At 43.2% G+C, this 288,358-nt stretch overlaps 3 protein-coding genes, 1 long non-coding RNA gene and 1 pseudogene across 5 annotated transcripts; 3 read left to right on the top strand and 2 right to left on the bottom strand.

The window, feature by feature from the left end:
- The first annotated feature begins 58,830 nt into the window (after positions 1 to 58,830).
- LOC135557175 (uncharacterized) lies at positions 58,831 to 63,067 on the top strand. Its single transcript, XR_010458188.1, has 3 exons — positions 58,831 to 58,904; positions 59,219 to 59,493; positions 59,993 to 63,067. It is a non-coding gene; the product is annotated as an uncharacterized LOC135557175 (long non-coding RNA).
- A 2,426-nt stretch (positions 63,068 to 65,493) lies between these two features.
- LOC135557504 (myristoylated alanine-rich C-kinase substrate-like) lies at positions 65,494 to 68,943 on the top strand. The gene is made up of 2 exons (XM_064990805.1): positions 65,494 to 65,860; positions 67,043 to 68,943. The coding sequence occupies exons 1-2, from the start codon at positions 65,765 to 65,767 to the stop codon at positions 67,739 to 67,741; spliced, it is 795 nt and encodes a 264-aa protein (XP_064846877.1). The 5' UTR covers positions 65,494 to 65,764; the 3' UTR covers positions 67,742 to 68,943.
- A 3,123-nt stretch (positions 68,944 to 72,066) lies between these two features.
- LOC135557503 (histone deacetylase 2) lies at positions 72,067 to 80,157 on the bottom strand. The gene is made up of 13 exons (XM_064990804.1): positions 79,998 to 80,157; positions 79,178 to 79,290; positions 78,957 to 79,074; positions 78,729 to 78,803; positions 76,222 to 76,360; positions 75,911 to 76,052; positions 75,497 to 75,589; positions 74,805 to 74,913; positions 74,424 to 74,564; positions 73,611 to 73,719; positions 73,216 to 73,346; positions 72,980 to 73,123; positions 72,067 to 72,810 (listed from the first exon to the last, which is right to left on the bottom strand). The coding sequence occupies exons 1-13, from the start codon at positions 80,050 to 80,052 to the stop codon at positions 72,773 to 72,775; spliced, it is 1,407 nt and encodes a 468-aa protein (XP_064846876.1). The 5' UTR covers positions 80,053 to 80,157; the 3' UTR covers positions 72,067 to 72,772.
- Positions 80,158 to 86,878: 6,721 nt separating this feature from the next.
- On the top strand, positions 86,879 to 121,017 carry LOC135557267 (transmembrane protease serine 9-like; annotated as a pseudogene).
- Positions 121,018 to 128,363: 7,346 nt separating this feature from the next.
- Positions 128,364 to 198,133, bottom strand: LOC135557502 (heparan sulfate glucosamine 3-O-sulfotransferase 5). 2 transcript variants are annotated; one of them, XM_064990802.1, is made up of 3 exons: positions 197,660 to 198,133; positions 130,703 to 130,844; positions 128,364 to 130,591 (listed from the first exon to the last, which is right to left on the bottom strand). In XM_064990802.1, the coding sequence occupies exons 2-3, from the start codon at positions 130,807 to 130,809 to the stop codon at positions 129,658 to 129,660; spliced, it is 1,041 nt and encodes a 346-aa protein (XP_064846874.1). In that variant the 5' UTR covers positions 130,810 to 130,844; positions 197,660 to 198,133; the 3' UTR covers positions 128,364 to 129,657. The 2 variants fall into 2 exon arrangements, with proteins under 2 accessions (XP_064846874.1, XP_064846875.1); XM_064990803.1 differs by lacking the exon at positions 197,660 to 198,133 and having other exon boundaries at positions 130,703 to 131,869.
- Positions 198,134 to 288,358: the final 90,225 nt, after the last annotated feature.

Below are 288,358 nucleotides of genomic sequence, written 5' to 3'. Positions count from 1 at the left end.
AAGTAATTTCATATGATTTATGCTTTTACTTTTACTTTCATTACTTAAGTATATTTTAGCAATTACATTTACTTTTGATACTTAAATAAAACCAAATACTCAAGTAGTATTTTACTGGATGACTTTCACTTTTACTTGAGTCATTTTCTTTTAAGGTATCTTTAATTTTACTCAAGTATGACAATTGGGTATTTGTTCCACCACTGTCGAGCACACAGTCATGCAATCTCCGGAGATAAACATTGCCAGTAGAATGGCCTTACTGTGAAGAGCTCAGTGACTTTCAACGTGGCACCGTCATAGAATGCCACCTTTCCAACAAATCAGCTCGATACATTTCTGCCCTCAAAGAGCTGCCCCAGTCAACTGTGAGTGCTGTTATTGTGAAGTGGAAACGTCTAGGATCAACAACAGCTCAGCTGCAAAGTGGTAGGCCACACAAGCTCACAGATCGGGTGCTGAAGCGCATAGAGATCGGTTGCAACACTCACTAAATCAAATACAATTTGACTTGTCACATGCGCCGAATACAACAGGCTTACTTACCAGCCCTTAACCAACAATGCAGTTTTAAGAAAATTCAAAAAATAAAGTAAGAGAAAATAATAACAAATCATTAAAGAGCAGCAGTAAATAACAATAGCGAGGCGATATACAGGGGACACCGGTACAGAGTCAATGTGTCAACGTGCGGGGGCACCGGTGTAGAGGTAATTGAGGTAATTATCTACATGTAGGAAGAGTTATTAAAGTGGCTATGCATAGATAATAACAAAGATTAGCATTAGCGTGGGGTGGCAATGCAAATAGTCTGGGTAGCCATTTGATTAGCTGTTCAGGAGTCTTATGGCTTGGGGGTAGAAGCTGTTTAAAAGCCTCTTGCCGTGCGGTAGCAGAGAGAACAGTCTATGACCAGGGTGGCTGGAATCTTTGACAATCTTTAGGGCTTTCCTCTGACACCACCTGGTATAGAGGCCCTGGATGGCAGGAAGCTTGGCCCCAGTGATGTACTGGGCCATATGCACTACCCTCTGTAGTGCCTTGCGGTCGGCGGCTGAGAAGTTGCCATACCAGTCAGTGACGCAACCTGTCAGGATGCTCTCGATGGTGCAGCTGTAAAAACCTATTGAGGACCTGAGGACCCGTGCCAAATCTTTTCAGTCTCCTGAGGGGGAATAGGTTTTGTAATGACCTCTTCATGACTGTCTTGGTGTGCTTGGATCATGATGGTGATATGGACGCCAAGGAACTTGAAGCTCTCCAACTGCTCCACTACAGCCCCGTCGATGAGAATGGGGGCATGCTCAGCTCCTTTGTCTCGATCACGTTGAGGGAGAGGTTGTTGTCCTTGCACCACACGGTCAGGTCTCTGATCTCCTCCATCCAGGCTGTGTCAGCGTTGTCGGTGATCAGACACTGTTGTGTAATAAACAAACTTAATGATGGTGTTGGTCGTGCCTGGCCGTGCAGTCATGTGTAAACAAGGAGTACAGGAGGGGACTGAGCACACACCACTGAGGGGCCCCCGTGTTGAGGATCGGATGTGTTGTTACCTACCCTCAACACCTGGGGACGGCCCTATAGAAAGTCCCGGATCTAGTTGCAGAGGGAGGTGTTAAGTCCCAGGGTCCTTAGATGAGTGATGAGCTTTGAGGGCACTATGGTATTGAACACTGAGTTGAAGTCAATGAATATCATTCTCATGTAGGTGTTCCAGTGTGGAGTTCAATAGAGATTTCATTATCTGTGGATCTGTTGGTGCAGTGTGCAAATTGGATTGGGTCTAGGGTTTCTAGGATAATGGTGTTGGTGTGAGCCATGACCAGCCTTTCAAAGCATTCCCTGGCTACAGATGTGAGTGCTACAGCTTGGTAGTCATTTAGGCAGGTTACCTTAGTGTTCTTGGGCACAGGGACTATGGTGGTCTGCTTGAAACATGTTGGTATTACATACTTAGACAGGGAGAGGTTTGAAATGTCAGTGAAGACACTTGCCAGTTGGTCAGCGCATGCTCGGAGTACACGTCCTGGTAATCTGCCTGGCCCAGCGGCCTTGTTTAAAGGTCTTACTCACATCGGCTCCGGAGAATGTGATCACACAGTAGTCTGGAACAGCTGATGCTCTCGTGAATGTTTCAGTGTTACTTGCCTCGAAGCGAGCATAGAAGTTATTTAGCTCGTCTGGTAGCCTCGTGTCACTGGGCAGCTCTCGGCTGTGCTTCCCTTTGTAGTTTGTAATAGTTTGCAAACCCTGCCACATCCAACGAGCGTCGGAGCTGCTTTACCTGTTTGATGGTTCGCAGGAGGACATAGCGGGATTTCTTATAAGCTTCTGGGTTAGAGTCCCGCTCCTTGAAATCGTCAGCTCGTCAGCTCTTTAGCTCAGTGCGAATGTTACCTGGCTTCTGGTTGGGGTATGTACGTACAGTCACTGTGGGGACGACGTCCTCAATGCACTTATTAATAAAACCAGTGACTGATGTGGTGTACTCCTCAATGCCATCGGAAGAATCCCGGAACATATTCCAGTCTGTGCTAGCAAAACAGTTCTGTAGTTTAGCATCTGTTTCATCTGACCACTTTTTTATAGACCGAGTCACTGGTGCTTCCTGCTTTAATTTTTGCTTGTAAGGAGGAATCAGGAGGATAGAGTTATGGTCAGATTTGCCAAATTGAGGGCGAGGGAGAGCTTTGTCTCTGTGTGTTGAGTAAAGGTGGTGTCAGGACCCGGTTACGAACCTGGGTCTCCGGAGTGAGAAACAGTCACTTAACCAACTGAGCCACGAATAGTCAGCAGAACCCAGAAGATGAGGCAGACACAGCAGTACTTAAGACGGTGTATTTAATAAAGTAAAAAAGGAGAAGTCCTTAAATCCAAAAATGGCAAATCCAAAAGGTGGTAGGAATAGCACAAAAAGCCTCAAGAGACACTCAAAAACAAAAACAGAATTCCACAAGAGCATCCACCGGAATCGACAGGAAAACACAGAACACTAGGGCTGGGTGCTAACATACAAACACAGAGCACAGAACTGAGGGAAACTAAGGGTTTAAATACAATCAGGGGAAACGAGGTACAGGTGCAAATAATAATGGGGAACAAGGGAAAAAACATAAGGTCAAAAAGCACAATGGGGGCATCTAGTGACCAAAACCCGGAACAACCCTGGCCAAATCCTGACAGAATCCCCCTAGGAACGGCTCCTGACGTTCCTACCAGCTCTCTCAGGGTGGAGGGCCCTGAACTGACGAATGAGGTCAGGATCCAGGATGTCTTTGGCAGGAACCCAGGAGCGCTCCTCGGGACCGTAGCCTTCCCAGTCCACCAGATACTGCCAGGACCGCTGCACCCGGCGGGAATCCAGTATCCGATGGACGGTGTAAGCCGGCTGGCCTCCAATGACACGAGGCGGAGGGGAGGTCTGTCTGCCGGGACAAGGGGAGAAAAAACAACAGGTTTTAACAATGAAATGTGAAATGTGGGATTAATCTTAAGGGATCTGGGTAAGTGTAGGCGATAAGAAACTGGGTTAACTCTCCTGGCAACCTTGAAGGGACCGATGTATTTTTGGGACAGCTTGCGAGACTCCACCCGTAGAGGTAAGTTTCTTGTGGAGAGCCAGACTCTCTGGCCGGGGCGCAGGGTAGGCCCGGGACGGCGACGTCTGTTGGCTTGTTGTTGGTACCTCTGTGAGGAACGCATAAGATTAAGACGGGTCTTCCTCCACATAAGCCGACAGCGTCTGACGAACTTCAAGGCTGAAGGCACTCTGACTTCTGCCTCCTGGTCCGGGAACAATGGAGGAGCATAGCCAAACTGACACTCGTGCGGGGACATACCAGTGGAGGAGGAGCGCAAGGTGTTGTGCGCGTATTCGGCCCAAACAATAAAGGATGACCATGTGGACGGGTTGTCACGAGTCATACATCGGAGGGTGGTTTCCAGCTCTTGATTCATCCTCTCTGTTTGGCCGTTGGACTCCGGATGGTACCCTGAAGATAGACTGGCAGAAGCCCCCATGAGTTGGCAGAAGGCCTTCCAAAACCTTGAGGCAAACTGGGGACCTCTGTCAGAAACCATATCTTGAGGAATGCCGAAGACTCGGAACACATGATTAATTACCAACTCAGCCGTTTCCTTGGCAGAAGGTAACTTAGTCAGAGGGACGAACCTGGCCGCCTTTGAAAACCTGTCGATTATGACTAGGATAGTAGTATTGCCATGGGATGGAGGAAGTCCAGTAATAAAGTCCAATGAGATATGGGACCAGGGTCTGTGGGGAACAGGTAAAGGGTGAAGGAGTCCTTGAGGGCGGAGGTGAGAAGATTTGCCCTGGCAGCACACGGGACAGGCATTGACGAAAGTGGCAACGTCTTCTCTTATGGTAGGCCACCAGAACTTACGCTGGATGAACTCCAAGGTGCGACCTACGCCCGGATGACAGGTGAGGCGAGAGGAGTGCCCCCACAGAAGGACCTGAGTCCTCACTGCCTTGGGGACAAACAACCGATTGGCAGGACCTCCTTTCGGGTCCGGTTCGCTAGCTTGAGCACGTCTCACGGTATCCTCAACTTGCCACGAGATCGGAGCCACAATCTTAGCAGCAGGAAGGACAGGCATGTCCGTGTCATCTCGAATGGCAGGAGCGTATTCTCGGGACAGGGCATCCGGTTTGAGATTCTTCGACCCGGGCCGATAGGTGAGGATAAACTGGAATCGATTGAAGAAAAGAGACCATCTAGCTTGTCTAGAGTTCAACCGCTTCGCCTGCTGGATATACTCCAGATTTTTGTGGTCCGTAAGCACTTGAAACGGGTGAGAAGCCCCCTCGAGCCAGTGTCTCCATTCCTTCAATGCCATCTTAACCGCTAGGAGTTCACGATCCCCCACATCGTAGTTCCTCTCAGTCGGGGTAAGCCGGTGTGAGAAGAAAGCGCACGGATGAAGCTTCTTGTCTTCACCCCTCTGAGACAGGACAGCTCCAACACCAACCTCTGATGCGTCTACCTCCACCACAAATGGTTCATCCGTAGTCGGTAGTATCAGGATGGGAGCAGAGAGAACGCGCTGCTTGAGTCCTTGGAAGGCCGTCTCAGCTTCTCTTCCCCACAAAAACCTTGCTTGCCACCCTTGGTTAAAGCTGAGAGAGGGGCTGCCACCAAGCTGAAGTTCTTGATGAACTTGCGGTAAAAGTTTGTGAAGCCCAGGAAACGCTGAACTTCCTTAACGGATTTGGGGGTGGGCCAATCCGCTACCGCCCCTACCTTCCTGTGGTCCATTTGGACTCGACCGGGTTCCACTACAAATCCCAGGAATTGTACTCGGGATGAATGGAATTCACATTTTTCCGGCTTAACGTACAGATGGCTGTCCAGGAGGCGTTTGAGTACTTGTCTGACATGCTTAGTGTGTTCTTGAAGGGAGCTCGAAAAGATGAGGATGTCATCCAAGTAAACGAACACAAATATGTTAAGCATATCCCTAAGCACATCGTTTATGAGCGCTTGGAACACCGCTGGGGCGTTGGTCAGGCCGAAGGGCATCACCAAGTATTCATAGTGACCAGTAGGCGTGTTGAAAGCGGTCTTCCACTCGTCACCAGGTCTGATCCGCACAAGATGGTATGCGTTCCGCAGGTCAAGCAGTGAAAACAACTGCTTCCTGGAGCAGCTCGAAGGCTGTGGCCATAAGGGGTAGCGGGTAACGGTTACGGACGGTTATGGCATTGAGTCCCCGGTAGTCGATGCAAGGACGTAATCCACCGTCTTTCTTGGCCACAAAGAAAAACCCTGCTCCCGCCGGGGGGTGGATGGACGCATGAGGCCTGCTTCCAGAGCGTCCTTGATGTAGGTATCCATAGCAGCTCGTTCGGGTGGAGATAGGGGAAAGATCCGACCCCTGGGGGGCAAGTGCCCGGAAACAGGTCGATGGGGCAATCGTAAGGTCTATGGGGTGGTAGCATGGTGGCCCTCTGTTTGCTAAACACCAGTTTGAGGTCATGGTAACACTCGGGAACTCGGGTCAGGTCGATGGATTCTAAAGACTCGGGAGTAGAACTCGGGAATTCTGGAAAATACAAGTAGCTTGGCACGTAGGACCCCACTGCTTGATAGTGCCCACAGACCAGTCGATGTGAGGTTATGGCTGTGAAGCCAGGGATATCCAAGGACGAGAGGGAACTCGGAACAGGAGATCAAATGAAAGTTCATCAATTCCTGGTGTTGTGAAACTGAAAGTCGCAAGGAGGTAGTGACATGAGTGACAAGTCCAGATCCCAAAGGGCTTCCATCCAATGTAGTGACCCTCATGGGTTCACTTAGAGGTTCAGAGGGAACGCCATTCTCCTTCGCCCAGACACCATCCATGAAGTTACCTGCGGCTCCAGAGTCTACCAAGGCTTGAAGGTGAAGCTTGTGGTTGTCCCACAAGCTGACTGGTGACTGGAATGAGCAGACGGGAGTTGGACGGATGGGAGGAGGTTATGTTTCCCGTTACAGTTCCCCCCGGTCTGTACGGGACAGAGCGTTTCCCTGGAGCCCGGGACACGTGGAACGGAAATGGTCCGGTTTGCCGCAATATAGACAGCGTCGCTCCCTCATCCGGCGGTCTCTCTCAGCCTGGGAGATGCATCCAATCTGCATGGGTTCCGATGGAGCCAGCGAGGATAAAGGTGGGGACTCGGAGCTGGGACTGATAGGGGCTAGAGGTCTACGGTTGAGTTCTCTCTCTCTCAGACGCTGGTCAATGCGTGAGGCCAACTTGATCAGGGACTCGAGATTGTCCGGTGGTTCCCGAGTGGCCAGTTCATCTTGGATAGTGTCGGAAAGGCCTTTCAGAAAGCACACCGTGAGCGCCTCGTTGTTCCAGCCACTTGCTGCTGCCACCGTGCGGAACTGGATGGCATAGTCCGTCACGCTGCGCCAACCTTGGTGGAGAGTCAGGAGCTGTTTGGCTGAGTCAGAACCACTGCTTGGGCCTTGAAACACTCATTTGAATTCCTCAGCAAAGGCAGAGTAGCTGGCACAGCAGGAACTATGGGCATCCCACACAGCAGTAGCCCAGGCCAGGGCTTTTCCGACAGCAGGGTGATGATATAAGCGATCTTAGACCGGTCGGTGGGAAACGACGAGGTTGTAGCTCAAAGGAGAGAGAACATTGGGTGAGAAACCCTTTACAAGCACTTGGATCACCTGAGAACCGTTGGGGAGGTGGAAGACGAGGTTCAGCCAGGGGTTAACTGCCATGGGTAAGTGAATCTGAGGTACTGGGACGGGAACTGTTGCCGGGGTAAGACGATTAGATATTTGCTTAATGGAAGTCAGCATCTCCGACAGAAGATGAGAATGTCTAGCCATTAAGGCCTCTTGCTGAACCAGGGCGGCTTCGTGGCGTTGGACAGTCTCCTGGTGGTGGGACAGCATGGCAAGAAGGTCCTGGGAACTGGCTGCCTCTGGGTTCAGTTCTGGGCTCTGTGTTTCTGTCAGGACCCGGTTACGAACCTGGGTCTCCGGAGTGAGAAACAGTCACTTAACCAACTGAGCCACGAATAGTCAGCAGAACCCAGAAGATGAGGCAGACACAGCAGTACTTAAGACGGTGTATTTAATAAAGTAAAAAAGGAGAAGTCCTTAAATCCAAAAATGGCAAATCCAAAAGGTGGTAGGAATAGCACAAAAAGCCTCAAGAGACACTCAAAAACAAAAACAGAATTCCACAAGAGCATCCACCGGAATCGACAGGAAAACACAGACCACTAGGGCTTGGTGCTAACATACAAACACAGAGCACAGAACTGAGGGAAACTAAGGGTTTAAATACAATCAGGGGAAACGAGGTACAGGTGCAAATAATAATGGGGAACAAGGGAAAAAACATAAGGTCAAAAAGCACAATGGGGGCATCTAGTGACCAAAACCCGCAACAACCCTGGCCAAATCCTGACAGGTGGTCTATAATTTTTTTCCCCTCTGGTTGCACATTTGACATGCTGATAGAAATCTACTGAAGCGACATCAGCACAGCTTCAGGAAAATGGTTTCCATTGCCAAGCAGCCGCACACAAGCCTAAGATCAACATGTGCAATGCCAAGCGTTGGCGGGAGTGTTGAAAAGTTCGCCGCCATTGGACTCTAGAGCAGTGGCAACGCGTTTCCTCGAGGGATGAATCACGCTTCACCATCTGGCAGTCCGACAGATTATTCTGGGTTTGACGGATGTCAGGAGAACACTACCTGCCCGAATTCATAGTCCCACTGTAATATTTGGTGGATGAGGAATAATGGCCTGGGAATGCTTTTCATGCTTCGAGCTAGGCCCCTTAGTTCCAGTGAAGGGAAATCTTAACGTTACAACATACAATAACATTCTAGACGATTTTATGCTTCCAACTTTGTGGCAACAGTTTGGGGAAGGCCCTTTCCTGTTTCATTATGACAATGCCCCTGTGAAAAAAGCGAGGTCCATACAGAAATGGTTTCTCGAGATTGCTGTGGAAGAACTTGACTTGCCTGCGTAGAGCCCTGACCTCAACCCCATTAAACACCTTTGGGATGAATTGGAACACAGGCCCAATCGCCCAACATCAGTGCCCTACCTCACTAATGCTCTTGTGACTGAATGGAAGCAAGTCCCTGCAGCAATGTTCCAACATCTAGTGGAAAAACCTCCCAGAAGAGTGGAGGCTATTACAGCAGCGAAGGGGGCGACCAACGCCATATTAATGCTCAGTTATTTTATTTTCATGACACAGTTATACAGTAATTGTGACTGCCCTAGTGACAGCATTAAGAATGATTCTAACGCTGCATGTGTTCATTCATTCAAGCTCTGCATAGATCATTAAGTTGATTGTGCAGTAGTAAACAAAGCGGTAACAAGCAACATAATCATATAACACACCCAAGGCAATAATCAAATTGCTTTTAAATGAAGTCTACACATTTCAATAAATGTAATTTTGTCCGAACTAATTCTGTAATCCTTGCTGCAACTGAACAGCATTGCACCAAACTCTGTATCCCTTCAGTCACTGTCAGACATCATTATTTCAAATCCCATCATCATCATTAAATTCAGGAAAGCCACTCTGGAACTCTTAGCCTAAGGCGAGGGAAGCACTCTCTCTGCAAGCACCCCCATGGAATAGCAAAACACTACAGACATCCAGACATAAAACTAATGTTGTTAACTTCCCCAGAAATTATAGTTTGAAGCTGAAACCCCTGTTGGACAAAATGGATCAGGTTTAGTTGCTGTGTTCCGGAGCGGTCTTTATTATAGCACATCTCAGCTAATTACATGATCAATGAATCCCAGCCTGTTCCCTGCCACTTGGCTGTGAATGGAATGTCAATGGCTTTTTAAATGGCCCAGAGTGCTGGAGCAATGAGCTGTAAGGATAGATAGAGAGAGAGACAGACAGACTACTGGGAGGGAGACGGTCAGTATCTACTGATGTTTGAGTTTGAACACGTATAAGTTGTAAGACGGATGCTTGGATAAGTTTTGGGACATGCTTGTAATATTTGTTGTAGATCATTGCAAAGACAATAGCATGCTTGCCTACACTGATATTGAGCCAAGGTACATACAATGACAGTGAAATGTATTGTTTTTCAATATTGGTATTTGATATTTTATTAGGATCCCCATTAAAGCAGCACCTACTCTTCCTGGGGTCCACACGGAACATGACATAATACAGAACATTTACTAACCTGATAAAAACTAACACTAATTAAACCTATACGTCAAGCCAAGACCTGACAGCAGAAGTACCCACTCCGCACCTGGCTCCTGCAGATACTGAACACTAATTCTAGCAGAGAGGGAGGCTGGGTCCATGGGAAGAGTTCCTCAGGGCCAGACTCCTGCTTTCAACATTAACAAGTCAAGGTCTGTCTGTCTGTCTGTCTGTCTGTCTGTCTGTGTCACGAACCTCGCCGAGGATGGTGCCTCTTCCTGTTCGGGCGGGGCTCGGCGGTCGTCGTGGCCGGCCTATTAGCTGCCATCGATTCCCTTTCCGTTTGTTTTTTGTTATTGGTTAATTGGGTACACCTGTTTTGTATTAGGGTTTGTTTGTAGGGTATTTAAGGGCACTAGGCCCGCTGGGTATTTGTGCGGGCTTGTTTCTTGTTACTCTGTGTTGGATGGTGTTATTTTGTTCTTGTCGTTATTCGCCGGACTATTTATGTCCTCTTGTTTGGACTGGCAACTTATATACGCCCTGTGTGTTGGCGTGACCGTTTTTGTTGCGCTGGTGAATACATTTGACAAACGACTGAACCCTGCTCTCTGCACCTGATTCCACCCACCACTCCTAGTTATCGTAACAGTCTGTCTGTATGTCCTCTTTATCTGCTCTGCTCTCTTTTCCCATACTATTAGGAAAAACAGCAACTCCAATATCACTGTTAATTGGAGTGGCTTTAAATGGATGACATCATGACCTAGGCATCCTGGCACAGACTAAAAGAGCTGGGGTCGAATAGATACAGATAGTGTCCACTGGGATACCGCCCAGTTTTCCTCACTGCATGGTAATGGTAACCTACAAATCTATGTGACTAGGAATGAGTGTGGTTTTTTTTCCCACCCTGATTTGGTCCATGACCCAGTAACCAACTGAGCGTCTTGGAGAAATGGGCTGCTAGCTGTAAATAGCTTAGGGAATTAGGTAGGCTATAGCATAGGGAGGATGGATAATTGTTAAAGTATGAATGCTGCAGCACTTTTTGAAGATGAGTCAAGTATTTGGGTTACGATTCAAGTAAAGTGTTTTAAACTGGTGTGTATGTGCGTGCATTTGCTTGTGTGTGAAATCAAGCTGTAAAGTTTTTATAACAGAGGTAACCCCACTCACTCCCAATAGAGGAGTCACTAAAACCAAATAATACTTAGCCCCTTTCACGCACAACAACAAGGATGGAGGGACAAATCTGCTAACTCCAGAAGCTCTCAACAAACAAGAGACAAATGTAACTCTGATGTCAGATGTTGCTGCAGCTGTCCTGTTCACCTTGCATCCCTCTGTGTGTCTGGGGCCTGGTGGAGATCACAAGAGGAAAATGGCAGGGTCCAAAGCAACCCTATTCACATCCATTCAGGATGAAGGACCAAATGCTTCCTCACATTCACACTGCACCATTGAAGGCATTGTTAATGCAGAACAAAACTGCACAATGAAGTCATGACGACAGCAACCTGGATGTCAAGTACTGCTATTGTTTTATGGTTTTATGTGTCTAATCCTCCAGTGTGTGTGTGTGTGTGTGTGTGTGTGTGTGTGTGTGTGTGTGTGTGTGTGTGTGTGTGTGTGTGTGTGTGTGTGTGTGTGTGTGTGTGTGTATTAAACATCAAAGAATCAAAGAGAGGGAATGAAAGAAAGAGAGAGTGGAAGCATATTTGCCTGCTTGAACTGTTTGTATTATATGAAAAATAGTGTTTGAGGGTAAAATACTGCTACAGTCACAGGACAATGGTTATGCGTTGTTAGTGGGGGGAAAAGCACAACCCAATGATGATAAACGCTTCAACACTTTCTTTGAAATTCCAACAGGTGCAGAAATAATTCATGAATCACGCTGAAAATAACTCTCTGTTCAATGTTTGAATACAGCCTTCTGTGCAGTTAGGCTGTAATCCAATGTGACATGGCCCTATTTAGTTCCAAGTCATTCAGATGGAAAGAACTCGGGCAAAAACTAAACCAAACAATGACCTCATCTATACAGATCCTCTGCCTATTTAAGCCTGTTAATTTGAGCAGTGCCACTGGTCCGCTTTACACTAATACATGGACTACCTAAAAAATAAAAAACTCTACATACACAAAGAAGGGGAGAGTAAGTTCAAAGGTTCCCAGCCACCTGGCATTGTTTGTTCTTCTGGACACCATCGACAGTGGCACCAAGGTTAGATAAACCTTTTCAGGGGGAAGTGAGAGGCTGGCATGGAAGGACAGCAATCAAAGCAGTGTTTGTGAGGTGGACCAAGACCGGCATCCATCGACTTGGAAAACAACATCAGGGCAAGGAGGAGACCACAGGCCAGCATTTTCCTGGGACTAAACAGCAGCACTAAGGAGACCAAGAACGATTGGACAAGTAGGGTTGGAGAGTTCATGACTATAGAGGCATGCCGAGCTCAGCTCCAGGATATTGGTGTGAAGTTAAGTAACTGTGGAACTAGGAAACTGCTGGCCAGGGAAGGATAAAGCAACGGCTGTCTAATATCAGCTGCCTCCCAAGGTGGAGAATACAGAGAAAGACTAAACACACATCTCAGTGGTTGCCAACACAGCCATGTGAATCAGAGGTCAATGGTTCAACCCCAGGCTGGGATCAGCTCAGCCCTAATATCAGTCTTCTATTACGATGGCAGGCCTCACAGCCAACACATGGATGGGAGCATAGTGGAGGGGCTGGGGTTATTGTTATTACAATAAGGATCACAGGGCTAGCTGGAGAGCTGCTCCCTCTAATTGAGCTCACTGAGGCAATAGAGACATTTCTCAGGACCCATGCCAGCATGACTGTCAAAACCACAGCCATGCCACAGTCAAGTCTTCCAGCTCTTACTTAAAAAGCACAGAGTTTCTTGGCCTCAGTTTCAACTCAACGCAAATGTCTTGGGTTAAAGTAGAGTTAGCGTGACTGTAAAGGAGAGACCCTATAGCTTCTTCTACTTAGCATAAATAGTGCTTGTGTGTCTCATCTGTCATCGCAAAAGGATGAGACAGATTCACAGCAACCTTCTCTCAGCAATGAGTATTTGGAGTTAGAAGCTGAAGCTTAGTGTGAGCTGACACAGAGCTGGATGAAAGACTTCACAGGAAAACACTTCTATATGATTGAGAGGATTTCTCTCTTGTAAACTATCTTTAACAGTGTTCCCACAGAGGCATATTGACGTACACCCCCTTTTGCCCTCAGATCAGCCTCAGTTCGTCGGGGGATGGACTCTACAAGGTGTCGAAAGCATCCCACAGTGATACTGGCCCATGTTGACTCCAATGCTTTCCACAGTTGTGTCAAGTTGGCTGGATGTCTTTCGGGTGGTGGACCATTCTTGATACACACAGGGAACTGTTGAATGTGAAAAACGCAGCATCGTTGCAGTTCTTGACACACTCAAACCGGTGCGCCAGGCAGCTACTTCCATACCCCGTATAAAGGCACTTAAATATTTTGTCTTGCCCATTCACCCTCTGAATGGCACACATACACAATCCAGTTTGTTTAAACTCAAGATGTTGGGTTTTTTGCATTGGATGCGTCTCAATCCACCGCTTCCACCGATGTCGCACTTCCACGTCTGCAATGAAAGGTGACAGAGCGAGAGCAAGTGTTTGTCAGACCATGAGACATCACGAAAATTGGTCTTCTCACAAAATCGTCTGTAGCGTCCGAACAGTTTGGGCAACACACTAATATGACTTGTGAGACTCTCACGAACCCGAACATGTCGGTTGTTTTGCTCCTGTTGAAAAAATTTATGAAAGTATATATGGAGACTGTTTAGTGCCAAAAATAAGGGGTTAAAATACGTATAAAGAAAAATACTAAAATGCTTCCTGAGCTTTCTTAAACCTCTCAGATATAAGATAGACACTTCAGAACAATCTTCCTTTTGATTTTTGGGGGGAACTATCTGTACATTATTCAATGTATTTGTTCGGGCTAATAGCAGAAAGGCCAAATACATTTTTTTCATCAAATAATAATTAAAAATTAAATATTAAAATGATCATTGGTATGACCTTCTTAAAACAATTCCATATAGCTTAGTAGAACCCCCCCCCCCCCAACCCCCAGCTTAGACAGGTACCGAGAGAGAACAGTCTATGGCTTGGGTGACTGGCCTTTCTTTCACACCACCTGATATAGAGGTCCTGGATGGCAGGGAGCTTGAGCCCCAGTGATGTACTGGTCCGTCCGCATCACCCTCTGTAGGGCCATGCGATCGAGGGTGGTGCTATTGCCATACCAAGTAGTAATGCAGCCAGTCAAGATGCTTTCAATGGTACAGCTGTTTTTAGCGTTTTTTAGGACACTGCCAGGTCATTGTCGCCAGTGATCAGGTCTCCCACTATTGTCAGCAAACTTGATGATGGTGTTGGAGTCGTGCATGGCCACACAGCCGTGGGTGAACAGTGGGTACAGGAGGGGGCTAGGCACACACCCCTGTGGGTCCCCAATGTTGAGGGTCAGCATGGCAGAGGTGATGTTGCCTAACCTCACCAGCTGGGGTCAGCCCGTCAGAGGTCCAGGATCCAGTTGCAGAGGGAGGTGTTCAGTCCCAGGGTCCTAAGTTTGGTGACGAGCTTGGAGGGGACAATACTATTTAACGCTGAGCTGTAGTCAATGAACAGCATTCTCACATAGGTATTCCTCTTATCTAGGTGGGTAAGGGCAGTGTGAAGTGCGATTGACATTGAGTCGTCTATGGATCTGTTGGGGCGGTAAGCAAATTGGAGTGGGTCTAGGGCAGGTATTCCCAAACTGAGGTACGCATTTTCAAACAGTCCATTTATATTTCCCAACGAGGCTAAACATTTGGGTGAGGTTATTTTCTCGCCTGAGTAGCCTCGTTTCACTGCCAAAAATAAAATCAAACCATCTAGGGTTCAGCAAAATAACAACACAATGTCAAATACAGTTAGCCTAGTCCAATAATTATCATCCAATCACATTTACCGTCACTCTCTCGCGGGAATTCCACTAATTCCACTTTTTTAATTGAGAGACGAGCTTAAAGCTTTCTTTACTGACCATCAGTTTCACTTGTCTGGCAGCTTGCATGATGATGAGTTTCTCTGGCCTATCTGAATGATGGTTTTTTTTTCGCCTGAATGATCTGAATCTAGGATTACAGGGACTCTCCGCAACTATATTCAATGTGCGGGACAAAATTGAAGCTAGGATTAAGGAGTTGGAGCTCTTCTCTGTCTGCATTAACAAGGACAACACACAGGTCTTTCCATCATTGTAAGATTTTTTGTGTGTAAATGACCTCAAGCTTACAGACAAATTCAAATGTGAAATAGCAAAGCACCTGAGTGAGTTGGGTGCGCAATTACGCAGGTACTTTCCCAAAACGAATGACACAAACAACTAGGTTCGTTATGCCTTTCATGCCCTGCCTCCAGTCCATTTGCCGGTATCTGAACAAGAGAGTCTCATCGAAATTGCAACAAGCGGTTCTGTGAAGATTTGATTGAATCAGAAGCCTGTGCAAGATTTCTGGATTGGGCTGCGCTCAGAGTATCCTGCCTTGGCAAATCGCACTGTTAAGACACTGATGCCCTTTGCAACCACGTACCTACAGTTGAAGTCGGAGGTTTACATACACTCAGGTCAGTAAAACTTGTTTTTCAACCACTCCACAAAATTCTTGTTAACAAACTATAGTTTTGCCAAGTCGGTTAGGACATCTACTTTGTGCATGACACAAGTAATTTTTCCAACAATTGTTTACAGACAGATTATTTCACTTATAATTCACTGTATCACAATTCCAGTGGATCAGAAGTTTACATACGCTAAGTTGACTGTACCTTTAAACATCTTTGAAAATTCCAGAAAATGATGTCATGGCTTTAGAAGCTTCTGATATGTTAATTGACATAATTTGAGTCAATTGGAGTTGTACCTGGGGATGTATTTCAAAGCCTACCTTCAAACTCAATTCTTCATGGGACAATCAAAAGAAATCAGCCAAGACCTCAGAAAGAAAATTGTAGACCTCCACAAGTCTGGTTCATCTTTGGGAGCAATTTCCAAATTGCTGAAGGTACCACGTTCATCTGTACAAACAATAGTGTGCAAGTATAAACACCATGGGACCACGCAGCCGTCATACCACTCAGGAAGGAGATGCGTTCTGTCTCCTGGAGATGAGGGTACTTTTGTGCGAAAGGTACAAAAGTATCTATAGAGGCGAAAGAAACGCACACATATTTAGGCGAGGTGCTAGCTAGTGGACTTGAACACTTAAAAAATAAAGGAGAGCTGCATACTCTAGGATCTCAGGTGCAAAAAAAATGTATGTCCAAATTTTTATGTCCAACATTTCGACAGATAAGCTGTCTTCATCAGGGTATTGGAAACAGGTACAAAAGTATCTAAATCCACAGTAAAACGAGTCCTATATAGACATAGCATGAAAGGCCGCTCAGCAAGGAAGAAGCCAGACTAAGGTTTGCAACTGCACATGGGGACAATGATTGTAATTTTTGGAGAAATGTCCTCTGGTCTAATTAAACAAAAATAGAACTGTTTCGCCATAATGACCATCGTTGTGTTTGGAGGAAAAAGGGGGAGGCTTGCAAGCCGAAGAACACCATCCCAACCGTGAAGCACGGGGGTGGCAGCATCATGTTGTAGGTGTGCTTTGCTGCAGGAGGGACTGGTGAACTTCATAAAATAGATGGCATCATGAGGGACGAAAAGTATGTGGATATATTGAAGCAACATCTCAAGACATCAGTCAGGAAGTTAAAGCTTGGTCGCAAATGGGTCTTCCAAATGGACAATGACCTCAAGCATACTTCCAAAGTTGTGGCAAAATGGCTTAAGGACAACAAAGTCAAGGTATTGGAGTGGCCATCACAAAGCCCTGACCTCAATCCTATAGAACATTTGTGGGCAGAACTGAAAAAGCGTGTACAAACCTGACTCAGTTACACCAGCTCTGTCAGGAGGAATGGGACAAAAATCACCCAACTTATTGTGGGAAGCTTGTGGAAGGCTACCTGAAACGTTTGACCCAAGTTAAATCATTTAAAGGCAATGCTACCAAATACTAATTGAGTGTATGTAAACTTCTGACCCACTGGGAATGTGATGAAAGAAATAAAATCTGAAGTAAATCATTCTCTCTACTATTATTTTAACATTTCACATTCATAAAAAAAAGTGGTGATCCTAACTGACCTAAGACAGGGAATTTTTACTAGGATTAAATGCCAGGAATTGTGAAGAACTGAGTTTAAATGTATTTGGCTAAGGTGTATATAAACTTCAGACTTCAATTGTATGTGAGAGTGGATTCTCGGCCCTCACTAAATACAGGCACAGACTCTGTGTGGAAAATGATTTAAGAGTGAGACTCTTTCCAATACAACCCAACATTATGGAGTTCTGTGCATCCTTTCAAGCACACCCTTCTCATTAACCTGTGGTGAGTTATTCACAATTTTCGATGAACAATTAAGGTTTTATATGTAAGATGGTTAAAATGATTGATTGTTGTTATATTATTATTTGTTCCCTGGTCCTTTAAGAGCTCTTTGTCACTTCCCACAAGCCGCGTTGTGACAAAAACTCACACTCATTCTTATGTTTAATAAATGTATCGTATAGTGTGTGTGTGTGGCAAGGCTTACAATGATGGCAAAAAACAACATTTGAGAGTGAGCTGGCCGTGGTGCTAGAGGGGGTACACGCAGCTGGAGGTTGAATGTTTTGAAGGTATGGGAATATAAAAAGTGGCATGAAGATTCACCTGCCTAAGGTTGTTTACCCCCCCCTACTCACACAGTCAAGGGTGTTCATAGACTCACAATTCACAGAGTCTCAGTTTAGAGCTGTGACTCTGCTGTCAAGACGGATCCAATCCTCCCATTCCATGACAACCAGCTTAGCGCCTAACGACTACCGCTATGACTCCAGAAAGTCACAAGTGACTCTGACTGTCTGTCAGTGCCGATGGGGAGGGGAGAAAGTCAAACATCTCATATCCACTGAGGGGTGGTATTTCAGTGTGACTTCAATAACTACACGTCTGTATGGGCCTGACAGCCTCTGGTAATGTGACTTTTGGATGATCCCCTGCTGTAATCCCCTTCTTTCCTATATGAAGGCTGTGACTGATGACTCATCTCAACATAATAAAAATTTCAATGAAACCGAACAATCATGATTTTACTCATCGTTTGTTTGATTGTGTTATTCTGAAAGGTTGGTCTTTGGAAAGAGTTAATTACAAGTTGTCTGATGCTAATCAATCATTTAAAATATCCTTTGCAGAATAACAGTTTGAGAAAATTGTGAACAATCCCATTATGAGTGTGGGCCTAACAATGAAGAAGTTGAAAAGTGTGACAATGGTTGACGCCCATGGCTTTTGTTTTGAACACATTTTAACTGAAATGTTCAGAACGTCTATGGATAAATATGATATATTCTCTCTTCCCCTGGAACAAACTTAACTAAACCAACTGTACATAGATATAAAAAAAATATAAAAAGTGTACATACAAAAAAATATATAAAAATAGAAATATGAACCTGACACATAACAGTATATGCACAGACTGGCTTGTTTAAAGCCCCAGGGTGAAGTTAAGTCTTCAATATCACTTTCAGACGTTGTACTGAAAATGGAGGGGCCTTACACTCTCAATAGGCTTCAATTCACAACTGAAAGCATTCCCTTGCATTCACTCTTGGGGGATGTGTATGTTTGAATCGATTTTTCTCGGGCCTTTTGTTATGAAAATCTTTCTTTTCCACTGGTTGCCGTGGTATAATGCTGAAAGACTGGAAAAGCTAGTTGAGTGGAGGGAATGGCAACAGAGATGGAATATCAGACCATTGACCGCCAGGGGAAGGGTGAAGGAGAGTCTTACAGAAAGTTCCATTGTGATTTCCACACTAAGATTTACATGGGGAGAAAACAAGTGTGAACTGGTCTACGGAGCAGAAATAATTCAGGGTCACAAGAAGCAGGGGGTTCTACGTCACATGTTCGTCATTAGAAGTGATGAAAGGAGACAGCTGTGTACTAGCAACTAGCACATGCTAACCGTTTCAAATGAACCATCACACGAGCAGTTCTCTCATGCTGTAATTTGTGAGGGAACGTTTAGACAGCATCCCGACTGTCCACACTGTTTCAGTTGACGTAGCTGAGCTAGCAGTAAATGCTCGCAGATTAGTTACCACTAATAAATTGCTGTTACCGACACATTCCAAGATTTGCTCCACGCTGAAGAACTGCAGAGATCAACCTGACATCAGATAGCATCAAATTTGAGAGCATGAGAAAAATAACAGTGTACGTGTGCAGCACTCTAATGGGTTTGAAAACATAGGGTCAGTACCTAGTGAGGAAATTGGTGGTATTGATTTCATACACACAGTCTCCATGGTGAAAAGACCATCATTCATATCCTTGGTAATGGGTAAAGGAGGAGGTGGGTCTGCCTGTCTGTCTGTCTGTCTGGGGGACGGGGGAGTCTATTTGGCAGCCATGGTGTGGCTGTTCGCCATGTTACAAACTGCCGCAGCAGGTAGCCTGAGAAGGACAGACAGAGTGGTGTTTGTCACCAGTGTTATCTGAGCCGAGCCCTGGCAGTTGGCAGAGTAGGTTTCACCCAGTGAAAATGTGAAGTGACAGTATGTTATTGTGATAAGTCTGAGATGGGCCGGTCTAATTCCGAGGGGCTGTGTTGGTGAGGGGGAAGGAGGCGGAGTGTGGCACAGGCCAACTTTGTAATGAGATCTGGGCCCAAACTGCCCCTTTCCATTTGTGTGAACAGTGAAGAACAGCTGCAGTTGGAACAGTAATACGTGCATTTACAGCACTGACTACTGCTTTCCCGGTAAATTGCTCGATCTGTTTGTTTGGCACATCAATGTTTTTTTTCTTCTGTGACCACGCAGATATCTGAACCTGAACCTGAACCTTGTACCTGAAAAAAGCAAAATATTGACGTGAAATTTGGTATATCAATTAGCTTTTTTTAATGGCTAGATTACTGTTCTTTTTTTCTGATGTATACAGCGATTAAAATCACAAAGGGTATAAAACATTTTTTTAAAGCATGCTCAAATCATGACAGGTTTAATTACAAACAAAATATTTTGCTTTGTTCTGGTTTTAAGGGCTGCCTTGTTGTGAATGTGTCATTTTCAAGATGGAGACCGCATATTGACCAGTGACCACTGACAGTGCAACTCAACACGTGGGGTGGAAAAAAGAGACAGTGGAAAAAACAGCAAACATGGCTGGCAGTGAATTGTGGGAGCATATGGCATGGGAGGGGAGGAGCAGCGGGGGATATCTGCGTGGCTTAAAAGAAAAATTGACAAGAGACAGGCTGAGTCTCTTACTATCACTGCCCTGTGTCTACCTCAGAATAGACCAGATATATTCTCTACCTTTCAACATTCCACCCCCAAACCATGATGGTCGACCACCTATGCACCTTATTGGAATAACCTCTCCATTCGCATATGTGCTTTTAATTATTTCCCACCAAAATGGAGGAGACTGAATGAGAGATGGCGAGAGAGAGAGAGAGAGCGACAGTGATGGCGAGGGAGGGTGGGGGCAACAATAACAATATGGGAGGGGAGCAGCCCACTGTTTGCCGCTCTGCCGGTCAGGATGATACCTCCCCTCCCTCCCATCGCCAGCCGCCAGTGCATCACTGGGGCATTGTCGAGCTGTTGCCATGGAGATGTGGGTCAGAGCGCTGATGTGCAAGCACCCTGTGGATTTGAGGCTGGCAGTAGAGTGAAAAGAGCCCAGACTGGAGCCCATAGTAAACTCTCCTCTGAATGTAGGTCAGGGGGATTCTCCAGAGCAGCGGCAGTTGTTCAGGGTAAAATGGAAAGCAAGGGTTCTGTTAAAGAAGTTAAATGTCTGTAGGGGTTACTATCAGCGTTAAATTAGATTGCTGATCTGTGGAACATTTTTCACAACTATTTTCTTTAAAATACTCCCATGGAATTTGATATTTATAACAAAATCCAAGCAAATGAACTCTCAGGGTAGCTTTGAAGACATTTCAAAATAACATTATTACCTTTTAAATGCACAGGGGAGCCAAATCAAGTGATCAGGTACACACTTGGAAAAATGGAGAACCCTTTTAGGAGAAACCTTTTGGGTTTCAGGTAGAACCCTTTTTGGTTCCAGGTAGAACTATTTTAGGTTCCATGTTGAACACTCTGTGTAAAGGGTTCTACCTGGAACCAAAAACAGTTCAAAGAGTTCTTCTATTGGGACAGCCAAAGAAACATTTTAGGTTCCAGATAGCACCTTTTTCCCCCTCTAAGAGTGTACTGTATAAGGCATATGAATGACAGAAGCTCTGCAAAAACAAACAGGTGGTGCTTCACATGTTAATTGCATAAATATTTAATATTGCAATCTTATGATAAGAATAAGATGTCATTCATCATGATATTTATTTCAACAGGAGGTTTTATGAGTGTAGCCTGTCAGTAACAGGACAGGACATGACAACTCACCAAATTAAAAGTGGGACATGTGGGCTGCCATTACGAATCCTCAAATCGCCTCTTGTTGTGTCACAGCAAATACTCCCTAATACGGTTATGCAGTCCCTCTCCCACTCTCCCTCTCCCCTCTCTCTCTCTCTCTCCCTCGACAACTGTTTCTCTCTCTCAAACATGGTTTTTCATGGCCTTCGATTGTGGTTCCCCACATTGTGTTCTGAAGGGATTAGTAATTGCTTTGTGTATCCATATGATGTTTGTTTTTTCAGAGTGAAAACATCCATCTGTCCAATCTAGCTTCAGCACTGCTACTTTTACCATGACAGTACACAGTACACAAGCGGTGTTTGTCTCGGTAGCCCTAGATTGCTATGTGAACTGTGATGTTATTGAAATAACAGTGTCACAAACAAAATATAGCCCAAATCCATAATCTGGGGCACACTGGTTTTAAAACAACATTAAGATGAAGTCAACATTTTTGGGGAAATGCGTCCATAAGACCTGAGTAGCCTTGGCTAGAATAGAGCCATAAATAAGGATGTTTATACTCTCTTCCGGGGCAATATCCTTTAAGTCTTTGACTAACTACCTCCCACATGTTTCATTTCAGTGAACTAAACCTAATTTTGGAATGGGGAATATCATCCTGACCATTATTAAATGCTGTGGCCAATGCATATTATTTAGATATTAGACCGAGGTCTGCAATGCTCGGGCATCGGTCAAATGACCTGTTATAATTGTCTTCTTCATTTGCTTTAGATGCAAATATGTGAAGCTAACTTGAGGTTTCATAAGCCTCGTTGTTTATCCCTTTCCCAATACTTGACATGCAGCAGTCTTCCCAAGGGGTTTCCAAAAGCCCTCAGCACCACCGTCATCACAACCTAGCTGAATCTCTGCGACAATAGAACTGTCTTATTTCCCAGCAAGCCAAAGAGAGCGTCAGAAAAAGAGGCAGGCAAATAGGCCAAGTCGCATCCATTCATTTTTGAGGGTGTCCGTGTCCCACAGAAAATGCGGATGGAGACGTTGGGAGTAAAAAGTTGGCGGTGAAACCGGGATGTGCTAACTGTTGCCATGCTGCTTCACAACCATGAAGCTAAGGCTAATTGAGTAACTTCCTCAATGGCAAACACTTAAACGTTAAAGGACTAGGAAAAACACAGCATCGTGTATTATTCCATCATGCTCCTGACTGGGCATTTTCAGCAGCTTGATGATTCAACTCTGTGTGTTTCGTCCCTGCTCACTGCCTGCTAACTGGTTGTGCTCCGTCGCAAACGACATTGGTAGTCTTGACACGCGTCTATCAGAAATGGATTTGGTCAATGTTTTGGGCACACTTGATGCCCGTTTTGCATATTCGTTATATTACAACGGTGTCGTGAGGCTCTGCATTTGCATAAAATGCAAATGACAGACAAATGAAAGCTTGGCTACAGCAAACCCACTCTGTTGCTTGCAAACAGGGAAAAAGGTAGTGTCTCAAATGAGCTAAGTTGACATTAAAATAACATTGATCAGCCCTGTTTTTCTAACATGAAACGGTAACACGGTCTCCCGGGGGACCGTTGACCACACAAATGTGCTTCGTAAGAATCTGAAATGTCGGCCAACACGAACTTGTTAACCACTGAAATGAATGAGTAGCTTACAAAAAGGCACAGTGAATGAGACATGGTTGCATGCTTTGTGGCGAGGATTTTATAAAAGATTTACATAAGCACTGAATTGGTTTCCCGAAATACCCTTACCATGGAAACCTTGTTCCATTCTTTCACTCAAGCAAACTGGACCAAAATCACAGATATTATCTATAATATGTTACTAAGTTGCTTAGTAACCAGTGCTTCATGCATGGCGGAGAGCGACTTGATTATTTTCTGAAGAACTTTTATTACGAGACAGCTGGTTGAGTACATTTGTTTATCGTCAGCCCACTCGAAATGAAGGCCTATCTTGTCTTTTTTGTCTGTGGTCTACCTTGTTTACGACTTTTTGAGGGCTCTAACCGCAACACAGAGAGACATGTGCACTGATACATCAGCATGGATTACCCACATGGATTGTCAATGATTGTCTGCAGCAGAGCTACCACAGTAAAATCTGTACTACAAAGTTGAAAACAATATGGAATTCTAAAAGCGTTCCTGGAAACAGGTCATGTCATTGTATGCTTATTGTTTTTCACTGGAAATATCATGTTGGTCGACAGATTGTTGCTACTGGAAAGCTCTTCTTCTTGCTACTAGAAAATGAGTGCAGGAATGGTGGAATCACCTCCAGCAGTTCCTGCAGCTTTAAAGCAGCCGTTCCTCCTCTCTAAATACTGTGCTGCTGATGCACAACCTAGAGACATTTAGACACTCCGCCAACAGTGTTGTCGCTTGTAACCGAGGTCCTCATGCGAAAGGATGATTGTGTAACCCTGGAGGGTGCTATCTCTAGGGATACCTGGAGACGTTTTATTCGGAACAAGAGCACCCCCCCTGACACAAAAGCTAATTATTTAGTAAATTACTGGGCTCTTTTTGACAATAAAGTAGACAGCCAAAACATATTGTTTGGGTCTATGTTTTGTGGACTAGTTCCCTGCATATACAATTACCCCAGCTTTGTTTAGCACGGTATTCCTTAATCACCTATTATTTGCAGATTTTCCTACTGTGTTAAATGCTTACCCCGTATGACACCGTTTCCATGTCGACTGATGTTTTCATTCCCGAGAAATTCCAAGCAGCCCTGACTATGGCCTTGCCGTTCTTTCCATGAAAGCTCAACCCAAAGCAATTAGTTGGCTGTCAGAAACAAAATGTAGGGGGCTTGGGAACATAACATTCATGGACCTTAAAATACCTTTCAAAAGCACGCAACAATGCCCATCCAGCATTTAAGGCTACATATGTATATATGCCCTATTGCAAAGGGGAGTGTTTGCATTCCACGTCGTATAAGAATCATACAAGTGAGCCCTCTGAAGTCCCTTAGTCAACAAGGGGCTCACAATTAGCCTCTGATGGAGTGCAAGGTAAAGAGGTTTGAGAGGTACTATCTGGGAAAACACAGCCCAATTGAGATCAACCCTTTAATCCCGGCAGATTCAATGAGCACACTGATCATCTGTAAAGGATGAGGCACCGAGCCCAGCCTGGCTGTTTCTCATAGTGGCAGGTCAGGCAGTGTAGTATGGGATTAAACCCAGGCAAGGGTAACAGTGCATGTGTGTCTTATAAAGAATAATTCCCTCCCATCCATCAGAGTGAATTACAAGCGTGACGGTACATAATGCGATCAGTCTGTTTCACGCATCATATCTTATCTAGGGCCAAAAGAATGCCAGAAATGAGTTCACTCGTTTTTTATGCCACCTGAGATTTGTTTCAGAGAATCCTTTCAGAAACACTGGACTACAGTGCCTTCTGAAAGTATTCATACCCCTTGACTTATTTCATATTTTGTTGTGTTTACAGCTTGAATTCAAAATGTATTAAATATTTTTTTTTCTCACCAATCTACACATAATACCTCAGAATGAACAAGTCAATAAATGTTTTTAGAAATGTTAGCAAATTTGTTGAAATTGAAATACAGAAATATCTCATTTACATAAGTTTTCACACCCCTACTCAATACTTTGTACAAACACCTTTGGCAGCTGTGAGTCTTTCTGGGTAAGTCTCGAAGAGCTTTCCACACCTGGATTGTGCAACATTTGCTCATTATTCTATTCAATATTCTTCAAGCACTTTCAAATTGGTTGTTGATCATTGCTCGACAACCATTTTCGGGTATTGCTATACATTTTCAAGTAGATTTAAGTCAAAACTGTAACTGCCACTCAGAAACATTCACTGTCTTCTTTGTAAGCAACTCCAATGGAGATTTGACCTTGTGTTATTGGTTATTGTCCTGCTGTAAGGTGAATTCATCTCCTAGTGTCTGGTAGAAAGCAGACTGAACCAGGATTTCCTCTAGGATTTTGCCTGTGCCTAGCTCCATTCTGTTTATTTTGTATCCTACAAACTCCACAGTCCTTAATGATTACACGCATACACATAACATGATGCAGTCACCATTATGCTTGAAAATATGTAGAGTTGTTTTGCCCCATACATAACACTTGTATTCAGGACAGTAGTACTGTATTTGCAGTATTACTTTAGTGCCTTATTGCAAACAGGATGCATGTTTTGGAATATTTTATCCTGTACAGTCTTCCTTTTTTTCACTCCATTCATTCAAGTTAGTATTGTTGACTAACTACAATATTGTTGATCCATCATCCGTTTTCTCCTATCACAGCCATGAAACTATAACTGTTTTAAAGTCAGTATTGACCTCATGGTGAAATCCCTGAGCAGTTTCGTTCCTCTCCGGCAACTGAGTTAGGAAGGACACCTGTATCTTTGTAGCGACTGGGTGTAATGATACACCATCCAAAGTATAATTAATAACTTCACCATGCTCAAAGGGATATTCAATGTCTGCTTTCTAGTATTTTTACCCATCTACCAATAACTGCCTTCCTACAAATAACAACTTATCAGATAGAGTTCAGTGTGTCAAATCGGAAGGCCTGTTGTCCGGAACTCTGGCAGTCTCTATGGTGATGCCACAGGTTTCAATTCTCGGGCCGACTCTGTTCTTTGTATATATCGATGATGTCGTTTTTGCCGCGGATGATTCTTTGAGCCATCTCTAAGCAGACGACACCATTCTGTATACATATGGCCCTTTTTGGACACTGTGTTAATAAACCTCCAAACCAGCTTTAATGCCATACAACACTCCTTCCGTGGCCTTCAAATGCTCTTACATGCTAGCAAAACTAAATGCTCGCTTTTCAACCGATCGCAGCCCGCACCCACCCACCCGACTAGCATCACTACTCTGGACGGTTCTGACTTAGAATATGTGGACAACTACAAATACCTAGGTGTCTGGCTCGACTGTAAACTCTCCTCCCAGACTCATATTAAGCATCTCCAATCCAAAATTAAATCTGGAATCAGATTCCTATTTCGCAACAAAGCCTCCTTCACTCATGCTGCCGAACATACCCTCGTAAAACTGACTTTCCTGCCGATCATTTACAAATCATTTATCCTGCCTGTCATTTACAAATTAGCCTCTACTCAGCAAATTGGATGCAGTCTATCACAGTGCCATCTGTTTTGTCACCAAAGCTCCATATACTACCCACCATTGCGACCTGTATGCTCACGTTGGCTGGTCCTTGCTACATATTCGTTGCCAAACCCACTGGCTCCAGGTCATCTATAAGTTTTTGCTAGGTAAAGCTCCGCCTTATCTTAGCTCACTGGTCACCATAGCAACACCCACCTGTAGCACACGCTCCAGCAGGTATATTTCACTGGTCATCCCCGAAGCCAACACCCCCTTCGGCCGCCTTTCCTTCCAGTTCTCTGCTGCCAATGATTAGAAAGATTTTCAAAAATAACTGAAGTTGGAGACTTATCTCCCTCACTAACTTCAAGTATCAGCTGTCAGAGCAGCTTACTGATCGCTGCAGCTGTACACAGCCCATCTTTAAATAGCCCATCCAACCAACTACCTACCTCATCCCCATATTTGTTTTGGGTTTTTTTTCTCCTCTTTTGCACTCCAGTATTTCTACTTGCACATCCTCATCTGCACATATATCACTCCAGTGTTAATTGCAATTATTTCACCACTTTGGCCTATTTATTGCCTTACCTCCTTACTTCATTTGCACACACTGTATACAGATTTTATATTGTGTCATTGACTGTACGTTTGTTTATCCCATGTGTAACTCTGTGTTGTTGTTTTTGTCGCACTGCTTAGCTTTATCTTGGCCAGGTCGCAAATGTAAATGAGAACTTGTTCTCAACTGGCCTATCTGATTAAATGAAGCTGAAATCAAAAAATGTAATTAAAAAATCTACCAATAGCTGCCCTTCTTTGCGAGGCTTTGGAAAATCTCTCTGGGTTTTGTGGTTGAATCTGTGTTTGAAATTCACTGCTCGACTGAGGGACCTTACAGATAATTGTATATGTGGGGAGCAGAGATGAGGTAGTCATTCAAAAATCATGTTGCACTATTATTGTAATGGTTTTCCTCCTCTTCGTTTGAAGAGGAGAGGCGAGAAGGATCGGAGGACCAATATGCGGCGTGGTAAGTGTCCATGTTTTTTTATTAAAACACATAAACTAAACACTCCATACAAACAATAAACGTAACGTGAATAACGTAAACCCGAAAACAGTACCGTGTGGTGTAAAACACAGACACTGAAACAATCACCCACAAAACAACAGTGAAACCCAGGCTACCTAAGTATGATTCTCAATCAGAGACAACTAACGATACCTGCCTCTGAGAACCATACTAGGCCGAACACAGAAAAACAACCTAGACACACAAAACATAGAATGGCCAACCAACGAACGTCCTGACCAACTAAAACAAACAATAAACACAATAACTAGGGTCAGAACGTGACAATTATTGCATACAGGCTGAGTCCATGCATCTTATTATGTGACTTGTTAAGCAAATGTTTACTCCTGAACTTATTTAGGCTTGCCATAACAAAAGGGTTGAATACTTATTGAATAAAAAATGTATTAAAAAAACAAACACAATTCCACTTTGACATTATGGGGTATTGTGTGTTGGCCAGTAACAAACAAAAAGGTCAATTGAATCTATTTACATTCAGGCTGAAACCCCAAATCTTTAAAAAGTAAATGGTGTGAATACTTTCTGAAGGCATGTATATCCAGCTCTGTAGCAAGATGTGCCTCTGTGAACTTACTATCCCCATTCCCCATAGCCTCTCAAAGTCAATGACCCATTCAAAACCAGCCCGATGACATCTTTATTTTATTTACTACAGTTAAACAACCATTAGCCATAAGCTGAGAGACTGAGAGCTAAAACACCTTCCATTAATCCAGGGCTCAATCAGCAGACAACAAACTAGCTCCACAGGACTCCAGAGGCAAATATCCTGCTTCATTTATCAGGGACGTTGTCCACCTCATTGAGCTGATGCATTCATTGACACATAATCTGTCAATAATTCCCCCTGCTCCCACAATAAGCCACAACACCTGACCAGTGGCTAAGGCTAATTGTGCGTCGTCTGTTGCATTTACTGGGGCAACTATAGCGTTTGAGAATAAAAATGAAAGTTGTTTCTTCTTGTAAATGGGAATGGGGGCCACATGGCCTCATGGAATAGCCTCACCACTGATATGTTGTGTGGTGAGACGCCAGCTTGTTGTCACAGTCCACAAGACCTTACAGACCTGCATCTGCGGCCCACATCTCATCTCCACCGAGCAGAGAGCAGGCACAGAGCAGAAGTGGCCTTCTGTTCGCCTCTGTTTGTCCGCCAACAGCCTCTCAAGAGTATCACGACTCTCTGGATGAAGGGTCATCACCCCACTCACAACGAGGATAAAAAATAACCATCTAAACATTGATCAGAACAGAGGATGTAGAGATAATGTTGTCCCCCAGTTTATCATTGGACTGTGATACAAAATGCGGCAATGGTGTGCTTTAGGACCATGTAATGGTAGAGACAGGGGCTCAACTTTCACTGGGGACGGACGGGTGAGTGGGGGTACGGGGGGGGGGAGTGCCCCCCAGAGCAGTGCATTCTGAAATTGCAATGTTGTCCCCCCCCCCCCGTTTTATCATTGGACTGTGATACAAAATGCGGCATTGGTGTGCTTTAGGACGGTTGGGTTGGCTGTTTGGAGTATTTATCAGACTGAATTTGTTTGTTTTTTAAATACTGATTTCCTCCCACTTTTAAAACCAAAGTTGCGTCCCTGGGCAGGGAGTCTGTTTGCATGGCAACATTGTGTCATCCAGTTGGCCCGTTTGGTTGTAATCTCGTCATCAGGGGAGATGTTTCATTGTCATACCAATACTGATGAGAAACACACCTTTGTAGAGCAGTGGTTACATTTTAATGTAACCAATGGTGCAGGGGGTTATCAAATTGTGAGCAGCATTCAATTTGTTTCCTTCAAACTGGCATTCAATCAGTTACAGCAGTTTCTTATGTGTCAATACAACCCAGGGACTATTCTACCACAAGTCCACAACCCCGTGAAACTCAAACAGAGAGGCAAGCAAATACAAATACATGCCCTGTAAAACATTGCAACAAGGTGTGAAAAATCTATTGACAAACAAACAGTAAAGCAAATATGAGCCAATATGGATGTCATTCTGTAAACTATAAGGACAGGTGGTGATTGAGTGTATGACAGAGCAGGCTCTCATGTTACGATAAAACTGTTATTGATTAAACCAGCCCGGATCCATAGGGAGGAGAAGAGAAGCTGCAGAGGAGATTCAGAGTCAGACAGCCTCCGGAGACTGTGGTGATCATTTGGCAGAGACTTAAAGGTTGGTTGTTCTCTCACCGTTTGTCACCAACTCTGAATTTGAAAGTTATTCAGTGCAACATGGGATTTTTAATGAAAATCTGTTAAAAGCACCTGTGCGTAAAAAAAGTTACATTATAAATCTCTATTAAAATCAGTCAGTTTCAAGCTGCAATATGAAACTTTTTAGGTGACCTGACCAAATTCACATAGCAATGTGAGTTATAGATGTCATTCTCATTGAAAGCAAGTCTAAGACGTGGTAGATATGTTCTATGTGTGGTATTTCTATGCTTCACGTTCTTCACATTCTTTCACAATATATTTCACAGCGATTTAGATGGTATAATGATTCTCGACACTGTACTTGCTTGAATGGTCACATAAACTGAAAGCAAGCAAACAATTAGCATTTTAGCAACCAGGAAATTGTGGAGCAATTCCTGCACAGTGCATCTTTAAGCTAGAGATATCTGAATCTTCAAAGTAGCCATCTTTTGTCTTGATGACAGCTTTGCATTCCCTCAACCATCTACATGAGGTAGTCATCTGGGTATTCATTTAAATTAAGAGGTGTGCCTTGTTAAACGTTAATTTGTGGAATTTCTTCACTTCGTAATGCCCTATTTGGTAAAAGATGAAGTCCATATTATGGCAAGAACAGCTCAAATAAGAAGAGAGAAATGACAGTCCATCATTACTTTAAGACATGAAGGTCAGTCAATCCGGAAAGTTTAGGAACTTTGAACGTTTCTTCAATTGCAGTTGCAAAAACCATGAAGCGCTATAATGAAACTGACTCTCATGAGGACCGCCACAGGAAAGGAAGACCCAGAGTTATCTCTGCTGCAGAGGATAAGTTAATTTGAGTAAACTGCACCTCAGATTTCAGGCAAATAAATGCTTTACAGAGTTTAAGTAACAGACACATCTCAACATCAACTGTTCAGAGGAGACTATGTGAATCAGGCCGTCATGGTCCAGACTGTGCAAGGGCTATTTGCCCAAGGAGAGTGATGGAGTGGTGCATCAGATGACTTGGCCTCCACAATCACCTGACCTCAACCCAATTGAGATGGTTTGGGATGAATTGGACCGCAGAGTGAAGGAAAAGCAGCCAGCAAGTGCTCAGCCTATGTGGGAACTCCTTCAAGACTGTTGGAAAATCATTCCTCATGTAGCTGGTTGAGAGAATACCAAGTTTGCAAGGCTGTCATCAAGGCAAAGGGTGGCTACCTTGAAGAATCTCAAATATAAAATCAAAATCGAATCACTCTTTATTTGTCAAATGTGCCAAATACAGACAAGTGTAGACTTTACCGTGAAATGCTTACTTATACAAGCCCGTAACCAACTGTAGAGTTCAAGAAGAGTTAAGAAAATATTTACCAAGTAGACTAAAATAAAAAGTAATAATAAAAAAGTAACACAATAAGAATAAGAATAACGACGCTATCTACAGGGGGCACCGGTACTGAGTCAGTGTGCGGGGGTACAGGTCAGTTGAGGTAATGTGTACATGTAGGTAGGGATGAAGTGACTATGCATAGATAATAAACAGAGAGTAGCGGCAGTGTACAAAAGGGGGTGGGGGGAGGGGTGTCAATGTAAATTGTCCGGTGACGATTTTATTAATTGTTCAGCTGTCTTATGGCTTGGGGGTAGAAGCTGTTGAGGAGCCTTTCGGTCCTAGACTTGGTAAGCGGTACCAGAGCGCCGTGTGTTAGCAGAGAGAACAGTCTATAACTAGGGGGACTGGAGTCTGACAATTTTATGGGCTTTCCTCTGACACTGCCTATTATATAGGTCCTGGATGGCAGGAAGCTTGGCCCCAGTGATGTACTGGGCCGTATGCACTACCCTCTGTAGCGCCTTATGGTCAGATGCCGAGCAGTTTCCATACCAGGCGGTGATGCAACCGATCAGGATGCTCTCAATGGTGCAGCTGTAAAACATTTTGAGGATCTGAGGACCCATGCAAAATCTTTTCAGTCTCCTGAGGGGGAAAAGGTTTTGTCGTGCCCTCTTCAAGACTGTCTTGGTGTGTTTGGACCATGATAGTTCGTTGGTGATGTGGACACCAAGGAACTTGAAACTCTCAACCCGCTCCACTACAGCCCCATCGATGTTAATTGGGGGCCAGTTCGGCTCGCATTTTCTTGTAGTCCGCAATCAGCTCCAAGGTCTTGTTCACATTGAGGGAGAGGTTGTTGTCCTGGCACCACACTGCCAGTTCTCCGACCTCCTCCCTCATCGTCGTTGGTGATCAGGCCTACCACTGTTGTGTCATCAGCAAACTTAATAATGGTGTTGGAGTCATGTTTGACCATGCAGTCATGGGTCAAAATGGACTGCATGAGGGGACAAAGTACACACCCCTGAGGGAACCCACTGTGAAGGATCAGCATGGCAGACATTTTGTTGCCTACTCTTACCACCTGGGGACAGCCCGTCAGGAAGTCCAGGATCCAGTTGCAGAGGGAGGTGTTTAGTCCCAGAGGCTTTAGCTTAGTGATGAGATTCGTGTGCATTATGGTGTTGAATGCTGAGCTGTAGTCAATGAGCATTCAGCATTCTCACATAGGGGTTCCTTTTGTCCAGGTGAGAAAGGGCAGTGTGGAGTGCAATTGAAATTGCATCATCTGTGGATCTGTTGGGGCGGTATGCGAATTAGAGTGGGTCTAGGGTGTCTGGGAGGATGCTGTTGACATGAGCCATGACCAGCCTTTCAAAGCACTTCATGGCTACCGACGTGAGTACCACGGGGCGGTAATCATTTTGGCAGGTTACCTTCGCTTTCTTGGGCACAGGGGCAATGGTGGTCTGCTTGAAACATGTAGGTATTACAGACTCGGTCAGGGAGAGGTTGAAAATGTCAGTGACGACACTTGCCAGTTGGTCCTCGCATGCTTTGAGTACACGTCCTGGTAATTTGTCTGGCCAGCGGCTTTGTGAATGTTAACCTGTTTAAAGGTTCTGTTCACATCGGCTACCAAGAGCGTTATCACACAGTCATCCAGAACAGCTGGTGCTCTCGTGCATGCTTCAGTGTTGCTTGCCTCAAAGAGCATAAAAGGCATTTAGCTCATCTGGTAGGCTCGCGTCACTGGGCAGCTCGCTTCTAGGTTTCCCTTTGTAGTCCATAATAGTTTTCAAGCCCTTCCACATCCGACGAGCGTCAGAGCCGGTGTAGTAGGATTCAATCTTAATCCTGTATTGACGCCTTGCTTGTCTGATGGTTCGTCTAATAGCATAGCTGGATTTCTTATAAGCGTCCGGATTAGTCTCCCGCTCCTTAAAAGCGGCAGCTCTAGCCTTTAGCTCAATGCGGATGTTGCCTGTAATCCATGGCTTCTGGTTTGGATATGTACGTACAGTCACTGTGGGGTCAACATTGTCGATGCACTCATTGATGAAGATGATGACTGAGGTGGTGTACTCCTTAACCAGTTGGATTTAGGGGGCGCTATTTTAATTTTTGGATGAAAAGCGTTCCCGTTTTAAACAAGATATTTTGTCACGAAAAGATGCTCGACTATGCATATAATTGACAGCTTTGGAAAGAAGACACTCTGACGTTTCCAAAACTGCAAGGATATTGTCTGTGAGTGCCACATCACTGATGTTACAGGCAAAACCCAGGATGTCTTGCTCCCAGGCAGACTAAATAACTTTTTTGCCCGCTTTGGGGACAATATAGTGCCACTGACACGGCCTGCAACGAAAACATGAGGACTCTCCTTCACTGCAGCCGAGGTGAGTAAAACATTTAAACATGTTAACCCTCGCAAGGCTGCAGGCCCAGACGGCATCCCCAGCCGCGCCCTCAGAGCATGCGCAGAACAGCTGGCTGGTGTGTTTACGGACATATTCAATCAATCCCTATCTCAGTCTGCTGTTCCCACATGCTTCAAGAGGGCCACCATTGTTCCTGTTCCCAAGAAAGCTAAGGTAACTGAGCTAAACGACTACCGCCCCGTAGCACTCACTTCCGTCATCATGAAGTGCTTTGAGAGAATAGTCAAGGACCATATCACCTCCACCCTACCTGACACCCTAGACCCACTCCAATTTGCTTATCGCCCAAATAGGTCCACAGACGATGCAATCTCAACCACACTGCACACTGCCCTAACCCATCTGGACAAGAGGAATACCTATGTGAGAATGCTGTTCATCGACTACAGCTCGGCATTTAACACCATAGTACCCTCCAAGCTCGTCATCAAGCTCGAGACCCTGGGTCTCTACCCCGCCCTGTGCAACTGGGTACTGGACTTCCTGACGGGCCGCCCCCAGGTGGTGAGGGTAGGCAACAACATCTCCACCCCGCTGATCCTCAACACTGGGGCCCCACAAGGGTGCGTTCTGAGCCCTCTCCTGTACTCCCTGTTCACCCACGACTGCGTGGCCACGCACGCCTCCAACTCAATCATCAAGTTTGCGGACGACACAACAGTGGTAGGCTTGATTACCAACAACGACGAGACGGCCTACAGGGAGGAGGTGAGGGCCCTTGGAGTGTGGTGTCAGGAAAATAACCTCACACTCAACGTCAACAAAACTAAGGAGATGATTGTGGACTTCAGGAAACAGCAGAGGGAACACCCCCCTATCCACATCGATGGAACAGTAGTGGAGAGGGTAGTAAGTTTTAAGTTCCTCGGCATACACATCACAGACAAACTGAATTGGTACACCCACACGGACAGCATCGTGAAGAAGGCGCAGCAGCGCCTCTTCCACCTCAGGAGGCTGAAGAAATTCGGCTTGTCACCAAAAGCACTCACAAACTTCTACAGATGCACAATCGAGAGCATCCTGGTGGGCTGTATCACCGCCTGGTACGGTGGCTCCGCCCACAACCGTAAGGCTCTCCAGAGGGTAGTGAGGTCTGCACAACGCATCACCGGGGGCAAACAACCTGCCCTCCAGGACACCTACACCACCCGATGTTACAGGAAGGCCATAAAGATCATCAAGCACAACAACCACCCGAGCCACTGCCTGTTCACCCCGCTATCATCCAGAAGGCGAGGTCAGTACAGGTGCATCAAAGCTGGGACCGAGAGACTGAAAAACAGCTTCTATCTCAAGGCCATCAGACTGGTAAACAGCAACCACTAACATTGAGTTGCTGCTGTCAACACACTAACTCCAGCCACTTTAATAATGGAAATTGATGGAAATTGATGTATCACTAGCCACTTTAAACAACAATCGCTTGCACTCGCATTCAGGTGCCACGCAAACAAGCTGGGTCATGTTCTCCTTTCTGTCTTTCCTGTAACACAGGCGACCATTTTTAGAGGGCGCGTAGACTGGACACGTGTTGTGTGTGTGTGTCTGTGTGAAAAGAAGACCTTAACGTTAAACTTGAGTTTTCACCGACAAACGTTCTGCCATAAGATGGAAACCTGTCATTAACATCGATACCTTCTAACTGATGAACAACGTTCCTTCTGAATGCAATCTGGCTTAACCTGTTTGCCCATTTTCCCCGACCAGGTGCTGCTTTATGACCCGGCCATTCCTGGAACAAAAGGAAACTGTTGACAACTGCAATGTCAACACAGTAAGAAAAAAGGTGACAAAGTACAATTTTATGATCCAAAGGTTTTCACTGTAACATTTGAGAAATAATAATGGGAATTGATGGGAATGATGTAAAATATATCACTAGCCACTTTAAACAATGCTACCTAATATAATGTTACATACCCTACATGATTCATCTCATATGTATACGTATATACTGTACTCTATATCATCTACTGCATCTTTATGTAATACATGTATCACTAGCCACTTTAACTATGCCACTTTGTTTACATACTCATCTCATATGTATATACTGTACTCGATACCATCTACTGTATCTTGCCTATGCTGCTCTGTACCATCACTCATTCATATATCTTTATGTACATATTCTTTATCCCCTTACACTTGTGTGTATCAGACAGTAGTTTTGGAATTGTTAGTTAGATTACTTGTTGGTTATTACTGCATTGTCGGAACTAGAAGCACAAGCATTTCGCTACACTCGCATTAACATCTGCTAACCATGTGTATGTGACAAATAAAATTTGATTTGATTTGATTTGAAAAATCCAACCAGGAAGTGCCGCATTTTTTGAAACTGCCTCATGCCAATGACTCCTTATATGGCTGTGAATGAGCTACAATGAGCTTACGTTTTCCACGTTTTCCCCAAGGTGTCTACAGCATTGTTACGTCTTTTTAGGCATTTCCCTTGAAGAATGGCTGTAAGGGACCATATATGGTATGTGGTCACATGGTGTCTCCCGCAGAAAACATTGCATAAAATACTGAGGTAGCCATTTTCCCAATCGCTTCTTATGAGAAACCAACAGCCTCGACGGATATATTATTGAATATATTTGTTAAAAACACCTTAAGGATGGATCCTAAACAACGTTTGCCGTGTTTCTGTCGATATTATGTAGCTAATTCTGAAAAAAGTTTGGCATTATAGTTGTAGCATTTTTTCGGTCGATTTCTCAGCCAAGCATGGTGAAGAAACGGGAGCTTTTTCGCCTACAAAAATAATATTTTTGGAAAAAAGGAACATTTGCTATCTAACTGGGAGTCTCCTGAGTGAAAGCATCCGAAGTTCTTCAAAGGTAAATGATTTCATTTGGTTGCTTTTCTTATTTTCGTGAAAATATTGCCTGCTGCCAGCAGAGCCTAGCATAGCATTATGCCATGATAAACTTACACAAATGCTTGTCTAGCGTTGGCTGTAAACGCATATTTTGAAAATCTGAGATGACAGTGTTGTTAACAAAAGGCTAAGCTTGTGTTTGAATATATTTATTTCATTTGCGATTTTCATGAATAGGAAAAGTTTCTAGGGGTATTTATGTCCGTTGTGTTATGCTAATGCATTTGAGGCTATGATTACGCTTCCGGATATGGGGTTGCTCGACGCAACTGGTTAATGCCATTGGATGAATCCCAGAACATATTCCAGTCTGTGCTAGCAAAACAGTCCTGTGGTGTAGCATCAGCGTCATCTGACCACTTCCGTATTGAGCGAGTCACTGGTACTTCCTGCTTTAGTTTTTGCTTGTAAGCAGGAATCACGACGATAGAATTATGGTCAGATTTGCCAAATGGAGGGGAGGGAAAGAGCTTTGTATGCATCTCTGTGTGTTGAGTAAAGATGGTCTAGGATTTTTTTCTCTGGGTGCACTTGTGACATGTTGGTAAAAATGTGGTAAAACTGATTTAATTTTGCCTGCATTAAAGTCCCAGGCCACTATGAGCGCCGCTTCTGGGTAAGCATTTTCTTCTTTGCTTTTATGGCCTCATAGAGTTGGTTGATAGTGGTCTTAGCGCCAGCTTTGTTCTGTGATGTTAAATAGACGGCTACAAATAATATAGATGAGAACACTCTTGGTAGATAGTGTGGTCTACAACTTATCATAAGGTACTCTACTTCAGGCGAGCAATACCTCGAGGCTTCTTTAATATTAGACATTGCGCACCAGCTGTTATTGACAAATAGACACACACCCCCATCCCTCGTCTTACCAGAGGTAATGTCTCTGTTCTGCCGGTGCATGGAAAATCCCGCCAGCTCTATATTGTTCGTATCGTCGTTCAGCCACGTCTCGGTGAAACATAAGATGTTACAGTTTTTAATGTCCCATTGGTAGGATAATCTTAATCGTAGGTCATGAATTTTATTTTCCAATGATTGCACATTAGCAAGAAGAATGGATGACAGTGGGAGTTTACTCACTCGCCTATGTATTCTCAGAAGGCTGCCCGATCTGCGGCCCCTATTCCCGCGTCTTTTCTTCACGCAAAACTTGGGGATCTGGGCCTGTTCCAGTGAAAGCAGGATATCATTCTCATCGGACTCGTTAAAGGAAAACGTTTCTTCCAGTCCACGGTGAGTAATCGATGTTCTGATGGCCAGAAGTTATTTTAGGTCATAAGAGACCGTAGCAGCAACATTATGTACACAATAAGTTTAAAAAATAAGTTACACAAAATGCAAAAAAACTAACAAAATAGCACAATTGGTTGGGAGAATGTAAAACTTCATCCATGTTCTAAAGTGCCATCTATGTCCATCTATGTCGAAATGATTAGTTTAACACTTTTTTGGTTACTTCATGATTCCATATGTGTTATTTCATAGTTTCGATGTCTTCACTATTTATTCTACAATGTAGAAATGGATTTTACGACTGCACTTAAAGAAACTTTCAAAGTTCTTGAAATGTTTGGATTGACTGACCTTCATGTTTGAAAGTAATAATGGACTGTGGCTTTTCTTTGCTTATTTGAGCTGCGTTGTCCTAGGCTACTGAAGAGTCGCTTGCTACAACACTGCTTGTTTCAGTCAGGAGACATCAAAGTTTCATCACATTGCAGATTCCATGTTACAACAGAAACGGACTCAAACGCACAAATGTCCGGCCATCCCGTCTTCAGTCAGCTGTTTGTTCCACACACACACCAATAAAATTATGAAACAGTTGATATTCATGACAGTCTTCATCCATAAGCGTTTGTTACATGGTGATACAGTAATTGTGCCAAGTCTTCTTGTCTCCGAACCACCTCAATGTTTTCACAACTTCTTCACGTCCGCTCAGGACATCTGTTGACATGTTTGGGGAGGAAGGTACGCTGCAGTAAAAAAAATCCTACTTTGTTGATGTCTAAGGGGCAAGCTAGGCAGTACAGTATTACTACTTTTTGGCAGCTTTATGGGGGGGGTTGAAGTTAGTAGGCAAATCACATTAAACAATTTAGATAGCTGCAGAAAGTAGGTCAAATCTACTGAGTGTTGAAGAAGAAGCCATTTTGAATGAACTATCTTTCAGACTATCTTGTGTACTCCTAGTACAGCAGTTTGATAAAGGTATCTTCTATTGTCCATCAATGCTTTCGTGGTTGTACCCTTCCAACTGTCAAACACGTGCAATGTAAAGCAATTCTTGGAACCTAAGATTAATAAAGGGGAATTCTTTGAGTGTTGTCTGAGGAGTCATTTATTTCCTCCAGTGCCTACTGTGATTTAAAATTCTGTTTAATCTTTGATGGTATTCATTATTGATATTATCCACAGGGTGTCTGCTACAGAGCTATGTGTAGGCACTGTTTCAGGTTAGCCCTTGTCTTAAAATGTGTCAGGCATTAAAAATCTAGAGTTTGAATCCTTTCTCTACAGTATGTTTATGCAATAAGGCATGTGGTATATGGCATCGTGGAGTACCATGGAAACAGCTCATAGCCATGGTATATTGGCCATATACCACAAACCCCCGAGGTGCCTTATTGCTATTATAAACTGTTTATTAACGTAATTAGAGCAGTAAAAATAAATGTTTTGTCATACCCGTGGTATATGGTCTGATATACCACCGCTGTCAGACAATCAGCATTCAGGGCTCTAACCACCCAGTTTATAATCTAAGATATAGCATATTGTACTGTATGTCACACTGAAGAACATTGTGGAAGTATCTTAAGCTCATATGATACTCTCTTTAACGTTTCTACCAACTGGGGAATCAACGTTGTGAATTACTGTACATTGGAATTGAAAAAAGTAATTAACCAGTACTGTTTTCATCTAATTTCAACTAGCATAGGAAAGATTGAAATTAGGGTAAAACTTCAATTTAAATACATTGACTTAACCTGACGAACAGGTTGTTACATCAATCTAATTTCATCAGAATCATCAGAACTATGTACTTTTGGTGACATTTAGTGAAAAATCCACGTAGAAACCCCCCAAAAATGTTTTATCTTAACGTCAGCCACCCAACATATATTGATGATATGTCGAATTTCATATCTGATTAGACATATTTTATTTGACCTAGTTTCAATGTAAGTAAAACGCTATTTCTGAAACAACGTCATTGTTTCAACATCATGCCATGAACCTAAATATAGAGGTATATTGAAAAACAATGTGAAGCCACAGTCCAACAATTTATGCCTGAACACTCTAATTTCAAAGTGAAGCTAGGTGTACTATCATTCATCCGTGGTTAATTGGATCTTTGGAAGTTTAGAAGTAGTTAACATTAGTCATATAACTACGATACCAAATTCACAATATTAATAATAAACTTTAATACATATATTAATATTGATTTTAATATATATGTTATTCATAATATACAGTATACAGTGCATTTGGAAAGTATTCAGACCCTTTGACTTTTCCACATTTTGTTACTTTACGGCCTTATTCTAAAATTGATTAAATGTTTGTTTTTTGCCTCATCAATCTACACACAACATACCATAATGACAAAGCAAAAACAGGTTTTGAGAAATTTTGCAAATGTATTAAAAAATGAAACTGAAATATCACATTTACATAGGTATTCAGATCCTTTACTCAGTACTTTGGTGAAGAACCTTTGGCAGTGATTACAGCATCAAGTCTTCTTGGGTGTGACGCTACAAGCTTTCCACACATGTATTTGGGGAGTTTCTCACATTCTTTTCTGCAGATCCACTCAAGCTCTGTCAGGTTGGATGGGGAGTGTCACTGCACAGCTATATTCAGGTCTCTCCAGAGATGTTAGATCGGGTTCAAGTCCGGGCTCTGGCTGGGCCACTCAAGGACGTTTAGAGACTTGTTCCAAAGCTACTCCTGCGTTGCCTTGGCTGTGTGCTTAGGGTTGTTGCCCTGTTGGAAGGTGAACCTTGGTCCCAGTCTGAGGTTCTGAGAGCTCACCAAGGATCTCTCTGTACTTTGCGCTGTTCATCTTTCCGTCAATCCTGACTATTCTCCCAGTCCCTGCCACTGAAAAACATCCCTACCGGATGAGGCTGCCACCACCATGCTTCACCGTGGGGATGGTGCCAGGTTTCCTCGACACGTGACACTTGGCATTCAGGCCAAAGAGTTCAATCTTGGTTTCATCAGACCAGAGAATCTTGTTTTTCCATAGTCTGAGAGTCCTTTAGGTTCCTTTTTGCAAACTCGAAGCGGGCTGTCATGTGCCTTTTATGGAGAAGTGGCTTCCGTCTGGCCTGATTGGTGGAGTCCTGCAGAGAGGGTTATTCTTCTGGAAGGCTCTCCCATCTCAACAGAGGAACTCTGGAGCTTTGTCAGAGTGACAATCGGGTTCTTGGACACCTCCCTGACCAAGGACCTTCTCCCCCAATTACTCAGTTTGGCCGGGCAGCCAGCTCTAAGAAGAGTCTTTCTGGTTCCAAACTTATTCCATTTAAGAATGATGGAGGCCACTATGGTCTTCAATGCTACAGACAATCCTGTCTTGGAGCTCTACGGACAATTACTTTGACCTCATGGCTTGGTTTTTGCTCGGACATGCACTGTCAACCTTATAAGGACAGGTGTGTGCCTTTCCAAATCATGTCCAATCAACTGAATTTACCGCAGGTGGACTCCAATCAAGTTGTAGAAACATCTCAAGAATGATCAATTGAAATAGGATGCAACTGAGCTTCATTTTGAGTCTCATAGCAAAGGGTCTGAATAACATGCAGAAATTTCTAAAAACCTGTTTTCACTTTGTCATTATGGGGTATTGTGTGTAGATTGATGAGGAAAACATTTAATTGAATACATTTTAGAATAAGGCTGTAACTTAACAAAATGTGAAAAAAGGGGTGTAAATACTTCCCGAATGCACTGTATATACTATCTCCTTCAAATGTTGATATTAGTTGCGTAACATGTTGCATTATAATTATATATCCAGTTTGTCTACAAATGAATGATTGGTGTGTTGGATTCAAGTCTCCATCTAAAACCAAAAATCTAAGTTAAAGAACGGCTCTAAATCAAATGAAACTTTAAATGCACTTCAAATAAAGTTTGATTTGATTTAGTCCTATTCTTCAACTTAGATTTTTGGTTCAGATGGAGACATGAATCCAACATATTAATAACTTGTAAATTAAATTTGAAATCAACCAAAACATCCTTCATATTCAAGACAATATCCAAAGGTAAAAGTGTATTATTAATATCATGCATGCTGTTGGGTGTATCAACACGTAACGCTGTATTTAATGATAACTACTGATGAGTTGAAACCGGCACGAGTCTTGACTAGCTCCTTTTATTAACAGAGTACTACAGTGTGAGTCATAATACCCATAAAACATAGCGGTAAAACAGGGAAATGGTTACAAATCATTTTCCCACCATTCATTTTTCCCATATGGGATTTTTTAGAAAGACTTAAAAATAGAGGTGTGTTTCATGTAGGCTTACCCTGGCGTGGCGTGGCGTCTCTAGGACAAGGTGACTTTTGTTAATATATTCACCTGTATTTACCCCCCCCCCCTGTATTGCTAGTTAGCTGCTAATGTTGCTATCATAAAGAACTATAAATTCCATGATGATCTGGACGAAACTGACAAATCGAGTCAAAGGTAAGAATCTCTGGATTAACTATCTAATGTTAGCTAAATCTAGTAAGGAATAAATTGGCTCAATTTATTTCAACGGACAATTATGTGAAATGTCTTTTGCAAGTTTAAAATTATTTAAAATAAAATACCGGTTAGCAAAGGTATAAGCTAGAGATGATATGCAGGAGCTTGCAGGGATTTGTAGTTTTGCATGATGTCTACTTTGATGCGAATTAGCAGTTTCGAAACAGAGTAAATATAGCCAAATATATTGATAAAAGTCACCTTGTCCTAGAGAGATTTAAATGGTTATCAAAACGTCATGCCAGCCTACACAACACACAGACCTTATTTAAGTGTTTCTTAAATCAAGCTATGGGAAAAAATGAATGGTGGAAAAACGATTGAAACCATTTCCCTCTTTGACCACTAGGTTTTATGGGTATTATGAAAACTCCACGGTGGGGCTCTAAAACAGCACTCAGAACAGCCCTTCAAGGTTTCCCCAAGCATCAAAGACCTTTCAAAAGTGTTGTGTCAAAATGCATCTGAATATCCATGACTGCAGTTTGAGGTTTCTTTAGATGCTGGATGGATGACTCTCTACATTGACAAACACTGGATGGAGAGCGATTATGTCCAGATTTAATAATGAACTAACCACAAGTACAGCCATGTATCAACTCAACTACGTCCTATTCTTCCTCAAACAAGTTACAATATCAATTACCTAACAAACAAACGATTCTCCACATTTTATGAACTGCACAGCAAGAAAAGAATGACATCTCTCATAAAACAAATCTTAACACCGTACTAGTTCTCGCAATGTAGTGGTTTTTCCTACCGGCCATCAGCTCAAGATGAGCCATCACTCAGAGATTATCGTGACCTATTATCAGCTGCAGTGGGCGATGACATCACGTTACTTATTGTGTCGATAAACTGGACAAAATATTGAGGCTACGCTCTACACTTGAGCAGCCATTTAAGCAGCAAGGTGAAGTAGGTAGGGGTTTAGTTATCACTGAATGAATGAGCTGAAGGATCAGAGGGGCCACTGAGGGCCAATTAAAGAGAATGTTCTCTGAGAGTTCTCTTAACTAGCCATCAAGTAAGGACCACATCTGCAGCTAATTAAGGAGCAGAGAGGGGGGGGTGGAAGAAAACATCACTCACAGAGGAAGACCGTGTCGACAATGGGTATAGTACGAGCTGACTCACCCACTGATTGATGTTTCAGCATTGTCTCAATGAAGAGTTCAGCGTTCGACTAGCCACATGCAACATGCACACGCAGTTACAAGCCTGCTAGAGTTAGCGGCAGGCGGCTGAGTAATATCCACCATTGTAGTACGGATGAAGCCTGAGCTGGAATGTGAAGCTAACTGAAGCTGGCTAGCTTTAGAAAACCCTGAGTAGATCTGGCTTCAATCGTAGTATGCACAAGCACCTTTTTACCCCACTCCTTCCACTAAAATAATTTGATTAAGTCATACACAAGTTTTACTCTGTGTTCAAATGCATTCAGTCATTACTAAATGTGTAATGTAATAGGCATTAACGTTACTATTTTTTTTACACACAATAAACATATTTGACAAATAAAATATTTAATCAGATGTCTTCCTCAAGTGGGCGGCAGGTAACCTACTGGTTAGAGCTTTGGACCAGTCACCGAAAGGTTGCTATATCAAATCCCTGAGTTGACGAGGTAAAAATCTGTTGTTCTGCCCCAGAACAAGGCAGTTAGCCCACTGTTCCTAGGCTGTCATTGAAAATAATAATTTGTTCTTAACTGACTTGCCTAGTTAAATAAAGGTTACATTTAAAGAAATATGAAGGGGATGATGATGCAATCTTTGCAAGAGGGAGGGAATCAGATTTTACTGGTCCTCAACTCACGGCTCACTTCATTCAGGGAAAGTAGAGTTAGCCGTGAGTTAGCTTGTCCGGGAGCAGGATAGTTCTGAAGGATTTGTTGCCCTAGAGATTGATCAGGCTATTAGGTGAGCCACTTTCGTGGTACCGGTTATCCCGAGTTGAACTCAGAGTTGACTAAAGTTACCTCACTAACTCCTCAAACACATGTACCTAGTATAGGACTCTGGGCTGAGTCAACCTAAACGACTTAACATATGCAGAATGAACGCTGAGGAGAAGTGTGCTTGTAATACTGTTTTCTTGACGTACTGTACCCATGGTTGAGCTTGTTGCATATCTTTAGCTCCTGGAAATAATGCAATGTGATACATTGGAGTCCTTGAACATACAGACTAAATGCAGATTCCGGAGTGTGTTCAGCATACAGCACATCCTATAAAGAGGTGCTTAACCAGCCAAACAGATGTTAAATAAGTAGAAAAGAAGCTCTCCAAGCTCTTAACCCAGTCTCTCTGATGAAAATTAAGCTGGCTATTGTCAGCTAGGCTGCTCTGCATTAATCTATCTGCGATAACAGCAGTAGATTCACTGGAAACGACTCGCTGGCTTGATAGTCTACAAAGCATCACCGACCGGTTGCATCACCGCCTGGTATGGCAACTGCTCGGCATCCGACCGTAAGGTGCTACAGAGAGTAGTGTGTATGGCCTAGTACATCACTGGGGCCAAGCTTCCTGCTATTCAGGATCTCTATAATAGGCGTGACAGAGGAAGGCCCAAAGAATTGTCAAAGACTCCAGTCACCCAAGTCATGGACTATTCCCTCTGCTACTGCATGGCAAGAGGTACCGGAGCACCAAGTCTAGGTCCAAAAGGCTCCTTAACAGCTTCTACCCCTAAACCCCCCCCACACACTTTTAGTTTTTACAACTCACTGTTTATTATCTATGCATAGTCACTTTACCCCTACCTACATGTACAAATGACCTTTGAGTTACCTTTGAGTAACCTTTACCCCCGCACATTGACCCCTATATATAGCCTCATTATTCTTATTTTATTGTCTTACTTTTTATCACATTTTTTACTTTAGTTTATTTATTAACTATTTGAGCTGAACTCCCATCAGCAACCTCCACTGATGGAATCCTATGGTACAGCAAACTGTCAAAACTCTTTATCTCTATCTACAGGTTTAGGACTGATCCTGTCTTGAGATGAACTAATTACAGTGGTAATCTGGGATGATCTGTTTGCTAGCAGCATGGTGAAAGGTATAGGCCTGATCTGATCTGCATGATGAAGCTGAATCATGCACCCGGCCCAGACTGACATTAGGCAATGCACACGCTAGCCAGTCAACTGTAGTCCTGCAGCTTTATCCAATCCATTTGCTCTAATATCATTTCTCAAATCCAGATTTCATCTGTTTCCACCAAAGGCTCCAGAGGATTGTGCCATTAATCTGTCAAAGAACATGAATGGCACAACTTGTAAGGGGACTGTCTCTATGGAGCACATTATGATAGTGACTGTAGATTCACAGTAGATTCACGTCTTAATCATGCAACTACCTCAGCAAGTCATTTTTTGTCTGTCTTCTGTCTCTTCAGTTTGTAAGTTAAATTAAGGAAACCAATCAGAAATGCTTTACAGTACGTCCTTTCATTTTGAGTACATACTACCTACGTACCTCTTTAAAACAAACAAAAGGTTTCCATCTATTGCATGACCATTGTCATGCTGATTAAATGAAGCATGATCAACTGTACAACCCACATTAATAATGAGTCATTATCTTTATTCATGTATGAGAGATGAGTTTATTTTGCATAACAGGATACAACCAGAATGGTATTTTTCTCTGAATGGAAAACAATAAACATCAAGGAGTATGTTCCCGCTGAATCTCAAGTAAGGTAGATGCTTTTTGGTTTCTGATAAAGCATTTCACGGGAAGTGCAGTTGCACAATGGTCCATTATAGTGGGCCCACTGTATCCAGGTGGTTACTATGGAGATGTAATTGATGGAGGTTAGCATGGATGGGTGGCAAAACTGGGGGTTTGTGGGTCGATTACCTAAATAATTACTGCTCTCGGACAAAAACAACAGGTGCATCGGGGCTGCTATCCAGGCAATCGCCTCCCTCCCTCCCTCGCTCTCTCCAAGGTAACTGTGGTGCCAGTTGACTGGCTGCCAGAGCAATGCACCACTCCTTCCCCCCTCTCTCGCTCTTCCTCAGCTGGGTCTGAGAGAGAGGAGGGGGATCGGTAACAACGGAAACAGGAGAGAACATTGACCTGATGGAGAGAGAGCTCTGACTCCCACTGCCCTTGCTGTTTGGCTGTTCTCCCTCCCTGAATATATCTGACCAATTCCCCATCTCTTATCCTGTCTCCCCTCCTCGCTTCCCCCCATCCACACACCAGTCCCACACCATCCGCTGGCAGGACCATGGCCTCTCCGTGGGGGTCCGGCGGGGCTGGTCCGGCGGGGCTGGGCCAGGCTGGGCCGGCCAGAGGCACCAGGACACACAGGGGTCACTGACACTTCCCCAGTCGGCAGAGACCCAGGCAGCCACAGAGGCAGTCTGGACCAGCTGAGGGAAGTGGCAGGGGATGCAGATGTCACATTGTGGTTACCAGAGAGAGAAGTAGGTCTTACCACACCACAAAACCCCCAGATTTAATGGAGATCTGGAATTAGATAACATTTATCATTGAGTCACACTACTTTTTGTTCAGAGGAGCAAAAAGAGAAAACATTAAAGTCTTAACCTGGACTGGTGTGTACTTTTTGCACCTTTTGTAACAGCTAAATTTATTGATTCACAAAGGACACAGTATATAGGATATACCGTAATAGATGTGCATCTAAAATCAGACATTTGAAACTTATCAGAGTTTTGCAACATGTGCCATAAATAATTAAGAATGAATAATTAATGGCCATAAATAATGAGTGCATTCTGTGGTATATTTAACACTTAAAACACCCAGAATACAGGAATGAACACTGTCATATTGAGATGAATAGTGTGACTACAGGCACTTCCTGTTTAAAGGATTGAAGAGGAACCCCTTTCTCCTCTTGTGTAACTATCCATCTGTGCAGGCCAAGCAGAAAAAGGGGAAGATATATTGTCAAAGCCTTTTCCTCCTTTATCGTCCAATTCCTTGATAACATCGCCATCATTACGGCATTAGATTTGCATTGCGTTCTCTCCAATGAGAACGAACTCAAGTGCTTAGGCCAAGCATTAACTACCCGCATAAAAACAAAGTCAAGTGGTTTCAAAGCAAACCGATTCTATTCTTGTTTGGAGCTGGACTACCGACCGACTGACTCATACTCGAAATTGCTTGACACTGCAAACCACTGAGAACATGTTTAATTCATCAGTATTGTGCACTGGAATTTTTGGTTGAAAAAAGGAAACTGTTCTGTTTATGTCACCGTTTTCTGAGCAACCAGAGCCTAGGGAATCTGGAGAGCATCATTCACAGTGTGTCATCACCAACACACTAAGCCTAGATAGAAGCTACTCCTCAAATACAGAGTGATGTTTCATTCAAGGCACATTCATACCAGTTAAGGTCGTAGATCAATCATTTCTCTAATGGGAACAGATTCCAATAACTTTTAAAGGGCCAGGGAGAACGTATTTTGCTTGCTTGCAAACATATTCCTAAATCTGTCTCGAACAACTCATTCCTGCGAAACACAAACCTCTGTTGCCAACATTGACTATGCCAAATTTTGTCAACCAAGAGAGATTTGTGTTCATTCCATAATTCACCCATATGGCAGCATTTAAATCTCCTTTGATCAAAAAAAAAAATCCCAACTTTGTTCTTGTTGTATGCGTTTCAATCAATGGATTTACATCAATAACTTCTTCACTTTTAAGTCAACAACTATTACAAGGTCATCCATCCATCATGCCAGCCACTAATGGCCTAAAGGTATGGTTGTTTAGCTCTGATGAGGGTTATATTGATGATGGAATGCCTTGTAGTGAGGAGGACCAAGGGGAGGGGGCTGCACAGTGGGCACTAAGTCTCTGTTCCTGTGCCCCTTTAAATTCCTGCTTTAAACCACTGCTCATCCCATGCATCACACGCGGCGGCAGGCCTGTTTACTGAGGTCGGAGGTCAAAGATTTAAAAAAATGTGTTTGTCATTCATTGGGAGCAACTGGCCAATTGGACGATCAAAGGGAGATTGGGCACCGGCATGTAAACACTCCTCAAGCCCTGTGGGAAAGTTGGTTTCAGGGGGGCAGTGAGAAGAGACTGAGGAGAGAAGAGGAGAGAACCATACCCAGGAAGGAGGAGCTCTGCTCAGTCAACAACCATATGCCTATCAGCCCTGGTCAAAAGTACTGTATATAGGAAATAGGGTGCCATTTGGGACAAAGACTATTTCTAGGCTGCATTGTGTGTATCATGATCATTTAGTGTGATCTCTGTATTGTCACTCAGTGGATAGCATGCCTTCCCAATATGTGCAGCACATGCTCTATTGGATCTTGGTTACTGGCTATTGGTGTGAACCCCACTTCCTGATTCTGTGCATATCAGAGGAATAGCTAGGAACAGAAGTAATCATCCTGGGAAAGAAGTCAATCTGACAGACTATAACCATATGATTGTAAACATTCAGTGCACATAACTCTATGCCCACCAGTTGTTCATTCATTTAGATCTACAAATCACACTGATTGGGATGGCATCGGCATTATTAACTAGCATACCATTAAATAGCATATCGGGACCATAAGTTCACACAATGCTGGGGCTTTTCTCCCTGTGGGCTCAGAGGGGGTACGGACGGGACGGTGGTCAGAGTGAAACAGTGAGCTTGGCACCCACCACGGCTGGCGGACTAAACGGTTACTCTGGGAGACACATGCTGTTCTGTTCTGGTGCATATGTCAGCCGATGGCATTCCTGCGGGCTGCAGCCTGTGCTGAGGCAGCGATGTGCGCAGACAAAAAAGTCTTATCGACACGCCGCACAAACAAACACTCTGCCCCGCCCCTCCAACCCACCACTCTCCACTCCAAACGCCAGGGCCTGCTTTTAATGAATTGTATCGCTCCATAACGGATGGCGTTGAACAGTCAGTCACAGGAGAGGGCCATGTGGGTTTCACTGATCACAAAAACACATTGGATCTGGCTGAGCCTGGTCTCTTCGGCTGACTGGCTGCGGTGGACTTGTGAAAGTTACATATGAAAGATGCTTTAGCATTCAAGGTGAATAGGGAAGAGGTCTATTTCAAGGATGTGAGGATGGAATGCTTTCATGCTTTAACATTGAAGTGGGAGAGACTTTTTCCTCCTTCTCTAATGAGACACATTTGACATCAGTTTGGGAATGTGTAACAATTACTTCCAGCTGTATAATGCCAACACACAAGCTTGCACCCAAGTACTGTACACACTACATACATACATACATACATACATACATACATACATACATACATACATACATACATACATACATACATACATACATACATACATACATACATACATACATACATACATACATACATATATACTCACTCAGTATTTTCAGTTATGACAATATCATGACAATAAACAATATCTTGACAAATTGGACCATTTTTGTTATTCTTATTTTAGGAAATTCCAAATGCAGGCTCTTACAAATAAAGAGAGTCGCACACTCTCTCTCTATATGTATATATAAACTACCAGTAATTTAGTGGGTAAAACAGTATGCATACAGTACGTAACATCATTGATCTTTACTTTAATGTTTACATTAATATCTACACCCAAATCAAATTACAGTAAAATGTTCATTGATAGCCCGGCTGTTTATTTGCATCAATCACTGAACACAACCACCGCTTATCAGAGAGAGGCTTCTATTTGAGCCAGGGGCTATTTCCTTAATACACACAGCTTTTGCTCAATAAAACGTTGAGAAGACTACCAAACTGTTTATTGTTATTGTGGGGCGGCAGGTAGCCTAGTAGTAAGTGTTGTGCCAGTAACCGAAAAGTTGCTAGATCGAATCCCCGAGCTGACAAGGTAAAAATCTGTCGTTCTGTCCCTGAACAAGCCAGTTATCCCACTGTTCCTAGACCGTCATTGTAAATAAGAATTTGTTCTTAACTGACTTGCCTAGTTAAATAATGAATAAAAACAAACATTAAAATAACAAATCCATTACTGATCAGACTTGCAAAGATGAGGTCGACCATGTCAAACCACACTGATGTCTCATCCATGACAATGTTTCTCTCCTTTATCTTATTTTGTGCAATCTTTACGGTACTCGCTGAAGTTCACTCGTAAAACAATGAATTTAAATCTGCCGTTTATTTGAAACAGACGTTTATTCCCTGACATGTGTGCCGATGCCCAACTAATGAAGAGGGGCAGGTGATTTGAGACTGCGTTCAACTGAAGTTTTACGTTATGCATTTAAGTCACACTTGGGAACACTGAGGCTTTTTCTTTCCCGGTGAATTTCATACAACGTGGCACCGTGGAGACGATAAAACACAAACATAATTCCAAAAACACTTTGCAGTGAAACACAAATGCAATGCACTTGTGTAATAGATGCATTTCCATAACAGTAATTGAATGGTGTTTCTTTATGGTGTTGTGGTGCTCCCACTCAGAGACGTGAAGAGGCTGAGGGGATAGTTAACAGGACCCTGCATGTGCCTGGGTCCTGGGGGACAAGCGAGTGGAGAGGGAGTGAGGGTAAAAAAAATAACATTTTGCACACCCAGTCCCACTGCTTCACTGCTTAAATGAAAAGACAAGAAACCAGGGCTTTACATCAACAAAAAAGTAACATCTCTCACTACTCATGTTTTAGAACGTGACTCGGTGGATAAATTAAAGCCTTCCGTGTAGAGAGTGGAGTCGCTTGGATAGATAAGCTGGGCTAGTGTAGCACATAGGTAGCTTTTTTGTGTGTGTCGCCGACTGGTAAGATGCTTCAGGAAGGGGCGGTCATGTGCGCTGGCAAGGCTGAGGTCGCACGTTCAAGCCTCGGTGCGAGACGAGTCAGAAGGAAGTGGTACTTGTTATGCTAGCAGCGTGCTGTTTTTTACACTTGTCACACCATGGTGTTAGATATGCGGAGACTCAAATCCCTATCTATGTAAGCACAGAGGCACACCCCAAAACAGAAGGTGATACTCCCCAAATGGACTCAGGGGGGCAGGGTAGTGGACCAGAGCAAGGCAAAAAGCAACAGGAGCAGGAATCAGGGAAGACGAAATGACTTAGCCAAGCGGAAGCTGTTCCTCCTCCACAGAACATATGAATTTGAATATTATATTTCCACATCTTTTGTGCGGGCTGGAGTGTCTGGTTCCCGTATCTTTTGTTGATATAACTACGTGGACGAATCTCAGTTTTGCCATTGAGGTTGAGTGGGGGCTACCCACAAGACACAATGGGCACAGCTAATAGGATTCCCGTAATGGTGGTGGAAAAGCTGTGTGGACTAACAATTACAGTTGGGCCGATTGAGTTTTAAAGAGGTTCCTTTCACCTCCTGTCCCTGTCCTATTCAGCCAGGTCACCCGGGCTCCTCCCTGGTGTTTTGTGTGCTGTTCTTCACAGCTCTCCCTCCATCGCTCAGTGCCTTCACCTCCCTCCTTCTTACTGCCATCAGCACCCTCAATGCAATTAGGCCTACACATCATTGACCCTGAACAAATGAATTCTGGCATTCCTTAATGCTGAAGAAATGCTCCGAGCTTGGCCATTGGATGTTTTCCTGTGAAGCAATACAAAAAAGTCAACACTGGGAAGTTAAAAGGAAAAGAGAGAGAGAGAGAGTGGGTCTGTATCCTGAGCATTTCAGTGATACTTTGTTGCTGCTGAGGACAGAAGACAGGACATTACAGATTCTTAACGCTATATATTAAGATAGGCTCTGGTCCTTTATCATCTCAGACTCAAAGTCTTTTAATACTATCATTCATTCTCAATACAATCCTAGTGACAAAGATGATAGCAAACGTCAAGCGAGCAGGCAGCGGCTGTGAATAGGGAAAGGTTGTGTCTAAGAAACTGAACCTATTGGGGGGGGGATCCGTTATCGACTTTCTAGTTAAGTCGGTCAGGTTTTTTTGGTAAGAAAGTGCAACTGGTAAAAAATTGGGAATGGCCAAGTTGTGTCAAACTAAACATAGAGGAAACACAATACTAAACCAGTAAAGATCTGTGATCCTGAGGCTCTAGTTGTAAACCAGTTTTGCCTTCTGGCATGGTTCTATAGCTACTCTTATCTTGTATCTCCTTAAGTTGTCACTAAACAGTAGTTTATTTTTAGCATCAACTCGTGTTGGCAAACATGACATTTCAAGGGGTCTCTCTTTTTATACATCACATTCATGACAATAAGAGACATATAGGCTACGACAACTACCGACAGCACAAGTAAGAAGCATGTATGGTATGGTCCAAATGGCCTACATACATTCAGTAAGCACATAAAACATACACACTGCCAAAGAGACTGCTGAGCAATCACAAATACAAAGGCACAAGGGAACCTGACCCAAGCTGAGATGTGAGGCAACCCCCCGCTAAAAGTCTCACCATCACCACTATCGCGAGTCATATTCTATTCATCCGAAGCGTTGTGTGACTGGCAACACATTTACTGCTGCACCCCACTGCCTTATCTGTCAAATTGCTGTGACAAACCAGGTATTTCTTTCCCATGCACTTGCTCTGAGGCTTTGTTGGTAAAGATAAGGGATTGTAATAGCTTTCTGGTTGTCAGGATTTTAAGGCGGTTCAGTACAAGCACATCAGGGTTGACAAGCATTCCCGAATTACCTCTGAAACTGAGCACAAAAGATTCTAATTAGCACAGTAGTGTACACAGTTCATTTTAACAATATTCCCCAGTCTACTATCTCATCTGCGTAACCAGTTTTATTAGCAACATGAAAATGGTAAATATCCAGATGCATTACAATGACCTGATGGACATGTGAAATTATCTTGTGGACATGTGAAATTACCTTGTGGACATGTGAAATGGCCTTGTGGACATGTGAAATGGCCTTGTGGACATGTGAAATGGCCTTGTGGATATGTGAAATGGCCTTGTGAACATATGAAATGGCCTCATGGACATGCAAAATGGCCTTGTGGACATGTGAAATGGCCTTGTGAACATGTGAAATGGCCTTGTGGACATGTGAAATGGCCTTGTGGACATGTGAAATGTCCACAAGGCCATCGCCCAGCGGTGGCCATCGCCCAGCGTTCAAGTACAACCCTATTCAACAAGGTCAAGCTGTCTTTAGCTTGTGACGGTAACATATCATTTTGACAAAAGTTAAAATGTTTGTGCATTCCAAAAGCCCCCCCCCCCCCCCCCCCCCCAAAAAAAGGTTATTACAGAAGAACCTGAGGCATACCGTACTATTGTTCCACATTATTACCGAAACTTCTGTACTTTTTCGATACTACAACATGGAAAACGGTACAGTACAATCATTTTTGTTACTTTCGTTTCTTCTTTCAAATGTGTATCAAGTCGTATTCACGAGGTTAATCATCTCATGTCTCTTCCTCAACCAAACTGAAAGTGCGAGATGATGTGTCTCGTGAACGACGGGGTCTTAAAGAGACAGCACACACTTTTAAATATTCAAATCAAATCAAATGTTATTGGTCACATACACACGGTTAGCAGAAGTTAATGTGAGTGTAGCAAAATGATGTGCTTCTAGTTCCGACAGTGTAGTAATATCTAACAAGTAATCTGACAATTTCACAACAACTACCTCATACACACAAATGTAAAGGGATGAATAAGAATATGTACATATAAATATATGGATGATCAATGGCCGTGCGGCATAGGCAAGATGCAGTAGAGGGTATGGAGTACAGTATATACATATGAGATGAGTAATGTAGGGTATGTAATCATTATATAAAGGGGCATTGTTTAAGGTGTCAAGTGATACATTTATTACATCCAATTATTAATTATTGAAGTGGCTAGAGATTTGAGTCAGTATGTTGGCAGTAGCCTCTCTATGTTAGTGATGGCTGTTTAACAGTCTGATGGCCTTGAGATAGAAGCTGTTTTTCAGTCTCTCGTTCCCAGCTTTGATGCACCTGTCCTGACCTCGCCTTCTGGATGATAGTGGGGTGAACAGGCAGTGGCTCAGGTGGTTGTTGTCCTTGATGATCTTTTTGGCCTTCCCGTGACATCGAGTGCTGTAGGTGTCCTGGAGGGCAGGTAGTTTGCCCCCGATGATGCATTGTGCAGACCGCACTACCCTCTGGAGAGTCTTACGGACGTGGGCAAGGCAGTTGCCGTACCAGGTGGTGACACAGCTTGACAGGATGCTCTCGATTGTGCATCTGTAAAAGTTTGTGAGTGTTTTTGGTGACAAGCCAAGTTTCTTCAGCCTCCTGAGGTTGAAGAGGCGCTGTTGTGCCTTCTTCACCACGCTGTCTGTGTGGGTGGACCATTTCAGTTTGTCCGTGATGTGTACACCGAGGAACTTTCCACTTTCTCCACTACTGTCCCAGTTGATGTGGATAGGGGGGTGCTCCCTCTGCTGTTTCCTGAAGTCCACGATAATCTCCTTTTTTTTTTACATTGAGTGTGAGATTATTTTCCTGAGACCACACTCCGTGGGCCCTCACCTTCTCTCTGTAGGCTGTCTCAATGTTGTTGGTAATCAAGCCTACCACTGTAGTGTCGTCTGCAAACTTAATGATTGAGTTGGAGGCATGCATGGCCATGCAGTCATGGGTGAACAGGAGAGGGCTGAGAACGCACCGTTGTGGGGCTCCAGTGTTGAGGATCAGCAGGGTAGAGATGTTGTTTGCTACCCTCACCACCTGGGGGAGGCCCGTCAGAAAGTCCAGTACCCAGTTGCACAGGGTGCACATTTTCTGTCCATTAAAATAACATCAAATTGATCAGAAATACAGTGTCGACATTGTTAATGTTGTAAATTACTATTGTAGCTGGAAACGGCTATATCTACTTGGGTGTACAGAGGCCCATTATCAGCAACCATCACTCCTGTGTTCCAATGGCACGTTGTGTTAGCTAATCCAAATTTATCATTTTAAAAGGCTAATTGATCATCAGAAAACCCTTTTGCAATTATGTTAGCACAGCTGAAAACTGCCGTTCTGATTAAAGAAGCAATAAAACTGGCCTTCTTTAGACTAGCTAAGTATCTGGAGCATCAGCAGTCGTGGATTCGATTACAGGCTCAAAATGGCCAGAAACCAAGATCTTTCTTCTGAAACTCGTCAGTCTATTATTATTCTGAGAAATGAAGGCTATATTACAGTATATACTACAGTGTTTCCAACTTTTTATAATGTAGACGTATGACCCTCCCCACCACACACACCACCACTACCCCATTCACCCCTACCACCCTCTGTTCTATTGTAGTATATACTATATTGATTACTGTAGTGTTTTTGAGGACTGTGGTATGTTGTAGTATTTACTATAGTATATTACAAAATTATATAGTAAGTACTAAACATGATCGAGGGATACTACAGTGTGTAGTATAGTATTCTGCAGTATGCTACAGTTCACTACAGAATTCTATTGTAAGTACTGTAATATTCTATATTATCATTTCGGTATCGAGTATGGTGATACTAAACCTGGTATCGGTATCAAAGTCAAAATTCTGCTATTGTGACAGCATTAGTTTGTACTGCCTCTACAACATACGCTCTTTGCATAAGTCAGTTGAAAAGTTTCTGCAGGGTGTTTGTATAACCTAATTGGAGTGTTGTGTTAGATTCCTTCTCTGGAGCTTACCATCAGTTACTGGAATTTGACTTCATGCAAATAGGAAGTATGGCCATTCACGCTTTAACCTGGATTGCCTCACGCATAACTAGTGTATTACAAAGATCTCCGATGAAATCACAATTCATAGTGTTTCCAAATTAGGTCTTGTTTGCCATGGCAAGATGAATGCCTCTGATTCTTTGCCCTCGCGTAGTTATTTTCAAAGCCATACACTGTCTCGTGACTAAGGCAACGGTGTACTATTTTGCTTTAAAAGCATTTTAATCCATGGTCATTTATGTGAAAGACATATGCTAACACAAGCAGAGTAAAAATGCTGTAGCTCGTCTAGGCAGAGAGGAACAAATAATTCAAGTATCTCTCTCTCTCTCTCCACCCCCCCTCTCAGATAGCCTACCAACATAGTATCAAGCCAAGGCACCTAAGCTTCCACAAACTGAGTTTCCTTTGATTGCAGTCATGTCAGATCACTGATGAGTGATGCAACCATCACCTTACTTGTCATTCTAGTAACAAAACTCAGTGGGGAAGAGATTCCCTAGTGCAAAACAATGTACTGATCCTCAACACCCATGCTCTGATACAACCTGTTCTCAATACCCTGTGAAAGCAACCACCTCTTCCGCTTTACTTCGGTATCATGTCCCATCATCTTTTGAATGGTCTTGACGCTTATATCATCAAATTCGTGATAACACGAATTTAAGATAGATATGAAATTATATTTGTGTTTGTGGATGAATTTACTTCTGCCAGATGCCTATTATGAAGTTTTGCGCTGAAGACCATTGCGCTACATTTTGCCCATTGAATACCATTCAAAAAGCCTATAAAAGTTCAAAAAACAACAAGGCTACTTCCTGGAAAACTACACATCGATTGCATAAGCAAAGAATACAAATGTATTCTGCAATCCTGGTTATTTTGTCAAACCTAATTGTATGTAAAATTGGGTCATTTAAACATCTACAGTAGTGTTGATATTTTTGCATAGTGCATGATAGAAGAAAAGTTCAGTGATACCAAACATATTCCAGGAAACCCACCAATATGTCCTTATGTCCTAACAGTATCTGTTTTCTTTATCAGGCCGGTGAAAGAGTACAGTTGGCTGTACTTTGGTGCTGTATTTGCATTGCAAACGTTGTACCTGATTGAACACTCACTTCCCCCTAGAGCCAGTCACTAGATGTCAACAAACCTGTGCTGTGAGCAACTTTGGGAGCCCACTTCCTCCTTTCCACAGAAACCTCCTCCCTCCTCCTTCCCTCTCCACTGCTGCAAAATGGCTGGGGCTTGTTAAACCGTAATGTAGCCGAGAGAGTGACAAGGGGGAGACTCAGTGCTCAAGAGTGTTGCTGAGTAACTACTCTAAGTGGCTGTATCTCCTGATTGGCTGCCACAGTGTTTACTGCAATCTGTCATCTCACCAAAACAACACTGCTCTTTCTCTGAGGGGAGCTGTCCAAATTGGAATGTGCAGGGAGAGAATGGCTATCCGTTTTATCGCTGACCCTGAATGACTGTTTGCCCCTGACCTGTCACCTGATCGGAGGAAGTCATCACCTATAATTTGTGAATATAAACAAAGTGCCATAGTGATATAGGTCAGAAACCTCATGCTCTTGACCCTCAATATTACTGTTGGTGTCAGCATAATCTGATTATAAGGGTCATACATTGTTGTATGAGCTTAAATAATACATCCCTATACGAATAGGCTAAATAACTGTACTGGTGAAGTAGTAGAGGAATTGACCATTTGAAGGCTTTTAGTGAAGTTCAGCTCAGTTCAAAGAGGTATCTTCCTTTATGGTGAATGTAACACCACAACTATGACAAACCATTTTGCAGAACCATGAACTGTACAGTGGCCAGATAGGGAATTGTGAATAGGAGTCTGTATGTTACTGGACTTTTGTAACATACTGTATGTAGCCAACCACAAATCTCAGAATGGAAATATGGCAGGTTGCAAAACCAATGCAAAAAGACGTCCACACTAGGGATGCAAATTCAAGAAAGCATACAGCATTATATAGAACCCTTATTGAATGGAACTTCCTTCCATCTCTTATTGCTCAAATAAACAGCAAACCTGGTTTCAAAAACAGATAAAGCAACACCTCACAGCACAACGCCTCTCCCCTATTTGACCTAGATAGTTTGTGTGTATGCATCGATATGTAGGCTACGTGTGCCTTTAAAAAATATATATATGTAGTTCTGTCCTTGAGCTGTTCTTGTCTATTGATGTTCTGTATTATGTCATGTTTCATGTTTTGTGTGGGACCCCAGGAAGAGAAGGTGCTGCTTTTGCAACAGCTAACGGGGATCATAATAAAATACCAAATACCAAAATATTTGAAAATGTATGCACTCACTGTAAGACGTTCGGAAGAAGAGCATCTACGAAATTACTCAAATGTTAATGTATCTTATAAGTTCACTAAACAAACATCCCCAATACACTTCACATGTGCACATTAAACCAGATCTTCAACATAAAAGTATGTTTCAGCCCAGCAAAAGCTTCTTGGGAAGGCAAAAATACAAAATGCTTAATGTTGACCCTTTGGGTTCTAAATGTGTCTTGGTGATTCCACGGAAATGGTGGCTTTCCTGTCCCCCGCTGTAACCACCAAGGAAAAACACACAAAATATATGGTATATATATGGTATTGTTTTTATTTGAAGTGTTTTATTGTTAATAAACATATGTAAGGCAGTTATATTTGAAATTACATTTTTCATATTATCATAGAACACGGTCAGCACCATGAAAATGGCTTGTCCCTCAAGCCAGGAGTCATAGTTTAGTGACATATGAGTCAAAATATATATTTTTAAATGTCATAATACAATGGAAAGTATTATAGCGGTTTAGGGGATTACTTAATATAACTAGAATATCAACTAAATATTATAAATAATTTACAGGGAATAGCTGTCCCTCAATTTCATGTCGCTGGTGTTACCCTTAAAAAAAAAATATATATATATATGCTAAAGAAATGCTACATCCATGCCAACTTCTTCCTGGGTCAAAGGTTCATTGGAGGCGGGTCTGTTTTGAAGAGCACATGATGAGTCTGCATTCTCTCTTGATGTGTTAGCAATTTGATGATTAATTTGGTAATTTAATGCAAAGCTTTAAAACAGTCACTGGTGTTATGCAGTATATTGTATGGGGAAAGGAAATGTGATTGAAATAATTGATCCAATTACATTATTAAGTGATTTATTTACAATTTAAGAAGTGTGGTTTGAGGTTCTGTGGCAACCATTTTAGATGTGCCATCTTGTCAGCAGATTTGTCACTGGTGTTACTGTTCCTGCTGGTAATACCTGTGACAATCAACAGCACTGCTAACTTTTATTATCAACTTAAGTTTTTATACAGTTTCAATATTGTAATTTGTAACATAATATGAATTTCCTTTTGATAGATATGGCAAATAACGTGCTGCTGAAAAGCAAAAGACTTTTGCGAAGGGATGCTGACCCAGATGACCCAGACTGTAGAGCAGGCTACCTTGAAAAAACCCACCAGACTTACTTAAAGGATTTAGAAAAAAAGAAAGAGTGAACGATCTCACAGAAAGAGGAAAAAGACAGGAGCGAAAGAAATGGCGGGTCAGACAGGAAAAACACAGATGTTGAGAGCAGGAAAGACGGTGTTGACCCCCCCATTTTCTCCAGACTGTCAACCCTGTACTTCAAGGTCGGAATTTAACACAATGTGTCCGTACTAAGTAGGAAGACATTACAGAGTTCCTTAAAGGGATAGTTCACCCATGTTTCTTTACCGTGTAAGCAGTTTGTGGACAAGGTATGACAGCAGCACGTGCTTTGGTTTTGTTTTGGCGACTGTTTCACATGCTAACTGTTTAGCATTTGTGGCACAATAACTCCATGAGTTACGTATAGATTGTTTGAATGAGAAGTGCATGAACGTGCATTGATGTAAAAAAAGTAAGCCTTTTAAACAGTGGCCAGGTAAACAAAACCAAAGCATGGATTGTTGCCCTACCTTGTCCATTAAGCCATTTTGTAATTTGGGTGAACTATACCTTTAAGTAGGCTTCCAAAATGTTTGTCACATGGTAGAATTATTTATGTTTTACCCGAAGCTATATAGTTTTGTGGATAGGCATGACAGAAATAAAGTAAGATTTCATGTTTGTATCATCTTTGAAAGATTACATCTTTATGTTTTGCAGACAAACCGAAGCGCAGAGGTCGACACAGGACAGTACATAAAGCCTGAAGAAAACAGCATAAGTTGTAAGAAACGTCAGCATTTGCAGGGTACAAATCAAGACCCTGAAAGTCCAAGAACGGAGACGAGAAGCACACTACATGGCCACCCTGCCTCCTCAACAATTAAAAAAAAACTCTAAACCTCCACTATGGGCCTTGGGGGAACTTTGAGCAAAGCAAAGCAGCCAAATCAGACACAGCCAAACAAGGGTTTGCAAATATACTGAGATGAAAGCTAATAAATACATGCAAATTCCAAAAGTTGTGTGAGCAGATCATTGTTTTTTTTTTAATACAAAGCCTGGAAGCAACAAAAGAGGTCAACAAGCAAGCTTGGTGGAAATAAACAAGAGGACAGACAGCCTTGAGACAGTTTTACCTAGCAGGCAAGGCCCTGCCAAGAAAGACACTATCACACTAAGGAAGGTGAAGAAACAGGAGGCTCCTTTGTGATTCCCGGTGTAACCTCCACAGGAAATACGTTGCTGAGCATGGGCAACTGAAGGGGGAGACCCTTTTGGGTGGTGACACCGCAGGAGAGGCCAAGAAACTTGCTGGTGCAACACTCATGACAAATTGCAGTTTATGGCAAATAAAATGCTCAACCTTGGACATAACCGAGGAAGAGCTTGTTACCCAGTTCCAGGAACGACGCTTTAAAATGTAGGAGACATCTGTTCAACATTCGATGGCAGGTATCAAAGCTACCGGACCTTGAGAGAGAACCTGACCAATGACTGCCTGATCCATATAGTTTTTAGTGAAAACGTCAAATGCATGTATGCTTCAGAGATCCAGTCAGTTCACTTCGGGGGTTCACACAAGCAGGTGACACTCCACACTGGTATCCTCTATGTGGCAGAGGAGCCCCCACCCATCTCTTTCTGCACCTTCTCACCCAGCAGCCATATGGGCACAGTTGGACCCCATTCTGGACATGCTAAAACAGCAGTACTCTACTGTGAAACACCTTCACTTCTTCAATGATGGCCCAGACACCAATATAAACAGAAGGGCAACTTCTATATGGTTCGCACTGAACCTTTCAAGAACGGCATCCAGGGATTACGTGGAACTTTTTTGAGGCCAGTCACACAACGTGTGCTCCGGATGGAGTGGGTGGTTCACAGCTGACCTCTTGGTCCACCACAGGAAAGACATAACTGAAATGTGTTTCTATTAGGAGGTAAGAGACTCAAATACAGTTGTATTATGTCAGTGAGGAAGAGGTGGCATAAAGTAAGCATAAAAGGAACCATGCGAATGCACCAGGTTCTTAATATCATGCCTGGCATCCTAAAATGTCTCAGCGCAAGGAGTGTGGGATTGCCTATGTTATGGACTCCAAGAAATCACCCTCCCGACAGTGCCTGCTAATGGCAAGGGTCTCTCACCTCCACATCAAACCGATGTCATTGACCCGAATGCCTCAGCTCCACTTCGTCCAGATGTCATCGAGGCTCACCACCCTGGACAGTGGTGCATTGTGAACTATGACGAACAAACAAACCCTGCCGTTATACTGGAGGTCGAAGAACAAAAGATCAAAGTTAAGTGCATGCACAGGAATGGAGTCAACAAGTTCTTCTGGCCAAGCCCAAGAGATGATATCAACTGGTATGGGGATTTACCAGATTGTGTGTCTGATGCCAAAGCCGCTGCCAGTGAACAAAAGATCAGATTGACCACAGTATCTGGAAGTACTTGGAGGAGCACATGAATGTGTGAAAGTGGCAGGTGTGAACTGGCTACCATAGAAGAAGCCGTCAGCGGCTAGAAAGCAATGGAGACTGGCTCGGAGATTACAACAGATGGACGTGACACAATAACATGGCAAAGACGAACATCTCAAGTAAAAGTGAAGTTAGTATGGGGAATAATTTGTACGGGAAAAGTTTGTACAGGAAATGGGCCTATTTACATAAACATTTTTGACTTTTGTCCTAGTTTACATTCAATGTTATGTTTCTATTGTTATAATAGACATGTTTTATGTTGTTAGGAAATACATTTTAGTCCATAAGATTAAGACCAAAAGAGGAAACCATTGACTAAAATGTATATCCTAACACAACACTGTTGTACAAAGTAAAACATGTCTTGGCCAGAAGAAATGAAAGATATTACTAAGTTAATCAAATGTGTATGAAATAATGATATGTTCTGTCATTGCTTTCAGATTGTGTCACTGGTGTTACATTGCATCACTGGTGTTATTGAATCACTGGTGTTATTGCACGGCATGTTGGTGTTCTGGCATCAGCTGCCCATTGTCATAGAATATGTTTAATTGTATTGACACAACTGTTGCTGCGTTCATTAGTAAGCATTTTAAGAATATGCTAATCCAATTTTGGTGATTTAGCCTCCATTATTTCTGATGTTACAACACAAAACACATGGTAGAAATATGGAAATGTCTCACAATAGAACTTTACACACACCGGTTTAAAGTCATTTATTACTTATCAAAACCATTTCTTAATAATAGCATTAACCCTTTGTCTTTAATTATATATGCAAATTCAATTATGAAATTACATTCAGAAAAGCCAGAATTGTCAGCTAAAATATAGGTAACACCAGTGGTGTGAAGTACTTAAGTAAAAATACTTTAAATACTTGTTTTTGGGGGGGTATCTGTATTTTACTATTTATATTTTAACAATTTTTACTCCACTACACTCCTTTTAATTTACTTAAAAATATATATTTTTACCCCAATTGGTAGTTACAGTCTTGTCCCATCGCTGCAACTCCCGTATGGACTCGGGAGAGGCGAAGGTCGAGAGTCATGCGTCCTCCGAAACATAACCCAGCCCAGCTGCTTCTTGACACAATGCCAACTTAACCCGGAAGCCAGCCGCACCAATGTGTTGGAGGAAACACTGTACACCAGGCAACCGTGTCAGAATGCACTGCACCCGGCCCACCACAGTAGTCGCTATAGTGCGCAATGGGACAAGAACATCTCTGCCGGCCAAACCCTCCCCAAACCCGGACGACGCTGGGCCGATTGTGCTCCGCCCCATGGGTCTCCTGGTCATGGCCAGCTGCAACAGACTTCAACCAGGATCTCTAGTGGCACAGCTAGCACTGAGATGCAGTGTCTTAGACCGCTCCGCCACTCAGGAGTCACTATAATGACATAATGTACAATAAATAGATTAATACATTCCATTCGAAAAAAGTGTCATCATTCAAAAGAATCATCTTAGATTAAAAATATATATATAAAAGGTAACATACACTACATGACCAAAAGTATGTGGACATTTGCTGATCAAACATCTCATTCCAAAATCATGGGCATTAATATGGAGTTGGTCCCCCCTTTGTTGCTATAACAGCCTCCACTTTTCTGGGAAGGCTTTCCACGAGATGTTGGAACATTGCTGCAGGGACTTGCTTGCATTCAGCAACAAGCATTAGTGAGGTCGGCACTAATGTTGGGCGATTAGGCCTGGCTCGCAGTCAGCGTTCCAATTCATCCCATAGGTGTTTGATGGGGTTGAGGTCAGGGCTTTGTATGGACCTCGCTTTGTGCACGGGGGCATTGTCATGCTGAAACAGGAAAGGTCCTTCGCCAAACTGCCACAAATGTTGGAAGCACAGAATTGTCTAGAATGTCATTGTATGCTGTAGCGTTAAGATTTCCCTTCACTGGAACTAAGGGGCCTAGCCCGATCCATGAAAAACGCCCCAGACCATTATTCGTCCTCCACCAAACTTTACAGTTGGAACTATGCATTTGGGCAGGTAGTGTTCTTCTGGCATTCGTCAAACCCAGATTCGTCCATCAGACTGCCAGATGGTGAAGCGTGATTCATCACTCCAGAGAACGCGTTTCCACTGCTCCAGAGTCCAATGGCAGCGAGCTTTACACCACTCCAGCCGATGCTTGGCATTGCGCATGGTGACCTTAGGCTTGTGGGCAGCTGCTAGGCCATGGAAACCCATTTCATGAAGCTCCCTATGAACAGTTCTTGTGCTGACGTTGCATCCAGAGGCAGTTTGGAACTCAGTAGTGAGTGTTGCAACCGAAGACAGACACATTTTGTGCGCTACATGGTTCAGCATTCGGCGGTCTCGTTTTGTGAACTTGTGTGGCCTACCACTTTGAGGTTGAGCCGTTGTTGCTCCTAGATGTTTCCACTTCACAATAACAGCACTTACAGTTGACTGGGGCAGCTCTAGCAGGGAAGAACTTTGACAAACTGACTTGTTGGAAAGGTGGCATCCTATGACGGTGCCACATTGCAAGTTACGACACTCTTCAGTAAGGCCATTCTACAGCCAATGTTCGTCTATGGAGATCGCATGCATGGCTGTGTGCTCGATTTTATACACCTGTCAGCAATGGGTGTGGCTGAAGCAGCTACTTCCACTATTTTGAAGGTGTGTCCACAAACTGTTGTATACATACTGTATGTGGTGCTATTATATGTGACTGAGATTAATTTATTACAAGATGTCATGGGAGGCAGGGTAGCCTAGTGGTTAGAGTGTTGGACTAGCAACTGTTTTTTTGTGGCACAATAACTCCATGAGTTACGTATAACCGGAAGGTGGCAAGTTCAAATCCCTGAGCTGAAAGGTGTCATTCTGCCCCTGAACAGGAAGTTAACAGGCAGTTGTCGTTGAAAATAAGAATTTGTTGTTAACTGACTTGCCTAGTTAAATAAAATAGGGCTGAAAGGTGGGTTTAGATGTCCCTCCTTTAAATGTATTTTATCAGTACATGATTGTTTCACAAAAGCAGTATTTATTCAATATGAAAAATAGCCACCACTAAATAGACTACCTACTAAATGTGCACTGTCTGTGTCAAGTGAATGTGGTCCTATTCAGAGCACGTTCTGAAAGTGGAGGCGGCTGGCGCTCAATGAGCCAAAAAACAATTTCTGCCTAAAGCAAATGCCGATTCCTCATGATCAAATTAGCATTCATAATTGAGATTAAATTGTTACAAACACCCTCAAACATCTATCATAATGAATCAATAATTAGGTATCACTTTGTTAGGAGTGATTAGAATGCCTTTCGAACCTCTGAGCACACCATCAATTCCAAAATTATTCTCTAGTCGAGTAATTTTTGTTTGGTAGTTTTGAAAGGAAAATTTGTCGCCACGACAATATATATTTTTTCAGATTTGTTACAATCTGCAAAAAAACATTGTTCACTCGTTTTTAAAGCCTTGCCCACTTTCTGTGTGAGGGCTCTGATTCGCTGGATCTGAGCGCGGATGCCGTCATCATTCGGGATGCCCATTCATTTGGGCCGCGTTCAGTAGAACGCAACGTTTTGGAACGTTCAGATAGAAATAGACAATATAGAACACACACATGCCTCTCCAACATGTAAAATGGGTAACCACAGAAGCTCTATTCATGGTATTTCTATCTGCAACGTTCGAGAACGTTTGGCAACTGAATGTGGCCCTGTGCACTTGGGCGTTGGACTCCGCATCTTATTAGCAACACGGGAAATTTCTCCATTTTCCACCCTGTCTACAGCGACATAGCCACAAATCTGGGATTTTTTATTACTTCTCTTCACTTGGCAGGTATTTTCTGCAATTTTGTTCACTAAGACTGGACTTTGATTACTTGTCCAGTAAACGTTTCAAATAGGAGCCTCCGCAAAGTGCTTGCATTTAAGAAAGAGTCTAGTAGTGGTCTTTGTTCATTTTTTTTGGATCGGTTGAGTTTCTTTGTTGGAGCGAAAGCATGGGAGCGCAATTCTCCAAGACAGCTGCAAAAGGCGAAACCACGGTTGAAAAGCCAGGAGAGGCTGCCGCTTCACCAACCAAGACCAATGGACAGGTAATTGATTTAAAAAATATATATTTGTATCCGAGTTAAAGGAAATAATATATATACGGTTGGTTTGCGCAAAGGTCCTCTGCTTGCGTTATTGTGTTGTGGGCACTTATGGAGACGTTCGCCAGGCAGATGGAGAAAACAACCACGATTGGAATACATTGATTGTACACTATTTCAACAAACAGTTGATCACTGATTTGAAATTCAATTTCCAACATTGTACAATTTATTACAAAAGCCCAAACTGATTTGGATAATTATTTGGTGACACATTTGGTAACATATTCAGTCGTTTTCATTGAGTCATTTGATGTGTGGGGATTTCGGTTAATTGGGTGAATACTTTGTTTGAAATTTCGGATTGTGAGACAGCGGAAATTGGTATCGAATTGTTGGACCTTATGTAGCCATGTGTAGTTAAATGGATAAATAATTTTTTTATCAAAAATTTTAACCGAAACTGAGCACAAATCTAATAACTTGAGTTAATCGGTGGGTGAATGGGGAAGATGAACGACGCCAACAATGGCTTGCCACGGTCTAGCTAGCCAACACGCCTTTTGTTACAGATGCTCGAATAGAGAGCAGGGATGGTTACTACCACACGGGAAACCACATTTGATATTGCGCCCCTTCTGTAGTTGGTATTATAAGTGTTGGAATGGATGGTATTTATTAAAGTGATAAGGATGATGGTTTGAGGGTTCTGGTGCTGTTTAGTTTTGGGGGTATGCATCTGAAGGATGCTCTGCGTGATCTGGTGTATTAATGAGCATCTGCTGTTTAATGAGCAGATGCTTTGCTTTGGCGCTTCGGTGTTGGAGCGACTGGCAGACACGCATCGCCCCCTAGCGAACCATCCGAAACCGTGTCTCCCTTCTCTCATTGCCGGAGGTGGCTCATTCTCGCACGTGATTACGGGAAAATAGTTTAAATTCTGCGGTTCTAAAACGAATTCTGTGTTGAATTTGTAACTCGCAAAGCAATTAGCCTGCCGACGCTCGTGCGTAAAGGCCTATTGATACTAAACATGTTTTTAAAAATTAGAGGGCTGTATGCGTTTGTCCCGATTTATTTTTTGTGGTGTCTACTGCCCCTTGTGTCACTGAGTGACAATAGTCCATATCACACGTAATATTCCACGCTTGCTTTTTATGTGATGTTAATGGCCTCTGTCTTTAGGAAAATGGCCATGTGAAAGTGAACGGGGATGCCTCTCCTGCGGCTGCAGAGGCAGGCAAAGACGAGGTGCATGCCAATGGTAGTGCCACGGCTGAGGAGGCTCCAAAAGTGGAGGCTGCAACTGCAGAGGCTGCACCCTCAGCAGCAGCAGCAGTAGAAGGGGAAAGGGCAGAGAATGCAGAGGCTGTGTCTCCAGCAGTTGAGGGTGAGGCAGCTAAACCAGAGGAGGGTGCCACGCCTTCAACCAGCAACGAGACCCCCAAAAAGAAGAAGAAGCGCTTCTCCTTCAAAAAGTCCTTCAAGCTTAGCGGTTTCTCCTTCAAAAAGACCAAAAAGGAGACAGGCGATGGGGCAGAGGGTGAGGAGGCCGCTGCGTCCACCGATGAGGCCAAGGATGAGGCAGCCGAGGCCCCAGAGGCCACTGCCGAGGGGGAAGCCAAGACTGCAGAGGGAGAGGCCAAGCCTGTCGGTTCTGGGGAGGAAGCTAAGGAAGCAGCAAGCCCCACAGAGGCCAAGCCTGAGGAAACAGCAGCAGCACCCGCTGAGGAGGCCAAGGCAGCTGCCGCCGAGGAGCCAAAAGCAGAGGAGAAGCCAGCGGAGCCTGCTGCGGAAGCACCCAAAACGGAGGAGGCTGTACCTGCAACAGAGGTCGCATCCAGTCCAGAGGCCCCCACTGCCGCAGAGGCCACTGCTGAGTAAAGCTGGAAACGCAAAGAGCAAAACGGAAGAAATAAAAAAAACAAAAAGCTGAAAAAAGATAATCAAAAAAACATTTCCCTGTTTGTATGTTGGAGTGGTGCCAGTTCCTGGCTTTGGAGAACTTGTCTACAACCAGGGGTATTTTAAAGCTTTTCTTTTTTTGTTTTCCCTTCCCCCTCCACAAAACCCATCTTGGTCCATTGATACTACCATTCCAACGGGCAGAGGTGGGTTGCTTAGAAACGTAATATTACAGAAAAAAATACATCCACACTCTGCCATATATTTTTTTGCATCTGTATTACATGTTTTTTTGTTGCATTTTTATACAAAATGTACCTTGTCGAAATGTATGGACATGCCCATGGTATGGAGGAGGTGGGGTATGTAAATGAGTTGAGATGTAAATGAAGGGGGTTTTGGGGTGGGTGGGGGGAGATTTGGAGGTGGCACCTTTGTGCCTGGGAATTGTGCCACAGACTATAATGTAAAGAGAGGTCTTAAAAACGAAACAAACACCTATGTACCACAAGAGTACCATGCGGTTTATAACACTAAGTCATTTTTTACTATGAAACGACAAAAAAAAACACAATTCCCAGAGCTAGGTTTAGGAAGTCATTAAAAAAAAATCATAGGAGCTTTTCACTAATCTCATTAGCTGTACCAGTCAGTGATTCAGTAGAAATACAAGTTGTATAGGCTTTATTGTTTATTGCTGGTTTTATGACCTTAATAAAGTGTAAGTATGTATAGGCGGGGTGTTTTTAACTATGATTATTGTACAAATGAAATCTTGATCTCAAGAAGCACATGAAGTTTGCAGCTCTTTCCACCCGCTCATTTTTGTAAGATAACAAAAACAAATTCATCCTGGATGACCTTTTCAGCAATTTTGAACTCAACCAAGCTGTGATAAGTGGAATGGTTACTGTTTATATACTGTGGTATGTTTTGATTACAGCAGACAATGCTTTTTTTCCCCAGTGGTCTTTGACAAATTAAGGAATCTCTATCAGATGCGACTTTGTGTAGCATCTTGTCTCTTTTTCTTTTCTTTTGTAAATACCGGAGAAGCTTTGACCAATTTGACTTAGAGATGGAATGTAACTTTGCTTTAAAAAATGCTATTAAACTCCTGCTTAGTGTTCTAATTTTCTGTGAGCACACTAAAAGCAAAAATAAATGTGAATAAAATTTGAGCAGCATCTGTTTTTTCATTTAACCAATTTCTATTCCTTTTAAGATGGACTCCAATAGGGGAACAGCGGCACTAGCTGCCCCACCGCCGTTTTTGTTGCCAACCAGTGTTGCGCAGCATGGTCAAATAAATTGCCGTATATATTGTGCTATTCTATTGCATGTGCAAACAGTGTTTGTTGTAATGTCACAAACGGATGTGTTTTTTCCCCACTATGGAGTCCAGCTTTAACCGTTCAGATGGAGGTGGTAAGTGTTGTAATTGATACATTGATGAGTAATTTGAGTAATTTCAACATGTGTAATTTGAGCATACTCGGCTGTTTACACAGGCAGTCAAATTCGGCGCCCCCCCCCCCGCCATTCACATCAGATCTTTTCATGTCAGTTCTTTTTCAGAGCTGATCAGATTGGTCAAAATAATTGGGCTGCCTGTCAAACGCAGCCATAGTGTGTTCAAAATAATTTAGTTTTCAGGCTAACAGCCGCCAACTTTTCTACATACTCAAACATTACAGTATCATTGTAGAAGCACCTTACCGCAAAATCACCAAGAGGGTTTCACATAGGATTTGAACTTGTGGCGTCACAGCTAGTGTCACTGGCCCTCCAGTTATCTACAAAAGTCCAACATGGAATACTCAATGGTACGGACAAATCCATGTCACCTTGCAAGTATTATACAACTAGGCCGAACTCATTCAAAGCCTTTTTAAATGAATCATGGACCAGAATAGATGCATTTGTCACGGGGATCAGGGTTTGTTCATTGTACGTTCCATCGCTATTAGTTTAGTGCTATTCCCCGCCCCCAACATGACCACATGCAGCCTACATCACTGAATTCTCTGACGTTAAATACGTAGACATTTTGCGAATCATATTTTGAATGGTGTGCGATTGCAGCACAATAGTTACTCAGTAACTGGTACAATGCCAATGGAAATGATTAAATGTCAGTGAAGACCTTTTGTGCAGCTCATTGTTGTAAAAAGAGACCCTCAAGGCACAGAGACTCAGTACTTTGCAATATTAGACCTCAAAAGGTCTTCACTGACATGTTATCATTTCCATTGGCATTGTACCAGTTACTGAGTAACTATTGTGCTGCTATCCCATTCAAAATATATCAACGTAGCATGTTATGCATGCTACATTGTAATACATAAAATGGCAACAAATAGAAAAAACATACTATAAATTGCAATTGTTCATCAGTAGACGAATAAGCCACAAAATAGGTGTATGCATGTTTCTCTGCTGACTGGGTTGCAGCTTCCTCGTGTTTTGAATTTCACACCTGCTATTTTCCCGCTTGCAGGTGTGTCATAGCTACTAGTAGGCTAAGTTTCTGTAATGAAAATCTAGATATACTTCATCAGCAAGTCTATCTACACAACTTGATTAAAGATCTTCGGGGTTGTATTAGCAATCACGACGGTTGAAAATGGTAGGCAAATAAGCTATAACAACCAGCGCTGTGTGGCCACGCACGTCTCCAACTCAATCATCAAAGTTTGCTGACGACGCAACAGTGGTAGGCCTGATAAACGACAACGATGAGACAGCCAACCGTGCGGAGCCCTGGGGAGTGGTGCCAGGAAAATAACCCCTCCCCTCTACAGGAGGCAGCAGAGAGAGCACGTCTCCATCCACATCGATGGGACCGCAGTGAAGGGTAAAAAAAAACAAACTCTAGTTCCTTGGCGTGCACATCACTGACAACCTGAAATGGTCCACAGGCAGCTGAAATTCGTCTGGGCCCCTAAGACCCTCAAAAACGTCTACAGATCCACCATTGAGAGCATCCTGTCGGGCTGTCCTTGCACCATGAGCAACCGCAGGGCTCTCCAGAGGGTGGTGCTTACAGACAACGCATCACACTGCCCTCCAGGACATCTACAGCACCCAGTGTCATGGGAAGGCCAAGAAATTCATCAAGGACCCACCCGACAAGCCACGGCCTGTTCACCCCGCTACCATCTAGAAGGCGGAGACAGAAAATGTTCATCAAAGCAGGGAAAGAGAGACTGAGTAACAGCTTCTATCTCCAGGCTATCAGACTATTAAACAGTCACCACTAGCCGACCGCCGCCCAGTAACCTGGCTGGAACCTTCGTCACAGTTCTAGCCGGCTACCACCTGGTACGCTACCCGCCAACTTAGAGGCTGCTGCCATATGTACAGTCATTGAACACTGGTAACTTTAATATTGTATGTATATGTGTATGTATATACTGTTTTCCACAGGAGGTTGGTGGCACCTTAATTGGGGAGGACGGGCTCGTGGTATTGGCTGGAGCAGAATGAGTGAAATAGTATCAAATACATCAAACACGGTTTCCATGTTTTATGCCATTCCATTTACTCCGTTCCAGACAATATGAGCCATCCTCCCTCAGCAGCCTCCACTGCCGGTATTCTAGTCATGACTCATTTTCCAGGCTTTTTTCATTGCTAGATATTACTATACTGTTGGAGCTAGAAACATGAGCATGTCGCTACACCTGCAAATCCATGTACACAACCAATACACTGATTCCTTGTTGAAAATAACAGGCAGGGTTACATTGCCATCGTGTGGCTGCTATGCAATGTGCCACAAAAATATCCCCAGTGAAATTTGTATCGATTTGGTTTTGGATTTAGCAAGAACTGACATGATGCCGGTTTACAAAGAATGCAGTATATCATCTTTATGTTCAGTTATGATAGGGCTACAGTTGAACTAAGCTTATGGCACTTGTCATGCAAGCTAACATGTGGATGACATCTCTGGAGAAGACCGGTCTACCAGACAAGTCTAAGGCTTGGGGCATACCAAACAGGGGTTACGTCCCAGACTCCCTCTGGCCACTGCTTGTATATGATGTACCTCTTTCAACAGTTTATAGTGTAGTCTGTATCCTGGTGTTCATTATGTACCTACTGTATGTGTACTGTGTAAATGTCAAATTCATTGTCCAGCTGTATATTATTGTTTGTGGCAGAACCATTCCTGTACATGCAAACAAAGGTGATTGGGATTCTGCAATGAACTATTGTAGATTTAAATGATCATGGTTGATTTAACATATTTAGCCCCAACTAATCTCTAACTACTATACATACATTCACACCACATAGGATTTTTAAAAAAGCTTTTAATTGGCAAATGCAAAATATCTACAGGAACATCCACATACTCTTGTCTAAAAACACATACTTCTCATTCAGAAGACAATGCATGTTGAAATATAAAAGCATTCAAAAAGGTATCAAAGGAAAGTACAGCAAACCCAGGTTGGTCACAAATCCTAGAAATCCACTGCTACAGTCCACAAAAGCAAACTAAGTCTTCACAACGAACAGCTACAGATCAATGAGAAATATAACGCTTCTGGTATGGAGTCAGGCGCTAAGGTGTAGAATCAGGTTAGCTGTCCTGGCTGCCACACTCGGGTCTGTCCATGGAGAGATCACAGCACCGCCATGTGGCTGAATCAGGCACTGCTAGTCTGCTCAGTCTTCACACTGGAAAGTGTGCCGGTTTTTCCACCCCCAAAACATAACAGAAGTCAGTGTCTGAATACATTAGTGACAACTTCTAATGAAGCACAATTTCGTATACATCTCAAACTATAAGTAGCTGGTCGTGACAAGTAATTATGATGAAGTCTTTATTGTGATAAAGGGGAGGATGAGAGATTACAATGGTCCCCCCCCCCGAGATTATCATAATTGTTTTGGATCTTGCAGTACTGCACAAATGAGGGCTGACAGGAATTCATGACCTTTTAAAACTGTACAAACAGTGGCAGGGTGCCACAATTACGCTTAGCTGCCTTTATGTCAGTTCTCAGTGCTTGTTTCCTTCGATTTCTCCACCTCTGTACAAAAGACAGCACAAATTAACAAGTTGTACAAGTTATCAATTCAATATTTCTAGGTTATTTTCTTCATCTAACTCAATCTAAAATGAAGGGAATTGCAAGTGTTCTTGAAAGTCCTTCACAAAAAAAGGTTTGTAGTCAGGGTAACCAAGTTCTGAATACTCACCAACTTTCTCTTTGTCTCCCTCCTCAACTCGAGTCCGTTTTGTTCCTTTCTTGTGATTGGCTTCGTTCCTCCTTCCTCCCTCTCCCTCATCCTCAGAGTCAGAGAACTCCTCGTCGCAGGCTATCCTCTTGTCTGAAGCACGGACTTAAACGAGACAGGAAGTCAACATTCAGATGCTTCTGGAAATAGGATCCATGCTGCTGATTTTGTGATTTTTCAGATAAGGCGTGTCTTACTGGACATGCGTTTGTCGGGGTCCTCTGCATCCTCATCCACCGTATCGTCAGTGATGGCGTCTTCAGGGACCGTCTGCATCTGCACTCCCGGGGCGTGAGGTAGCATCCGCAAGTTCTCAAACAGACGTTGCCTATGGGTTAATACACACAAAAGGCAATTGCTTTAGAGCAGTAACCAACATCAGTGCAGAAGCACACAAGAAGGCTCCAAGAAATTTGGATAATTATATGTGCCAATGAGAACTCCCTACCACAATACCAATTTCTTAAAGTAATAATGCAGCTGCAACAACCTCCATGCACACACACATCCGTAATGACATGCAACTCCTTAGGAGTAGCTGAATACATCTGACATGCTATATTTGATGGTCCATGACAGACTCAGTCCTTACTTGATCTTATCCATGTACTCCAACGTGTTCTGGTTGGTCATGTTGGATGGGCTGATGTGCAACTTGAAGTCAGGCCCAAAGTACTCAAAGTAATCATTGTATGGCAGTTCTGGGAATAAAAAAAATAGAAAACATAAGAGAAAGGGCCAGCACCAAGATGAACATGAAGGTTACGATGTACCTAAAATAAAGTTTCAGAAGGTCAACCCTTTCAGGTACATATTTTATACACCGATACAAGTCCCGCCACTTGAGAGCGGATATAATGGAAAGGGTAAGGGTTCTGTTAATGTCCCGAATTCCATGAAGAAAACAGTTGGCTCCTTTGACAGGCTGTGATAATGTCCGCTCACACACACTTGGTGGCCCACTGACATTCTGCTTAGTCAGCTGACAGGACCAGGACTATCCCTGGATACGTCCCAAATGGCACCCTATTCCCTGTGTAACACACTACCCCTAATCAGATCCTTAACCCTACATAGTGCACTACTTTTGAACAGGGCCAAATTGGGCACTGGCCAAAAGTAGGTCACTATGTAGGGAATAGGGTGCAATTTGGGACAAAGCCCCCGTCTAGTGCTGTAGCGTTTTCTCTAGAGACCCAGCAAATATCTCAGCGGGGAAGAGAAGACATTGTATTAAGTAAACGAGCCTCAATGGCTTGATACTTTCACTGCATTTATACAGGTCTAGGCAATTGACGCTGAAATGAGGAAAGCATCCTAAAAAAAAAAAAAAAAAAAAATCAAAAATGACACGAAATTGTGGGAAATAGGGCATTTTGAATAAGGAAAAAAACTATCAACACACCGTCAGGGATCTCAGTATCCAGAGCCACGGCCGTCTCGTAGGTCCAGCAGCGGGCCACGTTGCGGATGGTGTAGCCTCCGCCACCCAGCATTAGTAGGGGAAGGTTGAACGACTTAATGTACTCAACACACTTAGCATGGCCTGACGGAAAAGCAGCATGAAGAGACAAAACACCACATAACTATAGGACCAACATGGAGGGCTTAGAACAGGCTAATACGCTTCTCTAAAAACAAAATTAGATCATCATTACTGTTTAATAAATGACAGACAAAACTTTCTGTGCAACCCCCAATGCTGGCTCAATCATTACAGTTAAAATTAAGCTCTACAAGTTTCAAATGGACTCGCACATAAAAACATGTAAGACGACTAGCATACCGCGGATGGTAAGGTTGAAGCAGCCCAGTCGGTCTCCTGAGAGGGAGTCTGCTCCACATTGCAGAACCACTGCACTGGGCTGGTACATCTCCATCACCTTGGCCATCACCTGCCAAGACACAAAGCACTTTGTTTTCTTCCATTGTTTCCCGCTAATCAGGGAATAAATTTAGACCTGGGTCATCAGGTGTGTAAAATGTATTATCAGGTAGAACAGAAAACCATCAGAATCCGGACCTCGTAGGGTAAAAGCCAATTTATGCTTGACCACAAAAATGAGGTTGAAGGCTCCGTATGGAGGGTGACGCTTTTGCTGCGCCTCCAGTGGCTAAATTGAGCTCCATAACACATTTCCGTGCGCCTCCGATTTTGTAACAATGCGTAGGGCTCCGTATTGACATGATTGGTTGACGATAAGTGGGGGCGGGAGGCCCTGTATAAATACAAACTCACTTCCTTGACAATAGCTCTGAGAAACACAAGTATGAATGCCCCGACTTCTGCAGAGACCATTTCACTGTAAATGCTTAGACCAGAGCAATTAGTGCCTTGCTCAAGGACAGATCTCACCTGTTCAACTCTGGGATTTGAACCAGCGACCTTTCAGTTACTGGCACAACGCTCTTATCCACTAGGCTACCTGCAGCCCCACTAGCATTCAGCACTGAACACTGCAATACCTGCTTACTTACAGGCTTGAAGATCAGCTCATACGACTCATCGTCAACGCCGTCCCTCAGGGGGAAGTTGACAGCATAGTATTTGCCTTTTCCAGCACCAATATCCTACGAACAGAGTGGCAATTGAGGATTTTAAACACATTTACACACTTGCTAATCCATAACTAAAATACTGCATCAATCATAAAGCGCTCTTCCCAAGCAAAATACTACAAATAATGGAAGTGAGATTATTTTGTAACTATAACTGTGGAAAGAAAGTCTCTACCCAGCTATCAATGGGCCACTCTGTCACAGAGCACCAGGAAGTTCACATTGAGGTGTGACACATGGGGCTACGTCCCAAATGGCATCCTAATCTATACATACTGCACTACTTCTGCTGGTCAAAAGTAGTGCCATTTGGGACGTAAGCCAAGTACTCACCCTGAGGTCTCCAGTCCCGGGGAAGTACTCTCCGTATTTGTGGAAGGACACAGTCATGACCCTGTCTGTGGTGTAGAAGGCTTCCTCTACTCCATCCCCATGGTGGATGTCAATATCTACGTACAGTACCCTCTGATGGTACCTGGGAACGAGGTGGTGTGAAGAATTAAACCTGAGGCATGCATAGTAGAACACACGCCGATATATCAGGAGGTCTACAAAAAAAACAACAAGAAAGTCACCATCACTAATGCATTTCATTGTAGCAGTCATACGGTTTAGCCGGTTTCCATCTGGGAACACAAACTCACTTGAGGAGCTCCAGAATGGCCAACACAATGTCATTGACGTAACAAAAGCCAGAGGCCTCAGACTTCTTAGCGTGGTGGAGTCCCCCGGCCCAGTTCACCGCAATGTCCGTCTGCTGCCTGTTGAGTTTCACCGATCCCGCTGTGCCAAGGGAGGAAAAACATTTTTGTTTACAATATTTTCACAAGCATGTGTTGTAATTTCTGAACCAATAGGGACTAGTTCTACTGTTTGCAGGTGAAAAACTGTAGAGAGAGAGAAAAAAGATTTGGATCAGTCGTTACACTATTCAGTACATCAACTCATTCCAGGGTTCTTTATTTTGACTATTTTCTACATTGTAGAATAATAGTGAAGACATAAACTATGAAATAACACATTCCAGCTCTAACCATATTGTAGTAACCAAAAAGAGTGTTAAAATAAAAAATATGTTATATTTGAGATTCTTCAAAAGTAGCCACCCTTTGACATGATGAAAGCTTTGCACACACTTGGCATTCTCTCAACCAGCTTCATGAGGTAGTCACCTAGAATGCATTTCAATTAACAGGTGTGCCATGTAAAAAGCTAATTTCTGGAATGTCTTTCCTTCTTAATGTGTTTGACCCAATCAGTTGGCTTGTGACAAAGTAGGGGTGGTATACAGAAAATAGCCCTATTTGGTAAAAGACCAAGTCCAGCTCAAATAAGAACAGCTCAAATAAGCAAAGAGAAATGACAGTCCATCATTACTCTAAGACATCAAGGTCAGTCAATCAGGAAAATTTCAAGAATTTTTAAAGTGCAGTTGCAAAAACCATCAAGCACAATGATGAAACTGGCTCTCATGAGGACCGCCACAGGAAAGGAAACCCCAGAGTTACCACTGCTGCAGTTTCCAGCTTTAGAAATAGCAGCCCAAATAAATGCTTCAGAGTACAAGTAAACAGACATGTCAACATCAACTATTCAGAGGAGACTGCATGAAATCAGGCCTTCATGGTCAAATTGCTGCAAAGAAACCACTACTAAAAGACCCTTGCTTGTGCCAAGAAACACAAGCAATGGACATTAGACCGGTGGAAATCTGTCCTTTGGTCTAATGAGTCCAAATTGGAGATTTTTGGTTCTAACCACCATGTCTTTGAGACACAGGGTAGGTGAATGGATGATCTCCGCATGTGTGGTTCCCACCATGAAGCATAGAGGAGATAGTGTGATGGTGCTTTGCTGGTGACACCAGCATGGCTACTACAGCATTCTGCAGCGATACGCCATCCCATCTGGTTTGGGCTTAGTGGGACTATCATTTGTTTTTCAACAGGACAATGACCCAAAACACACCTCCAGGCTGTGCAACGGCTATTTGACCAAGACGGAGAGTGACGGAGTGCTGCATCAGATGACCTGGCCTCCACAATCACAATTGAAAAGGTTTGGGATGAGTTGGACCACAGAATGAAGAAAAAGCAGCCAACAAGTGCTCAGCATATGTGGGAACACCTTCAAGACTGTTGGAAAAGCAAACCAGGTGAAGGCGCTTGAGAAAATGCCAAGAGTGTGCAAAGGCATCATCAAGGCAAAGGATGGCTACTTTGAAGAATCTAAAATACATATTTAGATTAAACACTTTTTTTGGTTACTACATGTGTTATTTCATAGTTTGTCTTCACTATTATTCTACAATGTAGAAAATAGTAATAAATAAAAACCCTTGAATGAGTAGGTGTCCAAACCTTTGACTGGTACTGTATTACACAAAAGTATGTGGACACTCCTTCAAATTAGTGGACTGCCATTTCAGCCACACCAGTTGCTGACAGGTGTATAAAATTGAGCACACAGCCATGCAATCGCCATGGACAAACAATGGCAGTAGAATGTCCTTAGCGAGTAAAAATAGTCTGTCCTCGGTTGCAACACTCACTCCCGAGTTCCAAACTGCCTCTGGAAGCACAAGAACTGTTCGTTGGGAGCTACATGAAATGGGTTTCCATGGCCGAGCAGCCGCACACAAGCCTAAGATCACCATGCACAATGCCAAGTGTCGGCTGGAGTGGTGTAAAGCTCGCCACCGTTGGACTCTGGAACAGTGCAAATGCGTTCTCTGGAGTGATGAATCACGCTTCACCATCAGGCAGTCCGACGGACGAATCTGGGTTTAGCGGATGCCAGGACAACACTACCTGCCCAAATGCATAGTGCCAACTGTAAAGTTTGGTGGAGGAGGAATAATGGTCTGGGGCTGTTTTTCATGGTTGGAAGTATAGGCCCCTTAGTTCCATTGAAGAAACATTGTATGCTGTAGCATTAAGATGACATTCTAGACAATTATGTGCTTCAACTTTGTGGCAACAGTTTGGGGAAGGCCCTTTCCTGTTTCAGCATGACAATGCACGAAACTAGGTCCATACAGAAATTATTTGTCGAGATCGGTGTGGAAGAACTTGACTGGCCTGCAAAGAGCCCTGATCTCAACCCCATCCACATACAACACATGACCAAAAGTATGCATGCATACACTTACCAGCAGAGCCACCGGTAGACAACTGGCAGAACTCAAACAACCCATCAAATACAGGACAATCCTCACCAACATTAACTATGATAAAAACAAAAACACAAAATAGTGATTCAAGCAATCCATCAAGAAATATACATATTTTTTTCCAATACTAGGTTAGTATGGGTAGTTTTCCCTGGTTCAGTCATAAGGTTAGTAACAACTCCTGGCCCTAGTTATGGCTCGACTTACACCGCTGCATTTGCTTGCTGTACTCTGACATGTTGTCTGGTCGTATGGATTGGAGGAACTGGATGTAATCGTCACTGTGGTATTTGGTAATTTCCTCTGCAGTGGCTTTGTGTGGTCTCTGCAACAAAGAATAACAATTGCCTACTTCATGGTAAAGAGAAAAAGCCATACCTACATATTCAGAATTGACCTTTTTACTTGAAATCTTGTTATAAACGTACATATATTTCCATTTTTCTGTACAGTCCATAGTTCAACAGTAGGTTGTGGGTCATTCGAATTCGGTGTGGTTTCATGGGATGCCCTTGTCCATAATAGTAATTGCCAATGTCACCTGTTAAAAAGGAGAAACAAAAAAGACCAAAAAACAGAGTCTACATTTGAGAAATGTTGATGTTTCACACAGCATTCCAGCACTAACCATAATGTACTTCTACTACCACATAATTCTATTTTGTTTTAACTAAACGTTACTACGACAATGCAGTCAGTTAGCTAGCAGTACTAGCGCATGAAGCAACGTTGATAATGCGCAATAGCCGCTAGTGTCGTCATCTTCATCAGTAGTCAACGCTATCACTGGTCCCTTGTTGGCGGTAGTAAATCAATTTAACTTTCTGCTTATATTTAAAATGTCATAAAAACAAAATACCACAACAGCGTGTTTACTTGTTTAAAATAATATTAGTTGTAAAAGTAAACATTGCTGTGGCTGGCTAAACTCGCTAGTTACACGCAATGTGCCCTGACAAGAGTGAAGCCGGCTAAACTAGCACTAGCTACAGTAGCTGGTTAACGTTCACTAGCTTGTCTAGTTTACCGACATATCTAGATTCTAGAACACCGTCTCGTAACTTATTTCATGATCACAACAGGGACATAAAACAAATCATGTCAGGATCGCAAGCCAATAGTACCTAGCTATTCAGAGAATGAATGGATATTGCATTGCACTGGCAGTCATCACGCACCCTAGCTAACGCGCTAGTTTGGCCTTGGAAACTTATTCTGAAAACTCTAAATGAATATGCATTTCTTTACCGTCATAGTAGTAGCAGACTTTCTTCTTGGTTCCACCTGCAACGGTGTAAGCCATGTTGAGTCGGATTTCTGTTTGAGATGCTTGCCGAAACTTAAGTAGTATTTATGAACCTGGTGGCGGATAGAGACATTCACATTAAGGAATAGCCACAATAGAGGCGTTTGCGGTTTGCTTTCAAAATAAAAGTTATTCATTGAAAGTGATGCAAATGGGTACAAATAAAGGAAATATGCCATTTGGACTAGATAATGATAAACAAAGTTGGAATGTTGTTATTTAAATTGAAGAAAATACAATAACGAAAAACGAAAATCAGTTGACATTGCACTGTGTATGTATTAGACTTCAGAGTTGTATTGAAACCACCGTAAAATGAGCCATATTAAGTTTACCAGTAAATCCACTATGTGAATTGTACACCCATATTACACTGTACAACCTTACCTATGGATTATGGATCAATGAAATGGGGGTATCAGTATACTCAGTGACACACACAGAACACAACTGTGAACAGTTTTCACAAATATTAGTGTCGTAGCTTTTATTGCGGTACTTTGAAACCACTGTGACATGAGCCACATAAAGCTTACCAGTCAACCATGTTGGACATTCATATTGCACTGTACAACCTTTCCTATGGATTGTGGATCCATGAAATGGGGTATCAGTCTACTCAGTGACAACCACAGAAGACAACTTTGAAGAGTTCACACAAATAATAGCGTCATAGCTCTTATTGGGGGACTTTGACTGTGGGAACCTCCCCAGTCAGCCTATTGTATATATTAACATTCATATTGCACTGTACAGGAACTCTGAAATCACTGACCCATTGGGCAAATTAAAATAGGGGATTCAGAACATATGTTTTTGCTTCTCCACTTTTTTTTACCAACAAATTATCATAATCCAAGTTTCAGTATTGTTTTAGCTAGTCTGTATAAAAAAGAGATATGATCATTTTATAGGCTAAATTGTAAAATTACGTGTGATATGATTGCATTTTGGAACCCCCCTCCGACTTAAGTCTTTTTTTGGGGTATCTCTACTTTACTTTATCATTTATATTTTTTACAACTTTTACTTCATTACATTCCTAAAGAAAATAATGTAGTTTTTACTCCAAATATTTTTCTTGACACCCGTATGTACTCGTTGCATTTCTAATGGGGGTGGGGGGTCGAGGTGAGGAGGAAGGAGGCTTATTTAAGATACTGTTTAAAGAGGTAGGGTTTTAGATGCTTTCGCAAGATGGACAGGGACTCCATTGGGGTGCCAGGACAGAGAAAGAGCTTGGACTGGGCTGAGGGCCAAGAGGGGCCATGAGACCAGGAAGGCCAAGAGACCAGAGGTGGCAGAACAGAGTGCTCATGTTTATTTATTTAATCTTTATTTAACTAGGAAAGTCAGTTAAGAACAAATTCTTATTTGCAATGACGGCCTACCCCGGCCAAACTCGAACCCGGATGGATGACACTGGGCCGATAATACGCTGCCCTATTGGACTCGCAATCACAGCCAGTTGTGATACAGCCTGAAATCTAACCAGGGTCTGTAGTAACACCTCTATCACTGAGATGCAATGCCTTAGACCGCTGTGCCACTTGGGAGCCCATGGTTGCGGTGTAGGGTTTGAGCATAGTCTGAAGGTAGGAAGGGGCAGTTCCTCTTGCTGTTCCATAGGTAAGCACCATGGTCTTGTGGTGGATGCGAGCTTTAACTGGAAGCCAGTGGAGTGTGCTGTGGAGCTGGGTGACGGTTGAAAACCAGGTGGGCTGCAACGTTCTGGATAAGTTGCAGGTGTTTGATGGTATAAGCGGGGAGCCCAGCCAACAGCCAGTTGCAGCAGTCCAGACCGAAGAGGACAAGTGCCTAGATCAGGACCTGTGCCACTTCCTGTATGAGGTAGGGATGTTATAGAGCATGAACATGAGCCATTGCTTCGATATTTGCAGAATACGAAAGGGTGTTGTCCAGGGTCACGCCAAGGTTCTTTGCACTCTGGTAGGGCGACACTGTGGAGTTGTCAACCGTGATGGAGAGGTCTTTTAGTAGGCAGGCCTTTTCTGGGAGGAAGAGCAGCTCTGTCTTGTCGAGGTTGAGCATGAGGTGGTGGAGTGACATCCAAGTTGAGACATCTGCTAGGGAACGTTCACGTAGGCTGATCTCCAACTGTTGTCTGTATTGTGGTGCTGCGGGGCATTACATAGCCACCTGCCCAGTAAAGAGACCTGACTCATTTTTACCACCGCTTCATCCGGGGCTACAGCACCCTGGAGGCTCCCCTCGCTAAACTCACTTCTCCCAAGGTACTGTTCACATGGTCCCCAGCTGTTGACAGGGCTTCTGTGGACCATCCCGTCAGTTTGTGGTTGAGGTCAATGTTTCTGATGTTTGAGCTGGGGGCCATTCTGTCCCAGCGATCTGCCCAGGACCAAAAGCTCCATCCCTGTGCCTTCCTGTCCCATCGTCTCAACTCCGCTGAGAGAAACTACGACATAGGTATCAGGGAAGTTCTGGAAGTCAAGATGGCGCTGGAGGAGTGGAGACACTGGCTGTAAGGAACGGAACATACAGTGCCTTGCGAAAGTATTCGGCCCCCTTGAATTTTGCGACCTTTTGCCACATTTCAGGCTTCAAACATAAAGATATAAAACTGTATTTTTTTGTGAAGAATCAACAACAAGTGGGACACAATCATGAAGTGGAACGACATTTATTGGATATTTCAAACTTTTTTAACAAATCAAAAACTGAAAAATTGGGCCCACTTTGCCTGGATGGACAGTAAGTAGACAATGCAATTAGTCTGAAATGTCATTTGATATAGATATCAATCCAAACATATATTGCTTTAATTTTAAATAAGTATTGTTCAATGTTTTACACAAATTCTGAACAGAAATGTCTGTTTTTTTATTAATTCAAAATATAGTTCAAACCCCTACTGTATTCTCTGTATACCCACGACTGCGTGGCCTCACACCATCATCAAGTTCGCTGACAACACGACAGCAGTAGGCCAACAACAACGACGAGACAGCTTACAGGGAGGAGGTAGGTACTCTGATGGATTTCTGCCAGGTAAACAACATCTCCCTCAATGTTAGCAAACAAAGGAGCTGATTGTAGACTTCAGGAGGAACCAGGCTGGACACACCCCCATCCTCATCAACGCGGCCTCCATGGAGACTGACTTCAAATTCCTCGGCGTACACATCTCAGCGAAGCTGAAATAGTCTAACCACACGGAAACCGTAGTGAAGAAGGCACAACAGCGACTCCTTAACCTCGGGACGCTGAAGAAACTCAGGCTGTCTCAGAGGGCCCTCAGTATTTTACCAGAGCACCACCCAGAGAATACTGTCAGGCTGCATCACAGCCTGGTACCTGGTACGGCAACTCCACCACCGGTTCTTCAGAGGGTGATACTTGCAGCCGAACGCGCCATTGGGTGCACACTGCCTGACCTACAGGACACCTACAACACCAGGGGTCGTAAAAAGGATTAGGATAATGAAGATGGTGCCGGAGGGTATGGCTGCCGTCTTATCAACACTATGGTGTTGAACGCTGAGTTGTAGTCAATGAATAGCATTCTCACATAGGTGTTACTTTTGTCCAAGTGGGAAAGGGCAGTGTGGAGTGCAATAGAGATTTCACCATCTGTGGATCTGTTGGGGCGGTATGCACATTGGAGTGGGATTAAGGTTTCTGGGATAATGGTGTTGTGAGCCATGACCAGCCTTTCAATGCACTTCATGGCGACAGACGGGAGTGCTTCAGGTCGGTAGTCATTTAGGCAGGTTACCTTAGTGTTCTTGGGCACAGAGACTATGGTGGTCTGCTTGAAACATGTTGGTATTACAGATTCAGACAGGGAGAGGTTGAAAATGTCAGTGAAGACACTTGCCAGTTGGTCAGCACATGCTCGCAGTACATGTCCTGGTAATCCGTCTGGCCCCGTCTGCCTTGTGAATGATGACCTATTTAAAGGTCTTACTCAGATCAGCTGTGGAGAGCATGTGTCACGTTCTGACCTTAGTTCTGTTATTTTGTCTTTGGTTTAGTATGGTCAGGGCGTGAGTTGGGTGGGCAGTCTATGTTTTTCGATGTTGGTTTTTGAGTTCGGCCTAGTATGGTTCTCAATCAGAGGCAGCTGTCAGTTGTTGTCCCTGATTGAGAATCATACTTAGGTAGCCTGGGTTTCACTGTTGGGTTGTGGGTGTTTGTTTCCGTGTTTGTGTTCGTACCACAGGGGACTGTTTCATTTTGTTCACATCGTTTATTGTTTTTTTCCAGTGTTCAGTTTGTTTATTAAAAAGACATGAACAGTTACCACGCTGCACCTTGGTCCTCCTCTCCATCTCCAGACGACATCCGTTACAGCGTGATAACATAGTCTTCCGGAACATCTGGTGCTCTCATGCATGTTTCAGTGTTATTTGCCTCGAAGTGAGCATAGAAGTTGTTTAGCTCATCTGGTAGGCTTGTGTCACTGGGCAGCTCTCGGCTGTGCTTCCCTTTGTAGTCTGTAATGGTTTGCAAGCCCTGCCACATCCGATGAGCGTCAAAGCCGGTGTAGTATGATTAGATCTTAGTCCTGTATTGATGCTTTGCCTTGTTTGATGGTTTGTCGGAGGGCATAGTGGGAGTTCTTATAAGCTTCCGGGTTAGAGTCCCGCTCCCGCTCCATGCATGCAGCGCTACTCCTTACCTTATTTTTCTTTATCTCCAGTATTTCCACAACTAGTCAATTTTTTTCCACACATCTGACTTCCCTTTTCACCAGTAAACATTCAACCAATTTCGAATGTATTTGTCATGTCTTCAGCATCCATTTAGCTGTTATTGTGTTCAGAGTTTGATAAAACCAATTTATTGTTGTGATTATGATATGGTATAGGGCAGGCCCTATTGGTCACATGCATGCGATGCATAGACGTGTCAAGTACAGAGAGCAAGGGTTGAGGGAATATGGAATGTTTTTCCTAAACAAATGAGGGATTTCGGTAACAGAACTTTTCAGTCAGAAATGGCAGTAATTATGTTGCAGCCAGCAACACGGACAGCACGATAAACACTTTGATGTTTTGTGGTGGTCGTTGCAACTGGGATGAGAGAGAGACAACTGGTGCTAGTCACACAGTCACTTGCTGTCTTTTTTTAAAACACAGAGCAACAAGTCTGAGCCCGGCCTGGCACAATCAAATCAATTGCTGGTGGAATTAAGAAATATATAAATATTTGGATGAGCAATGTCGGAGTGGCATTGACTAAAATACAGTAGAATACAGTATATAAACATTATTAAAGTGACTAGTGTTCCATTGTCAAAATGACCAGTGAATCCATGTCTGTGTATATAGGGCAGCAGCCTCTAAGTTGCAGGATTGAGTATACAGGTGGTCGCCGGTTAGTTATGGCTATACTGTCTGATGGCCTTGAGATAGAAGCTGTTTTTCAGTCTCTTTGTCCCAACTTTCAGGCACCTGTACTGACCTCGCCTTCTGGATGATAGCGGGGGGAACAGGCCGTAGCTCGGGTGATTGATGTCCTTGATGATCTTTTTGGCCTTCCTGTGACATCGGGTGCTGTTGGTGTCCTGGAGGGCAGGCAGTGTGCCCCAGGTGATGCATTGGGCAGACCGCACCACCCTCTGGAGAGCCCTGCGGTTGTGGGCGGTGCAGTTCCCATACCACGCGGTGATACAACCCGACAGGATGCTCTCAATTGTGCATCTGTAAAAGTTTGTGAGGGTCTTAGGGGCCAAGCCAAATTTCTTCAGCCTCTTCAGCTTTTTCCTGAAGTCAACGATCAACTCCTCCGGTTTGTTGACTTTGAGGGAGAGGTTATTTTCCTGGCACCACTCCACTAGGGCCCTCACCTCCTCCCTGTAGGTTGTCTCGTCATTGTTGGTAATCAGGCCTACTATGGTTGTGTCATCTGAAAACTTGATGATTGAGTTGAAGGCATGTGTGGCCACGCAGTCATGGGTGAACAGGAAGTACAGGAAGGGGCTGAGTACACACCCTTGTGGGACCCCTGTGTTGAGGATCAGTGTATAGATGGAGATGTACATGTTGAGAAACATGCGTATTTTCCTCAATTATGAATTGTCACAATTCTAAAGCTATACGATACTACAGACAGTAAGTTAATTATCTCACATCTCCAAAAAAAGATTTGTAATGTTGTACTTCTTGTTGACGAAATTTGTGCTAATGTTGGGTTTTTGAGCTTAGCGCCCAATATAATTCCATTCACTCTTTGAAGGAGAGCCCTCCTTTTCCCAGAATCGGCCAGAATGCAACTCACGGCCAATTGAAGTGTCATGGGCAATTTTTCCCATCTCCTCAAAAGTATATCTGCTGTTGCGAATGTTAAGACTCCACTCTTGTATGTTCTTCTCGAAGAAGAAAGTTGCTGTGATAATATACAGTTGTTTCTGTATGGACAGCCGATGGGGACTGTTTCTAAGTACAAATATTTGGGTCTATGGTTCAATGAGCGATATAGATGGAAAAATCATGTCGTAAATGTTGAAACAAAGTGTAAGAAGGTGCTGAATCTTATGCAGACAATCGATTGATATATATTTATAGAGCTCTGATCAGGAGTACAATTGATTACGTGTGTATAGTTTATGGAGCAGCGGCAAAGACTTGGCTTCAGATGCTGGACAGTAACCAGTGAATAGCTTTAAGGATATGTATTGGTGCATTTAAATCAACATCTGTATGTGCCTTACTAGTGGAGGCAGGTGAGATGCCTTTGGATATGCGGTGTAAAAATAATTCATTAGCTTATTGGGTTAGATTGAAAGGCTGTGAGTTTGAGCGTCCCACTGCTACTGTTCTAGATGACTGTTGGGAATATGCGCGTAGACAAGGCAGTGGTTTTGGTTGGAGAGTTGGAAAGCTTGCTGATGAGAGTAAGGTTTGAGGGAGTTGGAGGTTGGCCTTTCTGTGGTGATAGGGAATGTTCCTCCATGGTTACTGCTAGACCCTGTTGTTGATCTCACCTCGGTAGAGAAAAGGAAGGATTGGTCAGAAGTCAGTGATATAGTGAAACTGGTTGACAATTACATTGGTAAAAGTTGTTATTATTTTTTCCCGCTTTTCACAGATGGATCCAAGGACCCAGACAGTGGACGCACAGGAGCAGGTGTTTACATTCCTGAATTTGATGTGCAGATATGTAGAAGACTATCAGATGAACTGTCAGTATACTCAGTTGAAATGTTGGTGATAGTACTGGCCCTCCAGTGGGTGAAGGATTTACAACCTGTTATAATTATAGTCTGCTCAGATTCTCTGTCTGGGAATTGTTTATCATCTGGTAAATGTAATAGGAGTGACCTACTTTTGGAGGCATTCATCTTATCATTGAGATTACGTGTGTCAGATGAGATGGGATTCTGAGCATAAGGGGCAGCATTTATGTGCCCTCCAAAGAAAGATAGTGGACCAAGATGTGTATGGTCGATGAAACAGTGGAGCATGTGTTGTTATATTGTTGTAAGTATGTTGAAGAGAGGGAAAGATTTGAAGTGTAGGGTCATTGAGGTTGGGGGGGGGGGGTTTGCAAGGGATATTTGTGGATGGGTGAGGGTCTGTTAGAAGTTAGTAGGGCTCTTTTTTTCTTAGAAGTACTGAGTTAGGTAGGAGGGTTTAGAAATGTTGTAAATCGTGATTAATCACACACGCCAGACCAGTAGGTGGAGGCATGCACCTTTAACATTGGCTTGTGGACTGCCATTAAATCATAGAAGATGACAAAGACGACAACTCCACCTTGTGAGGCACATGATAGTGATGTGACTCAAATTGATAGTGCAGTTTGTTTTTGTTTATTTTACAGCTAACTAGCTACAGTATGTGATAAGCTGGTTGTAACAAAATGTGAGGAAAAGTCAAGGGGTGGGAATACTTTCTAAAGGCATTGTCTCTGCACCCAAACAAATTACAAATAGCATTGAGTCTTACATAGGAAAGACATAAACAAGTGATATGATATTAATAAAACAAACTTTATTGAAATAATAATCATAGGGGAATACATTGTCGGATTAAAACCTGAAAATAAAGACATTCAAATCGCTATCATAACATTATACAATGTTCATTTCAGGGCTACTTTTAGCAAAATATGAAACAAATCAAATCAAATTATATTTGTCACATGTGCCGAATACAACAGTTGTTGACCTTAAAGAGAAGAGGTTACATACAAGCCCTTAACCAACAATGCAGTTTAAGAAAATACCTAAAACAAAGCATGAAATAAAAGTAACAAATAATTAAATAGTAGCAGCAAGGCTATATATAGGGGATACCGGTGCAGAGTCAATGTGTGGGGTCACCGGTTAGTAGAGGTATGTACATGGGGGGACAATGTGAATAGTCTGGGTAACCATTTGATTAGATGTTCAGGAGTCTTATGGCTTGGGGGTAGAAGCTGTTTAGAAGCCTTTTGGAACTAGACTTGGCGCTGGGGCGATCTGTTTGGGCGGTATGCAAATTGGAGTGGGTCATAGGTTTCTGGGATAATGGTGTTGACGTGAGCCATGACCAGCCTTTCAAAGCACTTCATGGCTACAGACGTGAGTGCTACGGGTCGGTAGTCATTTGGGGAGGTTACCTTAGTGTTCTTGGGCACAGAGACTACCGTGGTCTGCTTGAAACATGTTGGTATTACAGACTCAGACAGGGAGAGGTTGAAAAAGTAAGTGAAGACACATGCCAGTTGGTCAGCGCATGCTCGGAGTACACGTCCTGGTAATCCGTCTGGCCCTGCTGCCTTGTAAATCTTCACCTGTTTAAAGGTTTTACTCACATCGGCTGCGGAGAGTGTGATCACACAGTCATCCGGAACAGCTGATGCTCTCATGCATGTTTCAGTTTTACTTGCCTCGAAGCGATCATAGAAGTTATTTAGCTCATCTGGTAGGCTCGTGTCACTGGGCAGATCTAGGCTGTGTTTCCCTTTGTAGTCTGTAATAGTTTGCAAGCCCTGCCACATCCGACGAGCGTAGTACGATCCGATCTTAGTCCTGTATTGACCCTTTGCCTGTTTGATGGTTCGTCGGAGGGCAGAGCGGGATTTCTTATAAGCTTCCGGGTTAGAGTTCCGCTCCTTGAAACCGGCAGCTAGAATTATGGTCAGATTTGCCAAATGGAGGGCGAGGGAGAACTTTGTACGTGTCTGTTTGTGGAGTAAAGGTGTTCTAGAGTTTTTTTCTCCTTGGTTGCACATTTAATGTGCTGATAGAAATTAGGTAAAACTGATTTAAGTTTCCCTGCATTGAAGTCCCCAGCCACTAGGATAAGGCATATAACAACAATCAATTTCTACATTCAACAAGCATGTAGTCCATTATATAACAGTTAGAATGGGAACAATTCCAAAAGCACAACATTATTTTTACAATCATTATAATTTACAAGTGATTTACACCTCCAGGCCATTAGAGTCATGAATGAAACAAAGGGAGGCTGGCATGCAGGATGTCTTGGATAAGAAAGGGTAAACATGCAAGGGAGACTGGACAGCTACACCACCCGATGTCACAGGAAGGCCATAAAGATCATCAAGGACAACAACCACCCGAACCACTGCCTGTTCACCCCGCTATCATCCAGAAGGCGAGGTCAGTACAGGTGCATCAAAGCAGGGACCGAGAGACTGAAAAACAGCTTCTATCTCAAGGCCATCAGACTTTTAAACAGCCACCACTAACATTGAGTGGCTGCTGCCAACATACTGACTCAACTCCAGCCACTTTAATAATGGAAATTGATGGAAATTGATGTAAAAATGTATCACTAGCCACTTTAAACAACAATCGCTTGCACTCGCATTCAGGTGCGACGCAAACAAGCTGGGTCATGTTCTCCTTTCTGTCTTTCCTGTAACACAGGCGACCATTTTTAGAGGGCGCGTAGACTGGACACGTGTTGTGTGTGTGTGTCTGTGTGTGAAAAGAAGACCTTAACGTTAAACTTGAGTTTTCACCGACAAACGTTCTGCCATAAGATGGAAACCTGTCATTAACATTGATACTTTCTAACTGACAAACAACATTCCTTCTGAATGCAATCTGGCTTAACCTGTTTGCCCATTTTCCACGACCAGGTGCTGCTTTATGACCCGGCCATTCCTGGAACAAAGGAAACTGTTGACAACTGCAATGTCAACACAGTAAGAAAAAAGGTGACAAAGTACAATTTTATGATCCAAAGGTTTTCACTGTAACATTTGAGAAAGCATGTCATGTAATTGCATATCCATAACTGAAATATGATCATGTATGCCTGTAAGTAGCAAAGTCACAAACCAGCTAGACTAGGAACATTTAGTTACCAAGCCGACCACCACAAAGTCGTTATTTAGTAGCTGTTATCGTAACGTTTCGGCTATAACGTTACATTCATTCTTGCCATCAACAGCCAGAAGGTTCAATATTTTATAAGAATCACATCACAAGATAGACACCTAATGATATATAGCCAGTTAGTCATCTGCCATGGGATATGACTAGCTAGTCAAATATATAGCCATCCAATTTCCCTCCACAGCACCCCTCTCTCTCTCAAGTTTAGGCTGGCTAACGCTAGACAGGGACAAAATATAATCACGAGGCAGTTTGTTTTTAGCTCTAATACCTAATACATTTGATTTTGTTATCAAAGAAAAGAAAGAGTAGGCCATTCAAGGAGTTGGTATAATGTGATGCCACCCTTGCTTACAGGAGCAATAGAGGACAAAACAGAAAAGGCCCATCCCCCACTTGTACCATGTCATGTCATACCTGGAACACCTATTGAGATCAGGTGTTAAATGAGGTTCAAAGCAGACTGGAGAGTCCCAAATAGGCTAGTCTAACCCAGCCCATATTCCTGTCAATCACTGGTGAGTTTCACCCACTTTGTTGTTGATTTTCTTTATTTATTTTATCTTTATTTAACCAGGTAGGCTACTTGAGAACAAGTTCTCATTTGCAACTGCAACCTGGCCAAGATAAAGCAAAGCAGTGTGACACAGACAACAACACAGAGTAACAATAAACAAGCCAATGACACAAACAAGTCAATGACACAGTAGAGAAAAGAAAGTAGATATACAGTGTGTGCAAAAAGCATGAGGAGGTAGGCAATAAATAGACCATAGGACGAATAATTACAATTTAGCAGATTAACACTGGAGTGATAAATTAGCAAATGATGATGTGCAAGTAGAGCTACTGGTGTGCAAAAGAGCAGAAAAGTAAATAAAATAAAAACAGTATGGGGATGAGGTAGGTATATTGGGTGGACTATGTACAGCTGCAGTGATCGGTTATCTGCTCAGATAGTTGATGTTTAAAGTTGGTGAGGGAAATAAAAGTCTCCAACTTCAGCAATTTTTGCAACTCGTTCCAGTCACTGGCAGCAGAGAACTGGAAGGAAAGGCGGCCGAATGAGGTGTTGGCTTTGGGGATGATCAGTGAGATATACCTGCTGGAACGTGTGCTACGGGTGGGTGTTGTTATCGTGACCAGTGAACTGAGATAAGGCGGAGCTTTACCTAGCATAGACTTATAGATGACCTGGAGCCAGTGGGTCTGTTGATGAATATGTGGCGAGGGTCAGCCGACTAGAGCATACAGGTCGCAGTGGTGGGTGGTATAAGGTGATTTGGTAACAAAACGGATGGCACTGTGATAGACTGCATCTAGTTTGCTGAGTAGAGTGTTGGAAGCTATTTTGTAGATGACATCGCCGAAGTCGAGGATCGGTAGGATAGTCAGTTTTGCTCGGGTAAGTTTGGCGGCGTGAGTGAAGGAGGCTTTGTTGCGAAATAGAAAAACGATTCTAGATTTGATTTTGGATTGGAGATGTTTAATATGAGTCTGGAAGGAGAGTTTACAGTCTAGCCAGACACCTAGATATTTATAGTTGTCCACATATTCTAGGTCGGAACCGTCCAGGGTGGTGATGCTAGTCGGGCGGGCGAGTGCGGGCAGTGAACGGTTGAAAAGCATGCATTTGGTTTTACTAGCGTTTAAGAGCAGTTGGAGGCCACGGAAGGAGTGTTGTATGGCATTGAAGCTCATTTGGAGGTTAGTTAGCACAGTGTCCAAAGAAGGGCCAGAAGTATACAGAATGGTGTCGTCTGCGTAGAGGTGGATCAGGGAATCACCCGCAGCAAGAGCGACATCATTGATATATACAGAGAAAAGAGTCGGCCGAGAATTGAACCCTGTGGTACCCCCATAGAGACTGCCAGAGGTACGGACAACATGCCCTCCGATTTGACACACTGAACTCTGTCTGCAAAGTAGTTGGTGAACCAGGTGAGGCAGTCGTCAGAGAAACCAAGGCTATTGAGTCTGCTGATAAGAATAGGGTGATTGACAGAGTCGAATGCCTTGGCCAGGTCGATGAAGACACTGCACAGTAGTCTTTTATCGATGGCGGTTATGATATCGTTTAGTACCTTGAGCGTGGCTGAGGTGCACCCGTGACCGGCTTGGAAGCCAGATTGCACAGTGGAGAAGGTACGGTGGGATTCGAAATGGTCAGTAATCTGTTTCTTAACTTGGCTTTTGAAGACAGGGCAGGATGGATATATTGGTCTGTAACAGTTTGGGTCCCCAAACTGAAGAGGGGGATGACCGCGGCAGCTTTCCAATCTTTAGGGATCTCGGACGATACGAAAGAGAGGTTGAATAGGCTGGTAATAGGGGTTGCAACAATGGCAGCAGATAGTTTTAGAAAGAGAGGGTCCAGATTGTCTAGCCCAGCTGATTTGTACTAGTCCAGGTTTTGCAGCTCTTTCATAACATCTGCTGTCTGGATGTGGGTGAAGAAGAAGCTGGGAAGGCTTGGGCGAGTAGCTGCGCGCGGGGGGGGGGGGGCGTCAGAGCTGTTGGCTGGGGTTGGAGTAGCCAGGAGGAAGGCATGGCCAGCCATTGAGAAATGCTTATTGAAATTTTCGATTGTCATGGATTTATCAGTGATGACCGTGTTACGTAGCCTCAGTGCAGTGGGCAGCTGGGAGGAGGTGCTCTTGTTCTCCATGGACTTTACAGTGTCCCAAAACGTTTTGGAGTTAGAGCTACAGGATGCGAATTTCTGCTTGAAAAAGCTAGACTTTGCTTTCCTGACTGACTGCGTGTAGTGGTTCCTGACTTCCCTGAACAGTTGCATATCTTGGGGACTATTCAATGCTCTGGCAGTCCGCCACAGGATGTTTTGGTGCTGATCAAGGGCAGTCAGGTCTGGAGTGAACCAAGGGCTATATCTGTTCTTAGTTCTGCATTTTTTGAACGGGGCATGCTTATCTAAGATGGTGAGGAAATTACTTTTAAAGAATGACCAGGCATCCTCGACTGACGGGATGAGGTCAATATCCTTCCAGGATACCCGGGCCAGGTTGATTAGAAAGGCCTGCTCGCAGAAGTGTTTTAGGGAGCGTTTGACAGTGATGAAGGGTGGTCGTTTGACCGTGGACCCATAGCGGATACAGGTAATGAGGCAGTGATCGCTGAGATCCTGATTGAAAACAGAGGAGGTGTATTTGGAGGGCAAGTTGGTCAGGATAATGTCTATGAGGGTGCCCATGTTTACGGATTTAGGGTTGTACCTGGTGGGTTCCTTGATGATTTGTGTGAGATTGAGGGCATCTAGCTTAGATTGTAGGACTGCCTGGCTGTTAAGCATATCCCAGTTTAGGTCACCTAACAGAACGAACTCTGAAGCTTGATGGTGGACAATCAATTCACAAATGGTGTCCAGGGCACAGCTGGGAGCGGAGGGGGGTTGATAGCAGGCGGCAACAGTGAGAGACTTATTTCTGGAGAGGTTTATTTTTAAAATTAGAAGTTCAAAATGTTTGGGTATAGACCTGGAAAGTATGACAGAACTTTGCAGGCTCTCTCTGCAGTAGATTGCAACTCCTACCCCTTTGGCAGTTCTATCTTGACGGAAAATGTTGTAGCTGGGTATGGAAATCTCAGAATTGTTGGTGGCCTTCCTAAGCCAGGAAGCAGACACGGCAAGGACATCAGGGTTGGCGGAGTTTGCTAAAGCAGTGAGTAAAACAAACTTAGGGAGGAGGCTTCTGATGTTGACATGTATGAAACCAAGTGTTTTTTTGATCACAGAAGTCAACAAATGAGGGTGACTGGGGACACGCAGGGCCTGGGTTTATCTCCACATCACCCAAGGAACAGAGGAGGTAGGATGAGGGTCCGGCTAAAGGCTATCAAAACTGATCGCCTAGAGCGTTGGCAACAAAGAATAAAAGGAGCAGATTTCTGGGCGTGGTAGAATAGATTCAGGGCATAATGTGCAGACAGGGGTATGGTGGGGTACGGGTACAGCGGGGGTAAGCCCAGGCACTGAGTGATGATAAGAGAGGTTGTATCTCTGGATAAGCTGGTTATAATGGGTGAGGTCACCGCATGTGTGGGAGGTGGAACAAAGGTATCAGGGGTATAATAAGTGGAACTAGGGGATCCATTGTGAAATAAAACAATGATAACTAACCTAAACAAGAGTATACAAGGCATATTGACATATGAGAGAGACATACAGCGAGGTAATCACAGGTGTTGATTTGGGGAGCTAGCTAAGACAACAACAACAGCTATTCAGCTAAAACAACAACACGTAAAATGGCGATGAATGGGCAGAGGGTCGGTTAACTACACACAGAGCCTGAGTTCGCGGCTGGGGCCGGGCAGATAAACAAAAAAATATATAAAAAAAAATATATATAAACAGAATGGAGTACCGTGATTAATGAACAGTCCAGCGGGCATCAGCTATGTAGCCAAGTGATCATAGGGTCCATGGGGAAGCAATAGATGGAACAGGGAAGCCGCGGAGTAGTCGTTACTATGCTAACATGCGGGCGGTGGCACGCGGGCGCTAGCACGATGGTATATGTTTAGATGTTAAAGATGTCTTCCAGCTATTTTTGAACTTTTAATGCTAAAGCTGCATCCCAAGTACAAATATAATAAAGCACACACACACACACACACACACACACACACTAAAGGATAAAAACAGCTGTTTTGAATAAAATAGTGTTATTTTGACACAACTGCAAACTTCAAGGAGTAGGGCATTCAAAGAATTCCGTGGAAATCTGTGATGTCATCGGTATCCCCCTTGTTTGAGGAGCAATAAAGAACAAAAGTGGAAATACCCCTCCCAACTTGTGCTATATCATGACATACCTTAACGACCTATTAAAAAGATGGTGTTATGATGGCGCCGGAAGGGTATGGCAGCTGTCTTATTGGCTCTCAACCAATCATGCTATTTTGTTAGTTTTTTCACGTTGTTCGTAACTTGTTCTGTACATAATGTTGCTTCTGGACGTCAGAACTGGGATTATTCACCTCAAATTGGACGAGGAGTTCTTCTTCAATGAGTTGGACGCAAGGGATATATTGCAGAGAGAAGGAAATGGAGATGGAGAGAAGGAAATGGAGATTTCGAGGCAAAAGATCAGGGTGCCTTGCGATCAGGCGACGAGTGGCTAATCTTCCCTTGCCTTCATTCTGCTAGCTAACGTTCAATCGCTGGAAAATAAATGGTACGAACTGAAAGCACGTTTATCCTACCAATGGGACATTAAAAACTGTGATATCTTATGTGGCTGAACGACCACATTAAGAACATACAGCTGGCGGGTTATAAACTCTATCTGCAATGTAGAACAGCAGCCTCTGGTAAGACACGGGCGGGGGTTTATGCATTTATGTAAACAACAGCTGGTGCACGATATCGAAGGAAGTCTCAAGGTTTTGCTCACCTGAGGTAGAGTGTCTCATGATAAGCAATAGACCACACTATCTACCTGGAGAGTTTACATCTGTATTTTTCGTAGCTGTCTACATACCACTACAGAGCGAGGTTGGCAATAAAACCATACTAAATGAGCTGCATTCCGCCATAAGCAAACAGGAAACGTTGATCCAGAAGTTGTGCTCCTAGTAGCTGGTGACTTAATGCAGAGAAACTTAAATCAGTTTTACCTCGTTTCTATCAGCATGTTAAATGTGCAACCAGAGGAAAAAAAATCTAGACCACTTTTACTCCACACACAGAGACTTGCACAAAGCTCTCCCTTGCCCTCCATTTGGAAAATCTGACCATAAATCTATCCTACTGATTCCTGCTTAATAGCAAAAAATTAAAGCAGGAAGCATGAGTGACTCAGCTTATAAAAAAGTGGTCAGATGAAGCAGATGCTAAACTACAGGACTGTTTTTTCTAACACAGACTGGAATATGATCTGGGATTCTTCCGATGACATTGAGGAGTACACCACATCAGTCACCGGCTTTATCAATAAGTGCATCGAGGACGTCGTCCCCACAGTGACTGTACGTACACACCCCAACCAGAAGCCATGGATTACAGGCAACATTTGCACTGAGCTAAAAGGTAGAGCTGCGCTTTCAAGGAGCGGGATTCCAACCCGGAAGCTTATAAGAAATCCCCCTACGCCCTCCGATGGACCATCAAACAAGCAAAGCGTCAATACAGGACTAACATTGAATCATACTACACTGGCTTCGACGCTCATTGGATGTGGCAGGGCTTGCTAACTATTACAGACTACAAAGGGGAGCACAGCCGAGAGCTGTCCAGTGCCACGAGGCTACCAGACGAGCTAAATAACTTCTATGCTGATATTGTCTATGACAAGGGTGGCTGGAGTCTTTGACAATGTTTAGGGCCTTCCTCTGACACTGCCTGGTATAGACGTCCTGGATGCCAGGAAGCTTGGACCCGGTGATGTACTGGGCCGTATGCACTACCCTCTGTAGTGCCTTGCGGTCGGAGGCCATACAGATGTCATACTAGGCAGTGATGCAACCAGTCAGGATGCTCTCGATGGTGCAGCTGTAAAAGATTTATTTTGAGGATCTGAGGACCCATGTCAAATCTATTCAGTCTCCTGAGGGGGAATAGGTTTTGTCGTGCCCTCTTCACGACTGTCTTGGTGTGCTTGGACCATGTTAGTTTGTTGGTAATGTGGACGCCAGGTTTGCGTCTTGGTGGACGCCAACCTGCTCTACTACAGCCCCGTCGATGAGAATGGGGGAATACTCGGTCCTCCTGTTCCTGTAGTCCACAGTAATTTCCTTTGTCTTGAGAAAAAAGAACGAGGCTAAGAATATAACAATGGATGTTCCAAACATTATATTCTGGAAATGCCAGTTTGTTTGTGTATGGTCTTTCCGCCCTTAGAAGGACATCCACTGAGCGGCACTGAATGGTGTATAAACAAAAGGGTTGATATGACAAAAACCCTACCAGCATTGAGTTACCACAAGTTTCACCTAGAGCCAATATTCTTGCCTAGTGGGTTGTTTCTGTGACATATATATGTAGAGTATGCACAGAGCCTTCGGAAAGTATTCAAACACATTGAATTTTTCCACATTTTGTTAGGTTACAGCTTTATTCTTAAATGGATTCAATACTTTTTTCCCCTCGAGCATACTACACACAATACACTATAATGACAAAGCAAAAACAGGTTAGGTTTAGACATTCTTGCTAATTTGTTAAAAAATAAAAACAGAAATACCTTATTTACATAAGTAAATACAGTTGAAGTCGGAAGTTTACATACACTTCGTTTGGAGTCATTAAAACTCGCTTTTCAACCACTCCACAAAATTCTTGTGAACAAACTATAGTTTTGCCAAGTCGGTTAGGACATCTACTTTGTGCATGACACAAGTAATTTTTCCAGCAACTGTTTACAGACAGATTATTTCACTTATAATTCAGTGCATCACAATTCCAGTGGGTCAGAAGTTTACATACACAAAGTTGACTGTGCCTTTTAAACAGCTTGGAAAATTCCAGAAAATGATGTCATCGCTCTAGATGCTTCTGATAGGCTAATTGACACCATTTGAGTCAATTGGAGGTATTCCTGTGGATGTATTTCAAGGCCTACCTTCAAACTGAGTGCCTCTTTGCTTGATATCATGAGAAAATCAAAAGAAATCATCCAAGACCTCAGAAAAAAAATTGTAGACCTCCACAAGTCTGGTTCATCCTTAGGAGCAATTTCCAAATGCCTGAAGGTACCACATTCATCTCTACAAACAATAGTATGCAAGTATAAACACCATGGGACCACGCAGCTGTCGTACCGCTCCGGAAGGAGATGCGTTCTGTCTCCTAGAGATGAATGTACTTTGGTGCAAAAAGCGTAAATCAATCCCAGAACAACAGCAAAGGACCTTGTGAAGATGCTGGAGGAAACGGGTACAAAAGTATATTTTTCAACAGTAAGTCCTATATCGACAATTTGAAAGGCCGCTAAGCAAGGAAGAAGCCACTGCTCCAAAACTGCCATAAAAAAGCCAGACTACTGTTTGCAACTGCACATGGGGACAAAGATCGAACATTTTGGAGAAATGTTCTCTAGTCTGATTAAACAAAAATAGAACTGTTTGGCCATAATGACCATCGTTATGTTTGGAGGGAAAGGGAATAACACAATCCCAACTGTGAAGCACGGGGGTGGTAGCCTCATGATGTGGGGGTGCTTTGCTGCAGGATGGACTGGTGCACTTCACAAAATAGATGGCATCATGAGTAGGGAAAATTATGTGGATATATTGAAGCAACATCTCAAGACATCAGTCAGGAAGTTAAAGCTTGGTCACAAATGAGTCTTTGTGTGCCTCTCCAATTCACGTCCAATCAATTAAGTTTACCATGCGTGGACTCAAATCAAGTTATAAAAAGATCCCAAGGATGATCAATGGAAACCGCATGCACCTGATCTCAATTTCGAGGCTCATAGCAAAGAGTCTGAATACACATGTAAATAAGGTATTTGTTTTTTTATGTTTAATACTTATGCAAAAATGTCTAAAAACCTGTTTCCACTTTGTCATAATGGGGTATTGTGTGTAGATTGATAAGGAAACGTTTTTATTGAATCCATATTAGAATAAAGCTGTAACGTAACAAAATGTGGAAAATGTCAAGCGGTCTAAAAATGTTCCTAATGCACTGGCTATCATTTTGTAGGGCTTCATTCTATTTTGTTAGAGCCACAAACTGTAAGATTTCCAGCTACTTAAAGGGATAGTTCAGCGATTTTACATATTTAGATACTTGTTTCCTCCCCCATTTAGCATATCTCTTTGAGCCAAAGGTATTCAAACTTTTTTTCAGCATCCTTATAATCGATACATTTAGATTTCTTTTAAACAAATCAACTTTAAATTCATAAAATGTTCATCTCTTATCAAAATTATGATAATCAATAAATACATTTAATGAATACATTTTATTTTTCAAATTATACTTATATTTTTACTTTAAAAAAAACTGGTAACTGTAAACCCCTTTAATAACACCAATCCACTCTCTCTCCACCAGGTGGCCATTCACAGGCAAATGGTAAGTTGCTGTTATTGCATGCAACTGCATTGCTTCATATCAGCTAGTGTATCTTCCTCAATGCTCTTCTTATACTGTGAGGGATTTGTGTGTTCAATCATGAGCGGTCTCTCCTCTGTTTGTCTTCCCCAGTGTGTGGCATTGCTTCTCTCAACACAAAGATTGTCGGGGGTCAGGATGCAGCTGGCCATGGCAGGTCAGTCTGCACAACTCCAACAGCCATTTTTGTGGAGGCTCACTTATCAACAAAGAGTGGGTGCTGACTGCCGCTCACTGCTTCCCCAGGTAGAAAGTCATAACCTTACCCGTCCCCCAACCCATATATTATGTCATGGTGATATTTTAATATCTATATGCTGTCTACCCAGACTATATGCTTTGGGTATTTTTTTTTTCAAATAATTAAATTTAAGATGATAAATGTACATGTAACTGCCAAAATACAGGACATGTCAAAATATAAAGTGTCTTAATAGGGTGTTGGGACACCATGAGCCACCAGAACAGCTTCAATGTGCCTTGGCATAGATTCTACAAGTGTCTGGAACTCTTTTGGAGGGATGTGACACAATTCTTCAATGAGAAGTTCCATCGTTTGGAGTTTGTGGTGGAAAACCAATCTCCAATAAGTGTTCAATTGGGTTGATATCTGGTGGCTGACACGCACACGCACACACAAACAACTTTTAACCCCCTATGATAATTCTGAGACTCCTCTTCAAAGTCACTTCTAGCCATGGTAGCCAAAATAATGTGCAACTGGATGTATTTATACATGACCCAGAAGGTTACGGTATGCTTCCCAGTCAAAACAGTTTGTGCATATATTATGACGATGTTTTAGTTAATTTTGGTGTTCGACAGCATACAGGTTTATTCGGCTGTTCAAGCACACCATTTTATTTTTCTTGAGGCAAGCTGAAGTTTGGTAGCGGAAGTCTATGCCCCTTCGTCGGTGATTGGACAACAGTAGGCATTCTTCAATGAAATGTGTGTTGTCATCCAACGGCTAGTTTTCATTCACATTTTTTCCTTTGAGAATTACTGCACTAAACATCTTAGTTTGATGTAAAAATGCGCGACTAAGACCTCCTCGGCCAAAAACTCCAAATTCATTACATGTTTCTTGATTTATCTTAGATTATTTATCTTGATTCTGACTTTTGAGGAAGTGTTAATGTATGTTGTTGCCACAGCGTCTCAAGAGGGACAAACGGTAACAGCATTTAAAAAACACAGACCATCACAGAATGTGCGTTTTAAACCATTTCACCTGCGTTTATATTGAACATCATCTGCATTTATAAAATGCAGCAAGATATCTTTTCTGCTTTTTATATTTCATTTTCTGCTTGAAAAATACAAAATCCTTCATTTTAATGGTGATGGGATGTTAATTGCTTAATTGACTCAGGAACCAAACCTGTGTGGAAGCACCTGCATTCAATTGACTTTGTAGCCCTCATTTATTCAATTGTTTCCTTTATTTTGGCAGTTACCTGTATGTGCTTGCTAGTTTGTACTGTACTTGTTTTAAAGCACTTTATTAATGGTTGTCAAATAAGTTGTAGGAGTGGTAATGACTCCAGTGAGGTGACATTGTCTCTCTAAAATACATCCCTGAATTGTATTGTGTAAATGGCATCAGCAAGCCCACTAAGTCTAATCACATTAGTGACTAACATTAGTTAGTCTCAACTCTCTTCATTCTCAGCACCAGCACGTCCGGCCTGCTTGTCTACCTGGGCCGGCAGAATCAGCAAAGCATCAACTCCAACGAGGTATCCCAAACGGTCTCTCAGATCATCTGCAACCCGAACTACAACAGTGCAACCAGCGACAATGACATATGTTTGCTGAAGCTCTCATCACCTGTCACCTTCACTGACTACATCCAGCCGGTCTGCCTGGCAGCAGTGGACAGCACCTATTACGCTGGCACTACTAGCTGGGTCACCGGATGGGGCGATATCAATAGTGGTGGTGAGATCTGATTGTCCCGATGCTGACTTTGCATTGACAAGCCATACATACCCTTTATGTACCTGTAGATATATACGCTTTTTTGCAAGTAAATGTTGTTCCAATACAGTTGCAGCAGAAAAGAAAGGATCAGAAATGTATACAACAGAATATCAGCAAAAGTTGATTTCATGGTCTCTCCTCCTCAGTGCCTCTTCCCTCACCCGGGACCCTACAGGAGGTGACTGTGCCAGTAGTGGGGAACAGGGAGTGTAGCTGTCTCTATGCTGGATTTAGTTCAATAACAAACAACATGATCTGTGCTGGTCTACTGAGTGGAGGAAAAGATTCCTGTCAGGTGAGGGATGCATGGCTGTGTTTCATTCCAAATAGTTGCAGAGCCAAAGCTGCAGTTTAGCTGCAGTTTGCAGAGCTATTATTCAATGACAATGAGATGATGAATCAAACCTCTAATGGTAATTTCATTGTTCACTGACCCTGATGATTAACCCGGTACAAATAAAGTATGCACTCACTACCGTAAGTCGCTCTGGATATGATCATCTGCTAAATTACTAGAATGTATTCGTCTACAGGGAGACTCCGGGGGGCCAATGGTGAGCAAACAGGGAGACTCCGGGGGCCAATGGTGAGCAAACAGGGTCTGGTCTGGATCCAGTCTGGGGTTGTTAGTCTCTCTCTCTCTCTCTCTCTCTCTCTCTCTCTCTCTCTCTCTCTCTCTCTCTCTCTCTCTCTCTCTCTCTCTCTCTCTCTCTCTCTCTCTCTCTCTCTCTCTCTCTCTCTCTCTCTCTCTCTCTCTCTCTCTCTCTCTCTCTCTCTCTCTCTCTCTCTCTCTCTCTCTCTCTCTCTCTCTCTCTCTCTCTCAGTCTCTCTCTCTCTCTCTCTCTCTCTCTCTCTCTGTCTCTCTCTCTCTCTCTCTCTCTCTCTCTCTCTCTCTCTCTCTCTCTCTCTCTCTCTCTCTCTCTCTCTCTCTCTCTCTCTCTCTCTCTCTCTCTCTCTCTCTCTCTCTCTCTCTCTCTCTCTCTCTCTCTCTCTCTCTCTCTCTCTCTCTCTCTTAATAGATGATTAACTTTAATCACTGTATGTGATAAGTACTGGAATAGTATGTTTATACACTGAACCAAAAGTGATGGTTTTATTTTAATATGAATCTACTAATACTTGTTGATTGTGATTGTTAATGGAATTTGTGTTTAAATGAATGATTAGAATATTCCACCCTGAAACCATAAAATTGTATGAAATTGATTAGGACCATAAAATTATTATTAATGATGTGTGTAGTTTTAGTCAGAATTAGGGTAAAACAATATCTTTGTACAAAATGTCTTTATAGTATCTTGAACACAGACTGTCTGAGCAAAATTCAGTGCCGACCTTGGCTAGGGGCCAGAGAGATTTGGGAGAGGGCAGGGAGTACTTCTTATGGCATCCCTAATCTTGGGGGAGGACAGGGTAGGGAGACTGTTTGTGCGTAGGATACCTTCTGTTTGTGTGCAAAAGTATGTGCGTAAGGAGCTAGTATAAAATTAATAGTTTGTACAACTGTTACGCACGCCTCTATGAAGAGGGAACGCAACACCCTGCTACAACTCAACTCAAAGATGAAAGGGGAGCTACTACCGTCGAGAAATTCTTACAGACTGTACGATAGTACCCTACCATCCCCAGGAATCTGAACAACTGGCGGTGGGTTGTGGGAGCAGGAAAAGCAACAATTGCTTCCACTTTGCCAGATACTGGGCGCACTTGACCTCGTCCCACTTGTTTCCCCAGGTAAGTCACAGTAACCTTCCCAAACTCACACTTGGCCAAATTGAGGGTTAAAGAAGCATTCTCCAACCACTGAAACACACTTTTCAAAGTGGAGAGATGACAAGACCAAGTAGACAAATGTATCACCACATCGTCTAGGTAAGCAGTACAATTTGGCACATCTGCAAACACAATGTTAACTAGACGCTGAAAAGTAGCAGGTGCATTACACATGCCAAAGGGCATCACCGTGTATTGTACAAAGTTATCAGGCGTAACAAAAGCCAAGATGTCAGGAGCTCGAGAGGTCAGTGGCACCTGCCAATAAACTTTTAGCAAATCTAACTTACTAACTTAAGCAGCAGAGCCAATTCTATCAATGCGGCAGGGTAGCCTGGTGGTTAGAGCGTTGGACTAGTGACCGAAAGGTTGCAAGTTCTTATCCCCGAGCTGACAAGGTACAGGTAACCCACTGTTCCGAGGCCGTCATAGAAAATAAGAATTTGTTCTTAACTGACTTGCCTAGTTAAATAAAGGTAAAATGCAGTCATCTAAGCGAGGTAGAAAAAAATAATCAAACTTTGTAACTGCATTTACACGACGATAGTCTGTGCATAAGCGAGATGTACCGTTAGGCTTAGGAACAAGAATACACAGAGAACTCCAGGAGCTGTTACTGGGTTTTGCCATGTAATTCTGTAATAAATAAGCTACGGCCTACATAGAGGAGGTGAGGGCCCTCGGAGTGTGGTGTCAGGAAAATAACCTCACACTCAACGTCAACAAAACTAAGGAGATGATTGTGGACTTCAGGAAACAGCAGAGGGAACACCCCCCCATCCACATCGATGGAACAGTAGTGGAGAGGGTAGTAAGTTTTAAGTTCCTCGGCATACACATCACAGACAAACTGAATTGGTCCACCCACACAGACAGCATCGTGAAGAAGGCGCAGCAGCGCCTCTTCAACCTCAGGAGGCTGAAGAAATTTGGCTTGTCACCAAAAGCACTCACAAACTTCTACAGATGCACAATCGAGAGCATCCTGGTGGGCTGTAATCACCGCCTGGTACGGCAACTGCTCCGCCCACAACCGTAAGGCTCTTCAGAGGGTAGTGAGGTCTGCACAACGCATCACCGGGGGCAAACGACCTGCCCTCCAGGACACCTACACCACCCGATGATACAGGAAGGCCATAAAGATCATCAAGGACAACAACCACTCGAGCCACTGCATTTTCACCCCGCTATCATCCAGAAGGCGAGGTCAGTACAGGTGCATCAAAGCTGGGACCGAGAGACTGAAAAACAGCTTCTATCTCAAGGCCATCAGACTGTTAAACAGCCACCACTAACATTGAGTGGCTGCTGCTAACACACTGACTCAACTCCAGTCACTTTAATAATGGGAATTGATTGGAAATGATGTAAAATATATCACTAGCCACTTTAAACAATGCTACCTAATACAATGTTTACATACCCTACATTATTCATCTCATATGTATACGTATATACTGTACTCTATATCATCTACTGCATCTTTATGTAATACATGTATCACTAGCCACTTTAACTATGCCACTTTGTTTACATACTCATCTCATATGTATATACTGTACTCGATACCATCTACTGTATCTTGCCTATGCTGCTCTGTACCATCACTCATTCATATATCTTTATGTACATATTCTTTATCCCCTTACACTTGTGTGTATAAGACAGTAGTTTTGGAATTGTTAGTTAGATTACTTGTTGGTTATTACTGCATTGTCGGAACTAGAAGCACAAGCATTTCGCTACACTCGCATTAACATCTGCTAACCATGTGTATGTGACAAATAAAATTTGATTTGACACTCTTTAAAACGGTTCTACATAATTACCTCAATTACCTTGACTCCGGTGCTCCCACATATTGACTCTGTACCGGTACCCCCTGTAGATAGCCCCGCTATTGTTATTTACTGCTGCTCTTTAATTATTTGCTTTTCTTATCTCTTACTTTTAAAAAAAAGTTATATTTTCTTGAAACTGCGATTTTGGTTAAGGGCTTGTAAAATTAAGCATTTCACCTGTTGTAACGGGGCATGTGACAAATTGATTTGATTAGCCAGTTCAGCGATTTTACACATTTTAACATTTGTTTCCTCCCTCTTTTAGCAAGTATTAATAACATCAGTCCACTTTCTCTCCCCCAGTTGGCCATGCACAGCTATTAAAAATGATTCATATCGGCTTTTTATCTTGTTGCTGTTTTCATACTTTGAGGGATTTGTGTTCTCTAGTATGAGCTGTCTCCCCTCTGTCTGTCTGGCTTCTCCAGTGTGTGGCACTGATTCTCTCAACAAAGATTGTGGGGAGTCAGGATGCAGTTGCAGGGAGCTGGCCATGGCAGGCCAGTCTGCACAGAGAGAGCAGCCATTTTTGTGGAGGCTCCTTTATCAACAAATAGTGGGTCCTGACTGCTGCTTATTCCTTCTTCTTCCTTCTTAAGCCCATTCCGTTTGTACCAAAACAGTTGGAGCAGACCACAAAAGTTCCAAAATTTACAATAAGTGTGTTTTAATTCAGTGTGACTATGAATCTACTGGTAAATGTGTTATTGTGATGGCAGGGTAGCCTAGTGGTTAGAGCGTTGGACTAGTAACCGGAAGGTTGTGAGTTCAAACCCCCGAGCCGACAAGGTACAAATCTGTCGTTCTGCCCCTGAACAGGCAGTTAACCCACTGTTCCCAGGCCGTCATTGAAAAAAAAATAAAAAAATAAAAAAAATAAAAAAAATAAGAATGTGTTCTTAACTGACTTGCCTGGTTAAATAAAGGTAAAAAAATTAACTTGTAAGTCGCTCTGGATAAGAGCGTCTGCTAAATGACTTAAATGTAAATGTAATGTAAGTTGGCAAGCAAATGTAATTTTGTAATGCTACATTTGGTTGTTCATCAGAACTCAGTTCCAATGACTGTTAAATGCTTTTCTGTTTAGTCATCACACTTGATGATTAAATGGAAACATATTGTTTGTATATTGCGGGACTAAGCACACACCCCTGAGGGGCCCCCGTGTTGAGGGTCAGTGTGGTGGTGTTGTAGCCTACCCTTATTACCTCAGCCTGTCAGGGAGTCCAGGATTCATTTGCAATGGGAGGTTCAGTCCCAGGGTCCCGAGCTTGAAGGGTATTATGGTGTTGAACGTTGAGCTTTAGTCAATGAACAGCATTCTCCCATACAGTAGGTATTCCTCTTGTCCAGGTGGCAGAGAGCTGTGTTAAGTGCAATTAAGATTGTATCATTTGTGGATCTGTTGGGGCAGCATTCGAATTGGAAGAAAGAAGAAAGAGGAAGAAAGAAAACCAGGGTGGAAGCAAGCATGGAAAGAAGGTTGTACTTAAAAAGTATTCTAAGGACCTCTGTTTTGAATTTATAAGTCTGCTGGATTAGGTTGGTCCAGGTCTCTTGTGGTCTGCCCCCAAGGAGGGAGGCACTGCCTCTAAAATGAGTCTCTCTGGGGATAAGGAGGGGAGCACTGCCTCTAAAATGAGTCTCTCTGGGGATAAAGAGAAGGGGGCATTGTCTTTAACATGAGATAGGGGGGCACTGCCTCTAAAATGAGTCTCTTTGGGGATAAAGAGAAGGGGGGCACGACCTCTAAAACAAGTCACTCTAGTTGACATGCAAAGTTATGAGGTAGGACAAGAGGGTGTGTGTGTGTAAGTGAGTGAGAGCAGCTGCATCCACACAGGTGTGGTTTTCTGAGTTAATTAAGCTATTAACATCCCATCATGGTTAGGGTCCTCTATAAAAACGCCGGCTGCCCATTATTTTGGCTACAATGGATAGTAGAAGAAATCGCTGTGACTTTGAAAGGGTGGTCTCAAAGGGGCATAGGGGGTTTAAAGTGTGTGTGTACGTGTAGGTATGTATATTTACTCTTTAACTGTAAGGATGATAGAATTACAAATATACAATGTTAATTTAATTGAGAATAATTGAAAATTATGAATGTTGAATGAGGCAAGGCAGGGGAGGACACAGAGAGAGAGAGAGTTTTAAATAATCTTTATTGGGTCTGGGTGCCCACCACACAATAAATACTCATACAAAACTACAGTTACACATCAATTAAAAACACAACTCCAATTCCTCCTCCACAGTAACTAAACACAACAGTCTCTGAATACCCCATATACTCAAAAACAGATCAATATTGTTGACAAGTTTATAATAGGCAAACTCAACCCTTAGTCTCGCTACCAACATTCCCTCCAGCATTCCCACCACATCCACAGACCCCTGTCCCCGAAGACTGTTCTTTTGGGTCTTCCATAGGGGCAGCAAAATTAGGCCTAACACAAAATTAAGCAACACAACTACTCCCTTTTGACTGAACCTGTACTTTGGCCCAAATATATACAGTTGGGAAGAGAAAACCTCTCCCAACGTTGAGAACCAATCAGTGATCAGTTCAATCATCCCGACCAACCTGGGACACAGTAAAAACAGATGTGCCAGAGATTCAGACTCGGCACAGAATGGACACCCCTCCCCAACAGTAGGGTCCAGGTGTACCAGATGCATGTTGGTGGCTATAGCTCCATGTATTATCCTCCATTGGAGGTCAGCTGTCCTCTTATCAATAGGCAGTTTGTATAATGATCGCCAACAGCCTTTTGTAGAGGCACCTGGACCAAGCACACCCGCCCACCTCGTCGATTTTACCCCTTCCAGTACATGGCCTTCTTTCCCACCTCCTTGAACCCCCAGCTCCGGGGTATCGAAGGAAAGCAGCATCCCCACATCCTCCTCGAATGCCCCCATCACAGCACTAACAATCAGTGCAGGGAACACATAATCCAGACCCTCCTTCCACCGATCAGAATTGGAAGTGTCAGTCACATACTGCAGATGAAGCCCTGGCAAGGAATCGCAGACCTCATCGACGACCTTCCTCAGTAGGCGAGATGATCGGATCCCCGCTCTTTCTCCCAGCTCCTCCAACGATCTGCTCCTGCTCCGCATCAGATGACCCAGCTTGGTACACCCCACGCCTAACAGGCATGAACGTAGACTGGCTGAACCCAGAACACGGGACTGGATGGCAGTGTTGTGAAAAAGAGGCTCTTTAGACCCAGCTAGAACTGTCTCTGTACAACAATCTCTGGGCTGCTTGGAGCAGGAAAGACATGATTCTAGAGGAAATGTCCACCAGGCCTTGCCCACCCTCGTGCAGTGGCAGGTACAGTGCTGTAGCTTTAATCCAGTGTTGTCCAGACCAGAAGAAATTGACAAGGGTCCTCTGAAGCCCTTGTATCAGACCCTTTGGTGGCTGCAAAATCATTAGTCTGTGCCACAGGGTAGAGGCAGCAACCAGGACCCTTCCCCTATAAGACAGCTGGGGCAGCACCCATTTCCACCTTGACAGTCTGGCACACACTTGCTACACCCTCCCAGTTATTTTTCTGAAAGACATCGGAGCCTAGAAAACCCCCCAAAGTCTTCATCCCATCTCTGCCCCACTGAAGCCCACCTGTTAACCGTGGAGCGGACCCCGTTTGAAGCCGACCTGCCCACAGCGCTTCACTCTTTCCCCAATTGACTCTAGCTAAGGAGGCCCCCTCATACACCTTTAAAGCAAACACTTTAAAGAACCTTAACATCCTCACCCACTGTAATAAAAACTATCACATCATCTGCATAAGCAGACAGTGCTATCGTGGGACCCTTCATTACACCTGGCACAGAGAAACCAGTAAGCTTCGCTCTTAAAAAACAAAGCATTGGTTCAATCGCCAGACTATATAACTGCCCTGAAATTGGGCATCCCTGCCTGATGCCCCTTTGGATAGGGATGGGGCAACTCAAACCACCCCCCACCTTCACCATACATGAGGCCCCAGCATACTGTAACGGTTTTCTGTAGGCGAAGGAGAGTCGGACCAAAATGCAGCGTGTAGATTGCGATCCATGTTTAATGAAAACGTAAAACACGAATCAATACAAATACTACAAAACAAAAAGAACGTAACGAAAACCGAAACAGCCTATAGTAGTGGAAACTAAACATAGAGACAGGATCAAGGACAATCACCCACGAAACACACAAAGAATATGGCTACCTAAATATGGTTCCCGATCAGAGACAACGATAATCACCTGACTGATTGAGAACCGCCTCAGGCAGCCAATGACTATGCTATACACCCCACACAACCCCAAGACGAAACACACCACAAATAAACCCATGTCACACCCTGGCCTGACCCAATAAATGAAGATAAACATAATAAATATAGACCAGGGCGTGACACATACAGTAAATTCATCCAAGACAAAAAAACATCCCCAAACCCAAAGGCTGTCATTGTTTTGAACAAGTACTGGTGGTCCACACGATCAAAAGCCTTCTCCTGATCCAAAGAAAGTAAACCCACATTTACATCAGACAGTTTACAAATGTCTAAAACATCTCTTATCAGAAACAAGTTGTCAACAATAGAGCGATCAGGTACACAGTAGGACTGGTCCTTGTGGATCAACAATCCCAGATACTCTTTCAACCCGTTTGAGAGACATTTAGAAACAATTTTGTATTCAGCGCACAGCAAAGCAACATGTCTCCAATTTTTTATGAGAGCCAAATCCCCCTTATTTGGCAACAGTGAAAGCACCGCACATTGATAGGATACAGGAAGAGAACCCTCATGAAAAGATTCACACACCACTTCATAAAAATCCTCCCCAATAGACCCCCCAAAGTGCTTATAAAACTCAGATGGTAAACCATCAATGCCAGGGGCTCGGCCTGTTGAGAGCTGCATAACTGCTGTGGACAGCTCTTGCAGTGTAATGTCAGAGTCCAATGCGATTCTCTACTCAGGTCCCAATTGAGGAAGACCGTGTAACAACTGTTCAGTACACAGAGAGTCACAATCCTCTGCCTTATAGAGGGCCGAGAAGAAATCCATGGCATGTTGACGCATTTCAATGTCATCCGTGGTCACCTTCCCATCAGGGAGACGAAGGCAGACCATCTGTTTACGTTGAAATGTCGACTGTCCTAGGTTTTTTTTAAAGCGCTAAGAGCATTCATATCCTTGAGGGAAGCGAAACGAGACTTAATCAAGGCACCCTTCACTCTTTCATGCAGAAACGACCTCAGTTCATGTCTCTTGTCCTGTAAGTTCATGACTCGTCCAGGGTCGTTCTGAGTGAGCAGCTTCAATTCAATAGATTTGATGTCCTGTTCAAGGGCTGCACTGACACGACCTTCATTAATTTTAAGCCATGTGTACTGCCTAACTTTTGCATTCCTTACTCTCCACACATCAGAAAGCTCAAACTCAGTTAATAGGCCAGACAGGCAAGTGGCTGACCGCAGGTGAGGTTCTTCAGCGGTGCGATCAACAGTAAAATCCACTGTACAGTTCCAGTCCCCCCCTAAAACCATACACCCCTCTTGGTCACACTGTCTTAAGGTTTCCTTTGATCAAATATAGCAATACGCTCTGTACCCTCATTAGGAGCATAAACATAAAAAAAAAAAAAACATAACATTCACCTTGACCAATAAAACCCGACCCATGACAATCTCTGTTGTAGATACCACAGTCCCCCCTAAGCCTGAGGAAAACAAAATTGCCACCCCAGCACTGAAATTAGTACCATGACTGAGTACATGCTGCCCCTCCCACCACATACCCCAGTCAACCTTATTTTCCTCATCACTGTGTGTCTCCTGTAGGAAAACTACATTAAGCCTTTTCTGTTTTATTACTTCTAATACCCAAGCCCTCTTATTCCTGTCCCTTCCCCCATTAATATTGAGAGAACCTACCCTTAGTACCTCCATATAGAAAAGAGAAAAGAAAAGCAGAAGAAACCACAGAGAAATCAAGGAGAATAAAGACACCCTATGAAGCATGATAATCATCATTTTAATCTTCTCTTAATCGGACTACGTTTCCCACCACCTTTTGCTGCTGCAACAGCAGTAATACATTTCCTCAAGCAAAACCGCCTCTTCTCACTCAATTGGTCTAACCCCACCGTCTTCTGTAACATCACAGCTGACCTCACAAACTTAAACATCAAAATAATCTGCCAATTTGACAGATTTCCCAAAAGTCTGATCCAGAAACTCATTTACCTCCTCTAGATCATAAACTGAGTCCTCACCAGCAGCTGACATATCTAAAGAGATATCCATATCATTCTCCTGATCCTCAGCTGAGACCACAGACAACTGACTCCCCTCTACCACATCCCTTTCAACACTCCCCACTTGCACCTCATCACTCGTACCAGGCATCTCCTCCACTACCTGGGAGACTAGCCCCACCTGAACATCATTACTCATAGTGGGTATCTCCTCCACTACCTGGGAGTCTAGCTCCACATGAACCCCCTCCTTTACCCCAGCACTCGTACTGGGCACCTGCTCACCAGTCTGAGGAACGGGCTCTTCAGATACATCCTTACCTTCTACAACAATACTTTTCTGTAGCATAACATTTCCCTCTAATACAAGTTGCAACTCCGTGCCCTCAACACGGATAAGTTGTTCCTCAGCAACAGGTGCTTTTGGCTGCTCTACCGCTGTCGGTCCACCTCTCCCTACATCAGAGGGCCCAGGCGTTACGATGACCACCTGCGCCCCTCCCTCGGCCTTCTCCCGTTTCGGGCAAGCATGTCGCTTATGACCAACATCCCCACACTCAAAACACCGTTGACTACCCGTACTAGCATAAGCCATATACATTCTATTGTCATACTTGATTTTAAACGATAACTCTAAAGTCTGCTCCGGTGAGTCCAAAAACATGAACACCTGTGTCCGAAATGACATTACCCGTTTCAACGCCGGGTGTTTTGCAACCCAACCTGACAACCTTAATTAAACTGGCGAACTTCCCAAAGCGCAATAATAGCTCATTTGGAATAAAAGGCGGTACATTTGAAATCGTTACCCTTGTTGACGGAGAAAAAAGCAGCGTAACTTGAATGAACATTCCTTTAAGAAGTACGCCATGCTCAACCATCTGATCAACCAGACACTCTTCTTTAAGAAATACCACCACCGCTTTATTCATCCGGGATGCATAAGCAACATTCTCATAGCCTACCTTCTCTCCTACAGCGACCAGAAACTCCTCCACCGTGACAGTAGACAGGGACGGCATCCCCATTCGGGCTGCCATCTCCGCCAAAATCAGGGTAATTTCGATACGAAAAACAAAATACTTAATTCTACCACAACAAAAATAATAACCTTAATCATGCACAGAAGAAAACCAAAAAAATGCCACCAAGAAATAGCAAACCCGAAAGAAAGTTGTATCTAACTCTCCACAACACACTCACTCCTTCACTAAAACAATTCTCAGCATGCACCAATCACTCCCAGCAGAGAGAGAGAGAGAGAGAGAGAGAGAGAGAGAGAGAGAGAGAGAGAGAGAGCCAATGACATGAGGCATGTGTCACACCCTGACTCAACAATTCAAGCTATTACCTACCTATGTACATACCACAGAAGGCTGCTGAGGGTAGGACGGCTCATAATGTCAGAAATGGCGCTAATGGATTGGGTGGTGAGCCATTACCACAAGCCCATCCTCCTCAATTAAGGTGCCACCAACCTCATGTGGTACATACCTCCTCCAACCAAAGGTATTTTAAATACAGGACACACACGAAGCCGTAGCAGCTAATAGGATGGACTCGGGGTGGGTCTTGTGTGCTGTTGTATTTGCGTTGACCTGCATGGGAAAAGGTAATAGAGAATTATTATTATTATTATTGACTAGCAGTCCACATTGAGTTACTTTAATACATTTAGAGAAAACTCAACAAGTTCACACTTTACTATGAAGTACTGTACTTTTCCAAGTAAATCATTTCACTGTTTGACTAGATTCCTATATAGACAGAGATTGGGATCTTTCCCAAATGCATAAAGGAACATTTAGACTGCATTAAAACTGTGAATATGTTTGATATCACTGCTTTTACAGTACATTACAGGAATATAATCTATTTTGGACTGTGTGTATATTTGCTTTTGTAATGATTACTGCCTCATTTTGAGAGACCCCCCCCCCCCCCAAAAAAAGTTGAGTATTTAGGAAGTTGAAATTATCTATGTAAAAGTAATTGATATTATACATGTCTTTTGAAATGATGCAGTCATTCTTATACTGAACCTTTCAGTGTAATGCAAGTCTTGCACATGACACCACTTTAATCAATAATTAATATGATAGCCAAAACATTCTCCACCGGACTGTCCCAAGTGATAACAAAAACAAAGTGGTTTCCACGCTGACTAAATCAAAGATTCTCACTCAAACTACCGTTATATCTACTTCTTATTATCAAAAGTCAACAATGTATATATATTTTTTATTTAACCATTGTTTAACTAGGCAAGTCAGTTAAGAATAAATTCTTATTTACAATGACGGCCTTGTCACATGCGCCGAATACAACAGATGTAGACCTTACAGTGAAATGCTTACTTACAAGCCCTTAACCAACCAGCAGTTTTAAGAAAATCCCTAAAAAGATAAGAGATAAGAATAAATAATTAACGAGCAGTACAGGACTATAACAATTTTTTATTTTATTTTACCTTTATGTAACCAGGCAAGTCAGTTAAGAACAAATTCTTATAGCGGGGATATATACAGGTGGTGCCGGTACAGAGTCAATGTGTCAATGTGTGGGGGGCTCCGGTGTCGAGGTAATTGAGGCAATTATGTACATGTAGGTAGAGTTATTAAAGTGGCTATGCATAGATAATATATATATAGTATAGCAGCAGTGTGGGGGAGGGGGTAATGCAAATAGTCTGGGTAGCCATTTGATTAGCTGTTCAGGAGTCTCATAGCTTGGAGGTGGAAGCTGTTTAGAAGCCTCTTGGACCTAGACTTGGCGCTCCGGCACCACTTGCCGTGCGGTAGCAGAGAGAACAGTCTATGACTAGGGAGTCTGGAGTCTTTGACTATTTTTTAGGGCCATCCTCTGTCACCGCCTGGTATAGAGGTCCTGGATGGCAGGAAGCTTGGCCCCGGGGATGTACTGGGCCGTACGCACTACCTGTAGTGCCTTGTGGTCGGAGGCCGTGTAGTTGCCATACCAGGCAGTGATGCAACCCGTCAGGATGCTCTCGATGGTGCAGCTGTAAAAATCAAAAGGTCTTGTCAGTCTCCTGATGGGGAATAGGTTTTGTCGTGCCATCTGCTTGGACCATGTTAGTTGGTGATGTGGACGCCAAGAGACTTGAGGCTGTAAACCTGCTCCACTACAACCCCGTGTGCTCGGCCCTACTTTTCCTGTAAGTCCACAATCATCTCCTTTGTCTTGAGAAAGAGAATGAGACTAAGAATATAATAATGGGTGCTCCATTTTTATAACTGGAAATACCAGTTTGCTTGTCTATTGTCTTTTAGCCCCTTAGAAGGACATACACTGAGCGGCACAAAATGGTCTATAAACAAAGGGTTGATATGACAAAAACCCTACCAGCATTGAGTTACCACAAGTTTCACCTAGTGAGCCAAGTATATTCTTGACCAGTGGATTGTTTCTGTGACATATATATACAGCGTAAGCAAACAGTCTTCGGAAAGCATTCAGTCCCGTTGAATTATTCCCCATTTTGTTACGTTACAGTCTCGAACATACTACACACATTTTTCCTCCTCGAACATACTACACACAATACCCTATAATGACAAACGACAAAGCGAAAACAGGTTTACAGACATTTTTGCAATTGTATGAAAAAATGTCCAATCATTTGAATTTACCACACGTGGACTCCAATCAAGTTATAAAAACATCTCAAGGATGACCAATGGAAACAGGATGCTCCCGAGCTCAATTTCAAGGCTCATAGCAAAGGGTCTGAATACTTACAGTTGAAGTCAGAAGTTTACATACACTTATGTTGGAGTCATTCAAACTTGTCATGGCTTTAGAAGCTTCTGATAGGCTAATTGACATAATTTGAGTCAATTGGAGGTGTACTTCAAGGCCTACATTCAAACTCAGTGCCTCTTTGCTTGACATCATGGGAAAATCAAAAGAAATCAGCCAAGACCTCAGAAAACAAAATTGTAGCCCACCACAAGTCTGGTTCATCCTTGGGAGCAATTTCCAAACACATGAAGGTACCATGTTCATCTGTACAAACAATAGTACGCAAGTATAAACACCATGGGACCACGTAGCCGTCATACCTGTAACGATTGTCGTTGGGAGAAGGCGAAGAGGACCAAAGTGCAGCATGGTACGCATTCATAATAATTTTAATTAAGATGAATACTGAACAAAAACCACACACCGAGAAACGAACAGTTCTGTAAGGTGCAACAAAAACACTAAACAGAAAATAACTACCCACAAATCATAGTGGGTAAACAGGCTGCCTAAGTATGGTTCTCAATCAGAGACAACGATAAACAGCTGCCTCTGATTGGGAACCATACCAGGCCAAACACAGAAATACAAAAACATAGAACACATAGAATGCCCACCCCAACTCACACCCTGACCAAAATAAATAGAGACATTAAAAAGGAACTAAGGTCAGGACGTGACAATACCGCTCAGGAAGTCTCCTAGAGATGAACGTACTTTGGTGCGAAAAGTGCAAATCAATCCCAAAGGACCCTGTGAAGATGCTGGAGGAAACAGGTACAAAGTATCTATATCCACAGTAAAACGAGGCTATAACGACATAACCTGAAAGGCCGCTCAGCAAGGAAGAAGCCCCTGCTTCAAAACGCCTATAAAAAAATCCAGACTACAGTTTGCAACTGCACATGGAGACAAAGATTGTACTTTTTGGAGAAATGTCCTCTGGTCTGATGAAACAAAAATAGAACTGTTTGGCCATAATGACCATCGTTATGTTTGGAGGAAAAAGGGGGAGGCTTGCAAGCTGAAGAACACCAACCCAACCGTGGAGCATGGGGGTGGCAGCATCATGTTGTGGGGGTGCTTTGCTGCAGGAGGGACTGGTACACTTCACACAATAGATGGCATCATGAGGCTGGAAAATTATGTGGATATATTATAGCAACATCTCAAGACATCAGTCAGGAAGTTAAAGCTTGGTCGCAAATGGGTCTTCCAAATGGACAATGATCCAAGCATACTTCCAAAGTTGTGGCAAAATGGTTTAAGGACAACAAAGTCAAGGTATTGGAGCGGCCATCACAAAGCCCTGACCTCAATCCAATAAAAAATTTGTGGGCAGAACTGAAAAAGTGTGTGCGAGCAAGGAGGCCTAAAAAACCTGACTCAGTTACACCAGCTCTGTCAGTTGGAATGGGCCAAAATTCACCCAACTTATTGTCACACCCTGACCATAGTTTGCTTTGTATGTTTCTATTTTTTGTTTGGTCAGGGTGTGATCTGAGTGGGCATTCTATGTTGTGTGTCTAGTTTGTCTGTTTCTGTGTTTGGCCTGATATGGTTCTCAATCAGAGGCAGATGTTAGTCATTGTCTCTGATTGGGAACCATATTTAGGTAGCCTGTTTGGTGTTGGGGTTTGTGGGTGATTGTTCCTGTCTTTGTGTTTGTTACAGCAGATAGGGCTGTGTTCGGCTTGTCACAGTTCTTGTTTTGTATATTGTTCATTTATCATCTTCATTAAAGATGTATCACAATAACCACGCTGCGTTTTGGTCCGCCTCTCCTTCAACAGAAGAAAGCCGTGACACTTATTGTGGGAAGCTTGTGGAAGGCTACCTGAAACATTTGACCCAAGTTAAACCATTTAAAAGCAATGCTACCAATTGAGTGTATGTCAACTTCTGACCCACTGAGTGTATCAACTTCTGACCCACTGTGATGTGATGAAAGAAGCTGAAAATAAATATTTTTCTCTACAGTTATTCTGACATTTCACATTCTTAAAATAAAGTAGTGATCCTGACTGACCTAAGACAGGGAATTTTTACGAGGACTAAACGTCAGGAATTGTGAAAAACTTAGTTTAAATGTATTTGGCTAAGGTGTATGTAAACTTCTGTCTTCAACTGTATGTAAATTATGTTTTTATGTTTTTTGTTTTTAATACATCTGCAAAAATGTCCGAAAACCTGTTTTTTTGCTTTGTTTTAATGGGGTATTGGGTGTTGATCGATAAGGAAAAGTTTTTATTTAATACATTTTAGAATAAAGCTGTAACGTAACAAAATGTGGAAAATATTTTGATAGAGCCACAAACTGTAAGATTCCCAGCTACTTAAATGGATAGCATGTCTCTTTAAGCCCGAGGTATTTAAACTTTTTCAGCAACTTTAGAATCTATACATTTAGATTTGTTTTCACATCATTAATAAATAAATAAATTCAATAAATTCATAAAATGTTCATCTCTTATTATGATAATCAATAAATACTTTTACTCAATACATTTTATTTTTCAAATGATACTTTTATTTTTACTTTATCACGCTTGAATAGTGCTTAAAGCACTATAACCTGGTAACTGAAAACCCCTTTAATAACACCAACCCACTCTCTCTTCACCAGGTGGCCATTCACAGGCAAATGGTAAGTTGCTGTTATTGCATGCAACTGCATTGCTTCATATCAGCTAGTGTATCTTCCTCAATGCTCTTCTTATACTGTGAGGGATTTGTGAGTTCAATCATGAGCTGTCTCTCCTCTGTTTGTCTTCTCCAGTGTGTGGCATTGCTTCTCTCAACACAAAGATTGTTGGGGGTCAGGCTGCAGCTGCAGGTAGCTGGCCATGGCAGGTCAGTCTGCACCGCTCCAACCGCCATTTTTGTGGAGGCTCCCTAATCAACAAAGAGTGGGTGCTGACTGCCGCTCACTGCTTCCCCAGGTAGAAAGACATAACCTTACCCGTCCCCCAACCCATATATTATGTCATGGTGATATTGTAATATCTATATGCTGTCTTTGTCTATGTACTGAATGATCTATTTTATTCATGTATTAATCACTTCATTCAGAGAACTAATTCAAAGTATAATGTATTTTGGTATTTTTTTCAATGAAATAAATGTAACTTAATAAATATACTTGTAACTGCCAAAATACAGGATATTAATAGGGTGTAATTAATAGGGTGTTGGGACACCACTAGCCACCAGAACGGCTTCAATGTGCCTTGGCATAGATTCTACCATTCTACCGGCATAGATTCTACACACACACACACACACACACACACACACACACACACACACACACACACACACACACACACACACACACACACACACACACACACACACACACACACACACACACACACACGTTTTAACCCACTATGATCCTCTGAGACTCCTCGTTCAAAGTCACTTCTAACCACTTCTAGCCATGATAGCCAAAATAATGTGCAACTGGACGTATTTATACATGACCCTGAAGGTTACGGTATGCTTCCCATTCAAAACAGTTTGTGCATATATATATATATATATATATAATATGACAACATTTTGTGATGTTTTAGTTCATTTTGGTATTCGGTAGCATACAGCTACGTGTTTATTTGGCTGTTCAAGCACACCATTAAATTTTTCTTGAGGCAAGCCGAAGTTTAGTCTCCGAAGAAGTCTACACCCTACTCCCTACTACAGAAGAAGTCTACACCCTACTCCCTACTACAGAAGAACTAGACCGGAGGAAAGTACCAGAGAAAAGTAGCCTACACATCAGTCAGAGCGCTGTCTGGTGATCCAATGACAAGAGCAAAGACATTTCATCTGCGGCGCAAAGTTAGACCTTTTACGTTTATGATTTTGAGGAAACCCTGACTGAGGCCGAGCAGAATGTACAATAAGAAGCATTTTATCTTTGTTTACAAAATGCAGCAAGATATCTTTTCTGCTTTTTATATTTCATTTTCTGCTTGAAAAATACAAAATCCTGCGTTAAATGCGGCCCCTGGTGATGGGATGTTTGCTTAATTGACTCAGGAACCAAACCTGTGTGGAAGCACCTACTCTCAATTGACTTTGTAGCCCTCATTTATTCAAGTGTTTCCTTTATTTTGGCAGTTCGCTGTATGTGCTTGCTAGTTTGTACTGTAATTGTTTTAAAGCACAGTATTAATGGTTGTCAAATTAGTTGTAGGAGTGGTAATGACTCCAGTGAGGTGACATTGTCTCTCTAAAATACATCCCTGAATTGTGTAAACAGCATCAGCAAGGACACTAATAGTCTAATAATCACATTAATAATAGTTATTCCCAACTCTCTTCATTCTCAGCACCAGCACATCCGGCCTGCTTGTCTACCTGGGCCGGCAGAATCAGCAAAGCATCAACTCCAACGAGGTATCCCAAACGGTCTCTCAGATCATCTGCAACCCGAACTACAACAGTGCAACCAGCAACAATGACATATGTTTGCTGAAGCTCTCATCACCTGTCACCTTCACTGACTACATCCAGCCGGTCTGCCTGGCAGCAGAGGGCAGCACCTACTACACTGGCACTACTAGCTGGGTCACCGGATGGGGCGATATCAATAGTGGTGGTGAGATCTGATTGTCCCGATGCTGACTTTGCATTGACAAGCCATACATACCCTTTATATACCTTCACATATATCCACTTTTTTGCAAGTAAATGTTGTTCCAATACAGTTGCAGCAGAAATGAAAGGATCAGAAATGTATACAACAGAATATCAGCAAAAGTTGATTTCATGGTCTCTCCTCCTCAGTGCCTCTTCCCTCACCCGGGACCCTACAGGAGGTGACTGTGCCAGTAGTGGGGAACAGGAAGTGTAACTGTCTCTATACTGGATTTAGTTCAATCACAAACAACATGATCTGTGCTGGTCTACTGAGTGGAGGAAAGGATTCCTGTCAGGTGATGCATGGCTATGTTTCATTCCAGATAGTTGCAGAGCTAAAGCTGCAGTTTAGCTGCAGTTTGCAGAGCTAATATTCAATGGTAAGAAAGAGATGATCATGAATCAAACACATGAAGACTTCTAAAGATCATTTCATTGTTCACTGACCCTGATTATTAACCTGGTGGCTCAGTTGGTAGATCATGGCACTTGAAATCCCAGGGTTGTGGGTTAAATTCCCACAGGGGATCAGTATGAATAAAGTATGCACTCACTTCTGTAAGTCACTCTGGATATGAGTGTCTGCTAAATTACTAAAATGTATCTGTCTACAGGGAGACTCCGGGGGGCCAATGGTGAGCAAACAGGGTCTGGTCTGGATCCAGTCTGGGGTTGTTAGTTTTGGACAAGGCTGTGCCGAAGCAAATTTCCCAGGAGTGTACACCAGAGTGTCCCAGTACCAGACCTGGATCAACAGCCAGATCAGCACTGACATGCCAGGCTTCGTCACCTTCTCCTCCAGTGGGACTGACTCTGATCTCAATGTCACCTGTAATGCACTGTCCAGTGGGGCCTCACTCTTCTCCCTCTCTCCTTTTCTCGTCTTTCTCTATCTCTTCCAATAGAGGACACACTAAAAGTGGATACTTAACTTTACTCACTGTATGTGAAAAGTACTGGGATAGTATGTTTATACGCTGAACAATAAGTGATGGGTTTAATTTAATATGAATCTACTGTATCTAGTAATACTTGTTGATTGTGATGTAAGTCATTAAGTTGGACAGCAAATGTCATTGTGCTATGGGATTACATTTGGTTGTTTATCAGAGCTCAGTTTATGATTGTTGTTTGCAGTTATGCTTAGCTATCACACTCAATGAATACAACTTGTTTTTCTCCATTTAATCATGAAGTTATGTATATTTGTCCATCTTGAGTGTACTGTAACTGCAAATAAATACACTATTTACAGTGAACTACAGCTATTTACCATTGAGCTGAGAATGTCTCTCAACAATCTCCTATCATGTAATGGTGGGCAGGCAGGCAGGTAACTACCAGCAGTCTGCCCACTTCCTGTAGCATAGAATGTTAACAGACTGATATATATTCCAGGGGTGCCTTTATTTAGACCAAGACCATAGTAAATAGTTGCGCTACTGTTTACTCCAATGGGAAAATGTTTCGCAAAGAAAACAAGAGTTTCTAGTGGACAAATTCAGGTAGGTCCCTAACAAACCATTCTGCTTCTGTTGGCTTCTATTTGGTTTGTTTGGTTCCTAGTGAATAGACCCCAGTTATTAAACCCTCCTACCTGGATTGGGCCATACCAACTCACTTCTCCAGAGAGGTGACATCATCTCTCTAGCGACACTGAACAAAAATATAAATGCAACATGTAAAGTGTTGGTGACACATTTCATTGAGTTCAAATGAAAAATCCCAGAAATGTTCCATACACAGAAAAAGCTTGTTTCTCTCAAATGAGGGATATACATTGGAAAATAAATGATACATCTCATGATGAAAGGGTTCCCAACCCTATACCCTATACACCCGCCTATGCGAACTGTTCCATAAAGAAAAAACCTTATCTGTTTTATGGGCTTACTGTAAATTTCCTAAATGCAGTGAAAACAGAAAGAGGAATATGGACAGAGATCTACTAGAGTAGCACAGCCCCCTCAAGATTCTGAGCCTGCCTGGCAGGGTTAGTCTTACAAAGCCAAAGCCCCCTGATGGGAGACCATAATATACAAGGAAATTGTCAAAGCTGCTAATGAGAACCTTGACGACCGTGTACCTAGCCAGTGGGGATTCCGGTGGGGTACCCCCACCCAGGTAGTGGCAGGGCTGGCAACACTGGCTGCAGTAACCCATGGGGAAGGGGTCACACTCGGACAATCAGAAAGGGGGCATATTATTGTGACCCTAGTGGGTCTGACTGCACAGAGATGCTTGGGGAAAGTTTCAGTCCATCTTCAACCGGAAAATGTCCAACTATTTTTTAAATTGTAAAAATGCAACATTCTTGAAAGAGCTAAACTATTGAGGTGTGACCACCGGACAAATAGTCAACAAAAAACGCATGTGGACGAAAAGCCGCAAATAAACTGCAAAGGACTTGAGAGGAACCCATTATCCCATTATCCTCCAGTGCCACCATATTCCAGAACTGCAACCTACCTGGTGTGTCCAGAAGTACAAGGTGTCAAGTGCTCAGAGACATGGCCAAGGTCAAGAAGGCTGAAAAACGACCAACGCTGAATAAGATTCAGAAGTTGAAGCATCAAGATTGGGCAAAGAAATACCTGAAGACAGATTTTTCAAAGGTTTTATGGACAGATGAAATGAGAGTGACTCTTGATGGACCAGATGGATGGGCCCGTGGCTGGATCTGTAATGGACACAGGGCACCACTTTGAGTCAGGTGCCAGCAAGGTGAAGGAGGGGTACTGGTATAGGCTGCTACCATTAAGGATGAGGTAGTTGGACATTTTCCGTTTGAAGATGTACTGGAACTCAACTTCCAAACCTAGTGCCAGCTTCTGGAAGATTATTTCTTCAATCAGTGATACAGGAAGAAGTCCTCAGCATTCAAGAAGGTCATGATCTTCATGCAGGACAATGCTTCATCACATGCATCCAAGTACTCTACTGCTTGGCTAGAGAGCAAAGGCCTCAAAGATTCCCAAAAATGGACCTTGTCCTTTTGTGTGATGAGTTCAAATTTGATATTTTTGGATCCAACCGCCATGTCTTTGTGAGACGTAGAGTAGGTGAACGGATGATCTCTGCATGTGTGGTTCCCACCTTGAAGCATGGAGGAGGTGTGATGGTGTGGGGGTGCTTTGCTGGTGACACTGTGATTTATTTAGAATTCAAGGCACACTTAACTAGTATGGCTACCACTGCATTCTGCAGCGATACGCCATCCCACCTGGTTTGCGATTAGTGGGACTACAATTTGTTTTTCAAAAGGACAATGACCCAACACACCTAAAGGCTGTGTAAGGGATATTTGATCAAGAAGGAGAGTGATGGAGTGCTGCATCAGATGACCTGGCCTCCCCAATCACCCGACCTCAACCCAATTGGTAAGGTTTGGGATGAGTTGGACCGCAGATTGAAAGAAAAGCAGCAAACAAGTGCTCATCATATTTGGGAGCTCATTCAAGACTGTTGGAAAAGCATTCCAGGTAAAACTGGTTGAGAGAATGACAAGAGTGTGCAAAGAAGTCATCAAGGCAAAAGGTGGCTACATTGAAGAATCTCAAATATAAAATATACTTGAATTTGTTTAACACTTCTTTGACTACTACATGATTCTATGTGTTATTTCATAGTTTTTATGTCTTCACTATTATTCTATAATGTTGAAAATAGTACAAATAAAGAAAAAACCTTGAATGAGTAGGTGTGTCCAAACTTTTGACTGGTACTGTATGTGCTTGTGCAAACATGCCTTTGTCTTTGCAGCTGTATGACCCAGTGGGGGAATAAACCTGGGTGGAGCTTTTCCTAGTCATCTGTTTGAGTTTTTACTCTGTTTGTTTAGAACCTAGCATCATCAAACCTCTGGCATTCCATTGAAGGATTAACACCATCATCAAAATTAAATGAACCAATACATGATTCCTGCCTGGACTGATTCTCATTCTTATTGAGGTCATCCTCTGCATTTCCCCATTGTCAGTCCAGTGATCCCAAGACACCTCGCTGCCTGCTTCACTATGATCTGTATCTTCTTAGTCTTCGATTGTAATTTTTCCTGTGCAATTGATTGCTGCTGTCACAAATGTAACAACCTTCCTCTGTCTACTACCATTCGTGTCTTCTCCCCCATTCTGCTCCCCACATCATGTCCAATCTGCCCTGGAATGCCTTCTCCTCTAGGTGCGTCGATTGTTTCTGCGTGAGCTACTTTTCACTGCTTCCGCGTACAAGATGTTTCGTTCACTTCATACGCCACACTATGGGCAACCCCACGGTTACGCCAATTTATGCGTGATAGGGACAAATGTGGTCGGAAGGCTTGGTATGGAGGATGTGACGCAACTGTAGAGCCTCCGGAGGCATGCAACGGCCAAATCGAGCTCTGTACTGCGTCGCTGTGCGCCTCTCAAATGTTTTAACAATGTGGAGGGGCTCCAAATAGCACCATATAGCGCCACATTGACATGATTGATTGACGGTAGATCCCATCTAGCCGGGAGGTCCTGTATAAACACTATTGCCGTGTATTCATGGATGGCAAGGGATGCCAGACTTCCCAAAAAAATGTTTACCAAGAGAACAATTAAAAACATCAAATAGTTTTTATTTCGTCTCTGCGTTTCATAAGTTTCCTTCAATTCCCAAGAGGCTGAATGAATTTCACTGGAGAAAACATCAGAGCGAGCGAAACAGTGCCCCTCTGTGCTGTCTGATCTAAACGAGTATGACATTGTTGCCGCCTGTAGCATTGAAGACAAAGGAAGACAGCGTGCAGAGGAAGCCTGGCCTCCCTTGACAAAAATCTACATGAAAAAAATTGGCAATCAGCGTTGAGCTAAACTGGGCGAGCTCAACCGTGAAAGGTACTGGCGCACCAAAAAAAGGTGTAAAGGGAAGCTAACTTGGATTTGGCGTCACTCATATCAAATCCCATTGAGAGTATATGTCATTAACAGAAAAACGTGAATTGTTGCATCTCGTGCTGTTGTCCAGTGGTGACTAGCTAGCTAAAATGGTCCCGTTCCTAAATTAGCCATGGATGGAGATAGGGATAATGGACTTCTGGTTTTACTTAATTCTCCATAATGGCCAATGATTATAACTGCGATTCTGATCCATCCATTAATTAATACATTGTTGTGCCCCTGGCCTGAGATGATGGAAGTTCAATATGTAGCTAGATGTAGAAGGCTAGCATTAATTAGCTAACATTGCCCATGAATGGAAGTTAGGCTAGCTAGCATGTATTTTAGCCAGGTAGCCTAGGACAACAAAAAACGAAAGCCGTGTACTTTATAGCACAATGATAGGCCGTTTCGTAAACATGAAAGTGAGTAGGATGGTATTGGAGTTTCTCTACAAGTAGAGTGAGTCAACATGTTTTTCTACTTGAACGCACACAAGCACTCAGAAATCAAAACCATGGACATCCACATCATATTTAGTGTGGACTAAATTGTTTTGGTATCTTTTAGTTGTCACTGTATTAGACTAAGCAGAGGAAATTTGATGATGTTGAATTTGAAATTGTGCTGGAATAATGAAGGCAGCCTCTGTTCTTTGCGACTTGTGGTAACTCTGGTTCTAAATCCATAGATGTTTAGTAGTCCAAAAATGTTGAAACATTAACTTGCTTGACCATGCTGTAGGTTATATAACTAACTGTCTGTTACTGTACATGAAATATGCTTTGTGGACTTCACTGGGCATTGGTTGCTATCCGGTTTTGTGATAAAACAAAGGTGTGGTTGAATTTATTCTGCAGTTTCCCCAATAAATGTAACGACGCACCACTACTGATGAACACAAACTCACTTCCTTGACAACTTCCTTCACAACAGCTCTGCGCAAGAAGTATGAATGCCGTGACTTCTGCAGAGGCAAGGGATGTTGTCAGGCAAACCGTAATGCCCATGACACAAACTGGAAAAGCGGTGACGGAGGAGCGCCCTTGTCAAATCAAACAGAAATCGGCACCACTCGATCATGTTGTCAACAAAGCAGCATGATGCATCGTTCAGAAACATACATCTCTTTTCTATAAAATAGGTTGGAATGTTCTAACTAGTTTTCATTTGAGAAGGCAATAAACAACTATTTCATCAAAAGCGAACACTTTTGCATGCAAGATAACAGAATCCTTATTAACCTGCGTGTTTAACCTACTGTACATCACCTGTTTTGACCTAAATTCATCGTCGGCCAAAATGGGCCACCAGGCTCACGCCCGGGAGGCAGCTCGTTTCCAAAACGAATGCAACCAACGTTAACCCGGTTCACCGGGGCATTAATCGAATCCCCTCATTGACAAATCAAATCAAGTTTTATTTGTCACATACACATGGTTAGCAGATGTTAATGCGAGTGTAGCGAAATGCTTGTGCTTCTAGTTCCGACAATGCAGTAATAACCAACAAGTAATCTAACTAACAATTCCAAAACTACTGTCTTATACACACAAGTGTAGGGGGATAAAGAATATGTACATAAAGATATATGAATGAGTGATGGTACAGAGCGGCATAGGCAAGATACAGTAGATGGTATCGGGTACCGTATATACATATGAGATGAGTATGTAAACAAAGTGGCATAGTTAAAGTGGCTAGTGATACATGTATTACATAAAGATGCAGTAGATGATATAGAGTACAGTATATACGTATACATATGAGATGAATAATGTAGGGTATGTAAACATTATATTAGGTAGCATTGTCTAAAGTGGCTAGTGATATATTTTACATAATTTCCCATCAATTCCCATTATTAAAGTGGCTGGAGTTGAGTCAGTGTGTTGGCAGCAGCCACTCAATGTTAGTGGTGGCTGTTTAACAGTCTGATGGCCTTGAGATAGAAGCTGTTTTTCAGTCTCTCGGTCCCAGTTTTGATGCACCTGTACTGACCTCGCCTTCTGGATGATACCGGGGTGAACAGGCAGTGGCTCGGGTGGTTGTTGTCCTTGATGATCTTTATGGCCTTCCTGTAACATCGGGTGGTGTAGGTGTCCTGGAGGGCAGGTTGTTTGCCCCCGGTGATGCGTTCTGCAGACCTCACTACCCTCTGGAGAGCCTTACGGTTGTGGGCGGAGCAGTTGCCGTACCAGGCGGTGATACTGCCCGCCAGGATGCTCTCGATTGTGCATCTGTAGAAGTTTGTGAGTGCTTTTGGTGACAAGCCAAATTTCTTCAGCCTCCTGAGGTTGAAGAGTCGCTGCTGCGCCTTCTTCACGATGCTGTCTGTGTGGGTGGACCAATTCAGTTTGTCTGTGATGTGTATGCCGAGGAACTTAAAACTTACTACCCTCTCCACTACTGTTCCATCGATGTGGATAGGTGGGTGTTCCCTCTGCTGTTTCCTGAAGTCCACAATCATCTCCTTAGTTTTGTTGACGTTGAGTGTGAGGTTATTTTCCTGACACCACACTCCGAGGGCCCTCACCTCCTCCCTGTAGGCCGTCTCATCGTTGTTGGTAATCAAGCCTACCACTGTTGTGTCGGCCGCAAACTTGATGATTGACTATGTTGCTGCTCATTCTGTATTTAGTTGATCAATCGGTAATCATCATGCAAAACCCTAGTCTTTTTCTCCATGTAGCTAGGTATATAATATAGACGTTTTCCTTCTTGCCTGACCTTGTGGATGTGTATAAAACTCATAAGAGTCTTGGGCCTCTAAACCATGTGATGCAGATCACTGAACAATCTGGCAATGATAATACATTATAAAAAATAGAGCCTTTGAATGTTTTTTGGTTCCTGCGCTTAATTCAATGTTTGTTGATGCTAGTCTACGCTGTGTATTAAGTTGATAAAGTAGGCTAGCATTTGTCACATCACATTCCTCCAGTCACTAAATGATTATATAACTCACCCGACTGTCATTGTCCATTTTTTTCTAGTCTCTCTTCTTACAGAGGCGTTGAGAAGACACTAATCATTTATCACAGTTGTCTCTCCAAATGAAACTTGCTCAAGAACCGTGGAGGAGGTGAGGAGATGAAGGACCGTGGCATGTCATGGAAAAACATCCCCAAAAAGGCTGAAGATCGGCAGAAGTGGCACTATTACATGGACTAAGTTTCTCTCCAAATTATAAGCATCTTCGTTATTGCACTGAGGATGGGCAACCTGCTTAGACTTTTGTGAGAGACAGGGTATTGAGTCTATTGCCACTGCATTCCTATAAGATTCACATCACATTCAACTGCAAAGCAGGTGCCATTATTTACTTAGATTAGACTCTCCAACCAGCCTGACTCAAATGCAGTCGAAGCAAGTCAGCACTGAAGCGTGGAAAGGAGACATTGAACCATCTCAGCAACTAGTCTGTGACTGAGCAGCTGTTCCTGCAATGCAACAGATCAGAGAATGCCACCTTTTATTTTACATTGACCCTCTAATAATAAGATACATGGAAATATGTATTTGCTGAGCTGTGGGGAATTAATGAAGGTACCAGGAAATATGTCTCCAATTGTGATTTAATTCAAATGACAGACTCAATAGAATGACTCAGTACTTACTGAAAATAAACACATCCAGGAAGTGTCTTTAAACCCCAAGATAAATTATGAGACAAAACAGAAAAAAATACTCAGATGACACATGTTTAAATGTTATTTTAATGAAATCCTTTTTTTTTTTTTTGTTACAGAACAATACACTTATGATACAGAGTGGCTATTTGCACATAAAACAAATCTGGTAATTGTAGTAGAATAAGCATTAGATGGTTTGACAGTAACTAACAAATAACTTTTTACAATGGCTTTTGGCCAAGGGCAATGACAAACAATTTCAATACTGGGGGGGACAAAGTTACCACTCAAATCCCTTATGCAACATTTAAATGCTTGACATACAAGACCTTTTTTTTATCTGAGTCAGAATTTGGTGAGAAATGCTATGCTCCTATTCCCTCTTGACAATCTAGATTTCTGAGTTATATTACAGATACAAGCACTTCATGGTAGTGGAGAACATGAATAAATCTAAAAACAACATAGAAACAAATAAAGGTTTAAAGAATGATACTGGAATACATAAAAAAAAACAATGTTCATTGCACATATGAAACAACATCTAAATGAGAGACAAATAAATGCATGACTATCCCATTCAAAACGGTAAGAACATGTTGGCTTACGTCTTCGTCAAGGTTGTTTTAATATGAAACATTGTCACACATATAGGTTTATGAACGCTTTTCAATCTGTAAAATATGTGTGTCGATGACTGACAAGTCTCCTTTAAAAAGCCACACCGTTCTTAAAATAATCTCATGTCTATCTCACATTTGAGAGTATACCCTTCATTCAATATTGGCTGAGAGATGAGTGGGTCAGTGTTTTTTTGTCATGACACCACCTGTTCTGGAGGCAGCTCTGAAGAGTGGTCACTAGCTGGCACAGCCACGAAGCCATAAAATCAGATTTTAAATCTAACCTTAAGCCTAACCACACTGCTAATCCTAATCTTAAATAAATAATTTTTACAATATAGCGAATTTTGACTTTGCAACTGGCCCATCTAGCGGAAATCGTTCAATTCTGCCTCAAGGACAAGACTCATCCCAATAATTGTCAAACTGTGAGCGAGGATGGCAAAATTATGAGTTTATAAATGGGGAAAAGTGTCAAACAGGTGAACTATTACACATGAAGATCAGGCGCAATAAACTGAATTGTTTTGTAACTCACAAACCATTTTTCCTCCGCCCCCCCTTACATATTTACAAACAAACATACATTGATTCTGTTACATATTTGGTCACATTGTCATTCTCATAGGTGTTAAATTCAATCAAAGTGCTTTTTAATATCCTTTAATATTTTTGAGGTTGACATCTTAAAAATGTCAACAGAACAACATTAGTTAACACATTTATATAGATCTTCCCTTCGTTTCTCAGGGCCAGTTGAATGTCCTGCCAGTGATCTGATAAAACTTCTGATTGAAGGGGTGGAAGAACTTCCTCAGTTTGGCCACCACCGAGGGGTCCACCTCAGGGTGGATGCGCCCCTTGCTGCCTGCCAGGCACTTGTTGAAGACAATGTTAAATCGCAGGCAGTAGAATCCCCTGGTGGCATTGAAGTACAGATTATAGTGGCTGATCCTGGACGGCAGGTTGAGGAAGCGCTCGACGAGCTGCAGCTCCGGCAACGGGTCCGTGATCAGACGGTCCCCGTCCACAATGTGGAATTGTTCCACGGGGAAGTACTTCAGCCAGCGCTCCAAGTGCTTGGTGTAAATGCTGGTCCGTACCGCCTTATACTTTGTGTTCACCTCACACGTGTTTCCATCAATGGCCAGCTTCTCAAACTTATGGTAGGTCTTATTCTTACGCTCCTTGCCCTCCAGCACCTGTGTGTAGTCTGACACAGCTCTGGTGGTGGGCTCGCGCACGATGATCAGCAGCTTGATGGAGGAGTTCATCTTGAAGATGCGTTCGGGGACCTCCTCTGTGATGAAGTAGGCGGGGCTCTTCTCAATGGTAATCTGATGGGGGAAGGAGAATGGCATCTTCTCCCGGTACCAGTCGATTCCCCGGGCGTAGTTCTGGTCGTTGTCAAAGAAGTGGATCTCCTGCGAGGCCTTGACCACCGCCGGGTGCAGGTTGAGCATCTCCAGCAGGGCGCGCGTCCCTCCCTTGCGCACCCCGATAATGATGGCCCGAGGCAGCTGCTGCACCAGGTTGTGCAGGCGGATCTGCTCTTTGGTGGCATTGCCCTTGCGGAGCTCGTGGAGCAGACCACGCTTATACTGCAGGGTCCGGAGAGGGATCTGCTCCGGCAGGTGAAGAGGGCCCAGTCTGCTCTCTATGGGGCAAATAGGCTGCAGCCTGGAGGAGGGGAAAACACAGAAAGATACATTCTGTACTTAACATTCAACAGGCCTTGCTTTCAGACCGAAAGCAAAATGTGTTAGCTACTATGGACACCAACCGACATACCTATCCAAACTCCCAACCCTGGCCACTAGATAGAGGAGACTCCCGATAGCAAGGCTGCCCAGCACAAAGAGCTTCTGTCTCAGCAACGCCTGCTGTTTGAATAGCATGGCCCTCCATCAATCTTCAGGACTGCGTCTTCAGCCTGGGGATGGAAGAGCAGAGCACATAAACCACTAATCACTGGCAGTCTAATGTTTATTAACATACACTCAATCAAGCCTTACAAGTGATTAAGCCACCCTCACAGGATCCTGTAAAGTGCTGCATTGTCATTAGAGCAGAAGTCTGCCTTCCTCAGTCATACCCACCCTTTATTTATTTCATTGTTTCTGCCAGCTAACTCGGATCGGATTTGATCAAATGTATGACAGGCAGACCCACTCGGTGAGAGCCTCGTCACGGTATCATTCTCTTTCTTTTTTGGGTGGGAAAACGGTTTAATCTGTTATAATGGTATCATTTTCATTGAGTCAAGTGTAAATGCAGAATACACCATTCTTCCACCTTTTATTCTCACAAAAAGGATGACGGCATAGTTTGGTCCCAGACAACCCCTCAGCTGTTAATTAAGGAATATATATTAATTAGATCGGGCCTAGATCATGATTCGGTCTCTAGATTACTGTGGATCCAATTCAATCATAAAGTTTCTGAGGTGCTGTATGTAGCCTTTTGCGAAGGAAAACCCACAGTCTAGAATACAGGAGTTGGTGCCTCATGAAAATATACACAAAATTATATATAAACGCAACATGCAACAATTTCATTGATTTTTACGGAGTTACAGTTCGTATGAGGAAATCAGTCAATTGAAATAAATAAATTAGGCCCTAATCTATGGATTTCACATGACTGGGAATACAGATATGCATCTGTTGGTCACAGACACCACGGATCTCATCACGGTATCTCTGTGTATTCAAATTGCCAATGATAAAATGCAATTGTGTTTGTTGTCCATAGTTTATGCCTGACAATACCATAACACCGCTCGCCCACACGACAGCATAAACGTGGTCTGCGGTTTTGAGGCCGGTTGGACGTACTGCCAAATTCTCTAAAACGACGTTGGAGACAGCTTATGGTAGAGAAATTAGCATTCACTTCTCTGGCAACAGCTCTGGTGGACATTCCTGCAGTCAGAATGCCAATTACATTCTCCCTCAAAACTTGAGACATCTGTGGCATTGTGTCGTGTGACAAAACTGCACGTTTTAGAGTCAACTTTTACTGTAATTATCAATCATGCTGTTTAATTAGCTTTTTTATATATGCCACACCTGTCAAATGGATGGATTATCTGGCAAAGGAGAAACGCTCACTAAAAGGGATGTAAACACATTTGTGCACAACCAGGGTGGGATTCTAAGGGCCTGTGACTGACAGGGGCCCTAAAGAATTATTAGAAACTTAGGTGCATTTCTTTCAATATTAAATTATTAACCTATCATGGATATAATATTTTATTTACAAAGTACCAATAAAACTAAATGGTTTATTTTTCTTTTCTTGTTTTTGGCAAAAAGTAAACATCCAGAGAGCCTCTGTATTGCCCAATTCCCCTCTATTTACATGAAATGGTTCGGTCCTGCCCCCAAACCAGGCGAGAGCGGTACTTGCTGGCAGTGAATTGTGAGTGAGGAGTGCCGGTGGAGCGTCATGTCTCAGCTTCCTAAAGAGAAATCTGGCTTCCAAAAACGAAAAGAAAGACAGGAGAGAGAAAACAAAGGGCGGTATGTCACCCAATTTTTCATTAAAGTAGGTGGGTGTAGTCCGCGAGTGGTGGAAATGAACCTGATAGCTTAGTCCATAGTGAAATAGGCTACATTTGCTCCCCTAACATTAGTAACTTAATATCTTCACAGAAAATTCTGAGTGTTTACATTTTGCTCCTATTTTAGCCGACGTTTAATCAATGCAGGCAAACATTTAGCAAGCTATTCATACTAAATCAGTTGTCCCTGCCCCTGTCTGGTGCCAGGCCCAACAGATGCAGCTTCAGGCTCAGCAACCCAGTCCCTTAGAGATGGATGGGAGTCTCTCCTGTCTGAGGCAACACTGATTGCTACGCAAATGGAAGTTGCACCTCAATTTAGCAAGGAACACAGCCGCCCGAGGAAAAGGAAGAGATACTATGATGAGATCTCTCAAGAGGAGACAGCTCAGGACAGTGCAGCGACGGCATTTCGGAACTGCTATGGACAACATCATAAGTTACTTGGACACCAGGTTCCACACCACTGCAAAAATTGTAGAATAATTTTCTTCTGTTCTGAAAGTTGGGAAGATTAGTGAGGATAAAGTCACTTCTGTGTGCCAACCACTGATCACAAAGTATTCCAGAGATCTTACACCTGAGTTTCAACATGAAGTAAGACACCTGAACACTGTATATGCTGCCACTTTCCCCCCTAACTTGTCCCCTGAATGCAACTTGTAAGATGCTGCTGCAAAGCATTTTTGGAGAAGTGTGCATTGCTTTACGTATGTTTTGCACACTGCCTGTGACTGTTGCTGGTGGTGAGAGAGCTTTCAGTGTGGTAAAAATGAGGACAGACTTTGCAGTCTTGCCATGCTGTCCATTGAAAGTCAGTTAGCTCGAAAGCTGGACTTCAAAGACTTGATCAGTGACTTTGCTAGCAAGAAGGCTCGGCGCTGGGCTCTAGATGAGTAAGGCTGAGCAAGGGCCAGTGATAACTGTTAAATGGCATGTCTATGTATATTGGATCACTACACACATGATGCCCACAGGCTGAGAACAGACTGAGAACAAGATATATCTCAAAGTAATGGCTGGATTGTCGTACAATATGTTGTGCACAATCAAGACCCCGAGTGGAAGAAACATATTGATTTGGTGACATCTTGACCTTTCCTCTAGCGCCACCATCAGGCCTTTTCATTTCCATTTTCTTTTCCATTTCCACTTTTACAGCTGCTTATTTTGTAGTTGGTATGTGTACTTAGTTCAAAAATCTGCTACGGATTTTCTTATTTTGTTTGTCATATCATTCTATAGATGATAATGCTAATTGATTTTAATTGAAGAGGTTAATGTATGTTTAAGGTCTTTATTTTAAGTTATTCATTATTGTTAAGAGAATTTTCCGTTCAAAAATTGTACCATTGTAAAAGATGGCCTAGCACATTTCTTATAGGGGGAGCAGTCTTGCATCAAATAGTGAATTTCTCTGTATGCAGAATGTTGCATGCATGTCTGCACAGTGTTATATTTTCACAGCTCACTGTCAGTAAATATCGTACAGTAGCTATTGGATTACAAGAGAGTTGCAAGCCTGCAAAAGTAGAGTTATTTAAAGCTTTGAATGGGTCGATTGGGTTCTGGAGGTGTGTGGTTACAGCAATTGCGCAGGGTTGGTGTGGCCCAATGTGATATACTTTAATTGTGCTTATGATCAATTTCTGGGATCTTTTATTTCAGATCATGAAACATGGGACCAACACTTCACGTTTATGTTGCATTAATATTTTTGTTCAAACGGGATAGAAATGACCTCCTTTGATGTTGCAATCTCAATTTTCAACTCCGTTCATAACGTGTGCTGTGTGAAAATCATGTTGTGGCCTCCCGAGGGGAGCAACGGTCTAAGGCACTGCATCGCAGTCCTGGAGGCATCACTACAGACCCGGGTTCGACCCCGGGCTGTGTCGCAGCCGGCCGTGACCGGGAGACCCATGAGGCTGTTCACAATTGACCCAGCGTCGTCCGGGTTAGGTGAGGGTTTGGCCGGCAGGGATGTCCTTGTCCCTTCGCACTCTTGCGACTCCTTGTGGTGGGCCGGGCGCATGCACGCTGACTTCGGTTGCCAGTTGTACAGTGTTTCCTCCGACACATTGGTGCGGCTGGATTCCGGGTTAAGCAAGCAGTGTGTTAAGAAGCAGTGTGGGTTGGCAGCGTCGTGGAGTTGCAGCAAATGGACAAGACTGTAACTACCAATTGGGGAGAGAAAAAAGGGGGGGAAAGTACAAAAATAAATAAAAGATAAGAAAATCATGTATGAAAATAAACCATCTCCTTATGAAGCTGCTGCATTTGAACAAAACAATAATGATCAAAGGAAACAGAACAACCTGACCTCAGTCCCCTAAAACAATTCCAAGTAAGTACAACGTGTGTGGTTTTTATTTCAGAAAGGAAAGAAATGTAAGCAAGGTGTCTCTATGGTCTTTAGAGGAGTTGGATAAATGCGGAAGACACAGTTCAGTTGAATGCATTCAGTTGTACAACCGACTAGTAGGTATCCCCCTTTCCCTGTCCAGTCCAGTGTAGAGCTTCCATGACCGGCACTGAGCAGCCAATCACCAGAGATCTTACTGTTGATGCTAATTGTGTAAGATCATCAACAACCTAATCTGTTTCAGGGCGTTTCCCTTGTTGTGATTAGCATACAAAAGAAAAATACCCTATCTTCATCACGTACGGCATCATTCATTTGACCTTCAATGAAGGAAAACGAAAAACCTGTTCCTCTGTTAAACCAAGAGGGGGCAGTGTTTCATTATGTAAGAATGACATCAATCTACTCACTGACGACTGGAGTTTTTTCCCCCTCATCAGTTCAGTTCTTTCATTCTGGCCCAGGTTAAGCATACTAGTGGCTGTCATTGGTTGTCAGATGTGTCGTTAAACACAAGTTATATGGGCGAGTAGTAGAACACTGCTATTCAAAGGTGGGCAGGCTATTGTCATTTGAATCTAGAGAGCGAGAGAGATGCAGTTTTGCAGGACTGTAGGTAGGCTTTACAATAGAACGTATTTGCAACTACTTTTAAGATCAGCAAATGGAAGCCCAGTTTCTCCCTAATGAATAACCACTAACTGACCCCATCCATAGCCTTGAATATTTCCCCTGGCCCCGTGAACCGAGAGAGATCCAAGACACCAAAAACCTATTAGTATGTGGCTGATATCATCCCGAATACAATACAAGGAAGGTAATATAACATATAACAGGCATGTGGAGTGGGCCTTTGACTCTTGCTGTAACTAGAAAATAAGTAATGTTGCCTTTCCCTGGCCTCTAAATGGATGCTAGCCAAGCAATTGAAATTTTAGCAGTCTAACAATACAGGAGAATAAACCCATTTAGCCAGAGGGCCAGTCCAGTCCCCTTGTTTGTGGATTCCCATTTGGAAATGAAATGTTTTTCATTAAAGGCGGTATCTCTGTGAGGCTAGGGAGTGATTCACAGATCTCCTAGAGTGCTTTCATTTCAATGGCTCTTTGATTTATACAGGGTGTCATTGGCAGAACAATGCCGGGTACTTACAATGCTGAAGTAGACTCGGTCCAAATCACTGTACTGTTTTTAAAAGTCCCGACCTCTACTTTTAGAGTACATTTAATGTACTCCCTTAGAATTAAGGACGTCCCTTCTCTCCCAACTATCTTCTACGTCTTCCCTGGTAAGAGACGGCAAAGTTGAACGTCCATTTGACTCTATGTAGGAATTCTATGGGAAACATATCTCTACTACTCCCATCTCTTGTACTCTACCTAAATACTGACAGATTTTAATTCCTTCTAATCGCCCTGGCTGTTGAATCCACAGTGTGAGATTATCATGTCTGAATTAATTGCCTTTTTCACATGAACCCAGACTCATTTTAGCACTGAAAAGATGTCTGAGAGACTTCTGGTCAAATTAGTTTCAGATTAGGGTAATGTATAGTAAATTGCCTTTCATACAAGTTTTCTTGACTCCGCTACAGAATCGTGTTTGCGCTTATCAAGGCATGTTACATTTACATTTTGGTCATCAAGAGGCCACATGGTGTTTTTTCTATGAAGCTCCCCGCATCAGCATAAACAGTCAACATTTTATTATCATATAAAGCGTATAGACTTCATAAGCTAAATTAGGAGTTCAATAGTCTCAAGCCAATCGGGTAGAAGACTCAATGTGACCTAAATAAACCAAGATGAGCCTCAGAGATATTATTTTTGAAGGGCTTGGAAGACAAAGAGAAAAGTTTGAACAATCGGCGTGTAGAGAGAGTACAGGTACCAGTGACAGAGGGAAACAAAGACTGACATATGTTCGATGCCTTTGTGAGCAGGCAGGTCCTTCGAGAGTAAATTGGAATTGTCTACACATAAACAGCAGCATCAATAGAAAGTTTGAGAAGGAATCACTTTAACCTGGAGTTTTTTCTAGATTCTGGAAGCAAGTTTATGACAAGAAAAAAATGTTTTTAAGTTTCTCAAGTTTACTTTTAGCAAAAGGTCATGCTCTGACTCCGAGTCAATATGCAGTTTACCAGCCAACACAAGGCATTGACATTAATGCAGGGAAGTCTAGTCTTTGTGAAAGTAATCTGTCAGACTTTACATCAAAGCATGGATATCCATAATAATGCACTCTGATGTTTCAGTTTTCAGCTAAATAACCTTTTATTCAGTCATTTTTCCATTTTCTCTCATCTCTGCTCCTGACCTTAACTGTCTCGGCGCATCTTACCTCTTGAATGCTTATGCAAAAAGCTGGAGAGCAGGCAATTTTTTTTCTCACATTTATTTTGACTGACATGAGTTCTGAACATACCATACCCGTAGGCTGTAATTTAAGCCTATTATATGTTATTACTACAATTTGTCCTCTACAATTGTAAATTGCATGGAGAAGCTTACATGATATTTCCCCAAGCACATTTGAACCAAGTAAATGTTTGCTATCCAAAGGCTTGATAATAACACCCATTTCCATATAGCCTATTGCATCCTATGAATGAAAAAGCCCTCATATTCGTTACTGTAGCATGTGCTTATAGACATGGATACTACGCATGATCCTATTGACTTATTAAGGTGCCCGCTAGGTTCTGCTCGTGATATGTACTCTGCTATGCTGCTGTTCTAATTCTCAGAACATTGCGCTGTGGTGGTGTGCCAGAAATAGATCAGTGCTGCAGTTGGTCTCAGTGGAGTTCCGTGGCTGTCCGTCAGCTCATAGTAGAACACCTGACTGGCCGTTGTTAGACAAGCCGGCGTCTCCTCTCAACCCCTCTCTGGTCCTGCCCCCCCCACCCCATGAGCCCCACAGAGCATGACCACAAAGCTGCTGGTTCTGTCCCAAATGCCACCATATTCCCTGTATAGTGCACTACCTTTGACCAGGCTGGTTACTACTAGAGGTCGACCGATTCATCGGAATGGCCAATTAATTAGGGCCGATTTCAAGTTTTCATAACAATCGGACAATTTTTTTTTTACACCTTTATTTAATCTTTATTTAACAAGGCAAGTCAGTTAAGAATACATTCTTATTTTCAATGACAGCCTATGAACGAACTGTGGGTTAACTGCCTTGTTCAGGGGCAGAACGACAGATTTTTACCTTGTCAGCTCAGGGCTTCAATCTTGCAACCTTAGAGTTAACGAGTCCAACGCAGTTACAGTTAACTAGTCCAACACTAAATCCAGGCAATATTAACCAGGTGAAATTGTGTCACTTCTCTTGCGTTCATTGCACGCGGAGTCAGTGTATATGCAACAGTTTGGGCTGCCTAATTTGCCAGAATGTTACATAATTATGACTTAACATTGGTTGTGCAATGTAATAGCAATATTTAGACTTATGGATGCCACCCACGGAACGGTTCCGTATTTCACTGAAAGAATAAACGTCTTGTTTTCGAGATTATAGTTTCCGGATTCGACCATATTAATGACTAAGTCTATGATTTGATAGAGCAGTCTGACTGAGCGATGGTAGGCACCAGCAGGCTCGTAATCATTCATTCAAACAGCAGTTTCATGTGTATTCCAGCAGCTGTTTATGACTTCAAGCCTATCAACTCCCGAGATTAGGCTGGTGTAACCGATGTGAAATGGCTAGCTAGTTAGCGGGGTGCGCGCTAATAGCGTTTCAAACGTAATTCGCTCTGAGACTTGGAGTGGTTGTTCCCCTTGCTCTGCATGGGTAACGCTGCTTCGAGCCCAGGTAGGAGCGAGGAGAGGGATGGGAGCTATACTGTTACACTGGCAATACTAAAGTGCCTATAAGAACATCCAATAGTCAAAGGTTAATGAAATACAAATGGTATAGAGAGAAATAGTCCTATAATTCCTATAATAACCACAACCTAAAACTTCTTACCTGGGAATATTGAAGACTCATGTTAAAAGGAACCACCAGTTTTCATGTTCTCATGTTCTGAGCAAGGAACTTAAACATTAGCTTTCTTACATGGCACATATTGCACTTTTACTTTCTTCTCCAACACTTTGTTTTTGCATTATTTAAACCAAATTGAACATGTTTCATTATTTATTCGAGGCTAAATTGATTTTATTGATGTATTATATTAAGTTAAAATAAGTGTTCATTCAGTATTGTTGTAATTGTCATTATTACAAATAAGTAAATAAAAATCGGCCAATTAATCAGTATTGTCTTTTTTTGGTCCTCCAATAATCGGTATCGGAAAATCATAACCGATCGACCTCTGGTTACTACTACCTGGACACAACGGGTTTGAAACCGTTACATTGATTCCATTCCAGCTGTTACATTGAGACTGTCCTCCCATACCTCCTCCCACCAGCCTCTTCTGACCAACAGTGCTTTTGGTCGTCAGCAGCTGTCACATCACATGGAAGCCATAGGAACTGTCTAGAGAGACACATTGTCCCAGATCCAAAACATGTCAGACAAATACCATTTTCTCAAATTCAAATCATCCATTTGTTAATATATAGCCTATGACTAACTACTCTCTTATTTCCACAACCTTCTAACTCAACAGAATGAAATGGGGGAACAGAATGTCTATGGGATAGAGAGGAACATTAAGAAATGGTAATGGTGCACACAGAGAAGTGATCTGGGGAACTATTTCCAGTAGGCACATTTTTCCTCAAACAAGTCATTGTTCGCGCCCATGAGGCATGCAGCAAATTGGTATATTATATTCTGAATCATGTCCCATCTTGAGTTACGCTTATGTAATGTGACAGCTGAATATTAGACCCCAAATCCACTTACATTTGGGGCGATTACATTGAGTTGGGTGATTTACCTCCCGCCATTTATTTGTGTCACTTCTGCTCACGAGGTGCCGAACAGCCGAGTAACTACCACAAGAAATGACACAGTCTACTGGACACAGACATAGTCACGTCGTTCTTCCATAGTGGACAGACGACTGGTATTGTGCAGTAGACTGACGGCTACTATGAACTGGTACAAAAGACTAATGATTTAGGCCAAAACAAATTCCATTCCTATTCATCTGATTCGGTACACATTCATGTAAAAACTTTATTGCATTCTCTCACATTTCTAAGTGTCTGTCTGTTAATTAAAAAATCCCAATAAAGTTTAATGGAGACAGACTGAGGCGCCATTGTTCCCCATAATGCCCAGTAATGTCATTTGAGGACAACGTGGAGGAATGGAAGAGATGGGGGGGGTTATTATAATTATAATTAATATTATCTGTATTGATCTGTATTCTTATGCACTGGTGAATGATTCTGCTGTTCTGTCTGCAGCCAACCTCTATCCCGTCCTTCCATCAGCCCCTTTTAGCCATTTGTCAATTTTGTGACATTACACCTACTTTATTTATCACCAGCACGCTGCAGTGCCTTTGTCCTGAACTCTCCTCTGGCACCAGCGTATCTGCATGCCTCAGTCTGCCCCTGGCTGCAGCCAGCCCTCACTGTACACAGAGTAGACACGCCCCCTCTCTCTCACACACACACACACACCCCGTCCAGTGTGTCAGCTCTGGCGCACCATACAGCACTGACAGTGAAAGACCATATACTGTATGTCTACTCAGTGCTGCATTCTGTCAGGGTGCTTATCTCAACATCAAAGTCAACTTAAAAGTGCTGTTCGTGTCCTTAGAGAGGATCCCACTCTTCACACTCCAGCTAAATGTGACGGACACAGCGGCGAGAGAACGACCATGACCTGGGAAAGAGACACCAGAGAAGCCATCAACACTGGGATGTTATGATTTACAGATCAAAAGAATCTGTCTGTGGCTGCTTTGTCTACATACTGTAAAGACCTAAGCCCACAATGGAAAGCTAATATCAGAATTATACACAGTGTACAAAACAATAGGAACACCTGCTCTTTCCATGACAGAATGTCCAGGTGAAAGCATTGCTCCCTTATTGATGTCACTTGTTAAATCCATTTCAAATCAGTGTAGATGAAGGGTAGAAGATTGGTTAAAGAAGGATTTTTAAGCCTTGAGACAGCTGAGTGTATGTGTGCCATTCAGAGGGTGAATGGGCAAGACAAAATATTTAAGTGACTTTGAACGGGGTATGGTGGGTTACTTAAGACCGAAACGATAGGAGGGAGGGAGGTTGGTTGGGGAGGACGGGTGGGGTGTATTATGTGAACATCTAGCAATCCAAAGGTTGCTTGTTTGAATTTCATCACGGACAGCTTTAGTAACTTTGCAACTGCTTGCTACTGTGCAACTACTTAGCATGTTAGCTAAACCTTCCCCTAACTTGAACCCTTTAACCTAACTCCTAACCCTAACGTTAACCCTAACCTTAATTTAACTACTTATCTAGCATGTTACCTAACCCTAACCTTATGCCCTAGCCTAGCTAACGTTGGCCACCTAGCTAGCCTAGCTAATGTTAGCCATAACAAATGGGAATTTGTGTAATGTACATGAATGCTTTATGAAGAAAGAAGATCATGTAATACACACAAAAAGTGTGCCTGTCACGAATTTCGAATAAGTAATTTGTGTCTATTTCACAATCAGCTGTAATAGTGTGTTGCAGATAAATACATCTGTATCATTGTTTCATGTCCAGTGGGCTCAGGCTGTTGTATTTGTATCATTAGAGGTGCGTTCATCATGAGCATAGTTATATCATTTTACTTAGTCTGTGAAAACCATTGTTGCATAAGTATTCACCCCCTTTGTTTAGGCAAGCCTAAATTAGTTCAGAAGTAAACTGGCTAAACAAATCACATAATAAGTTACATGGACTCACTCTGTGTGAAATAATAGATGTTGGCAATACTTTTGAATGACTACCCCTTCCTCTGTCCCCCATACATACAACATCTGTAAAGTCCCTCGGTCAAGTATTACATTTCAAGCACAGATACAACTACAAAGAGCAGGGAGCTTTTCGGAAGCCTCAAAGGGCAGTAATTGGTAGATTGGTAGCAATGACAAATCAGACATTGAATATATATTTAAGCATGGTCAAGTTAATAATTATGCTGTGGATGATGTATTAAACTACCCAGACATCAAAGATGCAGTCGTCTTTCTGAACTGAACGGCAGGACAAGAAGGAAATTGCTTAAGGATGTCACCATTGGTTATTTTTAAAACAGCTACAGAGTTCAATGGCTGTGATGGCAGAAAACTGATGGATCAACAACATTATAGTGACTCCACAATAATGACTTAAATGACAGAGTGAAAAGAAGAATGCTAAATATACTGAATAAAAATATTCCAAAACAAACCTTTTCTTGCTGAAACTCTACTGGAACAATATTTCTAACATAGAACGTGAGGAATGGTCAGAGGCGATTTATAGAACACCAATGTCAATTTGTTTGTTATTTTGTGATGAAATAAAAAAAATATAAAGTAAAAATTGTAACTTGGAAAGTATACCCACTACATGTATGAAGTTTCCATACTATGCGTTATGCATGTAATATGAAAAATTATGAAAGTGTTTTTGTTAAGAGGGATGTGTTTTGAGAAGCTATAAGAGATGCTTGTTTTTTATTACTTTGTACAGTGAGTAGTCACCGTCCCTGAGTGAGGTCAAAGAGTGTGTCAGCCTGCCGGAACAGCCCCTTTCCTGCAAACTGTATAATTATGGGTTAAGAAATTAAAGTACCAGACCAGAAAGATGTGAAGCTGCAGCTTTGAACTTTGAATCTCAACACGAGGTGGAGATGATAAACTCAACTCCTGGACAATCACTGGTATGACTGATTAGCTGTCCTAAGTAAAGTTTCTTCGAAAGTGAATTTAAATAGGGATATCATGTTACTCTGCTCAAACCATCGATATGTCTGGCTACCCTATCTTCAAAGAAGCCTTTTCAAGAGTGAATGAAAGGAAAGTCAACTCTGTAGTTCTGTTCAGGATTTTACGACAAGTCACCGGATGACTACAAAGGACAACAATAGAAGACTTGTTGGAACCGTTTCAGACAATCAGAATCTTACTAGCGTGCCCCGAAAAGGCCCAACCCCCTTTCCAAGGCTGCCCTGTTCACCGAGAGACCCCCGGCGAATAGATTCATGATTTATTTTCGTGTGGAAAGTATATGGTTACTGTAAGTGAGAGGAGTTTCTGAATGTACCAATGTTAAGTGTCTCTGTCCCTCTCTCTCCCTCCATCTCTTCTTTCACAAGCATCAATGTTGTCATTCCGCTAGGGACCTGTTTTCAGCGTATTACGTCTCCAGTCAATAACCAGTGCAGAGTGTGTGTGTTTATCCTGTGTTCCCATTTTAATGAGCTAGTAAAAAATAAACAAATTTGTATAGTACTGAATCATAACTACGGCTCTGGTTTTTGCGAGGAGGCTACGAATGTTCAGAATGATAATATGATACGAGGTTATTATTAATAAGTTGACTGTTTATAGATGTGATAGGTAAAGACCTTTTAGAGTTTAATTCAGGAGATGGCTCTCGTGGTGCCCCAGATCCTAATGACTTAATTGTTACATGATTAAGTTAATCGGGTAACAATTAAACATAGTTAGTTCATTAGATAAATAACAGTCTTCAGATTAATGTTAAAGTCAAGTCATGACAATAACCTACAACACAAAGCCAAAGTGAATATTCCTTAGTGGCAAAGTTACAGGTTTGATTAAATCTGCTTAACAATCTATGGCAAGACTTGAAAATTGCTATTTAGCCATGATCCAACACCTTGACAGAGCTTGAATAAAATAAGGATGGGAAAATATTGCACAATACAGGTGTGCAAAGCGTTTATGAGACTTAACCAATAAGAAAGGCACTAATTGGTAGAAGTTCCTCTGAGTGTATTCTATCCCTTTAGAATATTCCATATGAAGGCCAGACATGAGAGAAGGAATGAAGCAGTGGGATGAAATAATAAACAGCATCACTGCACTGAACTCAAAAGACAATATCTGCTTTACTGCTGACTATGGTGCGACCTTGAAGCAACAAATAAGACAGAACTCCGATGCAATAAACTCACAGCCTAGAGACAGAGCGGGAGAGAGATACCAAGGTTTATGCCTTCTCCCCTCAAGGCAAAGTCAGTATAGTGTGGCATTTACACTCCATCTCTGCATTGTTTATCTCCCCACACCTTCTGAAGATGTGATATGAATGACACTATAGATCCCAGACCCTGATGAAGTACACCTTATGTGCACAATATTACAAAGAGACGTGCACACATCCTGATTTTGTCTATCAATGTAAACGGTAGATATCGCACAAAACATTCAAATGCATTTCTCTCTCATTGTTATCCGAGAGATGGCGTCACCCCTACGGATGCTCGTCCCTCAACTGAGATTAGAGTCGTCGCACATCTGAGGTAAGACAAAGGTACATCTCGTTCTATTCCTGTGACTTAGCCTATCCCACAGGGGACTGAGATGTCATTTACAAACGAGGCACAGGAGAGCGCCACACCTCCAATTAAAGGAGGCTGTTTGTATTTACAAATCTCGGAAAACTACAGCCACCTGCATTCGCATCCACCATGTTTTCCCTTTATGTATTTTAACTAGATACCCTGCATCGTTATAAACACTGACAACTAACTAGATTAGGTATGAAGGCCTGATTTACCTTTGTAGTTACGCTGATAGAAGAAGGCCTGTGATATATTTTTTTGGGGGGGAGGCATGTGATCTCTGGCTGCCTCTCTACCTCATGGGGGAACCTGGGCCACATCAGACAGAAACACCTGCTAAGAGAGAGGGCTCTGGAGCAGCTGGCTCCCCCAACAGATGTGCCTCCCAACCCACTCCCCAAAGAGGAGAGTCTGCTGTCTTTACATCTAACTAGCCCATACACCCTCTCCTCTCCAGCTCTGGAGCCTGGAAGGTTTGAGGCCCGGCTGTGCCATGCTGGCTCTGTGCTGAGTCTGTGCTCAGTAAAGCAAAGCGTACCATCGGCAGGATGACGTCTGTCTGGTACACCACCAGATGAGCAGTGCTGCACAATCACAACCTCCCCAGGGTAGCCGCTGCTGCGTCAACCCCCCTAATTCAGTTCCATTATCGCTGCATGCTGTTTCTTAGATGTACTGGGCTCTGCTCCCCCACTACTATAGCAAGTTAAGAGACTGGGCAGCCACTGCTAGGGCAGAGGCTGTCAAGTGGAAACAACTTAATCCACATATCCAGGGGAGACGAGCTTAGTTCTGTAGAACAGTGTCGTGACTGCATAATTACTAGGCAGATACGTCATCTAAACAAGGCACGCTGGCACAGGTTTATACTAGAGGGCTTTTTTGTTGGCGGGATGTAATAGGGGACAGGCCTGCATATGCCGTGTTTCAAGGTACATAGAGAGGGCCTTTATAATGCACACACACCTTTGTGGTATTTTAATATTTGTTCCAGTCAGCAAACACTTGATCATCTTGCAGATTGTCCATGATATGGCACTAGAGAGAGACAAAATAGCCATGAATCAAGCAGGGTGTTTTATCCAAATATGAAGGGACAGTCGCCATTAGCCTAGCGATGACAGGACCAGATCTTATCAGGGGCTTATGGATGCACACCTGGGTAAATAATCTCTGCCATCCACACACTGCCTAATAGAGGAAGCGTAGCAAGATCATTGTGTCATATACAAATGATACACATGGTGCGGCTGGCTTCCGAGTTAAGAGGGCGGGTGGTAAGAAGAGCAGTTTGGCGGAGGACGCATGACTCGACCTTCGCCTCTTGAGTGTGTTGGGGAGTTGCAGCGATGAGACAAGATCGAAGTTGGGGAGAAAAGGGTGGTAAAAATACAAAATAATAATATATATATACAGTGGGGCAAAAAAGTATTTAGTCAGCCACAAATTGTGCAAGATCTCCCACTTAAAAAGATGAGGCCTGTAATTTTCATCATAGGTACACTACAACTATGACAGACAAAATGAGGAAAAGAAAATACAGAAAATCACATTGTAGGATTTTTAATGAATTTATTTGCAAATTATGGTGGAAAATAAGTATTTGGTCAATAACAAAAGTTTATCTCAATACTTTGTTATACACCATTTATTGGCAATGACAGAGGTCAAATGTTTTCTGTAAGTCTTTACAAGGTTTTCACACACTGTTGCTGGTATTTTGGCCCATTACTCCATGCAGATCTCCTCTAGAGCAGTGATGTTTTGGGGCTGTTGCTGGGCAACACGGACTTTCAACTCCCTCCAAAGATTTTCTATGGGGTTGAGATCTGGAGACTGGCTTGTCCACTCCAGGACCTTGAAATGCTTCTTACGAAGCCACTCCTTCGTTGCCCGGGCGGTGTGTTTGGGATCATTGTCATGCTGAAAGACCCAGCCACGTTTCATCTTCAATGCCCTTGCTGATGGAAGGAGGTTTTCACTCAAAATCTCACGATACATGGCCCCATTCATTTTTTCCTTTACACGGATCAGTCGTCCTGGTCCCTTTGCAGAAAAACAGCCCCAAAGCATGATGTTTCCACCCCCATACTCCACAGTAGGTATGGTGTTCTTTGGATGCAACTCAGCATTCTTTGTCCTCCAAACACGACGAGTTGAGTTTTTACCAAAAAGTTCTATTTTGGTTTCATCTGACCACATGACATTCTCCCAATCTTCTTCTGGATCATCCAAATGCTCTCTAGCAAACTTCAGATGGGCCTGGACATGTACTGGCTTAAGCAGGGGGACACGTCTGGCACTGTAGGATTTGAGTCCCTGGCGGCGTAGTGTGTTACTAATGGTAGGCTTTGTTACTTTGGTCCCAGCTCTCTGCAGGTCATTCACTAGGTCCCCCTGTGTGGTTCTGGGATTTTGCTCACCATTCTTGTGATCATTTTGACCCCATGGGGTGAGATCTTGCGTGAAGTCCCAGATCGAGGGAGATTATCAGTGGTCTTGTATGTCTTCCATTTCCTAATAATTGCTCCCACAGTTGATTTCTTCAAACCAAGCTGCTTACCTATTGCAGATTCAGTCTTCCCAGCCTGGTGTGCAGGTCTACAATTTTGTTTCTGGTGTCCTTTGACAGCTCTTTGGTCTTGGCCATAGTGGAGTTTGGAGTATGACTTTTTGAGGTTGTGGACAGGTGTCTTTTATACTGATAACAAGTTCCAGCAGGTGCCACTAATACAGGTAACGAGTGGAGGACAGAGGAGCCTCTTAAAAAAGAAGTTACAAGTCTGTGAGAGCCAGAAATCTTGCTTGTTTGTAGGTGACCAAATACTTATTTTCCACCATAATTTGCAAATAAATGCATTAAAAATCCTACAATGTGATTTTCTGGATTTTTTTCTCATTTTGTCTGTCATAGTTGAAGTGTACCTATGATGAAAATTACAGGCCTCTCTCATATTTTTAAGTGGGAGAACTTGCACAATTGGTGGCTGACTAAATACTTTTTTGCCCCACTTTATATATTTAAAAAATAATGTTGCATAAGTATAAATACAGGAAGGCACTCAACAATTTACAGTACAATTTTTACACGTGTGTCGGAGAAGGGGGATTGCCCTCAGAACATCCCCAATTCGTCGGGGCATGAACTTTACAAGGTGTCAAAAGCAAAAGCGTTGACTCCAATGCTTCCCACAGTTGTGTCAAGTTGGCTGGATGTTCGTTGGGTGGTGACCAATTCTTGATATACACAGGAAACTGTTGAGCGTGAAAAGCCCAGCAGCGTTGCAGTTCTTGACACAAACTGGTGTGCCTGGCACCTACTACAGTACCCCATTCAAGTTACTTAAATATTTTGTCTTTCCCATTCAATCTCTGAATGACACATAGACAATCAGTGGCGCCGGGTCATTCAGAAGAGGTGGGGCAAATAATGGTGGGGCGAATAATAATAATAAAAAATAATAATTTTTGCCTGTTTTGTATGTTATTTTGGCATTAATACATATCACATATCAGTTTGCAAACAATGTAAAAAAAAATCACTGAGTTAATAAAGCTGCATACAAACATGGTCTCTTTTTTGCTTTCTTGAATAATGCAGCTCCAAAATGCAGGTGTTTCAGCCTAGATCAGTGCTTTATGTGGTGGTGGGGCAGCCTGCGGAAAATACGGAGCGTCGGGGTTGGTAATGTTCTATAGTTGCACCGTGATTGGCTCAGTGTTCTGTCACTCATGGGGACACTACATCAGTTCAAAATCTATAGGTAGAGCTCGAAAATGCAAGCCTCTTTGGGTGCTGCCATAGACTTGCATTAGAAGTGCCCATCCAAGAATGCTCAAGGTTCTTGGCCACAGATACAATGATGTCAAATCACGTTATATCTACCGTAGCTTTGATTGGACTGATCATGTCAACATCATACTTTCAAAATCTTAGCTAGCAAGCTAGATAAGTGTCAGGGAAAGATTACATACTTACCTGATTTGTTTGATATTAATTATAGTAAACGGTTATATACTTAACGAAGAGTAAGACTGGACTGCTAATGCTTTTATGGTTTTTATGGTGTCCACTCTAGCTTCCTGCTGTCACGTTCTGACCTAAGTTTCTTTGTTTTGTCTTTGTTTTAGTATGGTCAGGGCGTGAGCTGGGGTGGGCAGTCTGTTTGTTTTTCTATGTTGGTTTCTGTGTTCGGCCTAGTATGGTTCTCAATCAGAGGCAGGTGTCGTTAGTTTTCTCTGATTGAGAATCATACTTAGGTAGCCTTTTTCCACCTGTGTTTCGTGGGTGTTTATTTTCTGTCTTTGTGTATGTCGCCAGAAAGGACTGTTTCAGTTTTCGTTCGTTCGTTCACTTTAGGGTTTTTTGTATTTCAGTTTGATTCATTAAATATTACATCATGAACACTTACCATGCTGCAAATTGGTCCTCCGATCCTTCTCGCTACTCCTCCTCAGAAGAGGAGGACAAAATCCGTTACACCTGCAGTTAGTCTGGGCATCTGATTAAGGAAATAGGGATAGCTTGAGCTGACTGACAATGACTTGGTGCTAAAATTCTAAAAGCTGGCATTCCATAGACACAATGTTTGTGTCTGACCCGAGATAGAGATGGCCTAGAAGAGCTGAGAACAATGTTTCACTGTCTCATCTTCCTGGCATCTGGGAAACTAAGCCGGGTTGGAAGGTAAACAACATCCCGTGCAGATAACCAGGAGACGGACCAAGGTGGCTTATGGGAAAGGTAGGAATGACTGACTGAGCATTTTAGGGCCTATATAAGATCGCTGTTTTTTCATTATAATTTAAGCTCTCTGCAACACAACCTAGGATGTGCAGTCGACGGTTTCATTATTGCTATAATTAATCGATGCTGAATAAAGACGATTGTTTTGAATAATTGACCAAGTCTCTCAAAGAACTGAAATGTCCACTACACTAGCAGTCACCAACATGCAGCAAGTCAACAATCTACCAGCAAATCCTTTTCAATCCTTGTCATATGAAGTGAAATTATAGATAAATCGGCCATTGGACATACATATTACACAACAAGTTGGAAATCGCTAATTCAACAATGAGTGCTACAGCGCCACTGCAGCCCTGGGTTCGGTCCCAGGCTGTCACAGCCGACTGTGACCGGGAGACTGACGAGGCGGCGCACAATTGGCTCAGCGTTGTCTGGGTTAGGGGAGGGTTTGACCGGCCGGCCGGGATGTCCTTGTCTCATCGTGCTCTAGCAACTCCTTGTGGCTGGCCTGGCTCCCGCAAGCTGACTTCGATTGTCAGTTCGACAATGTTTCCTCCGACACATTGGTGCGGCTGGCTTCCGGGTTAAGCGAGCAGTGTGTCAAGAAGTAGTGCAGCTTGGCTTTTGACCTTCGCCGAGTCCGTAGGGGAGTTGCAGCAATGAGACAAGATTGTAACTACCAATTGGATATCACAAAAAAAGGGGTAACGCCATGGGTCAGAAAAGTTAATACATTGGCAATGCTGTCAATCCAGCATGATTTCTGCCGCATTCAAGACAACTGGAAACTCGGAACTGGGAAATCTCAGATTTCAGAAAGTTCAAGACAACTGGGAACTCGGATTAATAATTGGTCATCCAACTCTGAATTCCATGTCGGGATTTCTAGACCGCCGTGCCACCTTCCTGTTCAAGTGAGCACAGCACAACAAGGCGAGTCCAAAAAATGTATTGTATGCTGCTGCATAAATGACGTAATATGCCAAGGAGATATGTATACTGTAGCCAAGAAAGTAATACTAAGTGTATGTTGTGTAGTAACCTTTTAGTATTCAGTTGGTCCCTTTCCTCCATCATAATTTAGTCTACTGTTCTGAATTGATGGTGCACATGTAGCCTATTGCCTGTTTTAGAGAAATGTAATCATTGAATATTGTAAGTGCTTTCATTGTCTGCTTATATCTCCCTTTATTTATCCTATGGTTATGACTTGGTGTACGGGGAGAATACTGTAAGAACAGCCCATGTTCTGAATTCTGTCGCTGTACATTTCAAAAGTGCTTAACAAATGGTTATATTGACTACGTCCGTCCTAGCTCGCTCAGTAATCTCTTAATCGAAATTACGGATTGCCTCTTATCCGCTTGTCGTCCCCTTATGCCATAGTGTGTACATCTCAATTGTCAGTAGAAACCACATTTGTTTAAGCAAGTAAGCCATGTTTTTTTTAAAGGCAGTAAATGAGGCTGAATGAACTGTTTCGCTGCCAGTGGAGGCTCTGCTGATAGCCAGGTGGAGCAGTGGTAAGGTGTTGGGACAGCTTTATGTATGCCCTAACAGTTTGTGGGCACCGTTTGTCACCATTAAAGTGCAATTAATCTATTGTTTAGTGTTGTGTTGTGTAGTGGCATTGCTGGCATACACCCCCCCCCCAAAAAAAAAAAATTATAATAATATTTGCCCCGCCAAGATTTAGATGCTAAAATGGTTATGGTTATGAAACAAACCAAAACTTGTATCTCACATGTTTAGCAGGTTGTGAACTATGCAAACAATTTGGTAACATAAATATATGTTATCAAATGATGGGGATTAACAATACATTTACTAGGCCTACTGGTAAGTAATAGGGAATTGACAAAACTAAACAGAAATTTACAAAACATAAATGTGTGCATCCGAACAGTGCACACGCCAACTTTCCTTTCCAATTAGCAAGTTGCTGCCTGAAAAAAAGATATCTGTATATAATGACGAGATGCTAATGTCTCCACCCTAACAATGAGATTCATTGTCCCAAAGGCAGGAGGGCAGGCTACAAGCTTAGGGCTGCATATTAATCACATAGAAACGCATTGGGCTTATCCTGGACAGATTTTGGTGAGAGAGAGCCTGTCTGTCCCACCTCTCAATACCGGTGTTATTTTTGTGCTCTGTGGTTGGCTGCAGTCAAGTTTCTTCATCGTCTCCCATGAATGAATTTACACGTCCCATGTTATGTAATTGGTAAGGATGAGTTGAAATCCACTTTTTAAAAATTGTTTTGTGGCATATTCATTTATTTTCTTTTACATGTTTTATAGGCCTGTACAGCCAGCAACGGAGTCAGGCGCATAGACTATTTACTGTGCTTTGATTGACAACCGAACAGTCAGCAAGTGTTGACTAGTTTATAAAAGGTGTCGAACTGATTGAATAAAGTCAATCTCATATATCCTTTTGCTATTCATAAATCATACAACATAGTTATATGTCCATGGTATTGCGTTGTAACAAGTTAAACCAAATATCTTGTTTCTATTTTCCTAGGATTCGAAGCCCATGTCAAGATTTGCCAGTGACCGCTAAAGTGACTCGTCAGGGTAGCCTAGTGATGGGTTGGTCACGAACAAACAGCTCTTTTTGAACTGATCTTTTAGGTGAACCCGAATCATAGCGAACCGAATCGTATCGATCAGAGAGCCGTTCATCTGTCTCCTTTATTTGCATATTGCTAGGCTACAGTACTACTGTTTTTTGGCGATTATCTGCAGATAAATAATGAAAACATTTGACGAAGATGTTGAATCCTCTCTACAAGAACAATAGGTAGCGGAGAGAGCCTCATTCTGGTCCAAAATATGATAAAAGAAAATAAATGGAAGGTTTTAGGGGCACAACATTCTGAAATGACATTTTTGTCCCCCCCCCAGTTTTATCATTGGCATGTGATACAATACAAAGACAATGGTGTGCTTTAGGACACTGTGGACTCCTCCGAGCAGTCAAGTAGTGCCCCCCCTCTTTTAAAACCAAAGTTGCGCCACTAATAAAAACTAATGTCATGATACTTACATGGTATTATTAAAGATATTGATATAGGCTACTGCTGATTTCTGTGGAGCAAAGCCCATGTTTAACACCTGCTTCATTCTTCAGTCATATATGTAGGTCACGTCATGGATGCCTGACATTGTGCACCCCCACTTTTATACAATCTGGCTGGGGATCTGGCTGTCCTCCCCAGGATTTTTATTTTTTTTTCATTTTTAAAACCATTTTCCATCAATTCTATATTGTTCCTCAAAATGGAATTCATGATAACTTGGCAGAACAAACTTTTTTTCTTATGTTTTTGCCACAATAAATTAAATTGAAAGAGTTGACCAGATTAGTTTCTGACTAGACTACTAAATCTACCGCCTTCCCTCAAAGTCCCACCCACAGTGATTGATTGACAGGTCTGAAATCCTACCAACTCTGTGACTCACAAACATCCTGCACCCTCCTCTGACAATCCCACCCACACTGATTGATAGACCCAAATGGTTAAAGGGATAGTTCACCCAAATTACACAGTGTCCGCACTAGCGGAGCCAACAAAACACATAATTTCAAGAACAAACATCATTGTGACAATTCATATCTTGTAGTAAAACTGTAAATATGACTTTAATCTCAAGAAAAGGCAGGTTTAAAGTTAAAGATTCTCTTACTTAGAAAATAGTCCTGATCGTCTCGGCCTAGTCTAGGGATGGGCAACTTTGATGGGAGTGGGGGCTACAAAAAATCTGAACTCCTCACGAGGGGCCGCAGTTGCTCGCAGGTCTGCATACCCACGTCCATACCCACATTGCTAGCAAAAGATCTTAGTGACCCCACTCTTGACAGCAGAGAGAGAATTTTCATTTTGTGCAATTCTATACATATTGTCATGGGTGTAGAGAAGATTTAGCCATTTTTAAACAAATTTCATGCAATTCTACACATTTTGCCATAGGATGGAGAGAAATGTTGGCAAAAACGGGTCCACAGCCGCCAGTTGCCATCCCTGGCCTAGACGATATCCAAAACAGTGTATTCAATAATTTAGCTGTGTATTTCAGATGGACTCAAGGCATTAGAATGTACCAAAGGCCACCAAAATAGAGCTCCCCCTCGTAACATCGATAGGCTTAAGCTACTACATGATACTAACATTTTCCCTATACCCATCATGAGGTTGCTACAACCTAGGCTATGAATGAAAGTTTACAACTGTGGAAAGGGACATTTAATTTGTTATCTTATATGACCGGAAAAAGACACAGGTCATCCTGTTCCTCCTTTTTCCACAATAATTTGTTTAGGTTTCACTATTTGTATTTTTATGAAATTCACTGAGGAGGATGATCTTCCTCTTCTGTGGAGCCTCCACTGGTAGTAAAAGTAGTGCACTATATACGAAATAGGGTACCATTCAGAGCTTTCGCTCTCTGAGTCATGTGAAAAACACTGGGGACTGAGTTCTCCTGAGTGCAACGCAGTGCAACACCCAAGGGTATCTATACTTGAGAAGAGGGTCAGCACATTATATGAAGATATCCATTTCAGACATATTGCAAATGACAAGGTATCGGCTTGTAAATCTAGTATGTAACTACCAAGGTGGTAATGTATGTGCACACAGCTCCTTATTTCCTTTCAGTAGTGGGGGAGGTCTGCTTGGGTGCTCATGGGTAATGGACCCAGGAGTCATTTAGTTGGGGGAGGGGAAGAAGGGCACCCATCTGGCAAGAGACAACAACATGCACATGAACCTAATTAACCCACCCCACCTTGTGCTGCATATGCAGCAGGATATTTCCCAGAACCCTCGCTGTTTACAGCCATCAAGCTCCTTCTGATTCCCAGTGACAGGTCTGCTGCTCTGACTTGCATAAAGAATCCACCCCACCGGTCTGTTTATCATTTCATCCACTCGGCTCCGCAGAGACCTGTTGGTGCCCGGGATTCTCAGGTTGTCCGCAAACAGCCCACCACAGCACAGCAGGCCACCCCTATTAATGCTGTAAACCCTTTCCTCAAGATGGATAGTCTTATTGCCTACATCTTTGATAGTGGACCAGCTACATACAATCAAATTAATATTAGCATTTGACACTTTTTTCATTTGGGGTGGACAACAATGATATTGAATCAAATGCTGGATCGATAGATTCAATCTCAAGTTTCAATCACACAAGCAGTTTGTTCTAGCAGGGAATCTAAATGGAAATTCACAGTGGAAAACTGGAGTGAGATCCCCATTGCTGTTCACTATACTTGAATGGTTGTAGATACTTATCCCCTGCTTTAAACGGACTGAAGCGAACACTCCTCCAGTCTCTGTAATGAGCTGATGATGAGCACCATGTTCTCTCTGTAATTGGTTCCTTGTTAGGGTGCACCATTCCAGTCCTCATCTGGTCTACAACAGTGAAAGACAAGAGATGTGAGAATACATTTAAAGCTATCTGTCTCTTTACAGTCTAATCACCACTACTATAACCTTTAACCCTTTACAGTTTAATCACCACTATTATAACCTTTAACCCTTTACAGTTTAATCACCACTATTACGACTTAATCATGAACAAATGTAAAACTGGGAACTTTCCTTAACGCCTATTCAACATCACCGACATAACATGCTTCCATACATGCATTAAAATGTTGGATGACAATAGCTAAATGAAATCCACATACACAGAGGGCACAAAACATTAAGTATACCTTCCTAATATTGAGTTGCGCACCCCTTCCCCAATATCCAATTTAAAGGCACTTTAATCTTTTGTCTTGTCCATTCACCCTTTGAATGGCCCACATACACAATTCATGTCTCAATTGTCTGACGGCTTGAAAATCCTTCTTTAACCTCTCTCCTCCCCTTCATCTACACTGATTGAAGTGGATTTGACAAGTGACATCAATACGGGATCATCGCTTTCACCTGGTCAGTCTATGTCACGGAAGAGCAGGTGTTCATAATGTTTTGTACGCTCAGTGTTCATAGCTACTGTAGTCAATGTTGGTCAGTTCTGTTTACATCATGTTGGTCAGTTCTGTTTACATCATGTATCGACTCGTTTAACTAATCATACTCACTAGACGCTCGTCCTCCTTCACCACACTTCATCACGTCGTATCAACGTCTCCAGTCAATCAGCTGATTGATCGTTCTGACCAATAACAGCGTTTAGATCGTCGTGGTGGGTCGACTGATTAGTGGAACTGTCACACAAGACACTCTCTCTACCACTGAACACTGGAGAGATGCCCACCATCTAGCCTACTAAGGGGGCCTGGTGTGTTGTCGCCCAAGGTGGGCAGCTTCTATTGGTTTGCAACAGTCTAAACTAATTGGTGGCACATTCGGATTCTTCTCCATGTGCCCGTTTCACCATGTTTCCAAACAAAGTCTCATCCTGCTATCATTATGCATTAGCTTCATCACCAAAATAAATGTCTTACTCTAAGAGGATTTGCCCTTCAATACTAACCCTGTAGAGTCTATGACTCAATAGAGGTCAGTGTCAACCAATGTAAACAAATCCACCAGCACTGGCAAAATTCTGATACTAAATATATATATTTAGTATCAGATTTAGTATCAGAATATATATATAATCTGCATGATTTTTAATCATCTTCATCTGGTTAAACAGAATCACCTGAGGGATCCAAACAAAAATGGCTTCCAGTGGAACGCCCCTCCTTCCCAACTAATGGTGTCAATAAAGACAGTAAGGCAGTCAAATCCAATTGAGTCCCCGGAGAACACTAATGCATGAAATAACTGACGTGCTACTACTAAAAATGTATGCTTAATAGATGTAGACATGTTTTTCTTTTCTTGGAATACCTTTCAACTAGGAATGAAATGTTTATTTGTGCTCCTGTCGAGGTCTGCCAATGCATGCTTTGAAACAGATTCGGGTTTGGAAATTCGTTTCCACTCGTTCTGACTATTTTTAGTCTGACGCAATCAAACATGATGTCCATCTACAAAGGCACTTTTCGTGTGTGTGTGTGTATGTGTATGTGGATAGATTGTGGGATCTATCAATGTAATTATCTACATAATTTCCAATCACCCATATATTAATAAAGAGGGATGTTTGTGATTTGTGAGAACATTGTTTGTTTACGTGTTTCTGTGGTAAATCAATGTGTTAGCACATTGAGATTATTCTCTCTCGCTTTTTGTGAATTTGGAGCAGCCTCTGTTCCTCTATGAAAATCTATTAGCAGCATGATTAAAATCAGCTCACTTGCGGAATGTTAAACAGAATAAAGTAGAGACGAAATAACTTAAATCTATGTCATTAACCTGTGCTCCCCCTAGTCCTTCGTCAGACGACGACGACATGGGCAAGAGCACCTCCTGTCCTATAACTTCTTCTCAAACAAGAGAAATCTGTCAGAACAAAGCCACACGGAGAACAAGTATTATCCAGAAGCTCAAAGCAGGAGAGTCTATCGTCAATCCATTTGTCACGGTGCGGAGAGGTGGATTTATCTCATTCGTGGAGAACAATCATTTTTTCTTGCAGACAGACGGCGATGATGATCCCTTTGACCATGCACTTGTTCAAGCAGAGGATTTGGACCTCAGTGGAAGACAAAAGGGAGTGAAGAGAGAAGATACTAGGTACATGTATTCCTCTGCAGAGTAGAGTCTTGCACAAATTGGCCCTGCCGTTTGTACTGGTTAACGTTGATTCCACAGCGTTTGTACTGGTTAACGTTGGTTCCACAGCATTTGTACCGGTTAACGTTGGTTCCACTGCATTTGTACTGGTTAACGTTGGTTCCACAGCATTTGTACTGGTTAACGTTGGTTCCACAGCATTTGTACCGGTTGACGTTGGTTCCACAGCATTTGTACTGGTTAACGTTGGTCCCACAACATTTGTACTGGTTAACATTGGTCCCACAGTATTTTTGTTCCACAGCATTTGTGCTGGGTAACGTTGGTTCCACAGCATTTGTGCTGGGTAACGTTGGTTCCACAGCATTTGTGCTGGTTAACGTTGGTTCCACAGCATTTGTACTGGTTAACGTTGGTTCCACAGCATTTGTACTGGTTAACGTTGGTTCCACAGCATTTGTACTGGTTAACGTTGGTTCCACAGCATTTGTACTGGTTAACGTTGGTTCCACAGCATTTGTACTGGTTAACATTGGTCCCACAGTATTTTTGTTCCACAGCATTTGTGCTGGGTAACGTTGGTTCCACAGCATTTGTGCTGGGTAACGTTGGTTCCACAGCATGTGTGCTGGTTAACGTTGGTTCCACAGCATTTGTGCTGGTTAACGTTGGTTCCACAGCATTTGTACTGGTTAACGTTGGTTCCACAGCATTTGTACTGGTTAACGTTGGTTCCACAGCATTTGTACTGGTTAACGTTGGTTCCACAGCATTTGTACTGGTTAACGTTGGTTCCACAGCATTTGTACTGGTTAACGTTGGTTCCACAGCATTTGTACTGGTTAACGTTGGTTCCACAGCATTTATACTGGTTAACGTTGGTTCCGCAGCATTTGACTCCAGTGACTTTATGAATGACTGTGAAAAAAAAGCCTTACCTCACTCCCCAAATAATATCCACCATAACATTTGCACAACGGAAGTGATAATAAACCTTCACAGTACACTGGGACACTAAAGCCATGTTAGAGAGAGGAGAGAAGTGTAGAGTCTCAAAATAACTAAAGCCTTCCCTATTATTAGTATGCTCCGTCCATTTCCAGACACATTTGCCATTTCAAGAATGTCAGTGGAGTGCAGAGGGAGGGAGGCAATAAAACATAGAATCTTGGACGCTCCACCTATTACAATTCATTATTTATATGGCCACATTAGCTAGGCAAAACCCACCATTTCATATAGAGGGGTTCTCTTCAGCCAGAGCCCGGGCAGATGGGATCGAAAAGCCTTTTTTTTTTTACATTAAATGAAGACTGCAGTGAGTACACGGCCCATGAATAATGGATTCAGTGTGTTGCTGTGCTGCTGAATGATAACGGCCCTCCTCCACTCTCTCTCTCGATAATTTTGTGTACGTGCTCTGTGAATCCAGTGCTTTCTAAACATATTTAAGCCATGCAATGACTGTGTTTGGTCTGAGGAATATCTCATCAAAGCACTCTAGGGTAGCAGAGATAAAGACCATCTTACAAACCATATTACTGTACATTACAGGCTCTGAATTGAATTAGAAGATGGCACTAGTGGCCCATTAGGAGAGATTACAGTGTATACAGTCTACCAACTTATAGAGAGATTAGAGATCAACTCTCTGAATGTTCCATGTATTGGAGTGCAATGAATGATAGTATATATTAGAGAACGACCGATAATTGGCCGAGTCGGTATCAAACAGGTGTAAAAACAACACTCTTTGTAATTTAAAATATATTTCATAGCGATTTAGATGGTACAATGATTCCCTATACTATTCAGTGCTTGTTTTCTCACAAAATGAAATTGAGCGAACAGTGTCAAATTTTAGCAACCAGGAAATGACAGAGTAATTTCCACTAGATAACACAGCCATTAAGTCAGAACAGCTTTCACATTTTGACAACAGATGCCGCTCCGGTGGGAGAAATCAATAGTTGAATATCGCAGCCAATCACAAAGCTGGCAGGTAATTAATACAGTGAAACACTATCATTCCACTATTACAGCCAGATATATTATGGACATTTTCTGAAATTACAATGCAAAAATTAAAAAAAAACTCCTATGTGTAGCACCTTTAATTAAGGGAAAGGGACACCTAGTCAGTTACACAATTTAATTAATGTATTTCGCATTTAATCCAAACCCTCAGTTTATCAAGAGATTTACCATTCAAATATAATTATTATTATTAGGGGTGGAAGGTAGCCTAGTTGTTAGAGTGTTGGGCCAGTAACCGAAAGGTTGCTAGATCAAATTCCCGAGCTGACGAGGTAAAAATCTGCTGTTCTACCCCTGAAAAAGCCAGTTGACCCACTATTCCTAGGCAGTCATTGTAAATAAGAATTTGTTCTTAACTGACTTGCCAAGTTAAATAAAAACATGATATAGGTAAAAACAGTCAAATGTATTGCTTGATTTTAAAATGTATGCATTAATGCATACATGGCTCTCTCTGGGAAAGTCATCAAAATGGACAAATTTAATGATATTAAATTTCGGCCTAAAATATCGGCCATTTGACCCCCAAAAACAGGTATCGGCGTCGGCCCTAAAACAATCCATATATCGGTCGTTCCCTAGTATGTATCCAATTCCCTACATGGATGAGAGCATGCACAGTATAATCCTGTATGTAAAAACTAGACAAGAGTATTATTAAAAACAATATTTCTGGGCTGAGAATGGAAAACAAACACCATGCAACGTGTGATTTCCCATCTGGGGTACAGAGCCTGCAAGCCATCAATCCTGTTCATTAATCACCTGTGGAAGTAGACCGTTAACACTACATGTTGCAATATACTTTCGAACCTGAAAAAAAACTATTTCAACTCAAACTTTATTTCTGCCAAATGCTAGTCTCTTACACAAAACCTGGTGTAAAATCTCTTACTATCATACTGTCTCCTACAATTGGATACCACAATGCAAAAATGTTCATCTTATCTAGATAACTCTTGCCATTAGAATGCATTGACTGGACGCCTGAACAAAGTTGATTATCTTCGTACACTCGCAGATAATATTGCTTATTTTAAGCTGAAAATGGCTTGATACAAGTCAGAGTATCTTAAAACAAGACAGATGATCTTGATGCATTTTCTGGGTAGGTAAAATCAACTCAAATCAAGTAAATGCATTTTCTTGGTGAGCGAGATCAACTCAAAACAACACATTTCTACTTAAGATAATTCATCTTGTTTAAAGATATTCTGACTTGTACCTAAGATCACTTATCTTGGTAGGACGTCAAGTCAGTGCTCCCGAGTGGCGCAGTGGTCTAAGGCACTGCATCTCAGTGCTAGATGCGACACTGAATCCAGGCTGTATCAGAACTAGCCGTGATTGGGAGTCCCATAGGGTGGCACACAATTGTCCCAGCGTCGTCCGGGGTTGGTCGGTGTAGGCCGTCACTGTAAATAAGAATTTATTCTTAAGCTTTATTTAACTAGGCAAGTCAGTTAACTAAAAAATACAAATTAATTCTAATGTTAAGCGATATCTAGGCAAGATCAACATTTTTGCATTGTAGGTCTATGGCATGTGAAGAACACTCATAATATTATGTCAGAAGAACAGAGTCATAAAACTCTTTCGCAGGTATCTGTGCTGTCCTTCAATACATTCTCTTAAAATCTTATACAGCACTGCACCTCTCAAGCAAAATTATGACAATAACCTCTACACACAATGTAATTATGCCAAAGTATTAAAGGCAAAGGCCGTGTTCGAAGGGCAGTGGTTTATGTATCTATTTTGCCACCGTGTACTGTGCCTTCGCCCTGGTGGCAGTAGTTTATCATGTATACAGCTAAGGTGACTGTGGAACACCAGCGTGTCATCTGGCCACACGCTGGATGCATTTCTCCAATGACCTCACCCAGTTCCCCTCATCATTTATGCATTGCTCCTGTCTTTTAATATCAACTTCAATTATTACCCGATACAGCCAGGTTGCCTAGCACCGGGATACAAAAGCCACATTGCCTGGAGAGAGCAAAGCAATGGCCCTTAATATTGCTCTGGAATTGGGTTGCATCATCACCATTCCACCGCAATTTATGACACACATCCGAATTATCAGAAATATGGAGATGATTACAGGCGTTTTAATTGTAATGCTTTGTGTTAATAGAAATTACTGAGGTGTAGCAACACTTCTTTCAGTATTGTTTGGTTGAATCTAATGTATTTTGTAATATGGCATATTAATGCAATACGTATGGTTAAATAATAAATACAGTGCATTCAGAAAGTATTCAGACCACTTTTTCCACATTTTGTTACGTTACAGCCTTATTATAAAATGGATTCAATTGTTTTTTTCCCCCTCATCAATCTACACAGAATACCCCATAATGACAAAGCCAAAACAATTCTTTCAAAATTTGTGAAATTGTATTACAAATAAAAAATTGAAATATGACATTTCCATAAGTATTCAGAGCCTTTACTCAGTACTTTATTGAAGCACCCTTGGCAGCAATTACAGCCTTGAGTCTTCTTGGATATGACGCTACAAGCTTGGAACACCTGTATTTGGGGAGTATCTTCCATTCTGCAGATCCACTCAAGCTCTGTCAGGTTGGATGTGGAGCGTCGCTGCATTGTTAGTTTCAGGTCTCTCCAAAAATGTTCTATTGAGTTCAAGGCCGGGCTCTGGCTGGGCCATTCGAGGACATTCAGAGACTTGTCCCAAAGCCACTGCGTTGTCTTGGCTGTGTGCTTAGAGTCGTTGTCCTGTTGGAAGGTGAACCTTCGTCCCAGTCTGAGATCCTGAGCTCTCTGGAACAGGTTTTCATCAAGGATCTCTCTGTACTTTGCTCCGTTCATCTTACCCTCAATCCTGACTTGTCTCCCAATACCTGCCACTGAAAAACATCCCACAGCATGACGCTGCCACCACCATGCTTCACCATAGGGTTGGTATTGGCCAGGTGATGAGCGGTGTCTGGTTTCCTCCAGCTGTGACATTCAGGCCAAAGAGTACAATCTTGGTTTCATAAGACCAGAGAATCTTGTTTCTCATGGCCTGAGAGTCCTTTAGGTGCCTTTTGGCAAACTCCAAGCAGACTGTCCTGTGCCTTTTACTGAGGAGTGGCTTTCGTCTGACCATTGGGTTTTTTGTCACCTCTCTGACCAAGGCCCTTCCCCCCCTGATTGCTCAGTTTGGCCGGGCAGCCAGCTATAGAAAGAGTCTTGGTGGTTCCAAACTTCTTCCATTTAAGAATGATGGAGGCCACAGATTTCTTGGTGACCTTCAATGCTGCAGAAATGTTTTGCTACCCTTCCCCAGACCTATGCCTCGAATACAATCTTGTCTCAGAGCTCTACCGATAATTCCTTCGACCTCATGGCTTGGTTTTTGCTCTGACATGCCCTGTCAACTGTGGGACCTTATATAGACAGGTGTGTGCCTTTCAAAATAATTTCCTATCAATTGAAGTTGCCACAGGTGGACTCCAATGAAGTTGTAGAAAGATCTCAAGGATGATCAATGGAAACAGGATACACCTGAGATTGATTTCAAGTCTCAGAGCAAAGGGTCTGAATACTTATGTAAATATAGTATGTTATAGTATAGTAATATAGTAAAATTTCTAAAATTGTGTTTTCGCTTTGTCGTTCTGGGGTATTATGTGTAGATTGAGGAGGGGGAGAAGTATTTTATCCATTTTAAAATGAGGCTGTAATGTAACAAAATGTGGAAAAAGTGAAGGGGTCTGAATACTTTCCGAATGCACTGTATTACAGCGTCTATAACAACCTGAAAATCTTATTGTTTGAGGGGGAGGTATGGATTTTCATGAAGAACCCCTTGACCAGCCCAGTCTAGGTGGGATCAACTCCATTTGCTTATTAGCAGAGACTGATGGATCCTCCTTGATTCCCCCTGAAGTGTGGAGTAATGGGGTTCATATCCACTCTCTTTTCTTCTTAAGGGAACCTTCTGACATTTCCATGCTGTACAGCACACCCCGATAGCAACCCAGCAAATCTGTACTGCGGCTCCTATGTTAGTCATTTGTGCTACATCAAGCTTTCAGAAAGGGGCCAAACTACTCTCCTACAGTGAAAGCACGGGGCAACTAACAGGCCTTGAATGTACACTAACCTACATGCTTCAGCACCAGGCCCTTGTGGGAAATGGGCTCCAACAAAAGAATAACCTCCATTCTGACAGGCAGGCAGCATCTACAGAGTAATTCTCTGGTTCTCCAACCTTTAACCAGTCTGCTGTTATACATGGTGAAATAATTAAAGTCCTAGCTGTGTTGCTGAGGCGCGGCTCTTGTTGCATTGCACCGGGAGCAGCTATTGATTTCAGCGTGTCTTCTGCCTCACAGAGTGTGGCCCTGCAAGCTAAAAGGAAACACCATTAATGCACAAATAAGCCTGCCCAACAATATCTTCTATTGTGTTTGGATGAACCACCGCAGCGCCTGAACGTGAGAGCGGTACAGCAGTGGTGCAGACCCTTGATATTTCTGCCGGGACATTTAGGGCACAACAGGATGGCCAATGGCCGCCTTTGATAGCGCTAATTGAACACTTCAGGTCTGGGGTCTTCCATTTGCATAGAATTAGAGGTAATTGCATAATTACTGTTAGTGCCATTTGCTTGTGGCCAGTCACTTACATCGGAGAGTGGCGGTGTCAGTAAGGTCATCGGAGGTAATACACTTAAAACAAGGCCAAAATGATGACTCTGCGGATGAACTGCAGATGCTGAGGCTGTCCTAATATGGACACTGTACACCTGTATGAACCTAGGGAAGGCAGGAAAGGACAAGAAGCAGACCTGGCCATAGCCAATGCTCCAAAAGGATAGCTAACGATCTTATCCCTCGATCGTGATTCAGCAGCCAGCTGAGCATAAACAGAGCAGAAAATGCAGACTTCATAATGCCATTGTCCTTCAGCTGGTCTTGTCTAAGTGATAATGATTCAGCTAATGAAAATGGAATAAATGATGTATGTTTCTCTGTCAATACAATTAGCCTCAAGCTGTTGTCACATTTCCGCCCAGTTTAGTAGGCCTAGCACAGACGGCACATGAAAATAACTTGACTGAGGGGTTTTGGGGGGGGGGATCAGAATGCTCAGGTTCGAATAATTTCATGTGTATTTGATTCTTTCCCCCATAATTGCTCTCATCTGTCACCACGCTCAGGACAGCTTACAGAACTCCATTTAGATCCCTTCCTTCCTGCTTCTTAGTTGTTGTGCAAAGCATTCTGGGTAAAAGTGAGATAAATCCCTCCAGTTTCAAAGAGAAATAAGGAGTGTTGATAGGTAGGCCTCCGTCTCACAGATGCCTGTACTTTATGACGGATGACATGAGGACGGAAGAGAGAAAATTATTTCTCTGGTAGATCTGGGAATTTAAATACCTGCCCCCTTCAGTCACGGGGCTAAATCCGTCGTGACGGGTGATAACTGAAACATGCTTGAACAGTCGGAAATGTGGTTCCAGAGCTATGCCGAATGAGCGTCTGTGAGATGAAGCTTATCTCACGTTCTTTCGGCGGATTCCACACACTTAGCAAATTATCTTTATACATATGCAGGTAAGTCAGAACTCAGACTGTAAGCGTTTCTCTACAACGCGCGCAGTAGAAACCATTCCCCAGCTGTCTTCTGCTACACAGCAGGGCTGCTGCAGGGCCTTGCTTGGATTAGACTCCAGTGGGAGAAGCTGCCTTCCTTCCCTCCCATCAAAGTGCTTCTCACTTCCTCCAAGTTGTCAAACTTAGCCTGTCCTCAAACTTTCAAGTAGTTACACAACAGAAGGCTCCCTGCAAATTGATGAAAGCTCAAACTAAATCCGCTCTGCATAAAGATGTGGGTTGAAGATATTACTGAAGTTATGGAACAATACTTATGAGTCAAAAGTTATGGCAAAACTGACAAATATACTGAATACAATCTGATCAGAAGTTTTTTTTCAACACATTAAAACAAACTTTGTAGGGCATATCTGTATCACATGTTTTGACATGTAGCCAATAAACATGTCACCACTGGCTAATAGTAAACAGATTATACACTGCCTTTATTTGATATCTGGTGAATAACAACAACACTACTGGCCAATAAAGTGTTAAGGCAAGTCGTACAAGCTGATATGCTCAAAGTTTTATTTACGATAATAGATGAAAATATTTTTTGTTTCCACATGCCAGCAGTTTTAATTTGGTGTTATTTTAGTGTGGAACTGTCATTTAATCTGAAAATAAGCCTACAAAACAGAAATGTTGCAGACACATCAGCAGAGATATGAGAGGTGGGCTTAATCGTGCAGCCCGGGAATTGTGTAAACAGAGACGTTTCTTATCCTATACTAAAAGAGAGTAGGGGAGGTGACAAAAAGAGAGAGAGTGTAAAAGAGAGAAGGAGAGGGGGGGGGTAGAGAAAGGGAGGGAGAGGGGGAAGAGAGCGGTAACAAGGGAAGATTGACGGATGAGTGTGGGGGAGATTTAGTGGCCTGTCACCCCCCAGCCCAGGCAATGCTCATACCCCACGACCACTCTCTCTGTGTGTGTGTGTGTGTGTGTGTGTGTGTGTGTGTGTGTGTGTGTGTGTGTGCGCCAAGGCAAGCAGCAGGGCTTGCCAACCATCTCACTTCTCAACTGTTGACAAGTGAACACGGAACAGGAAAAGTCACCACCAAGGACAGGTAACCTGCAGCGACATAAAAAGTAACCTAGACCAGACAACGGGGTCATCTATTCCTGCTTCCTTCCTGTTCACTACACACGTTAGGCAACAAAACAGGTCCAAACCAGACAACTTTCACCTACAAAACATGTGCAGTATTCAATTACCACACATGAACATACAACACTCACCATCTATCCTGTCACCTGCTTGGAGTTTCATGATTTTTTCAAGACTACATCTAATATTAATGGTATATTGTTTTTGTAATTATGAAGGAACCTTGCTTGATCTAAATTAAGCAGAGACGACAACCACGGGAAGCCTTTTACACATGGAACTGTAAGATAACACATCATAGTAAAGGTCTGTGAGTGTGAATTAAAGGACTGCCACATCTGTTTACCTCACACTCAGGGAGAAGCTCATTCACCTCTAGCAGGCATAAACAAATAGACCGGCATCAGGGCCGTAGTCAGGTTCTGAGTGTTAGTGACGTGCGGAGGGGGATTTTTATAAAGTTAACTAATTTACAGCATTTCGATGCAATTTAAAAACTCTAAAATGCTATTTGGAGAACGGCAAAAACAAGCAAAAAATAAATTGGTTGCTGTAGCTTCATTCACCTCAGTCAATCTACAAACGCATAACCTATTAGCTATACAATTAGCCGCTACACATTAACTCAGAACCGGGATTAAAAAATATAATTGAATATGTACAGAGGGATCTGTTAGCAGAAAAAGCATTTTATTAACAAAAGGTAAAAAATATGTTTGCTTTACAGAACTTTTTTTGTTGCCGTTTTAGAGGAAAACTGCTGATACACAACCAAGTTTCTAAATTGCACCTTGTGTATTCTACTATTCTAACTCTCAACAGTAAGTTGAGAACCCGACTGGGTTCCATTAAATGACAGCGATCCGGACCTCTGTCCTCATATATCGCTACTGCCCTGACCTGCATACACCAGAGCATACAGTGCATTCGGAAAGTATTCAGATCCCTTCACTTTTTCCACATTTTGTTATGCTACAGCCTTATTCTAAAATGGATTAAATAAAAAACATCCTCAGCAATCTACACACAATACCTCATAATGACAAAGCTAAAACAGGTCTTCAGACATTTTAGCAAATGTATTACAAATTAAAACAGACATACCATATTTACATAAGTATTCAGACCCTTTTCTATGAGACTCGAAATTGAGCTCAGGTGCATCCTGTTGCCATTGATCATCCTTGAGATGTTTCTACAACTTGATTGGAGTCCACCTGTGGTAAATTCAATTGATTGGACATGACCTGGAAAGGCACATACCTGTCTATATAAGGTCCCACAGTTGACAGTGCATGTCAGAGCAAATACCAAGCCATGAGGTCGAAGGAATTGTCCGAGACAGATTGTGTCGAGGCACAGATCTGGGGAAGGGTACCAATACATTTCTGCAGCATTGAATGTCCCCAAGAACACAGTGGCTTCCGTCAGTCTTAAATGGAAGAAGTTTTGAACCACCAAGACTCTTCCAAACTGAGCAATCGGGGGAGAAGGGCCTTGGTCAGGGAGGTGCCCAGAACCCAATGGTCATTCTGACAGAGCTCCAGAGTTCCTCTGTGGAGATGGGAGAACCTTCGAGAAGGACAGACATCTCTGCAACACTCCACCAATCAGGTATTTACGGTAGAGTGGCCAGATGGAAGCCACTCCTCAGTAAAAGGCACATGACAGCCTGCTTGGAGTTTGACAAAAGCCCCCTAAATTACTCTCAGACCAGGAGAAAAAAGATTCTCTGGTCTGATGAAACCAAGATTGAACTCTTTGGCCTGAATGCCAAGCATCACATCTGGAAGAAACCTGGCACCATCACTACGGTGAAGCATGGTGGTGGCAGCATCATGCTGTGGGGATGGTTTTCAGTGGCAGGTATTGGGAGACAAGTCAGGATTGAGGGAAAGATGAACGGAGCAAACTAGAGAGAGATCCTTGATGAAAACCTGCTCCAGAGCGCTCAGGACCTCAGACTGGGGTGAAGGTTCACCTTCCAGGAGGACAATGACCCTAAACACACAGCCAAAACAACACAGGAATGGCTTTGGGACAAGTCTTTGAATGTCCTTGGAGTGGCCCAGCCAGAGCCGGGACTTGAACCTGATCAAACATCTCTGGAGAGACCTGAAAATAGCTGTGCAGCGACGCTCCCCATCCAACCTGACAGAGCTTGAGTGGCTCTGCAGAGAAGAATAGGAGAAACTCCCCAAATACAGGTGTTCCAAGCTTGTAGCGTCATACCCAAGAAGACTCAAGGCTGTAATCGCTGCCAAATGTGCTTCAACAAAGTACTGAGCAAAGGGTCTGAATACTTATGTAAATGTGATATCAGTTTTACTAAAAACCTGTTTTTGCTTTGTCATTATGGGGTATTCGGTGTAGATTGATGAGGGGAAAAAACTATTTAATTAATTTTAGAATAAGGATGTAACGTAACAAAATGTGGAAAATGTCAAGGGGTCTGAATACTTTCCGAATGCACTGTACATCTGTAATGTGTTAAAATTGTCCCAGCACACAAGAATAAAAAGGAACTCATCACTAGAACATTGGACATTAGCATAAACACAAGCACTTTTTGCAGGGAAGATTCAGGGAGAAATAATTCCTTTATAACTGCACTACTTTTATACTGAACAAAATATTAACACAACATGTCCCATGTTTCATGAGCTGAAATAAAAGATCTCAGAAATGTTCCATATGCACAAAAAGCTTATTTCTATAATTTTGTACACACATTTGTTTACATCCCTGTTAGTTGGCATTTTTCCTTTGCCACGATAATCCACCCACGTGTCAGATGTGTCATATCAAGAAGCTGATTAAACAGCATGACCATTACATAGGTGCACCTTGTGCTTGGCACAATAAAGGGCCACTCTAAAATGTACAGTTTTGTCACACAACACAATGCCACAGATGTCTCAAGTTTTGAGGGAGTGTGCATTGGCATGCTGACTGCAGGAATATCCACCAGAGCTGTTGTCAGAGAATTTAATGTTCATTCATTTACCATAAGCCACCTCCAATGTCATTTTAGATAATTTGGCAGTACGTCCAACTGGCCTCACAACCGCAGACCACGTGTAACCACACCAGCCTAGGACCTCCACCTGCGGCTTCTTCACCTGCGGCTTCTTCACCTGCAGGATCATCTGAGACCAGCCACCCAGGCAGCTGATGAAACTGAGGAGTATTTCTGGCTGCCCAGTCGTGAAATCCAAAGATTAGGGATTAATTAATTCATTTAAATTGACTGATTTCCTTATATGAACTGTAACTTAGTAAAATCTTTGAAATTCTTGCATGTTGTATTTATATTTTTGTCCAGTATACTTACATAATTTAATTACTACGCTTTTAATGCCACTTCTCTCTCCTCTGAAACAGTCTCGGCCCGCCAAATATCTGGACACCCTGGAAACAAGAGGTTTTAAGTATGATTCAATTTATCATTCAGACACCATTATTTAAACAAATGGGCCACGCTGGTGTGTTGCACATTGAGTGAACAACCTTGTGATTATTGTAGCTTTCACCTTGAACCCACATGATCATAACAAAAGCAACAAACTTGCCTGGCCTGCTAGCTACAGCCATTCTCCCAGACAATAGGAAGAGTCTGTTGGCTTGGAGCCCGAGTCTCAGAGAAGAATTCAATACAGACATAAAATCCCCCCCCCCCCCCCCCCTCTTCATATTATGTATTGATTCTCTCTGGCTTTGAGGCTGTCTGTAATTTATTCCATGCAGACTGATGCAACGGGACTATACTCAATCACAAGAATATTATAACATACATTTAGAAAGGGGGGCTCATAACAATCAATAAGAATCATACGCTGGTCTCGCTCCGCTCCAGCCTTATGGAGTAGGAGTAAAAGAATGGAGATAGGAGGAAGGCAGCCAATGTTGTGATTATAGAATACTCTGACCCTGAAGGCCACGGGGTAAAAAGGTCAAATCCCTTGGGGGGGAGGAGGGGGAGGTCGTTGTTGGTCTGCCCTCAAGGAATGCACAGTACTTCAATCACTTAAAATAGTCATATATGATAAGGGCATGTATAAGGCCACTGAACTGTGTCCTCCCTCTGGTATCAATGGAGAATATTCCTCCTGTAAGATCCTAACACCCTGCCAGTAACCGCGCTTATACACTGTTAGGAACGGGAATGTGTTTGCCAAGCGGCGCAGAACAAATATTCATTTAACTTATGCAAATAGGCACAAAGAGTAGATTCATTTTAATAATTAAAAAAGTGACAGCTCTGCATGCAACAGATTGCTGGGCTTGTGAACTCGCCGCGTCTTGCCCCTCCCTAATTATGAACCACAGTCTTGTGTTTTGATGAGGTAGAACAGAACCTGTGAAGCATGCACAGCAATACAGGATACGCCGTAGATCACAACGTTCGCCGGGAGAGATGATAACAATCTTCACACCGCTCACTGGGGCAGCGTTGATTTCTGCTGTGAACAATTTCCATCTCCTCCCCTTTCTTCTTCCCTCTCTCCACTTCCACACTATCTCACTATACAGTACCATTACATGTAATTGAATGTAGAGCCACAAAAACATGTGCACAGGCAGCGGGCTTTACACCGAGGTAACAAACACGGCAATCCGTTCACCTCCTTATCTCTTCCCCCCGTGCACCTCCATATCCACCCCCCAACTCCTCATCTTAGAGGTAGTGGAGGTGGTATTCCTCAGAGCAGTTCCCTGTCAGTAGGTTTTACTGTCTCCTCCAAGAGGAGAGTGGTAGAGAGGGGTTATCTGCAGGGCCAGTGGAGAGGTAACACAGGAGGACAGGAGATAAGAGTCTGTCTGTCTGTAGGGGGTGAGGCTGTGTAGTCTTCAACCCTGCTGCTGTGTTTGTGAACAGGACTCTTCTTCACCCCAGTCATACACAAACACTCTGAAGCGTTTACATGTTAGTCATGGCGCAGACGCTCTTACTCAGAGCGAATTAAGTGCATACATTGCCATACCGGGTCCCCCGTTGGAGTCGAACCATGCGACAGGCGTACACAAAGATCCTCTGTTTTTATGAGTGTGTTCATGTTTATGTTCTTACTCAGTACTGTCAACACTTTGTACTCAGCACCTCTTCCTATTTCCACTCAGCACTACAACAAACACTGCAGCAGTAATGAATGAGTAGGAAAGTGTATCTATAGGCTTGCGTTGTTGTTGTTATTATTAGCGGCTTGGGTCTTTTTTAATATTGGGGAACATTTCACTTTCTCTGTACATGGGACTAACAACAGGAACTTGTGCATGAGGCGGAAATAATGTGGTGTGACTCGAGTTTCACCATCATCTGGAAGACAGTGTCCCTTAGTGGTAAGGGAGAGCGGAGGGACCCTCTCCGCTGAGACTAACTATCAGATGCAGGCACCAATTATTTAAATGTATGCTCACTCAGCTGTGCTTCACAAGTAACACAACAACAGATATATTACCTGTGTGATCATATAGCCTACCTCAAATGTTTAAATATATATATATATATATAATTTAATAATTTTGCACGCCCAATTTTTCAGTTTTTGATTTGTTGAAAAAAGTTTGAAATATCCAATAAATGTCGTTCCACTTCATGATTGTGTCCCACTTGTTGTTGATTCTTCACAAAAAAATACAGTTTTATATCTTTATGTTTGAAGCCTGAAATGTGACAAAAGGTCGCAAAGTTCAAGGGGGCCGAATACTTTCGCAAGGCACTGTAGATGCACTTGTTTTGAGATCAAAGCGAGAGCTGCATGTAGCCACGGGTGCACATTTTGTTCATATCCTTTGCTAGTTATTGAGTTATTAGCCCAGTTATAGATCATTTTTAGTCAGAAATGGGGGAGTGGTTGCTTCCTAAAGAGCACAAAATGAGTGCATTTCTAGACATCTTTGAAAAAGTAAGTCAGGTGAAGAGCTTTGTTTTTGGTCTTAAAGGGGCAGTGTTGTATTTTGAGACAGGCTTGAATAAGCTAAATAGCCAAAAGGCAGAGGGTATCATAATTTATCTGATTCTCTGTCATAACAGTACGATATATGGCCAATGTTAAAACTGTAACTTAAAGTCGGTACAGCCTCAGTGTTCACAGTAAACACGCACTGGAAGTTGCACAGAATTTTCACAACGTTTTTCACAACCACAAATCTCAGCAGACCTGAGATTTGCTCAGTGCAGAAAAACATTTGAGGGAACATTGCACCTGACCGCACTGGTGTCCAGCGTAATGCCATTGCTGCACTGTTGATGAGAGCGTGCTGAGAGATGACTCTAGCTCAACGGGCAGCAGCACTCTTCCTGCTAATGCCTGGGAAACAAAACACTTACTTATGTAGACTCCCATTCAGGATCGTTACTATCAGCAGCATTACCAAGATTAATTTGACAAATACATTTGCTTTGGTAGCACAGCCAGCCCCTTTCTCACCACCAATAGTTGGTATCGAGTGTTTAATGGCCTCCGGCATTAGATCTGCTGATCAGACATTTGCATTATAAAGCAACTCTGTCAGTGGTGCAAATTGAGAAAACATCACATTTGGTTTTATCGTTCTCATCCATCTTCCTGCACATTTGAGAGAGCACCATCACCGCACCAGCAGCAGCAGCAATCCTATTTGCAGGACTGCCTCTAAACGTTCCCTGCTGGTCTCTTAGTGGTGTTTGCTTATTTGTTTGAATGCCTTTTGTGGGACCCAGCAGTCAAATTATTAATGATAACAAATGGCCTTAGCATCCACTCCGGTCTTATCCATCCTTTACAAATGCTAAGGATTTTTTTACACTAGCTCTAATACGGGCTGTTGTCTTAAATCAGGGTAGGGAAAGGGAGAGGGCAATTCCACAGTAACAGAGTGATGACACTCAGATTGTACACTTTATAATGTATGCCAAACAAAAACCAATGATTGCAAAGTTAAACAAACCATTTATGCACAAGGACAACTGAAAATGTTACCCCCCCCCCCCAAAGAAAACATTTACTTGAAGTACAGTGCAGATGCAAAAGTTTGGTAACTGAATGGCTGCACAAACAGCCAAAACTGTTAAACGTAGTCCTTGTGCATAGAGTTGTATGGATTCACTTTGTGTTGGTTTTTTGTTTGACATACATTTTAAAGTGAAAAATCTGAGTCCCAGCATCACTCTGTTACTGTGGAATTGCCTGAGCCCAAAATGCTAATCTGCTAATTTAGAACATGATCTGGCGTTAGGCCGAGATGGAGACGAAGAAAGGTTGGGTGAGAAACTGCAGTGTCACCACGTGAGTCCACTTTTAGCCCTCCTGCATCAAGTTAATGTATTTATGTGCTGATCCAGCCGGGGGAAATGTCCTTGAGTGCCGGACTCTAATTATTAATGGGTGAGAAGTTCCACACTTTATCCCAGCCAGAGCTGCTTAGAAGCACACGCTGGGGATGTGCCCCAAATGGCTGCCTATTTCCTACTTATAAGTCGTCCACTGTATAGGGAATAGGTTGCCATTTGGGGTGCAACCCACAGCCAGAGCTGCTTAGATGCACACGCTGGGGATGTGCCCCAAATGGCTGCCTATTTCCTACTTATAAGTCGTCCACTGTATAGGGAATAGGGTACCATTTGGGATGCACCCTGGGCCTGGGCCTTGATCACCCTGTGCCAGAGCAGGGTCCAAGGACCTCTCCACAGCAACATAAGTCATAAATCAACTCCACTTTGAGGTCATTAATATGGCCATACAATAGGGCTGGGAATTGCTAGGGACCTCACCGTATGATATTATCATGATACTTACTGTAGGTGCCGATAAAATATGTATTGCATTCTTACAATTCTATATTGCGATTCGATAATGCAGTCATAACATTTTGTCAACCAGTTATTGCCATGCAAAAGACTGCTGGTCTCACGGTAATTTACTGATAATTAACATAAATAAGTTTAGCATCTCCAAGCCTCCACTCATACAAGCTGCATTACAAGCAGCTGATGCACGCCTTTGGAACATCTACATTTAAAAAGTCTAATAAATCAATTTAATATACACAATCACAATAATTCATTAGCTATTTTAGCCAGGTCTAAAGAAACGTTATGATTTGAAGAAAATGTATTTCAGAAGAAGAGAATATGAGTTGGCCTACTGTATGTTATCTGGCTAGGCTCCACGCAAAAGGCTGCATGCTTTTTCATTTAGCTGACAAGAAATATTATAAGTTCCATGCCATTATTCTATCGTAAGAAGAATATAATTGGTCTTAGCGGAATAAAATAGTATATTTTTCCCATTCCGGAGCGTGCATTTGAATTGGCTATATCGAGCACAACAATGATCATTTGAAACAGGTCCTATCCGCTAGATTCAGAGTTATTTGGCAACATTAGTTATGAATGATACAAACCTTAGAATGTCTTAGAAATTAAAACATGTATGGGCTGCATGATGTGATAAAAGCCTATCGATGATTTGAGAAAGTTTTGCGCTTTGTTCCTTACCTCAGACTGCACAGCTGTTCTCTCATCAAGTGATCACATTTTCACCCATCAGACTATTCTCAATTTAATCTGGTCTTTACTAATATGTAAAATTAGTATTATTTTGGAATGGCCCATTATCAAATGGGCAGCGGGAAAAAGACATGTCATCCATATGACTAGCGAATGGAGACCACGCGCTTTCCCGCTGGTCTGTTTCTCAGTGATGCAGAGTAGGCTACTTATGTTTTATAGCAGAGCACTGCTTAACATGAGCAGCTGAGAAATAAATATAAGAACCTTTATTTCACTCCAATGCTATAGCTGCGCGACAGGTGATATTCCGCTCAAAGTGTGGATGCCATGGGCTCTCCAACCCTGTTCCTGAAGCTACCCAGTGTTTAGTTTGGGGAACCAAGTTAAGTCTGTTGGGCAACATCGATAGTAACATGTTTTCGCAACGAGATATATTTCACTAAATTGTTGAAAGCCCCTCTGCGCGCTCGAGAAAGGAATAAAGGAGAGAGAGGAGGAGATGGAAACGCATGGTGCCGAGATATTCCGTATCGCTAAAGGTAATATGTCACCCAATTAATTATGACAATAAAAACAACACGCCCTAGTACTAGGCTATTATAAATTCACTATAATTGTAGGCTAACTGTAAGCAGCCCTGCACAATCAATGAACCAACAGCATCGCCTAGGGCTATACATTATCTCCCAGACTCATGGATAGACCGTCTGGAGCATAGCATAGGGTAACCTCTCCATCCAGTATGAATAATAATACAGTCCACACTCAAAGGCAATTACTCAAAATGTGTTTAATTTTGGAGTATAGGCCAGACCAATTATGTACCAAAGACCTCTTAAATCCGTTTTGTGTTAGGTTCTTCTGCCATGCATAATGTGTAATATGTGGTAGGAGGAGATTAGCATGACTCAAAGGTGACGTGGAATTTCACTGCAGTAATGACTCATGACTGCCGGTGTGATTTTTTTCCATTTTGTTTTTTATTTAACCTTTATTTAACTAGGCAAGTCAGTTAAAAACAAATTCTTATTTACAATGTTAGCCTACACTGGCCAAACCCAGACAATGCGGGGCAATTGTGCACTGCCCTATGGGTCTCCCAATCACAGCCGGTTGTGATACAGCCTGGATTCAAACCAGGGTGTCTGTAGTGATGACTCTAGCACTGAGATGCAGTGCCTTTGCCTGCTGCGCCACAGGGGAGCCCATTTTCCCCCATCATTACCTAACATACCACATTGTTGTTACAATCTACACGTATGGAGACACACAGCTAGGAAATGTGATTATTCTGCAAATTGTATTTATGCATTGCAAATTGATAATCAATATTTTAATAAACACTGAGTATACAAAACATGTTCTTTCCATGACATAGACTGACCAGGTGAAAGTTATGATCCCTTATTGATGTCACAAGGACATTCAGCCAACTTGACACAACTGTGGGAAGCATTGGAGTCAACATGGGCCAGCAAACCTGTGGAATGCTTTCGATGCCTTCTGGAGTTCATGCCCCGAAAAAATGAGGCTGTTCTGAGCGAAAAAGGTGGCGCAACTCAACATTAGGAAGGTGTTCCTAATGATTTGTACACTGAGTGTATTATCAATACATGAACTTGGATTGATCATTTATTGTGCAATAAACATTAAAGTAAAAATACGTTTTTAGGCCAGAGATTCTTCAGATACCATTACCAAGCCATGACATAGATTGCTCTCGAATTTGAATATTCAGAATAAGTATTACATCAATGAGTTGGCAATTGCAGCTCACTCTTGCAAGACAAGACTCTCACACCAGAAACCAATGATGCCATAAGCCAATAGATCATAACGCGCCAGGGAAAGCGCTAGAATAAATTGCAATAACCTTTCAAAAACTAGCAGCTTTTAAAAGTATTAATTTCTACTCCACATAATTGGATAGGACACCCAGGTGACCGGTCAATATTTTTTTATGGGATTGCCCTGTCAGGAGTGAAGATTGTCTTTGGAGGCAGAGTGATCGTTTAGTGTGAAGTGACAGTGAATCTTGGAAATGGGTCTCCTTAGAACATTATTTGCCATAAATTACTGTGCGGAACTCTGCTCAAGGTCAGCTGTAAAACTGACAGCCTTCAAACAGCAGCACTGACACAGTGCAGCAGCTGGCCAAGGCTTCATCTCATCAGCCTCCCAGTTTATCAGCTGTTGCCAGTGCCACACGCTTACTGACCAGCAAAAAGTGTAGCTCTTAGTATCTACATAGTTTCATACCGATGCCTTTAAACTGGGGCAGTAAAACACAGGGCAGTTCTTTATGTGGCCAGCGTACAGACCCATAAGGACAGCAAATTACCTGCTGTGAATCATAAAGACTAAGTGGCTTTGAACTTCAGCTTGGGTTGGTCTACCCCCAGTGGCATGCTGTACTTCATGAGAGATATTCATGGGAACAGGAAATACTTTACCAGTTTTATTTTACTGGGTATATAATAAACTATAAACTTGGTAGTAGTAAACCCCAATCGGGGCTGTATCTTCAATGGCATCACAACACTAGTCAATGGGATTAAATCCACTGACATACCTTAAATCCATTGTGATAGATACCATAGATAGGACAGTGGAAACCAAAGACAGTACAACCGGGGGTTCTGTCTCCGAGGGGACTGTAGTATAGCACGTGGGCAGTCCATCTGATGTGGTTGATGTGTTCTCCGAGCAGGACCGGTGACATGCGATAGCATTGGTCATTTCCACATGGCGTAGAGTCAATCAAACCACACTACAGCTGCAGCCTTGTCACTGGTACTGTCACAACGACAGAGGCAGGGCCGTGAGAGCTGCCATGCCCCGCTTTGAAAGTCCGACTACCATGTTCACTGTGTCAACCCCGGACTGACTGACTCTCTCTCTTTCCTCTACCATTCTCCACTCGTCCTTCAGTTGGCTGGCAGCAACACATCTGTGATAGCAGCATTCACACCCGGCAGTCTGTCTAGCAGAGATAGCCTCACTCTGAGAAACCCATAATCATTCCATTTTCATCCTTCATTCTCCCTTTTATTTCTGCTGCATCAGGCTTTGTAAGTGATTTATGCTAATGATCTGAGCTCAAGGAATTTTCTCTGACATAGAAGTGGCCAATCAAAGTCAAATTATGCAAATGTTATTCTGCCTCCCGTGTTTGTTTGTCGATTATGTTAAAGTATTCGGTTTTCTGGTAAAAACTAAAAGCAGGTATGTGTTTTAAGAAATCTTTTTTTTTAAACATCTAAATGTCAGCATTCAAGGCAGAGCTTATGCAGTTGAAATGGCAAAAACCGGAGAGTATGAATCAATAAATGTGTGAGATGTGGCTGATAAAATTGTCAGGCCAAGTCCTCAGTGTCTACGTGTTAATTACTCCTAGATAGAGCTGATCTGGGAGATCTCCCACTCATTGTGTGATTCAGTCAGTAATCTGTGTCAGTGTACAAAATACATTCATTTAGGGCAACTGTTATGGATCAACCAGCACTGTGAATCTCACTGCATTAGCTGCTCCTATATTGCGGCATATGTCTTGTGTAGACATTTTGGGCTATTGGTAAATATGATTCCCTATTTACAGCAAAGAGCAAAGCCATCAGTCGTCAGCGGCACCGTGGCTCCCATATCATCCAAATGTTATGCACCACTTGAAGTCACAACCCAACGGCATAAAATCAGATGTTTTTCCACAATGGGAATGGGGCAGCCTCAGAGAAGATACAAGAATGAGGGCACACAGGAAGCTTGACGGTAAGTGAGTAGCAGCATCTTTTTCTTCTTCTTCTTCTTCTTTCCCACGGCAGATGAGAAAGCGTTTAAAACGCTAGCTGCAAGTGTTCATTAGAGATAAGGGAGTTTTCACTGACAGGCAGACTGACAGTAGAGGAAAGGAGGCTGGGAGGGAGACTCCGTGGGTGTCCCAAATGGCGCCCTATTCCCTGAATAGTGCACTACTTTCCACCGGGACCCATACGGCTCTGGTCAAAAGTAGAGGACTATATAAGGAGTAGTGTGCCATTTCCACCAGGCTGTTGAAGATTGATGTCCTGACGATGTCGGGAAATGCCTTCAAAACAGGCCACTAGGGGCAACAGTGAGCGCAATTACAATCAAGTAGGCTAGGGTGTTGTGGACAGGGGTGATGGATGGATGTAACCTCATGACTCCGGATCAGAAGGTTGTGTGTTCGATCCCAGTTGTGAACCCTGTTTGTTTGTTTTTTTACCCTATCCCAAAGCTTACCCCTTTAGTTTAGCCAGTCAGTAATGACTGGCTAAACTTAACCCTTAACCATTCGTAATGACTGGCTAAACTTAACCCTTAACCATCCGAAATGACTGGCTAAACTTAACCCTTAACCATTCGAAATGACTGGCTAAACTTAACCCTTAACCATTCGAAATGACTGGCTAAACTTAACCCTTTTATTTTTTTTATTTAACCTTTATTTAACTAGGCAAGTCAGTTAAGAACACATTCTTAACCATTCGGGAATGACTGGCTAAACATAACCCGTAACTTTGAAATGTGATGTTTGGAGAAATGGAACAATACAGAGCAGCAGTAGTAACAAAAATGTTTAGAGCAACTTACAATTTGGTGTTTGGAGAACGTGGATGAGCGTCTAATTCCGCAGTGAGACTGTGAGAGCTTTTTGGCCATTTGGGATGCATCGTCCACTGCCACTGGATGTTCCGTTTCTCACACATTTTAGACTCAGTAAGACTCAGCAGTAAGCCGGCCTAACGATAGGTTCCTTTTTGGTTTGCTCTTCCAAGTTAAAGCTAGCCTAACCACAGATCATCACGTGCATTAAATTGCTAAATCTTCTCTCCGTCCCATGACAAAATGTGTAGAATAGCAGGAAATAAACTCTTAAAACTGCTGCTGGGGTTTACTCATAGCACCTCACCTCCCAGTTGAAGTGACAGTCTGTCAGATGTTCTCTGCCACAGCTTCTGTTCCCTGCAGTTCAGCGAGAGACCAGTGGCAGAACTCTAAAGGCGGTTGGTTGAGGGAGAGGTTAGGGCCAACCAAAAAGGCTAGGGCTCTGACTGCATGTGTGGGTATGGATGTGGGTATGCAGACCTGGGAACCACTCCTGGCCCTCATGATGAGTTAAGGTTTTTGTGGCCCCCACCCCGACAAAGTTTCCCATTCTAGATCGAGTGCACCAGAGTCACTGGCATGTCACAAGCCCACATTCATTTCCCTGTAAGTAACATCACTTTTCTAAAACACTTCATGAAGCACTCTAAACATCAGCATTTTGCATATTTATTTCCCAGACACAAAGACTTTGATATGCAGCACTGTCTGCATTTCCCCCACGTTCTTTTGCTGGTTTGAGTGATACAAACCCAGCTCTGTACATCCAGACAGTATTTTCCATGTTTGGAACTGCATTCCACACCGTATCTGTCATCCTACCTGATTTCCCTGACGAGATCCAATTAGCTTGTTTTCTCTCCTCTTTGATCACTTGAGCTGAGATGTAGCAACATGATGTCATTCTCAATTGATGAGATGATCTTGTTTGTCTCTGAGCGCAAAAAGAAAAAACGTCAGAAAAGCTTCTGGGTTGTCATTGTATAACTAGGCCCATGATAATTCCACATATCCATCTGATCACAGATTTGACATCTAACTTTGTTTTACAGTGAGTCACTCTGAACGGGAGATCTATGCCTGCCAACTCTCTTTAAACATATTTTATTTTTTATTTTATTATGAACACCAGACAAGCTTAATGAGCAGAGGAAGCAGACTGGTGAATGTGTTGGAGGAGGAGGAGGGAGCTGGTCTAGACATTGCCACAGGCTAAGTAACAAGCAAGTGCTAAACTTGGCTTCAATGGCTCTGAGCCCAACAAGTAAACAGGCTCAAGAAAAGAACATCTGTCTGTCAGACCTCAGTGCAGAGGGCAGAGAGGGCAGAGAGAGAGAGAGAGAGAGAGAGAGAGAGAGAGAGAGAGAGAGACTCTCCACTTAAGCAAAGCTATAGTCTCACACCTCCAGATGACATCCCGGGGCCAGCTCTGGTTGCAATCTACTCCAAGAGCAAGTGACATCCATAAAGCTGACAACCACCCTACAGGAGAGACTGGAGGGGATAGAAGGGGCAGAGGAGGGGAGCCATGCCTAAAATACGAAGGCCCTCTCAATGGAAGCCTCCTGTTATGAGGTGGCAGGGAAGGGGAGCCACACTGCACTTCTTCTTCTGGCAGGCAGTGGGCCCATTTGGCATGGCCGCCACTGACTGTTGAGGCGGTGATAACTGTAGGTTGTTTAAATCATCAACTGGGAGGCCCTGCAAATGGACATCTACAGAGGCCAAAGGATGAATGGCGATGGGTGACCATAATGGGGGACCAAGCCTGATTGATACAGCAAACACAGCACTGCAATATCATAAATAATCTGCCTCAAGATGCAGCAAGCAAACTGCACATAAGAAGTAATTTCCTCTTATTTGATGATCAAGCTCACCAAATTATCGTTTCGATGACACAGGGTTGAGTCAGTGACTCAGGTGTTGCGAGTAAAGCAAACACGACTGTTTTCAAGGAGGGACCCCGTCGAGAACTCGTTTCTAGATCCTTCAGCTGGAAAGACATTTGTCAATCAGTGGGATGAGAAGAGTGGAACTTTTCACCCCAAAAGTCCCCAATGAAGTGTTTTGACGGTGAGCTTAATAAACCGTGAAGAAGTCATTAATAAGTCATGCTCTGCTGTGTTGACAAATAATGAAGAGTGCATCAGCTGGGGCCACGGAGTACATCAAATCACACACTCAGCCAAACGTAACACCAGAACCAAGGCAACAGCTATTCCCATGAAGTAGCTAGGCCTTTTTGTGCATGCTGTGTGCTCTGATGCATCACTAGCTAAGGAACCCAGCACAGCAGAAAATGAAAGCTCAGGTGGGTTAGAAGTGCTAGAAGTGTGGACAGCTCTGTTTCAGTTGTTATTGTGTTGTCTGGAAGGTGAACGTCGTCTCTGAGGCAGGGCACCACACAGTATCCAATCAAAGATCAACAGAAGGATCTAGCTCTTCAGGTATCACAGGAGAGGTTGTTGATGGGAACAAGTGACATCAAAAGGAAAACTTGTTTTCGGTGAGATGGGATACACGAGACGTCGACTTCAATGTGGAGGTCTCTGAGATATATGGATTGTTATTGTACAGTGCAACAGCCTTTGTAATAAGAGCCTGACAGCTGCTCCCTCCCAAGTCCCAATGCCAAGCTATGAACCTTGAATATTGAGTGGAGTTGGCTTCATAAAACATGGCTGCTTTTATAAAAACATTTATAGGATTCTGCGGAGTTTTACGGCGGCTCATCTAACCATGGCCACTGTTGCCATTATAAACATGCATTCCAATGATAACAGAGCTCATATAAACTTTGCCTCATAACCCGACTGTTGATAGTCATCCATTTGCTTTGAGTTGCAGATACTGTACAACAATATCACGTATACTTTTCATGGCTTTATCGTGTCTAGACAGAGCTGTATAACGCATATCTCATATCAATGTGTTTATTTACAACTTTCTCTCCTTGCATTGGGCGCACAGTGCAGAACTGCCTGACAGGATATATTATAAATACAATACGTACATGTAGAGTTTTACCTTGGCCATGGCTTCCTGGCCACGGCTCTGGAAATGCGTTTGACCTCCCACAGCGTGGCCTGCATCAATCTTCCCAATGCATGACACTTCCCTCCTCACTGACCACGCTCGCAGCAGCCGGCCATTATATTCATGGCTTGTTATCAATAATCTCCTGTTCCGTGAAATTGTGTTAAGAGGCTGCTACCGATCCCACAAATCACGGAGCAGCAAATCCATTTTGACACAAGGCACGTCTCTGGTGGATTTAATTCTGCTGAACAAATAGTGTGATGCAGCGTTTTTCTGATACAAACGGCAGGGCTTCGAAAAATAACTCAATCTATTTGCGCAGATGAGTAGCACTACGAATGAACAACTTGGGAGCTGCTCGGGGAAATATTTGGCGTAAAAGAACACCTGATATCCGAAATACAAAAAGGGCATAGATCTCAATATCAATACAGGACATAATTGAGTAACTCATAGCTCTGTTCCCCTCATACATAAACTGACCTATATGGACAAAAAGCAAATAAGTATCTCCACTAGTAGAAATGTTTATAGTTGAGTCTGAGTTCTGGAGTGATTGCTTTCCCTGCTCCTCTCCTTGGGCTGAATCAGCACCACGGACCCTAAAGACTTCTTCACTCAGCCATAGATCCCGGAGGATACTGCAGCCTGTCCTACACAGTCCAGGAGGGAGGTCTGTTCATCCATTCCTCCATCCACGCCACTGACTGAACTGGCAATGGTCTAATACTGTAATGTATATACATATTTAAGGCTATGCCCTTTTAATAATTATTATATGGCTGCTGATGAAACCGATACATATTGCTTTAAGAGGATGTAATGAATGTATGTAGACGATGCAGCAAAGTTGAAAACCCCCGATCGGTAGCCTAAAGGGTGAGCTGCACGAGTTAATGATGTCACAGGTGGGCTCATTATGTGGAGCGTGAAGGTGTGAGCCCCGTAAGGCAGGATCAGTCGAGTGGGAAATGATCATACCTCTGGGACTGTGTGTTTGCATGGGCCACATATTCACCATCATGGATCACAAGCTAAATATATGTCTCTAACTCTTTAGAGAAGAGCTTTACCTGCCTCTGGACAAATAGCCAGAGGATATATCAATATGTCTACTCGCTGTTACCGATATTACTCAACAGTTCAGATTTGCATTTAAAAATCATTCAAAAGTCTCTGATCTCTCCATTGGAAAGGGACAGATATTTCTCTGTCCAACCCAGGAAGAGGCAACAAGGTAATTGGAAACCCAGACGTTATGCTGTGTAGCGACAGATTATACTCCCTCCCACTACAACTGGTATTACACGGTAACTGAGAGCGTGTAGGTCCCAGAAATTCAATCCCCAGAGTTACCAGTGGATTAGCTTTCCTATCAGTACAGTCATATGACAGCTGAGTAAGGGGATTGAGACTGCTTTACAGCGGAACTACTATATCTACATGTCCTGCTGCATATATATGCACGCATACAGTGGGACCTCATTAATATCAATGTAAAAGCATAGCGTTACTCCAGAGACCGATGTGCCAGGTCAGTGGTGTATGCAGGACATTGCTGTAGGTCAGGACACTCATCTATTTACTAGATCTACTGATTCAGGCGATAGCTGGAGCTCCAGAATGGATGGCCTCGCTTGCTGCGACTCCCCCCAAACCCCCACCCCCCACCCTCGTCCTTCTCCCTACCTTCCTCCCCTCCATCTCCAATGTGCTCGCGACGCTGAGGCTGCACCTAATCATGGGAGATGCTCGGCTGTCCGCTGCTCAACGGGAGTGGGTGTCGGAGACGGAGAGCACCTATAATCTGTCAATGTATTTGTTGACCCTGAGGTCATAAGCTCCGGTGCTCAATGCAAACTGTTATTCTACAGGCCTTTCTTTCTTTCTGCTCCCCCAACCCCAAAACACAGAGAGAAACATGGCAGAATGAATAATATACATCTATGTGCATGCATTGTGTTAAGACGAACAATATGTGTAAGTTGTGTAGAATACGGGTAAGTTGTGGAGCAGTTACAAAACAGTGTTGTGCTTGAATGTGGACTTTTCTGTACTATATTGTTACAGCGTTGCGCTCGTTGTTGCATTCACATGTTTTGGTGCGTTAGCATTAGGTCAGATTTCTGCTTATGATGGGAAATAATAATTAGCATTGTAGCTTTGAAAGAACCCAGCAAATGTGATGATATATCATTTTTGGGAATAAAAACACAATAGTATGCTGCTGAAAGGGCAAACGGGTTGGCTCATGCAGTGAAGTAAACAGAGAAAGCAGGAACTCAGCAGAACAGCTTTGAAGACTGAAAACACCAGTCCCTCTGTTTCCTTCAAGACTTATAATTGAGCCCTGTGAGATTTGACACATTTCAGGAAAACGCCATTTGAGAGAGAGAGAGAGAGAGAGAGAGAGAGAGAGAGAGAGAGAGAGAGAGAGAGAGAGAGAGACCCGGTACAACCATTCAGTGGCACCCAGGAAAGGACTATATACCCATTTTGAGTTCCTCTAAAATCCTCACGGAAACGTGCTTACAATGTGCAAACGTATAAATGTCAAAACAACAATGACGGGGAAACTCAGAGATGTTTGCGTAACACCCGAGGCAACGGTAAGAAGACCCTGTTCTATGCAGCTCCGGGAGGATAAAAAAAGATGTAGGTTACATCCCTGAGGATGTACTGTACCGTGCGTGGCTTGTACCAGGCCTAACTCCCACCTCATTCTATCCTAAAAAAAAGTCATGATGCATTGTGTGTGCATCTGAGAGAGCAGAGGTGTACAAGAGGTGCACTGAAACAGTTTCAGCAGTTCTTACACTGAAATATTCCGGAATTGAACACTGCCATTGAGAGTGCTTGTTTCCACTTTATTCGATTAAGAGAATAACCACGAGACGACCTTGGACATTAATACTTGAGCAGGTGCTCCAAAAAAAAGAAGAAAAGGGGAGTTTTTTTTGTGCGATCTGCCAGTGAAAGACATTAAGTGAGTGTGTTCTTGTCGAGCGAGGGAACTGCACTTTCTGACATCAGTCGACATCCAGGCCTGGAGAGGGTTCAGACACAAATTGGCCGAGTGAGAAACATGAGTTTGAGCAAAAGAGTTTTTGCCTCAGAGTACTTTAAGTCAAGGTCCCTGAAAGTTCTGCTCAAGGGTTATGATCTTTTGCTAGTAATAGTGTTTGCTGCAGCGTTTATTTTTCTGGGTTTGAAGAGATTATGCCTGAGACACTAGACATTAGAGGTCGATCGATTATGATTTTTCAACGCCGATACCGATTATTGGAGGACCAAAAAAAAGCCGATACCGATTAATCGGCGGATTTAAAAAAAATAATATTTGTAATAATGACAATTACAACAATACTGAATGAACACATATTTTAACTTAATATAATACATCAATAAAATCAATTTAGCCTCAAATAAAAAATGAAACATGTTCAATTTGGTTTAAATAATGCAAAAAAAAGTGTTGGAGAAGAAAGTAAAAGTGCAATATGTGCCATGTAAGAAAACTAACATTTAAGTTCCTTGCTCAGAACATGAGAACAAATGAAAGCTGGTTGTTCCTTTTAACATGAGTCTTCAATATTCCCAGGTAAGAAGATGTAGTTATTATAGGAATTATAGGACTATTTCTCTCTATACGATTTGTATTTCATATACCTTTGACTATTGGATGTTCTTATAGGCACTTTAGTATTGCCAGTGTAACAGTATAGCTTCCGTCCCTCTCCCCGCTCCTACCTGGGCTCGAACCAGGAACACATTGACAACAGCTACCCTCGAAGCAGTGATACCCATGCAGAGCAAGGGGAACAACTACTCCAAGTCTCAGAGTGAGTGACGTTTGAACCGCTATTAGCACGCACCCCGCTAACCAGCTAGCCATTTCACATCGGTCACACCAGCCTAATCTCGGGAGTTGATAGGCTTGAAGTCATAAACAGCTGCTGGCAAATGCACGAAAGTGTTGTTTGAATGAATGCTTACAAGCCTGCTGGTGCCTACCATCGCTCAGTCAGACTGCTCTATCAAATCATAATCTTAGTTATAACATAATAACACACAGAAATACGAGCCTTAGGTCATTAATATGGTGAAATCGGGAAACGATCATTTCGAAAACAAGACGTTTATTCTTTCAGTGAAATACGGAACCGCTCCGTATTTTTATCTAACGGGTGGCATCCATAAGTCTAAATATTCCTGTTACATTGCACAACCTTCAATGTTATGTCATAATTACATAAAATTCTGGCAAATTAGACAGCCCAAACTGTTGCTTATACCCTGACTCTGCGTGCAATGAACGCAAGAGAAGTGACACAATTTCATCTGGTTAATATTGCCTGCTAACCTGGATTTCTTTTAGCTAAATATGCAGGTTTAAAAATATATACTTCTGTGTATTGATTTTAAGAAAGGCATTGATGTTTATGGTTAGGTACACATTGGAGCAAGGACAGTCCTTTTTCGCGAATACGCACCGCATCGATTATATATATGCAACGGGGCGGCAGGGTTGCCTAGTGGTTAGAGCGTTGGACTAGTAACCGAAAGGTTGCGAGTTCAAACCCCCGAGCTGACAAGGTACAAATCTGTCGTTCTGCCCCTGAACAGGCAGTTAACCCACTGTTCCCAGGCCATCATTGAAAATAAGAATGTGTTCTTAACTGACTTGCCTGGTTAAATAAAAAGATAAAACGCATGACATGCTAGATAAACTAGTAATATCATCAACCATGTGTAGTTAACTAGTGATTATGATTGATTGATTGTTTTTTATAAGATAAGTTTAATGCTAGTTAGCAACTTACCTTGTCTTACTGCATTCGCGAAACAGGCAGGCTCCTCGTGGAGTGCAATGAGAGGCAGGTGGTTAGAGCGTTGGACTAGTTAACTGTAAGGTTAAAAGATTGAATCCCCGAGCTGACAAGGTAAAAATCTGCCGTTCTGCCGCTGAACAAGGCAGTTAATCCACCGTTCCTAGGCCGTCATTGAAAATAAGAATGTGTTCTTAACTGACTTGCCTAGTTAAATAAAGATTAAATAAAGGTGTAAAAAGAAAAATGTTTTTAAAAAATCGGCCAAATCGGTGTCCAAAAATACAGATTCCCGATTGTTATGAAAACTTGAAATCGTCCCTAATTAATCGGCCAGCCTGATTAATTGGTCGACCTCTACTGGACATTACCTTTTTTTTCCCTGTCATGCAGAACTGTAAACATCACTAAAATCTAGGATCCTGGCTTTATCCATTTTAAATCCCGACTCTCCCAAAGGCATTGTTCTAACATATCTGATCTAAGAGCACCTCATTCCCCTGCCGGGCTTCAGACAGGCCCGCAGTCTATTACATTAGTCTAATGTTGAATATCTTATTCAAATACATGCAATAGGTTCAATAGTATATTCGAAAACAGCTTCCTCAACAGCATAATTCTCTTATACTGGTGGCACGGTAGCACTGGAGTCAGGTCCGTCAAACCAAAGCCAATGTTCTGACTGAGTGTTTTAGGGCTATGACGTGGATGCTAGCTCTGACTGTCACTCTATGTGCCCATGCCCCGTGGGCTAATTTATGACTAAAGGAATGCTGTAGCACCCTCACTCTGCTACATGAGACCAATAGAATATTCATGGGATTTTGCTCTTTTGACAGCAGAAACTTTCCAGTTTCACAGCCTTCATGGCCTCCGATACAAGTCCTATTAATGCCCCTCGGGCTGCTACAGGGTGAACTGAATGCTCGATCAGACAAGACTGTCCTGAGAATCTAATACACTTATGAGGAGAGAAGCCTGCCCTCACTCAGAGAGTCAGAGAGCAAACTGGCTATCAAATGAATCAATTTCAGAGGCGCTAGCAGAAGAATATTCCCAAATCATGTGGACCAGGTCCTTGTGGTTCGTGATGCTGCCTGCAAACAAAATCAATCCCACTTACGATCGTTGATCCACTTAAACACCGCAGATCAAAGATGAAGATGTTGTCATGGTTGAAAGGATGGCTGTTCCTATGCAATTAGAAAAACATGTTTAGATGAAGCAACCCTGGGTCAACAGATAATACATTTCTCAGAAAACATAATTTAAGTGGGTAGCAGGGCGTTCCAACTCTATTCCTGTGAGAAGTTAGACTACCCTAGAGACATCCAAAAGTGCCAATTTCGATCTAAAATCAACCTTGGTTGACTCTGGTCCTGTGAATTATTAGATGAAAGTAACCCAGCCTCCAGCTTGACACAACAAATCTAGACGTAGTGGCCAGCCCACCGAACAGAATATCCCATCGCCTTCATCGTCTTATTCCTCCATACAGCAAGTCATTAGAATTCAACATGGAACTTTAACACTCTTTACATTTACATTTACATAAAAAAAACAAAAGACGCTAACTAACTAACTCCTTTACAATCTTTTCACTGTCTCTAGTGATGATAAGCTCATAACAGCAGCACTTTGCCTTTACACAACTGTGTCCCACACCGCCTTGTTACATTCAATTATTAATGTAAATAAAACCCTTCGTCTGTCCGGAGGCCCTGGGCATTACATATACCCCTGTGACTGCACATTCCCTACACAACCTAAAGTCAACTGAGCAAATGCCACACTGTATACATTTTTAAGTATCTACTCCTCTCATTAAATCCCGTAAATGATTATCCTGTCGGTTTCACACCAGTATTTTATTTCACTAGTTTCACCAAAGCATTAGTCTCTTTTAGTGAGAGAAACCGATAATCATAAAAATAGAACTATAAACTTACACCGCCTTAGATCTGCTCTGCTGCCTAATTTATTCTCTTCTGGTATCAGTGTGAAGGCTATCTGGTTAATTTTGTGTTGCCTGCTGTTCTTCTTTTCTAAGTGCCGCTGTTTAGACCTTAATTACAAGGGCCCATCTCTATAAGAAAGGGGGGTAATTGAATACGGTGTGGGTCATAACATTTAATAGTATGACTCATCATTAACACTTTGGCAACAGGGATCGATACAACGTGAGTGAAAAGAATACTTGAAAACAAGGCTCCACCAGCAACTAAGTGCTCCATCAGATAACTGCCGCCTATAACTCACAGTGGGGAGAGACTGGAGAGAGACTGGAGAAAGAGAAGGTCCTGCTGCTGTGTGTTTTTCTTTGTCAGGGGACCGATTCAGATTACTCCTCACCACTGTCACTCGCCGTGGCTCAGCCAGGCCACACTAGACTGACTGACACCCAGCACTCAAAGCCCCTCTCCCTGTCTCTCCGTTTTTGAGGTTGACCTCTCCTGGCCACCACTAGTAGTGTCTCCCAGATGGATCGATAAGCTAGGCAGATTCCTTGATGACTTAGGCTGTGGATGCAAACTCAGGGTTGAATCAGAGCAGATTTGTAATACACTGCTCCCCCAAGAAACTTGAATCCTACTGGCTGTGTATCTCAATACTTCTTGATTTTAATAAAGTTGTCAATTCCTCCATTTTCATTTGCCTGGATCCATCTATGCCATCGCAGGTAATTTCCTGCTGCAGAATAGCAATATTAAACTCAACATACTTGAGCTTGAAGCCAATTCCGCTGTATGACTGCCTCCGAAAACACTCAACGGAAAATTGTCAACGCTGATCTTTTCACAAGAAATAGCCTCAGCAATCCTGGTTAACCCGAGAGGAACCAGTGGTAAAGAAACAAGGTCCACGGTACACACTACGCTCTGCCAACACTGCTAAGTATTTCATGCTTATTGTTTCCGTCCCTGGGTGCTAAAGATTTTGAATCTTTAAAATGGTACAGTGCAGTAAATCTTGCAGCACACCATCCACAGCCCTGCAGGGGATGCATAGCCCTGCCAGAGACGGTGGTTGCCAACGCCCTGCCAGAGACAGTGGTTGCCAGTGGTTGCCAAGGCCCTACCAGAGACAGTGGTTGCCAAGGCCCTGCCAGAGACAGAAATGTTATAGGGAGATGCAACCACTAAATGATAGCGGTGGATAGCAGCTCAAATTAGTCACGCTTTTCTATCACTTTGTTTTGCATTCCGCTGTCAGACTGTGTGGCCCAAGTTACATGTGTACTCTGTCACTTCATAAAAAAAGAAACTGACAGACATCCTTAAAACTGTCATCTTTGCCAAGAATAGGATGTTGTTTCAGTAGCATGAATCAAGACAAATCCTCTCAAGTCCATATAATAAACACTAAACCAGACATATGACTTGCTGGTATTGTTTTTGATGCCATTTGTAAGGTAACGTTAGTTCTTATATGTTGATGGTGAAATCCTTCAGTATTCCATTAGGTTTTCCTTCGCCAGCATTATTTGACAAGCATGAAACAGCAGAGTTGAAGAAGAGAAATGTGGTCCCTTCTCTCAGCCCTTTCCCCGGCCCTCATTCCCGGTGGCCATGGTGGGGAAAGTGCTTTCTGTGAAATTGATGAACCTGACTGTCATTTAGTTATGCCTGCCATTAGTCTACCCTAATTCTGGTCAGAATGACTTAAGTAAATCAACTTTTACGCTATGGCATCATTTCCAAGCACATCAATAAACCTTTATCTTTTTTATGGTCAAGCTTCGGCAGAGACGCAGTAATGCAAAAAAATATATATAAACTGCTGAACCCTGATGTAACTCGACACGCCACAGAGGGGGAAAAACCCATCACACCCCCTGCCTGCCTGCCTGCCTGCCTGCCTGTCTGCCTGTCTGTCTGTCTGTCTGTCTGTCTGTCTGTCTGTCTGTCTGTCTGAAGTAATGAATGTCTGCTCTGACAGACAACAAACAGACGCTGCTCTCATCATTTTTGTCAACAGAGAGGTCAGGCTGGAGATGTGATACCCTGGACTCAGCTGCAGAGGAAGATAGAACTTGATGTTTATCAGTTAATTCACAAGCATGAGACAGCATGAGCCTTGGAAGGGGGAAAGAGGGATTTAAATATATTTTCAATGCACAACAGTTTTTTGCCATGTCTACGCCCCTGATGCAAACAGCACATGATGACAATTGCACATCACAAATCGTCTACTCACCAACAGTTCGGACTAGACTTTTTCAATACCTGGTTTAAATACCCAATGTTTCCTTAGTTAGCATTTACTGGTAGATAGAATAAATTGAAAGGTCTTTCCTACCCTACCGGCTACATGCTCCATGCCAAAACCAGTTGAGAGCTGAACACTTGCTGCCTGTAGAGGATATTCCGCTGAAACTAGGCGTGTATATTTCACATGCTTTGCGATTGTGTAGCCTACTTTGTGCATAATTTCTCTATTGTACTACATAATTGATGTCGTATACCTCCACTACGTTACTTTGATATGCATTAGTAATGATTAAGAAGTGAATATACGCAATATCCACTGAAAAGAAAGTGGGCATACAGTTTATACCTGCGTATACCCTCCACTACACACTGGCTCTTTGTGTTTTACAAAAAAAGTGCATTCTCCTACATGAGTGCGCTGGTATTACGGTTGCAGTCCTTTCAGAATCACCAACCTGCCACACACTAAAGTCCTTTAGGATTGCCACTACGCAAACATGTCTATAACTGATAAGGCCTTAATCGCCTTATCAGTTATAGACATATTAATGTTTGAAGAAATGAGTGTATATATTTGGCCTGGCGAAGCCTTTTTATGCGCTGACGAAATGGAAGCTGATAGTTATGAGTTTTTTACTCTGCTGCTCTAGGGAAGAAATTACGAGTCCTCACTGTTTGAGACCGAGTCAAGACCGAGTACAAATGTACCCGACACAAGACCGAGATATGTGGACTCGAGACCAGTCTTGAGTACTACAAAACCGCAGATTACATTATACTATTTGGAACGTGCAACCAGCACACAAACTAAATTGTGCAACAGCGAGAAGGCAACAAGCATGCAGATGCAGTAAGTGAAAACATATGATCTATGTACATCCAATAAGAGTTGAAAGAGGGATACACTAGCTATCCCCTTTTTGTCCATTGAAATAAGATCATATTGATCAGAAATACAGTGTAGAAATTGTTAATGTTGTAAATGACTAGTGTTGCTGGACATGGCTGATTTTTTTAAATGGAATATCTACATAAGCATACAGAGGCCCATTATCAGCAACCATCACTCCTGTGTTCCAATGGCACGTTGTGTGAAATAATCACATTTTATCATTTTAAAAGGCTAATTGATCATTAGAAAATCATTTTGCAATTATGTTAGCACAGCTGAAAACTGTTGTCCTGATTAAAGAAGCAATAAAACTGGCCTTCTTTAGACTAGTTGAGTATCTGGAGCATCAGCATTTGTGGGCCCAAATTTAGCTGAATGTCAAGCCCTGCAAGGTCATGCTAATTTAAAAGATTGCTAGCCATTATCATCCTGGCTCTGTATGGAATGCAGCTACATTATAGAACACAGGTCAGGTTATTAACTTCGCGCCGCAGGGAAGAAATGGAGCGACCTCATCGTGTGCTGGTGCCATCAACTGAAGAAGTTGGTTGCACCAGTGCCACAAGTGGGAAAAGTTGGTCCAGAGCCCTTGCAATTTTAAAGCATGCTTTAAAACGGTCAAATGTTGCCTCCGCTACATGGCAAAATATGTATAATTGTAGGAATTTAGCTATTGTGTGGCCAGTAGAAGGCCCTCTAAAATGGTTGGCCACGCCCACTTCCAAGCCAAAGCTCTCCCTACACTAACTTTGCAACCACTGCTGGAAAAAATCCTAGGGGAAACACTGACCTGCATTGGACCTTCCATTAAACTGAGTGTACAGTACAGTACACACATTATTCAACGTCACTCACTGTACTGTATGCCTCAGCTCAGAAAATCTGTTGTTCTTTACAGAAACACTGCTAGAGGTGCAGTATCATGGCTTAGCCTACAACAGAGACTAGTGGAACGATAAGGCTTAAGGCAGTGAAAAACAAATGAGCAGTGAGAGCTTGCAACAGGGAGGAGGAACATGGCGAGGAAGCGAGTAGGCATCACTCAGAGACGAGTCGGCGTAATTATTTATGCATTCCAAAGTCAATTACACACAGTACAGAGCACTGGTAGTAAATATGGATCCATGCTAGGGGTAATATACTGCATTTCCATTCAACGGCTTGAAAACCACAAGTACCGCAGAGGGAGAGCTGTAACTTCCATTGTTTTTCATCCGAACACAAAAGGAAAATAGATACAATATCTGATACCGTGCAATTGTTTATAAAACCTGAAGCAAAAGCTACCCGACAACATATGACCAATACTATGGTGTGCATTTTGTGTTTGTAATTACATCATGTTAATTTCAAAATGTGAAATGAACATTTAAAAGGGAAGCTCAGCTATAAAAAAGGAGAAAAAAGGCAAAGTACAAAATCTAATGTAATCAAACATAAGGTTTCCAGTGGTACACCATTGGGAAGGGCGTCTATACGGCATCAGACGCATCCTGAGAATCAAACCCATATGGCTAATGGATGTGGATTACGATATTGTTTTCAAAGGCGCAAAAACGCGCCGCCGTCCTTCAGATGTTACACAGCCAGACCTCCGCAAATCATTACAGGGAAGTGTAACAGAGAACACTTGATCAGACCCAAGAGGAACCGAGTGCAAGGGAAGAGCAGATCGGTCTGTGAATAATGATCACGGTCACCTTCGCTATAACTCACCAGCCACAGGAAGACAACTTAGATAGGGGTGTCAGGACAGAGGAGTGACAAATTCCCGCACCATACGCAGCAGCTTTCCATCGCATAAAATAAAAAAGCAGCCCTTTGCCTCTCTCTCTCTCTCCCTAATTGCATTGCAAGCAAGCAATTAATCTCGATTGTTGTTCAGCAAACACGTCTGTTCAAATTGGCATCGCTGCTAGCTGGTATTTGAACATTATTAAGGATCAGGATTGATGACACGGTGCTTTATAGGGGCAGATATCCACTACAGTATGTGTGTTATATTTGTTTACTTAAAGAGAGTCAGTAGTCAAGGTCAAGTTAGATATTGCTTGGAAACTATATACACTGAGTGTACAAAACATCAGGAACTCTTTCCATGACAGACTGACCAGGTGAATCCAGGTGAAAGCTATGATCCCTTATTGATGTCCCCTGTTAAATCCACTTCAAGATGAAGGGGGGGGGGCAGGTTAAAGAAGGATTTTTAAACCTAGAGACAATTGAGACATGGATTGTGTATGTGTGCCATTCATTAGGCTGAATGGGCAAGACAAAAGATATCAGGGTATGGTAGTACATGCCAGACGCACCAGTCTGAGTGTGTCAAGAACTGCAACACTGCTGGGTTTTTCACGCTCAACAGTTTCCTGTGTGTATCAAGAATGGTCCACCAACCAAAGGACATCCGGCCAACTTGACACAACTATGGGCATTGGAGTCAACATGGGCCAGCATCCCTTTGGAATGCTTTCGACACCTTGTAGGGGCCATGCCCCGACGAATTAAGGCTCACCTTCGCTATAACTCACCAGCCACAGGAAGACGACTTAGATAGGGGTGTCAGGACAGAGGAGTGACAAATTCCCGCGTCATACGCAGCAGCGGGGGGTGCAACTCAAGGTGTTCCTAATGTTTTGTACCCTCAGTGTACATTAGTGCTGATCAATTCACAGAAATGTCAGTTCTTTTTCAGTTTAAAACAACTAATTGACCAACTGCGGTTCAATTATTTGAATTCCACTTTGTTTATTTTTATTTTTCTGTGAGCTCAATGCGCATATTGCAATATTGCATATTGCATATTGTTTCTCTACATAATTGAGATACAGCCTGAACTGTGTGATGTAGCAAGGAGTTGTAAAATGTGGTAATTAACTACAATGACCATGATCCATTGCGCATCTACTTGTCCAGTCTGTGTTTATTTTATACCTGCTACAGAAGAGACAAAAGAATGCTCGATTGTGAGGTTATATAAAGAGCAGCGGTTGCTTAGTGAGGGAGCTCTACCTGAAAATACATGATTTAAGTGATTGATAGTCAGTATTCAGCAGTCCTAAAAGTATGCCTTATTTACTTTTGAGAACTACTAATACTGATTTTGTCAGAGAGCATAGGCAGCAGTTCTACAGAGATGAGATACTTGGAAAGAAATAATAAAGTCATCAAATTAAACAAATGTAATATACACAACAACTGAAATATTTTATTAAAGTCAAATAATGTGAATAAATGATGGTTAATAAGTGATGAGCCGTAATGGACTGTCACTACCTGTCACGCCTTGGTCTTAGTATTTTGTGTTTTAGTTTATTAGTTAGTCAGACCAGGGTGTGACATGGGTTTATTATGTAGTGTAGTTTCTTATTGGGGTTTGTAGTATTTGGGATTGTAGCTGATTAGGGGTGTGTGTGTTTAATAGGTTTGGCTGCCTGAGGCGGTTCTCAATCAGAGTCAGGTGTTTCTCGTTGTCCCTTATTGGGAACTTTATTTAGGTAGCCTGGTTTTCGCTTTGCATTTTGTGGGAGATTGTTCCTGTCTCTGTGTTAGTTTCACCAGTCAGGCTGTAATAGGTTTCACGTTCCGTTTGTTGTTTTGTATTTATTTGTTATTCATGTATAGTTCGTTTTGTTTGTTTCACTATTAAAACATGAGTAACCTACACGCTGCATTTCGGTCCGACTCTCTTTTGACAAAAGAAGAACGTCGTTACACTACCATCATGGGACTTTTATTCAGATTTTTATTCTGTGCTGTTGCAGCATTCAACCCACATAATACATATTGCATTTAATTCCTAAAAAAAAAAAAACACTCAAAAGCCGAAATCGCAAACCATGATTATTTTTTATAACCTAACTGAAACTTCCTCAAAAAGCACTATAATTGCTCAGCACTAGTGTACATTCAAGTACTCCTTTTGTTGCCAAAATAAAATGTAATATAGCTACATTTGGCTTGAGGTTTTGAGAGAATCACTGTAAAGGACACTGTAAACTCTGAGTGAAAGGCTATTCTCCATTTCTCGCTCTCTTTCTTTCTTGAGATTTTTACAGTGCTTGGCAAGCTCTCCAGCCAGCCACATTGCCAGTAGCAGGATGCTCCATTTTTTTTCTTCCAGAAGGTCAACGGAGACTGGCCTGCTTTCAGCTCCTGCCTGGGAGTCCTGCTACAGCCCTACCCAGTGGAGTCATTAAGATGAATGCAACAATATAGTGCCCTGGCTGTCTCTTGCTGTCAGCCATCATGGCGTTTATTATCCCAAATTAGGCTTTTGACAACACAGCAGCCCCTAACTCATCTCTGTGGTGCACTATTGCCTATTTGTGTGTGTGTGTGGGGGGGGGGTGAGTGGATGGAGTGCAGAATGGAGAGAGACACTCGTTTTATGAGCTCCGTCCTTGATTTAAAGTTTCTGCAGTTTTTCTGAAGAAGTGCCAGAGGAGTAGGATATCGAGCTCTCTAGTGAAGACTAGTGGTGCCCACATTGTACGTGCAAGACTGAGCTGGAAAACACACAGAGGCAGGTGGCTTAGGGAAGTTATGCAGTTGTCTTTTTACCCGTGTTGCGCATTCAACAACATGGCGCTGCAATGTGTAGATTCTAACGTGGCATTGTTCCGTGTGGTTTATGTCTGTTTCCACTGACTTTTACAGATGAGGTTGAAGACTTAACTAATTGCAAAATCCCTATTAGAAAGTAAATGCAGAGTAATGGTTACAGGCTGATCTACACAGCAAAAAGCATCTGTAGACAGTAATGAAAGTAAATCACCACAGAGACGAGAAGACACAGAGACGAACACACAGAACAAAGAAGAGCTTACACACACACAGAGAGAGAGGGAGAGCGAGAGAGAGAGAGAGAGAGAGAGAGGGAGAGAGAGAGAGAGAGAGAGAGAGAGAATAGTTTGGTGCAAACCAAGTGTTGATGTTATGCATGATTTGGTGCTTGTTGCATTTTGGTATCACTTTAAACTCATGGATTCCATTGGCATAGGAAGTATATGATAAGAAACTAGGGCGCACTACAACCACCTAAATCTGTGAGGGATACATTATAGGACACTAACGCTTGTGTGTATAAAGCAAAGACCCTCTCAGAGTAACATCTACCCAATCACTAGGAGCCCAGATTAAAAATGTGTTTTAAGATATGAAAATGTCTGACATTAAGAGCTCTATTTGCACATCATAGAAATCAGATTCTATTTGGATTTGCAATAACAAAGATGCATGTCAAAACTAATGTATCTCAATGTAACTAATGTATCTCAAAATCTTTATGAATTTTTGTACCATCAACATTTTTTTATGAGCTGCCTGTGTAATGCATTGAGTGCCCTCCATCTATATTACATCTATATTACATAATGTCCTATAAACAGGTGACAAAGCTACAATTGAACTTTGTGGAAACATCCTTGAAATTCTGTAGGTTATTACATAGTTATTAAATGTAAATAGAGTATACTATTTATCCAATACAGCAGTGTTTCCCAACTCCATTCCTAGAGTATCCCCAACAGTACACACATTTGGTGTAGCCCTGGATAAACACACCTCATTCAGCTCATCAAGGGTATCATGATCAGTCGACAAGTTGAATCAGGTGTGCTTGACCGGGTTACAGCAAAGAAATGTGTACTGTTGGGGGTACTCCAGCACACATACACAATCCATGTCTTTAAGTTCACAGAACATATCTGTGAACTTAAAGACTGACATGAGGGAAAGATTGGCATGTAAAACTTGTCAACAAAAAAAACATGGGCAAAAAAAAGACGCCTAGCTGGTCAGTTTTAGCTCTGTCCTGACAGGTGAAAATATGGAGGGAAATGCAAAGGCTTATTGTTTACCCATGTAAAAAATAAAAAATAAAACATTATGTTAACTAAGTTACAGAGACTTGTTCAAACTTTGGGATGAAAACGTAAAATATATCCATTCAGCCGTTGCTTCCGTAGTTAGGCTACCTGCCCGCAGAACACAGCCTAGTCAGAACACAGCGCTGTGCCTAGTTGGTGGAATGAATGACACGTACATTTAAACATTTAACCAACAAAAGGTTACTGTAAACCTACCTGTTAGGCATCCTCAACGGGACACGGCTATCCTCTCAGCGGCGAAATGCACAAGAAGAACCGACAAGATGCAGTAGAGGTCAGAAAGCGCCCCCACATAATCTCCTGCGGGCGCGAGCGGGTGCTTATCGGTCTCAAGCACCTACACGCACTGCCGCAAGAGATGTCCCGGACCGACTCGTCGAGAAGATGTTCTGGTAACCTACGTTTCTATATGCGATCAAACTATTCTAAACAGTCATCCTGATGGTTCCATACGGAACACATGTGCACACAAATGTCTGCTACTAATGTAATGAAGTAGGTTGTGACATCTCGTGGACCTCTGTGGGGAATGGTGAATCTCAGCGCTGGCCCGCGGAAACTGTAGATCGGTAAGTGCGTACCCACTGCTTTCAGGGCACCTTGACAAAGCACTGTGCAGTTGGAATATGCGCGTTCAAGCTTTTGAGTTCCAAAATACAGTAGGAGTGCCCACCACAGCCGTCCACCAGTAGCAGCAGACTTGTGACTGACGACTGATTTTGAGAGTTTGGGCGTTTCTTGGAGGAGAGAGGTGGATGCGCAAAAGATATGCAGCTCAACTCAGACAAGAGTGGTAATGGTCGGAGCTAGTGCCGTACGTTTCTTGTGAAGTAGGTTACTGTAGCCTCTGTGTCCAAATGTCAATCACGTTAGCCCACCATAACTATAAAAGGATATGGTCCTTTCAAATAAAAATCACCAGCTTTGTAAAATGTCGGTTTTAACTATTTGGAATCATTTCAACTACCCATAATTGATAACTGGGACAGCATGTGTGTGTGTGTGTGTGTGTGTGTGTGTGTGTGTTGACAAGGAGAGGTCATTGAACCTCCATAAAACCAATTGTACCACTTGATATTTTAAATACTATCCAGGGGCTTTATGCTTGCCACTATAATGATATTATATAATAGGGCAATTAGCTGACAGCCCATATAAGAGGCTGAGAATGTCCTAACTAATTTGTCACTGGAGTCAAGATTCGATAAAGATTAATTGAAAGATGGGGGGGGGCATGTCAATAATACGTGGGCTCAAATGACAAGATAGGGTTGTGTAAATTGGCAGCGTAACTTTGACACCAGCACAGTGCCACAAACATCAATTCATTTATTAGTGCAAGATCAACCTCCTAACTCAGAATTATATTGATAGTCAGGCTCCTCAGTTAGCCTAGTTTGGTCACAAAGGCTATTTGAATGTATAGTCTGGATGTTTCTGTGGCACTCACAGCTGCCAGCTGGTCCTACATTAGAACTTTCAATTATTCAGTCATCCCAGAGCAGATTGAATCTTTCAAGCGTAAGACAACATGGCTGGTTTCTTACTGTACTGCTGGGGAAACATGGGATATGTACTAGAGAGTTGGTAACAACTTTTTGCAGATCCAAGTTTGACTAATAAAGCTTATGCGGGTGCCGCTGCTCAAGAGTTTGTTAGCTAAGCTACGTTAATTGTTTTGGAGAGCAGAATGTGTTATGTTTTCATTGCAGAGAAGAACCATCAATTATTTAGCCGTTTCAACTTTGACTAACCACACAGCACTTATCTGCACATAAAATAAATACATAATGTTATTCCTTTTAACAGGTTCGGGAATGTTTGGTCCGTTCACTAATGCACCAAATAAAGTCAGGCTATGTCAAATGCAATTATTGAAATTATCAAAAGTTGAAGAAGAATGTGTGAAAAGCCATAAAACAAAATCTGGCCATAAATTCATGAAGAGACATCATGTGAAGCTTAAGACATTTAATGGTCTACAATTACCATATTGTCCATTAGTGATATTAGACTGAAGTTTTACTTATTGCCTGGTATGATTATTATTCCAATATACTAACAAGATTGCTCCTGTCACATTAACAGAACCACTGACACTATGAACATACGTCTCCAAATATTGTTATGTGATATACACTGAGTGTACAAAACATTCGCCCTATGAATGGCACACATACATAATCCATGTCTCATTTGTCTAAAGGCTTAAAAATCCTTCTTTAACCTCTCTCCTCCCCTCCAACTACACTGATTGAAGTGGATTTAACAAGTGACATCAATAAGGCATCATAGCTTTCACCTGGTCAGCCTATGTCATGGAAAGACAGGTGTTCATAATGTTTTGTACACTCAGTGTATATAATTTCAGATTTAGTATTTTTTCCATACCCACCTCCTTTATCAGCTACTAAAAACAGTTTAAAATCCACAATAAGGCGGACATCCACATACTGTCACGTCCTGACCTTAGATCCTTTTTTTATGTCTCTATTTTAGGTTGGTCAGGGCCTGAGTTGGGGTGGGCATTCTCTATGTTTTGTTCTATGTTTGTATTTCTATGTGTTTGGCCTGGTATGGTTCCCAATCAGAGGCAGCTGTCAATCATTGTCTCTGATTGAGAACCGTACTTAGGCACTCTGTTTTCGCCCTTGAGTTGTGGGTAGTTGTTTTCTGTCTCTGTACCAGACAGGACTGTTTCGTTTCTTCTGTTTTGTTCTTTTTGTTCTAGTGTTCAGTGTAATTAAAATATCATGAACATGTACCACGCCGCACCTTGGTCCTCTCCTTCTTCCACCAACGACAACCATTACACATACTGTACATACATATTTTTGTTTGTGCAGAAATGATCTGAATTCAGTGTAGGATGATGTAATTTTCTTTGTCTGCTTGCAGCTGGTTAATCCTTTATAACTGGATGAAGAAAGCCACAGTGGAGAGGCGGGTTGTGTCCCGAATGCCACCCTTTTCCTAGTGCTCTACATAGAGCTCTGGTCACAGGTAGTGCACTGTATAGGGAATAGGGTGACATTTGGGACACACACGGCGGTGTTGTACTGTGTTGTACAACTGTGTCTTTGCTGTAATCACTCTGAAAGGAGGGCCCATTAATCCAGTTGGGCGGGGTGCTCTCTTCTCACTCAGTGGCTCTCAACCTCCAGTCGTTTAGGAATGACTTGAAATTAAAATGGAGAGATCTTGTGTGAATGGGGTAATATTGCATCTTGAATCAAGAGGCTAATCACACTGTACATGGCGCTGAAATATCAGGTTAATTTCGTGTGCTATATTTTCCATGTATGACCATCATCTGAAGTGCCTGAAATTAGTGCTTCCTATAACAAGGGGGAAACAAGGTAGTTATACACTTTAGAATTAATGGTCCATGAATCTTGATTCAATATGGACTCAGATGTTACATGTGATGCTAGCTTTCTCACATCACCATTTCAATTATACATTTGACCAGTGGTTCCAAACCTTTTTCGGTTACTGTACCACCAACCGTTTTTTGCTCTGCCCATAGTACCCCTGAACTACCACCCATGTTCATTTTACCAGTAAGCCTATGGTCTCATGGGTCTTCTCAAGTACCCCCTGTGGTTAGGCCAAGTACCCCCAGCGGTCCTAGTACCCCCGGGGTTGGGAACCACTGCATTAGACCAGCACTGCTATACAGTCAAAAATGAAAATCATGACATTTCAGATAATATTTCAAAAGTTTATTCGTTTTTGCACTTCAAAACAGATGTAAGAGGTCAAATTGTTGTGAATACTATGGTTGTTGCCATATTGACTTCCTCACATGCATAGAAATCCATATAGGCTACATGTCAAATTCCCCAGGACAAGCTCTGTTAGACACTGACAGACAGAGAGAATGGCAACCAAGTTGTAAATATTCATGTGTGGCTCACTAGCTGTCAGTTGTGTACCTCTACAGCAGCTCTTGTCAGGCCATTGATCTCCCACACATGACATTCACTTTGACTGACCGCACTGGCACTGCTCTAACCTCAGTCATGTGAGGAGAGGGGCTCACACTCCCACCTGCCTGTTGTCTGTCTCCGAGACCACAACTATCTGACCGCTACAACCACAGAAGGTAGAAGCTACTCCTAACCACTGATATAGGATCAGATACTGTATGTTCATATGCTCTAATGGGCAGGATTGAGAATAGACTGATTCTACTGTAGATCTGTGGTGCAGGGCGACTTCTACCTCGAGACCTACAACCATTCTGTTCTATGCCTGATCTATATCCTGCCCTATGGACAAGCTGCTGCACCTAGTATTATTTTTTATTTTAAACGCTCCATAGTGTCAGCACATCTACTAACCCTGTTGCAAAGTAGAACCATATCTCAAGTAATGTGGTATTATATAAATCTCTACTTAAGTCTTTGCCTAATGTTTAATATCAGCCAAACTCTTATGTGGGGGATCCAATAACCTGCAGCGACAGAGTCACCTCTCATGATGTCTAATTTCAGTCCTCCGTGCGCAATTTATTTGATCTGTTTTAATCGTATAAATTTAACAATAGCGTTACTCCTCTGGGTAAAGACTGTCACGGGGGAACTTAAATCCGATTAGAATGCCTAACTGCCTTAAAGCATTATTATTGTCACTAACAAAATTAACCCCTCGAGAGACATTATTCTTCACAACACCACTACACCGCACCATAGGCACTTTAATTCCTGTGGTGTGTCATCAGTTTGACCACGTGATAGATTTACCGTAATAATCCACAACGACACACTGTTGTAAATACTGTCAATATGTGCTGTATGTCCAATGTGTGTATACACTGGCACTTGAACGCACACGACCTCTATTGTTTTTATAATGAGATTCATAATCGATTGCTATCTGAAATTACCACGGACAGATAGTATGTATCCCAAATTAAACAGGGCATAATCATACAGTAGTGTGTGTCAGTTGTCTGTATGGTATTTGAAACCCGTATCAATTAAATTGGGGTGGCAGGGTAGCCTAGTGGTTAGTGTGTTGGACTAGTAACCGGAAGGTTGCAAGTTCAAACCCCAGAGCTGACAAATCTGTCCTTCTGCCCCTAAACAGGCAGTTAACCCACTGTTCCTAGGCCCTCATTGAAAATACAATTTTTTTCTTAACTGACTTGCCTAGTTAAATAAAGGTTAAAAAATATATACAAAAATCAGGACAGCTCTAACCCCTAATGCTCATGTTGCTTCCTCCTTCCCTGCTCCACCAGCCCTGATACTGGTCATGCGTCATGAACTCTTGAGGTGTGTCAGTGATGGCAGGCGTGGGCCGAGGCCTGTTTTCTGAGAAAAATCCGAAATGGAACGATTTGTCATTATCCTCTCGGGCTGATTCTTCCTACGTTCCAACAGATCCAACTCTTAATTGCCCCCAAAGAATCCATTCAAATAGAAACACTGCCAAACTGTGTTTGACTAGTCCACTGTTAGGTCTGTGGACTAGCTACAGTGGAGCCGCAAAACAATTAGGCTTTTTTTTTCTTCATAGAAATCATTCTTATAGGATGATTTCCCAAATGGTGCTGTGTTATCTCAGAGAAAATGTACAATGTGGGCTGAGATAGCACAGACATACAGTATACTAGCTATCGATAATGATTTTTTCCCCTTTAATTATAATTTGCTGAACAGGGACAGACCAAGCTATGGTACGTAAAGGCAGGTATCAACGATTGAGAAATTCTAATGTACTCAGCGCTGGCCATGGTCCTAGCGGGACTGGAGGTGCTCTGTATTTTCTTCTGGGATATTTGCTTAACATCACTGGTGGGGATTTTAGTGTCATGTCATTTTCATTTATTGTTGCCGTGAATGCAATAAGTTGTATGTTAATTCATAGTCTCTGGCAAGTTCAGGTTTCCTTTCCAAGATCTCATCTATATCCCATATCTTTCAACAGGGATTTCAGTTCAACGATTTTAATAACATGCATGAGTGGCCAGACATTTCTTTCTTAAAGAAATAAATAGTTGCAATGATTTTTCTTTCTCCCTTGGCATTAGCAAGCAATCAATGGCCAATTGCCTATTTAATGCTTTTCTTCAAGATTCTGTTGAAAGTCAGACCCATTTCAAGGTATCCTCCCCAAACTTCCTCCTTGGCTGCCCCTACATTTTCTCTTTCCATGCAACAAGGAGCAGAGAAGTGGGTACAAATAATACAGATAATGTTTGCTGAGTAATGATTTCACACCTCCTTACTTATACCCCATTATTAGTTAGATCAGTATGGCAGTGTACCTTTTATTTTATTTTCACTGAGAAGGAACGGTCACACTTTATTTGGATAGTCTGGATAGTTCATCTGTAAAACTCTACAGATGGTCGTACTATTAACAAAATATCTGTTGATAAGCAACTGCTTGCTAAGGTTACGGTGAAGGTTAGGGTAAGGATTGAATTTAGGGTTACGAAAGGGTTAAAATTAGGATTAGGGTTAGTGATTAGTTAGTTAAATGTAGATAGTAAGGGTTGGAACCGGTTCAGGGAACACAACTGAAAACTAGGAAAATAAATACATTTTTCATGGAACAGAAACCGAACCGGGAGCAAAAGTGTTCCAAACTGTTCCGGGAACAGAACCGTTCGTTGAAAAGCATGGTTAATTTAACATATCAGGATTTTTTTTATTGTCCCACAAAAAAAAAACGTAACAAACTCCTATGCAAAGCACTCACTCAGAAACGTATTCCAGTGTCTGCCTGCAAGCTAAAAATCTTTGCAAGTGTGTGTGTTTAGGCTACCTGCCCCTCCCCCCTTCGAAGCATAGGCTACCCTACTGATGTTAAAAGCGTAATTCAGAAGATAGGGAGAGAGATTTTTAGTTAGCTAGAGAAGAATGGAACTTTTTCAAGTATAGGCCTACTGTAGTTATCACTTTTCACATTGGATTTATTAACTACAAAAAGGTAAGAAGTGTTTTTAATTCTGGTGCAACTCTGCACACACAATCGTGTTAGCTTGTTAGCCAGCTAGCTCAAAGGACATCCATAGAAGCCGCTCTTCCTAGTTATAATTCTGTGGACCTAATTCAGATAATGCATCTTGCGCTATAGGCTACACTTGTCTGTCCATCACGCATTAAACAACTAGCTTGCCTGCTCTTTCCACACTGATTGGTGAAGTAATTTTTTTTAAACTGTTGATTTCACAGGTTAAAAAGGAACAGAATGGAACCAGTACTTTTTTTGGTCAAACCGGTTCAGAACATTATTTTGCTGGTCGGAACGGTGGAATGGAACAAAAAACGAAACGATTGGAAAGTAATTTTGGTTCCAACCCGTGGAGCATCTACAGATCGACTATCCAAATAAAGTGTTACTGAAGAAACATTACCCTGATTCATTTCAGCATGGAGTGGAGAAAACCAGAGTATTTCAGCAATTTGAGCAGTGAAATCAATTTGTCCTGATGTGAGAGGGGCGGCAGTGTAGCCTAGTGGTTAGAGCGTTGGACTAGTAACCGGAAGGTTGCAAGTTCAAACCCCCAAGCTGACAAGGTACATATCTGTCGTTCTGCCCCTGAACAGGCAGTTAACCCACTGTTCCCAGGCCGTCATTGAAAATAAGAATTTGTTCTTAACTGACTTGCCTGGTTAAATAAAGGTAAAAATAATAGACAAGTATGAAATGACCTGCTCTGTCTTCTCCTTTAATAGGAAAAGAGCAGCAATTGGCAATGCCCTTTTTGCAGAAAATGTGGCCCCTTTTGGCATTTATTAAGAGAAAAATGACTTGAAAATGTGATTGTCTCATTCTATAAACCATTTAACTTAGTCTTACTCAAACCAGTTGTGTTGTTAGAATTGGAAAATCTATTTAAATATCAAACATTTTATAAAATTCAATTATTTGATGGTTTGGTGTCGGCAATTCTGTGTTGCCATTTTGCTTGTAATTAAGTAATTGAAATGTACATATTGGTGAGATTAATTACAACTGCATGCTCACACCCAATGGAGTCTGCCCTCCAACCCCTCCTGCTGCTAACATAGGGTATCACACCTCCAGAGGGACCAGAATACATATTTGCAGGTCCTCAAAATGAATATTCTGATCGGCCTCCAGATCAGTCAACAAGACAGAGACCATGGGCAAATTTGGAATTCTCATGTCGATTTACTTAGCATATTTACATTATGTTATCACTTGGATTTAGGGCTCTCTTAGGGCTCTCAGAATGTAGCTTCCGAGAAAATTGACTGAACGGTTCTTCTGAGGGAAAACAGATCTGTCCTAATTGCATAATTAAAACCATTATTTGGACATGAAATTAAGTCAAGCATTAAAGCAGTGACAAATTAAAAGGTGACTCTAAAATGCAGTGGTCTTTAGGGGCTGCAGGCAGAGACCTCTGGATGATTCTCTGCTCTTAAACATCTTAAACTGCAGTGGAATGAGCAATCAGATATTTGCTAAATTAATGAATCAATCAGCTTAGGATTTAAATAGTTATTTCCAATGCAGAACCTTAGCCCTTCAAAATCACAACAGCATTCAAACCTCTGTTCTACCTCTTAACTAAACCCTAATGAACTGGTGCTGTACGTGGCTTAAACCTTGGTTCATACAGGTACCATTACAATTCATCCATTCACCTGGTGTCACACACCTCTAATGGGACTAAGATGAATGGTAGGCCACGTTCCTCATGGACAAGCCAACCTCCAGGGAGTGGACAATGAGGAAGAGAGATGGAAGGCAGACCAGTGGCTCCATCCCTCAGAGGAGGTACTCTGGGAGCGAGAAGGCCATAGAGGAGGCACCGTCCTTGACCACCGCAGGACACCTGAAGTCACCACTGCACCTGAAATGGAATCAAAACTAATGGTGCAGGTCTTTGTCTTGTGGGCGAGCTGTAGTCCTCAACCTAAAGGCCTCCACCGGTGCTTGATGAAGACAGATGAGCACTAATGTGGACTGTTTCGGGGACACCTGGGGTCATCCCTCAGGCGGCCAGGTAGAAAGCGTCAGGACGGTGAAAGGCTGATGTCCTTGGGCTGGTGCTGGTGCTGAGTAGAGGCTCTGCATCTTTAGGGATGGACCCTCGCTCTGACTGATTGGGGATGGAATGAAGGACATGATGAGTTGCCCGTGTTTTTCATCTCCTGTCCTGAGCCAACGTCTTGATGGATGACCGTACCTTTCCCTCATCGAGTTAGGGTTTGGTGGTGAATCAATAGTCTGGGAGCAGATAAACCTGGAGAGGAGGGGATCTCATGAATGACAAGCTGCTCACACACAGGAATGATGTTCAGTCTTCCCTTCCCCCGGACAAGACAGTGAGGAGAGTGACTGCCTCTATGATTACATGAGGAACATACACGTCACGCACCAACCCTGAAACCCATCCTTTCTTAGCTTAGAGGGCTTGGCTACCAGACTAAAAGAATGTGCTCATACTTCAAATGAGTCTCTATCCCTATCCTCTTCAAACTCATCCGCTTCTATTACCTTCACCTTGTGCCCATCTTCTGTTTTGGCAGCGTTCTGCTTTTGCAAGCATTTTGTTTTATGACTTCTCTTTTATTTCCTTTCACCCAACGTCATTTGTTAATAAAACCAGTTTATGTGAGAAGGTGCTGACACGTGTTTACGTTTGTTGAGGAATGATGCCTCGCGACTAATGATAATGATGCAGCTTTCTGCTTAGAGCAGCTCAAAATGTAATTGACACAGGAAGAGCCTTTGCAGACTGCCTAATGTTGCTTATGAATGCATCATTTGTAGAATGCAGACAACAATTATATCCTTTCAAGGAGACCCACTCCTAATATTGAGTGTTCAAGTGCAAAATAACTTACATTTATACTGAAAAATATATGATGCAACATGTAAAGTTTTGGTCCCATGTTTTATGAGCTGAAATAAAAAATCTCAGAAATTGTCCATACGCACAAAAGCTTATTTTCCTCAAATGTTGTAGACAAATGTGTTTATAACCCTGTTAGTAAGCATTCCTCCTTTGCCAAGACAATTTATCCACCTGACAGGTGTGGCATATCAAGAAGCTGATTAAACAGCATGATCATTACACAGGTGCACCTTGTGCTGGGGACATTAATAGGCCACTCTAAACTGTGCAGTTTTGTCAAACAACGCAATATGTCACATCCTGATCTGTTTCACCTGTCTTTGTGATTGTCTCCACCCTCTCCAGGTGTCGTCCATTTGACCCCAGTATTCCCTGTGTATTTATACCTGTGTTCTCTGTTGGTCTGTTGCTAGTTCGTCTTGTTTGTCAAGTCAACCAACGTTTTTGTGTCTCAGCTCCTGCTTTTCCCAGTCTCTCTTTATCTCGCCCTCCTGGTTTTCACCCTTGCCTGTCCTGACTCTGAGCCCACCTGCGTGACCACTCTGCCTGACCCTGAGCTTGCCTGCCACCGATACCTTTGCCCCACCTCTGGATTATTGACCTCTGTCTACCCTGAGCCTGCCTGCCATCCGGTACCATTGCCCCACCACTGGTTTACTGACCCCTGCCTGCATTGACCTGTCTATTGCCTGCCCCTGTTGGGTTATTAAACCATTGTTAATTCGACATTGTCTGTATCTGGGTCTTACCTTCATACCTGATAGTACGAACTGGCCCTGACTGACCCAGCAGACCCGGGCCAGCTGCGCAATACCATCTCCTCCCAAGAACCTCCATTGGTAGGCACGAGGAATTGCTTCGTGGTCTTATGGTGGTCTTATGGTCTTATTCATTCTGCTGTGGGCAAATCAGTCCAAATCTCTCCGGGTCCTCATTGACTCTGGTGCCTTCTGGTGAACCAGTTGTTTGTTAAGGTGGAAAAGTACGAGTTCCATCGCTCCACCATTCCCTTTCTGGGTTACATCATCTCTGCTGGGAGTGTCCAGATGGATCCCGAGAAGGTGAGAGCGGTGTTGGATCGGCCCTCATCCTACATCCAGGATGCAACTGCAATGCTTCCTGGGGTTTGGCAACTTTTATCGCCACTTAATCCTGGGTTACAGCATCCTGGCCACCCTCCTGTCTGTACTCACCTCTACCAAGGTTCTGTTCACTTGGTCATCTGCCACTGACTGGGCGTTCCGGGACCTTAAACACTGCTTCACCACTGCTCCTATCCTGGTTCATCCTGACCCTTCCAGTCAGTTCATGGTGGAGGCCGATACTTCTAATGTCAGAGTGGGGGCTGTCCTGTCCCAATGTTCTGCCCTGGACCTTAAGCTGCATCCCTGCGCCTTCTTCACCTACTGCCTCAATGCCACGGAGAGAAACTATGATGTGGGGGATCGGGAGCTTTTCGCAGTGAAGATGGCGTTGGAGGAATGGAGGCACTGGCTAGAGGCGGAACATCCGTTCATTGTGTGGACCAACCACAAAAACCTGGAGTATTTCTTCACCACCAAGCGCCTCAACTCCAGGCAAGCGAGATGGGCCCTGCTGTTTATTCGGTTCAACTTTACCCTCTCCTAACGGCCGGGGTCCAAGAACGTCAAGCCGGATGCCCTGTCTCGCCGCTATAACCCCAATCAGAGACAACAATAATCACCTGACTGATTGAGAACTGCCTCAGGCAGCCATAGACATCTGCCTCAGGCAGCTAGACATCCCACAAAACCCCAAGACAAAAACACACCACAATAACCCATGTCACACCCTAGCCTGACCGAATAAATGAAGAATAAACATAATATATTTCGACCAGGGCGTGACAATTTAACCCATTTTAGAATATGGCTGTAGCTTAACAAAATGTGGAAAAAGTCAAGGGGTCTGAATACTTTCCGAAGGCACTGTAGGAGCCATTGGTAGGGAGAGGACATGCTCAGTATGGCCTGGGCCAGTGCAGATGTTTTTTCAGTGGCGGAGCAATAGAGTTGATAGTGATCTTCTAACCCTGGGAAAGAGACTTGAACCTTGACACGCACACAGAGAAAAGAGTATAGTTTGCAGATCTGCAGGCCATTTAAACCTGCTGACTTGCATAATTTCACCGTAATGTCTTGGAAGTTCTCAGTATATGAATTGCATTAAATGTAGTGTATTTGTCACATGTTCATTTGATAGCACATTGGACATTGTTAGTATTTTTTATTTAGGTGTCATAACATGGATTGATACTATTAAAGGCCATTGGCTGAATGGATGGGGATTCAGTTGTCATTACATTGATGTTCAAAGGGAGAAATGGTGTGCAAGCACTAGTTAATGTGAAGATCCTGCCATCTTTCAAGTAGGCTGACTTAATGTCATCTGATCTCATTTTAGTAGTGTATGAGTGGTGGAGGGTAATTAGCTTAATAGATGATTGGACCTTCAGAGGATTTCACTAGTCGAGGAAGCCATTGAGATAACAAGTGCGTGCTTGTGTGGATCAGAGTGCTTTGGTCCAGCATGTTCACATAGTACTAGGTTTTAGGAGCATGGTAAATGTCTGTAAGTAAAACACCTAATAAAATGTATAAAAGCCCCTTCGTCTATGATTGATCAGCAGTAGGGATTCTTCAATGAAGTGTTTGTTGTCATTCAACGACAGAAGACTAGTTTTCATGCACATTTTTTCACTTGAAACATGCTGCACCAAACATCTTAGCAAAAATGTCCAAATTAATGACAGATTTCTTGAGATTCCATAGATTCATTCTGACTATTTCGAGGAAGTGTACTAGCTACTGCGTCTCAAGCGGGACGAACAGTTTTTGAAGCAAAGGTATTTTAAGGGACTACTCGAGCACAGACCTGTTCTATCAGTAGCAGCAAATGTGTGAAGTTCAATGTAGGCCTACTTTCCATGAGACTTTTGGAAAAAAATGTTGACATTATACCTGTTTATCCACTTGTCCTTTAGACAAGGAGGTGACTGAAAATGTTCTTATTTGATGCAAGAAACCACTTTACTAAATAAAAATCAATATTTCCATACCATTATTAGAGAGAAACTGCCTAATTATGCTACCCTCTGCCTATTGGCTACCTAGCTTATTCAAGACCGTCTCAAAATACAACACTGCCCCTTTAAGACATAAACAAAGCTCTTTACCTGACTTGCTTTTCAAAGATGGCTAGAAATGCACACATTTTGTGCTCTGGTAGGAAGCAACCACTCCCCCATTGTTGACTAGAAATTACAGGGAACAAAAATATAAACACAAGTAAAGTGTTGGTCCAATGTTTCATGAGCTGAAATAAAAGATCCTGGAAATGTTACATATGCACAAATTTGTTTGCATCCCTGTTAGTGAGCATTTCTCTTTTGTCAAGATAATAAACCCAACTGACAGTTGTGGCATATCAAGAAGCTGATTAAAGAGCATGATTATTACACAAAAGGTGGCCACTCTAAAATGTGCAGTTTTGTCACACAACCCAATGTCACAATTGTCTCAAGTTTTGCAATTTGCATGCTGACTGCAGGAATGTCCACCCGAGCTGTTGCCAAAGAATGTAATGTTAATTTCTCTACCATAAGCCGCCTCCAGAGAATTTGGAGGTACGTCCAACCAGTCTAACAACCGCAGACCACATACAGTGGGGCAAAAAAAGTATTTAGTCAGCCACCAATTGTGCAAGTTCTCCCACTTAAAAAGATGAGAGAGGCCTGTACTTTTCATCATAGGTACACTTCAACTATGACAGACAAAATGAGAAAAAAAATCCAGAAAATTGTAGGATTTTTAATGAATATATTTGCAAATTATGGTGGAAAATAAGTATTTGGTCAATAACAAAAGTTTATCTCAATACTTTGTTATATACCCTTTGTTGGCAATGACAGAGGTCAAACGTTTTCTGTAAGTCTTCACAAAGTTTTCACTCACTGTTGCTGGATTTTTGCTCACCGTTCTTGTGATCATTTTGACCCTACGGGGTGAGATCTTGCGTGGAGTCCCAGATCGACGGAGATTATCAGTGGTCTTGTATGTCTTCCATTTCCTAATAATTGCTCCCACAGTTGATTTCTTCAAACCAAACTGCTTACCTATTGCAGATTCAGTCTTCCCAGCCTGGTGCAGGTCTACAATTTTGTTTCTGGTGTCTTTTGACAGCTCTTTGGTCTTGGCCATAGTGGAGTTTGGAATGTGACTGTTTGAGGTTGTGGACAGGTGTCTTTTATACTGATAACAAGTTCAAACAGGTGCCATTAATACAGGTAACGAGTGGAGGACAGAGGAGCTGTTACGGCTTTTGTCTGTTGAAGGAGGAGCGGACCAAAATGCAGCGTGGTTGTTATTCATTTTATTTTAATAAGGAAACTATACACGATTAAACTAACAAATTAACAGACGTGCGAAAACCAAAAACAGCCCTATCTGGTGCAAAACACAGAAACAGGAACAATCACCCACAAACACACAGTGAAACCCAGGCTACCTAAATATGGTTCCCAATCAGAGATAATGACTAACACCTGCCCCTGATTGAGAACCATATCAGGCCAAACACAGAAATAGACAAACAAGACATCCAACATAGAATGCCCACTCAGATCACACCCTGACCAATCAAAACATAGAAACATACAAAGTAAACTATGGCCAGGGCGTGACAGGAGCCTCTTAAAGAAGAAGTTACAGGTCTGTGAGAGCCAGAAATCTTGCTTGTTTGTTATTGACCAAATACTTATTTTCCACCATAATTTGCAAATAAATTCATTAAAAATCCTGCAATGTGATTTTCTGGATTTTTTTTCATTTTCTCATTTTGTCTGTCATAGTTGAAGTGTACCTATGATGACAATTACAGGCCTCTCTCATCTTTTTAAGTTGGAGAACTTGCACAATTGGTGACTGACTAAATACTTTTTTGCCCCACTGTATATGGTGAGCGGTTTGCTGATGTCAACGTTGTGAGCAAAGTGCCCCATGCATGCAGTGGGGTTATTGTGTGGGCAGGCATAAGCTATGGACAATGAACACAACTGCATTTTATCAATGGCAATGTCAATGCACAGAGATACCATGATGAAATCCAATTGTCGTGCCATTCATCTGCAGCTGTCTCCTCATGTTTCAGCATGATAATGCATGGCCCCATGTTGCAAAGATCTGTACGTATTTCCTGGAAGCTGAACATGTCCCAGTTCTTCCATGTTTGGGATGCTCTGGATTGACGTGCACAACAGCATGTTCCAGTTCCCGCCAATATCCAGTAACTTCGCACAGCCATTGAAGAGAGGTGGGACCACATTCCACAGGTCACAATCAACTCTATGCGGAGGAGATGTGTCACGTTTCATGACGCAAATGCTGGTCAAACTGGATACTGACAGGTTTTCTGATCCATGCCCCTACCTTTTATTTAAAGTATCTGTGACCACAGATGCATATCTGTATTCCCAGTCATGTAAAATCAATAGATTAGGGCCTAACAAATGTATTTCAATTGACTGATTTCCTTATATGAACTGTTACTCAGTCAACTCTTTGAAATTGTTGCATGTTGCGTTTGTATTTTTATTCAGTATAGCTATAACCACGCTAATAACTCACTAACTAGCAAAGAATATTAACAAATGTGCAAAGGTGGCTACATGCAGCTCTCAAGTGCATCTACTGACCGCTAATGCTGAAAGTGACAAATATTTCGTTGATTTGAGAACAATTCCCACAGTAGAGCAAAATGTTGATGTCTAACTAAAGGGGAAAACTCTAGAAAGTTGAGTGAAGTTCAATCTCGTGCTTCTCTGGGTGGGCTGATATTTCTTCTGCGTGGCAGTGTGAGTGGAGCTGTGCGCAGCTTAGAGGGATCATTGATTATGACCGAACACGTACTAAATACATCATAATTATATATTCTGATAGAAACATGTTCGCTAATGAATGCCAGAAGTGACCTTCAGTACTTGACGTTCTCTTTAAGTTGTATCATTATGTAACATCTGCACTGAGACAATGACCGCAGTTTTTCAGCATTGTCACTCTCATCCATCCGAATATTATATTATTGAATTTAAAGATAGAAATAAATAACAGGCATGAGTTGTTTCAGTATTGTGTGCCATCATGTTTGGTGCATCATGTTCCGCTCCGCCGGCCCCTGTCAGTTGTCCCTCGAGTTATTGGCTCTTAACAACATTGAAGAGAAATACAACTTAGGAAATTGGTAGTGGGGCAACGGAGCGTGGCAATCAAGATCCATTTCCTTTTACTGTGGCCTTGTATATCAAGCAGCCACTCTGGTGTAGCCTGGTGGGCCTCGTCACGACCTTGTGAAAAGTGGGAGCCGTGTGTGGTATAATGTTCCATTTTGACCTGGACAGTTCAAATGAGCATAAAACTGAATCAGATTTGACAGTGTGTCAAGACCAAAGCATTTGTACCTTAAGGACCGGGTTGAGTTCACACTCCTTGTTTGACCAGTGCTTTTAGTGTTGTGTACTGCCCAACTACTTCAGTTGCTGGAGGTGATGTGGTGTAGTTTGCTACAAATAAATAAATGTTCAGAACATTGGCCGGAGGAGAGTGCAAACAGTCATAACCAACGTTCTGGAAATACTTACCCTGTGGGGACATGAGAGAGAAACAGTAGAATGTCCTTCTTGAGAACAGAACCAATATCAGAGGCTTGATAAATGGTGCAGGTACATGTACTACATGCACCGGTTACACAGAAATATACAAGACAAAAATACTGGTGACAGGTAGTAATGATGAAGCCCTTCGCTGTCTCTTTGCCTCTGTGTGTAGTAGCAGGCACACTCCATCTTTCATCGAGCCCTCATTTGACAATCTGATAGCAGGGAGCTGTAATGTGTTCAGGGGTCACCTCATGCACATTTATCAAGCAAATTCTGGAGGCCATTGTAATGATAGCAGCCTCAAACTGATATGTCACGATGAAATGTGTTGTTTTTTTAATTGCGTTTTCAGGCTGGACTTCTTGGCAGGGTTGTACCCGATCAGATTGAGCAAAAAAGACAAAAGATTATACATGATTAATATACAAATACTTCTCAGCAACCCAACAAATTTCTACCTGGCTTCTTGGATTTGTTTTGTAAATTTAGGATCTAAATGAGATGAAAGACAGAGATGGCACTGGCCATCCCCATAAATCAAATGAGTGGGATGTCTGACTTGATGTTCAATTAGCCTGTGAACGATGTCCTTGATCAGCGGCTGTAAATTCATCTGATGACTCCACACATCTTAGAAAAGTCCCCACAAAAATGAGTTAAGTGCCTTTGATGACAGACAGATGTGACACACGCACATGCACAAGTGCACACTAGTTGAAAAATGTAACGTTTAGAGCCACCTATTGTTGTTGTATGCCCAATTTTGTACACATCGACACACTCACTAAGAATGTAACATTCATATTCGCGAGAGTGTTGCATCTGTTACAACATCTCCTCAAATTGTAAGCCAATTAACCTGTGTCGTCAACCATCTCCATAATTCATGAGTTTATTTGCATTTTCATTAGCAAAGGGGTGGAGAAACTCAGCTCAGCTTTTAATTGGCTAAGAGAAGGAAAGGTTAGTTTAGGGAAGAGCCTGTGTAACGGCGTTCTTCTTTAGTTGAAGGAGAGTCGGACCGAAATGCAGCGTGTAGGTTACTCATGTTTATTAAGTGAAGACAAAACGAACAAACTATACACGAATAACTATAAATACAAAAACAACAAACAGAACGTGAAACCTATTACAGCCTGACTGGTGCACACTACACAGAGACAGGAACAATCACCCACGAAATACAAGGCGAAAACCAGGCTACCTAAATACGGTTCCCAATAAGCGACAACGAGAATCACCTGACTCTGATTGAGAACCGCCTCAGGCAGCCAACCTATTTAACACACACACACCCCTAATCAGCTACAATCCCAGACACTACAAACCCCAATACGAAAATACAATACATAATAACCCCATGTCACACCCTGGTCTGACTAACTAATAAACTAAAACACAAAATACTAAGACCAAGGCGTGACAGAACCCCCCCCCTAAGGTGCGGACTCCCGAACGCACCTCAAAACCATAGGGAGGGTCCGGGTGGGCGTCTGTCCATGGTGGCGGTTCCGGCTCCGGACGTGGACCCCACTTCATAAATGACATTGTTCCTCCCCTTCGCGTCCATGGATAATCCACCCTAACCGCCGACCATGGCCGAATAGTCCTCACCCAGAACCCTACATAACAGAGGAGCAGCTTGTGACTGAGGGGCAGCTCGGGACTGAAGCAGCTCGGGACTGAGGGACAGCTCGGGACTGATGGGCAGCTCGGGACTGAGGGGCAGCTCGGGACTGAGGGGCAGCTCGGGACTGAGGGGCAGCTCGGGACTGAGAGGCAGCTCGGGACTGAGGGGCAGCTCAGCACTGAGAGGCAGCCCAGCACTGAGAAAAAGCCCAGTACTGAGAAAAAGCCCAGTACTGAGATGAAGCCCAGCCAGCAAGTTGAATCCGGCAGATCCTGGCTGACTGGCGGATCCTGGCTGACTGGCAGATCCTGGCCGACTGGCGGATCCTGGCTGACTGGCGGATCCTGGCCGACTGGCAGATCCTGGCTGACTAGCAGATCTGGCAGATCCTGGCTGACTGGCAGATCCTGGCTGACAGGCAGATCTGGCAGATCCTGGCTGACTGGAGGATCCTGGCTGACTAGCAGATCTGGCAGATCCTGGCTGACTGGCGGATCCTGGCTGACTGAGGGATCCTGGCTGACTAGCAGATCTGGAAGAGTCTGGTTGACTGGCAGATCTGGAAGAGTCTGGTTGACTGGCAGATCTGGAAGAGTCTGGTCGACTAGCAGATCTGGAAGAGTCTGGCTGACTGGAAGAGTCTGGCTGACTGGAAGAGTCTGGCTGACTGGCAGATCTGGAAGAGTCTGGTTGACTGGCAGATCTGGAAGAGTCTGGCTGACTGGAAGATCTGGCTGCTTCATGCTGACTGACGGCTCTGGCTGCTCCATGCTGACTGGCGGCTCTGGCTGCTCCATACTGACTGACAGCTCTGGCGGCTTCATGGAGACTGGCAACTCCATGCAGACTGGCAGCTCTTTGCAGACTGGCAGCTCTTGCTGCTCCATGCAGACTAGCTGCTCCATGCAGACTAGCAGCTCAGGCTGCTCTATGCAAACTGACAGCTCTGGCTGCTCAATGTAGACTGGCAGCTCAGGCTGCTCTATACAGACAGGAGGCTCCGGCAGCGCTGTAGAGGAGGAAGGCTCTAGAACCGCTGAACAGACGGGAGACTCCGACAGCGCAGGAGAGGGAGAAAGCGCTGGCTGCGCTGAACAGGCGAGGCGCACTGTAGGCCTGATGCGTGGTGCTGGCACTGGTGGTATTTGGCCGAGGACACGCACAGGAAGCCTAGTGCGGGGAGCTGCTACTGGAGGGCTGGGGTGTGGAGGTGGTTCTGGATAGACCGGACCGTGCAGGCGCACTGGAGCTCTTGAGCACCGAGCCTGCCCAACCTTACCTGGTTGAATACTCTCGGTTGCCCTGCCAGTGCTGTGAGGAGAAATAGCCCGCACTGGGCTATGTAGGCGAACCGGAGACACCGAGCGCAAGGCTGGTGCCATGTAAACCGGCCCAAGGAGACGCACTGGAGACCGGATGCGTAGAGCCGGCTTCATGGCATTAGGCTCGACGCTCAATCTAGCCCGGCCGATACGCGGAGCTGAAATATACCGCACCGGGCTATGCACCCGCACTGGGGACACCGTGCGCACCACTGCATAACACGGTGCCTGCCCGGTCTCTCTAGCCCCCCGGTACGCACAGGGAGATTGCGCAGGTCTCCTACCTGACGCAGCCATACTCCCTGATAGCCCCCCCCAAAAAAAATTTGGGGGCTGCTTTTCGGGCTTCCTTGCCAACCGTGTTCCCTCGTATTGTCGGCTCCAATCTCCGGCTGCCTCTGCTCTCCTTAGTGCCTCCACCTGTTGCCATGGGAGGCGATTTCTTCCGGCCAATATCTCCTCCCAAGTGTAGCAACCTTTACCTTCCAGCACGTCTTCCCATGTCCATTCTCCAAATAATTCCTCCTCCCTTTGCTGCTCCAGCTGTCGCTGCCTGTTAACACGCTGCTCCTGTTTGCGCTGCTCCTGCCTGTTGACACGCTGCTCGGTCCGAGTGTGGTGGGTGATTCTGTAACGGCGTTCTTCTTTAGTTGAAGGAGAGTCGGACCGAAATGCAGCGTGTAGGTTACTCATGTTTATTAAGTGAAGACAAAACAAACAAACTATACACGAATAACTATAAATACAAAAACAACAAACAGAACGTGAAACCTATTACAGCCTGACTGGTGCACACTACACAGAGACAGGAACAATCACCCACGAAATACAAGGCGAAAACCAGGCTACCTAAATACGGTTCCCAATCAGCGACAACGAGAATCACCTGACTCTGATTGAGAACTGCCTCAGGCAGCCAACCTATTTAACACACACACACCCCTAATCAGCTACAATCCCAGACACTACAAACCCCAATACGAAAATACAATACATAATAACCCCATGTCACACCCTGATCTGACTAACTAATAAACTAAAACACAAAATACTAAGACCAAGGCGTGACAGCCTGCAAATTCTGACTCACATTGAGAGTGGCATATGGCTGAAATGCCGCCAAGTTTCTAGACATTTCATCGTACTGTAAAACTTCTAGAAATAGTAACTAAACCTGAGAGTGTTGTCATAGAACCCTTCTAATGATTCCATTCAACTTGTCCCATACACAATGTAATTTAACACTAAAACTAGCTATCTATGTTGAAATGTTGAAGATGTATAGAAAGCAAGATAGTGTAACTACGTTCATTTGGTTAAAATATTTAAGGTTACAACTGTGTTGGGTCATCCGTACACCGGTAACCAACATGTCATGATTGTCTACGAGAATCTAAATAGGTCAGTTCAGGTTTGCAATGAATAACTTCACTCAGATCTCAGACAAAGAACTAGGCGGGATTAACAACTCATGTCCTGTCATAGATCAAGGGGGCAAGATTCAGGTCTCCCTCTCCAATATTCACCAAAGAAATGCACTTTGTTTCAAGATTATTTTCATGCTGAAACTCTAACATGTTCAAAAGCAACTACTGGAACAATATTTCTAACATAGAACGTGGGGAATGGTCAGAGGCAATCTATAGAACACTAATGTCATTTTGTTTGTTATTTTGTGATGTCATTAAAAATGTTATGATGGAAATATTGTAACTTGGAAGTATACCCACTACATGTACAAAGTTTCCATATTACACGTTGTGCGTGTAATATTACAAATGATCAGAGCCTTACAAGCATGCCGCGAAAAGGCCAAACACCCTTTCTAAGGCAGCTTTAGTAACCCATGTTAAGTATCTCTGTCCCCCTCTCTCCCTCCCTCTCCATCTCCTTTGTAACAATCATCCATGTTTTTAATGTATTAAGTGTGTATGTTTATCCTGTGTTACCATTTAATTAGCTAGTGAATAAATAATGTTTTATTTATTTTACCTTTATTTAACTAGGCAAGTCAGTTAAGAACAAATTCTTATTTTCAATGAAAGCCTAGGAACAGTGGGTTAACTGCCTTGTTCAGGGGCAGAATGACAGATTTGTACCTTGTCAGCTCAGAGATTCAAACATGCAACCTTTCGGTTACAAGTCCAACGCTCTAACCACTAGGCTACGCTGCCATAGTAGTACTTTGTGTAGTACTGAATCATAAGTAAGGCTCTGGTTTTTGCAGATGCAAGGAGGTTATGAATTAATGATGATATGATACGAGGTTATGATTATTAAGTTGACTGTTTATAGATGCGATAGGTAAATACCTTTAGAGTTTAATTCGGGAGACGGTAAACTCTTTAAAGAACTGCTCTCGTGGTGCCCAAGATCCTAATGAGTTAATTGTTACATGATTAATCGGGTAACATTATTTAATCGGGTAACAATTAAACATATTTAGGTCATTAGATAAATAACAGTCTTCAGATTAATGTTAAAGTCAAGTCACGACAAGTATGACGTGTGTATTTGAAGTGAAGTATACGATGTCATTGAAAAAATATATACCATTGGATTTATTGTATAGTAATGCAGGAGAAGGCAACCAGCACACTGAAACATCAATGAATGTAGCGTGCTGAAGATGAGACATTAGTATTCACATTCACATACACACTGGCTGGCAAGGCGAGGCGCAATAGACTAATGGATTTTGTTTTGTCACTCGGTGGAAGTGGAAGTAGCACGATGAATTTCCAAATGGTAATTCTTTATTAAATGAAGAAAATGGCAAGTGAATCTTATGACTCCATGCTCATTAAGCGTTGTCAAAATGCATCATTAGCTGAAGAAAATGCTGAGAGTGTTCCCCATTGTGCATTCATCAAAACATCACAGGCTATCTAGTTCAATCAAAAATAATTAACATCCAACTGGCACCATGAGAAGTGGATGTGTTTTAGGGCCATTTATAATGTAGAATTGAATGTTGTTGATGCTAACATGAACAGGCTCTAATATACTTCCTATTGTTGTAGCAGCAATAAAAAGGATACTGATAAGCTACTATGATTTTAAGATTTCACACAGGTGGATCCCAATCAATACAAAGAAAATTATCAACTAATCAAGGTTATAAACCAACACAGCACAAATGGTAAATCAATTACCATTTTAAAAGGTAAACCAGCAAGAGAACATGGCATTGCAGTTGCCAGGACATGCCTTTTCTAAACTGTATATCCATAGAGATCCTAGACGTCCCTATAGGGATTCTATACGTAATTCAATGTGTACATCACCCAGACCCCTCAAGGACAAAGATGATGCTCATGTTTAGTCCTAGTTAGACCAGGGGCTGTGATCCTGACCATCCGAGGACTACGACTGTGAGGGTTGGAATATCCACTTAAGTCTAAGCCAATCTTCGATTTGCATTTCACCGAAACATCACTTAACATTTCACCTCGACACTTCAACTCCTCAATGTTATAAAAAACTGACACATATTACCTACTAAAGGAAATGGGACCAGGAAATGGCCTGTAAATCTTAACAAGCACCCTCTCCCAGGAAACATGCTGAGGAATCTTAAACTTGGGTCTAAATATTATTATGACTCAATAAGAGGAACTACTGTATGTGGCAATCAACCAAAGTGCTAATAAACGCAGATAGAAGATATTATAAACCATTATCCAAAACAGATATAATGATCGGAAATCAGTTCTTTATGCTGATTGGCTAAGAAACGCTCCTGAAATGATAATGTAAGATTTTATTGGCAGTCAGAGTGGATGGACCATTGGGTTTCTGAATGCCAAGGCACATTTTGTTATATAAAGTGGATATAACTTGTTATTGTAATATGCCAATAACTAGGATACCATGCTATCAAAAACAACTACCTGAATATCAAGAAATTATATTCCAAAAACAAAAGATGGTACAGTTTAAGTATACATTTTCCAGAAAACATTTGTTCTCCTCTTCTGTTCCCCAGACTGCCATGCTTGTCGGTTATTTTTGTTGAAAGGGTGTCTCCATTGGACCTGGCTGTCACATCTTACGCTCTTCTCTCCCCAACTCTGACATCTCAGTCACTTTCATTATCCTCAACGGGAACTTTGTAAGGGTTCACTTTGCTCTTCCTCTAAATATAAAATGCAGCACTCTAACAATATGTATATTGATATTGTCATCACTGTATGTCATTGAATGGTTGCATTTTATTTCTACCACTTCCATTCAAACAGCCATGTACAGTCAGGTCCAAAATTATTGGCAACCTTGAAAAAAGATGAGCATATTGTATGCTTAATTTTTTGGGGGAGATTACATTATGTTATACTAATACAATTGCTCAGAAAAAAAATTATATTTGTTTTTAGCAAGTAATACTTTTTTCTCTCAAAAAGATAAGGGTAAAAATGTATTGGCACCCCTGTTTTCAATACCTTTCATTACGTCACCTGTATGGAGGATAACAGCACTAAGCCTTTTTCTATAATGTTTTATGAGTTTGGAGAACACATTGGCTGGGATTTTAGATTATTCCTCCATACTAAATCTTTCCAGATCCTTGATATCCTTCATCTGGGCTTATGGACCACAAACACACATGGAAACCACAAGCACACATGAAAATGGACATCTCAGTCTCTGGACTTCAACCTCATTGAAAACCTGTAGTTTGAATTGAAGAGGACAGTCTATAAGCGCAGACGAAGGATGTCAAGGATCTGGAAAGATTCTGAATGGAGGAATGGTCTGAGATCTCAAAAATCATAAAACATGTTAGAAAAAGACTAAATGTCTTTATCCTCACAAGGTGAGGTATTGAAAGGTATTGAAAACAGGGGTGCCAATACTTTTGACCCCTATCTTGTTAAACAAAATATTTTTCTCTTAGCAATTTTACGAGTATAAATAAAAATGTAGCATACAATATAGCTCAGTAGTTGTATTATTTATTTTGTACCGTCTTTTTGCCTCATCGTTATCAAGGTTGCCAATAATTTTGGATCTGACTGTACATCTAGTATTCTCCTTCTTTAAAGTAAGGAATGATGGCCGTGTGGATTCAGAAATTATGTGAATTCATTGTGACAGCTTTGACAGTGATGTGAACGTTCTTAGGGGGGGTTAATGGAATTGTCACTATGTGTGGGCACGGTGTATCCCTCCTAAAAACACCACAGTGACCCACGTGTCATTTAATTTGACCTCCTAGGTGACACTGGAATGACAGGGTTTACAGAGGGAAGGAGAGAAAGCTATCTGAACCGTAACTGTCACACTGTGAAGGAATACTGATCCTATCTGGAAAAGCAAACACAAGCACTTTCCAAAAATAGAACGAATTTTCTGTTTTTATGTGATGCGATAGCTGCATATGAAGATGTCTTGGAGGTATTTGTGTTGAATCCTTTATGGTGGTGTGCAACTGCAATGTTGTACTGTTATCATCAGAAAGACAATGATTGCATCGTCTCAAATTGAGAATCAATGATAACAATAAAACAGGGAAGGCTAATTGAGTTCAATCTACAGGAAGTTGGATTAATTAGAGGGAAGAAAAGTAGCTTTCTAATTGGACTGCTGTAGGATTAGGATTCTCTGGACTGTTGATATTCCTGTGTGGTTTTGTGGAGGTAAATTAAAACAGATACACAGCATTGGCAAAGCTGAAAAGTTTCAGGAAAATAAACTACTTGGAAACATTCATTGAAACCTATGAATAAAGAGAGTATCAACGAACACAAAATGTAATGCCTCATGTCCATTGCAATATGTTTATACCTGGACTGAAATCTTTGAATGTATGTATGAAATGATTTCTGCCAAGCAGGAAAATTACATATCCCCTAAATTCCCTGCCCTGTTGATTTGGTATATTTTCCCTGATGTAATTCCCATATTTTGATTCCTACCTATCATATGGTTAAGGAAAGCATAACTCTGTGGCCCTGACATCTCCTCAGGGAGCCTGAGTTGACCAGAGAGGTGACTCTAATGACCCGAGAATGCCTGAGGGTCAGAGTCTCAACTCCCAGACCTCTGTCTCTTCTGTCTGTTCTGCTCTGGGTGTGTCTATATACACACAGATGGTTGCCGGGAGAGATGGAGGCGCACAGTTACAGTCTCTGAGGAAGTTGCCTACCACCGGTGGAGCCTGAACTCTCTCAGACATCTGATCTGAATCCAATCACGCCAACAGTCTGTGTGTGCTCTCCGCTAATGAAAGCTAGCCGCCCGCCCAGGGGACAGCTCTCTCTGTCCACATGCATCTCTAGTGCAGATCTACTATGCACCATCCAGATTCTGGATGGTGCATAGTGAAAAAGCCCTCTGGTCTCAATTCTCCAATGTGCCCCGCTCTCCCACAGAGAGAAGAGAACAATTGACAGAGTGGCATTTTAAAATCATGGTCATTACCATTTTTATACAGGTCCTACGCTATAAATGGTTCCAATTCCTCTGTGTGTTGAGAAGACTGGATTTCTCGTTGAACTTTTATAGTCCAGGGGACTGATTGGAATTACTGTATATTACGTTCTCAAACCTCGGCTGATTCTAAGAAATGCTGTGTTAGCCGCATGGGCACTGCTTTTTTTATAAAGGATGTGATCTGCTTGTTCTCAATGATTGGCAGGCCAAGAGGTAGAATACAGTCGCTAGTGAAAGTCTACACACACCACACATTTTACTGCCTTAAAATGACATCTTTATTGCCTTAAGGGATTGCGTTCTAATTTTTTCATAGCGATCTACACACCTACCTATTTTCAAAGTGAAAGAAATATATAGACAATTTTCCAAATTATTATTTTTGTTTTTTTAACGAAGATGTCTTTCTTTGCGTATGTCTTCACCCCAGAGTTAATACTTGGTGGATGCAACTGTGGCAGCCATTACAGCTGTGAATAATAGGATTCTATTAACTTTGCATATAGAACATATATCCATTGTTTTTGTCAAAATTGCTCAAACTCAGTAAATTTGGTTGGGAATCATTGATGAACAACAATATTCAAACCGTGTCTCTGATGTTAAAGCAGATTTAAGTTAGGACTGAGACTGGACCATTCAGGAACTATCAAAACCTATTGGAAAGCAATTCTGGTATGTCTTTGACATCAAAATATGTCTAATTGTGCTGCTGAAAGATGCCAATGTATCCCAGGGTTAGATTTTCAGAAGGCTAAGTAGGGTTTTCCTCTAACTTTTTACATGGGCTTTGTTCCTTTCAGATTTTTTTGATCCTGAAAAACTCCACAGTTCCTGCCAGTGACAGGCCTACCCATACATAACATGAGGCTGCCACCACAATACTTTAAAATGCAGAGGATTAACAACATTGAATTCACCTCACATTACTGGCCTGTTTGACAAGGGGAAAATAGGGAAGCCGGTGTAACAAAAAAATCCACTCCATATCATCCATTCTGTTCACAACAAGGCCATTAAGTAATACTGCAAGACAATATGGCAAAGAAAATAACTTTTTGTTCTAAATGAAAAACTACAGGTTTGGGTCAAATCCAACACAACACAGAGTGAAATCCTCTTTATTTTCAAGTGTTGTGGTGGCAGAATCATGTTATGGGTTTGCTTGTCATCGGCAAGGACTGGGGGGTTTGTCAAGATCAAAATAAATATGAAAGGAACAAAGCACAGATCAAATGTGAGAGGAAAACCCGCATCAGTCTTATGAAAACCTAACCCTGGGATAGAGTTGTATTTTTCAGCAGGACCATTTAAAAACGTTAATGCCAAAGACACACCAGAATGTGTTCCTGAATGGTCCAGTGTCAGTCCTGACTTAAATTTTCTTGCAAATCAGAGACAAGGTTTGAATATTGTTTTTCATCAATGATTCCCAACTACATTTGTGACTCGTTTCAGGAAACTAGGCACATCAGTACTTCACAGGAGAGGCATTTGAACATATCAAAATGCGTTTTTTGGCATAAATGCCTTCTGGAAAATGTGAACTTTCATGTGCCTTAATAACAAACTTGTATGCCATCTGTAAATACGAATACAATTGTTAAATTATGAGCCTAGTTGGTTTAGCCACGGAAAAAGACAGGAACCATCCTGCTAGTCATGATTGGCTGAGATAATGTATGTGCTGGACATGCCAAGAGATGAGTTCGGATTGGTCTGCCATGTAGCACGCTTCTGTCTTTAACATGAGCTGGTCAGTATGTGTAGGTAATCCTTTCTAATGCAGCTTTTGTTTTTAAGTATATCACCTAGTAGAACTGCAAAAGTGTTGCTCTCCACTTTCTGGAGGACCGAGTTTTGAAATCAGTGGAATGCCCGGTTGAAGCAAAAATATATTCGCTGAGGAGATGGAGAGTATTCTGGCGTTTAATTGCAAATATGCAGAGGGAGTCAAAAAGATTCAGAATGCTGTTGTATAAAACACCTGTCTCCGGATTACAGCTTCAAACTAAGGGCAAGTGTGATAAAGTGCGTCTCGGTGAGAGGTGTAGGAGTCAGGCGCAGGAGAGCAGGGATTTTCTTTGAGAAGCGTGTTTAATGTAGAGATCTGTACACATAGTCCACCAATACAAAAATTGGCCCAGTTAAATGTCCAAACAACACACTCGGAGGAAAACAAACTCGTGTCAGTACACGGAGGAACAACCACAGTCCCGACACTACATACACATGCGTCAAATGCGAAAATAATAAACCGCATAGAATACCGAACGCTAATACTCACAAGCTTAATCCTGCACGAATTACGGCAGGTAACAGGTGCCCTATATACCCACAGAAATCAAAGCAATTGAAACCAGGTGTGAAAAGGAACACAGACAAAACAACCAGAAAAAGGAAAGGGGATCGGTAGCGGCTAGTAAACCTGCGGCGCCGAGCGCCGAGTGCCGCTCGAACAGGGAGAGGAGTTACCTTCGGTAGAAGTCGTGACAGTACCCCCCCCTGACACGCGGCTCCTGCAGCACGACGACGCCGGCCTCGAGGACGACCCGGAGGACGAGGCGCAGGGCGATCCGGATGGAGGTGGTGAAACTCCCTTAGCATAGGTGGATCCAGTACGTCCTCCACCGGCACCCAGCATCTCTCTTCCGGACCGTACCCCTCCCAGTCCACGAGGTACTGAAGAACCCCCACCTGACGCCTCGAGTCCAGTATGGACCGAACTGCATATGCACGATGTCCAGGGGGGGCGGAGGGACCTCCCGCACCTCGGCGGCAAGGTAGCCTAGTGGTTAGAGCATTGGACTAGTAACCGAAAGGTTGCAAGTTCAAATCCCGAGCTGACAAGGTACAAAATCTGTCGTTCTGCCCCTGAACAGGCAGTTAACCCACTGTTCCTAGGCCGTCATTGAAAATAAGAATTTGTTCTTAACTGACTTGCCTAGTAAAATAAAGGTAAAATAAAATTAAAAAATAAAAATCTTCTTGAAGCGGACCAGCCACCACCGGCCTGAGGAGAGAGACATGAAAAGAGGGGTTAATACGGTAATACGGGGGAGCTGTAACGTATAACACACCTCGTTTATTCTCCTCAGGACTTTGAATGGCCCCACAAACCGCGGACCCAGCTTCCGGCAGGGCAGGTGGAGGGGCAGGTTTCGGGTCGAGAGCCAGACCCGGTCCCCCGGTGTGTACACCAGGGCCTCGCTGCGGTGGCGGTCGACACTGGCCTTCTGCCGCCCTTCGGCCCGTTTAAGGTACCCGTGGGCGGCCTCCCAGGTTTCCCTTGAGCGTCTCACCCAATCGTCCACCGCAGGAGCCTCGGTCTGGCTCTGATGCCATGGTACCAGGGCCGGCTGATAGCCCAACACACATTGGAAGGGCGACAGGTTCGTAGAGGAGTGGGGGAGTGAGTTCTGGGCCATCTCTGCCCAGGGGATGTACTTCGCCCACTCCCCTGGCCGGTCCTGGCAATACGACCGCAGAAACCTACCCACATCCTGGTTCACTCTCTCCACCTGCCCATTACTCTCGGGGTGAAACCCAGAAGTTAGGCTGACCGAGACCCCCAAACGCTCCATGAACGCCTTCCACACCCTGGACGTGAACTGGGGACCCCGATCAGAAACAATATCCTCAGGCACCCCGTAGTGCCGGAAGACATGAGTAAACAGGGCCTCCGCCATCTGTAGGGCCGTAGGGAGACCGGGCAAAGGGAGGAGACGACAGGACTTAGAAAACCGATCCACAACGACCAAGATCGTGGTGTTGCCCTGTGACGGTGGCAGATCGGTCAAGAAGTCAACCGACAGGTGTGACCAAGGCCGCTGTGGAATGGGAAGGGGTTGTAACTTCCTTCTGGGCAGGTGCCTAGGAGCTTTGCACTGAGCGCACACTGGACACATAAACCCTCACGTCCTTGGCTAAAGTGGGCCACCAGTACTTCCCACTAAGACATCGCACCGTCCTCCCGATCCCCGGGTGACCAGAGGAGGGGGACGTGTGAGCCCACCAAATTAACCTGTCTCTAACCTCCAGCGGAACATACACCCGTCCCGCTGGACACTGTGGTGGAGTAGGCTCAACACGCGATGCTCGCTCAATGTCTGCGTCTACCTCCCACCTTACAGGTGCCACTAGACAAGAAGCCGGGAGGATGGGCGCAGGATCAATGGCCCGCTCCTCCGTATCATATAGTCGGGACAGTGCGTCTGCCTTAGTGTTCTGGGAGCCTGGTCTATAGGAGATGGTAAACCTAAATCGGGTGAAAAACATGGCCCACCTTGCCTGACGAGGGTTCAGTCTCCTCGCTGCCCGAATGTACTCTAGATTACGGTGGTCAGTCCAGATGAGAAAAGGGTGTTGGGCCCCCTCAAGCCAATGTCTCCACACCTTCAGGGCTCTGACAACAGCTAGCAGTTCCCGATCCCCCACGTCATAGTTTCGCTCCGCTGGGCTGAGCTTCCGAGAAAAGAACGCACAGGGGCAGAGCTTCGGTGGCGCACCCGAGCGCTGGGAGAGCACGGCTCCAACCCCAGCCTCGGATGCGTCCACCTCCACTATGAATGCCAAAGAGGGGTCCGGATGCGCCAGCACGGGAGCCGAGGTAAAAAGAGCCTTCAGGCGACCAAAAGCCCTGTCCGCCTCAACCGACCATCCCAGACGCGTTGGCCCCCCCTTCAGCAGTGAAGTAATGGGCGCAGCCACCTGCCCAAAACCCCGGATAAATATCCGGTAGTAATTGGCAAACCCTAACAACCGCTGCACCTCCTTTACCGTGGTTGGAGTTGGCCAATTACGCACGGCTGCAATGCGGTCATCCTCCATCACCAACCCCAATGTGGAAATGCGATATCCAAGGAAGGAGACGGCCTGTTGGAAGAACGAGCATTTCTCAGCCTTGACGTACAGGTCATGCTCCAACAGTCGCCCAAGTACCCTGCACACCAGAGACACATGCGTGGCCCGTGTGGCAGAATAGACCAGAATATCATCGATGTAAACCACCACACCCTGACCATGCAGGTCCCTGAGAATCTCATCCACAAAAGATTGGAAGACTGCTGGAGCATTCTTCAACCCGTACGGCATGACGAGGTACTCATAATGGCCGGATGTGGTACTAAACACCGTCTTCCACTCATCTCCCTTCCGGATACGGACCAAGTTATATGCACTCCTCAGATCCAGTTTTGTGAAAAACCCTGCTCCGTGAAATGACTCAATCGCCGTGGCAATGAGAGGTAGCGGGTAACTATACCCCACCGTGATGGAATTTAGACCTCTATAGTCAATGCACGGACGCAGACCACCCTCCTTCTTCTTCACAAAAAAAGAAACTCGAGGAGGCAGGTGAGATGGAGGGCCGAATGAACCCCTGCCCCAGAGATTCCGATATGTATGTCTCCATAGCCACCGTCTCCTCCTGTGACAGGGGATACACGTGACTCCTGGGAAGTGCAGCGCCTACCAGGAGATTTATCGCACAATCCCTTCGTCGATGAGGTGGTAATTGGGTCGCCTTCTTTTTACAGAAGGCAATAGCCAGATCGGCATATTCTGAGTGAATGTGCACGGTGGAGACTTGGTCTGGACTCTCCACCGTTGTAGCACCGATGGAAACTCCTACACACCTGCCTGAGCACTCTTCCGACCACCCCTGTAGAGCCCTCTGTTGCCATGAAATCCTGTGTTTGTGACGGGCCAACCAGGGGATCCCCAACACCACCGGAAACGCAGGAGAATCAATGAGGAAGAGACTAATGCTCTCCTCATGACCCTCCTGCGTAACCATACCCAGTGGAGCCGTGGCCTCCCTGACCAGTCCTGACCCTAATGGTCGGCTATCTAAGGCGTGCACTGGGAAGGGCTTGTCAAGCTGAACAAGGGGAATCCCTAACCTGTTCGCTAAACCACGGTCAATAAAATTCCCCGCCGCGCCTGAGTCTACTAGCGCCTTATGCCGGGAAAGAGGGGAAAATTCAGGTAAAACAATCCATACATACATGTGACCAACAGGGGGCTCTGGGTGAGCCTGGTGCCGACTCACCTGAGGTGTCCGGGCAGTGCTCGGCCTGGCGTCTCGACTCCCGGGGGACCCCACAGCACCGGTCTGCAGTGTGCCCTCTGCGACCACAGCTGGCACAGAAAGGCCCCCTCCTCCGGTCGCCCTCGCTGCAGCACCTCCTAGCTCCATGGGTGTTGGAGTGGTGGAGCTGGAGGATGGAACTGAGAGAACCTGATCTGGACGTCCGCGGGTCGCCAGCAGGTTGTCCAACCGAATGGACATGTCGATCAATTGGTCCAAGGACAAGGTAGTGTCTCTACAGGCCAGCTCCCTACGGACGTCCTCATGCAAACTACACCTATAGTGATCGATCAGGGCCCTGTCGTTCCATCCCGCGCCAGCAGCCAAGGTCCGGAACTCTAGAGCAAAGTCCTGAGCACTCCTCCTCTCCTGCCTCAGATGGAACAGCCGTTCACCCGCCGCTCGACCCTCAGGTGGGTGATCGAACACGGCCCGAAAGCGGCGGGTGAACTCTGGGTAGTGGTCCCTCGCCGAGTCAGGATCGTTCCATACCGCGTTGGCCCACTCCAGGGCTTTACCTGCGAGGCAGGAGACGAGGGCGTTCACGCTCTCACCCCCCGAAGGAGCCGGACGAACAGTCGCCAGGTATAAGTCCATCTGGAGTAAGAAGCCCTGGCACCCGGCCGCCGTCCCATTGTACTCCCTCGGGAGGGCGAGTCGAATCCCACTGTGCTCAGGCAATGAAGGAGAGGGTAGTGGTACTGGTTGGGGTGTGGCTGATAACGGTGTGGGAAGGCCACCTCTCTCCCATCTCTCCATCGTCGCCATCACCTGATCCATGGCGGTCCCCAGCCGGTGTAACACTGCGTGTGGTGTTGAACTCGCTCCTCCACGGACCCTGGGAGCGCGTCTGCTCCTGCTGACTCGATAGTTATTGGTGCAGGATTCTGTGATAAAGTGCGTCTCGGTGAGAGGTGTAGAAGTCAGGCGCAGGAGAGCAGGGATTTTCTTTGAGAAGCGTGTTTAATGTAGAGATCTGTACACATAGTCCACCAATACAAAAATTGGCCCAGATAAATGTCCAAACAACGCGCTCGGAGGAAAACAACCACAGTCCCGACACTACATACACCTGCGTCAAATGCGAAAATAATAAACCGCATAGAATACCGAACGCTAATACTCACAAGCTTAATCCTGCACGAATTACGGCAGGTAACAGGTGCCCTATATACCCACAGAAATCAAAGCAATTGAAACCAGGTGTGAAAAGGAACACAGACAAAACAACCAGAATTAAAAAAGGGATCGGTAGCGGCTAGTAAACCGGCGACGCCGAGCGCCGAGCGCTGCCCGAACAGGGAGAGGAGTTACCTTCAGTAGAAGTCGTGACAGCAAGGACCGCATCCGTGACAGAGAGCGAGAATCGTTCATTCATGTACAGTGCCTTGCGAAAGTATTCGGCCCCCTTGAACTTTGCGACCTTTTGCCACATTTCAGGCTTCAAACATAAAGATATAAAACTGTATTTTTTTGTGAAGAATCAACAACAAGTGGGACACAATCATGAAGAGGAACGACATTTATTGTATATTTCAAACTTTTTTAACAAATCAAAAACTGAAAAATTGGGCGTGCAAAAGTATTCAGCCCCCTTAAGTTAATACTTTGTAGTGCCACCTTTTGCTGCAATTACAGCTGTAAGTCGCTTGGGGTATGTCTCTATCAGTTTTGCACATCGAGAGACTGAATTTTTTTCCCATTCCTCCTTGCAAAACAGCTCGAGCTCAGTGAGGTTGGATGGAGAGCATTTGTGAACAGCAGTTTTCAGTTCTTTCCACAGATTCTCGATTGGATTCAGGTCTGGACTTTGACTTGGCCATTCTAACACCTGGATATGTTTATTTTTGAACCATTCCATTGTAGATTTTGCTTTATGTTTTGGATCACTGTCTTGTTGGAAGACAAATCTCTGTCCCAGTCTCAGGTCTTTTGCAGAATCCATCAGGTTTTCTTCCAGAATGGTCCTGTATTTGGCTCCATCCATCTTCCCATCAATTTTAACCATCTTCCCTGTCCCTGCTGAAGAAAAGCAGGCCCATACCATGATGCTGCCACCACCATGTTTGACAGTGGGTATGGTGTGTTCAGGGTGATGAGCTGTGTTGCTTTTACGCCAAACAACGTTTTGCATTGTTGCCAAAAAGTTCAATTTTGGTTTCATCTGACCAGAGCACCTTCTTCCACATGTTTGGTGTGTCTCCCAGGTGGCTTGTGGCAAACTTTAAACAACACTTTTTATGGATATCTTTAAGAAATGGCTTTCTTCTTGCCACTCTTCCATAAAGGCCAGATTTGTGCAATATACGACTGATTGTTGTCCTATGGACAGAGTCTCCCACCTCAGCTGTAGATCTCTGCAGTTCATCCAGAGTGATCATGGGCCTCTTGAGCTGAAAGTTTAGAGGGACGGCCAGGTCTTGGTAGATTTGCAGTGGTCTGATACTCCTTCCATTTCAATATTATCGCTTGCACAGTGCTCCTTGGGATGTTTAAAGCTTGGTAAATATTTTTGTATCCAATTCCGGCTTTAAACTTCTTTACAACAGTATCTCGGACCTGCCTGGTGTGTTCCTTGTTCTTCATGATGCTCTCTGCGCTTTTAACGGACCTCTGAGACTATCACAGTGCAGGTGCATTTATACGGAGATTTGATTACACACAGGTGGATTGTATTTATCATCATTAGTCATTTAGGTCAACATTGGATCATTCAGAGACCCTCACTGAACTTCTGGAGAGAGTTTGCTGCACTGAAAGTAAAGGGGCTGAATACTTTTGCACGCCCAATTTTTCAGTTTTTGATTTGTTAAAAAAGTTTGAAATATCAATTAAATGTCGTTCCACTTCATGAGTGTGTCCAACTTGTTGTTGATTCTTCACAAAAAAATACAGTTTTATATCTTTATGTTTGAAGCCTGAATTGTGGCAAAAGGTCGCAAAGTTCAAGGGGGCCGAATACTTCGCAAGGCACTGTATACGGGTAAGAGAGTTATTATGTGTTTCTAATTTTGTCCAAAAGTCATTTTCATAGCAAGTTGAAGTGTACTGTTAGCTATCTAGCTAATGTTGAACCTGGCTGGTTAGCAGATTCAAGCGGGGTAATAATGTTATGCGTTGGGATTATGGTTCATTGTTTAGCTAGTTAGATAGCTAGCTAAGTAGCTAGCTACATATGTAAACAAAAGACGGACGCTATCCAAGTAACCATTTCACTGTACCGTTTACATCTTCTGTATACTGTGCATGTGACAAATAAACATATATTTTATTTGATGTAGTATGTGTTTACCAGAGATGGTAATGTGAAAAACAACATGACCTGCACCAAAGTCAAATGAGCATATAACATAAGAAATGAACCAAAACATTGTTTAGGAAGTTGCATGGCTTGATAAATTGACATATACTAAATTCATTTTTTAAATGGGTGGGTTTATACACCAGTTATGCTATTTTGGATCACCGGGCTGCTAATGTCATGCAGCCTGTAGTTTTTGTCTGTTTATAGTTTTTCATAACGACAACAACAAGTTTGATGTCGTCGAACGACAATAGAAGGTTCATGACAGCTGTCGGTAGTATAAACCAGCCTTTAGTCTTGATAACGTTGGTTGTTTAGCACATGGCCTCACATGTGAATCCTTAAAGAGCTGGGTGGGGCTAAGGCTTAAGAGGGTGTGAACGATGCTGAATGGGTGTAGACAAAGAAGAGCTCTCCAGTAGGTGTACCAAAACATTCAAGGGCCATTTTCTCAAAAGTGTGGTTAAAAGTTAATCAACTTTCAAAGCAGAATTACTATCCCATTGTTCCTCAACTGTTTTGTATGATATACCATTTTCTAGCTCCGAGTCTCTACTTTAATCCTCTGTAAAAAAAACACCCTTTCAAATGTTTCTACATAAGTCCGAATTGAGCCAGTTGGTCAAATTTACTGAGCTTGAGTGATTTTGACAAAAACAATGGATATATGGTCTAAAAGTTGTGGAAAGTTGGTAGAATCTTATTCAAAATGTTTCACAGTTGTAATAGCTTCCATCAAGTATTACGTCTGGGGTGTGAAGACATACCCAAGCAAGACATCTTTAAATTGTCCATCATTTTCTTTCGCTTTGAAAATGTGAAGTAGGTTGTGTCGATCTCCATGAAAAACATATAACTGAATCCCAATTTAGATCAAATTTTAAGGCAGCAAAATGTGAACACTGTGTAAGGGGTGTGCAGAATTTCACTAGGCACTTTAGGTACTGAGGTCTTGTCTCATATTGTGAGGCCAAGGATTCTTGATTCCATTGTGAAATTACTACATGTCTACATGTATGAATGATAGTTCATTTTATTCTGGACAGTTGGCAATGCATCTGAATTATCAATTAAGATATCATCTTCTGTTTCATCAATCTGGTCGTGCTGTTATTGCCTGTAATAAAGTGATGAATGAAACCGGGACATCAGCTTGAGGGAAAGTCATGCTCCCTCTATCTGGGTTTCTCTGTAGGAGAGCAGATGAGCAGCACCAAATGAAAAATCATTCCAATATTTGTCTGTGTGCTGTGAATGCTTTTGGTCCATTCATTGTGTGCAATTGTTTGAGAGATGAATATGTTTATCATCATCATTATTCATTGTGCTACAGAAATTGATAAGGCACATTAAAGACCAATTTAATTTCTGCATGTTATGTATGAATTAATTTTCATGACAGTAAAACAAACCCCCCCAGGAGGTAGTCAGCCCCCATACACTGTGAACACCAACGTAATATCATACAAGAATGGTGGACTTTGTAAAGACGGCAATCAAATAAAATAAATTCCTCTGCAGCACTGAGTAAAAAATGAAGTTGAACCGGGAGGCGACGTTGCACATCCTAAAATCTACTCCCACTTTACTCCGGGATAATAAACACATTCCTTCGCAGGCACATTTCTTCCCCAAAACGTCATGCAGATTTATTATATGCTGATAAAATGGAGAAGAAAACCTGATCAATTGTATATTACAGCATCCATGTCCCATTGCACAGAACAAATGAAAGCGGCTGCAGGTGATTTATCCACAGCTGGGCGTCCTTTTCTGACAGTGTCCCAAATGTTACCCTATTCCCTATATAGTGCACTACTTTCAACCACAGCCATATGGGCCTTGGTCAAACTAGTGCAGTACATAGAGAATCGGGTAACATTTGGGACACGACCTCTGGAATTAGTATTGGATCACGAAGGAAAAAAAGACCTGTGCTCACATTCCTGCTCTGCTCTACGAGCCTACGTTCTAAATGATGGATTGCCCCTGATTTCATTGCGAGGTGGCATAGATTAACATTTGTGCTGTCTTTAAAAACACGTATCGTTATCTCCATAAATGTAATCATACCAGGAACCATGGAACGGCTCATTCACCAGGCTGCTACAGTCAGCATCTCTGTGTGACTATTTCCCGCCCCTTGACTAGGCTCTTTTCTATAAGTGTCCCGTCGGGCAGGTTTTCAGTGCCGACCTTACTTGGAGAATCTCTTTTACAAACTGCCGTCATGTTTGTCTGTCGTCTCGCCATTTGGCGAGAAATATGAGTGAAAGTGTGAGCAGGGATGTGTCAATGTTTTACCGCTGGGGAGAAATATGTCATTCACTCCTCAAGCACACTGTTCTAAGAATGCTCCCATGGTTCTTCAGGTTGTTGTTAACTGTATGTGCTGATGTGGTAAACATACACTTACAGCATATGTAAATCATTTCCCGAAAGCAAAAAAATGGTTCATTGTGCATCGTATTGCTACACGGACTCCTGTGGTGAACTCCAGCTGACTTTAGCAAGTGGATTTTGATGAGGAAGGAGTCACATGCTCGTGAGGATATACATGACATTCCTGTAAACGGAGAGTATGGTTTCCCTGGAAGGCCTCCTTTCCTCAACTCCATCTGTCAACATACCACTGCTGTAATTTGCAGAACGTGTCCCTCTTTTGGTGATTAAACCCTTAGACTGGATTACACCATTCGACCCTGGATTAAACCCATCGCCTCTGGGGTGGGGGGCGGGGGTGGTATGAAAGGTGGATGGGCACTCAAGAAGGCATGTTCAGACCCGGTTCTCAGATAGTAAACTGAGAGGATAGAAAGGGGGGGATTGTTCCGTTTTGTGCAGAATCCTAGTGATGGATTGACTTTTCCAATATTTGCTGTGCTCTTAATCCAACCCAGGTGAACCATGGACCTTCCCCTCACCACAGCCCAGCTAGCCATGAGTGTCCATTTAATCACCAGCACAGAAATTAGATCCAACAGCCACTGCTCTAAAGACCTTTAAATATGCTGTGTGCTGTAGAAGAGAAGAACCAGGGAGATACAACAATGCAAAACATCAACAATAACAACAACAAACAACAGCAACAAGGACAACAACAACATATAATACCATAAAAAACAGGTACTTTTCCCTATGCATACCATAGCTACTTTATACTCTAAGCTCAGGGAGAAAGGTTAGGAACCAAAGTTTTCAAAGAGAGCATATCACTAAATGTTTAATTTGGGTCAAACTCAGTAAGAACAGACACTATCCATGTGGCCTATTTAACCCTTTTAGTAGCCGCAGCAAATACTTCTCATGTACGGCTGAGCATAAATTACTTTTTTGATGAGACAGCGTTTGGGAGTATTACTAATCCACACGTGGTTGAAATTAGGTTGCAGGGCTACGTCAGCAAAGCCTATTGCATATTTCAATTCTTAAAGCTGGTGTGAAGGTGAAGCTCTGTCAGACGTTCTTTTGCAAATGGCGTGCAAGTGAAACTAATCTTGCCAAAATAGATTAGGCACTGTGAGTGAACATGGCCCAATTTACCATCTGCTTGCCCGCAAGTGTAGAGATGTTGGTGGACCAGAGAAACAAAAATGACAATAAAGCAGACATACTTCGGGAATCCAAATTACCCTTAAACTGGGAACACAGTGAGAACACAGATTGGGATCTGGACCAGTGACTGCTGTGACTCCAATGATATATAATGTTTCTTCTAATGAACACATTATCACCGTAGTGACAGCTAGGACTGCTCTGTTTATGTCATGACATAATGTGTAATAATACCTAAACGCTTTTGGCCACTGTCACAATTATGCATTTTAAATACTAAGATGACATAACTGTGTTCATAACAACTTTGTGTCAAAAGCAGAGCTGGTCCTAGATGGCCCTATACAGGCCCTCTGGGATCTAGTTGCACAACACTTCCTGGTCCCCTCTCATTTACATTGGATAATGAGAGTGTTGTCCTTGCAGAGAGGGTTAAGGTTGTGGTTGAGAGTAGGTGCAACATGCAGGATATGAACTCAGGTTTCTCACAGGCGCAACCAACGTTTTAGACCCTTAGACCAATAGAAAATTCCCTATTGGGCTGAGGGCTGTCACTTGTTTTGATGTTCGCATGCGGGGCTACCTCATCATGTGACCATGACCTCTATATAAGGTTAAACTTGAACCGGGATGTGGACATGAGGCTAGGGTTAGGGTTGGGGTTGTGGTTAAGGGTTAGGGTTGCACCGGGATGTGGACATGAGGCTAGGGTTAGGGTTGGGGTTGTGGTTAAGGGTTAGGGTTGCACCGGGATGTGGACATGAGGCTAGTGTTAGGGTTGTGGTTGAGGGTTAGGGTTGCACCGGGATGTGGACATGAAGATTGGGTTAGAGTTAGGGTTGTGGTTGAGGGTTAGGGTTGCACCGTGATGTGGATATGAAGCTTGGGTTAGAGTTGGGGTTGTGGTTGAGGGTTAGGGTTTCACCGGGATGTGGACATGAGGCTAGGGTTAGAGTTGGGGTTGTGGTTGAGGGTTAGGGTTGCACAATGATGTGGACATGAGGCTAGGGTTAGAGTTAGGGTTGTGGTTGAGGGTTAGGGTTGCACCGGGATGTGGACAGGAGGCTAGGGTGTGGTTGAGGGTTAGGGGAGTGACTCACACATTACACCACTACGTTCCAATGAATACACTAGAAAAGGACATTTCCGGAAGAAAATGTGGTGTGCTCATTCCTGTTTAACTGTATTCATGTGGATAAGTGGTAGAGATAAGTGGTAGTGGCAGTGAAGGCAATAGTATAAGTAGTAATGGTAGTTATATGCTTGTCATGGTCTACAGTTATAGTGACCTACTTGGGGGTGGTTTGTGGGTGTAGAGTTATTATAGTGGGTTATAGCTTGTAGTAATGGTAGTGGTAGTAGTGGGGACTGTGGCAGGAGTGGTGGTGGCGGTAGTAGTAGTAGTAGTAGTAGTGGTAGTTACTGCAATAGTAGTGGTATTAGTCGTGACAGTGGTAAATTCTAGCAGAATCTTTATGAAACAATCAACAACAACAACAAAAATAACTCTGTACTCCCTGGACCAGAGCTAGTTAATACGTACCAAAACTAGACCAATGCTAGCTACGCCTTGGACCAGAACTGGACCAGAGCTAGAGCAGACCAGAGCTAGCTATCTAGCTACTAACTATACCCTGGACCAGAGCTAGTTAGTGCGGACCAGAGCTAGACCACAGCTTTTGCAGAACAAAGCTTGCTAGCTACTCTCTACACCCTGGACCAGAGCTAGTTAATACAGACCAGAGCTAGACCAGATCTAGTGCGAACCAGAACTAGCTAGCTACTAGCTATGCCCAGGACCAGAGCTAGTGCAGACCAGGGCATTAGTTGTGGTCAGTAGTTGTGGTCAATAGTTGTGGTCAGTAGTTGTGGTGAGTACTTGTGTGGTTGTGGTCAGTAGTTGTGCGGTTGTGGTCAATAGTTGTGTGGTCAGTAGTTGTGGTCAGCAGTTGTGTGGTTGTGGTCTTTAGATGTGGTCAGTAGTTATGGTCAGTAATTGTTTTATTGTGGTCAGCAGTTGTGTGGTCAGTAGTTGTGTGGTTCAGTGGTTGTGTGGTTGTGGTCAGTAGTTGTGGTCAGTAGTTGTGTGGTTGTGGTCTTAAGATGTGGTCAGTAGTTATGGTCAGTAATTGTTTTATTGTGGTCAGAAGTTGTTTGATCTGTAGTTGTGGTTGTGGTCAGTAGTTGTGGTCAATAGTTGTGTGGTTGTAGTCAGTATTGGCGTGGTTCAGTAGTTGTGTGGTCAGTAGTTGTGTGGTTGTGGTCAGTAGTTGTGGTCAATAGTTGCGTGGTTGTAGTAAGTATTAGTGTGGTTCAGTAGTTGTGTGGTCAGTAGTTGTGATCAGTAGTTGTGTGGTTGTGGTCAGTATTTGTGGTCTGTAGATGTGGTTAAGTGGTTGTGTTGTCAGTAGTTCAGTGATGGTTGTGTGGTTGCATTCAGTATACAAGCACACCATTCTAGACCGGTCTCCACATTTTATAGTTTGAATAGCAATTCTAGCAGAAACGGTTGGAGACTAGTAGTGACCCAAATGTTTCCCATTCAAGTCTATGGCACCTGAAATGCAAATATGATTTATGTAAATATGATTGTATACTCAGCAAAAAAAGAAATGTCCTCTCACTGTCAACTGCATTTATTTTCAGCAAACTTAAAATGTGTAAATATTTGCATGAACAAACTGAGACAAACTGAACAAGTTCCACAGATATGTGGCTAACAGAAATTGAATGTGTCCCTGAACAAAGGAGGGGGGGTAAAAATCTGAAGTAACAGTATCTGGTGTGGCCACCAGCTGCATTAAGTACTGCAGTGCATCTCCGCCTCATAGACGGCGCCAGATTTGCCGTTTCTTGCTTACCCCACTCTTCTACCAAGGTACCTGCAAGTTCCCGGACATTTCTGGGGGGAATGGCCCTAGCCCTCACCCTCCGATCCAACAGGTCCCAGACGTGCTCAATAGGATTGAGATCCGGGCTCTCCGGTGGCCATGGCAGAACACTGACATCCCAGTCTTGCAGGAAATCACACACGAGCAGTATGGCTGGTGGCATTTACATGCTGGAGGGTCATGTCAGGATGAGCCTGCAGGAAGGGTACCACATGAGGGAGGAGGATGTCTTCCCTGTAATGCACAGCGTTGAGATTGCCTGCAATTACAACAAGCTCAGTCCGATGATGCTGTGACACACATCCCCAGACCATGACAGACCCTTCACCTCCAAATCGATCCCGGTCCAGAGTACAGGCCTCGGTGCAATGCTCATTCCTTCGACGATAAACCTGAATCCGACCATCTCCCCTGGTGAGACAAAACTGCGACTTGTCAGTCCTGTCTGGTCCAGCGACGGTGGGTTTGTGCCCATAGGCGACGTTGTTGTCGGTGATGTCTGGTGAGGACCTGCCTTACAAGCTCTCAGTCCAGCCTCTCTCAGCCTATTGCGGACAGTCTGAGCACTGATGGAGAGATTGTGCGTTCCTGGTGTAACTCTGGCAATTGTTGTTGCCATCCTCTAACTGCCCCCCAGGTGTGGTGTTCGGATGTACCGATCCTGTGCAGGTGTTGTTACACATGGTTTGCCACTGCGAGGATGATCAACTGTCCATCCTGTCTCCCTGTAGCGCTATCTTAGGCATCTCACAATTTATTGCCCTGGCCACATCTGCAGTCCTCATGCCTCCTTGCAGCATGCCTAAGGCACGTTCACGCAGATAAGCAGGGACCCTGGGCATCTTTCTTCTTGTGTTTTTCAGAGTTAGTAGAAAGGGGTCTTTAGTGTCCTAAGTTTTCATAACTGTGACCTTAATTGCCTACCGTCTGTAAACTGTTAGTGTCTTAACAACTGTTCCACAGGTGCATGTTCATTAATTGTTTATGGTTCATTGCACAAGCATGGGAACCCGTTTTTAAACCCTTTACAACGAAGATCTGTGAAGTTATTTAGATTTTTCCAAATTATCTTTGAAAGACAGGGTCCTGAAAAAGGGATTTTCTTTTTTTGCTGAGTTTAGTATGAAAAGTATGCATAGTATTTTTGAGCAACAGTACCAGTGCCAGCCAGTCTGCATACTTTAAAGTTTAAAGTTTATTTATTGTATGATTGATAGGATAACCTGAACATGGGTAAGTTGGTTTGGTGTCTATAGTTTGAACAGTTCAAGAGTTACTGTTGTGGGTATATTTCATGCAAATGTGGATAATTATAAAAAATGTGAAGTTATCATAGCCTGAACATTTTAAAGTCATTTTTTTTATAGCTTAAATGGCCGAGGACTAGGACAATTTTGAATAGCGATCACTGTATTCCTATAGTTCTCATTTAAACCCATGTTAATGTATTATTGAAATATATATATATATATATATATATATATATATATATATATATATATATATATATATATATATATATATATATATATATATATATATATATATATATTAAGCTTTATTTAACTAGGCAAGTCAGTTAAGAACAAATTATTATTCTTAATTTAAGCTAATTTTATACATAGAATTAAAAAAATCCTTTGATACGCAATCTAAGTATGATGAGGTCTGAACAACTCAACATGAGAGCTTAAACGATGAAACCACTGTTTACAATTTTAGCTTTCAAGTCCATCTGTCCATTGAAAAGCATTGAGTTTCATGTAAATGTGGGAATAGTACAAAAAAGTGTAAATCGTATCAAAATATTTTCTCAAGCAACCTGCTGATGGTCATTTGGCACATTTTAAAGTTAAAAATTAATTCCTCACCATAGAGTAGAGTATGAGGGGGGAGAATGGATGGGTCATAATTAGTGCCTCAAAGCAGAATCTACTCCCCGGCACCACCCACTCAGTACAAAACAAGGCTTCCATCGTCTAATGCTGCTGCACAATTTATGTGATAAGTTAAACATCAGTTCCGTGGCCCTTTGACCAACCTTATGTGGACATTGTATAATGATTCATGTAGAAATTGGCACCTTGCTTTTCCAACGAGGCCCACGGGTATAATGGTTTCGAATGAAGCTGATGATTGGAGATTAGTCTTCACAGCAGGCAAACTCGGCAGAGCCACCTCGGTTCAAGTAAAGCTCATCGTTAAACACATCCTTTCCGGTAGCTTCTCAAATGCCCTGCACTGTCAATTTAAAGTGTCCTAATGGAAGACGTACATAGAGTGACAACATTATCTCTTATAACAGAGACTATTGGCATCCCATTGTTAAGAAGGCTATTGCCTACCCTGAGAAAAAAAATCCATCAAGTCAGCGATCGCCCTCAGGGCAGGCGTCAGCGGCTGTGATATACAATTCAAATACTAAATGAGGCATGGAAAGCAACACCTGAAAACAATTACCGCTAAAGCATGGTGTGTGTAGCTTGTGGTATCTGTTGCATGTCGGCGTGATGTGTCTGTCTTACCCTTTTCCCTGCGGCTACTACCGTTTATTTATTCATGCATGTCATTCATTTGTGCTCTTATAAGACATGATTAATATATCAGCGAACACCACAAAGCTCAGGAAGCTGAAAAGGCTGCTGTTATTTTCTTCATCCCCTTGAAAAGGGAGGGATCAGTAGTATTCAATTTCAGTCCAGAAGTAGAGAGAGTCATACGGTCATCTTTACTCCCCCCTCCCCCCCATTTGCATGTTGACTTTTGGAGGAGGACGGTTTGAGCTCATTGATGGTAAAAAACAATAAAAAAACAATATGGCATTATTCTGTCGACTAAATCGAGGATCTGTCCTCCACCCGAGACGTTAAGCACCGGCCATTGAATCTCTCTATGTGGCCACAGGTCTAATCATTGAGACCAAAATTACAGGGCATAAATTCATGTCTTTTTGTTGCAGGGGGAGTAGAGCCGGGTCGATAAAGGACAGCAGCACCAGGACAAATGATCATCCAACTCCCTTAAACTACCTTGTAATTTCAGCTAGTAGTTTTGAACGTGGAACTTGCGAGGCCAAAAGTGGTCCCCGTTTTTTTGGGCGCGACATGTACGTCATCAAATTGTGTACCATGTCATCCATTTCGGTATGCTATCACGTCAAACTGATTTCACAGGTGGAACCAACACACAAAGTTACCAATCTCCTGAAAGTGAAAGTCATTTGCGGTAACAGTAACATGATAATGACCCTAAATCCAAGCTCAAGAACTGAAGTAGCCTAAGGATGAGTCGCACACACACACCCCTCTAATCATAGTGTGGGTCTGGGTCCAGCAGGCAGATCCTCAGAGACCCATCCGTTAGCTGAGTCAGCACTGCAGTGGACAGGAGGACGGCGACCTGGCAGATTGGCTGGTTGATCTACTGTAAGTGATGATGGGACTGGAGACAAAGTGGGAGAGTGTGTCCCCTTCGTGATTAAAGTCGGGAGTGAGTGACATGCATGATAGCCTCATGACTCCTCTGACCCCAGTGGAAGATAGATAAAGTGACGACTGGAGCTCCTCTCAGCTACCAGTGAATTAAAGTGAAACATTTACAACTTCCTGCCAACCCTACGCATACTGATGTTTTTGGCCCAGCTGAAAGAGCATTATACCATCAACCTATTATATCAGAAAGATCACATACAACTTTTTGTCAATATATTGATGAACTGATTCACTGATTAACAACATGAAGTTGTGGGATCATTATGGACAGACTACCTGCACAATGAACAGACACAGTGGCCAACTCTATAACGTGGGAATAAATGCAGATAGCATCCTGAATACAGACCTACAGTCAATTTCCAACAACAAAAACATAATGGACATGCAAAATATCTCAAAGTAGTGATATTTCTGTGCTGATGAGGGAACACGACCGAAGAGTCACTACAAACAATGTTCATGTACTGAGTATTAGGACATTGAATAGGCCATTAGAATCACTATGTGGATACACAAAATATTTACTTGCTCAAATCAATGAAGTTAAGAGGCTTGCTCTGGGCCTGCTAATGCATTATGCATTGCTGTCAATGATCGTCATTAATTCGGATGCGGTTTGGGAAATGAACGGCACTGTAAATGTTGATTAACAGTGACAGCCACTGTCTCAGTAATACGTTCTTTAAAAAGTAATCAGACCCACTTTTTTTAAGGCTCCTCTTGGCACAAACAGGCCCTGTCAGGGATATACATAATCATAATTTCAGCATCTAACAGTGCTAGACCAATCATGGGGATGGTCAAAAGAGATACATATTTACATAATTTCAGCATCTAAGGGGAGCTAGGCCAATCATGGTCATCTTGGGATAGCATTTGAATGATGTTAACCTTCAGAAATCCATAGATTGCTCAGCAGGCTGTCAACATGATGATTTGATCTGATTTAGTGAGATTATTGGGAGATCATTTTCATCAAAGGATCATCATAGCAGCACTAGAAGAGACTGTGTGTGGGTGATGACATTTGTACCTGTCACAAAGACAGATTCCTTACAAAACAGAGCACACACTCAACACATATTGAAATGCATGAAAAAAAGTATGTTTTGTAAAAAACAATTGGAACCCAAAGCTTCCCAGAGTCAATGCATCAGCTCTATTCCTTTATGGAATACTTATGAAGGTAATCTTCTTGGCAACCCAAGGGGGACGCTGAAATGATGGAATAATTCATTATGCCTTAGAGGGGAGGGAAGACTGGACAGCTCTGCATGGACTGACAACATAGATGTATGGAGACCTTATGGGAGAGTGGGAATAGAATCCAGATAGAGTCAAGGATGCTTATGACAGAACCCCACTGATTTAGCCACCCTATAGCACATTAGTGAGCTGTATTGTGTGTGTATACCCACACACCCTTTCAGTACAACCGTGGCCCATCCATGTTAACACCAGAAGCCTCCTCCCTCCTCCCTAAGTTTGCATTATTCACTGTTCTAGCCGTGTCTGAATCCACCACAAAAAATATATATAAAATAAAAATAAAGGCACCAAAAATTTCTGAAATGTCCATCCCCAACTACAACATTTTCCGTCAAGATGCTGCTAAAGGGGGCGGAGTTGCAATCTACTGCAGAGATAGCCTGCAGAGTTCCGTCATACTATCCAGGTCTATGCACAAACAGTTTGAGCTTCTGCTTTTAAAAATCCATCTCTCCAGAAATAAGTCTCTCACTGTTGCCACTTGTTATAGACCCCTCAGCTCCCAGCTGTGCCCTGGACACCATATGTGAATTGATTGCCCCCCATCTATCTTCAGAGTTCGTACTGTTAGGTGACCTAAACTGGATATGCTTAACACCCCGGCCGTCCTACAATCTAAGGTAGATGCCCTCAATCTCACACAAATTATCAAGGAACCACCAGGTACAACCCTAAATCTGTAAACATGGGCACCCTCATAGATATCATCCTGACCAACTTGCCCTCTAAATACACCTCTGCTGTTTTCATCCAGGATCTCAGCGATCACTGCCTCATTGCCTGTGTCCGTTATGGGGCCGTGGTCAAACGACCACCCCGCATCACTGTCAAATGCTCCCTAAAACACTTCTGCTAGCAGGCCTTTCGAATTGACCTGGCCCGGGTATCCTGGAAGGATAGTGGCCTCATCCCGTCAGTAGAGGATGCCTGGTTGTTTTTTAAAAGTGCTTTCCTCACCATGTTAAATAAGCATGCCCCTTTCATAAAATGTTGAACTAAGAACAGATATAGCCCTTGGTTCACGACAGACTTGACTGCCCTTGACCAGCACAAAAACATAATGTGGCGTACTGCACAAGCATCGAATAGTCCCCACAATATGCAACTTTTCGGGGAAGTCAGGAACCAACATACACAGTCAGTTTGGAAAGCAAAGACTAGCTTTTTCAAACAGAAATTTGCATCCTGCAGCACTAAAAAGTTTTGGGACACTAAAGTTCATGGAGAATAAGAGCACCTCCTCCCAGCTGCCCACTGCACTGAGGCTAGGAAACAGTGTCACCACCGATAAATCCACGACAATCGAGAATTTCAATAAGCATTTCTCTATGGCTGGCCATGCTTTCCACCTGGCTACCTCGGCCAACAGCTCTGCACCCCCCGCAGTAACTGGCCCAAGCCCCCTCCCCGCCTCCGGCTGTTTCTCCTTCACACAAATCCAGACAGCTGATGTTCTGAAAGAGCTGCAAAATCTGCATCCCTACAAATTAGCTGGGCTAGACAATCTGGACCCTCTCTTCCTAACATTATCCGCCGCCATTGTTGCAATCCCTATTACCAGGCTGTTCAACCTCTCTTTCGTATCGTCTGAGATTCCTGAAGATTGGAAAGCGGCCGCGGTCATCCCCCTCTTCAAAGGGGAGACACTCTAGACCCAAACTGTTACAGACCTATATCCATCCTGCCCTGCCTTTCTAAAGTCTTCGAAAGCCAAGTTAACAAACAGATCACCGACCATTTCAAATCCCACCGTACCTTCTATGCTATGCAATCCGGTTTCCGAGCTGGTCACAGGTGCACCTCAGCCACGCTCAAGATCCTAAACGATATCATAACCGCCATCGATAAAAGTACTGTGCAGCCGTCTTCATTGACCTGGCCAAGGCATTCGACTCTGTCAATCACCGTATTCTTATCGGCAGACTCAACAGCCTTGGTTTCTCAAATGACTGCCTCGCCTGGTTCACCAACTACTTCTCAGGTAGAGTTCAGTGTGTCAAATCGGAGGGCCTGTTGTCTCTATGGGGGTGCCACAGGGTTCAATTCTCAGGCCAACTCTTTTCTCTGTATATATCAATGATGTCGATCTTGCTGCTGGTGATTGTTTGATCCACCTCTACGCAGACGACACCATTCTGTATACCACTGGCCCTTCTTTGGACACTGTGTTAACAAACCTCCAGATGAGCTTCAATGCCATACAACTCTCCTTCCGTGGCCTCCAACTGCTCTTAAATGCAAGTAAAACTAAATGCATGCTCTTCAACCAAACGCTGCCCGCACCTGTCCACCCGTCCAGCATCACTACTCTGGACGGTTCTGACTTAGAATACATGTACAACTATAAATACCTAGGTGTCTGGCTAGACTGTAAACTCTCCTTCCAGACTCATATTAACCATCTCCAATCCAAAATTAAATCTAGAATCAGCTTCCTATTTCGCAACAATGCCTCCTTCACTCATGCTGCCAAACATACCCTCGTAAAACTGACCATCCTACCAATCCTTGAATTCGACGATGTCATTTACAAAATAGCCTCCAACACTCTACTCAGCAAATTGGAAGCTGTTATGTACTTGAGTGAAGACCCAAAAGCGGTTTTAACAGAAAACAGAGTTCTTTAATGAAAAACAGGAATGGCATAAATCCTCTTCCAACGTAGTCAATGGAACAAAAAGAACGTTAGTATAATGCAGGATGCACCTGCCAGGCAGACTCCGACAGGATAGGACAAGGTGGAAGCAAACGGGACGAGAGCTTGCTTCTGGCATCAAAAACACAAACAAGAATCAGACACTGAAAGTAGCAGGAACAGAGAGAGAAATAGAGACCTAATCAGAGGGGGAAGAGAGAACAGGTGGGAAGGAGTGAATGAGCTAGTTAGGGGAGATGTAGAACAGCTGAAGAATGAGAGACAGACAAGGTAACCTAAAAAGACCAGCAGAGAGAGACAGAGTGAAGAGAAAGGACAGGAACAGACATAACAAGACATGACAGTACCCCCCACTCACCGAGCGCCTCCTGGCGCACTCGAGGAGGAAACCTGGCGGCAACGGAGGAAATCATCGATCAGCGAACGGTCCAGCACGTCCCGAGAGGGAACCCAACTCCTCTCCTCAGGACCGTACCCCTCCCAATCCACTAGGTACTGATGACCACGGCCCCGAGGGCGCATGTCCAAAATCCTACGAACCCTGTAGATGGGTGCGCCCTCGACAAGGATGGGGGGGGAGGGACGAGCGGGGGCGCGAAGAACGGGCTTAACACAGGAGACATGGAAGACCGGGTGAACGCGACGAAGATAGCGCGGGAGAAGAAGTCGCACTGCGACAGGATTAATGACCTGGGAAATACGGAACGGACCAATGAACCGCGGGGCCAACTTGCGAGAAGCTGTCTTAAGGGGAAGGTTCTGAGTGGAGAGCCATACTCTCTGACCGCAACAATATCTAGGACTCTTGGTCCTACGCTATTAGCGGCCCTCACAGTCTGCGCCCTATTACGGCAAAGTGCCGACCTGACCCCCTTCCAGGTGCGCTGCAACGCTGGACAAAAGCCTGAGCGGAGGGGACGCAGGATTCGGCGAGCTGAGATGAGAACAGCGGAGGCTGGTACCCGAGGCTACTCTGAAAAGGAGATAGACCGGTAGCAGACGAGGGAAGCGAGTTGTGGGCGTACTCTGCCCAGGGGAGCTGTTCTGACCAAGACGCAGGGTTACGAAAAGAAAGACTGCGTAAAATGCGACCAACAGTCTGATTGGCCCGTTCGGGACCGTTAGACTGGGGATGAAAGCCGGACGAGAGACTGACGGAAGCCCCAATCAAACGGCAAAACTCCCTCCAAAATTGAGACGTGAACTGCGGGCCTCTGTCGGAAACGACGTCAGACGGAAGGCCATGAATTCGGAAAACATTCTCGATAATGATCTGAGCCGTCTCCTTAGCAGAAGGGAGCTTAGCGAGAGGAATGAAATGAGCCGCCTTAGAAAATCTATCGACAACCGTAAGAATAACTGTCTTCCCCGCTGATGAAGGCAGTCCGGTGATAAAATCTAAAGCGATGTGAGACCACGGTCGAGAGGGAATGGGAAGCGGTCTGAGACGGCCGGCAGGAGGAGAGTTCCCAGATTTAGTCTGCGCGCAGACCGAACAAGCGGCGACAAATCGACGCGCGTCACGTTCCCGAGTGGGCCACCAGAAACGCTGGCGAATGGAAGCGCGTACCCCGAACGCCGGGGTGGCCGGCTAACTTGGCAGAGTGGGCCCACTGAAGAACGGCCGGACGAGTAGGAACGGGAACGAACAGAAGGTTCCTAGGACAAGCTCGCGGCGACGGAGTGTGAGCGAGTGCTTGCTTTACCTGCCTCTCAATTCCCCAGACAGTCAACCCGACAACACGCCCGTCAGGGAGACTCCCCTCGGGGTCGGTGGAGACCTCAGAAGAACTGAAGAGACGAGATAAAGCATCAGGCTTGGTGTTTTTTGAGCCCGGACGATAAGAAATAACAAACTCGAAACGAGCGAAAAACAGAGCCCAACGAGCCTGACGCGCATTAAGTCGTTTGGCTGAACGGATGTACTCAAGGTTCCTATGGTCAGTCCAAACGCCCCCTCCAACCACTGTCGCCATTCGCCTAGGGCTAAGCGGATGGCGAGCAGTTCGCGATTACCAACATCATAGTTACGTTCTGACGGCGATAAGCGATGAGAGAAAAACGCGCAAGGATGGACCTTGCCGTCAGAGAGAGAGCGCTGAGAAAGAATGGCTCCCACGCCCACCTCTGACGCGTCAACCTCAACAACAAACTGACTAGAGATGTCAGGTGTAACAAGAATAGGTGCGGATGTAAAACGATTCTTAAGAAGATCAAAAGCTCCCTGGGCGGAAACGGACCACTTAAAGCACGTCTTAACAGAAGTAAGGGCTGTGAGGGGAGCTGCCACCTGACCGAAATTACGGATGAAACGACGATAGAAATTAGCGAAGCCCAGAAAGCGCTGCAGCTCGACGCGTGACTTAGGAACGGGCCAATCAATGACAGCCTGGACCTTAGCGGGATCCATCTTAATGCCCTCAGCGGAAATAACGGAACCGAGAAAAGGGACAGAGGCGGCATGAAAAGTGCACTTCTCAGCCTTCACATAAAGACAGTTCTCCAAAAGGCGCTGGAGGACGCGTCGCACGTGCTGAACATGAATCGAGAGAGACGGTGAAAAAATCAGGATATCGTCCATGTAAACGAAAACAAAAATGTTCAGCATGTCTCTCAGGACGTCGTTAACTAGTGCCTGAAAGACAGCTGGAGCGTTAACGAGGCCGAAAGGAAGAACCCGGTATTCAAAGTGCCCTAACGGAGTGTTAAACGCCGTCTTCCACTCGTCCCCCTCCCTGATGCGCACGAGATGGTAGGCGTTACGAAGGTCAATTTGGTGAAAAACCTGGCTCCCTGCAGGATCTCGAAGGCTGAAGACATAAGAGGAAGCGGATAACGATTCTTAACTGTTATGTCATTCAGCCCTCGATAATCCACGCATGGGCGCAGGGACCCGTCCTTCTTCTGAACAAAAAAAAACCCCGCTCCGGCGGGAGAGGAGGAGGAGACTATGGTACCGGCGTCGAGCGAAACCGACAAATAATCCTCGAGAGCCTTACGTTCGGGAGCCGACAGAGAGTATAATCTACCCCGGGGGGGAGTAGTTCCCGGAAGGAGATCAATACTACAGTCATACGACCGGTGTGGAGGGAGAGAAGTGGCCTTGGAACGACTGAACACCGTGCGCAGATCGTGATACTCCTCCGGCACCCCTGTCAAATCGCCAGGCTCCTCCTGTGAAGAAGAGACAGAGGAAACAGGAGGGATAGCAGACATTAAACAGGTCACATGACAAGAAACATTCCAGGATAGGATAGTATTACTAGACCAATTAATAGAAGGGTTATGGCGCACTAGCCAGGGATGACCCAAAACAACAGGTGTAAAAGGTGAACGAAAAATTAGAAAAGAAATGGTTTCGCTATGATTACCAGAGACAGTGAGGGTTAAAGGCAGCGTCTCACGCTGAATCTTGGGGAGAGAACTACCATCTAAAGCGAACAAGGCCGTGGGCTCCCTAACTGTCTGAGAGGAATGTCATGTTCCCGAGCCCAGGTCTCGTCCATAAAACAGCCCTCCGCCCCAGAGTCTATCAAGGCACTGCAGGAAGCAGATGAACCGGGCCAGCGGAGATGGACCGGAAAGGTAGTGCGTGATCCAGAAGGAGAGGCCTGAGTAGTTGCGCTCACCAGTAGCCCTCCTCTTACTGATGAGCTCTGGCTTTTACTGGACATGAGGTGACAAAATGACCAGCGGAGCCGCAGTAGAGACAGAGGCGATGGTGATTCTCCGTTCCTTCTCCTTGGCCGAGATGCGGATACCCCCAGCTGCATAGGCTCAGCATCCGAGCCGCGGAGGAGGGTGGCAGTGATGCGGCAGGTGGCAGTGATGTGGAGAGGGAGCAACGGAGAACGCGAGCTCCTTTCCACGAGCTCGGCGACGAAGATCAAACCGTCGCTCTATGCGAATAGCGAGAGCTATTAAGGAGTCCAGACTGGAAGGAACCTCCCGGGAGAGGATCTCATCCTTAACCTCGACGAGGAGACCTCCAGAAAACGAGCGAGCAAAGCCGGCTCGTTCCAGTCACTAGAGGCAGCGAGAGTGCGAAACTCAATAGAATAATCCGTTATGGATCGATTCCCCTGACATAGGGAAGACAGGGCCCTGGAAGCCTCCTCCCCAAAAACAGAACGGTCAAAAACCCGTATCATCTCCTCCTTAAAGTCCTGATACTGGTTAATACACTCAGCCCTCGCCTCCCAGATTGCCGTGCCCCACTCACGCGCCCGTCCGGTAAGGAGAGAAATGACGTGGCGATGCGGGCTGCGCTCCTGGAGTAAGTGTTGGGCTGGAGAGAGAACACCACATCACACTGAGTGAGGAATGAGCGGCACTCAGTGGGCTCCCCAGAGTAACACGGCGGGTTGTTGATCCTGGGCTCCGGAGACTCGGAAACCCTGGAAGTGGGCGGTGGATCGAGGTGGAGTTGGTGAACCTGTCTTGTGAGGTCGGAGACTTGGACGGCCAGGGTCTCAACGGCATGTCGAGCAGCAGACAATTCCTCCTCGTGTCTGCCTAGCATCGCTCCCTGGATCTCGACGGCGGAGTGAAAAGGGTCCGGAGCCGCTGGGTCCATTCTAGGTCTGATTCTTCTGTTATGTACTTGAGTGAAGACCCAAAAGCGGTTTTAACAGAAAACAGAGTTCTTTAATGAAAAACAGGAATGGCATAAATCCTCTTCCAACGTAGTCAATGGAACAAAAAGAACGTTAGTATAATGCAGGATGCACCTGCCAGGCAGACTCCGACAGGATAGGACAAGGTGGAAGCAAACGGGACGACAGCTTGCTTCTGGCATCAAAAACACAAACAAGAATCAGACACTGAAAGTAGCAGGAACAGAGAGAGAAATAGAGACCTAATCAGAGGGGGAAGAGAGAACAGGTGGGAAGGAGTGAATGAGCTAGTTAGGGAAGATGTAGAACAGCTGAAGAATGAGAGACAGAGAAGGTAACCTAAAAAGACCAGCAGAGAGAGACAGAGTGAAGAGAAAGGACAGGAACAGACATAACAAGACATGACAGAAGCAGTCTATCACAGTGCCATCCGTTTTGTCACCAAAGCCCCATATACTACCCACCACTGCGACCTGTATGCTGTCGTTGGCTGGTCCTCGCTACATATTCATCGCAAAACCCACTGGCTCCTGGTCATCTATAAGTCATTGTTAGGTAAATGCCTAATCTCAGCTCACTGGTCACCATAGCAACACCCACCAATAATACGCGCTCCAAAAGGTATATATTCACTGGTCATCCCCAAAGCCAACACCTTCTTTGGCCGCCTTTCCTACCAGTTCTCTGCTGCCAATGACTGGAACGAATTGCAAAAATCACTGAAGTCGGAGACTTAGATCTCCCTCACTAACTTTAAGCGTCAGCTGTTAGAGCAGCTTACCGATCGCTGCAGCTGCGCACAGCCCATCTGTAAATAGCCCATCCAATTACCTACCACATCCCTATATTTGTTTTTGTTTTTCTGCTCTTTTGCACACCAGTATTTCCACTTGCACATCCTCATCTATCACTCCAGTGTTAATTGCTAAATTGTAATTACTTCGCCACTATGGCCTATTTATTGCCTTACCTCCTTACTTCATTTGCACACACTGTATACAGATTTTTTTATTGTGTTATTGACTGTACGTTTGTTTATCCCATGTGTAACTCTGTGTTGTTGTTTTTGTCGTAACTGCTTTGCTTTATCTTGGCCAGGTCACAGTTTTAAATGAGAACTTGTTCTCAACTGGCCTGCCTGGTTAAATAAAGGTGAAATAAAAAATAAAGTAAAAAAATCCATTCCCAGGGGATCAAGGTTGAACTCAAGGAAATGCATCACATCTGTGTTCTTTGCTCATTAGAGAAGGGGGATTGTTCAGCAGGACGTTAACAACCACATCATCCAGGCCCCGTGTTTTTCTAAAGTGTTGTTTATGCAGCAGACATTTATTTGGGTGGCCGAGTCAGGGAGGACGATCCATCACGAGGCAGCAGTTAATAAAATTACAGCTCACCACCGACCGACCAGCTCTGCTCTCACACATCCCCCTGATTCATCGCCTGCCGCCAGCCGACTCCTGCCACACCGCATCAGTTTGAGAAAGAGAACCAGACTTTGGGGAAATCAAAGGGAAACCAGTAATGGGATTTTGATTAGCAGACGCTTTGCTGTGGCGAAGCTTGTCCAGCGGCCCTGTTTTGACAGTACTAAATGAGTGTCCGTCTCTGGCCCAGGGCATTGCGGGCTGGGGATGCCACTGACTGACCATGGGGGCTGCTGCTGCTGCACTTGCTGCTTGGCTCCGGCTGCAGTGCTGGAAGAGGAGGGTGAGCAAGAGAAGGAGAGTGAGGAGGAGGAGAAGCATGGCAAGCAGAGAGGCAGGCAGGGAGACAGATAGAGAGGCAGGGAGAGTGGCAGGTGGGCAGAGAGGCGGTGAGGCTGAGCGGCACGCATGACAGAGAGTCAGGGAGGGACAGAGAGGCAGGCAGGCAGGCAGAGAGGTAGGCAGAGAAGCAGGCAGGGACAGAGAGGAGGAGAGGCATTCAGGGACAGAGAGGCAGGCATAGAGACAGGGAAAGAGAACCAGGCAGCTGCTGCAGCCTGAAGGTGACCTACAGGAGAGGAGCAGCACATCTGTAATGGCTGACAGGCCAATAAGGGGCCAACACACCATTATCATCAACAGTAAGGGGACGCATCACCGCAGCACAGCATCAAACTCGGGTTGAATTAGGTCTCATCTGCCTGAACCAGCAGGAAACGGCCCTACCCAATACTTTTTTACCATACTGTAGACAGACACTCGTTGTCCTTTGAAGTGATCCTTTTCTTCATCTCTGATGCTGACAGTTATCATTGAAATCAACAGCAAAACGTACAATGCTTTAATACAAAGTGTCAAGAAAATATACAACCTGTAAAATGATATTGCTTTACAGGGTTACTCAGTCTCCCCAGATAGTGATGCGACATAATTTATATAACAGTTTAATTATCATAGCAAAGAGGGAGCAAGGGAAAGTAATGAGCATCATCATTTGTTGGAGTAAATGTCAGTAATTGTCTTGAAATGAGATATCTGCATTTGGGGCAAGGTGTAAACAAAAAAACATATCTGCTTAAATCCCAACATAATATATGTTAATTTCAAACACATTTAGGTTGATTAATGTACTTTTTCTTATAAGAGTTTAGAGGAAAACTATCTTGAGCCTAAAAGAGTTCAAATTAAATCAAATTGTATTTGTCACGTGTACAACAGGTGTAGACCTTACCGTGAAATGCTTACTTACAAGCCCTTAACCAACAATGCAGTTCAAGAAATAGAATTAAGAAAATATTTACTAAATAAACTAAAGTTTAAAAAAATTAATAATTCAAAGTAACAAGGAAATTACATAACAATAACAAGGCTATATACAGGGGGTACCGGTACGATAACCTTTTGAAGAACCCTTTTTGGTTCCATGTATAGCCCTTTCCACAGAGGGTCCTACATGGAACACAAAAGGGTTGTACCAGGCACCATAAAGGATTCTACTTGGAACTATAGAGTGTTCTCTTATGGGGACATCCAAAGAACCCTTTTGGAAACCTTTGTTCTAAGTGTAGAGGTGCTAAGTATCCTGTCTTTCAGCCATATTGAATATTCTTATGACATGGTACCAATTTCTTTATGCAAAATATACATAGACTACTTTTGTAGTGTCTTAATACATTGGCAAAGCTGATAACCCAACCTGAAGTCTTTTGGACTATACCTTCAACCTCTAAGAGGTTAAAACACTGTCCATATCTCATGTTTTCAATTTCCTGGTATAGGTTATTACCGGACATACGGTTGGACTCAAAGGCCCCATATTGGGTTATCTTTGTCGTTCCTCTACCGTTGCGCCTTGCCAACTTCTCACACATGAACAAAAACCTTATTGTGTGTCAGCATCTAACAGCCTGATCCCATAAAAAAAACGACATTCAATGATTGCATTGCTCTGGTTCTTAGGAAGGTTTTCTACTCTTCTCTGTTGTTTAATGTCACACTAGGAAAAGGGAAGTGACCAAGCAGCGAGACTGAGTGAGGGAGAGGAGGAGGAGACGGACTGGCTCCATTTACAGCATCATTACTGGGAGTGTGTCTGTGTAGCAGCACTCATAGGGATGGATGAAAATTACTCCTCGTTTTCTGATATGTTGATGTGAAGGAATGATATTGCTGTGCTCTCATTGAGTGTGATGTTATGCATATTGCATCACAGATCACCTCAGTGTCCTCTGTTGGTGGGACCTACAGTATTGTGAGATTTACGGCCCATTACAGAACCTGGATAGGATACCTTTGGGTCTAGCGATCGGTAACCTTAATCCCTGATTGGAGAGGGAGTCGGGAATGCGGGGCAGCCACAACAAATCAATACCAGAAAAAGGGAATGAATAGATTTCCAATCCCAGCATTCCTCCAGTAGCTCTGGTATTGACCAAAGGGGTGTAATTCAAGGTGTCGAACATGAGAATGCACTCTCAGAGGTAAATCCCAGTTATAATTTAATCATATCCCCGACGTCCCCTCTCTTGCTCTCTCTCTCTACCACTCTTCCTCACATTCTTTAGGAACACTTTAAAGGGACATTAATCTTCGCCCTGAAGACTGTCATATCGTTCATCCCAATAGATTTGCCATTTTACTGTAACAACTGTATTTCAGGGCACAAAGTGGCCTCTGCATACGTTCAGGATTCACTTCCAAATAAATGTTATTTACATTGGGCAGGGGGCAGGACACTGCACTGAAATGGGATTCTGTGAAAAAAGCTTTTTGTGTTGCATTATAAACAGCATTTCATAATCATCTCCTTTAGCCCACTAAGTTCCAGTATAATTTGTGACACATTTGTTTTCGAGACGGTAATGAAAATAGAAACAGAACTAATGGATTCTCCTCGTTGCAACGCCTTCTATTCTATTCTGCCTAGTGAATTAGGTAGTGAGGACTTTCGCAGGATGGCTTTCAGCATTTTCTTAACCTAAATCCCTCCCTCCCATCTCTTCAGTTCCCTCCCTCCCTTCTCTTCAGTTTCCTCCCTCCCTCCCTTCTCTTCAGTTTCCTCCCTCCCTCCCATCTCTTCAGTTCCCTCCCTCCCTTCTCTTCAGTTTCCTCCCTCCCTCCCTTCTCTTCAGTTCCCTCCCTCCCTTCTCTTCAGTTTCCTCCCTCCCTCCCTCCCTTCTCTTCAGTTCCCTCCCTCCCTTCTCTTCAGTTTCCTCCCTCCCTCCCTTCTCTTCAGTTCCCTCCCTCCCTTCTCTTCAGTTTCATCCCTCCCTCCCTTCTCTTCAGTTCCCTCCCTCCCTTCTCTTCAGTTTCATCCCTCCCTCCCTTCTCTTCAGTTCCCTCCCTCCCTTCTCTTCAGTTTCCTCCCTCCCCTCTCTTCTCTTCAGTTTCCTCTTGGCCTGCTGTGAGTGTCTGTACTCTAGTTGACTGTTCTGTCTGCTGATCCATCGTCTCTGCTCCAGATCCTGGGGTAATGGAGAGCAGACGGATGCTAATTAGCTCAAGGTGCTTACCCTCTGGGTGCCAGTTCATCAGCTACAGACAGACAGTGTGGTGTGTACTGGGGATTTATAGGCAATTAATGAGTGGGCCTCAGCTTGATTTAGACACATGGGAGGAGAATGAATTTTTGAATCGTAGAGGACTAAGTAAGTTCTTGAACACTGACAGAATTTTTTCACAGACAAATATTTTTTTAAATAGTTTGCAACACTTGCTTTTGTAATGTAATCATGTGAAATTATGGCTGAGTAATGACTACTAGGCTCCTTATTTGAGATGTTGCCTGAAAATATGCACTATCATGATTTCTTGGGTGCAATGCTCGCCTGAGAGCTTGTCAAAGTGTCAGGCTGACGCACATTGCTATGGTAATTTATAATAAGATATCCATGTTTATCCTGCAGTGAAAAGTCTTCTCTGTTAGAAGGGGGGAACTATAAGTAAGTAAGTCAAAAGCTAATAAGGATTTTAAGCGTCACATTGTGAAACCTAGCATGAAGAATAAATGAAGCATTGTAGCGAAACCACACGAGGTAGGTGGCACCTTAATTGGGGATGACGGGCTCGTGGAAATGGCTGGAGCAGAACATGTGGAATGGCATCAAATACATCAAACCCATAGTTGGATGCCATTCCATTCCCTCCGTTCCAGCCATTGTTATGAGCCGTTCTCTCCCCAGCAGCCTCCACTGAGTGAAACATTGTTTTGATTAAAACCAATTAAGTCATGTTTCTGCTTTAGGTATTATTTCTATTTTTTTAAGTTATTTAATTATGTTGACAAATATTCCATGTCTACGGATTCAACACTACTGTTGATCCATTTGAGGATGGTTACATGCCATTGGTCATGTTAGAGAGGGGAGCCTGGTGTGGCTAGTAGCGTGGAACTGAAGCATGTGACTTACTTTCTACGGGAGTCCAGAGATGTCACAGAATGTAATTAGAAACGGAGGGAAATGTATCTTGTGTCTGGAGTAGCTGTCCCCACAAGGACTGGAAAGAGCAGGGGGCCGGTGATACTCACATACTCCATCTCTCTACCTCTCCATTGAGGTGATCAGAAGAAAGGCCCAGCTACCCCCACGGACCTGTCATGATGAGGGAAGCCTGCTCATGCTGTCGGCTGTGACAGAACAGTAATACTGAACACACGGGTAGATTCAGAAGCAGAAGAGGACACTACCTTCCAAACATGGGAAATGGCATTAATCATTTATGGTCTTATCTGGAGTGAAATAATATAATAAACAGCCTATATGAGGAGTTGAAGGTGATAAAGTGGGTAACTACAGCATGTCTAAGGAAGGTAAGCAAAGGGTTATTTTAGCACTATGTTGTGTGTGACATTTATGTTTATTGTAGAGCACAATCATTGCTTGCCAAGGAACGATCCCTTGTATATTATTAAATTGGCCCTAGGTAACATGTCACATTTGTTTCCTTTCTGATTGCAGTGCCTGTCACAAATAGGGCTATTTAGAAGTGTTCGGAGTCACTTGTCTGTGACAGAGTAGGGGTTTTGGCATTCCCTCTGAGTGCCTGAAATGCTCCGTCACCTAAAGGACGAGCACAATGAGCCCAAGCATTTGGCAAAAACGGTTGGACTTCCTGGGCGATTTGTGGCTGACAGACACACGCATACCAAAGCAACCTTGACCTTTTCTGTGACACATTCTAATTTGGTCTGAAAGGTAATTGGAGAGATGATGGATGTCTTGCTCTTTTATTATGTTGATTCATCCACTGAATCTCCAACTGTCTGTCAAGGTATCTTTATGTAATTCTCTATAACCAGGTTTGAATGGTTAGCAATACTCCTAAATGGCTTTAATCAATGCTTAGAGGGGAAATAAATTGAGAGAAAAGCTATTGAGGTCAAATTGTTAGCGGGATCTCTCTCTCTTCCTCCCTACATATCACCACCTTGTGAAAGTTAGACTGCCCCGGGAGTGTGGCGAAATGACTCTCAATCTACAATACCCTTGCAGGAGTTCAAGTTCACTGGCGCTATTGAAACAACACGCAACAATGAAAATAGATCAATGGTCTCTCGGTTGATAATAGCATACCTCTAGCTATGACTCACTAGTCATTCTCAAATGATGAACATAATTATATATGGCTAAAAGCACGGCACTCAATTTCCCATATAGCCTGGTGATAGCTCTACTCTGCAGCCTGTAGTGGTGATCTGACCCATGAATCCAATAACCGATGAAGGTGTCCTGTTTCCAGTAGAGTGGAAAATGAAGTCTGCTGGGGGAAGTGAGAAAAATCAGCTGGCCATCCCCTAAGCGAGGCAAGCTGCATGGGAGGATGTCACCGTCGCTGATAACCGCGACACCATTAGCATAGTGTCAGGTTCGGGTGTGGGTCTGTCACACAGTCACAGTTTGTCTATCCGTCTGGGCAGGTGTGCGGCCCTCCAAGGTTGAAGCAGGCAGACAGGAGACCTGGGAGCCTGGAGGAGATGGAGGAGCTCTGATAGACGTGACCCTCTATCAGGACACTCTGGGGGCAAAGCATATCCCATCCGGGGGCCTGGAGAATTCCGAGAGGGCCGGGAAATGTCGCCGAGACACATTGCTCCTGCCAGCACTCATGATGAAGAGCGGCAGCCGGCTCGATGGTTCAGAAGGCCGCGACGTGCATCTCCCTGTGCAAATCAGCCAAATGTATATTTTCGTCAGACAAGACGGATGCGCCGCGTTGAAGATGGACAGACGGGCGACCTCCCGCAAAATCTCTCCAAAGTGAAGAGAACACAATGTCAGCGAAGGTCAAAGCCACTCCTCCATCTTATGTCGGGTACTTCTGGAGTGCAGACGATTATTAAAATCCCACATTTACTTATTCATGACATGTCTGGACAATGTGAAGAGGTAAACTGTCTGTCCTTCCTTCATATAAGAAAAATCTTACTCTCTCTCTCTGTAAAGGTCTGGTGACTGGGCTGTAACACCTATATAATGGCATAGGTTGACATCCATTCGAGCTGCATAGGTAACACAGGTGAACTCTTCCTCTCTGTGTTTCTCCCTGACTGACAAACTCGTATACATGCAGACCGAATGGAGCTGGCAGATCGTGGAGTTTAATTGTGCATACAGAATCCCCATCATTGTGAAAGCATGGCTGATTAGACTGCTGCTATAGACAGCATGGAGGACATAAAGGAGAAACCCCAGAGTCATCTTGACTGCTTTGTCATGTCTGGGCTGTTTAATAATCAGTGAACAGGTGGAAACAAACAGTCATCCCCTCAACCCGGTGATCCACCCCCCTCACATCTGTCTATGTTTCCTGTTGGCACGCAACAGAGCAGCACTACTCCCGCTGACAATTGAAATTTGAAGGTAAGACACCTCGTTTGTTCTCCCAGATAATTAAAGGGACTTCCATTAACATATGGCCATTTCAGGAGGCTTCTCCCAAGACTTCCTCCATGTGCATATTCATTAACTGCTTTCTCGAGCACCAACCTCACTTCCTCATCTTTTATGCAAATGTTCTGAGAGCTCCGAGAGCATTTTCCCCGCCACACACGAGAAACACCATCTTGTTTGGGCTGCCGCAGAGAATCTGGCTGAGCGAATCTCATGCTTATCCTCGGCTGAGAGCTGAAGGCACAAGCAGAGGAGGAATGGATGGCTGTTTTCCTAGCTGTTTGCGGCCGGTTGTTTTGTCACCCATAAAACTTGGAAAAACTGTAGGTCTACCTGATTTCACCTTCACGCTCAGTGGATGAAAACATCACTCTTTTGTCTTTTTTAGCAACAGGAGAATGGCCTTTGATCACACTGTTCTTTAAAACTTAGGTTAGAAATTAACTCACATTTCTCTTCAGGGAATTTTGACAAACAACAGGTGTTGATGTGAAACTGAGTGTAAATGTTTGAGCTAATAACTAGGCTCACTTAATAGGTGACTCAATTATGCTACTGCAAGCACCTTAAATAACCACGAACATTCAAATTGAAACATTCAGCTTGGTATTGCGTTCAAATGTGTCCTATAGAATATATACACGATCAATTCTTGAAATCGTACCAACTTCACTTCACCATTCAAGTTTGGTTTATAATATAGACACACCTGTTATTCTTTCTCAAAATTATATAATTCTGAAATAATATCAGTCTAGTCAAGTTTTATGATGTCAGATGAAATTAAATTATTGCCACTCAAGTCACTTTCTGGAGCATATAAAAAAAAGTCCCCTCAGCATTTACATTAGATTATGAATAAGTGAAGTCAGCACACCTTTGCCAAATGGACCATCAGGAGCTGTGCTGGGCTTTCGGACACTCTGCCCGCTCGTGTCCACACAAGCTTCCTGTCATAAATATTGCACACCTCAGCTGGCAGGCTGATGAGAGAGCAGAGCAGAGCACTCTCACTAACACGGCTTGGACCACAGAGGGCAGGGAGAGCTCTTCATTAAAGGCTTCATATTAACCTCTCTAGCCAAAGGCAGTTTCCAGTTCCCTCTGTGCACTGTGATCCTGCAGCCAACTGTGTTCCTGAGAGGCCAAATGTCTGCCTGACAGGCCTCCCTGCCTCACCTCCTGCTGTTCCACGAGGATACACCACACATCACAGACCACAACATTCAGGCTGGGGTGGTGATGTGTTGAGCCCCTCCTATCTCTCTCTCCAGCCTGATTCAGAGGCAGTGCCAAGGTGCTAGTCCCCTCAACCCAGTGCAACTTCATGCTGGTGCCTGCCTGCCTGGTGCCACTCAGCCAATCACATTCCTCAGGCACCTCATCAACACTTGACCAGATGGACTGGAATAATGGCCGCTTTGTTCCGTCACTTAAACTGGATGCATAATCATCCATGGCAGCAAAGTTGTATCTAGCGCCAAGTTGGTTGTCACCTTGAAGTGACATTTTAACTGAATTATTTATTTGCGTGTGCTATATGTATTACATGACGTAATATGATATTGTCGACTCGATTTCGATACATTTTGCTAGATGACAGTGTGAATTTAACGTACATGTGTTCCGCACTATAAATAGAGACTATTGGTTTGTTGCATTGCGAGGGTACCAGCTTGTGTGGAGGTTGTAACCATTTGTCTTATTGACATAAAAAAAAAAAAAAATGGCTGAGAGGCTGATGGGATCTCGCTTAGCAACACGCTGTGTTGAGCTAGAATTGGAGAAACAAAAATACTGTGCGGTCCACTATCCGTATTTTTCCATCTGTAATGAATAATGTACTGGAAGACTCTTTATTGCCAATATCCTCTGAAATATGACTACTGGGTTTGGGACACTTATTTATTCCAGCCGTATTGTCAGTGTCCCCCACCCCCTCCCCTGATCTCTGGCTGAATGGTGCTTGTAAGAAAAGCTTCTTCAAGCAGAACAAAGCTGTGCATTAATCATTCAGAAAGCGCCTGGGCTCTCCTCCGGGATTCTACAGGACTCAATGCAAAATCTGTTAAAGAAATAGTTTTGGAGACTCTTACCAAAGGTCAAGCAGATGTATCAAGTGATAAAAGTCGGTTGAGATAGAAGTCTACGAGACAAAGCGATAGAACGCCTGTCTTTCTCTGACCTTTCAGAATCCCCTCGTGTGGGCTAGTGGCTAATTGAGGACAATGCACGGTGACCCTACCAGAAATGGCCACTTTGTATTGGTTCAGCCTGTTACACCCAGCCAACCCCAGCCTATCCATGCCTAACTGAGTAATCTCCATGGTTTAGGTGATAAGACTTTCTATCCTGTGTGGGTGTTAGCCCGCCGTGTTCAGGAGTAATATCAGAGGCTCTGCCAAATTCTATAAAGCCCCCCCCCCAGGAGTACAGGTGCGGGTATAGAGTAGCGCTCTGTACTTTCCAGGGTAACCCCCTCATTCTCTTAATGAGGACCCTTAAACGGCACCCTTCGTCAAGGGCACTCAATACATGGGTTCCTGTAGAGCAGGTAATTAAGGCTGCATTTCCTGGCAACGGATCATTTCTAGTTGAAGTGGTCCATCGTGCTCCAATGCATTAAACCAAATGCTCTGCGTGTTCTCACAGGGCATGGCCAATTGTCAGCCTTTTTATTTTTACTGAGGAGATATCACTAATAGCCCTCCAGAAACTTTGCCCATTAGGAGCTTTGCCATATTCTGAGGAGAACCAATGCTGAATTAAAAAAGACTGAGGGAAGAGTATCGCAAGGTCTGGTATGCAACATGTTCATCATGGCTGCATGTATTCTTCTATTCCCCGGAAATATCATCTTTGAGGATCATGGCGTTATTGGATGGAAGATCACAGCAGAGATCCTCTACAGTAAATTGTCTTCCATATTTAAATTACAGCATCTATTCAGAATGTGGGCATTGACTGTGTTTTGATGAATATTTATGTTTAGAATATTAATATAATTTCTATTATTATCACTGTCTCACATTTTACTATGGACTCCACCCAGGTTCAGCTGTTGTCTTGGGCACAATGAACATACCTGACAAGCCCTGATCGTAGAGATCCTTATTATTCTCTATGTTTGGTTAGGTCAGGGTGTGACTCGGGTGGGAAATTCTATGTCTTTCGTTTTCGCTTTTGTTATTTTGTTTGAGTGTTTTTGAATAAAAGGAAACATGAACACTTTCCACGCTGCATTTTGGTCTACTCTTCCTACCACCAACGAGAGCCGTTACAGATGATCCCACCAAAAATGGACCAAGAAGCGTGGCCAGGAGGAGTGGACATGGGAGGACATCCTGAATGGAGAAGGACCCTGGACGCGGGCCGGAGAGTATCACCGTCCAAGGGAGCAGATGGAGGCAGCGAGTGCGGAACGGCGACGATATGAGGAGTTAGGTCAACAACGGAAGCCCGAAAGGCAGCTCCAAAAAATAATTTGGGGTGGTGTCTCCAGTGCGCATTCACAGCCCGGTGCGCTCTGTGCCAGCTCCTCGCATTTGCCTTGCTAGAGTGGGCATCCAGCCAGGACGGATTGTGCCGGCTCAGCGGTCCAGGATATCCTGCGCCAGCTCTACGCATGGTATCCCCAGTTCGCCAACACAACCCAGTGTGGCCTGTTCCAGCTCCCCGCACTTGCCGTGCTACAGGGGGTATTCAGCCAGGACCTGTTGTGCCAGCTCTACGCTCCAGACCTCCAGTGCGCCTCCAGTATATTCTACACCTGCTCTACGCACTATGGCTCCTGTGCGCCTTCATAGCTCAGTGTGTCCTGTGCCACCTCTTCACACTCACCGAGCTAAAATGTGTATCCAGCAAGGACGTGTTGTGGCAGCTCCACGCACCAGGCTTCCAGTACGTCTCCTCAGTCCGGTGAGACCTGTTTCGGCTCCACGTACAAAGCCTCCAGTGATGATTCATGGCCGGAAGCCTTCAGTGATGATCCATGGCACGAAGCCTCCAGTGAGGATCCATGGCACGAAGCCTCCAGTGATGAACCATGGCACGGAGCCTGCAGTGATGAACCATGGCACGAAGCCTCCAGTGATGAACCATGGCACGGAGCCTGCAGTGATGAACCATAACACGAAGCCTCCAGTGATGAACCATGGCACGAAGCCTGCAGTGATGAACCATGGCACGAAGCCTCCAGTGATGAACCATGGCACGGAGCCTGCAGTGATGATCCAGGGAAAGGAGCCTCCAGCGACACTCCCCAGTCCGGAGCCTCCAACGACGGTCCCTAGAACACCATCCCAACCGGTAAGTACGTGGGTGGCAGCATCATGTTGTGGGGATGCTTTGCTGCAGGAGGGACTGGTACACTTCACAAAATAGGGAAGAACTGAAAAAGCGTGTGTGAGCAAGGAGGCCTACAAACCTGCCTCAGTTACGCCAGCTCTGTCAGGAGGAATGGGCCAAAATTCCCCAAACCTATTGTGGGAAGCTTGTGGAAGGCTTCCCGAAACGTTTGACCCAAGTTAAACAATTTAAAGGCAATGCTACCAAATAGTAATTGAGTGTTTGTAAACTTCTGACCCACAGGGAATGTGGTGAAATAAATAAAAGCTGAATTACAGTTTTTTTCGATTGCTAAACGACAGTGGGCACAACTGGAGTCACATGTGCAAAACTCTAACTACAGTCTGCACTACCAACAGTCACCTGAGCTAAACAGTTCACATCACCTGCAAAACTCATTCCAAGCAACACAACTCTTAACACATGGCTCAAAACACACTCAGTGCAGCCAAACACTATGCACAACCCTCACTGAGATAACACACACTGTCACTCAGAACACACTGAGAGTAAAAACACTAGCATCAAACACCAATACAGAAAATACAAACTTTTCATCTTTACAGTTTGAACAATTTCAGTTACTTCATACAAAGTAATATTTTCTTCAAAGAAAAGAGTGACATTCTTTCACATGATTTTTATTTTTATTTTTAGAACATAACAATTCTTTAAGGTAAATTAAAATTAGCAGTTTGCTTCAATAGTCTGTAGTAATTTACGAAATTACAGAAATGAGAAAAAAAGGTAGAAACTAAAAGTACATACTGTAATTCGAACAAATAATTGAGGGGCTAATCCTGCCTCTCTCTAGCATCAGGCCACAGGTTTTCTTCAACATCACATCTAATGTTTTCTCTTGCCATGCACCTGGGGAAGAACCTTCTGGAGTGCCTTATCCATCCCTGGCAGTCCTCTGGACTCGTGTCCTCACATCCGGGCATGCATGGCTTCCAAAAGAGACATTTGGTCATGTGGGTGGTGACCAAACACTTTCCACCTCCAGGCAGAGAAAAACTCCTCTATTGGGTTGAGGAAGGGTGAATATGCAGGCAGGTACAAAACCATAAATCTGTGATGTGCTGCAAACCAATCTGTGACAGCTGCAGAGTGGTGAAAAGCAACGTTATCGCAAACTATGACAAAAACTTGGGCGTTTCTTACTGGCTCCCCCTGTTCTGCTGGCACTAGCTGAGCATAGAGCTGTTCTAGGAAAGCTATAAGCCTTTCTGTGTTGTATGGGCCAATGAGTGGTGTGTTGAGAAGCAAACCATGGGGATTTTTCCCCCTTTGGCCTGGAACCTCCACAGTGGCCCTTTGACCTATAACATTCCTTCCTCTGCGCCGTGTTTTGGCAAGGTTAAATCCAGCTTCATCGATAAATACAAATGAATGTGGTCTTTCCAGTGCTTCCACCTCCATTACTCTCTGAAAAACAGTAAGTGCACAGTTTTACTGCAGAAATGCTAGTGTTTTTTTTTACTGTAAATATTTTGTATAGCTGTGTACGTAACCTCAGGCGTCTTACCTGGACATATTGGTATCTTTGCTCTTTTACCCGTTCACTGTTTCTCTCGAACGGTACAGTGTATAACTGTTTCATTGTAACTTGGTGTTTCTTTAGGACTCAAGCAATAGTTGTTGTGCTGACAGAATTAACATTTTCAAATATATCATTATCAGCCAGCACTCTATATTGAATCTCCCGCAGTTTTATTGCATTGTTGACAACAACCATGTCAACAATAGCATTTTCCTGCGCATCTGAAAATATTTTTCCTCTTCCCCCTGTTGGGGGCAGCCTTTGGGTCCTGTTGTAAAAATATATTTTACAGTCAAACTTACTGTAATATATATCTGTGTAAATATTCTATAATTGCAATACAAAATAGATTCCTGTAAAGTTTTCATTTACTGTAAGGATGTAACTCTCACCTGTTTGTATGATGGAAAATTCGCATTACAGATGCCACTGTGGATCTTTGCAGATTGGGTTGCACCCTCAACCCTGCCTCTCTCAATGAGAGACCATGGTTCACGACATGGTCTATAAGTGTAGCCCTTATTTATTCTGAAATAACAGCTCTTTGTCTTCTTTGTCTTCCTCCACGCATCCGCCCTCTCCCTGCCACCCTTCTCCCTCCACGAACCCATCTTCCTTGTTCCATTTCCAAAATGAGTTTTTCTGAGCTCTACCAATATATACTGTAATATGTGTGTGTGTTCACTAACAAGTCTAAAACAAGACACCTGCTTAGCCTTTCAGCTGAAATTGCAATCAGCAGTGTTTGAAAGGCACAAGGCTGAAATCTATTCCGTTTTGAATGTGTGGTTCACAGTTTTGACAGCAGTGTGTTAGCATTTGAACAAAGTGCTGTAAATCCACAGTGTTGTGCAGGTTGTGGTTAAAGTCATGGGATAAGTGTGTAGAGTTTTGAAAACTGTGTTCAAGCAATGAAAAACGAACTAGAGTTTGGTCCACATGAACTGCTGCTGTGCAGACTGTAGTTAGAGTTTTGCACATGTGACTCCAGTTGTGTCCACTGTCATTTAGCAATCGAAAAAAACTGTAAATCATGCTCTCAACTATTATTCTGACATTTCACATTCTTAAAATAAAGTGGGGAGCCACTTTAACTGACCAAAAAACAGGGAATTTTTACCAGGATTACATGTCAGGAATTGTGAAAACCTGAGTTTAAATGTATGTATGTCAACTTCCAACTTCAACTGTAAGTAAGCATTTCACGGTAAGGTCTACACTTGTTGTATTCGGGGGATGTGACAAATAAAGTTTGATTTGAACTTTTTGATTTGATTTGACATTTATTAAAATATAATTCTGTGAGTTTATACAGTATCTTCCTCATTCTCTCCTTTCTCTCAATCTTTATGATCATAACCATGATTTCAGTTCTACACAGCAGTGTGTGTGTGTGTGTGTGTGTGTGTGTGTGTGTGTGTGTGTGTGTGTGTGTGTGTGTGTGTGTGTGTGTGTGTGTGTGTGTGTGTGTGTGTGCGAGCGAGCGAGCGAGCATTAGCGTGTGTTCAGTCCCTCACTGTACTCCCCATCTCCCACTCGTGTCTGCTAATGAACATCAATGGAACTCTAATGGAATTAGCTGCACTTTAACGATGTTTGCTGATTTTATGATGGTAATTAATTAGATCAGTGTAGTATTCTACTCCCCAAAATCTTCCCACATGAACAGCATAAACACCGAGCGGTGCCGTTGGTTGCCCCTTCGGCACATCATAAACACCAGTAATGGTGTACTCTCTCCAAACTAGTCCTGGCTAATGCGTCTCCCAAAATGAAGGAATCAGACATGTGGGAATGAATGCCCATTTACTAAATATTGAGTGGACTGGCATACTTAATGCCAAATATTAAAATATTATTGAACCATCCTTTCCTTTAGTGCCGAGCAGAGGTTTACAGGCTAAGATATGTTGGATGTTACAGGAAATGTTCCATTACCTGAGCAAGAGCTCTTACTTATCATCATGTGAGTGTCTCTTCAAGCAGCCATATCCTGGAAAGCTGTATTTACACAACCTCCCTTAAAAAAAAAAGTTGTTACAAAGTGGGATTATCATGGATTTAATTGTCATTTTTTTCAATGATCTACACACAATACTCTGTCAAAATGGAAGAAAAATTCTAACATTTGTAAAAAAAAATGTATATATACTGTATACAGTGCATTCGGAAAGTATTCAGACCCTTTCACTTTTCAACATTTTGTTACATTGCAGCCTTATTCTAAAATGAATAATAATAATGTAACAAAAATCCCCATCAATCTACACACAATATCCCATAATACCAAAGCAAAAACAGGTTTTATTTATTTCTCTTCAAATGTACTAAAAATCCAAAACTGAAATATCACATTTACATAAATATTCAAAAAAAGCAAAAACAGGTTTTTAGAAATGTTTGCACATTTACTAAAAAACAACAACTGAAATATAACATTTACATAAGTATTCAGACCCTTTACTCACCTTTGGCAGCGATTACAGCCTTGAGTCTTTTTCGGTATGGCGCTACAAGTTTGAAACACCTATATTGCGGAAGTTTCTCCCATTCTTCTCTGGAGATCCTTTCCATCTCTGTCAGGTTGGATGGGGAGCGCCGCTGCACAGCTATTTTCAGGTCTTTCCAGAGATATTCGATCGGGTTCTAGTCTGGGCTCAACGACACTCAGAGACTTGTCCCGAAGCCACTCGTGCATTGTCATGGCTGTGTGCTTAGGGTCGTTGTCCTGTTGGAAGGTGAACAGTCACCCCAGTCTGAGGTCCTGAGCGCTCTGGAGCAGGTTTTCATCATGGATCTCTCTGTACTTACCTCCGTTCATCTTTCCCTTGATCCTGACTAGTCTCCCAGTCCCTGCCACTGAGAAACATCCCACTGCATGATGCTGCCACCACCATGCTTCACAGTAGGGATGGTATTGGCTAGGTGATGAGCAGTGTTTGGTTTCCTCCAGACGTGACGCTTGGCATTCAGGCCAAATAGTTCAATCTTGGTTTCATGAGACCAGAGAATCTTTTTTCTCATGGTCTGAAACTCATTTAGGTGCCTTTTGAAAAAACTCCAAGCGGGCTGTCAGGGGCTTTTACTGAGGAGTGGCTTCCGTCTGGCCACTCTACCATAAAGGCCTGATTGGTGGAATGCTGCAGAGATGGTTGTCCTTCTGGAAGATTCTCCCATCTCCACAGAGGAACAGAGTGACCATGTGGTTCTTGGTCACCTTCTGAGCAAGGCAGTTAACCCACTGTTCCCACGTGGATGTTGATTAAGGCAGCCACCCGTATCTCTCTGATTCAGAGGGGTTGGGTTAAATGCACAGAACCACACCAAAAGGCTTTTGGAGCCATCATCGACTCAGTGGGTTTTGTCAAACATGTCTCTGGACCTACTCACTGCCACAGTCATACTCTGGACCTAGTTTTTCACATGGAATAAATGTTGTGGATCTTAATGTTTTTCCTCATAACCCTGGACTATTGGACCACCATTTTATTACGTTCGCAATCACAACAAATAATCTGCTCAGACCCCAACTAAGGAGCATCAAATGTCGTGCTATAAATTCTCAGACAACCCAAAGATTAGTTGATTCCCTTCCAGACTCCCTCTGCGTACCCAAGTCAGAGGACAAAAATCAGTTAACCACCTAACTGAGAAACTCAATTTAACCTTGCACAATACCCTAGATGCAGTTTCACCCCTAAAAACTAAAAACATTTCTCATAAGAAACTAGCTCCCTGGTATACAGAAAATACCCAAGCTCTGAAGCAAGCTTCCAGAAAATCGGAACGGAAATGACGCCACACCGAACCGAAAGTCTTCCGACTAGCTTGGAAAGACAGTACCATGCAGTATGGAATGGTTTGCCTACCCATGTGAGAGATGCAGGGAGGAGACGGCTCATTTGGAGAACACACACTTCTCAGCCTTGACGTATAGGTCATGCTCCATCAGTCCACCAAGCATCTTACACACCAGAGACACATGCGCGGCGCGGGTGGCGGAATAGATCAGAAAATCATTGATATAGACAACCACGCCCTGCCCGTGCAGGTCCCTGAGAATTTAGTCTACAAAGGATTGAAATACGGCTGGAGCATTCTTTAACCCATACGGCATGACGAGGTACTCATAGTGGCCCGATGTGCTACTAAACGCGGTTTTCCACTCGTCTCCATCCCGAATACGCACCAGACTATACACGCTCTTGAGGTCCAGTTATGTGAAAACCGTGCTCCGTGAAATGATTCCACCGCCGTAGCGATGAGAGGTAGTGGGTAACTAAACCCCACTGTGATGGCATTTAGACCTCTATAATCAATGCACGGACGCAGACCTCCCTCCTTTTCACAAAAAAATTAACTAGAGGAGACGGGTGAGATGGAGTGCCGAATGTACCCCTGCCCCAGAGATTCCGTGACATGTCTCCGTAGCCAATGTCTCCTCCTGAGACAATGGGTACACGTGACTCTTGGGAAGCGCAGCATTTACCTGGAGATTTATCGCACAGTCCATCATTACTTTAAGACATGAAGGTCAATCCATGGGGAAATTTTTAAGAACTTTGAAAGTTTCTTCAAGTGCCGTCACAAAAACCATCGAGCTCTATGATGAAACTGGCTCACATAAGGACCACCGCAGGAAAGGAATACCCAAAGTTACCTCTGCTGCAGAGGATAAGTTCATTAGAGTTACCAGCTTCAGAAATTGCAGCCCAAATAAATGTTTCACATTGTTCAAGTAACAGACACATTTCAACATCAACTGTTCAAAGGAGACTGCGTGAATCAGGCCTTCATTTTGTAATTTTTTTTAACTTCACCTTTATTTAACCAGGTAGGCAAGTTGAGAATAAGTTCTCTTTTACAATTGCGACCGAGCCAAGATAAAGCCAAGCAGTTTGACAAATACAACAACACAGAGTTACACATGGAGTAAGACAAACATACAGTCAATAATACAGTCGAAAAATAAGTCTATATATGTGAGCAAATGAGGTCAGATAATGGAGGTAAAGGCAAAAAAAGGCCATGGTGGCGAAGTAAATACAATATAGCAAGTAAAACACTGGAATGGTAGATTTGCAGTGGAAGAATGTGCGAAGTAGAAATAGGAATAATGGGGTGCAAAGGAACTAAATAAATAAATAAATAAATACAGTAGGGGAAGAGGTAGTTGTTTGGGCTAAATTATAGATGGGCTATGTACAGGTTCAGTAATCTGTGAGCTGCTCTGACAGCTGGTACTTAAAGCTAGTGAGGGAGATAAGTGTTTCCAGTTTCAGAGATTTTTGTAGTTTGTTCCAGTCATTGGCAGCAGAGAACTGGAAGGAGAGGCGGCCAAAGGAAGAAATGGTCGAATTGCTGCAATGAAACCACTACTAAATGACACCAATAAGAAGAAAAGACTTGTTTGGGGCAAGAAACATGAGCAATGGACATTCGATCTGTGGAAATCTGTCCTTTGGTTTGATGAGTCCAAAATTGAGATTATTGGTTCCAACCGCCGTGTCTTTGTAAGATCTGCAGTAGGTGAATGGATGATCTCCGCATGTGTGATTGAGACCATGAAGCATGGAGGAGGAGGTGTGATGGTGTGGAAGTGCTTTGCTGGTGACACTGTCTGTGATTTATTTAGAATTCAAGGAACACTTAATCAGCATGGCTACCACAGCATCCAGCAGCAATATGCCATCCCACCTGGTTTGCACTTAGTGGGACTATACTTTGCTTTCAACAGGACAATGACACAACACACCTATAGAATGTGTAAGGGCTATCTGACCAAGGAGAGTGATGGAGTGCTGCATCAGATGACCTGGCCTCCACAATCACCCGACCTCAACCCAATTGAGATGTTTTGGAATGAGTTGGACCGCAGAGGAAGGAAAAGCAGCCAACAAGTGCTCAGCATATGTGGGAACTCCTTTAAGATTGTTGGAAAGGCATTCAAGGTGAAGCTAGTTAAGAGAATGCCAAGAGTGTGCAAAGCTGTCATCAAGGCAAATGGTGGCTACTTTGAAAAATCTCAAATAAAATATAAAATAAAATAACACTTTTTTGGTTACTACATTATTCCATATGTGTTATTGCATAGTTGTGATGTTTTCACTATTATTCTACAATGTAGAAAATAGTAAAAAGAAAGAAAAACCCTTGAATGAGTAGGTGTCTAAACCTTTATATATATATATATATATATATATATATATATATATATATATATATATATATATACACAACTATAGATTACATTTGTATTACTGATACAGTGTTATTTGGGTTATTAATTGGAATCGTTCTGACATTCTTGATTTCTTGTTTTCTAGTTTTTGATTATTTATTAGTGTACATGTTTGACATTTTACTGCACTGTCAGGAGCTAGTGACAGAAGCATTTCGCGGGACCCGCCATAACATATGCCAAACTGTGTACGGGACCAATAAACGCTGATTTGATAACATACTTGGTTTTGATGCGATCCTCAACAGATACCATGTAATACCGTATGAATATATATATACTGATTCATGGACCCTCTTGTTTTCAATTTACATTTACAATGCTACCGTCAAGTGGATGGTCACCCCTGACAGTGACATATCTGCCCTGACTTGTACTCTAATAATTGACATTCTGCACACTGTGCCAAGGCAACTGGAAACAAACATTGCAAATGAGTCAGTCACATGGTGAAAACGACCTTGCTTTATGACTTAAGTGCTTCCCGCCCTTTCCTCGTCTAATCTGCCAATTCCATCCATCACTCTAAGGATGTGGCAGAGAGCCAGCCCAATCAAGCTCAATTACTTGTCATCTCATTAGTGACTGACAACATTACAGCAACGTCTCAGCTAACAGTGGCTGAGTTTAGACAGGCACCCAATTCTGCTCTTTTGTTCAATCAGATCAGCTCTGAAAAAATAGCTGATGTGAAAAGACGCTGATGTGATTGGTCAAAGGACCAATTAGTGGAGAAAAGATCCGAATTGGGCTGCCTTGTCTAAACGCAGCCAGTGTTACTTGGCAGAAACATTGTAGCGTTTCTCATTTATAATTCAAAGGATGTAGGCTACAGCAGAATTGTTGGTTATTTTCCAAATCTCGGCACTAAACGATCAAGAGTAAAGAGTTATTGTCAACTTAATCACGAGTAAGCTTGATTGACCTTTACTCCATTGTGCGCCTTGATCTTTCTATAAATTAACACGCTTAAAACTTGACTGTATTTCATGGAGTGGTAAAGATCAAAAGACAGGGAAGAACCAGAGGAGATGAATCAATGAGTTTGATTAGTCGAGTCAGCATCTCCAGAGGACTCCAGCCGCAGAGAAGCAGAAACAGGCCAAAGCAACGACAATGTAAGTCAGTGGCTCCACACAAATCAATTTCACATATTCCAAAGCCAATTAATTACAGTAAGTGAGAAAATATGATTGGGGTTTTGGGGGGACTTCAATTTCATAAACATGACGGGACACTAACAAATCTGTTTTTTTAGAAGGAAACATTATGCAGCCCCGTGTCTCGAGTGTTGTTTCGGCCTCCTGCCCAAAACCTCCAGTTTTCATAATTCTTTGCTTTTCCATTCAGCCAATTGCCCCTCTAAACAGGCTGAGGCACTGAGCAGCGCGGGAGGACCAGAGGAAGGATTAGACAGTAAATGTTTTGATTGGACTCTGTGCCCAGGGGATGGATGGGGCACAACCTGGCCCTCCACAGATGGTGCCCACTGTTAGCCCTCATCGCCCATCTGCCCTGGGCAGCCTTGCCTTGCCATGCTCTGCTAGTGGGCACAAGCTCTGCTCTGCCTCTCCCTCTTCCTCAGCCTCAGCACACCCATACACTAGCAGACCCCTCGGTCAGACAGGAGCGGGAGGCCACACGGGAACAGAGAGCTCATCTCTCCTCCTCTCCCTGCTACTCTCCTCCCTCTCTCTACTTGGATCAGAGCTTCATTTGCTTCCAGTGACCCTCTTAATTTGTGTGTTGGCTGTCAAACACTGATAGCAGACAAACGCCTCAGGTCCCTATCAGCCAGCCAGAAGATTAGGCCCACGTTGCATGGGGATAATGATTTATACATGCAGTGGGGACAGTTTAATATGAGGCCAACACATTCACAGTTGCAGAATGGCTTCCTGTCTGTCCACATTGAGACTGCAATGTGTGGCAATAGAAGTATTTGAATTTGGTTTTGTCATCAGTCACAGAGCAATATGAGTCCGTAACAGTAGGTACATATACTGCAAACAGTGTCCGTATCATCAAAGACACAGATATAGATCACTGCAATGTAAACTCTAAAATGTAATATAAGGGCAAAGCTGACTCCATTACAATTATAAATACTCAGAAACTCACCCTGACTGAGTGTGAACCAAGGCCTTAGCATTCTGCCATATTTCTGGAGGATATCATGCGTCTTGTTGGCTAAACCCAGACTCTGTTCTGTATTTACTTAGAGAAGTATCCGGCCAAGCAAGGTCTCTGCATTGGGAAGAAAAACTGTAGAAATGTTAAAGTGCTCGTAACTAAAATAAAGGAATTTCATTAAATATTGAAATCTTTCAGAGGATTAGTAAGGGAGGGCTGGAAGGCGCCTGCATGCCTGCATGGCTCCTCTGTGTGATGTGAGCTCAGGCAGAACACACAAAATGGTGTCAGTGCTGTTAATTGCCTCCAAGTCCCTGTTCAACACTGTGGCTCTCTGTAGCCTCTCTGCTCCTGTGGACTAATCTGCACACAGTGTTAATCAATGCCGCTGTGACTTCTATAAAAAGGCAAACTACATGATGAGTGTGTGTGTGTGTGTGTGTGTGTGTGTGTGTGTGTGTGTGTGTGTGTGTGTGTGTGTGTGTGTGTGTGTGTGTGTGTGTGTGTGTGTGTGTGTGTGTGTGTGTGTGTGTGTGTGCCAAAAAGACTTAACATTCACTGTGGTGTCGATTTAATACATTGTGCAAAATCTAGTGGCATGATGTATTTTGTACTGTGCACTTTAGACTTGGAACTCATTCCTCTTGGAGATGAAATAGTTGAGTATAGAAAAGGGAACGTGTGGGCCACGAGAGAGCATGGACTTTTGTAAAAAAAAAAATGGGCTAATCCTGCAAGCACACAGAAATATTCCTTTCCCATTTTAATGGGAAATATTATGTGCATCTCTTTGCCTCTCTCTGTCTCTCTGTCTCTGTCTCTGTGTGTCTCTCTGTCTCTGTGTGTCTCTGTCTCTGTGTGTCTCTCTGTCTCTGTCTCTGTGTGTCTCTCTGTCTCTGTGTGTCTCTCTGTCTCTGTCTGTGTGTGTGTCTCTCTCTCTGTCTCTGTCTCTGTGTGTCTCTCTGTCTCTGTGTGTCTCTGTGTGTGTGTCTCTCTGTCTCTGTGTGTCTCTGTCTCTGTGTGTCTCTCTGTCTCTGTCTCTGTGTGTCTCTCTGTCTCTGTGTGTCTCTCTGTCTGTGTGTGTCTCTCTCTCTGTCTCTGTCTCTGTCTCTGTGTGTCTCTGTGTGTCTCTCTGTCAATGTGTGTCTCTCTCTCTGTCTCTGTCTCTATATATATATATGCACACACACAACCTGAATTTGACCAAACTGCTTTTTTTCCTAGACACATCACTGTGTCAATAGAAATATGTGATTTCAAATGAGTTCTGTTTTGCACTACCCCTTTGGGAGCCATTTCCTCACTTTCTTGTGGTCACTCTGAAATGACTAGGCCGGCCCCGGAGGTTAGGATATTATCATGTGCTAAGTGCTCAGTAATGTGGGCCAAGGAAAACAGATGTGCGTGTCACTACCCGGTTGAAAACACATGACGAGGACACTTGTCTGAGAGGGAACAAGTGCAATTCAAGTCAAATGTTCCATCTCGGACAGGCAAGCCATTTGTCTGTGTCAGAGTTTATGCGATGCTCCCAAACACTTTGCCTAGCCCCCCCCAACTTCCCTGTCTCGCGGCCTATAAAGCCAAATCAATCAAGCTTCCCCATGCAGGAAAGTGCCGAAATAAAGAGACAATGAAGTGGAATGAGGAAAAGCAGAATTGATAGCATTAGATGGATTCGGGAAAGGTTGTGAAGAATCTTATGTGCACCAGCTTGGTGGAGAAATACACACTTCAGGCAACAATGCTGAATAAGAACTACGCAAAGTGAGGTATTTTTTTTTTTATTGTATTCCATATTCAGTGCTTATGGAATGATTGAGTTTATTGATCTGCTGAATGATTGTCCATCTTTTACTGTGTTACAAACAGTTGCACTGCAAGCTAGGCCTCTAGTCTCACTCTCTTCAAATGAAGGCTAGAGGGTTCAGAAATGTTACATAAGGAGAGTAGAATGATTTTATTAATTCTACCAAAGCCATGTGGATCAGCCTTTGTCATTAACCTTGCTTGTCTAACCTGTTACCACCAGGCTGATGGTAAATATCCAAGAGATTGTGTTTCATCAATATGTGTTCATCTTGGACTTATACTCTCCTAATTAAGACCTAGTGTTGTCTGACATGAGGAAACAATGTGTAGCTAGCTATAGAGCCAAGCTAAGCTCTACAATCTCATCAATCTCTACAAAATAACCATGGAAATATATCAAAGTTCACCTAAATAACCATCCACAACATCAGGAAAGACATTAGGGAATGTGGCATAGTACTCTTGCAGGCTGATGGAGATTACAAAGGTACTGTATGCAAAATCAAACATCTGTTTTCCCCATATGGTATGAAATAAGGGCCACAGGACCAGTGGAAGCAAAAAAGCCTCATAACATCAAAGATGCACCACCATTTTTCACCGTAGGAATGAGGTACTTTTCAATGCCTTCACCGCGTGGTCAAAGAGCTCTATTTTCATGTCATCATGTCATGTGCGCAATGATCTGCCAAATTTTGATTTAGTGCATTATTATGGTTTACACATTAGAATACGTTGCCTCAATATTTCCATCCATATAAATATGAGCTGATCCGTCGTCATTATTGTGGAATAATTTTACAGTTAAGGAAAGATTTGAACGGAAAAGGCTGATCCGAGGGTAGCGCTGCCTTTCGTTCAATACTATCAGTATCGACACATGCCTCAATGACGCACTCAACGAATGTCCTCTCTCTGTGGTGTTTTGGGAAACGCATGTTACATATTCGGCCATTTTAGGAAAGCTACTTGGTTAAAACACTCGTAAGCCTAAGTTCCGTCGCTAACCTGGGCCGAGGTCATTTTAGCCAAAAACCTGGCTGACACTTGGCCTCAAGTAGATCTTCAAGCAAGACCCTAACCCTGTAGACTAATCAAAATCCACAAAGAAATAGTAAATTGGCCACAAAATCAACATTTTGCAATGGCCATCTGTCTCAGAACTTGAACCCTGTTGAAAACCTATGATTTGAATTGAAGAGAGCTGTCCATATGAGCAGACAAAAGATATCAAGGATCTGGAAAGATTCTATATGGAGGAATGGTCTAAGATCCCTCCCACTGTGTTCTCAAATCTCATTAAACATTTTAGAAAAAGGCTCAGTGTTGTTATCCTCACAAGGGGCGGGTGCTCGGATATTGAAATCAGGGGTGCCAATCATTTTTACCCCTATCTTTATTAGATTTTTTTTTCTTTCTTGCTAAACTAAATCTAGTTCTCTGAGCAACTGTATTAGTATAAAAAACTATACATTCCCTATTTATACAGTATTGTTTTGCTCATCTTTATTAAGGGTTCCATTAATTATGGACCTGGTTGCATACTAAACTGTATACGTGTTTCTAGCATGTATTTGCATATTTCCATTAGGGAATGCCTACTCTGTGAAGTGCGCGTTTGCAATAACTATATCCGCCCTTGCACTCCTTCTAAACAATGCCATTTTTCAAACTTTGGCAAAGCGCAAAATATACAAAACTTAATCCACACTGTTCGTAACATTAGAATTTTGGGAACAGAACTGTATTGAGAGAAAATGTTTAATTGATGAGAAAATGTCCATAATGTCGGCCAAAATCCATCTTGCTCCATCTTCTCCCACTGGGCTTCCTCACATCCCCATATTTGGTCATGAGTGGAAATACCAACCGGATGCTTCACACTTATACATCTGATGAAATATATGGTTTATTGTTCTATCTGTGCATGAATTACAACTTCTACCAGTTTTATATGCCTCACTTTTGACAGCTTTTACAACAGACTAAACATTTTGCAACAGAATCGGTGTAATAAATATACCCCAGGGACATGAACACTGAAGTATAACATAGGAACGTGTCACTTGCAGAGTGTATACTGTATATAATGACAGGATGGTCTCTGCCCTCACAATATTGTCCCAAAGGCGGGAAGGCAGGCGATCTGCTTATTGTTCTGCTTATCTATGTATTCCCACGTGGACAGATTTTGACTGGAGTGGACCCTCTTGCTTCACCTCTTCCTCTCTGGTATTAGAAAAACAAACTTCCTGTTAGCTGAGGTCACATGACAGGTAAGGTCAAGGTCATAAAAGTAAGAAAACTGATTATAGAAAACTGCCAGTAGGGAAAGCCCAGTGGGCTGTTCAATGGTTTTTGACTGTGTCATGTCCAACACCCTTCTATCAAATGAAAAATAAGAGGACATCCAAGTCGAAGGGCATTATCCTTTTATTCAAAGTAAGAACATTTCTTTGTGATCAGATTAGAATATGCGAGTGCTTTCTTGGCCAGCTTTGTCAATGATCATGGCAGTCCTTGAACACCATTTGATAGACTTGGACATCTGTGTCAATGTCAGAGAGTACTTGGCAAAGCTGATACTTTATTGTACAGGGCTGGAGAACGGACATTTCTGGCTTTTGTTCAGGCCTCTCATTTCTGGAAGAAACACTTACTGTTGATCAACATCTGTTGTCGAGTTCATTTGTCAAATGGAGGAGAAGTTGATTACAGGTTTATGGGCTCCTACGTTCCGTTGTCACGGTCAGAATGGCCAGACCATTTTCGATGATTCAAGGGAGATGAAAATTCTCATCAGAGGTTGCATACTTTCCCTGTTTTCATTACTCCACCAGAAAATAGATTTAAAAAACAACAACAGTACTTTGAACTAGATAGCATGCCAAGTCAGTATCCTGGGGAAGTAGTATGATGTGTTCAGCATGTAAACCTTTGCTCCAGTCTGTTGGTCTCTCGCTCCCTGCTAATGGACCTCTATCCACGGGACTCTTCCTCCTTTGATCTCATCCAGTTAGCAGCAGACTGCTCCTTAATGTGAGCCTCTGACAAAATGGATCAACCATATGGTCACAGCAGGATTCTGGGTAATTTCACCCCCCTTTGCTGCCACTGCTCGGCATGAGAGCGAAGCCTGGCTATGGGAAGCAGAGAAACTGTGTTCTTCCGGAGTTCACATTCTTGTCCTATAAACACTTGATCAACCATCATGCCCCTCACACCACAGTCTAACATCTGTAAATGTGTGAAAATCTATTTAATAGTAACTTCATAACCATATGCTGCAAAAACTTTATTGGAGGGGCTTGTTTTTCCCAGCCCTTTTCCGTTTGTAGTCCTACAGCAGCACATAATCATATCTCATGAAGGTTGCTATGAATGTTAATATTCAAACAGCAGCTATAATGTTGGACTCGTTAGGGGTCATTTCCCCCTTTGTTGGATGGTTCAGGACAAGTAGCCTGATAATGTATTGTGTAATCATTGAGGTGTCGTCACCTACAGCCATGGCTCTCTGTAAGGGGTCCGCTGGTGGTGGCCGGTGGATGGAGCAGGTGGCCATGATCACACACAGAGCTAACAGCTTGACACAGTAAGAGCAGGACCTGGGTAGGTGTCACTGGGATCTTGGACAAATTACACTTTTTCTACTGCTGAACCAACCCCAGTGTCATCTGCCCCATTTAACCAAATGTCACTGGGAAACAATTTTTCTTTAAGATGAGACTTAAAAATAAAATAAAAATTAAATTTGGAATAAAAAATGTATGACATGAACTATTAAATGTGCTCATATAATTCCAATTAACATGCATAGATATTTGATCTTTAATTGGTAAAGTGAGTGATTACAGTGGATGTTCTCTTAAACAGAGAGGGGGAGCGGGCGCAGAGCGAGATGGGGATACTGGGAGAGGTCAGGGGCCTCATTTATCCATATTGTCTAGAAACTATTCTAAAAGACTACACTGAACAAAGATATAAACGCGACATGCAACAATTTAAAATATTTTACTGAGCGTGAAGCTGACATAAGGAAAAAAATCAATTTGAAATCAATTCACCCTTATCAATTGATTTCACATGACTCAGAATACAGATATGCATCTGTTGGTCACAGATATCTTAACAAAACAGTAGGGGCGTGCCTCAGAAAACCACTCGGTATCTGGCATGACCACTATTTGCCTCATGCAGCACGACACATCTCCTTCGCATAGAGATGATCAGGCTGTTGATTGTGGAATGTTGTCCCACTCCTCTTCAATGGCTGTGCGAAGTTGCTGGATATTGGTGGGAACTGGAACACTCTGTTGTACACGTCATGCTCAATGGGTGACATGTCTGGTGAGTATGCAGGCCATGGAAGAACTGGGACATTTTCAATGTCCAGGAATTGTGTACAGATCCTTGCAACATGTGGCCATGCATTATCATACTGATACATGAGGGGATGGTGGCAGATGAATGGCAGGACAATGGGCCTCAGGATCTTGTCACGGTATCTCTGTGCATTCAAATTGCCATCAATTAAATGCAATTGCGTTCGTTATCTGTAGCATATGCCTGCCCATACCATAACCCCCCGCCACCATGGGGCACTGTTCATAATGTTGACATCAGCAAACTGCTCGCCCACACGACATCATACTGCCATACTGCCCAATACAGTTGAAACCGGGATTCAACTGTGAAATCAAATTTTATTGGTCACATACACATGGTTAGCAGATGTTAATGCGAGTGTAGCAAAATGCTTGTGCTTCTAGTTCCGACAGTGCAGTAATATCTAACAAGTAATCTAACAATTCCACAAATACTACGCACAAATGTAAAGGGATGGAATAAGAATATGTACATATAAATATATGGATGAGCGATGGCCGAGCTGCATAGGCAAGATGCAGTAGATAGTATAAAGTACAGTATATACATTTGAGATGAATAATATGTAAACTAAATTGGCATTATTTAAAGTGACTAGTGTACTGGATGGGGCTGAGCACGCACCCTTGTGAGGCCCCAGTGTTGAGGATCAGCGATGTGGAGATATTGTTTCCTCTACCTTCACCACCTGGGGTGGCCTGTCAAAGTCCAGGAACCAATTGCACAGGGTGGGGTTGAGACCCAGGGCCGTAACCTTAATGATCAGCTTGGAGGGTACTATGGTGTTGAATGCTGAGCTGTAGTCCATGAACAGCATTGTTACATACAGTTGAAGTCGGAAGTTTACATACACTTAGGTTGGAGTCCTTGAAACTCGTTTTTCAACCACTCCACAAATTTGTGTAAACAAACTATAGTTTTGGCAAGTCGGTTAGACATCTACTTTGTGCATGACACAAGTCAATTTTCCAACAATTGTTTACAGACAGATTATTTCATTTATAATTCACTGTATCACAATTCCAGTGGGTCAGAAGTTTACAAACACTAAGTTGACTGCCTTTAAACAGCTTGGAAAATTCCAGAAAATTATTTCATGGCTTTACAAGCTTCTGATAGGCTAATTGACATCGTTCGAGTAAATTGGAGGTGTACCTGTGAATGTATTTCAAGGCCTACCTTCAAACTCACTGCCTCTTTGCTTAACATTATGGGACATGGAATTTTACTAGGATTAAATATCATGAATTTTGACATCATGGGAAAATCAAAAGATATCTGCCAAGAGCTCAGAAGAAAATAGTAGACCTCCACAAGTCTGGTTCATCCTTGGGAGCAATTTCCAAACGCCTGAAGGAACCATGTTCATCTGTACAACAATAGTACGCAAGTATAAACACCATGGGACCATGCAGCCGTCATACCACCCAGGAAGGACAAGCATCTGTCTACTAGAGATGAAAGTACGTTGGTGCAAAAAGTGCAAATCAATCCCAGAACAACAGCAAAGGACCTTGTGAAGATGCTTGGGGAAATAGGTACTAAAGTATCTATATCCACAGTAAAAACGAGTCCTATATCAACATAACCTGAAAGGCCACTCAGCAAGGAAGAAGCCACTGCTCCAAAACTGCCATAAAAAAGCCAGACTACGGTTTGCAACTGCACATGGGGACAAAGATTGTACATTTTAGAGAAATGTCCTCTGGTCTGATGAAATAAAAATAGAACTGTTTGGCCATAATGACCATCGTCATGTTTGGAGGAAAAGGGGGATGCTTGCAAGCCGAAGAACACCATCCTACCGTGAAGCACAGGGGGTGGCAGCATCATGTTGTGGGGGAGCCTTGCTGCAGGAGGGACTGGTTCACTTCACAAAATAGATGGCATATTGAGGAAGGAAAATTGTGGATATATTGAAGCAACATCTCAAGACATCAGTCAGGAAGTTAAAGCTTGGTCGCAAATGGGTCTTCCAAATGGACAATGACCCCAAGCATACTTCCAAGGTTGTGGCAAGGTATTGGAGTGGCCATTAAAAAGCCCAGACCTCAATCCTATAGAAATTTTGTGGGCAGAACTGAAAAAGCATTTTTTGAGCAATGAGGCCAACAAACCTGACTCAGTTATACCAGTTCTGTCAGGAGGAATGGGCCACAATTCACCCAACTTATTGTGGGAAGCTTGTGGAAAGCTACCCAAAATGTTTGACCCAAGTTAAACATTTTAAAGGCAATGCTAGCAAATTGTAACGGCAGATTTCCTCTTCATCTGAAGAGGAGGAAGGATCGGACCAAGATGCAGCATGGTAAGTGTTCATGATGATTTATTAAAAACGAACTGAACACTGACATACAAAACAATAAACGATGTGATGAAAACGAAAACCGAAACAGTACCGTGTGGCGACAAACACTCACACGGAAACAAACACCCACAAACCAACAGTGAAACCCAGGCTACCTAAGTATGATTCTCAATCAGAGACAACTAACGACACTTGCCTCTGATTGAGAACCATACTAAGCTGAACACAAAAACAACATAGAAAAACAAACAGACTGCCCACCCCAACTCACGCCCTGACCATACTAAATAAAGAAAAAAACAAAGGTAATAAAGGTCAGAACGTGACAGTACCCCCCCCCCTAAAGGTGCGGACTCCGGCCACAAAACCTGAACCTATAGGGGAGGGCCTGGGTGGGCGTCTGTCCGCGGTTGCGGCTCTGGCGCAGGACGTGGACTCCACTTCACCATAGTTTTAGTGCACCTCTTAGCCCACCTCCCTGGCCTCTTTAGAGCGGCGACCCTTGCCGCGGACCTTGGACTGGGGACCCACGCCACGGGCCCCGAATGGACAGGAGACTCCGGCAGCGCCTTACAGGCGGGAGACTCCGGACAGGCGCTGCCGGAGTGAAGGGCGATTCCGGCATCTGACTGACGGCTCTGGCAGCTCCTGGCTGACTGACGGCTCAGGACAGACTGGCGGCTCTGAAGGCTCAGGACAGACTGGCGGCTCTGACGGCTGAGAACAGATGGGAGACTCTAGTGGCTCAGGACAGACGGGAGACTCTAGCGGCTCAGGACAGATGGGAGACTCTAGCGGCTCAGGACAGGAGGAATGCTCTGGCAGCGCTGGATAGGCGGGAGCACCTGTAAGCAGAAGACGGAGAGACAGCCTGGTGCGTGGGCTGCCACCGGAGGGCTGGTGTGTGGAGGTGGCACTGGATAGACCAGACTGTGCAGGCGCACTGGAGCTCTTGAGCACCGAACCTGCCCAACCTTACCTGGTTGAATGCTCCCGGTAGCCAGGCCAGTGAGGCGAGGTGGAATAGCCCGCACTGGGCTGTGCTGGCGAACCGGGGACACCATGCGTAAGGCTGGTGTCATGTGATTTATCAAACAATCTCACGAGCGTCACACACACACACACACACACACACACACACAGGTAGGATGTGATGACCCTCCCACTCTGTCTGCCGTTTTCTTTCTCTTTGCGCTTGTTTTCCTTATTAGGATGTCGGCAAGTGGAGCTGGGAGGGTCATCAGCGACATAGGACACACCTGGGCCCGGGTGTGTCCTGGGATAAATACACCTCTTCCCCACTCATTGAGGAGACTCTCTCCATGCAGACACACTGTTAGAGTTTGGTTGTGGCATTTTTGTTTGTTTGCTTTAGCACCTTTCAACACCCCTCATTATCACATTTACACACGCAACCACTCACTTACACTACTGATTACTGACTACACACACCATTGTTAAAAAGTATTTACGTTACTTCAGTTAATAAATATATTTTTGTTATTCCTAATCTCCACGTTGTCTCCCTTTTTTTGTTACGGACTTCGAGCCAGTTCGTGACAAGGAGATAACCATTGATAAATACCAATTGTTCTCAATCTCAGGGCTCGTGCACGACATTGCCCATTTGCTTTTCAAAACTAGTCTAGTGTCAGAGATTGAGTCTAGTGTCAGAGGTTGAGTACAACCATAAGGTTTGATTTGGTTCGCTCAGTTGTGCCTTGACCAGTAAAAATAAAAAAGATGGTTACAAAGAGAGGACCGTTAGTTGCTTTAGCAATGACAAATATTCTTCAAATGAGTAGGCAGCACTCACCAATAAGCTATCCATCCTCAACAGCTCCCTCCTGTAGGCCAACATTGCTGTTCTGCAGAATGAACGAGTGTGCATACTACCTGGCCACCTTGCCACCACATTTAGCAGCATATTTTGCACGTCATATAACCGATCACCTGAACTCGTTTTGGGATGGTGCTTTTACTGCGATGTGGGTGCCATCTATTACTCCATTCGTATTTGAGAACCCATTGATGGCAAAGGTACCCCCTCTTGACTTCAACCTGTTGTGCGATGGTGTATGGAAATTGTATGTAACTGTTTGTTTTGCTGGTGATTGCAACAACAACAAAAATTGTCTCGTCAAGGGTGGATACACAAAGACTTTTCTTTCATTTCAACAGTAACCGTGTTTGTTCTCAACCCCTACATTGCCCCATTCTTCCGAGAGCTCACTGAGTTTGAATGAAAATCTCTGGTGAGTTCAGTACACACACACACACACACAACACCAGCTTGACTTGTCCCTTGTCTCCTGTCTCTTTACCCAGCCCTGGTGCTCTATTTCATTTTTTTATGCTTGTCCAAGAAGTGAGAAGAGCTGGCAAATCAGAACTTTCCAAAGCCCATGAGGGGCATGTTGACTTCGCTCTCCTAGATGCCCCCCCTTCCTAGATGCCCCTGATCATAGATCTAGGATTGTACCCAATTCCAATTTTTGAACTCTGTCACCCTCTCTCTCTTTGTCTCTCTCTCACCCACACCCCACACACACACAGGCAGACAGCTTCATTTGTACATTAGTGTTGTCATAATGCTCTTATCTGGTTACATGTGGAATTGGTTATACCATAGATCATTTAACTATTTGATTTAGAATTTTAGGACCCCTTTAGGTATCCATGTTGTGACTTAGATGAAGATCAGATCAAATTTTATATCCAATTTATGCAGAAATCCAGGTAATTCCAAAGGATTCACATACTTTTTCTTGCCACTGTAGCTTAACAGTAAGGGCGATAGTACTGTAAAATATATATTACAGAATCTATGCTGTAAAGGAAAGCTATGGTATAAGGCTGTACATTTACAGGGAAAAGTTCAGCGTAGCACTTGGATGTGCGTCGGAATGACACGCGTTTGCCTTGGCTGGTCAGATATCGTTTCCCAAAACCAATCTGTACTTTCTACAAAAAGAAACACCTGCCTCTAAAAATGTGCTCTCTGCGGAATGCAATGTGTTCCACATCTTCGAACAGAGCAAAATCAGCCGATGTAGTATTTCAACAATGGTCTCACTTTCACATCTGCCTCTAATTTAAGAAATGACTGTACTTTTATATGGATTATTATCATAACATATGCACTGATGTGGTCACATTATACGATATAGCCTGTCAAGATATGTGGCGCGAATTCACCATGGAAATACAATGAGATCGAAAAATGATTCCTATAAAATGTATCACTCTCACCATTTCACACATGTTCTACATTGGACCCATTCACTAGGCTACGCTTGACAAGCAATTCCCTTATTCCACCACTTGGCACTGTGTATACTCATGGTCATGGCTGTGCATAAATTTACTCACAATCTCAAGCATTTCCACACATGGTTTATGCACAGATTTATGCCTATGCATGATTGATAAATGAGGCCCCGGGACTCTAATAGGGCCTACCTTGGGTTTATTAAAAGCAATATGCTACGTCTGTATCTATCAATATCTTCATATAAACTATTTTGCAAAAGCATAGATGTTATTTAGCATTGCTGATTGGTTTAGTAGTCTAGAACTAGTGCCTGGAAGTACAGTATACATGGGATCTGTGTAAGTCGCTCTGGATAAGAGCGTCTGCTAAATGACTTAAATGTTAAATGTAAATGTAATGTTGTGTCAATCAAAGAATAAATAAGATCAATCTTCAGTTGCATCCCATTTGCATCATATTTTCGGTTCTCCTAAGTGCCCATTTTATGTGGTTCCAGATTGCATCCCAAATATCACCCTATTTCTTTGATAGTGCACTACTTTTGACCAAAGCCACATCTGCATCACTCATCGGTTGGCGGCCTTCATTAGCACTGGTAGCCAGGCCACTGTGGTCTCGACCCGCCATTAGGGTTCTGTTATTTAATTCTCTCCCTCTGTGTGGGTGGGTCTGAAGAAAGCCAGAGCAGGTGTTGCTTTTGTAAGATCAAGGTCATCATCACACAGGACAGAGCTGGTTTAGTGCTGAGGTGAAACAGAAGCCAGGCCTGTTACTGCGTCTGCTTCCCAAATTACACCCTATTACCTATTTTGTGCAATAGTTTTGACCAGAGCCTTATGGACCCTGCTGGTCAAAAGTAGTGCAATTGATAGGGAATAGGGTGCCATTTGGGACACAACCTGGGACTCTGGGGGTTGGGGGTAGGAGGGCCATCCGTCTCCACGATGAGGCTGAATGCTCTCAGTCCCATCCCTGGCCCCTCTCCCTTGCCCTTCTCCCTGGGCCATTAGGGCTGGCGGGATCAATGTGACCAGACAGGTCCAGCCAGGGAGGTATCCATCTATCATGTCAGCCACCACACACCCATGATGTCCCCTCTGGAGCTGGCCCCATGAACCTGCTCTGACCCCACACCACACATGTAATTACACTAAGTCTCTCTCTGACTCATCTCACACTGCATTCGTTAAGGACATTCATATTTTGAAGACACCAGAGGTCATTGTTGTTGGTGTTGTCATCTGGTAAACAAAGGAAATGTAACTGATCTAAAGTGAACTGTCTTTTATTAGAGGGAATTAGAATCATATGGTTCCCTGTCATACTGTAGTTGTGTTCTGCCACATGCAGCAAAGTTCATACTATATCTGTGTTGACTGACTTTGATCCTCTGATAGGTAACATGGAATGGCATACATTTACAATGATTCAAGTGCTTGGTTTCCTCTCAACTCCCTATAGGCCCTTGTGAAAATCAGTGGCGTTCAGAATTAGAATCATGCCTGACTTCCTCAAATCAGGCATACCTGCAGGACTACATCAGTTTAGATATCGACCACATTCACCTTCTGAGTACATCGAGATCAGATGAGAGATATGATTGTGAAACATGATTGGTGGAAAAGTCCCCTCCCCCACAACAGCACCTCTACACTCTTAAAAAAAAGGGTTCCAAAAGGGTTCTTTGAGGAGGGATAGGGTTCTACCTTGAACTGTTTTCACCAGAATAACCCTTTTTGGAAGACAAGGGTTCTTTGTAAGGTAAAGGGTTCTACCTTGAACCTTTAACATCCCAAGAACAATTTTTGAAAGAAAGGGTTACTTGATTCTTTGGAAGGAAATACGGATTCCTTGGAAGGTAAGAAGGGTTCTCCATAGAACCATATATAATATTTCCCAGCATGCTGTAATATCTATGTTTTTGCATTGCTTGGTTGATTCATGCTACACAAAGATAAATAACATGCCGTTTTTAAACTAATACAATCTGTTTAGTAATTTGATTTATTGCATCCGTTACTGAGATGGTTGTTCCAGTTTAGATGATTGAGGTCGGTAGCCTCAGCATTCAATCTTACCTACCCTGGCAGTCATTCTAAATGCAGGTTGCAGGTGATTTAACAATTCCACTTGTTGGATATCCTAACGCCGGCTGGATTCCAGTAGGAATTACACATCACTTTACAAACCAGCATATGTGACTTAAAGGCATGTAGTGGCCTGTAAACCAGGATATTCCTAACACCACTGTGTTAGGATATAATTAGGCCCTTAAATAAAGGCATTACAGTTTATGTAATGTATTGTCATAAATGATTACATTTGAAAGGCTGGTAGAACGGTTCATAGAGGGTTCTAGGAAGAACCCAGAAAAAAGCCATTGCTTAAAGAAAAAAATAGGCAAACACGTTTGGTGTTCGCCAAAAGGCTTGTGGGAAACTCCCCAAACATATAGAAGAATGTACTCTGGTCAGACGAGACTAAAATTGAGTTTTTTGGCCATCAAGGAAAACCCTGTCTCGCGCAAACCCAACACCTCATCATCCCGAGAATACCATCACCACAGTGAAGCATGGTGGTGGCAGCATCATTCTGTGGTGATGTTTTTCATCGACAGGGACTGAGAAACTGGTCAGAATTGAAGGATGGCGCTAAATGAAGGGAAATTCTTGAGGGAAACCTGTTTCAGTCTTCCAGAGATTTGAGACTGGGACGGAGGTTCACCTTCCAGCAGGACAATGACC

This window comes from Oncorhynchus masou, chromosome 16 (assembly GCF_036934945.1).
Source record: "Oncorhynchus masou masou isolate Uvic2021 chromosome 16, UVic_Omas_1.1, whole genome shotgun sequence".
Taxonomy (NCBI): Eukaryota; Metazoa; Chordata; class Actinopteri; order Salmoniformes; family Salmonidae; genus Oncorhynchus; species Oncorhynchus masou.
The sequence above is the reverse complement of the archived record's forward strand: the minus strand, read 5'-3'. Positions and strand labels throughout refer to the sequence as shown.

Excerpts from the sequence above, each read along its gene's own strand:
- LOC135557502 (XM_064990802.1), bottom strand. The coding sequence starts at position 130,809 with ATGCTATTCAAACAGCAGGCGTTGCTGAGACAGAAGCTCTTTGTGCTG. Across the intron at positions 130,592-130,702 it reads AGGGTTGGGAGTTTGGATAG|GCTGCAGCCTATTTGCCCCA; the intron begins GTATGTCGGTTG and ends CCCCTCCTCCAG.
- LOC135557503 (XM_064990804.1), bottom strand. The coding sequence starts at position 80,052 with ATGGCTTACACCGTTGCAGGTGGAACCAAGAAGAAAGTCTGCTACTAC. Across the intron at positions 78,804-78,956 it reads CAGCAAGCAAATGCAGCGGT|TTAATGTTGGTGAGGATTGT; the intron begins GTAAGTCGAGCC and ends TTTTTATCATAG. Across the intron at positions 74,914-75,496 it reads ATGAGCTGATCTTCAAGCCT|GTGATGGCCAAGGTGATGGA; the intron begins GTAAGTAAGCAG and ends GTGTCTTGGCAG.
- LOC135557504 (XM_064990805.1), top strand. The coding sequence starts at position 65,765 with ATGGGAGCGCAATTCTCCAAGACAGCTGCAAAAGGCGAAACCACGGTT. Across the intron at positions 65,861-67,042 it reads CAACCAAGACCAATGGACAG|GAAAATGGCCATGTGAAAGT; the intron begins GTAATTGATTTA and ends CTCTGTCTTTAG.